At 38.9% G+C, this 288358-nt stretch overlaps 7 protein-coding genes and 2 long non-coding RNA genes across 23 annotated transcripts in view; 4 read left to right on the top strand and 5 right to left on the bottom strand.

Annotated features, from left to right (window-relative positions):
- The first annotated feature begins 29048 nt into the window (after positions 1-29048).
- Positions 29049-35705, top strand: TAC1 (tachykinin precursor 1). 2 transcript variants are annotated; one of them, XM_054634183.2, is made up of 6 exons: positions 29049-29203; positions 29952-30089; positions 30416-30512; positions 31130-31153; positions 32796-32849; positions 35077-35705. In XM_054634183.2, exons 2-6 carry the CDS (start codon positions 29967-29969, stop codon positions 35124-35126), a joined length of 348 nt encoding a protein of 115 aa, XP_054490158.1. In that variant the 5' UTR covers positions 29049-29203; positions 29952-29966; the 3' UTR covers positions 35127-35705. The 2 variants fall into 2 exon arrangements, with proteins under 2 accessions (XP_054490158.1, XP_077031301.1); XM_077175186.1 differs by lacking the exons at positions 29049-29203; positions 32796-32849.
- A 9826-nt stretch (positions 35706-45531) lies between these two features.
- On the bottom strand, positions 45532-63333 carry ASNS (asparagine synthetase (glutamine-hydrolyzing)). Its single transcript, XM_054632022.2, has 12 exons — positions 63196-63333; positions 61149-61431; positions 57562-57799; positions 55922-56107; positions 55514-55615; positions 53355-53482; positions 52472-52598; positions 51046-51152; positions 50606-50706; positions 48731-48812; positions 48323-48478; positions 45532-47010 (listed from the first exon to the last, which is right to left on the bottom strand). The coding sequence occupies exons 2-12, from the start codon at positions 61395-61397 to the stop codon at positions 46801-46803; spliced, it is 1686 nt and encodes a 561-aa protein (XP_054487997.1). The 5' UTR covers positions 61398-61431; positions 63196-63333; the 3' UTR covers positions 45532-46800.
- A 12308-nt stretch (positions 63334-75641) lies between these two features.
- On the top strand, positions 75642-90201 carry C1GALT1 (core 1 synthase, glycoprotein-N-acetylgalactosamine 3-beta-galactosyltransferase 1). 4 transcript variants are annotated; one of them, XM_077175211.1, is made up of 4 exons: positions 75642-75791; positions 82001-82240; positions 83885-84552; positions 85753-90201. In XM_077175211.1, the coding sequence occupies exons 2-4, from the start codon at positions 82018-82020 to the stop codon at positions 85960-85962; spliced, it is 1101 nt and encodes a 366-aa protein (XP_077031326.1). In that variant the 5' UTR covers positions 75642-75791; positions 82001-82017; the 3' UTR covers positions 85963-90201. The 4 variants fall into 4 exon arrangements, with proteins under 4 accessions (XP_077031326.1, XP_077031323.1, XP_077031318.1 ...); XM_077175208.1 differs by lacking the exon at positions 75642-75791 and adding an exon at positions 76295-76434; XM_077175203.1 differs by lacking the exon at positions 75642-75791 and adding an exon at positions 76503-76836.
- Positions 77131-91312, bottom strand: LOC129124039 (uncharacterized). Its single transcript, XR_013181341.1, has 2 exons — positions 91178-91312; positions 77131-77317 (listed from the first exon to the last, which is right to left on the bottom strand). It is a non-coding gene; the product is annotated as an uncharacterized LOC129124039 (long non-coding RNA).
- Positions 91313-103675: 12363 nt separating this feature from the next.
- COL28A1 (collagen type XXVIII alpha 1 chain) lies at positions 103676-158983 on the bottom strand. The gene is made up of 33 exons (XM_054644249.2): positions 158429-158983; positions 157768-157788; positions 157090-157146; positions 155805-155858; positions 155275-155316; positions 154592-154618; positions 153433-153477; positions 150833-150877; positions 150484-150537; positions 144279-144347; positions 142794-142862; positions 141547-141615; positions 140543-140611; positions 139706-139774; positions 139118-139186; positions 137729-137797; positions 136695-136766; positions 134777-134845; positions 134141-134212; positions 133473-133541; positions 130677-130745; positions 126794-126865; positions 124623-124691; positions 116971-117039; positions 114857-114925; positions 110985-111053; positions 108982-109062; positions 108856-108891; positions 108638-108674; positions 107782-108336; positions 106393-106580; positions 104281-104497; positions 103676-103845 (listed from the first exon to the last, which is right to left on the bottom strand). Exons 1-33 carry the CDS (start codon positions 158981-158983, stop codon positions 103676-103678), a joined length of 3366 nt encoding a protein of 1121 aa, XP_054500224.2.
- Positions 158984-170778: 11795 nt separating this feature from the next.
- Positions 170779-183904, top strand: MIOS (meiosis regulator for oocyte development). 3 transcript variants are annotated; one of them, XM_077175221.1, is made up of 11 exons: positions 170779-170883; positions 171746-173112; positions 173307-173405; positions 174326-174583; positions 175414-175583; positions 177535-177600; positions 178218-178376; positions 179145-179297; positions 180454-180658; positions 181741-181870; positions 182115-183904. In XM_077175221.1, the coding sequence occupies exons 2-11, from the start codon at positions 171816-171818 to the stop codon at positions 182209-182211; spliced, it is 2634 nt and encodes an 877-aa protein (XP_077031336.1). In that variant the 5' UTR covers positions 170779-170883; positions 171746-171815; the 3' UTR covers positions 182212-183904. The 3 variants fall into 3 exon arrangements, with proteins under 3 accessions (XP_077031336.1, XP_054484264.1, XP_054484273.1); XM_054628289.2 differs by having other exon boundaries at positions 170783-170925; XM_054628298.2 differs by lacking the exon at positions 170779-170883 and adding an exon at positions 170910-171038.
- A 2454-nt stretch (positions 183905-186358) lies between these two features.
- RPA3 (replication protein A3) lies at positions 186359-189825 on the bottom strand. Its single transcript, XM_054639190.2, has 4 exons — positions 189692-189825; positions 189373-189447; positions 187416-187524; positions 186359-186907 (listed from the first exon to the last, which is right to left on the bottom strand). The coding sequence occupies exons 1-4, from the start codon at positions 189788-189790 to the stop codon at positions 186825-186827; spliced, it is 366 nt and encodes a 121-aa protein (XP_054495165.1). The 5' UTR covers positions 189791-189825; the 3' UTR covers positions 186359-186824.
- Positions 189776-288358, top strand: part of UMAD1 (UBAP1-MVB12-associated (UMA) domain containing 1) — a 103377-nt gene continuing 4794 nt past the window's right edge. For 2 of the 9 annotated variants that reach the window (XR_013181349.1, XM_077175247.1), the window contains exons 1-5: positions 189844-189904; positions 192750-192801; positions 197024-197136; positions 251099-251184; positions 267981-268195. Coding sequence is in view for 5 of the 9 variants with exons in the window: in XM_077175247.1 (XP_077031362.1) it covers positions 197055-197136; positions 251099-251184; positions 267981-268195 (383 nt within the window). In the remaining 4 variants the exon portion in view is untranslated. Of the gene's footprint in view, positions 189934-192749; positions 192802-197023; positions 197137-251098; positions 251185-267980; positions 269724-279032; positions 279168-283013; positions 283298-284628; positions 284748-288358 lie in introns of those variants that run through there. The other 7 variants (XR_013181358.1, XR_013181356.1, XR_013181357.1 and 4 more) reach the window with 7 other exon arrangements.
- Positions 270191-288358, bottom strand: part of LOC143693559 (uncharacterized) — a 25042-nt gene continuing 6874 nt past the window's right edge. Inside the window, exon 3 of the long non-coding RNA XR_013181359.1 lies at positions 270191-270739. This is a non-coding gene — a long non-coding RNA (uncharacterized LOC143693559). The remainder of the gene's footprint in view (positions 270740-288358) is intronic.

Raw genomic sequence — 288358 nt, forward strand, 5'->3', positions numbered from 1 at the left:
TTGTGAAATTACTTTTTAATTCTCTATCCCAAGTACAGCTGTAATCCTCGTATTTTCAATTCAATTTGTTGTTTAGTGGAACTAATTGATCAAATTTATATATTTAGAGCAAATTTAAATATCTTATTCTCTCTTCAGAAAGCTAAAGTAAATGTTCTAGCCAAGGTGACAGTTCTGCAAAGGTGAATTGACATAAATGAAAGTAATTACTGTTTTTTCTTTGTTTCTATATATTAGTTTAACAAATTTTATCATATGGGTATATTCTAGCACTGAAGTAGTGAAAATGGTTTCCCTGTTCTAAAATCTATGCCATTTAAACCAAAAAAAACCAAAGGCTTTGAAAATTTCAGTTGAAAAACTTGCATTCATTTTGGAAAAATTAATTTGTGTCTCAGAATGAGTTCACAAAATTAAAATAAAAATTCCTTCCCAGAAATCTTGGTGCTTCTGCTTTCTTTGTCAAGCAGATCAGTAGCAGCTTTTCTTTAGAGGAGCTATCTCACTTGGCACTGTATTGTTTTGATGGCAAAAGTGCAAAAATTACCTTTTGAAACATAAAAACCAAAACAACTTTGCCTCAATTTAGTAATATTGCTTTCAAAATGAGTAAGCAAAGTCCTCAGCTACTGCAGTGTAAGACAAGAGTCTACTCTGACCTCCCATATTGTGAAACCACTTTTCATAATATAAGAAAAAAAACACTTTTAGAAACCTCGCTGAAATTAACTTGCTGCAATTCTCCAAGCACTACTTCTTCCTCCCCAGTGTTCAAATGAACAACAAAAGCCTCCTCATGCCTGTCTCTACTGGATATATCTTCTTTCAGAACAGTTTTTATGGCACAGAGTATAGCAATTACAGGAACACTGAGGGTTCTGTGTATCCTTAGAAAAGGATGTGAAGACATTCAAGTGCAATGGAAAACACATAGGGAAGATATATTGCTTCTTGTAAATGACAGTGTGCAAGTCAGTCATGTTAGTATTCTTCCCACATCTTCAGTACCCCAAGGATCAAAGTTATCTGCAACAGGATTAGTACAAGCCCCTGGGCACAACACTGAGAAAGGGACTGGAGACTTCTAGGATGCTTCAAACCCACCCACCATTAGCTAGACTGTGGCAGCAGCTCTCTGGCCACAGAGAGCAACAGATGACCTCCCCAGGTATTTCTCTGGGGAAGGCTGTGAGAAGATCAGAGAAAAGAATGAGAAACAATTCTTATCTCCACTTGCTGCACCTGTTGTTGTGCACATGTGGAATGTGTTATGGGAATTTGTTTACCAAAGGGTGGTTTCTTAATTAGACACTGGATAGTGTTTAGATGGATTGACCAATTAGGTCAAAGCTGTATTGAACTGTCTGTAAGGGTTAAAAGCTTCATAATAAATATAGTATAATACAGTATGACACAGTAGATTGAAGTGATTGATCAGCCTTCTGCAGTCATGAAGTCAATGCTGATTATCACCTGGCTTGGGGCTACTGTAATATTAGATAGCAAAGACAGCACTGCTGTAGAGTGATGATGGTAACCTCCATGGCATGGGGGCAGATCTCCTCCTGCCCATTATCAGCATTTTCCAAGGTCAAAGCTGCCCTGTACTCCTGGGTGCCTCCCTCAGAGCTCCCCTGAGCAGGATCATGAGCCAGAGCTTTCTGTGGACCTTCAGTGGATTGTGAGGAAAGTGGCAAAACTCCTTGGGCCACCAGTCTCAGAAAGAAGACTTGGTTGAATTCTTATTCTTCATATTTTCAGAAAGACAAACTTCTCCTGTTGGCTCAGAAAATTGGTTGCCTGCCATCCAAAGACAAACACAACCCAAGGAGATGTGTGGTCAGTAACTCTGGGCAAGAAGACACCAAGGCCACCTGCCCAAAGAGCAGCTCTGTAGCAAGCCAGCAAGATCCTGCAAGCTTGTTGGGAATTCTTTTGGGCAGTGAAATTAAAAACAGGGAAATCATTCCAGATTAGAGTGTCTGCCCTGAGCCAGCTGGCAGCAGCTGCTGTGCTGTATGGACACATGCTACCCTGCTCTGACCAGGATGGACTCATACCAGTGGAGAAGCAAGTTTCTGTGAGATGCCTTGACTCTAGGTACTTTAATAAAATAAGGTTTATTAGTAATACCTTAGCTGACATCCACTTCTTTTCCTGACACAGATTTTACCAGAGCAATTGCAGTTTTCTCTCCACCATATCCCAACATCCCTCTTGTCACAGACATCTTTTTATGACAAATCCTTTCTTTAGGATTTTTCCTCTTGAGAAACTGAGAGGCCTCAGGAACAAAATGTAAACAATGATTGTCTGCTGCTGTGGAATGCAACAGGTGGATCTGTGATTGGTCTCATGTGGATGTTTGTAATTAATGGCAATCACAGCCCAGCTGGCTCAGACTCTCTGTCCAAGCCACAAACCTTTGTTATCATTCCTTTCTATTCTTAACTAGCCTTCTGATGAAACCTTTTCTTCTATTCTTTTAGTATAGTTTTAATGTAATATATATAATAAAATAATAAATCAAGCTTTCTGAAACATGGAGTCAGATCCTCGTCTCTTCCCTCAACATAAGACCCCTGTGAACACAGTCATACCCTCTCTCCAGAGATGGTTCTGGCAGGACTTGTTTTTTACTCGGTACTTTGACATTCTTTCTTCATATTCTGTCATGGCAACTTTTCTCCTTCAGCCAGAAACAAGTTACAAGGCAAATAATATTTTCTCACCTAATGCTGAAATTTCTTGAAAGTAGCTTTAATTGCCCAACTATAGAAGGAGCCAGGGAGCCCAGAAGAAAGGCCATTTTAGGGAAGAGGTTTTAGTTGTGATGGTTGCTGTGTTTGCTGCACATCATGACTCCATAAGCAGTCCATTTTCTTGTTTTGGTTCCCAAAAACTTCCTAGGGCTTGCTTCCCTTACCTCCAGTTGTTTTCTGAAGTGCAATCACTGTTCCTGTCACTGCATGCCTGCATTGAAAGGAGTAAATCAAATTAGATCTGAAGACAATTTCTTCCCACAAAGCCACCAGTTCATGTGTTGGTGAGTCATTTTAGGGCCCATCCAGGAATTTTTACTGATGAGGATCTGCTCTCAGTCTTGAGAGGGAGACTCATTCAGAATTAGTATTTTTATGGTCACAGTACTTACAAGGATGAGTTTGGAAATATTTGCCATATTTTGCTTTAAATAGCATGCCATGGGATCATCTGATGTTAGTCTCTAGAAAATGTATGCCAGTGTTGGTGTCAGGGACTGGGGTGGTGCAATGACAAGAAGGAAAAGTCCATGCTGCAAAGTCCATGCTGCAACCTGCTCCCAGAGTTAAAACATATTTATCACAAAGCTGATGAGTTCTTCTGTTCAAAGAGTACTTCTTGTCCCCTTACTATCTGCCTCTGTTTTTACAGTGGAAAAAGCTTCCTTTTCATTTTATAAAGCTACAGAAAGACAGGAATTTTCTGTGTAAGCCCATGGGTCTGTCTGTCAGCAGCAGGAGATCCCAAGCTATGGTCTAATGCTGGTAGAACAAAAAGTGGCTTAGAAAAGGTAAATGATGGCTGTGGTAGGGGCACTTCCCTGGCAGACACACACAGGCAGCTACTAATGCTCCCTAAACCCAGGAGGGGCAGTGGTCCCAGTGCCTCATCCAGTGCCAGGATCCTGCCAATGCTGGAGCTTCCAGCTCAGGACATGGGGCCAGACCCACAGGAGCAGGGCATGGATGTGTGGAGTTACTTCAGGTGCCTGTAAGGACAGTTCTGAGCCTCTGAGCGTGGGCCAGGGGGATACATGATCACAGGACAGTGATTTTGCTTTACTGAGGTTTATGTTCAGAGAAGGATGGGGTTTGTGGCCCAGTTTGGGACATGGCATTGGAAATTGAGGCCAAGATTATTAGCTCTTTAGGGCAAAGATTTTTTTCACTTCTTGGCTGTACTTTTTCTTCCAAATCCTTGAGTTTTTATTTTGCCTTTGTGCTATGTTTCAGCAAGAGTAAAGAACAGTAATACGTGGTTCAGTCTAAGGATATATTTTATTCTATTTTATTTATTTTCCCAGTTGATCATCTATTTAACCAGATGAATCATATGCAGCTTTCCATAAACCAAAGTAATTTTATCTGCTCTGGAGCAAAACAATGATCCAACAGTTCCTTCTAATGTACCACAACAGGAAGCTGACTAAAATCATAGCTAACTATTAAACATAGAGGACAGACCTAAAGAACTGCATAAAGTTGCAAAATAAGATCATTCACAAGATTCTGTAGATTGGGGAATTATATATTTTTTTGAAATATGGTAACTAACATTACATTCTTATTCTCTAAGAAAGGGTGTATATACCATCCATCTGCTGGAAGGGTTTTATTGTATTTGCCAACGTCATAGTTTTGGATGAGAAATCAGCACTTTGGCTGGAAATCTTGCTAAGAAACTTACCTTTTTTTGTTCTTTTTCTCAATGTTGGCAGGCAACAGAAGTTCTTAAATGGACTGAATTTCCTAAATTATTCTTTCTGAAACAACTGCATTTTTATAACCAATTATTATATATCTTATCTTAATTTAATTGAAACCAATTTATAATCTCAAACTCTGAAAATCACCAATTCCAGCAGACATCCCAACATTCATTAAACCTGGAGATTAGCTTTGTGAATGCCTTTATTGTAGCTTTCAAAATTCTTTCTATTACCCCCATAATCACACTTCAATGTGCATGTGAAAATTATAAACAAAGTGGTGCTGGTCTGATTGAAATGACTGTGACCAGACTTGAGGATGCAATGGGATTCAGCAGAGTGTGTCTGGCACATTCTTTGTAGTTAAATCAGTTGCCAGGCAGTGTGTGAATGACTTGCATGCTCATCAGGACACAGACTAATTAAATTTTTCTTTTCAAATTAATAACTTGAAGAATTATTGTACTCCTTGTGGTTTTTTTGGTTTTGTTTTTTGTTTTTTGGGTTTGTTTGTTTTTTTGTTCTTGGTTTGGGGTTGGTTTTTTTTTGTTTTGTTTTTTGGTGGGGTTTTTTGGGGTTTGTTTGTTTGGTTGGTTGGTTGTTGTTGTTGTTGTTGTTGTTGTTGGTTTGGTTTGGCTTTTTTGGTTGTTTTTTTTCTTTTGTGGACTGGGCCTGATTTCAGGTGGTTCACCAAATTCTTACTGCCAGGCTTTTTGCCTAGCACTCACTGCTTAGTATTTAATGTATTTTAAGTAAAACAGCTCAGTGATATATCCCAGTTGTGTGGTTTTACTCTCCAAATGGATGTCTTTTGTAGAGACAAACCTAGAGTGGGACCTGGGTCTAATTATGGTTCTGGAGGGCAGGGAGATATCCATGCAAATATTTGTGAAACACCCAGGAGTTTCAACTGCTTGATAAATAAAGTACTAAGTCATTAAAGCACTCACAAAATAGAATAATATGTTATCAATAGTAGCTACAGGACTTTACCATAAATATTCATAAAGCTATTAGTGACTTATTTTTTTACTGTTCCATTACTGCCAAATGAAACTATACCACAAACCTGCACCTTAGTAATCACACAAATAAATCCTGGACATTTTGAGAGGTATTAAGTAACTGGTAAGACCAATATGTAAAATGTATTTCTAGGACTGAAATTACTTGGGTTCAGTCCTAAAAATACAACAAGTACACCAAAGAATTTAAACATAAAAGGTAATGATTTTCATAATGTGCCTGAACACAAATAAGTGCCTCTACTTTTAGAAACATGAGACTGTTGGTTTGCACCAATGAAAAATCATTTATATGGGATGTCCCTGATATGCCATATCTTATGAGATGCTATTAACACTTTGAATGACAGAGTAAGGATATTTTCCTTCATTTCCATAGAATTCAAATCTTCCTGTTCACTCCTCTTTGAGCTGTGCATGGTCTTGGACTTCAGTAGTATCAGCAGCTGGTGAGGAAGGGGTGCACTGTCAACACAGACATTTAAACATAGACTTAATTATTCAGTACTTAGCTGGTCTCCTGGGAGGTTGCTCTCCACTTCTGTGTTGTGATCAACTGTCTGCTGAAGAATGAAATGCCCCAGGAGGGTGACTGGGTGGCTGTGTGCTTCCCCACACCTCAGGGAGTGCACACCCCAGGCTACTGAAACACATTCCTCCCTTTGGAAGGAATGGGAGCCCCACTCAGTGGTGCAGAGACACTTGAGATAGGCTGGGTTTTCAGTGTGGAAGGAGGAGAAGGAGTTGCTCTGGGGCAATCTGTTCATAGAGGTGGGCTAGGTAGGGTCTGCCCCTTGGAAACCCAAAATCTAGTATTCTCTGTGTGATGATATTTTAAACATAATTGGAAAAGAGGCAATAGGCATCACATGCCTACTCACAAACTGATGATATGGATAACAGATAGAAATAGAGTGCTACTTGAAAAAATCACAGCAAATTAATGGTGCAGACCTATGAGGACACTAATAAATTGCACCTGCTTAAAAGCCATGCTAATGAGTGCATTACTCCTTTTTTCTATGTGGTTGGTTTTTCGGTGAGCATAAATATATTACATGTTTATGTCATTTTTTTTATTCTAGAGATACATGTACATCTGCTGCACATAGCCAAGGGGACATCTGCAGAAAAGAAACTGGAAAAATTGTAAATCTATGACAAACTAGAAAATACTACTGTTACTGCTTAAATCCTACAAATTATTATTGCAGATATTATCATACAGAAAACACTATTAGCAGATGATAATTAATTTTACTGTATCTGCATTGCCAAAAATTACAGAAGAGGGGGTATCTGATCCCAGATAACAGTTTCATGCAGCCAGGGGTTTAAACCACATTGGCTTCATTAGCAGACAGGAAACAAAACAAGGAGTAAAATTAATTTTTTCTGGAGCAAACAAATTTCATTTTCCTGCTCCCAAGAAACAGTAGTGAAGAACAAAGTTTTCAATGCAATGAGCTTACAGAAGGCAAAAAGTGCCAGATCGTAATTAAAAAGTAAATAAGGAAAATTAAGTGAGGTACTGAAAATGAAGGCAAAACTGAAGAGAGGCTTTAATTCAGGGACAAGTAGGAGAAAAGCAATTAAGACACCATTTGGAAGTAAACAGCAGAGATAACAGATCATAAATCATCCTCCAAGGAAATGTCTCTCTAGCTCATTAAATACTTCAAAATTATTTATTATGAGCAGTTCCCTGCTCACCTTCCCAGTACTTGGAGTGGGAGGAACTCTCCAAGGTTGGCCAGTTCTCCTCTGGCCACAGAGGATGGTGGCAGGCTGATACCCTAATCCAGTACTGTGCTTTTCTAGCTCACAGTACATTCTCAGCCACTCTCATCTTCAGCCTTACACTACAGAGACTCTTGCTTTGCTTTCTGATAGGTGTTTGCAAAACCTTACATGTGATGCAGTTATCATGCAAAGTGAAAGGCAAAATGGAGTAACTGCAGGAGATCCTGGCCTCCTTGGGAGGGCTGTGCTCAGGTTTCAGAGCCATTATGCCAGTGACACACCTCTCAGAGCTCTGCCCCAAGCGTGTAACTTTGCATGATGGACAGAGGAAATGCAACACAAAGCTCAAGCTGAGGATCAGGGCATTCCTAAGGGGGGTTTGGAGCGTGGGTCTCCCATTCCAAGACTTGCTCCACAGCTGCAGCACAACACCAAGGCTTTGCTCCCATGTCTCTCTCTCCACATCATGCCCAGCCTGGGCAATGCAAGAAAGAGACCACAATGCACTGAGCAGAGATGTGAGGTGGGAGCTAAGTACACAAGAGACTGCATGGCTGTTCCTGATGCCTGTTTAACAGATGCAATTCTCTAAGCACTCAGAAGAGTTAGAATTAGGCATTACAACCCAGACCCATCCTCTTGTCATTTCAAGCAATGCGACTCTTTTTGTGCAACTTGTTTGCTTTCAGATTAGAATTATTCTTCAATAATTAATCCTGTTTGTCTCTAGTGCTGCTTGCTGCCTGTGGGCAGAGCCATTTGGCAGGTGTAGCCAGAAATGTTCACTGTTCTCCACTCTGTACATTTCATTGACACTTGTAGCTGCTGGTGTTTGGCTTGGAAGAGTCTCCAGACAATCCTTTGAGGAGAAAGCTCCCTTCTCCTCACTTTTACTCCAACCTTTAGAATATGGCCAACCACCCTTCAAGATTCCTGCCAAGTATAAATCAAAAATGCTAAAAAAACTCAAAGGAGAGCTGGGGACAGATTCTCAGGCCAAGTAGCTCCTCAGAGAGAGATAAAAGTTGCCTCAGCAGATGGTTAGAGCTCCTTTGAATGTAAATGTCAGTTTATGGAGCAAAGCCACATAATTCTGAACATTTATTTGAGGTTTACAAGAGTAAAGTGGTTTTATGTGTCTGTGTATGTAAGGCACGGGTAGGGAGGCTCTACCCACACAGGTGGGTGCTGGAGCACTCCCACAACACTGAGTCATAGGTCAGACCTCACAGAGCCCTTCTGGAGAAGTGAACAGAGACCAGCCCTGAGCTGAGAACCCCTGTTTGTTAATTGTGTTTAAAGCTTTACTGTTATTTTTCTTCTCTGTCTCAGTCTGTTTCCCCAGTTAAATACTAGGCACTTGGAACAATAGCTGTCCTAGTGTAAGATTAGCTAATGCCCCAAAACTCTCTTTTTTAGAAAAGGAAATTCTTTTCTACACCCAAGAGGCAGGGTGGGTGGGAGAATGGATTCTGCTGCATGCTTAGTTTGAAAGCATAAATGTATAAAAGGATGAACACTAGTAACTTCTGTACATTAGCTAATTTTTTCATACTAATACATCAGCACCATAAAGTGCCTGGTAGCTTAAACATCATTATGCTACTGCAGGATTTGACAATTTATATCACATCCCACTTGGGCAGATCTTGGGAGTGGCATGGCTCAGAGATGAGCATTGTAGGAAGTGAAAGGGATCTGCTGCACTGCAAATCTTTGTCTCCCTGCAAGGCAAGAGACATCATTGGTCCATCAGCTGCATTTTTCTCTTTTAACAGCATCTCCAACCTCTGCTGAGCTGCTGCCAACAATGAAGCACATTTTTTTCTGCTACGTTATTTTTGTGCTCCATGGCTTGTTTTAAAGTATCTTGAAACTACATAAAGGTGCTTGGGAGTTATGTCTATGCCTTTCAAAAGGTGAAAAGGAGAGGAAAAGGAATACAATAAGTTACAGGTTTTTCAAGGTGTGAGAAATATTTTGAAATTATTTGAAATATTACTTTTCTGTATCAGAAATAGTGTGGCCAGCAAGCCTAGGGAAGTGATTCTTCCCCTTCTCTTGGCACTGGTGATGCCACACCTTGGGTACTCTGTTCAGTTCTGGGCCTGTCAAATCAAGAAGGACGTGGAGGTCCTCAATTCAAGGAGGACATGGAGCAAGCTGGTGAAGGGTCTGGAGCACAAGCCCTATGAGGAGTGGCTGAGGAAGCTGGGGTTGTTCAGTCTGGAGAAAAGGAGGCTCAGGGTGACCAGATCACTCTCGGCAGCTGCCTGAAAGGAGGGTGTAGCTGGGTGAGGGTGACTCTCTTCTCCCAGGCAACCAGGGACAAGATGAGAGGACATAACCATAAGATGCACCAGGAGAGGTTTAGGTTGGGTAACAGGAAGAATTGGTTCACAGAAAGGGTGATTAGGTACTGGAATGGGCTGCCAAGGAAGTGTTGCAGTCACAATCCCTGGAGGTGTTTAAGGTACGCCTGGATGTGGCACTCAGTGCCATGGTCTGGTTGACAAGGGCATCCCCTTGTTTAGTCATGGGTTGGACTCCATGATCTCAGAGATCTTTTCCAACCTAACAGATGCTGTGATTTTTTGGAGATCATGACCTAAGCCTGCCTGCCTGCTGACCGAATTTTTTAAATACAATGTAGAGGCTGTGAATTAGACATAGAGTTCTATTACTCACTTTATTAGTCTGAAACTATTAAAAAGACCTCTGCTTTTTGCCACATTGATCTACATGTAAGACAATTGTGAGCCACTTTTAGAAGACCAAAAATACATATATACAAATATATAGTAGATAAGGAAACTCTGCCTCACACAAATTATGGTTGTCCCCAAATCTGTACCCCACATCCCACAGCTTCCTCATGCAGTTGGGAAATGGATCATTTAGTTTTTGACAAGAGATTAAAAAAGTGGTAGAGGGCACGAATCGTCCTCCAGAGGTGTTATCCCCACTGAGCACAGAGGAGATCTGGGAGCTAGTTTAGACTAAATATCTACCTGTTAAATAAAGATGCATGGGATGACCTTTGGTAGGACACTAAAGTTTGCATCAAATATTAGTTATCCATACAAATAATTTGTTCCTCTATTATACCAACACAATCCAGTCTGTAGCATCTGCTAAGTACGCCTGGATTCATAATGAAAATGTCAATGATTTCTGGTAAAATCTTGCTGCCACAGCAGGCCACAGACAATTTTGCTTCAGTTTTACCTTTCAAGGCATCTTTATGCTGCACATGAAAAACCTTTATTCAATGCAAGATGAATTACAAGGCTAAATACTATGAGAATGGAAGCTATTGCAGATAGTAGCATTAATTCATATCCCAGCCTTTATTTTAAGATCCTACTTAGCCTGAAAGAGCACAGTGTAAGTTAACCTTAGTATTATGATTTACCACTGTGAACTTATATAAGTTGACTAAATCACCTATAGAACTGTAAATATTAATGAAGTGTTGGGAATAGACACCAGTTGTGAGTTGTGTTACTTGGCTTGCCTCTATGAATATTAATGAAGTCTGATGAGCAGTGGTTTTGGCTGTGAATACTGTTATAGGTGTAAAACTGTAAATATTAATGATGTGGAAAAGACAGTCCATTTGATTGTGACTTGTGCTCTTTTCTAAACAGAAATATATCTTTCACTCTTCAGTGTTTTTATGGGGTTTTGATGGGGTTTTAAGCAACAGCCTCAGCCTCCACTGCAGCTACAATAAAACCATATTTTGACAAACATGCCCATCCAAAATGCAAGATGTGGTTCCATTTCTGAGTTTTGAACACAGCCCTGTTTGCCAAAGGCTATCTGAGTCCCACCATCAGGGCTGCATTTCAGGGCTTTGAGAGGAGGATGTTTCTGCTGAGCCTTTGGCAGCCCCAGACAAACTTCTTGTACTTTATGCTATAAGCAGTGCAGAAGGCACTTACATTTAACTTTTCCTACTACTTCCCATGTAAAGCTTCAGTTTCAGTTGTTTTAACATTTCCCAGAGTTTTCTGGTGTGCCTGGCCCCAGCTCAGGTTTTCCATTTGTATACCAGTGCTGCAGGGAAGGGGAAGAATGGACTGACAAAGGGAGGGCAGCATCCTTTTGGCCCTCATTCCTCTTTGAAGCCTGGGATGTGCCCTGATGGTGCTCCAGCAGATCTGCTCTGGCACTTCTATGCAATTTCTGCTGTAAATCAGGCCAAGCTCCTCCTGTGCAACATGTGGAAGGGTGGGTGCAGTGCTAGAGTAGGCACAGCCTGGAAATCCACATAACCCACCAGTATCCTCTCTGATTATGTAGTGTATGTTAACATTCATGAGGTATTTAAACCCTTCCCATTGCTGTGCGGTTAGACATACATATGATGTCTAACAGCACAGACTTCCAGAAAAAAAAATCACCAGGATGAGGAAGTTTGAGATGTGAAAAATACTCAAAAAAGGGCTATTACTATGAGCAGTTAATCAGGATGGGATAATACTTCAAGGCAATTTGGTTTCCTTTGGCTGAGTTTCTACAGACAGGCACAGGCACATGCTGGAAGAGAGCAGAAAATGCTCACTTCTGCACTTGTTACATTTGTTGGCTTTTTTTAAGCAGAAAAAATAACACAAGTCCACCAGGAGAAAAAAAAATGGGGAATAGATCTGAATTAGGAGAGGAGGTATTGTAGGGCAGTAAAAGGAATAGAGGAGCTGCAAATGCTCACCTTTGTCAGGAATGAGAAACCAGTTCTTTGAGATTTCATTTCCCTTTTAGGACTTCCATTTGGAGGTTAGGTAAACACAGTTATTTCTAGATGTCCAGTAATGAATATTAGATGAAACTACATTTTCTAATAATTGTCCAGGGCTTCTTGACATAGCTCATATCTTAACTTCAGTTCCAGGAAAGCCTATATTTTCTGTAACAATCACAAAAGCATGTCTTTTTGATCACACTAAGCATGTCTTTTCCATGCATTTCTTTCTCTTTTTAGTTTATGACATTTTTTTAGGAGTGTTTCTATTAAAAAAGAAATGGCTTTGTAAAATGACGGTAATCCAAATGGAGCTTCTAACTGTAATCCAAATAATGTAACACTTTGACAGATGAAAAGGAGCATGAAAAAAATGCAAAAAGCCTTTACTGAACTTTCTTCCTTCTTTCTTCCAGGGACACAAAGCCCAATGGTAATAGATCCAGCAGTTTCTGGAACCTGTTAAGAAAATGAGTGGTTTTGAAGATTTGTCTAAGACAAGTAGGAAATTATGAGTTTCTTGTATCAAGACTGTTGAAACCAGGCTGTAATAGTACCGTGATGTTGCTTGAGAAATGAGAATTTAGCCAGACTAAGCTTTCTCAAAAAAAGACATTAAATCACAGGAGGAAAGTTTCTAAGGTTGCCTGATATTGTGTTAACTGGGTTTTCTAATCCAGATAAAGCTTGTTGGTTTGTAAGTTTCTGTCTTAGAGTAAAGCATGAAATGCATCCTGACAAACAACCAAAGGTTCATTAGTGTTACAGATATCCCTGTGCTTGCTACACATATTACTGTCTAAAACATAGCTTCAGCCTACAGGATATAGATTTATCTTATAGATTAAATAAGTGCATGATGTTGATATGTTTAGAATATCTTTAATGCAGATGCAATTGTCTATCATGTATTAACAATTTGTATTAGTGCCTTGTAATTTGTCATGTTAATCAGCAATATTGCCATCGCTCATGTGAGCGTGTAGGTGTGTGTTTGTATCTATTTGTAAGGGAGGGAAAAACTGACAATCAAGGCATTGCTCTTTGATCCAGCTTCATGATTAGTCTAATACCTAAAAATGAAACAAGATACAGTCATCTGTCTTTACATAATGCCACTGTTAATGATCTCGTTCCTAAAACACCATGTAATTTTCATTTGCTTTTCCTTCCACGTTCAGTTGCTATTCAGCCTTTCACCCTATTATGCTTTTCCTCTCCAGATATTAGTAGTCTTGTTCGTCTTGTCCCTTTACTCATTTGGAATTCTGTCCACACCAGTAAATTCATTTCCAAAGTGAGGCCTCACAAACATATCTGCTTCCTCAATTCCCTACTGCCCAGCAATAGCTTTCAGGAAAAAAAAATTCACACAAAGCAGGCTCTCCTTCCTCACATTTAGAGGTACATTTCACTGTATAAAACCATGGCCAACAGGTATTAGCATTCTTTGTACAGCTTCACTTTCAAGAGCAGAAAAAATTACTTCTAAATTTTATTTAACCATTATTTTTACTGCCTAATATGATTATGATTATCAGCTCTCTACATATTATGACCATTAATCACTATTTGCAGTCAGCTCATTTCTGTGGAGGCACAATTTTCTGTGTAAGAGAAAGAGAGGACAAAAGCAACTGCATTTTCAAATGTCTACTTGCCAAAGGAAAAGAAGATTTTTCTCTATCTGACTAGCCCACCTAGCTAGTATGCCTAAGAGTTTCCAACTGCTTAATGTAATTAGACTAATTTAATTATGTTTGAAACCTGACCTAAGGGACGTTCTGACCATTTTATCTGAATGGCAGAAACTTTAGTATGGTGACTATGAATGGTAAATGACTCATATTTTTATTCCTATGGAAGTATAAGCCTTCCAGGGCTGTAAATATGCAAGCACTTACACAGATAGGCTTGCATGCATAAATGCAGTCAAATGAAAAATAATCTGCTGTTCAGTCTAGTGTTTCCAACTGCTCTCATAAGCACTCTTCAAGCAATTATGATCATTGGCACAGGCTGATTCCATAAATAAGGACTACTACACTATTTACTCTTTCCCAGCTATCAGGACAGCTCCTATCCTTCATAGTGTGTATGCAGGGATTGCTTAAACAATCAGGTTGGATCTTTCAGATATAGCATGACATATTATATTAAAAACATGAAAGAAAACTACACTGTTTGCTTCAGATGGTTTGGTATCTTCTTGCTTCTTGAGGAATGGAAAACAGCTGCATTCACAGCCACAACTGGGCTATGACTGATGTGGTTTGTTATCAAAAAAGCCCTGGAATCTGTCATATAACCTGGAACTGTCACCCAGATGCAACAATGGGGATGGTTCCCACAGCTACTGCTCTGTGTACAGACCACAAAATCTGAACACAAAATCTGAAGAAAACCCATACTGGCTTGGACCAAAGATGCATCATCCCAGAATCCTTTCTTCCATACTTACCCAACAGGGAAGGAGGACAGCCTGATAAGGAAGACTATTTTCCCTAAGTGAGGCTTATCCCTTGCATACCTAGAGTGCTGATCTTTAATTTTCCCAAATACACAAGATTTTTGTTTGGTTAGACCATCTTCATTCTTGTCCTGTAAAAGAAAAAAAGGGAAAAGGGAAAAGGGAAAAGGGAAAAGGGAAAAGGGAAAAGGGGAAGGGAAAAGGGAAAGGGAAAGGGAAAGGGAAAGGGAAAGGGAAAGGGAAAGGGAAAGGGAAAGGGAAAGGGAAAGGGAAAGGGAAAGGGAAAGGGAAAGGGAAAGGGAAAGGGAAAGGGAAAGGGAAAGGGAAAGGGAAAGGGAAAGGGAAAGGGAAAGGGAAAGGGAAAGGGAAAGGGAAAGGGAAAGGGAAAGGGAAAGGGAAAGGAAGGAGAGGAGAGGAGAGGAGAGGAGAGGAGAGGAGAGGAGAGGAGAGGAGAGGAGAGGAGAGGAGAGGAGAGGAGAGGAGAGGAGAGGAGAGGAGAGGAGAGGAGAGGAGAGGAGAGGAGAGGAGAGGAGAGGAGAGGAGAGGAGAGGAGAGGAGAGGAGAGGAGAGGAGAGGAGAGGAGAGGAGAGGAGAGGAGAGGAGAGGAGAGGAGAGGAGAGGAGAGGAGAGGAGAGGAGAGGAGGCCAGTACTTACCACTCATGGAAGTGCTAAAACTCCATAAGAAGTCCCTATGGAACCTCAGCTCCTGGTGCATCCTCCAAGTCAATCCCCTCCCTGCATCTGAGACCAATCTGAGGAACATGGGAACCAGCAGCACATGGTGAAAACTGCACAACTGCTCAAATTAGCTGTATTTTCAGCCTCCCATCATTCCCTTGTCTCCTGGTGGCAGGTCTTACAAGGGATACAAGGCTCCCTCAAAGGGGCTTGCACCACAGGTATCCTTTAGCAGAAGTGGCATCCCCTGATTGTCTCTCCAAAAGAGCACAGTGTGTCACTTAGACAGAGAAGGGAAGAGTTTGATTAGTTAGAAAAAGCTGATGGAGCAAAAATGAGTGTCCTGCCTCCACCTTGTAGGAGAGTGTCTCTGGAGTGACACCCTCAGATATCTTACACAACATCATGAGTGGGAATAAATCAGTCTAAAGCAGTTTGTCTTTGCAAAGCAGTAAAATTATCAAGAAATATATACCTCTATAATTAATGTAGAACAAATCTAAATAACATAAATGGAAAGCATTTTATGTAATATAAACCCCAATTCCCAAAATACAGGAGCAGATAGCAAACAGACAAAAACGGAGACTGTCACTCTTTTGGACATAAGAAACTTAAATCTCAAGGACATCCTGGAGCTCTCATTACATTTTGTGATCCCTTTTGGTTGTGAAGCATGGCAGGTTGTTAATGAACCCAAGAAATGTTTTTACAGCATCCCAGGAAGAGATGTCTGCAGTTGCCCTGTGATATATAACTCCTTGTGAACCTTCCTCCTGTAAAGCCTCCTGCTTGTTGTACTGGCAACAGTAGTACAAAACCAGTCCATATCCATGTCTCTGTGGAAAACTGTCATCATCTCCCCTTTGCTTGGCTCTTACAGCCTGAAAAATTGCCATGTCCTCTGCCTGGATGCCATGTCTTCATCCACCTGGAGTCTCCCAAAATGTCATTATGAACTCAATGGCTTCAAACCAGATGGAAAAGACTCTTATACATTTTTATTATTTGTAACAATACGGATGTATTGTGTCTAAAGACAGAATATGGAGCTCTTCAAGTGTACAAACTGTTAGTGAGCAAAATACATGCTTTTGGTTTCATTGGGCTCTACCCTATTTAAGTTTTCCACAACCATATCCTGTGGCCTTCTCTCCAATGCAGAGCAGTAATTTCAACCATTTTGTTAAGACAGGCACTCTGTCTTCTTGAAATTTGAGGCAAATCTTTCGGGAGTCATTACTTTTACCATATTTGGTTGGCATTGTGACTATCACGTTGAGAAGTGCTCACAGTGGGCTGAAGGGCTGATGCAGAAACACACAGACCTCATGATGATACAAGCCTTGTTCCCTAAGAAGTTGAGCTAAAACTTACAATGAACTAATAAATTATTACTCATTCCAAATCACATTTCTCATATGATCTATTCTTTTATGAGCAAAAAGGGATATTAGGCCAATAAATCCTTTATTCATTGACAAGATAACAGACCTGTTAACATAAAAGCTATTTTATTTTACATATGAAAAGTAAGTCTTTTAACAAGTTTAATAAGAAAGCATTTATCTTCTTTTTTTTTCTATTGTTTTAGTGATTCAAAAGCTGAGAAATCCTGAATTAATTTAAGAATGAGTTAGCTAATAAATTAATTATCCTGCATATTATTTTACTTTGAAATAGAAATGCTGGTGCACAATTGGCAAAGAGAATGAAATTCTATGGATAAAATGTTAATATGGAGGGAATAAAATCAAAGCAGATTTTTTGGTAGTGGTAGAGGTGGAGGAAGGGGAAGAAAAGGCCTTTCACACCCCAAATTTAAATTCTCTTTAAATGAAACTGGGTCCACCCTTGATAAAGCAATTTTATGCTATGTATGGGTGCTTTTGGCACATTGTAGATAGTCACAACAGCACAACACCACTGTTCATTCCTGTTTCAACTTAAATATGGTTTGGTGACATAAATCCAAAACTGCCTGCTTAATGTCTTTGGGCATCACCTTTATCATGCAGACACTCTCAACACACTTGCAACGAGTTCCCATATCCTTCATATTTTTAAGCAGCCCCAGGTGTTTTGGACCAGTATGGAAATTGTCCATTTTTCTTGTTGTGCTTCTTGTGCATTTATCTTCTCATGGCATAATTTCTCCTTGAGCAACTCCTGATCTTGACTGTGATATATGGTCTTGAAAAATTTATTTGAGAGTGATGTTTTCCCCTCTGTGTTCTAAAACGTTGGACAGGGATTTCAGTCAGTTGAGACACTTGGATGGCATTGGCAGCTTAGACACTGTGCACAGCTCATCACTGAGAGGAAGAAACTGCAACATGTCTTAGGAAGGGCAAATGCAGCTTGGAGGATAAGTTAACTTTCTTCACCAGGACAGATTGTTTGAGTGAAAAAATCCTTGAACATATTTTGTACATCTATTTTATAATTTCATAATGTCCTACCACAGCACAGTAAACTCTGCAGCTTACCTAACATGGCAAGCTGATTATGATTTCATAAGTTTTCCTTATTTTCCTCCATTTTTATGTACTTTATTAAAATATAACATTTCCAGTGAAAACATCCACCAGAGCCTGCTTGTATGAGCTATCAGGAAGATGATTTTGTCAGCACTTGACAGAATGATGTATAAAACTCTCTCTAATGACAGTGTCACAGGTAAGTTTGTTTTACATGACACAGTCTTCTAGATCAAAACTGTGGTTTCTGACAGAACAATGTAATATATGAATGTACTGGAAAACACTTCCTCCTGCCAAAACAAAACAGAATATCTGAAAGATAAACATTTCACTAGTAACATGATCCAATCCTCATTATTCCTATTTACTCTGATTTCAATATCATTCTTGTCTTGCTTCTACTTCTGGAAATCTGGAAATGTTATTGTACATCCCTAAGGGCAAATTGGCTGGACATTGGAGCATGCAGTGAATATGGGAATTTGTAATTCTCTTATTTTGAAAATGAAAGATGTAGTCACTCTCTAGTGCTTGAATGCCGCAGGTAACATGACCTTGATGAAGATCTCTTGATACAGGACTAAAGCTGTATAATGTATCCATATAATGTTTAGTTATGGTAAAATACCATCACATAGGCAATGTGTATATTACTGGATTTGGGATGCAGCCTTAAGGAACATAACTCAGCCATACACCAACTCTGTCTGACAGCAAAACTTTAATGAGCATCACCAGGATGTGGGAGAAGAATCACAGAAGATGCAAATGGGTGCCTGTTGTGGATAACTGCTGGTACATCTCAGTGTGCATCAGAAGGTGACTCAAGACACAAACTCAGGGCTCCTATGGAAAGGCAGATCATCCCTACTGTCATAGGACAAATCCCACCCTGGAGTGCTTCTTAAGCAAAAGTGGTTCTAAATGCTTAGCTGCAAAATCCATCCCTTCTCAAAAAAGCATGAGAACAGAGCAAGAAATTTGTATCATGAATCTCAAAGAAACCAGAAAAGTACTATTGCTCTATGCAATCATAAATATAATAGCTCCTTTTTGGAAAGGAAGGAAAAAAATCGTGTGTCTGTTATTTTTATATTACCCTACTGCTACATTATGTTATATTCAGACCATCTGCAGCTTCAGTGGAATTACTGTATAATAGACAGTGATAAATGACTCAAATAATCTGCTTTCCCCTTGTGAGTAGAAATAGTCCCCATAACCATTTCCCTCTCTTGATTGTACTAGAAGCCCTGGACAAGCAATAGTTCTTTTCTCCTGAGTACATATACCACAGCAGTCCTGATCTCTGGTGGCACATTTTGTGGCCTAAGTCATGAACCTAAAGTGCAAAAACAGTCACTGCCCACCACCTTTGCCTTTGTCAGGAAGTACAGAGTTATCTTTCTTGAGCTCTCTTCAGGTTCACTGTTCATGCATCATCTTCCTGTTTACTCCAAACAAAAAAAAAAAAATCTTAATTTAAAATGAGCTTCTTTTTGTTGTTGTTGTTTTTTGACTGCTTCTCTGTTGATGTACTAAAGTGTTGAACCAAAATCAAGAAGCAGATCATTACTACCTCAGAAACAAACAGATCCTTCAATACAACAAACAATAACAGATCCTTCCACCAGACAACAACAGATCCTTCAATAGACCTATGCACTAGTGACAGGAAGGCATCCAAGGTGACAACAGCACATTCTTCACTCAGCAGCCACCATGCCGATGGGGACATGTAGAACAATGGTTGCAGGTGAATAGCAAGAAAAAAGGGATTTAAAGTCATGTTTCCCAAACCAGCTCCACCCTGTCACGGTGCTGATCATCCCCCTCTCCACAAGAGAAGGACTTAGATTGAAATATATCTCTGGGTGTCATCCAGTCCATCCCTTCTCAATTCTAGGATAAATTCAAAATTATATCAGGGATAGCAAGCCTGCTCTTCCCTTCTTAGTCATGGATAGACAGAGAGCACATGCTCTTATACTTCTCAATCAGTTATTTGTTATCACTACATAGAAGGGGACCATTTTCTGCAGCAAAGATTCCATACAACAGCCTGACTGGGACACTAGTTTCTGATCGTGGAATCAGTGTAAGTTGAAGCACCTCTCAGAACTTTCTACAAGTCCAAAACTCTTCAGTCTAGTGCAAGTGCTGGTCCTCAGGACTGGCCACACAACTGAAGAAGGGGTTTCATTTATAGGTGATTTTTGACATTTTGGTGACCCCTTATCAGCATCTTCCTCTCTCAAGAAACCAACAAAACTTCTTTAATAGCCTTCTCTTAGGACACACAAGACACTCTTTGTACACAGGGCTGCATGTGGCTGCTTCATGAAAGCCTTCACACTTTGATCCTGTTTGCCACCTTCTGTTCCCCAAGCACAGAACTCACATTCTTTTCCACAGGTCTTGGTAGCATGTGGGAACTATTTGTGAAGACCCTTGGAGCACAAAAGACCCAGAATTGCTTGTGGTGTCTGAGCGTCTGTTCATGATGCACAGCCACAGAAAAAAATCACAGACTCATCTCCACTGAAGAGAAGGTACCAGATAAATCTACGGACGTTTTGATATCAAGGAGATTAAAATGGTGTTTATGCATGTGCTCTCCTAATCTCTGCTTTACTTCTGTGGAAAGTCACACCTCAATAAAGGTACAAAAGAGATAAAGTGCCTCTAATGTAGAAGTAATAATGATGGTGTAATTAGTTTAGCCTTTGGCAAATGTGTTCATTGATGTTTTTAAGAGAAAAGGCTTTTTGTCACCTGTTGTTTGTTTTCTGTGTTGTACACTTGACCATGTGTGTTGCCTTTGGCTTTATGTTAATAAAAGAATTTCAGGTAATTGCAGATAAAAGAATTGTAATCAAACCAATCTGCCAGAGACAAATCTTCACTTTCAAAAGTTAGTATAAAAACACAGAGTTTGATTCAGAAAGCAAATGCTCTCATCTTCCGTTTTTCTTAAGGAAAATATCAAGGGAAAAGTATAAAAAGTGTAGAAAACCACTAATGTTTAATGGAATACTTGAGAACATACGAAAAACAGAATACATAATTTGTCCTGAGGTAATAGACCTCAGATCTTTGAGTAATATTTTTAACTTTGTTGTGTCCAAACATATTTAACATGTTTCTCGTTATTTGCTGCACAAAACTTGGGATAAGCCACCCAAGAAAAAGATGAACATTTTATAAGCACAAGCTGTCTACATTCTAAGATGGGGAGGAAAATGTCCACCACTCCAGCTCTCACTTGGAGCATGTTTATTCAACATGCTGCCTTAGAATAGACATCTTTATTCTGGCATAAATCTTACATCATTCTAATATTATCAGAGAAGTATTTTCCCTGCTGCAATGAGGGCACCAGTGTATCTATCAGCTCTGCTAAGCATGGTATTGCCTTTCTGTCTGTTTTCACTAACCAGATCTTTATGTGAAGGTCGATGTTGATGCCTTCATCCTCCTTTTCCAAAGCTAAGAATGAATCACTGAGCAATATGCATTGCCTTTCACGCACTGTGCAGTGAGTGTACACCAATTATGGTAGATCCATATGTAATCCACTTCCCAAATTAGTTAAAATGAGCAGCATCTTTCCCCTCATTTTGAAAAACCACAGCAATTCCCTTGAGCTCTTTGGAGGAGTGGTTTAGATCTTTACTTACAAGGAAGAACAAACAGCTGATGAGATTATTAACTTGAAGATGGGCAGGATAGGAGTGTTCCACACTTTCTACTGACTAACCCCAGATGGTCTGACTGTGCATTGGATGTTTGCACTCTGTTTTCAAGCATCTGCTTGTTGCTGGTCTTGGTCAGGAGAAGTAGGAAGCTGTATGTCATTCCTTGAAGTACTCTAGTAAACAGCCAAAACTTAAACACTGCAGTTCTTACGTTTTTATGTATCTAAATCCTCTTTAATAATAATTATTATAATTATAATTAATTGCATATGAAAATAAAGGAAGACTTCCACAATTTGGAACACATGCAAGGCATGTGATATATTTCCACTATTTGGACAAACACTGTGCCAACTGAAGTACATTTTACTAAATAGCCATTCCTCCTTCACCTTCATGGCCACAGACAGGTAGTGTTGCCTGTGCACAGCACAGCCAATGCCCCCAGCTCTGTGTGCACCTGTGGATACAGAGAGCCAAGTGAACTTGCAAGTTGGCATGTTATGTGGGAGTCAGCACAGCTGCAAATTTGCTCATCATTTCTGTCTGAATTCATTATTTTGGATGTCCTGGGTAAATCAACTGTCTAGGAAACTGTTCAGGGTACATTTTTATAATCTATACAAACTACCAAAACTATCTGGGTACACACAGTACAATGAATCTGTGAGGGCAATGGCATGGAGGCAGAGCATGGGTCTTAATGGCCACTGAGAAAAGTCCTCATGCATCTCTGGATTAATTAAAATATGACAGTTTTGCCTTAAATGGAGAATGGTATGAACCTAGATGACAACCACCTCTTATTGCTGCAAGTGAGCCGGAAGACAAGGAACTGAGCAGAGTGCATGAATTCAGCCCTTTTTTGAGCAGGGCTGGGTGGCATGCAGAAATATTTGGGAATGACACAGTCTGTTGCATCACTCCTTGAAGGGATGAAAGGGTTTTTTTCTAGCCAAGTAATGACCCAGTGATGTTTTCTTGTAGGAATCCCTAGAAGACTTGATTTTCTCACCTTCTTAATTTGACTACTTCTTATTTTATACCTCAAACTTACAAAGAATTAATTTCTTAAGACTGTCTGAATTGTTAATTGGACAGCAATTAGCAAGTCTCAGGCAGACCAGTATCTCATTTCAGATGACTACAAGCCCAGTAGAAGTGAGGACTCTCCCAAAGGCATGGGTGCTTCCAGGTTAACACATCATTCACTGCTTTTCACTAACAAGAGGAAGAACCTGGGAGCAAGATCGTAATGGTGGGTGAGATGTGAATGAATGAAAAGAGCAGTGGGGAAGAGGGCTCTCACAGAGCTCTGACTTTGGGGGCACCACAGGGCACAGCAGGCAGTGCCCAAACACCCAACAGGGAGGCCTCTTTCCTTAGACCAGCCCAAGGCTTTGTGATGCTCATGCTCTTTCCTCTACCCTTCACAAAGAGCCCTCAAGTCTTTCATCATGCACATCAAAAGGAATACTAGAAGAAACAGATGCAAATTATCTAAGCATGAATCCCACCATATCAAGGACTTTGCATCAAGCAGTGGGAGCTGAGGGGTGAGAGAAAGCTGCTCTAATTTCCTTGGGCATGGAGTTGGTCCCCCAAGACTTGCTGTGAGGAGCTGTCCCTCCCTCTCACCTGCTGACAGTGCTGGGGCTCAGCCCGTGTTAAAGCATTTGCGTCAGACATGACAAAGGCTTAAAACTGCTCAGAGTCAGCGTGGGGTGAGTGGGAAAGGATGACAGCAACAAGCAGGTAAAATATCCTCACATGCAATCTGATGAAAAGTCTTGAGTTTCCATAGCATCCACCAGCAATTCTGTCACCTTCCTCCTCAGGACACACATTTGAATTCCAGTGTGAATAGCCCTCCTTTGGTTAGCTACTTCTGTTGAATTTCTATGCAATAAATAATCCCTATAAATTCATTTCACGCTTTTTGTTATCTTTCCAGCTGAAGGATTTGTCAGGGAGTATCCTACTTTAAAATGAACTTGTCACAGACATGAGTCTAGAACTTGACAGTTTTTTAAAATATGGGTATACCATAAGATTCAATATTGGAAGACAAGACAGCCAGGCCATAGAAAGATATTTTACTTCAAGTGATTATCAAAGCAGCAAAATTGTCTTGCTATTTTCTCCCTTTCTCTATCTTTTTTTTCTGTTTTATTTGGGCATCTGAACTCCTTACATCTCCCACTGATTTTGTGCTCAAACAATTTCTTCTTCTTTACTTCACTTTTGTCTCACCATATACAGTGTTACAAATCAATTTTGTTACACAAAATTTCTGGGTGTTTGTTTCAAAAATTCCAATGTACTTTCACAAGTAGTTGCACAGGGTCTCAAATATGTATTAAGGAATTGGAATGAAGTCTCCTAAAAATTGTGAAGTAAACACAAATTAGAAAATTCATAGGTGAGACTTTTGAGGACTTCAAAGACTTATGGAGATATTGTGAACTTCTGTTGAAGATATGTGAGGAAAAAGAGAGATACACTGAGATGCAACAGGTGCAAATAATGAAGATAGAGTTAGGCATTTGTAAGTGTTGTTTTGCATAACTACTAAAAACCTGGTAGTTGTAGTAATATGAGAATTTATTTAAATTTTGCCAAAACTGTGCCCTTTTATCCTGCTGATTTCTGAATCTGTTTTTCAAATGTACTGTGTTACTGAGAAAACTATTAATATTCAATGAAGGTATAGTCATAAAAATTATCCAGTTTCTAAAACAGCATAGAAAAGAGGATGATTCATCAGTGTTTGATCCCAAGTTAAGAAAGTGTTTCAATTAATCAGAGCTCATAGCAGCCATGAGCAGCTATTCCTTTTTTGCCATTGCAACGAGCACTGAGATGCTGTGGGGAATTGGCAGAAGGACCCAGTGTAAAACAAGGCCTCATCATCCCAGCAGGATGGAGTCTGGAACTGGGAGTGGGAGTGAGGCTACCCAGGCTGTGCCCAGCCACTGAGGGCTGCTGTTGCCCAGGAACCAAACCAGAGTGGATGGGACCGTGATGGATCTGGCTTTGATGATGCATCTGTAAAATTTACTAAGGCTGAGGTCAGTCTCAGGGAAAAGACTGTCCTTCCTACAGAAAAGCTTTATGGAACATGCACTGAGCCCAGATTACAAGCAAGGGTTTCACTTTCACCTGTTGATTAAGTAAGTCTAAATCCTCCCTTACTCTCACAGGTCACTGTGAAATAGTTTACAAATCAGCTTGGACAACTGAAGCAAAAAGCCTTACAGAGTGAGCTTCAGACTTGGAAGGTTTGGTTTGAAACAAACCAGCTGATTTATAAATATATTTGTAAACCAGTAAGTACAAAACAAAAAAAAAACCAGGTCTCTGCATCAGAACAAAGCAAAAAAGTCAGCAGCACTTTTCTTCCAAGAGTGACAAACTTAATTAGGCTCAAACATGTGCTCCTTGGCTGCTCTGAGCCCTTTGCACTGTGAGGAGAGTTCAAATTGCAGGTTTTCCCTGGTCAAGCTCAGACCAGTGATGCTCACAGTCTGCCTCAGCTTTGGATACATTCTGTACCGTATTTCATGGTTGTCCCTGGCCATCTTGTTGGTGATTGCAAATGTGAAAATAACCCCTGGTTTCATAGTTAAAAGCAGCAGACACTGTCTCTGCGAGAGGAATACTGTCCTGTATTTTCTATTGAAATGTGCTTTTCTAATGTCATTCCCTGCTGGCTTTTTTGAACAAAATTAGCAAATATTTTATCTCCCTTTTTCTTATGAAAACCACTTGGAGAGTCATGGCAAGGCATCTCCAGGCAGCAAGTCCAGTTCTTCTCACAGTTGTTTTGAAACAATACACATCTAGATATGTCTCTGGAGGCCCTTCTCCTCACCAGCTCCCCCAGAGCTCCTGCAGATGTAGAGATGGCTTTTTACAGCTTTGTTTCCCAGAGATCTCCAAACAGATGAAGATAAGTGCTTTTTCCCCTCCAAGGACATGCTCTCTCTCAAGCCCAAGAAGCTTGACAGGACTGCAATTATTTCCCTTGCAGATGATTGACTCTAGAGATATTAGGTTGAGGGGACAACCTTCTCTGCAGCATTCATGTTGTAGGTTTACATTCAACATTTTAATACCCTGACATTTATTTCCATTTGGTCCCACACCCCAGTTTCACGTCTAACTTAGTGTGGACAAAAGTGAGCCTCAGATCAGGGTGAAGGAAGCTCTCTCTAGATAAGATGTGATGATAATAGTGGATGGATGAGATGGAGAGCAGTGATGGGAGTGTAAAAGATGACAGGAACAAGAAGAGTGAGAAAGCCCATTAACTTTTCAAAGTGAGAATTAAAGACCAACATTGCATTTTCAGCTCTTACAAGATGATACAGTAACTGTAAGATCAGCCTTGCTTCTGCCTGTGCCAGGGCATTCCTGTGGCATGAAAATCTCACTACTCCCCTCCTTGCCTGCCCGTGAGCACAATATAATTGAACCTAGAATGCTTCATTTTACAGGCAGAAGAATAAGAACTCATTCTTTATAGATGCAGAGAGAAGGAGAGAGAGAGAGATGCATAATTACCACATATGCCTCATATGCATTTACATGTACGAGCATATGCTCTGAAAATGTAAACCTTCATTAAAGGAAAAATTGAAGATGACAAATTTGTAACGGAAGATTTAAAAAACAAGTAAGGTGAAAGATTAATTCAATAGTCTGTTCACACTTAATTAGAAAATAGGATGCTATGGTGAGTTCTGCTAATTTTTCCAATGCCACTTGGATGCGCTGCAAATAAAAAATCTTACAGTGGCAAAATAAATCACTGTGTTACAAACAGCCCTCATCTGCAATTGAAATCATTCTATTTACCCTGGAGACACATACCTATGAAAAATTTAGGAGGTCATCAATCACAGTCTCTCTTTCCAATGTTTATAAAGTTGTATCTTTGGATAAGAACATTTCCAGTCTTCTTGTAATGATCAAAATCAGAGCTGAGGTCTGGTATATGTACAGAGAGGATCACTGTGCTCAGGTAGACTGCATCTCACCCCTAATTTTTGAAGTAACATAAAATAACTCTTCTGGGGCTGTCTCTGTTACTTGAGTGTCTCTGGTAAAGTGATGAAAAGACACCTCAATGTACACAATAATTAGGGTCTAGGTTTAACAGTGTGCAATTGTATAGCACAAGACCACTGAAGAACAATGACAGATGCATTCATTTAACTCATCAAATGCTCTGAAATTGTGCATACTAAAAAAATTCAAATCTGTATTCTGCACAAAATCTTACACAGGCATATGCAATTTGATGTTTTCCCATCACACATCAGCTGTTTGTTAATGGTATATGAATCACCAGGTAACAGGACAGCAGCCAGTGTAGCTTATCATTCAATGATCAGGCTTTTTACTGGAAACCAAAACATCATCATAAAATTCAAATAAACATTTCACAAGGGTCATCACACAGGAGGTATCACATTAAGCCTACTGAAAAACCAATTCTCTGAGGTGTGTTTCACAGGCAATTGCTCCCAAATAGTTTTCCATTAGTGTTGAGATTCAAGCCACAACAAGTGCCTTTAGTCCAGTTCCTAATCCTTATTAAGGAAATGTCCGGATAAGGACTCTGAAGACAGCTTTCTGTGTCACTTCCACAGGAAATGTTGACCCTTATTTGGGTCATTTGGATCTAATGATCTCTTGATTCATGACTAAAAATCTTTACTCTGGTTGTTTGAAATGCTCTAACCCTAACAGAGGAGTGGGGTCTGTGCCCTGAGCATGGGGAGAGAAGGAATATTCACCCAAGACACCTTGTAGCTGCCTTTGAGAACACATATTTATTCACAAGATATTCATAGATATAAAGCTGCTAATAAAATATCACGTGTGAGGAAGAGGCAGCTTTGGTATCTATGAGAACCTCGTAAATAAATATGTGAAACAGGGGGGTTTTGTGCCCAAAGGCATTTTACCATGCTCTAGTACATCACTAGGATAGGGACTGGGCAGCACAAAGGCAGGAGCTTCAGCTTGTTTCCTTATTTGAGCCTTCTATGTCCTTTTCACATGAAAAAAATGAACTCAAAATCTTCCTAGGAATCAGCTTTGCTCATTAGCCATGAAATCTGCTCACTTTCTGAAAAGTTCATAGGGCAATGTCTGGCTATTGCAGGTCAAAGAAAGATTAAACAGCCAATTTATTTTAAAATTGAGAAAGAGAAAGTGAACTTGATCTATTAATAAGTTTTTCACTTCCACCCAAACTATTAGATAAGCCTGAGATAAAGTACTTGAATTCATTAAAGTCTGAAGACTGGAAAGGACCCCTTTTTAATTTTTTCTTCTCTTGCTCTCTCAAAAAATAAAATCACTGTAATTTCATAGGTCAAGTTATGGTTACATCCATTTTGGTAAAATGTTGAATTAGCGAATTAGAAGAGATAGGATACTTCAGTTCAAATTTGTACTTTCCAAGTGATAGAAATTGACTTCATAGAAAGTTGGGAGTTCTCAGGATTTCTGAGAGACACGAGCTTCAGGAACATTTGCATGATTGGCAAGCCTGGTTTGGTGTATCTGATGGTGCTCTGTTGGCACTATAGTAAACAGAAACAAAATAATAAACAAAACCACAAGAAAACAGTTTTTCTTCAAGAGACTTCAAAATTCACACACCAAAGGGAACGCTGCAAAGGTGCGGCATGAAAATCTGATGGTTTGGGTTTCCAGAGTTGATAAACACTGCGGTTTCTGCCAGCTTGTTGATAGTCAGAATGAGGAGCATTCTCACCACCCGTGCTCAAGCCCTCAGCAGAGGTGCCCAATGCAGGTGCTTGGGCTGCATGAAATCCCTTCTCCAAATCGTTCTTTCTCAACCACACCCACAAGAGTGACCCTTAGCTGACTGGGTCACAATCTTATTTAACTGCAATCTTATAGACAAATCTGTCACAGGGGAAGGACGCCGGCAGGGATTGCTGCTGCAGACTATGGCTCAGTACTCTCTCCAGTACAGGGTTCGCCTTTTCCCGCAGCCAGCCCAGCGGTGCCGGCCTGCTGCCCGGCCATGGCAGCCTCCGAGCAGGCACACACACCCCGGACCTGGCGGTGGCAGCCTCTGAGCAGGCACACACACCCCGGACCTGGCAGTGGCAGCCTCTGAGCAGGCACACACCTCCCAGACCTGGGGTGTCCGCACCCACCCTGTCTGGCCCTCCTCAGCTTCGTGCATCCCTCACTTTTAGTCCCGGTGGGCTGGGGCTACCTGAGCAGCGGCACGGGGGAGACAGGGCCGGGGGCAGGAAGCGGCCCGGGCACGGAGGCTGCCCCTCTGCCTGGCCGCCGGGGCTCGCTGCCCGCTGCTCTCCCTGCCGGCAGTGCCGCTCGCAGCGGGGAGCATCTCTCCGTGCCCTGGGGGAGCGGGACAGAGAGGCAGAGGCGACAAGAGGCATCTGCACCCTTACATCCGCATCCCGCATCCCTCATCCCTCATCCAGATCCACACCCTCACCGCGCGTCCGCCGCCGGGACGCGCCTTGGCCGCGGACGGTGCGGGGCGGCCCCGAGGGCGCGGAGCTGCGGGGAGGGAGCGGCGGAGCTGCGACGGGAGCCGCCCGCTCCGCTGGCCCCGGGCAGCGACGGGAGCCGCCCGCTCCGCTCCGCTGGCCCCGGGCAGAGCCGAGAGGCGCCGCCGGAGCTGGGGGCGGGGGCTGCTCGCCGGGGCGGGGGCTGTGACGGGGCTGGGACGATAAAACCGGGGGTAATTGCATTTAGGCAAATGAGGCTGTCCCGGCCCTCCCCGTCTCCCGGCATATAAAGTGGGGAGCGCTCCCAGGGCCGGCCAATGCGCTCGGAGAGCAGCGCTCGCCCTGCCCGCTGCAGACGGTGCGTGCGCTGCGGGAGCCCGGCCGGCCGCGCCTGTGGGCGGGGGGTGCGCTTGTCCTGTGGCTGTCTGTGTGTGTCTGTGTTTGTGTGTGTGTATTGCTTTGTCCCGGTCCGTATGTGGCTGCCTCTCTGGGGGGTGTCTACTCGTGCCTGTGTGTCCGCACGTGCGAGCCTGGATGTGCCAGCATGTTTTTGTGCCCGTCCTTATGTGTCTGGGTGTGCAAAGGGATGAGTGTGCACCTCTGGACACATGTGTCTCTGTGTTTGTGTGTGTGGACAGCTACGTTCCTCCGTGTGTGTAGCTCTTTGAGTTCGTGAGTGGATGCATGTGTACCTGGATGTGTGTATGAGGGGGATGCATCTGTCTGCGTGTGAGTATTTGGGAAAGTGCAAATCCTAGATGTGCATAGACGTGTGAGGGTGTATTTAAATCTTCCTCCGTACGTGCGTGTGTGAAGGGGCACCGCTGGCTGTGTGTGTCTGTGTGTCTGTCCGTGTGCTGGGGAACACACCGAGCTGCGTGCCGCTGTAGTTGGTGTGGGGTGTGTGTCTCTCCAGAGGGCTCTGCAGCAGTCGGGGCGGGGGTGCCGGTGTAACTGGGCAGTGTGGGGCTGTCCGTGCGAGGGAGTGTGTCCGCAGTGTGCCCGGGGGCTGTGTGTCCGGGCGGGCAGGGCTGTGTGTCCGGGCGGGCAGGGCTGTGCGCTGTGCCTGCCTGCGGCTGCCACGGCTCCAACCTCTGCCCCCGCAGGACGTCCCGGCGGCGATGAGGCTCCCGCTGGCTTTCGCCGTGCTCCTCCTGGCCTCGTCACAGGCGCTGGGCGAGGAAATGGGAGCCACCGACGACCTCAGCTACTGGTCCGACTGGTCCGACAGTGACCAGGGGAAGGTGAGCCCCGGCGGCCCCGCGGGGTGGGGAGCGAGGGGTTCGGAGCCGGGGGCTCCGTGCAGGGAAGGGCTCTGTGCCGGGAGGGGTTCGGAGCCGGGGGCTCTGTGCCGGGAGGGGTTCGGAGCCGGGGGCTCTGTGCCGGGAGGGGTTCGGAGCCGGGGGCTCTGTGCCGGGAGGGGTTCGGAGCCGGGGGCTCTGTGCCGGGAGGGGTTCGGAGCCGGGGGCTCTGTGCCGGGAGGGTTCGGAGCCGGGGGCTCTGTGCCGGGCTCTGCCCCGCCGGGACCGAAGGGGGGTCCACACTGAGTTCCGCCGCTGTCGCCCCGCAGGAGGAGCTGCCGCTGCCCCTGGAGCACTTCCTGCAGAGGATGGCCCGCAGACCCCGGCCCCAGCAGTTCTTCGGCCTCATGGGCAAGCGGGATGCCGGTGAGCGGGGCGGGGGCTGCTCACGCCTCTCCGCACAGCTCTTGTCCCCGTTCCTGTCCAAATCTTACACGGTTATCGCTCGGGAATATGTGTTACATCTGTAACACATAATTTCTTGGGCTGCCATGAGGGTACTTTGGGTTTAGGCTTTTTTGCTGTGTTGTTTCTTTCAAGTTTTGTATGAGATAAGAGTTTAAAGCCCTCTCTTTTCCAATCAGTGAGTTTAAGTGTGTACCGGTTACAGCCCGTAAACCCCAGTAAGGGATAGCATGATAATTCATAGGTCAGCATACTTGCCATCACCAAAGTGAAACTGGAAACTGGTTGAGTATACAATTATTGTCATGTTTTCTACACGTTTACCCAACCAAGAATTGATCTAAGAAATTGGAGCTAAACTAATCTAAATTGTGTGGGTTAAACTGAAACAAGCTTTTAGTCTCTTCAAAGAGAAATGCAGTTGTAAACCATCACTCTAATTCCCTTAAGTGGAATATGCGTAGGTTAGTTTTTGTATCTGATTTTTTGAAGCACTGCAATAGCATGATATGTATATGCCAATCCTTTTTTAACAACTCTTTTTGTCTTTTTTCTCTTTCCTTTCCTCTTCCAATCAGGATATGGCCAGATCTCTCACAAAAGTAAGTTTAAAAAACACAAATATTTTAAGTAATCATTAGAAGACATTCAGATAGAGAATAGTGTATTTGACAGGATTATTTAGAAGGTGACTGGTTTCAGCCAGGGACTGCCAGCACCACTGGTGGAGAAATGATCTATTAAAGAATTGAAACCTCCCCTTCTGCGCCACTGTGAGCCTGTATCTCATCTGAGCTGCTGCAAGCTTGAGATTTCAATCCATATTAATGTGCGGATGTTGCAGCTCTCTCTTATTTCCCAAGGGGGGATTTTGTAAGCCTTTCTCATTGGCAAGGCAGGCTTACTGCCAGACTCTGAGAGGAGCAATTAAGATGGCAAAATCTGGAAGATTAGAATAATGAATTCCCAGGTCCCCAAGAATGCTTTCATGGGAGCACCCAGTCCTCACATGCGAGATGCTGCATCTGTGCCCTCAGCATTGTCTGGGAATCAGGAGGGGCTGAGTGATGATGTGCTGCCATGTGAAGAGCCATATCTTGCCCCACTAGTAAGTGTGCCTTGCTCTGCTTCTGTGTAACGCCCAGCAGGAGATGCTATCAGCACTGGGGTGTTACCTTGCTCTGCACAGTGGTAATTTTATTTTCTGAAATTATCTCACCATGTTTAAAGAGAAACTGGAAGATTTTTATTAAGTAAACATTATCTTATATCCTGTGAAACCTCCTCTGTCCACAGAGGCCGGCAACTCTCCCAGTGTTCTGTTATTCACAAGATGCTTTCTCTGGGGTTATGCATTGGAAGACCAAATAAAGAGTCTGATACAAAGCTCATGCCAAATTACCATCTGACTAAAGTAAAAAAATTACAATTTTCTGAAACTGCTTCAGCTTGAATTAATACACATGAGGTCTGAGTATCTTGCTTTGTATATGAACTCACCAAGCAAAATTCTTTCCAAAGAGAAACTTCTAGGTTTGACTCCAAAGCCGCTTTAGATAAAGCAGAACAGTTAATTTTCATTCCTTGTCTGAAACTATAGCTACTACTATAACCTGATATGTACTGTAGGCCTAAACTTGAAGTAATTTATCCTCTACACTTCCAGTGTCTTGAGAATTACTAAAGGGACAGGAAGGTAATACCTGAACTTATAAATATTCCAAAAATAGAGCCAGACTGTCCAGCTCAGACATGTCCAGACACAGAGTCCCATTGGCTTCTTCTCCAGTAAGGGCTCCACCTGACCTGTGAGGGAGGATTTTCTTCCATGTTACAGAAATAAAACAACAACAGGTAGAAGAGATGCACCACACAGACACAGGCTATACCAAGACACTGCCTTCTTGTGCATTTGCTCAGATCAGTAGGAATCATAATGGGAGAGAAATAAGTTTTGTACTGTTAGTGGCCATTGGTTTTCTGTTATACTTAAAAAAAACCCAAAACCAAAGGTCTATCTAACCTAATGAGAAGATGTCCACTAACTGGCCTGTGCCTTGGTCTATCCTGTTCAGTCTGATTAGTCAGACTGCTGTTCATTCTCTGTTGTCTGAGAGTGATGTGAACCACTGGTCTGTGATATAAACAGTTTCAGACCCTGTCTTCTTTCCTTGCAAGAACCTGTTATTTTAAAAGCCTGCCTAGTTAAAATGTATTAAAATACCCCTAAATATATTTTTTCAGGGCATAAAACAGACTCCTTTGTTGGACTTATGGGCAAAAGATCTTTAAATTCTGGTATGTATTTGACTAAATCTGATACTTGGTGATATTCAGCCTCTTCATTCCGTTGCCTCTTTGTTCTCTCCCAGCGGATGGAAGAAGCAGTTTTCATGCAGTGTAGATCCAGAATTCTCTGTAAAAGAATCAGGATTTTCTTTGTTACCCAAGATATTTCAGTGTTCACTTCAATGTTTGAAATGACCAGGCTAGTCTGAGCTGCTGGCAACTCAGGTAGAATTCCCCAGAGCACTTTCGTTACTGTCCTGTCCTTGCATGTCCTGCTAGTCCCCGAAGTGCTATTAAAACAAAACCCCCTAAATTTTAATGACATATCAAGAAAAATGTGGAGGCTGAAAATGCAAGGGTCACTTAACTTGAGGTCTAAGTCCAGAACTCACCAGGTAAAAGGATATCTTCTCTGGAGACCCTTTTTCCTAATACTTGGAGTAGAAGGTGAAAGAACAGAACTTTGCCATTAACACCATCTCATTCTGCAGATCAGGCTATTAAATGTTCACAGTCTCTTTCAGCTTTTGACTTCACCTAAAGCATTTTAAACTCTGAATGGGTACTGTGAATTTGTTTTTTTCCCCATAGCATCCATATGGGCCAGAATTCTCCTCTCCCCTCCTGTGCAGAACCCGGAGTCTCCCCATAGCTCTACCTTCCTTCCCTGTGCTCTAGGGCTGTACTAAGGAAATCCCTCACTGTGAGCTATAAAGTATCAGTTGATTCTCCAGGATAAGAATTAAAAAAATAAAAAAATAATAGTATTTCATGTCTCTGAAATAGTTCTCACTGTTTTGTTAAATGGATGATAAAAGTTAAATTACTAGCTGACACCTTTACATTATGTGGATACATGCTGTGATCTATATTCTGCAATTATGGCTGTCAGTAACTTTTATTTTCAATTAAACCCCCTTCAAGACTAGTAATATTGCTCTCTGCATTATTTTGCAAATTGCTACATATCATGAATAATTTTGTACAATTTTCTGCAGTGGCAATAGCTATTAAATGCATAATACCTGTAAATATATCTGCTATCACAAAAGTAAATAGCCTGTAAGTAATAAATTTGGTTTGGTTTCCACTGGGATTACATTTACATTAATATGAGAATGTAAAATACAGAAAATGTTTTAAAAATGCAAAGATGTTATTGCCCTAATTTCAAAATTGCTGGTATAGTCAGGATACTGTTATGTGGTATTTCTGACAAAAGGGAATAATGATGTTTTACTCTGCTGGGCAATGTAACACCTGTCTGACAGGTAAAACTAGAATTCACAGCTTTTCTGCCTCTGCAGGGAGGCTTGAGGGGGAAATGATAAGAAGTTTTTTTTGCTCCACCAGAGGAGAAGATGGGTCCTAAGGACTATGTAATCAAAGCAAGATCAGGAATAGTGAGTTCTAGGACTACCCTCACTTCTCCCTTTTGGGAGATATTTAACTGGGCAGGACCTTTACCCCATGCTGTGATTCTGTTCTGCAGGAAGCCCCTGAGCTCCCTGGTAGTGGGCAGGAGCTGGTGCTGTCCCCCTGGGTGTGAGCACGTTGCTGATTTACAGCTTCAGGTGCCAGAGCAGGGTGAGGGGAGGCTGATGTCTCCATCCCTGGTTTGGGGACAGCCTTGCTCAAGAAAGGCTCTCTGGATTTCACTCTCATTTTAAATGAGAAAGAAGGAGAGATCTACCACTACTAAATGTAAAATACATTGCTTAAGACTATTTTAGCCTGCAGCTTGTCAGCATGGTAGTCTGAGAAGCTTGAGGAGCTTGGCTCCTGCCACAGTGTACAGTAAAATTATCCCTGTGGGCAGGGCTTGTGGACAGGGAGAGTTTCCAAGAGCTGGAAAAGAGCTGACTGCACAGGAATGAAGGTGGATATGTGTGTGCAGAGCCCCTCTGCCACAAATTGACCTGAATGCTTAGATCCTATCAGTTAGATGAATCACTGGGAGGTAAAGGGGCTTTGAGTTAATGGTGCTTCAAGCAGCTCAGCAGATGAGAGCTGGAAAACACTGCTCAGCCCTTCAGCCTTCTGGAGGACAGTGTGGTCTGAGAGGTAAAACCAAACCAAAGCAGCTCAGGGATGGGCCAGGAGCCCTGGTCTCTGCTCCAAACATGCCACTGGTGCCTGGTTGTGCCAGCTGGCTGCAGGTCTCTGACACTTTGTGTGCTTGCTGGTGCTCGTGCAAGGCTGTACCTTGTGCTTCAATGTGCTTCGTTTTTTGCAGGGTCCTCTGAAGGGAGCATAGCACAGAACTACGAACGGAGGCGTAAATGAGACATTCCCGTGCATTATTTATTAAACTTCATTTGTTCTAATGGCCAATGCAGTGTAATATAAACTAACCACTGTATGAAATAATTATTTATTTAATAACTGAAGGGGTTTGGTTTTTTTCGAGTTGTACATTCAATAAAAGTATTATTTTTCATATTGTGGCAGCGACACGTGTTGTGTAGGTGTGTTGTGGTTCTGAGAGGACCAGCAACCCTGGTGATGTCTCACAACAAAGCACATGTTTGATATGACCTGTAGAGTTATGTTTACTAAACAAGCAAGTATTCTTTTGTTCATTGAAAGCGAGTCTATCAGCTTCACTGCTAGTGCAGAACAGAACTGATGTCCAGTCTAGTGCCTCAATTTGTTTTCATGGTTTATTATGTACTGTAATTTCTGTATCAAAAAATATATTTGTATCATTGCAGCATGTTTTATGTTCTGTGATTATGCATCAATATATTTTAAAAGGGGGGATGGGTAATGTTTGAATGGGAATCCAAAGTCTTCATTTCATAGTCTGGAATTTTATGATAGTAACATTTTAAATAAAAACTACTCTGGGGCTTTTGCAACATACTTCCTTTGGTGATAGTGATGGAGTTATTTCCCACGTTGGTCTGGAATAAGAAATAGCAACAGTGGTCTGAGACTGGAAAGAAAGATCAAATTATTTTCTTTTTGCAGGGAAGCTGTGAACCTCCTCATGTGTGTTTTGGTGAAGGTTTGAGGGATTTGCTACTGGAGATAGGAGTTCCTGGGATTGCTCCAGGTCACACAAGGTGCCACCCCTTCTAAACCTGATGGAAATCAGGAAGCGTGTTTACTGAATGGAAAGAGCAGGATGTATCCCCCCCCAGCTCAAATAATTTGGTGTGGAATTAATCCAGCATTGTAGGTTTATTATTTGAAAGCCAAGCTCTTAATAAGTTCTATCCCTCAGATTCACAGTAAAAGCCCCTGTGGGTGTGAATCCATGCAATATAAAAGAAAAAATATGTGACTGTAATTATCTTTTTAATTAAAATATCTGATTGCTATATATCCAGGATAGGCCTGAAATGCTACATCCATCTCAGCAGATGCCAAGGCATCTGGAGTTCTATCACCTTTCCCCCTGCTATGAGCTATACTTCTCTGATGCTATGATGCAAACTTTCATTGCAGATGAATCACAAATAAAAACAGCCAGTGTATACAAACTAAATTTAAAACTAAGTAATATGAAAGGATTCACTGCTTGTTGTTTTCCACTTTGGAAATGAACTCGTACACCTCCATTTTCAAGGTTACCTGAGGCATCATCACAACTACCCCCATTAGGAGCAGGTGGGGGCTGGACCTCACTCCTCTGGGTTAGAAGCAGCACCTAAGCCTGCCCATGCTTAAAGCAGATCCCACTTTCAGCTGGCTAGAAGCCAGATCTAGCAAGGTGGGGGCTACACGGTGGGAAAACTGAGGTGGCTTGTGGCAGGGACCACACTGATGTGAGATACAGTGGTTGTACTGGCACTCTGACAGCTCTTTGTCTTTCCAGGGCTAATTTTCAGGCTGATAAACTTCTGTATGAACTCTCACTGAGCTCAGTGAGGAGGAGAAGCTGACTGCTGGGCTAGCAGCACAGCAAAAGGACTGTGGAAATCATGTTGAATAATGCTTGGTGAAGGGTAGAAAGAAAGAAAAACTTTAAAATGCTGTTACCCTTGCCTGGAGGACCCTGGTGCTCACAAGAGCTCACAGTGTGTGTGTGCTGAATTTTGAGACACAGAGAGAAAAGAAAAAGCCCCACCATTCACTCCCTGCAGCCTGCACATCTCAAAAACCTCCCTACTGGAGTAACCCACTGCAAAGCCCACAAATATTCATGGGCTTTAAGTGTTTGAAAGACAGCACAGGTACTAAATAACAACATCCAGTAAACAGATTGGACTGAATTTTCTAGAAAAAACAGAATGGGTTGAGTTGGAAGGCACCTTTAGAGATCATCTAGTCCAACCCCCTGCCATGGACAAGGACACCTTTCACTAGACCAGTTTGCTCAGAGTTGAAACCTAATTGACACTGAACACTCCCAGGAGTGGGGTATCCACAATTTCTCTGGGCAACGTGTTGCAGAGTCTCACCACCCTCATTGTAAAGAATTCCTTCCTTAAAACCAATCTAACACTACCCTCTTTCAATTTAAATATCTGACCAAATTCATGCCCACCCTCTGCAGTTGCTCCAACAGGTCCATGTTCTCCCTGTGCTGGGGAACCCAGAGCTGGATGCAGCACTCCAGGTGAGGTCTCACCAGAGCAGAGCAGGACAGGATCACCTCCCTCTCCCTGCAGCCTGCCCTGCTTTTGGTGCAGCCCAGGATGGGGTTGTCTCTCTGGGTTGCAAGCTGGGTCATGTTGAGCTGCTCTTCCACAAAGAGCCCCAAGTCCTTTTCCTAGGGCTGCTCTCAGTCCATTCCCTGCCCAGCCTTATTTGTTCTTGGGATTTCCCTGACCCAGGTGTGGGAGCTTCCACTTGGCCTTGCTGAACCTCATGAAATTCACACAGGTTCACTCTGCAGACTGTCAAAGTCCTTCAGGGTGGCATCCTTTCCCTCGAGAATGTCAGTGGCATTACCACAATTTACCCTAGAAGGAAAGGCTGAGCCAAAGGCTGTCACCAAAATAGTCTTCTTTTACATGTCAGTCTAGTTGAATGGTTTCAATCTGGCATTTTAAACAACTCATTTTAATTTCTGATGGCAAAATAATGTCAGATTTGTGCTAATCTGGATTTTGGACAAGTTTCAATTTAGCATTGATTTATATGTTTGTATAGACATATATTCCAAGCTAGAAATAAAGCAAAAACACCAAATGGCATAGCCTGAAATGTTTCAACTGACTCAACCAACAATTCATTAAAAATCCCTCCTCCCATTTCAGTGCTGGCAGGGATGGCTCAGCCAGGCCATGCCACACTGGGGCTGTGGGATGTGCCTGTGCAGCAGCTCCTGGCAGAGATGGAGGTGCATGAATTGCACACATTGCAGGCATCCAGGCCAGCTGTCTGCTCCTGCCACAGACTCACTCCCAACATGTCCCCACAGGCACAAAGAGGAATTCTGGTTTTATCTGCCTTTAGTCTTAAGCAATATAGTCTGTAGACTATTGAGTACCTCAAAGGGAGTTTTAAATCATTTCTGTGGTCTTTAATCTTCCTTTTAGGGCTCCACCAGCTTTTAAACACTTTTATGTGTGGGACAGCATTGATTGCAGCCCCAGGCCATTCCTGCCTTGGACCACTGGGCAGTGCCCACTCTCCAGCTCCACTGCAGGCTTTGGAGAGGCTTTCACTGAATCCCTCACTGTCCCCAACAGCCAGACACAACTGGGACACAGGCTGTGCTCTTTTTGGTGGCAGCAGTCTGACATCCATCATATTGCACAAGCCAATCAATAACACTGCAGCAAGGGCATCTGTCAGCAAATGCAAGCAAGCTTTAAATAAAGCAATGAAAGTCTTTCTAGGAAATCAGCACAGAGAGTAAACCCAATGCTGATAATTGTTCCCAATGCTACAGGCAGTTTGACATCACAGCCCACCTCCAACATGCTTAGCACCCTTTTTGCTTATTTTTTTCCCCAGAAATACATCAATCATCTGCATTGTGACATGTGACTGCTCTTCTGTAGGCACTGTCTCCCCTACACACAGGCACTCCCCTTCACCCAGACAGTGATGTTGAAGACAGCTTCTCAGAAGCCTGTCTTGCCCAAGAGTGACACAGAGGGCCAGCAGCTCCATCCATCATCTCCATCTCTGTGTTGTTGCATGGAGACTGGTTGTCCATGGTGGAGATACAGCCAAATTTAACCTGGCAAGCCAAAGCCAGAGCCATTGCTCACAAACCCTGCCCATGAAACGGGGAGCTGGGAGGGGGTCTGGCCCCCATACCTCATTTCACCTGGGGAGCTCAGGCTCTGCAGCTCTTGGCTAATTCTGAAGCAAATCCATGCTCTGTTCATGCCAGGAGACTGGTATTTTCCAACAGCCATTATTTAAATGCAAACTTTGTCCCTTAAATTATGTCTCCTAAATGATGGCTGACTGCTTTATCATAGGAGATACTGAGCAAGTCCCAAACGTTGGTAATGACCAAATGCTCTTCTGATGAGCCCAAGCAGTTCCCTTAGCCATAATGTTATACACTGCATGGACAAACATCTCAGAGTGACAGGACAAGAGCACACAGGGCTCCTTCCCCAGCAAACAGCCACCTGCAGTGCCAGATACAGCCTCACATCCTCGTGTTATCTGCAAAAGAGCTCACCTCCCTTTACAGAAGATAATTGTTATTAAAGAGCATAATTTTTTAAATTTTTGGTTTTGGTGTTGGCAAGTGAACGAATATCCTTGAACCCACATCTTTCATGGAAGAGAAAAAGACACTCTGTGCATTATTCTTTTAATACTTTTGATAGAGACTGAAACAATTGTCAGCTGGAGAGACTGTGTGAAAATCATTATGATATTTATTTAAAATCATAACTGCTCCATTCCTGGTAGATATCTGACTTCTGTCAGAATAAACCGTCTCAGAAACTCCTTTTTAAAGAGAGGTATATAAAACATGTGCAAAAAAAATCACCTCTTGTTTTCTACATCCATCTACAAATTACACAATGTTCCCACTTACTGCATATGGAAGAAATGAAATGTGAACAGACTGTTAGACAACAGAACACTTTATCTCTCATGGTGCTTCATGCTCTCCCAGAAGCCTGGAGGGAGGAAGCCCAGCAAGGTGAGATGGCTTGGCCAGAAGTAACAACAGTGGCTGAGCTAGAAATGCAATGCACACCATGTACCCAACCAGCCACTTCAGTGCAAAGAAACATCACAAATTATAAAGAATAATGTTAAATGCTAAGAAAATATTTGCGGGGCGGGGTGGGGTGGAGGGTGGGGTGGAGTACCTTTTCTTTTTTTTTTTTTTTTCTCTATCTAAACCATTTCCTACATTTCTCTTTCAGCTGTAAAAGAGTTAAAGGATACACCTGCACCAACAATCACAGAAGCATTTAGATTGAAAAAGACCCCTAAGATCATAGAGTCAAACAAATGAAACAATGGAGACACCACCCAAGGCAAGAGAGAGTGGAACTGTGTGAAGCAGGTAAAGAACTGCATAAATTCATGCCTTATATTCTCAGTCACAACTGGAGTGCCTCAGTGCCAATACAAGTTAATACACCTTCAACGTTTTATTTTCATGAACTAGTTAGCATTAAAAACATCTAGCTGAGTAACAGAACACCTTTAGTCACAGATACTCAATTTTGGCACATAGAAATGCTTTAATTTTCACTATAATAAAACTCAGACAATAGCCACATTGTGTTTCTGTGTACCAAAGCAATAAAATTTGAGCAACATGCTCTGGAAGCAAACCTGGCCTGGAGAAGATACACACTAATTACTGAAAGAATGTGTATGTACAGTGTAGTTATTCTAAGACTGCATTTAAAAAAAATATTATTCAGTGAATTTTGTGACAGTGAATTTTCACAACACCCAGAAGACATCTCAGCTGTTTTGTGAGACTTGAGCATTTGCAGCTTGGATTCCCACAGTACTAACTCAGCCCAGGCAAAACCTGCACCATGTGGGCATGCACTACAAACCTCACCAAAACCATACACAGGCACAAGACAGCACTTCAGAGCAGTTTCTTGAAATACAGCATAATGAATTCTGATGTCTGCAGATGGAAACCTGTTTATCCACAGCACATCTTCCCCATACTTCCTCACCAGCCCAATTCCAGCTTGAGGAAACAATCAAACCTTCCTGTCCTGCCCTCCCAGGCTGCCAAAGGAGTTCCAATTAGTGTCAATTGGGATAATAGCTCTATTTGCATTTTTAAGCTATTATTAGCAAGTTGTCAGTCAGCCAGTAATTTGTATCACTTTGATATAATGAGTATTTAAATATTTAAAAGGAGAATGTTCCTTTCTACCACCCCCTTCCTTTTTGTGCTAAAATAATAATGGTTTTAATCAAAAGTAATTTGTATTAATATACATTTTGCCCCAGGTGTTAAAGGCAGTCTTCAAGAGCAGTGGTGAGAGATGTTAAGTAATACAGTTTATTAATATAGACAATTACTTCTATCCTTGAGAGTAGCAAAAATGGAGGCAGCTTTTACAACCAGAACAACCTGATTCTCCTCTTGGCCTCTGCAAGATGATTATGGTTTAGGAATTGAGGTCAGTTCAATTAATTTTATGTACTCAATGTTATAATTTTCTAAAGGACTGTTTTGGACTCAATTACTCTTTCTTCTCCTTGATGAAAATTCATCAATTAAGCACCCTGTACCACAAAGACACACATTCCCCCCCCCAAAAAAAAAAAAAAAAAAAAAAAAAAAAAAAAAAAAAAAAGCAGAAGACCTCTCTCAGAACATGTCCAGAGTAGGCAAAAGGCTGTGTGTGTTTCCATGTTGCCATTACACCATCTATGATCACTGGGAGATGTTTGTCCTGACAGGGCTCGAGTCTAGATGCTAAGGTATACACAATTCATCCTCACACAGCTCACAAAACAACTGGATTGACCATTTACATAAACAGGAAATCTTTCCAAATTTATATGATGTACTGCATTTTATAATGCATTTGTATTTTTAAAACAATGCTTTTGAGAAAAAAAGTACCTCAGCCTTTCTGACATGCCCCTGTAAAACTTCCCAGTAGCCTTGAGAGGTAGGAGTCCATGGAGTCCAGCCATGCCAAGGGCAGGGCCTCACACCTGGGTCAGAGCAAGGCCAAGCATACAGACAGGCTGGGTGGAGGATGGATTGAGAGCAGAACTCCTTCCCTTGAGGGGAAGGACTTGGGGTGCTGGTGGACAAGCTTGAGCCAGCAGTGTGTGCTCAGAGCCCAGAAAGTTGATGGTTTCCTGGGCTGCACCAAAAGAGGCACAGCTAGCAGATCAGTGGAGGGGATTCTGCCCCTCTACTCCACTCTGGTGAAACCCCCTGGACTGCTGCACCCACCTCAGCATGGGAAGGACATGGAGCAGTTGGAGCAAGACTGGAGGATGCCATGGAGATGATCTGAGGGCAGGAGTGGCTCTCCATGAAGACAGTGTTGGGGCTATTCAGCCTGGAAAAAAGAGCTTATAGCACCTTCCAGTACCCCAAGGGATCCTACAAGAGAGAGACATTTTAGAAGGATATTCAGTGATAGAACAAGGGGAATGGCTTTAAATTGAAAGGCAGTAGATTTAGATTAGATTTAAGGAAGAAATTCTTTACTGTGAGGATGGTGACACATTGGAGCAGGTTGTCCAGAGAAGTTGTGGATGTCCCATCCCTGGAAGTGTTCATGGCCAGGTTGGATGGGACTTTGAGCAATCTGAGCTACTGAAAAGTATCCCTGACAATGGCAGGAAGGTTGGAACTAGATGATCTCTAAGGTCCCTTCAAACCCAAATTTTTCTATGATTCTATCTTAATGTTCTCTTTGTATGACCTGTCTGAACTCCTTATGATCCTTATATTAATCATGGACGAAAAAGGAAAAATGAAAACTCCTAAGAACTTCAGGGGCAAAATTAACATTGCTCATTCCCTAGTTTGGTATTGTCTTCTAACTTCCCTAGAACTGACATTTTATACCTACCAAACTCATATAACTCATTTTTAATATACCTAGTTTTGAATTATCTCTAAATGGAATTTTGAACACCTTCAATACTAATACAATTCAACTCTTAGCTGCCACCTTACCTGCAGCACCAGCACGAGAAGCTCTACACATCTTTTGAGCAAGATTAATTTGAAAGCATTTTATTTCATGCGTGGCTTTATCCTTTTTCTAATCAAGTACTTATTAAATTCCACGAGGCTCACGCACAAATCCCAGTGACAATGGTTTGTAAGGAAGATATTAAAAGCAGGGAGAGCAGGAAGGAGCGCATCTTCCCCAGGGATGAGGAGCTCATCTGCACGGACGCGCTAACTGGCGGCTGCCATCTGCCGGCTAGGAAAAGAAAATTTTGTCAAAAATTAGGGAAATTGTCCCGGAAGCAACTTCCCGATCCGAATTCAAGTTTTGACAGACTCTTTGTGGAAACGTGGCTGCCTCTTGGCTTCCCGGGACACAGACAAGGGGCGCAGTCAGCCCCGACTCGCGTGGCAGAAACACAAAGGCGGGCGGGCTCCAGGGGAGCCAACATCTGCTCATGGGGTGATTAAAAGATCCAAACCTGCTGGAAAAAAGCTGGTTGCCCAGCTAGTTTTCTCCTGTTGAGAGAGTTTCCAAGCACCAAAAAGTGGCACTACAGAGAGGGGTGGGTGAAATATCACAAACAGGTCTTGGAAAGCAGCTGTTAATGTACCACTTCCCCCAGCTACTACCCCTACCAACTTGCAGAGAAGCACAGCAGCAGTCCCTTTGCTGGGAACAAGCTTTTTAAATAAAAAAATTAAATTACTCCTTTAAATGAAAAGAAATTGAAATTATTCAATTAAAATAAAAATACAATTCTGCACATTACCTGCATCCAGAGACAGGCTTACACAAAACTAAGACTTTCCAAACTACAGCCATTCTGTCAACCACAATATCAATGTAAATACATAAATAAAAAGCAATAAGGCCCAAAGTTCCAAAATGAGGGACTGTGAAGGCATGATGCAGGTGACTTGTGTGCTTTGGCTATCCCATGGAAAGGCATTGAGGAACATACAGTATAATTTTTACAGAAATAAGCAGCCTCTCCCACAATTCAGCTGCTCTCTCCTTTGGAGACACTGTTCCATAGCTAGGTCAAACACAGGCTTACCTTGTATCAAATCCTCTTTTCACAACTTCTCTTAATGGGAGCCAAAAATTAGGTCTCTATCAGAAAAAAAAAAATAAGTCCACCCCTCCAATACTCTAAGACAGGCTGCTTTTACACTTTACTGTGGCTTTAAACAGAGTTTCAAGAATTTTACCTAATTTCAAACCATCCCACATCAAAAAACTCTGACCAATGGACTCAGGGTCCTAAAGTCCTGCCAAGTGCTCTTGAATCTTACGTGCTGGTTTGTACTGGGGAACTTCTCTAGAGAGCCACTGTCAGGAACTCTGGGATGTGGCACACCCACGGAGGCTCCCCACAAGCAACCAACAGGAGGCTAAACCAGCACCCAGGCTTTATTAAAGAGATGAAGGGCATGGGGAGCACCTTAAGCACCTGGCAGGTCTCAGACCCTGCAGTGCTCTCTTTGGAACTGTTAACTTCTCATTCCTCAAAAGGAGGAAAGATTGCTGTGAGAATAAAATTTAATAACTGAATTGATCCAAATTAAAACAAAACCAAACAAATCCACCCCAAATCAACAAAGAAAACCCTACATGTTTTTAGCCACTTTGCAAGAACCCTATAGGCTGTCCCTCAGCTCTCATCAGTCCTGCAAGCCAAGCAAATACTCATCCCTGCTTTCCCCAGGTGGACCACTAACTTCAATTCCTCATCCTCACCTGACACAATACCCAAACCAATACACTCAAGCTGTCAGAACTGTGCAGATTAATTTTATCCAAAACAAACAGAGTGAGAAAAAGAGGCTACCACAGCAGGAAGAAAGCTAGAATATAACTAGACAGCATTGCACCCTGGATCTGCATCCTGTTCCCTCCTGTGACAAACTACAAACATGGCTGCAGCTAGCAAATGGCCCTGAGTAGCTGCATGTTTTTGTCTTAATTTTTTTTTTTGTTTGTTTTGTCCTTTTTTTTGCCTCATCTTTTATTTTAAAGGGAAAAAAATAGAGAAAATATAGTATCACAGAAACCAAAAAGGCTGTAGAATTTCATACATGGAGAAGGAATGAACAGGTTTTACACTCACAAGACCTTTGACAAGGCAGCAAGCACTGTATTCTTCCTGTGCACATTAGCAAAAAGCTAAAATAACTAAATCATCAGTCTAGAATATTGCCCTGATACATAAATCTCCAATGTACTAGGAATTTTTTAAAAAATAGCTGAATTTCCTTGAATGCTGCATTGTTGCAGCAGAAAGTGCATTTGAGCAGTGATCCCAAAATATGTTGAGCTTGTTTTCACTTCAGGCAAATACTGTTTTCTCATCACAGACTTGGAAGTTTACAGTGAGTAGTAAATCTTACCTGTACACATCAGTACCCAACCACGTACTCTACACTTCCCTCTCAACTCAAAATATTCTTAACTGCTTCAAAGAAATCCAAAAAGACAAGCACATGGCCTTCAAGTAAAGAAGGCTGCAGGAATATATTACAGACAGCTCACAAGTGCTGTGGTGCCACCAAAAGGTTTCAGTAAAGTTTCTGGGATAGAGACTCAAATGCAGGATTACAGTGGAGCAACAAACAGACACCCAGGCATTTTGTGAAGGTTTTAAATCAGAACAGCTTATATTTAATCTTTTAAATAAAAAATGGCTTTGGTTTCCTAGTCAAGAGTGACAATAAAGACTTGCTTTCATAAAGAGCATGATGCTAATCAAGTCAATCTGCAGCACACATATGTATTTCTTGACCACCCTTATACTTAAGTTACCTTCACAAAAGTAACCCACACAGCTAAGTAGTCAATAAAAAGTAATCTTGGGTAAAACTTCAGGTGTTTTTTCAGTAGAGTATCAGAAGTTCTTGCGATTTCTGAAGCAGTTTTTCCCCCATTTTTCCAAGGAAGGCATCTGATCCCATTGTTGTCAGTGATGCTTTCTCCAACTACAACCTATAGTTAACAGGTTTGGTTCACCCACACAGTTGGCCACTTGTGGTTCAGCAGCAACACAGCTGACCTTTCTTCATCATACAGGTGAGAAAACTCACAATAAATGAAAAATTTCTTAAAATACTTACTCATGCAATTTCCATCAGACTGATACACATCACCCAGTTAACACTCTGTTTTTTCAAGAATAATAAATACATTTATAAAAACTGAAGTCCTTGAATTAGAAACAAAGACATAACTTGGCTTCCCTTATCCATTCTGCTCTTTGATAACAGTCACAATATCTTTCAACTGATGGTATATTTACAGAACAGCTGACTGGTAGCTTCACGCTAACAAATAAGATTGCCATTCATATAATTCACACCCAGGAGCATCTCAAACTCTAGAAAGCATCTCTGCATAGCTAGGAATATGTAAATACTTTTTGAAAACTAAACCAAGGATTTCAGGAGTGTGTAGAAGGATATTCAGAATAGAATAATACAGATACTATCCAAGTCCCAGGAACACAAATCACCAGATAGCTAGAGTCCAACTCCCCTTTGCTCAGAGCGTCAGCGGCAGTTTGCATCAGCCTGATTCAAGTCCTCAAAACAAAACTCACATTAAAATAGATGAAATGATTTCAAGGAAAATTAATACAATCAAGGTTACATAAGAAACAGAGCTGTCAAATAAAGCAGTCCCTTATCCAGAAAGTATTTTCCCATGAATTACAAAGTTTTGGTACAGCAGCATAAGTTTTTAATAGTACACTAACAACAGAGAGCTTTCATTTCCAATAGCACTGTCAAGGTACATCTTAAAGATGATTTAAGCTTTATGTTTGCATAATTTGTTTGATTTTCTTAAAGCACAGTGCACACAAAACACTTGCAGCACTTTTATTTGAGGATTATTGGAACAGTCTATTCTTGGGTAGCTGACTTGTAATGTTTCAATGTGCGTGCAGAAGGATCAGTAGCTTTAACCCATCTTGGCATCCAGTAGTGGGGCAGCCAGCTGCTCCTCCCTGGGTAGTGCTTTTCAAAGATCTGGCGGTAGTAATAACTTTCTTTTGTTTTAGGAGGATTGAAAGGATATTTCTCCGCTGCCTTCTCCAGTAAAAGGTCATCAACCTACAGACAAGCAAAACTCAAGTTAAGCTGCAAATATCTTCAACTTTTAAAGACACACAAGGATTCACCAACCACTAAACATCCACAGTTTTGGGAAAAAAAAAAAGTCTATTCTAGAGGCACAGGTTTGACAGGTCAAACAAACCTGTGTCACTAGCTCACTTGATCTTTACAAATATATAAATGTATTTCCTTCCAGTGCTGTTGGTATTTCTCTGCAGGAAATGTGAAGCCCATTTCTCTGGGACACAACCACCTTTGTTAGTAAGGTCACAGACACTTCTTTCCTACCCTTCCTTTGCTGTGAAACAAGTGCAAAAACTTAAAGCAATCATTTTGCCAACAGGCTTCCTAGGCTGTTTTTGTAGCTTGGGGAAGAGTTGGCTGTTATAATCAACACCAATAACCATGCTCTTAGCAACCAGAAGACCTGGGATGCAGAGGCAAAGACACCTGCAGTTGCTAAGTTGGCTGAGAAAGGAAGGATAAATAGTTGCACCAGTTGAGGCAATTTCAATAAGCAGTTTTGGCTGCCATAACGCTGTTTAAATTTTCATGTCTGTGAAACAGATTTGCTGCTCCTACAGCAGTACAGGCTCAAACAGGTAGCAAAACACTGCTGCTTGACCCAACTACTTTCTTTCCTGAGGAACCAGAAAATGGGGAAGAAAGAGTTGGTGGTAGGACAGACAAGCTCCCATCCACAGGCTTGACTACACGTATTTCCATGTAACAGAGCTCTGGTGTAAAGATGGTGTTATTCCTTCCTCTCCATGATTAAACTACCTCTGCACTCCAGAGAGGATTATCCTTTGTACAGAGTCAAAATGCTGTAAGTCTTCACTGGTTAACAACGCAAGCAGAGGCTTTAAAAAGCAAAAAGGCTTAGCTAGGGATGGCTTTGAAAAATGAATGATGCAAACAAGAAAGTACATTATAAGGTCATTATGCTGTTACTCAGCTGCAGAGTAAGTTCATGCAAGTGCCTTCAGCTGAAGCAGCTGCTTTGCCTGTAACCCAGAAATTGTGTTTGTTGATATACAATCTAATTTGCAATCCAGACACTTAAATGATGTTCATTTCCTTACAGTCATTTCTGGCAGGGGCTAGCATTTCTAACTAGGATCACAATGTCTTCAATCAACTCAGACATCGAGAAGAACATTGATTAAGGTTTGTCTTACTCCTGCACAAGTTAACTCAAGTTAACTGCTGCATCCTGATTTATTCTCTCAACTAAGCCTGTGAGCTGCCTCCCACTGGCAACCATATCTAATACACTTAAGTGAGAAAGGAAAAAGTGGTATTCTACCTGTTGATCAATGTAGTCCTGAAGAATGGAAAACCAGGATTTCTTTACTGATGCTATACCATCACTGAAAGCTTCTTTGGGTCTCCAGAGAATTTCTTTGGGAAGTAAATTGGAATCTTCAAAGGACAATCTTAAAAGGTATTTTTCAATTCCATTCTGTTTGCAGAACAAAAAACAATGTCATGAGTCTCAGGAACTGCAGTGCAAAGATCTGGATTTAAACACTAATGAAATGGATTCTTCTCAAAAGTTTTGATCATTAAATGGCTCCCAACAATTCAATAAAATATTTAAGAGCATGCTTGACTTTGGGTGGAGGACTTAACCATTGAACTCAGCAATCATGCTTAGAACGTGTATCAGTGAATTTGTAAACTTACATTTGGATCCAACCCTAGTTTTATGTACCTTTGGGATTCGCAGTTCTGCTGGCAGAGATAAATAATAAGAAGTAAACCGATGATCCAAAAATGGGACTCTCAGTTCAAGGCTAAGCAGAGGGAATAAATAGAAAAGATACTGAATTAATCCAACAAGTCATCTACTTACAAATTCCACAGCAGCTAAGCTTTCCCTGTCTTTTACATAAACACCAGGTTTTCTGCTTTTACTTGGAAGCAATTTCACTTGCACATTTACAACTACCTGAATTTAATTCACCAACTTGTGAAGTGAGGTGTATGGTCTACACAGACTAAAGACTACGATGTTTTCTAATGCCATATGCCTTGAATTTACAGACTATAGTCCTATAGGATCTGCAAAAACCATTGCAACATGCATGCAAAAGCACATTCTAAAAAACCCTCTTCCTCTCAGAGGACTAACAAGTTGCTCACTAGGATTTGTATCAGCATTTGTAAACATATCATAGAACCAAGCAAGGACTTCTGCTGCCATTTCTGAAATCCACATTTGTTTGCATTGTCAAGAAACACCAAAAAGGAGCCCTACAGCATTCACACAAGTTCTCTCCTATACCAGTGATAGATACACACATACAAAGCCTTCCAGCTTTTGTATACCACAGCTTCTAAGGATACAGAAGGCAACAAATAAAATGACAGTAACTGCATCCTGAGCAGAAAGGATCCCTCTCGGTGTGTCTGCTCAAGAGACATTATGCTGTCCAGCTTCACAAATGAAAGGAAATGTTATACTCCATCCTAGTAATTTCATTGTCTCTTTAGTTTCTACTCTGATAAAAAGTTTCAGCTACTTCAGGTAATACCCACCTTACGAAAAAAAAAAACAAATTGACCCAATACTGAGTATTCAGTAATCAAATACTGAGGGCTCAGTTCCTCCATATAGTAACAAGATTTGCACTGCAAGTCTTTCTTTATAGTTATTCTTGTTCCTAACTGATAAGGGTAGTTTCATCCTTTCCTCTTTACTATTAGTTCTTCTCCCTTTTCTCCATAAATCTGAACTCCTTAAATTCTGTTTTAATTCGTTAATATGAGTGTTCTTTCTTCCTAACAGTGCTGTGCAGCTGGTCCAAAGAAAAACAAAAGTGGCCAGCACGTGATATTAAACAGCCTTCAAAGTGTGGTGAAAATTTTTAGCACAAAACAAATTATAATGCAAATGGCAGGTCTCCTGCACTAATAAAGAAAAACACAAGAAAATCAAGAAAAGCTGGGCAAGTCATTTTGTGGCAGGATCAATATACAACAAAAGCCTCCCAACAGATAAGTTGTTTGCTTTGCCAAAGATACCATTTTTTCTTACCTACAGACAGCTTTCCAACATTGTTCTCGGTTTAATTAATGTATTTCTTTTTAGTAAAATGCTTCTGTTGAGTATAACAATACTATTTTCTACAGCACTCAATTTGGAGATTCTTCAAGGTATCAGTTACACAGACTGTATCCTAATATCTCTTTATTACAGACAGCTACCTAATGCACATACCTTTTCCAGTATGTTGTTTTAGTTCTGACAATCATCAGATTCAAAGATTTCTCTTTGACTAAACCTCCAAAGACCTCAAAGTCAAATACAAGTTTTTCTTCCCTCCTTAACTCTGAATATTTCTATTTCTAATTCACTGCTTCTGTAAAGACCAGTACAGTCCTAGACAAAAAATATTTCAGTTGGCAACACAGTGAGCCCTATAGTCACCGATCAGATTAAATTTGGCAGCGTGCTTTACTGTTGCTCAAATTCCTTAAGCCTACAACTTCATGTTGGCATACAAATCCTCAGTAGTCTTTTCCTGCCTAATCTTCTTTTGCTTTTAAATTATGAGTGCTCAGCATCCAAGGGAATACATTTTACCCATGTGCTGCGGTAGTTCTGTCTGCACGAAGGACATCAAACAGGTAGAGCTCCTTCAGAAGCCTCTCACTCTCTTCTGCAGCTTCCTCAGGAGATGGTGCCTGAAAACAAACACAGCATGGAGCACACAGGTGGAACACAGCTGCACTGAGGCAACCACTGCTGGCTGTCCTGCATTTGAATTGCAGTGACCACCAAGTGATCTCAAAACCAGCAAAAACTACATACAAGAAATAACAGTCTCAGGAACCACTGAAGATTAGGAAAGCTATTTTTAGGTGATTAAATCCCTTGGATTTTATGCCACCCCAGAAGAAAACTCAACAAATATACAGTTATGACAACTCTCAAACATCACACCTTGAGGTATCACAGATGTTCTGTTGAAAGGCAGAAAAAGCAGCTAACTCAAGGGCATTCTGTATAGTGAATATATTTACCTTATGGAAATATATATATCCTTGTGTCAGCTCATCTGATCCTTCTCCTGAAAAAATGACCACACTGTCTGTTTTCTTCCGAATATATTTGGAGACAAGATACATACCTTCAAAAAACAAAATTATAAAGTTATTAAAGCACATCTACATACATGGTACTATATGCAGCTAGTAGTTTAAAATTTAGCATTTAGGAAATTTGTGTCCTACACTTCCTTCTGTAGCAAAAAAATGATGTAAAGTAGCATCTTATTGTTACTCAAAGCCACCAACAGCCACACTAAGTTGGTGCTGCAAAGATATCTAAACTGTGTATTTACACTTGGCCCTCAAAATATCAGAAAGATGTGTCTACTGGGAACACTGGAGGATTCCCATGGGAACAGAGAGAGGAGTTGTTCTAGCTCCATTTAAAATTAAGTGCGTGATTAATTCCAGCACAGTGCTGAAGAAACCCTCTAGCCTTGGGGAAAAGCAAAAGTTGCTGTTTAACTCTCCACCACTCTGAGTTGAACTGGATGAAGCCCTTTTTTCAATTTCTTTTGTAAAGAATTTTTTATAAAACAGAATTATGCCTTTCACTCAATGCATCTTTCTGAATGGGACACTTTTACAATGAAAGTATTACAAATCTAAAGAAAAGGATCTAGTTCATTATTATACTACGCAGCAAATTAAAAAAAAAAAAGACAGAAAAAAGTTTTAGTAAAATGCTTTAATTTTTATAGAAATGCATTCATATTGCTAAATCAAATCTTCACAGAGGAAATTCCACTCAGAGAGTTCAGTTTTGAAAACTGTGTTGCCTATTTGGCTTCATAACTCCTTTATGATGACACAAGATTAACTGGGTAAAATGCTGTAGCTTGCATTACACAAAAGGCCCCATTGGATTAGGGATTTTCCCCTCTCATCAGGCTGGGACTGCTTTGTTAGAAGCTGCTGCTGACTCCCTTTACTTCTCAGAATCAAGCACACATTATAAGAAACTGTGTTACTAAACCTGTTTTACCAAAAGGCAGTAAGAAATATTTCACATTAGTATCAAAATTATGCAAGGAAAGGGTAACTGTGATTTGCTGTCAGTACCTCAGAAAACCTGTCAATTTCCCCCTTCCTCCAAGGTACATACTTACTAGAGCAGAAAACTTAGACCTGCAGATCTAACATTTCTTCTTCATGTAACTATTGCTTTTCATCTCAAAGCTTCAAGAACAGTTCTTGACAGTTGCTTTGTGAGTCAGGGATTTGTAAATAACTGCTTTTGCCTCAGTGTGGTATTACAGATAACTCTGGGTACCAGAATTTTGGAGTCCCAGTCCCCAGATTCAGTGCCAGCTGGGGAATCTAATAGATGAGCATGTAAGTTTGCATAAAATTTTATTTGGGTGATATAAACCAAAGATTGCCATTAAAAATATCTTACCAATAGAAGCTCTGATTGTTGTTATATCGTAGGTTTCCAACGAGAAGATAACCTCCTCTATTGCCTGAATCCCCTCTTCAGTATTAAGTATTACTTCATGATGTTCACTGCCTATATGTGCTGCCACCTGTTTGCAAAAGGTCAAAATAATGCATCACTTTTCAACTAAAACATTTTATAAACAAACATTGTGGTTAAAGCAAACACATTCAGTGAAAGCACCCGCTCTCTTCTACTGCAATGAAAATTATGACATTAGGCCAAGGAAAGCCATTTCTTAGCAGAGCTCTGACTTGCAGTGGTATGCTCACCAGAGAGAACATAGTCTTCTTAATTACAGTGTTCAATCATGATTGCAACAGACCATCCAGCTGCTTGCCTAAAATGTTAAAAGAATCTGTAGAGGCTCTAAATATTCCAGATATCTGCCCTTAGGAGAAAAACCAGCATCACAAAAGTGATGAATGCCTGCTTAATACCCCAGATGCCAAATGGCTTGTACACAACTGTAATAATTAACTTACAATATTTAACATATATACAAATGCCTTAGTATAGGAACCATAACAGTGAGACCTACCCTAAAACCCAGAGGCAGAACTGAGACAAGTCCAAAGTACTATCCTTTTGACAACAATGCAAGGGGACTCTGTCATGAAAGTTTTCCAAATGCAAGAGAAAACAGGTAAGGTTCCAGTTGCCTCTTTTGTAAGATTAAGCAGCAAGCATTGTACTAAATGATTTACTGCAAACTGACTTACATCATAGCAATAAATGAATTTTCAGTGTTATCATTAATGCCATACCATGAAGTTAGCACCATTAATATACACTGTTTAGCATTCAGTAGCTCAGAACAAACTGAAAGCAATGTTTAAGATACCTTTCTGGCAGCAAGTAAGTCAGGACTGTTTTCCATTCCAATTGCAAAGGTTTGTAATGGATAATTGATGTTGATTTCTTTCATCAGTTTCAGAAGAACAGCAGCAACCAAGCTGGAATCTAAGCCCCCTGCCAACAAAACAAATCATCTGATTAGGTGTTTGAATGATGCTTTGCTTCCCCCTGAAGGAATCTAGATACTGGAATCCTATGAGTGGGCTTCATTTTTAAGCTGTGTAAATACAAGGTACTTCTCATACAAGTGCACATTTACCTCTGTTAATAAAACAATCAGGCAACTTTAGTGGAACATTGTCAGTAACAGTTATCAGTACTTTTGGTGTCAGAAGCATCAGTGGAACTCCTTATTTAGGATAAACAGGAAGTACACTGAACATATTGTACTACTAGAGAATATACCCCTTCTCAGCTCTACTAAAATGGGATTTATAGTCTCCATTTTAGAACCACTCCCTATCTTCCTTTTACCTACACATTTGACAGTCAACTGATAGGACTATGGATTTTTTTTTTTTTGTTTGCTTAAGTAAAATAACAGAATGCTTCATGTAAGGGTTCCACTCCATTCTTTTTTTTTCTCTCCTCTTCTTTCTAGAGAGGAGTGAAAGGATTTGAACAGGTTTGGATAACAAGCAGAAAATAAAACCAAGAGATGCACAAGCTGCCTAAATGTACTCTAAGGATCCACCTTCTAATTATCATGAACTATTTCTGCTAATCCTTGTCTAGTTCTGCTTGCTGTTCTCCTATAGAGTACTGAGCAAAACACAGTACCTGTTTGTCCACATCTGCCTGCAGTTCTGACAAGCATGAGGCAAAACCCTTTTCTCTTTGTTTCCTATAGTCTGCATGTATTTTTTCAGCTAATTGCATTACCATAAATTCCCACCCTGATCCCCTTTGTGGACATGCTATCTAAAAAAAACCAAAAAAACTATTTCCTGTCAAAATTACATACAAATTCTGAGTAAAGGAGAGCCCAGAAAACAGAGGGCTCAGGATGTGGAAATCAGGAAAATAAAAACCCAGGTTTTCCACTGTGACAGTGAAGAATTCCCTCTATGATTAGAAACAAAAGCAATTCTCTGTGATGTTCCAAGCATACACAAATTTGTGAAGCACTGAGATACTCTGGTATCATTTATATGGGCACATAGTTTTGCTTCCTGCATGTGCATCTGAGGAGCTGCTGACTGCCTTCTAATTTGATATTTGAAATTTGAGGTTTAAACAAGCTTTTTTACTGAAACTGAGATCTTCCAACTCTATGTATTTTCCAGTTTAATTTACCTTCTTCCTACTTTATATGATTGCATAGTAAAGAAATGGTCCAGCAGTATCTCCTGGCCAGTTCTCTCTCATTCAGATGCACATTTAATAGGATTCATGACAAATGAGTGTAATTACTGTTGTAATTAAAGTGAATGCATGAAAAGCATTCCAGAACTCTAACCACAAGTACCAAGTGCCATACAAACACAGGAAATAAAGTGTCAGACCCATGGTTACAGAACCTTATCTCTATAGAGTACCTCTGTAACACTGAACCATCAGATCACAGTAGTGACCAGCTAAGTGAGTGAACAACTTCCTGTACCACAAGCTGTTACCTTATCTGCAAAAGAGTGTAGCAAATAATTTTGGTCCAGATGGTCTCCTGTAATATGGTAAATTAAGGAAGTTTAGGATGGAGACTAAAGCACAGTTGGGAAGTAAGAATTCTCCTGCTTCTGAAACATGCCAAGGCTTTATTCTAGGTTCAATCTCCACAAAGTGAATGTAATAATTAAATTTTCTTTTTAGACCAACCTAAGCATAAATCTCATGTATTTAAGAATATTGAGTGATTTTCAACAGGAATACTATATTTATTTTTCTTATTTAAAAATGCTCAGTGTCTCAATAAACCAAGATCCCAGCCCAGAGTAAACTTAAAAAACATAAGACTTTCAAGATACTTGTAAACTGGAAAACTATTCCAAACTAAGAAGTTCTCTGTTGCCTGTTCTAAAAAGCAAATGAAGATTCAGATCACTCCAGGTACATTGCAGCAGAACAGCCAATATACTTTCCTTTAACTACTAGAGAATGGGCAAAAGAGAGAAAAGGTACAGAATCACTGTGGTTCTTGCTCCTTACCTGACAGAAGACAACCAATCCTCCTGTGAGCCATCAAACGTTTCCTAACAGCATTTTCAAAGAGAATACGGATGTTGCTTTTCACTTTGTCAATGTCAAAACCTGCTCAGAAAAACGAAAAGGGTAAAAAAGTCCAAAAAGTGTTACTTAGACTTTGCTGGATGATGCTAATTAGGAAACAAAGATATTTGTCTGAATCTCCTTTGATAACAAGGATACTCAAGTCCATCTTTGTAATGACTGCCTACAAAAACAATTCTAAAGTTCCCACATTTTAAAGGTTCTTACAGGTTGGTTTTTTTTCTTAAATAGTACTTTTTTAAACCAATCAATACAAATTTTACATTCAAAGATTATGGTTTTTTCACTCTTAAATCAGAGTAAGTAGCAAAATCTTTGCTGTACTACCTGAAGGCAGAGCTTCCACTGTATCACATGCAACATGGAGTGGTTCATCTTTACAGCTATGAAATTTTACTAATTCCACTGATGCAACCTTGCCAGAGGGCTTTAAGTCCAACACTTCATAATGACCCGGAAGAAATGGCTCCACTTTAGAACATAAGGATGTTGAATGCTTTAAGTTGATAAGTCCTACACATAAAATGGGAAAAAAGAAAAATGTCAGAAAAAATGTTCTTGACTTAAAATGGTTAAGCCATCCCTCACTCAACAGCCACTCTACTAAAACTATATACAAATATTTTCTCCAGATCCTAAATCTGGTATTAAAAAAAAAATCCTTCTGGGTCATCATCAGTCCTGGCCAGAGCATGATTCTGCTTCTGGCAGGATGTACACATAGATCTGAGCCATCTCAAGCTGAGGCAGATAGCAGAGAAAGCAAAGTTTTACTAATTGGCAAGTAGCAATTTATCCCTGTGAGCACTAGGAAAAGTACATTTCTAACTGACTACATTATGGCCAGGTCAAAGTATAATATGTTTAGGAGAATTTGAATGACAATTATTAACTTGTTTTGTGTTTAAAATTAAGTATAGTCAAGCTAACAAGGGGTTTGCAATAAAACAACATCACTGCAGTGATTGCTTAATTGACATATATTTAGTGATTTCAAAACTCATTGGTTCTAGACTGATTTACTCCACTGCCAAGGTATAACACTTACAGCCAAACCTCATTTCCATTCCCCCTGTGAAAGAGGATGCTTTGCACCTACTGGTCACCTGGATGCCCCTTGAGGACATCCTCAAAAGGGACACCGAGTTGCTGTTAGAGAGAGACTGGTAATTTACTGTGTTAAAGGACACAGTCTCCAAAACATTCACTTCCCTTCTCTTTTCACAAGCAACAGAAATGGTGCAACACCTAGTATTACTACACAGTACTATTAGAAGAGTCAACCTACATTGGAGTCTGATAATAAAATAGATATACAATACATGGGACAGAAATAATAATGAAAGTCAACTTTAGCCAAAGTGCATTTTAGGCAATACACTCCCTTTTGACACTCTTTGGATTTGTTTATGATAGCACCAGGACTAGTGATAATTACTTTAAAAGGGAGAGCAGTGATGTGTCATCTCAAAGAAAAAAAAATCATCATCAAATAAAGTATGTGATTCTGGGAAATTACCCAATGCTGCAGTAAATTTCAGTAGGGTTTCAAAATTCTTGGCTTTTACAGATTAGCAGTTCTTGTGGTATAATTACCTAGTTCACTATGTAACACCAAGACCAAAGTCTAATAATATTTATTGTAGCATAAGTCTAGTCTAAGTCAATAGACTACATTTAACTGTGGCCTAACATAAAACATCTTGAGTTCAATACTGCTAGGACTCCAGAACTCAAAAAACTCTAGTTAAATAAGCAAGTTATTTTAGAGATATTAAGGACAATTAAACATCTTGGCTGTTTTTATTTTAGTGACGTGTAGTTCTTACGTTAGTAAACATAGCTGATCTATTACTGAACTTACTGTTCATTTTCTCTTCACACTAAGAAGAAAAGCCCAACAAAGAAGTTTGCCTCCCAACAGAAATACCTGAGATTATTTAGGCACTAAACACAACTGGCTTTACCTTTTGCCTCAGAACAGACACCCAAAAATCCATCATCAGTCAGCACCTTAAACAGTGGTCTGACTCCATAGGTATCTCTCGCCAGAAACACTTTTCTGTTTGCAGTGTCCAGAAGGATGAAAGCAAATACACCATCTAGCATGGATGCTGTTTGTTCTATTCCTCCTCTGTTGTATAGATGAAGGATAACTTCACCATCCACTAACGTTTGATAGTCAAATCCAAACTGCTTCTGTAGCTAAAAAAAATAAAGAAAAACATAAATAAACATTTGCAAACATTGGCTGCTTATTAATTGTTCCATAACAATAATCTTCCAAGTAAAATCACAGTTTAAAAGTTATATTAATATTTCTGCCAAAGAAGGAAATGATACTTTTGTGTTCAAAGTTGTACTGGGTGGCCTGGCTTTGGTAGTGGAGGGACAACAAGGGTGGCTGCTGTGAGACACTGCCAGGAGATCTCCCCATGTCTGGCAGAGCCAAAGTCAGGTGGCTGCAGGACAGACCCACCACTGGCCAAGTCAACCAGGAATGACAGTAATGCCTCTGTGGTAACATATGCAAGAATAAAGAAAAGTTTTTGTGCAGATGTCATTGCGGCCAGAGAAGAGGGATGTGAGACTGCAAGGAGAGGAACAGCCCTGCAGACACCAAGGTCTGTGGAGAAGGAGGGGCAGGAGGTGCCAGAGCTGGATTCCCCTGCAGCCCATGGTGCAACCCGTGGTGAGGCAGCTGCGTCCCACAGCCCACAGAGGGTCACAGGGGTGCAGAGACCCACCCACAGCCCATGGAGGAGCTCCATGCTGGAGCAGGTGGATGCCTGAGAAAGGCTGTGAACCCACAGGAGACCCATGCTGGAGCAGCTCCTGGCAGGGATATGCAGAGTGGTGCAGAGAGGAGCCCATGCTGGAGCAGCTCCTGACAGGGATATGCAGACCAGTGCAGAGAGGTGCCCATGCTGGAGCAGGTCTCCTGGGAGGGACCTGCAGACCAGTGCAGAGAGGTGCCCATGCTGGAGCAGGTCTCCTGGGAGGGACCTGCAGAGTTGTGCAGAGAGGTGCCCATGCTGGAGCAGGTCTCCTGGGAGGACTTGTGACCCTGTGAGGGACCAATGCTGGAGCAGCCTGTGGCAGAGGGACCCACACTGGAGCAGTCTGTGGAGAACTGTTCCTGTGGGACAGACCCATGCTGCAGTAGCTTGTGGAGGACTGTCTTCCATGGGAGGGATGCCACACTGGAGCAGAGGAAGAAATCTCCTTTAGCAGTGGCAGGAACATCATGTGATAAACTGACCATAATCCCCATTTCCTGTTTCCCTGCTGGGGAGGAGATGATAGAGCTTGGGAAGGAGAACGTGGTAAAGGGAAGGTTTCTTTTTTCAAGACTTATTTTGCTTCTCATTACCCTGTTCTGATTTTGTTGGTAACAAATTTAATTTAATCTAATTTCCCCAAGTTCAGTCTGTTTTACCCATGACTGTATTCGGTGAGTGATCTCCCCCAGCCCTTAACTCATGAAACTTTAGTTGTATTTTCTCTCCCCTGTCCACTTTTTGGAGGGAAGCTTTGGTGGGTGCCTGGCATCCAGCTGGGGCAACCCACCAAAAAAATTTTACCCAGGGTCATCTCTTTGGCAATTAGACTGACAATGCAGTCTGAAGCAATTCATGTTAAGGCAAGTTTTCAGGGATACACTTCTGAGATGTCAAACTGCAAACCCATGACCCTGGTCTTCAGAAGCACGAGCCAGCCATTGTGTAAAAAAAACAGTGAACAACTCAAAACACATTGATACGTGCAACATCTCTGCAGAGTAAAGTACTTTGGAAATAAACTTTGGTTTACTTATGCAGTAACTGCAATTCCTCAGCTTTTTTTATGCAGAGAATTTCCTTCTGCCTAATCTTCTTCCATTCCTCAAACTATTCCTTTCACTCTGCCTGGGCATATAAAATGGGAGAGGAAGAAATTAGCTGTCAGATTTAAGTCAGATCAAATATTCTTCATGTTCTGGTGCTACTCTTAATAGTCTTTTCAATACATATGAAACAGAGGGAAAGAAAGGGCTTCACTAAAACTCTAACAAGCCAAAAACACCCACAAAACCAATGCTTTAACATTTTAAGTTCCTTAGTTTTAATTGTTACTTATGGGTAACAATTGGCAGCCTCAGATCAAACTGAGTCTATGTAAAAATAATTAAGTCATTGCCCTGAGGAAGGCACCTGTTTCACCATTGATCCTTTCTTAGGTAGGTTTCAGCCACAAACTTGAAAGAAAAATCTCATTATAAAGAAAGAGGGTACATAATGTAATGACAACAACCAAACAAATTCCTGTAGATGGCAATGCAAGTGTTGCACAATTAAGGTCCCCTCAAGACTGTGTGTAGCATGACTGAGAATAATTCTTACTGTTTTCAACAGCAGAAAAACTACAGTGCAAAACACTGCAAGTAATACAGACTGTTGGTATAATAGATTTCACATGTACTGCAGGACAAAGTCTTACCCTTCAAACAGCCAGATACTTGAAGACTGGGAAAAAGAATGAAATCTCCTGGCTATTCAGTCAAATTCCCAATGACATTACTGATGTCACTGATGTGACTGACAGCAGCCTGACCTGACTTAAAAAATGTGACATCAGAAATGCTATAAAATTAGCATTAGAAGTACTATAATATCTCAGATTATTCAAACGTTTCTGATGCTACCACATTTAGTATGGGACACATTTTACACATTGATTCAGCATGATTCACAATGAGACACAGTTTTAAGCTGCTTTTGACATCAAATTCGGATGATCTGAATCATCTTGCCAATAACAGGCAGCATGGACATCTCACACGGGGACTGAGGAACACTGACAGTGTTTAGCAGCAGCATCACATCCATCAGAGACATTTAGCACCTTTAGGAACTATGTAAGAGTTGCTACTTGTTTTGTGCCTAAGAGACTTAGGGAGCTCTCAAAAACCCCACAACAAACCTGACTTCTGCTGCAGACAGCTAAAGACTTCTGTGGCATACTGGAAACACCTCTCCAAGGCTTATTGCTTTTATATAAATATGTAAGCATGCATACTATGTATCACTATATCTTAAGGGACATATCCCATCTAGATTGAGAGGCAATAATAAAAATGCAATACCCAACAACTTGAGAGAATGACGACCCAAAACAATTGAAGAGCAAGACAGACTAAAAGCATTTGTATTATGAAGAGGGAAGAAGGGGAGAAAGAGGCTTGAAATTCTTCTCCCCAAGAGATAATGAAGAATGTGTCTTAATTTTCAACTGAACAAACCTGAAGATGCAAGTATTTATTGCCCTTCTTGTTAATTAAAACGTCATTTTTTCAGTATTAAAGTATGTTGCTAAACAAGCTACCAGATTTACAGCTCATTGAGATAATTTACTTCCTTTTAAATACTAGTTCTTTGCTAACTTCCCCATTTCTTTTCTGATATTCTAGTCCAACACATTTTAAAGATGTTTGAATATCCACTAGTCTTGAAATTAAAACAAAAAAAAGAAATAAAATTTTTAAAAATTGCCTTACCATGTACACAACACTTACCTGTTTGAAATTGTAGATTTCTCCATTGTAACACAGCCACAGGTACGGGAATTTCTTCACCCGGATAGGCTGCATCCCATATAACTGATCAACAACTGCCAGCCGGTGGAAGCCAAAGCAGCAGTTGGTGAAACCATTGACATTCTCAAAACGAAACGCATCAGGACCTCTGTGTGCTATCTTCATGGCACTGAGACACTGCACAGAAAGGCATTCATCGCTCCCAAACAGGGCCCAGATCCCACACATGGTGAGGCTCTTGCTCTAGCTGCACGTGGAGAACCTGTTCAACAGAGACATGAACACTGTAAGCAAGAGCTGACACTTTGTCCTGGGTCTGGCTGAGAGGGAGTTCATTCTCCCCTCAGAGTGCTGTGTTTTGTGCTGGCATCACAGCAGTTTTGGCTACTGCTGACCAGGGCTCACACAGCATCAATGCAAGCCAACATTTCCCCCTTATCAGAAGGCTGGGAGCGGGCAAGACCTTGGAAGGCAACGTAGCCAGGACAGTTGACCTAAACTATCCAAAGGGGTATTCCATATCTGATGTCTGCCCAGATAAAAGATTTAAGGGAAAGGAGCATAAAAGGCAGAGCAACTACTGCGTGTGCTGAACCTGGCTTCCCAGGAAGCGGATGGACGTTGCTTGCTGATAGGAATAAGAAAATAAAATCTTTGTTTTTTGCTTTTGCTCGTGTATGATCTTCACTTTTCCTTAAAAGTAAAGTGCCTTTATCTCAACCCATAAGGTTTTTTATTTTTCATCATATTTTCTTGCCTCTCATTCCATCCTGCTGAAGAGGGAAGTGCCTTGGTGAGCACCTGACATCCAGCCAAGGTCAACCCACCACACAGCTACAAACCACAGATAACAGATGTAGGCTAACACTCACTTAACTGCCGAGAGGCCTGATAAAAAGAATAGCAGACTTAACCAACATGAAGTAAAACCTGCTCAAAGTACGATAAGCAAATTTTAGCCAGCAAGGAATTAGGTTTAAGTTTTACCTTTAGATACAGCAAGACTGTCTGTGATTTTTTTTTTATTTATAGAGCACAAATAGAACAAATCATTGCTGGTCACTGAGTATCATATGTTGAAGTAACATTAAACATCCTTTTAGTTTGTCGCTTTTACATTTAAAGGGGGTTTGTAACAAAGAGGGACGCTCTTTAGCAAGACCTGTAGTGACAGGACAAGGAGGAATTGTTTTGAACCTAAGGTTTAGACTGGAGTTCCCCATCGGCAGCGTGGCAGGCCCAGACGGCAGCGGGGCTGCCGCGGGGAGCGGGGCTGCCGCGGGGAGCGGGGCTGCCGCGGGGAGCGGGGCTGCCGCGGGGAGCGGGGCTGCCGCGGGGAGCGGGGCTGCCGCGGGGAGCGGGGCTGCCGCGGGGAGCGGGGCTGCCGCGGGGAGCGGGGCTGCCGTAGCCCCGAGCTCCCCCGGCCCGCCGCAGCCCCGGTGCCCCGCAGACACACACAGGGGCCTTGCAGCTCCCCGAGCCCGAACTCCAACAGAGCACGTGCGCCCCAGCTGGGCCCTCCCGATCAAGCGATGTCGCTGGAGACATCAGCCCAACGCGGCCTTAGGGCTGCGGTTCAGAGAGCCACACAGCCCACAGCTCTGGGGACACAGGGGATGCAAAAGCGTGCCAAGGGGAGCAGGGCACAGCACAACACTGCTCCCCCTCCCACATCTGTCCCATCTGGGCATGCGACGGCGCTGCGACCTCAGCCTCAGCACATGGAGCTGCGCTTTCCCATCACCTGGAGCGTCCTCCTGGTAACCCGCGGTCTCTGGGTGACCGCGGGCACCCGGGGCAGGTTCCCCCCGCGCGCACCCGCTCCCCCCGGGCCCTTCCACACGGCCGCCCCTTCCTCCGGCGGCTGCCGCGCATCCCCCCGGGCTCGCCGCTCCCTCGCCAGCCGGCGGCAGGAGGCCGAGTACCGCGGCAGGAGGCCGAGTACCGCGGCCGCTCCCCCGGCCGGCAGCCCCTCCGGCCGGCGCTGCCCGCCGCAGCCCCGGCCGCTCCCGCCCCGCTGCCTTACCCGGTGCTCGCCGCCGGCGCACGCAGAGCCGCCGTCCGCGCCGCGCCGGGGGACGGAGGAGGCGGCCCCGGGCGGCCGCGGCTCCGCCCCGCCGGCAGCTGCTGTTGAAACACGCCGCGGAGTTTCATCATGCGCCTCCCCGTGCCGTGCCGTGCCGTGCCTTACCCTGCCCTGCCCGTCGGCGGGCCGCCGCCTGGGCCCACAGCCGTGCCCTTATCTCCGTGTGCCGCCGGCCCGGGCTGCCCCGCGGCGGGGCAGGAGCTCGCAGGCCGAGCACCGGCACCGCCCCGGGGCGCTGTGGGGAAAGCGAGCCCCGGCAGGCACCGCTGGGCGCTCCGGGTATCGTGGGCTCAGGCGGGCGATCTGTAGCTCTCAGAAATCCTGTCCCTGCAGGTATGCTCCGAGCCCTGCCTTATGTGGTGTGCAGGGAAAAGAGCTAAGGCGTTGCCCTAAAGCTGCTTTATTTAGTCTGGGAGAGTCGAGTCCATGCGAAACTCACACCTTTGGAAGCATTTGCCGAGGATGTACGATTTTTCTGTGCAAAACTAAGTTCTGAATCATGGGCACGATGAGTAAAACAGGATTTTGGTGCTTACCTGAACTTTGTTATTGGACAGTTTTGCCTATTAGAGTGCTAAAATAAATGAAATTCAACTCTGAACATTAGGATGTGAAGTGTTAAACATAAACCCTAATTCTCCACCAATACTTCAAGAGAGCAATTGGTAATTTGCATGCAGTGTGCTTTCATAGCCAGCTTTAGTGGAGTTACTGTAAAACTGCAGTACTGTGCATAAAGTTCTTCAGGTCATGCAGTTTGTCAGCAGTAAGTGTGGTCTGTGTATAGAATTTTAAAAGGACCTTTAAGAAGCCATTGAAATGATATTTTTAGGTTTCAGAAAGAAAAATGTGCTGAAGCATCCTGTGCGTGAGAAATAGACTCCAGTGCTGATCAGGAATAGATGTAGGATGTTTCTGTTCAGCACAGCTTCACCTGAACACAGGCAGCCTGCAAATGCCATGTGTGCAGCTCCCAGAGCTGTGCACTGCTTGGAAGGGCAGGCTATAAATGTGTGCGATTGCACATGGAGTCACTGCTCACAGAGGAGGAATGGTTGTGGGGAGGAACACCTTATCTCTTGAGGTTTTTTCCAGAGATCTAAATGTCACTCTGCACTTTGGAAAGCTACAATAAATAGTAGACAAACCTTGTACTAGCTTTGGTTGTTTTGGTGGGTTGTTTGTTCGTCAGAAGCATTTGTAAGCCGCCTTTCTTTACATCTTCATTTATTTTCTCCATGCAGAAGAGACTTTTTTGATGGGTCTGCTTAGGCTCAAATTGTTGTCTGGGCACTTTCATTGATGGTTCCTAACTGATGAATTCCTGGTTCATAGCTAGATCTCATAAAGTACTTTATGATAGTTACAAACCATTTGGTACAATAAAAATCTTTTAGTGGAGAAACTGAAGCAGGGAGACTGAGAAATGACTTGGAGAAAGCGGCTTCGTAAGGCTGGGTAGGTACAGCCAGGGTAGAGCAAAACCTCCCAAATCCTCACTAGAGCCTGCATCCTTAGGGTGCACTGGGAAATTTATCCTACCCTTTATTGTCACTTCTAAAAACCAGGAATAACTTTGATAACATGCACGACACATTGAACTGCGTCTTGCATGTTTAATGCCCAATTTTAATGAAGTTGATGGTGTGATATATGGGGCTATTGGCGGAAATGCTATGCATGATCTGGTTTTTAATATCAGCAATGTTACTGCTTGGTAGTTATAAAAGCACAAGAAAAAACTGGTATGTCCCTGGCCTTTTCTCTACTATTGTCAAGTAGCCCATTATAGTCTGTTTATATTAAGTCTCATATTTCAATATCCAGTCTTTTCTTTCAGCATATCTGCAGACAGCACTAGATGTAATTACACCTCAGTCTCTCACCTGTGTTCTTCCCAAGGCACATCTTCCCTCTCAGTTTTCTCATTCCAGCAAAGGTCATGTGTAGTACTTTCTCCAAAGCATTGTCATCTCCACTCTACTCCTCTAAAGTTGATTTTTCCTTACATTTTTATTGAAAAAAATTTACTTTGCATCTAGCTGGGTTGAGAGAACAGGTGTGCAGGTAAATATTGGGTGCCATTAGTAGCTAGGAGACTTTCTGCTTTGTGATATGTACCAGAGAATTACCGCTTGGCCACAGAATAAAGCCATTTGATAATGGCTGGAAAACCTTGTAAGAAAGGTCCTGGTTAATGAATTAGGAAGTGCTTGTCTTAGTTTTGTTTCTAATCAGCTGAGATGAAAGGCTAAGAGGTTCCTCTGAAGGCAAGAGGTAAATGAGTAAATAAAAGGTCAAATAAGAGGTTACCAGTTAACCCAAAGCTAACAGGTAAGTGAGTACAATGTAGAATGAACTGGTGCAGCTTCATGTCTCACACTGAGCTGGTCGCTGTCAGTTCAGCTCTCAGCTGAGCATTGCTCATAGATGAAGTCTGTGTTCCTTATTTTATCCCATTAAAGATGTGTAGCTATGGTGTGTCTGTTGAATGTGGTGCCACCAGCATGCTTGGAAGACTGGAAATATCTAAGTTCTGTAAGATTAATGAAATGTGTTTGGGCAGGAGAGAGAACTGAGGGGAAGGGGAGAACTGGAGACTTGGATTAACAAAGGCAAATGGTGAAGGTCTTTTTGCTTTCACAGCAATGACTAACAAATTAACAACCTGTGTCACAGGGGTTTTTACAGGGCATAGTCTCCTGAAGATAGCCCTCAGGAGAGAGCTTTTTGCATGAGAGAACACATTTCAGCTGGTTTTGTGATAGTGGCTCTCCCAGCTCTCTAGTACCATCCTTTGCTCTCACTGGAGCTGTGCAAGAAAACAAGATCTGAAGTGGAAAACAATGGCAAGACTCCAATATTAGAGAAGGACTTTCCATTTTCTGCCAGCATCCAATGGACATTCTCTGGAATTTCTCAGGCAGGAATTCAACACCATTTGCTGATGGTGAAAGTTGCCACAAATGGATTCATGGACTGGATCATTAAGATGGGCAGGAGTGTAAAACACCAGAAATTCTATTTGTGTGTCTCAGCACAGCCTTACACCAGTCCTTTGCACAGAAATTACTGCAGAAGAGGCATTCTGCACCCTACCAGGCCACATACTTAGTCACGGACTGTTTAAAATGCTTCATCACCAACAGTTTGAAGGATAATAATGAAAATGCTGAAACAATTTCTGGTTTTGAAAAATGGAAGATTTTGGCTGTGGGAAGGAGATGTATCTTGTCTACACTTCTAGGACTCCCTTTGCAACCAGTATTTGTTTTTAACTTGGACCAGCTTCTCTTGATCTGACCTCGAACACATCCCAAATCGTAATAGCAAGACTTGTCTTTTCCTTCTCCCAACTTGTGTAATAATGGAGGTGTGGGAATAGGCAATCCCAGGTTTCCAGATGCCTCAAATGATCCTTTTTTCAGCATTCAGTGACTGAATGTTTCCTGGGACAGGGCTTAGCTTGAAAGCAGAAAGTTGTTCCTCCTAATGGAGCTGCATAGAAAGATCCATATACCACAGTGGCACGGCAGCCTGTTCTACTGAGAGAGATGCCCAGTGGTGGGCAGGGCTCAGGGAAAGGTGGAAATCAGTTCCTCCTCCCTACTCACATGGGCTGACATAAACAATGTATCTCATACCTGGCTATCTTTTAAAGGCTTGTTGGGTACGCCTACATTCACCTGGCAATAGTTGTAGTGGCAGGTGTTCTGCTAACACATCTGACATCTGAAATGCATACTTGTATGTCAAGAATATGCACACACAGAGAGCAAAGGCCTTTGCCTATGTTGGTTTTCCTTCCCCAAGAGATAGTAACAGTATGTGCTCTTGAAGTCTGAATGCTTGCACTCAAAATCTCAGGCAGAACCATACTTTAATGAGTAGAGAAAAAAAATGAAAAGAGAAACTGTCAAATTCAAAACCTGTTTGAAGATCTATAGCTTGAAGTAAGGTAGGCTCCTATTTATATTATTTAGTCTGGCTTTTACCCAAAGGGACTATATCACATACCAACAAGCTTGCAGCTTTTAAATAACTTATCAACCTAACAGAGCTCTTTGTTCCTATAATTTTGAATTTATTTATTTTTCCATATTTTCTTGTCTGTTCCTTTCTTTTCAAGGACATTTAAAGGACATACAGTCTACTCGTGCCACCCCCAGACAAAATCTTTTTTCTCATAGTATAAAAAGTAGTTGTCTCTCCCACTGGGAGTTCCTATTGCTATAGTCTCTCTTATTTAATCCTTTTTCTTTTCTTCCTGCTTAATTATGTTAAGCTTCAAAACAAATAAGACTTGCTCTGACCTCAGACTTAGAGGTCACAGCACTGCTGAGTGTTGAAAGAAAATCTTCTCTAGAGCCCGGGCATTCAGGGCTTCAGTAAAACACTAGGAAGGCATGGCTAGTGCAGCAGCAAGGGAGAACACAAAGTAAGGTGATTTGTTATTGCCTGCACAAAAGACTAAGCATTTTTCACCACTGCTGCATCCTTTTTTTAACATCCCAGCCCTTCCATCATCCCCCATGTTTCTTAGCACAGACAAGAAAGGGTTGTTGAAAGAGCTGTTGGCCATACAGTGCACATGGCAGGCATGGCATATGGCTCTATTGTCCAGGCCAGCGCCACAGAGGAATGAAACATTGCTGACTTTAACTCAATAGTGCTCTTGCCTAATGAGAAGAAATACAGTGTAATTTATTCTCTTCCTAGGGAGGGGGAGGCAGGAACAAACCACAAACCCAAAGATAGATATATATATATATATATATATATATATATATACTTTTTTCACCACTTACAGAATAAGAAAGAAAGAATAGCTGTCTGATATTGACTCTTCAACATAAACATGACTCTCAAACATAAATTTATAAACATAAACCAGCATAATTCTCTAGAGTTCTAGAAATAATTCATATTCTGGCTCTTTTTCATATAGTAGTAAAGATTAGGTGTTAGCTGAATTAGCATTTAAACTAACTCTTGTAGTCAATACAGCAGGATTAACTGCAAATTACAATCTTCAGTTCACTCTTTCATTGTAATTCACCCATTGTGAAATTTTGCCCCATTCAATAGATGTTTTGTTTATACAAAGAAGATTTCTTTTCACCTAGAATACAGCTAATATTCAGCTGTAAGAGAGGTGGTTAGCTGTTATAAAACTGTAACAGCTAAATTCATACTTGAAGATATATAATTGAGTTTTAAAATACACTGATATATATTTTTTGAGTGGGAATAAATCACCATAATTTTAATAAAAAGTTATTTTTCACCCTCCATTGTGCTGCTTTGGTCTTTTAAAGTGTATTTAATGTTGTGATTTGTCTGGAAGACAAGAATAAAGGGTTCAGTAAAATGTGCTAAAAAGACACAATTATGTTCTCCTCAGTACAGTTAAGAACAACAATTAAGAGGAAGAATGATAACAGTTATTGGACACTGCATGAATTTTTTTTTTAAAGAAAGTTAGATGGTCTTTGGTTTATATAAGATTGAGAAACTATTCTAAAATCTATGAGTGTAGGAGCTCTTTCTCATCACTAGGTCGAGCTATTACCTCAAAATAAGAAGCCATTGCCCTGCTAGTACTATTGTTACCAGAAATAGAGGTGTAGAACAAATACAACAAAGGTCTGCAGTGAAATAATTAGACTGGCCGATGTAACCTTTGCAGTGTGGAAAATAAATAGCTACACTACCACACATACTAAGTAAATTATTTCTGTAAAAGAAAAAAAATTAATAATGAAAGCAATTTCCCCCCATTTTCTCACAGAAGCACACACTAAAATAGAGTTTACTTCTCTAAGTTCACTTACTAAGACACAGAATGTCTTACTAATTGTATTAAATCACCAGCACCGAAGTCTTCAAAGGTTATATAGTTATTACAGCTACTTGTGCTCACTTTTTACCAGGAATTGATTCTGAATTCTGTACAGAAGTAAACTTCTGTTGTTGTCACTGCTGTCATATAAACAGTAAAATCTGGAGTCTCTCCTCCCAGTTCTTCCCTAGCTAGAAACTAACAACAGACTTCATAAAAATAGCTTTGCCTTTTTACATATAAAGAGAAGAAAGAGAAGTCTTCCTGATTCAAAAGCAAAGAAAACCAATTCTAAAGGAGCTCAAATGCAGTATCCATTCAAAAGGATTAAAAGAATTAAATAGTGAATGACTGCAAAGAAGAGTTAGTTCTGCATTCTAATTCTTACTGAACAATATCTCATCTCTTATTGTGGATGCCTGATAAGAATGTGTTTTCTAGTAAAAATGCCAACATTTTTATTAAGCTTTTTTTCCCAAAGAAAAGAAACTTGAGCCAACTAAAATCTTCTGTCCATTCTCATAGAAATACAGTTATATAAGAATTATACTTTATAGGAGCATTACATTGAATCTTGCTTTAGTTAACAGCAACTCTCAGAATCTCTTTTGCCAGGTACCAGATGGGCAAATGAAAGGATCTATCTGCAAGAGTTGGCTACTCCTCAATCTGTTCTGAAATTTATCTCTTATTGGAGTTTTTATTATCAGAAAACATGTTATTTTATTTCTACTGTAGGATTTGACAGATAAAATATCTGCACCTGTCCTAAGTTGTGTGTATATGTAAAATAAATGTAAAAACACTTATCTATACAGAAATATATCGGCAACAAGAATAAAGAGAGACATGCATTTTTCTTAAGTGCTTCAAGGTTTACAAAGCTATTTCTACAAATAAATCAGAGCCAGAAACTAAAGTATGGGAGGCTATTATTAACACACTCATTGGTGTGATGTATGTCCCTGCCAGGCAGTATTTCCTTGAGAAAATCTCTGGGCAAGGTAATAAAGCAACATTTGCCAAGAGTTATTTCTAAAGAGCAATATGGACAAGGCTGAGGTTTGGGTCCATCCAGGAGAATCTCAGCAGACTTCCTAACCAGTCAGTGGTTCTGTATGCCTGCACATCATGTTCCACAGCACTGAAAATGAGTGTTGTTTTCTCAGTTTTATGATACAAAAATCCCATTCTGATAGGCAACAACACAGTTTTCAATTTACTTTGAACTGAAAAATTGTGAAATATCTCTGTCAAAGAATGGTCCCTGGCACAGTTTCATCTTTAGAAACACAACTGTAGAGCGTTTTGAAGTGGCCTTTGGGGCAGGTCTGTTAGCAGGATAGAAACATCGTGACAAGCACTTTTCTTGCAGAGTCTCCAGAATGAGAGCCCATTACAATTTGTCTGGTATGTTCAATGAAAATACAAAGACATTTAGTTTGGTTTTGTTTTTTTTTTTTTTTTGATAATGAAAAAGATTCCCTTTACTTCAAACTTTTTAGAAGTGTTCTTTTGAATTTCACATTTCTATCATGATCCGGTGATTAATTCCTTATTCTGCCACTTGAAATGTACAGCCTGAATTTTTGGCACACACTGAATACTAATCTACACTGACTACCCATCTGGAAGTTCACAATGGCTTGTTTTAAGTCAATTATTTGTAGCAAGGAGATCTGGTTAGCAGGAACAGCAGTGTAGAGCTTGTACAATTGTTTAAATGACGACAGTACTTCTAACTTCACTGATCAGTAAAGTGTATTACTGCACTCCTGGCTGTTCCACTATTATTTGTGCAAGAAACACAAACAGTGGGTAAAGTTTGATGTCATAGCAGGAAGTCACGTCAGACTTTCAGCCAGCTGCTGTTCTTACTAGTAAAAGGAAGGTAGGATGATACACTCCTACCTTTTATACTACTTAGATACACTTTATCTCCCACAGTAATCTTACCACAGTAAATAATTTAGTTTTACAGCTCCATGTATGGTTCTGGCTGTTCCAGGACATCCCACCAAATTGCATCCTGCCCCAATTCCAGTGGACAAAGGTGTGGTGGCAAATTGAAACTCCATTCACTTTTCTAAAAGCCTTTGTTCTGTTCTAAGAATTAGGGTTGGTACATGTAATTCTCAAGCTTGATCTGGTCCAGTGTGCCTGCAGCTACAATTTGAAGGTTCATAAGTGGGCATAGAATGGATAATAGTTTTTTTAGAAAGTAAAATGGCCTTACTAAATCTGAATGGTCAAGTGTTCTGGTTAGAAAGCAAAACCAGGGAGAGACTCCAAGTCAGAAATACAATTTATTAGGAAAAAGGAAAAAAAGACAAATACATGCAATAATACAAAAGAAAAAACCACTGACAGAGCCAGAATACAACCTGACACCCTGCTAGTTAGAGTGGTGGCAGCAGTCCAGATGAAACAGTCTTGTTGAAGTGGTGATCCCATAGAAAAGATCTGGTAGCTCTTGTCCTCTGGAAACCAGCAGGTAAGGGGTGCCTGTTCTGTCCCAAAACCCAAATTATATCCAGGTGGGGATGCTTAGCTCCCTGGGCAGAGCATCTCACAATGGGCTGGTATCATTCTGAGTCATAGGGTGGCTCCTTGACTGCCCCATTTCTGATTAAACAGAAATGGCTCCTGGAGGGAGTTACCTCCGAGTCATCTGCAAGGCATTGATGGGCCCATTAACAGGAGATAAGGACAAACAATGCCCCTCCTGATTTCAGCAGCTCTTGAGGGTGGGAATAGAATACATCTTTATATTGTAACCTAGGACATCAAGTTAGTGAGATTTTTTTATAAATAATATTAAACAAGTAAGGCATTCAATTTAATCTGGCTGTCTGATCAAATAGGAGTGAAAAGAAAACACAGAAGTAGTTTTCAGTCAAAATGGAAATTACTTATATAATATATATTTTCATGATCTTGCTAATGATCATGTAAAAGCAATTGCATAAATGGATTGTTAGGTCTTGTTTCAATGATGGATAATCACATAAATATAAGACTATTTAAAATGAAACAAAATGTTAAGAAAACATCATTCCTTAACTACCATTAGCTTGTAGAAAGCTATCTACCAAAGGCAATCAGTCTCACCACAGATATTTATTAGATACCAATTACATATTGTTTTGGTTTGAAAAGACAGGTGTTTGCTAACGAAGGCAGGAGCTTCCTTGAAATGGAAAATGTAAACCCCATTCCTCCAAATTATTATAATTTTTGAAATTAAGAGGTTCTTAGGTAGAGATATGGGAATAGGAATTTAGGAAAATTTAAAAATACAAATGCAATAGTACAATCAAAAGCAGTGACAGAGTCAGATAACACCCTGTTGGTCAGGGTGTTGGTAGCAGTCTGGTTGAATGGTGGCTGCAGTCCTCCTGCAGTGACAGCTGTGGTTCTGTTGAAGCAGTGATCCTGTAGAAGGGTGTTGTTTTCTTTTGAAGGTTGAGTGGTGCTGTAGATGGGCCTGGTCTTTCTCTGGGAATTCAGTGGAGAAGAAAGCTGCTCTTCTTGGAATTTAGTGGGGAAAGGCTGTTCCTCTGGGAACAGCTGGAAAAGGCTGTTTCTATTGTTGTAAATCTCAGATTATATCTAGGTAGGAATGCTTGGTTCTTCTCTCTGGGCAGAGTATCTCGTAATGGGATGATGTAATTTTTATTAGTCATGCAGTGACTCAATGACCCATTAACCAAAGATATCTCCCCAGGAGGACTGGTTGTGGAAGAGATAAACTGCCCAATTAACAGAGGATAACTACTCTACTTTTAATAGATGGTAATTGAATACACACCCAGCTAAACTTGAGATACATATTTAAATGATATGTCTGTAGTTAGTGACTTGCCAAACTGCAGAGCCTCACAGCAACTGTTGCATTTTGCCTTCTGCCTTAATTTTGTGTGAACTTTCCTCTTCTGTGTTTCCAGACTCCCCTGTGTAGAAATGGGGGGAGTTGAGAGCAGTAGCTGACCTTTGAGTGGGCTTTTATGGAAGGTCCATACTCCAGAGTGCCCTCCAGAGGGTGTAAGCACTGAAATGCTCAGACAATTATCTCACAGAGACCTCCCTAGTGATGAACAGAGGGATTAAAGGCCTGCTAGTCTGCTTTTGCCCTGCTCAAAACAGTCTTTACATTGAATATGGCTGGCCCTCCTAGGCAGGGGAAGGTCTCATTCTTTGTGTTTACCAATGTGAAGACCAAAGGGATGGATTCCTTTTAGAATTAAAATACTAGAAATTTAATTTTCCTTTCATTTGTTCCTAGCCACATGTGCTGGAAGGTAAGTGGTGTGAATCTCCTTGCCATATTACTGTGGTATGACTGTGTCCCCCAACACTGCTGGGCTTTCTCAGCAGCTGAGGAGAATCTCCCCTAGCAGTGGTACATTTGTGTAGAAAGGGACTGTGGCCACATAGATCTGCACATCATGGAAACAAGACAGAGCACCAGGCTGCTGCCCCTTTTGCCTCAGAACAAGAGAACAGCTTTTCCCTTGACCATCCACCCAGAGGCACTGTGTTGAGCAAGGCAGTCCCTTGGAGGGGCCTGTTTCCTTACTCTGAACTGTAAGAGATTGCTGCTAGAGAGCTGTAAGACAGACTGCTCATCTCTCCCTGAGGGAAAAAAGATCAACCGGGAAAACCTGCTTATTTATGTGGTATGTAAATATCTCCATAAAACATTAAACAGCCATTACAACATGGCCAAACCAGTCGCATTTCTCAAAACAAACTTTTTGTACCACTATTAATATGCAAGATGTGGCTTTTGTTAATTTACAGCACATTCTACCTTCTCTCTGAAATTTGCTTTTCAAACTAGCCTAACAGAGTGAAACAGCTCAGTGAACATGTCAGTATGAAAAAAGTGTTGTACTTCATGCATAAATTTATAGATGTGTAATGTACATGGGCCACAGTCCTTGCTAGAACAACATGGCCAAACCTTGCATCAACTCAACTCCTGTGATGCAAGACCAGGGTTTAAAGTTCACTGGGCAAAATGGAAGTCTTGTACTCAACTCAGATAGGCTGCATAATCTGTATTATAAAACAGTTTGAAAACTTCATGTAATCTGTTTTGGGAATTTAAAGCATGCACTGAACATGGAATGGACAGTAATTCTATCCAAATTTGGTAGGGGTAAAAAAAAGGGAAAAAATAAGATAGATAAATACTTTTTTGTTTTACAGCCTTTGCAATTGCCTGTCTTTGTTATTGTTTATTGTTGGTTTTCTTAAAGCAAATCAAACTTCTGCACTATAAGAAGCCTGCCCTTTCTTCTGATGAAACCAGTTCAAGAAGATACTATTCACCAAGTTGCTTGTAACTTTAATTTAAAGGGGGTAGCAGAGTGGGATGGGGCAGGAATGAGAAACTATGACCCAGAGAAATGTTGGAGCTTCCTAAATTGGTACATTCAGCACCTCCTAAATGACTCAAGGCCATAGTTCAACTGCTGAGTCTATCTTTCCTCACTTCAGAAAAGATATTGAGGTACTGGAGCATGTCCAGAAAACAGCAATGGAGCTGATGAACAGTCTGGATAGGTAGTCATGTGAGGGGCAGCAGAGGGAGCTGGGGGTATTCAGCCTGGAGAAAAAAAAAGGGTCAGGGGAGACCCTATCGCCCCCAAAGCTGCCTGAAAGGAGGTTGAAGCCAGGGGAGGGCTGTGCTCTTCTCCTGGGCAACCAGCAACAGGACAAGGGGAAGTGACCTCAAGCTGCACATGGGGAGGCTCAGATTGGACATCATGAAGAATTTCTTCATGGAAGGGTTTAAACATTGGAATGGACTGCCCAGGGAGGTGTGGAGTCACTGTCCCTGGAGGTGTTCAAGACATGCCTGGATGTGGCTCTTAGTGCCATGGTTTAGTTGACAAGGTGGTGTTTGGTCATAGGTGAGACTCGATGATCTTGGAGGTCTTTTCCAGCTTAAATGGTTCTGTGTGACCCATCGTCCAGGGAAAAAGAATTAAAAATAGACATGAAAATGGAGATGAAAGGGCACATCCCTGAGGTGATAATTGTTTGGGGAGAGGAGAGACAGAAGGAAAATAAACAGATCTACAGCAATGATGAGGGAAACCTACAGTTTGGACTGAACCCATGGACAGGCTGGAGGAAGGATGGAGAAGAATAGCAGGAAACCAAGAACAGCGTGTGCCGTGACCTCCATTTACAGAAACACTAATGGCCCTCAGCATCGACCAGTCCTTCTCTGCAAGTACCTGCACCCAGTACTTAAAAAACAACACACTCACACACAAACCCCCCAAACAAACCACAACACAAACCTTCTATCTGTTAAATGCAGAGCTCCATTATCTAGCCAAAATGCTATTTTTTCAGTTACGCTGTAATGAAAAACACCTTCCAAATCTAAAATTCCTCTTATTTAATATGGCTTTTGCCTAAGAAAATCGCCGACAGAAAAACGTCAAGAGCTGTTGGAAAGGTAGGCAGCGTTAGCACAGGGAGATAAGAAGCGATTGCAGAGGGCTCGGTATCCTAGCAACCTCCTTGCAGCTGCCTAATGGTATTTCGGAAGAGCAGCGGCTCCAGAGCGGCTGAAGTGAGGGAAATGAGGGGCTGGAGCGCGGCGGAGCTCCGCAGCCCGGCCTGAGCGCCCGGCACTGCGGCTGCCAGGCGGGACCAGGCGGGCGAGAGCGAGGTAACGGGGCGGGGGGGCAGCGCTGCCCGGGGCATTTCCCGCCGGCCGCTCACTGACTGCCGGGAGCTCCGGGAGCTGCCGCTCGGCGCTCCTCAGTCGCTCCCGCGCCCTCCCCTTCCCGCCGTGACATTTCTTCCCCGCACCCCTCGAAGTCTGGGCCGAGCCATCGCGCGGGGCGGACAGGCCGGCCACCCTCTCGCACTGCGGCTTCGGCCTGGGGCGCCCGCCCTCGCCCACCGCCGCAGCCGGGAGGCGCGGGCGCTACTCGCGGCCCGGCCCGGTGGCGTGGCCGGGCTCCCGGGGAGGAAGGGGCGGGTTCCCGTTCCCGTGGAACGGGCGGGGGCGCGGTGCCACGCGGCGGCCGCGGCGGGAACGGGGTTAAAGCTGCGCGTACCGGGAGGCCCCGCCCCCGGGCCGCCCGCCGGCCAATCAGCGGGCAGCGGGGCAGCGTCCCTGCCGCTCCCCCGCCCGCCCGGGGCGGCGCGCGGCATGGCGCGGGGCGGGCGTGCGATGGGGCCGGCGGCGCGGGGCGGCGGGGCCGGCGGGGGCCCGGGCCGGGGCCTGCCCTGCGCGCGGACAGCCGGTGCCCGCGCGCTGTCGCGCGGCTGAGCGCGCTCCGGGGCCCCGCGCGGCGGCCCGAGAGGTGAGGGGGGACCGGGCCGGGGGCCGGCAGGCAGCGGCGGCGGCGGGGTTGGGGTCGGGCCTCGGGGCAGCGTCTCGCCCGCGGGACCGGGGCGCTGCGGGTCACCCCGGCGGCGAGAAGGGATGGCAGGTGCCCGGCTGCACGCCTGGGAAGGAGAGGCGCCAAAGCAGGGGCATCCCTGGAAGAGCGCGAGTCCCCCGGAGCCCAGCGGAGGCAGCACGGTGCCCGGGGAGCCCCCGCGCCCGCCCCCGCCGCGGGGACTTCCTGGGCGGACGCTCGTAGGGAGGGCAGCGCTGGCTGAGGGCTGGGAGCCTGGCTTCGGCCGCGGACACTTGTTGCCGAAGGACAGCGTCAGCTTTTGGAATGAGGAAGGAGGAGCCAAACCTTCCTTCCAGCCCCCTGGTACTGTGGATTGTTACACGTCTCGTTTCATTGTGGTTGTTGGCCTCCTACGCCGAAGTAGCTTACTTTGATGGTTTGTATTTTCTGGTAGAGCAAGCAGGAATTAATTTGAAAGGAATGCTCATAACATTGGATATTTGAAGTGAAAGGATACGATCTGTGCTTAGTCGATAGGAAACTGCAGAGGCTCACGGAAATCCTAGATGCAGATAACGTTAGCGAATGCACAACTTGTGCATTTAGCTGCATTTCAGAAGCATACGAATATACAGAGCAACTAGCAATAAATGTGACTTCAGGAACAGAAGGAGTGTTTTTATAGCTAGCTACGTTTTTTCCTACGTTTTGGTCGAATTATTCTGATGTGTTGCTTGACTGGTAAGGACGTGGTGGTAGAGATCAATTTCATTGCTGATCATGCAGCTCTCAAAGGGCATTTACGTTGTTTCATCATGGGGCCTCAGAGCTTCCCCCTTGATTCCTAAGTAAGGGATACAAGAAAGAATCAGTCCTGTATGTGGGTTTAACTTAATCGAATCTTAAAGTGATTATGGAATGGTAGTGGGGTAAACATGTTTAAAATTAGAGTTATGTTCTGCATTCTGTAAATTTCAATATCCTAGATATTATGGTTATGGAGGTTTTTGGGGGATTTTTCGTTGTTATGTTGTTTTGGGGTTGGGGTATTTCCGCTTGTTTGGTATTTTGTTTAATGTGTTTCTGTACATGGTCCACGTTCATCTGAGTTTGTGTAAAAGTATTAATTTTAAAAGTGTTTGGGTTGTTTTCTTTTGGTGGTGGGGCCAAGCTCTTGCTATGTACTCATATTGCATGGTTTTCCCTTAAATTTCCATTGGCTTGTGGAAGTGATCCAAAGCCCTTATCGGAACAGCAGGGTGAGAGCAGTAATTTAGATGAACGTGTTCAAAGGCTCAGCAGCAGGAGGCACAGTGTCATCAGAGGAGTCAGCCCCGGGCTCTGTCACTGGGGAGCCACCAGCCCCCTTGCCCAGGTGTGATGTGCAGCAAGAGCAGTCCCCAGGAGGGCTGTCTGGAACAGAGACAAGATCAGGGGCTTAACTGCCTAGAAAATATGGGTCACATGGAATGCAAGAGAAAAGCATCTTGTGACTGCACAAAATTATGGGGTGCTCCTGGGAGGGACTAAAGGAAGGTGGTTTCAGGAGGAACAAGTATGGGGAAATAAAAGGGCCTGGTCAGTCTGTTTGACTGTGTCCTAGGCCAGATTGCCACAGTGTGTGTCCCTTTTTCTCATTAAGGTGCCTTTCTAGCTGTTCTGCTGGGCAAGAGGACTCTGTGCCCTATTCTCGTGTGCATACTGAGCTCTAGGCAATGCTGGAGAGGCACAGTAAGTTGTAGGGATCTCTGTGCCAGCAGTGGAGGGACTGCAGTGAGTGAGGCCCTAAATGCCCAGGAGCTGTGAGCCACAGGGGCTCGTGTGCCTGCAGTGCCCGTAACAGGGAGAGCAGAGTGCGTGGGCACAGCCTTGGCCAGGATGCCAGCAGGTGCTTGCATGTGGGTATCACACAGGGCTAGCCAGTGGGCAGGATTAAGAGGCTTGGGAGGCAGGCTTTGAGGCAGCTGTAAGCGTGGCACAGGTACCTGTGAGATCAGAGGGTCATCAGTTTGACAAGGAGCAGGGCTCTGGGGGTCTGAGGATTCAGGCTTGGCTGCTGAACAGGTTGAGGGTCTGAGACCAGGTACAGAGTGTGTGTAGAGACCACGTTGTGTGTGTGTGTGTATTCCCCAGTAGCAGGCCTTTGTCCTGGGCAGCTGTGGGGAGGAGCAGCATAAGGCCAGGCCATGTTTGTGTCTGCATGAGCACTTGTTTTTATCTGTGCTGATCTCTGCGGTCAGCCATGTGTATTTGCACCTTTGCATGCACAGCTCTGGGAATACATCCTCAGCCTGGCTGGATCTGGGCACGTGGAGTTGCAGCAGCCTTGTTGTCAATGGGCTGCCAGGTTCAGCAGCCCCTAACACAGGAAAAATAGTTTTTCTGTAAGCTTGAAGATGTAGAAATTGTTGACTCAGGAAACCTAAATTTAGAATCTTCAATGACTCTTACATTGTGTTAGAATTTGAAAGTATTTGTTGTTTTGATTGATGTGAATAGGGCTACCTACATGAATATCTAAATATCTGTATTTATTTAAGCTTCCGTGATAGAGCAGTGGAACATAAATTAAAATCAAACCTAGCCTTTTGTTGTAGGTGTTTTTTAACATAGTGTGTTTTTTAACTCAAGAAATAAAAATAGACATTTCCTTCTCTAAATGTCATAGACTTGTAGCAACACAAAATGGTTTGAGTTGGAAGGAAGAATGAACCTTTAAAAATCATCCAGCTCCTTTTAAAGTCAAGCCCCTGCCATGAGCAGGGACACCTCTCATTAGCTCAGGTGCCTCAAAGCCTCATCCAGCCTGGCCTTTATTGTTTTGCTTCTCTTCCCCCAGAATAAATCCGTGTGTAGAAGAGAATATCAGCAAGGAGTGGGGATGTTTATCATCTGACAGCTGACCTTCCTTTTAGGCATTTTCTGGTTCCTCTAGTGTGATGCTGTAGTGTTATTTTTGCTTCAAGTTAAAGACTCAATTTATGTGAAATATCAAATTTTCATAAAAAATGAAAAATTTCTGTCCTGTTTACTGTTGGAGTTTATAGACATGTGGCTATACACCCACACATGTTTATAGTGACCTATTCTTTTGTTATAAAATTGATAGAATGATAAGCAGATTATTTTAGGTTAAAAACTGTAATTAGAGGCATTTTGTATCAAATATGAAATACAGCTACTACCTGTCCCAAGAAATCCTCTTTGTGTGTGAAGTACTGCCAAATCAGCTTCTGCTTTCCAATGTGATGGGTGCACTTTTTCCATTTTTCAGCATTTCCAGCACATTTAATTTTTTTTCTATAGAATTCAGTTGTACATAATTTCATACTTAAATGAGCAGCAATTATTTTCAAGTTCTTTTCATTTTTTTTCTTTCCTAGCAAGAGTAATTTTAACAGCTGTTGGAGTAGATAACTGAAATTGTATGGCAGAGAAACACCTAATATTGGAAAGTAGAACAGTGGAAACCTTTTCTTCTAGAAGGTGGTGTAGGTACCCTGTGGGCATGCATGGGTTTGTATATTTCCCCACTTTGAATGTACCAAAAGAAGGCATTGTTTTATTTTGGCCATCTCCCTGTGTATATTGCAAATTTTGAGGGGACTTTGTGGTGAGAGATGGGGAAAGCAAAAACAAAAAAAAATAACCTTAGTACAGAAGATCCTTTGCATTGTCATAGGCTGGTTGTGTGCGTGGGTTTTTTTTTTTTGGTACCTGATAAAAATATTCATGTTTTCTTCTCAATTTAGTGGTGTACAAGACATTGGAAATAAAGCTGTCAGCCAAGGAATTTTTTTAAGGTCTGGGTCACAAATGATTAGACAGTAAGTTTTTTGCTTTGTGACATGATGTCTAAAGGCAATCATTTATCTCCACCAAGATGTAGTACTGAATTTAGGGAAGACAATGTGCAATTAAAAAATTGCATAATGTGGTTGTTCATATTAAATACCTACAGCTCCTTATCAACCACAGCTGTAATATTTTTTATATACATATGCCCTGTATATTTCTTGATTTTTATTTTGTGCTTTGAGTTGCGTTTTCAATTTTATTTCCCTTTTCTAGCAGTGTGGAAAGAAAAGCATTACCACATGTAAGAGCTGCTTCACTCTCAAATGTTCTTGATCTGCATGTGTACAGTAAATCTGATGGATTTCTGAAAGTGCCAGCCTAACAAGATGCACACATGTGTTCAGGAGAGCAGAAGAGCAGACAGAAAGCTGGGGTTTGGAGCGTGTGTTGCTGCACAGTGATGGATGCAGATGGCCTGGGGACAGGCTGTTTCCAATATGTGCCCAGGCAGTGAGAGGAGGGGGTGCAGGCTAAATGAGTTGTTTTGGTGGCTGCAGCTCTTCTCTGATCGATGGTTTTCATTGACACTCTGTGCAGTCCATAATTTTCTTTTTTGGGCTCTCTCATGAACTAAATTGGGTTCTGCTCACTGTCATTAATAATGGTCCTAATGGAGGGAACATCATTGACTTGTTTGTAAGGCTCTGGCTTGAATTCAGTGTATATTTAATAGTCAATGTTTTTGTAGTTTAGTCATGAGTTATTAGAAAATAACTTTTTCCAAAGATGAAAAGCCTTCAACAACTTGAAATTGGTTTTCGAGTGTTTAATATATTAAAATTCACACTCATTTTTGATGCATAGAACTCCCTTTATGCAGGCATAGCTGCTGATTTGGTTTAACAAAAATGGTCAGTGAAGTCCTGTAGTTTTTGAGGAGCAAGGGCGTGGCTGATACGAAGGGGTGTTTTTATTACTGGAATACAAAGTTTTTGAAGTGTAGAAGAGGCTTCAAGGCTGATCTACTTGCTTCTTCTCTTCCTTTGAAAGATTAGTGTTTCTATATGAAAATTCAAATGTTGCCTTACTCTCTTTTCTGAAAGTCAATCCTCAGTAATTCCTAAAAGTGTAAGGACAACTGCCCTACTTTGGGAGTAGATTTGCTTTTATAACTCTTCAAAATCTGCCTGTGATGGACATATGTTAAGAATTCCTGTATTATACATTTGGCTGGAGTTTTAAGAACTTGTGACATTTTGTTTTGTAACAACTTGTGACATTCTGTATTATACATTTTGGCTGGAGTTTTAACATCTTGTGACATTTTGTATCTTGACCTGTAGATTGCCATCGATCATCATCTCTTAGGTTCATAATAGACTCAGGTATTACATTTTAAAGTGCAGTTTTGTAGGCTGAAGAGAATAAAAAGTGTATGTATATTACATTTTTATAAAGCTATTGCACTTCAGTGTATACATTCTTGTTTAAATGTTGTATAAGTGTAATTAATAGGTTTTTTTATGTACAGCCACTATCAATGGATGTACAATCTTATATTGATATTTGCATTGCTCTTGGACTTAAATTTCTGTGCAAGCCCGAGGCAGCTGAAACTGAGCTAGAACTGAGTTCTCTGCTTTCAGAGATTTAGTCCTTGATTTCTTCCTATAGTTTTAGATTTGGTTACTATGTTGAGTCTAATGTATTTTTCATTTGGTTTTGACAGTGTCTCACCTTCAGGAGATGGCCGCTTCTAAGTCTTTGATGAACCTTCTAACCTTCACTTTTGGCTCAGCAATAGGATTTTTTGTCTGCTATCTTCTGTTTAGCATTATACTAGAAGAACAGGTTAAGATCCAGCCTCATGTTCTTCACAATGATCCACATGGTCAGCACTCAGCAGATATTGACAACAATCAGCTGCAAGGACAAATGAATTTCAATGCAGATGCTGGACAGCATGAAGGTATTTTGTTACACCTGGCTGGTTAGCAAATGTCCTCCCTTTTCATGCATTGCAAAACGTTGCTTCTTCACTGCCAAGAATTTATATGAATAATTTTTATTCAGTTTCCTCATGTTCAGGTTACATCAAAATAACTTTTTTCTCCTGAGGTCTACTGAATGGTGGTTTTCTTTGTTTACATTTTTATTACAGTAGTAATTTTTTTTCCTTGGAGTCCAGCTGTTTGTCCAACTTCTGCATCCAGACTTGTGGAGCAGTAACTTCTCAAATGAGCTATTGACACCAAATGGCAGTTTGGCTTAGCAGATATCTTTGCTAGCATTGTAGATGTGGCTGGATTGCTTTTTGGCCTTAAGAAGCTGATTTTGGACAACTTCTAACTTTTGATCTAGCCTCTAAGATAAAGCCAAAATGCAATTTTTTAAAAATCACTTTTTGGTACAATTAGTAAAACACAGACTTGGAACATGGGGGCAAAGGGCGTCACTGTGGGCATGATTTGCCAAGCTGATTACACAGCAGTCCAGGCACAGATTGCTGTTTGTAGTCAAAGCCAGAGAAATTCTCTTGCACTCTGGTTATTTCTATTTTTCCAGGGAAGGTAGACCCTTCCAATACTTCAGGAATACTTTTACACTTTATATATATTTTATTAAATGAGTTCATTCTAAATCCCAAATACAGAGAGTGTTTGAGTAGGGACAGCTTGGATGAGAAAAATTGCGCTGCAATGCATTTGTTGAAGATGTTAGTAAATAACTTGTTATTTAGACATATTTAAACTCCAAACGTTGTAAGATGAGTGTGTGAGTGTTTCACATGTGATTGTAGAACATTGTTACAGAGAAATCTGATCTATAGTTGCATAAAGTGTAAGCAGGAATATTTTAGTACCAATTGTGCAGATTTCACTGTCCATGAAATATTCTTTTATGTGAACAGAAATCTTTCTGTATGTATCGAGTGAAAATGTTTCTTTAAGAGCAATGAATGCTTTGAAAAACATTGTTTCACACATCTGATAACTGTCTTTATTCTGCTGGATTGGTGCAAATAAAAACATGTTATCAACAATAACAGTAGTTTCATAGTATCCTAAATTACTTAATCTGATAATTTATTTCTGGTTTACCATTTGCTTTATTCTTAAAACACATTTTGCTGGTTTAGAAATATTCATTAGGTTTTTTTAGTTAACATGAATATATATAAAAGAGCTTATTAGCTCTCTGTGTTGTAATAATTAAGTTCTATTCATTGTGAATGGCAAAAATACTCTGTTTTAAAATTTTCATTAGTCTTCCAAGACCACAAAGAGGTTGCCTGTGAGCAGCTTTTATGTAGAAATCAAGGTTTGCTAAAGCCAAACTTCCCTGAACAGACACTCATTTTGATATAACTTACACTCTCCTTTATCTTGTGAAATTGAAATAGCTTTAAGAATTTTAATCTTTGAGAGTCTTGTTTGTTTCCTTCCAGAATCTAGTGTGGAGTTCATTAACTGTTACATTTGGAAGCAAAAGCCTCTTTTCTGTCTGCATGTCTTTTCTATCTAGAAACAGAGTATCTGAGGAGGGGGAGGTTGCTGTTAGTTGTTCGGCAATCATGTCTAATATGGTTTTACGACTTTCCTCTTTTTTTTAGATGAGGATAAAAATATTGCAGAAGGATTGTATCACAAGGTGAAAATACTGTGTTGGGTCATGACTGGACCTCAAAATCTAGAAAAGAAAGCCAAGCATGTTAAGGCCACTTGGGCCCAACGCTGTAATAAAGTACTTTTTATGAGCTCTGAGGAAAATAAAGACTTCCCAGCTGTGGGCCTAGAAACCAAAGAAGGCAGGGATCAACTGTACTGGAAGACTATTAAAGCTTTTCAATACGTATATGACCATTATTTTGATGATGCTGATTGGTTTATGAAAGCAGATGATGATACATATGTTATATTGGACAATTTGAGATGGCTTCTTTCAAAATACAGTCCTGAGCAACCAATATACTTCGGGAGAAGGTTTAAGCCTTATGTGAAACAGGGCTACATGAGTGGAGGAGCAGGATATGTTCTGAGCAAAGAGGCTCTGAAGAGATTTGTTGCTGCATTTAAAACGAACAAATGCACTCACAGTTCCTCCATTGAAGATCTGGCACTAGGAAAATGCATGGAGATCATCAATGTGGAAGCAGGAGATTCTAGGGATACAAGTGGCAGAGAAACCTTTCATCCGTTCGTTCCAGAACATCACTTAATCAGAGGATACCTACCAAAAACATTCTGGTACTGGAATTACAATTACTATCCTGCTGTAGAGGTAAGTCCTGAGGAGCCTGGTATCCATTTTGTCAAGTGCATCTCATGATGTGTGTGAGCGTGTGATCTGTGACTTAGCATTAGGTGAAAGAATTCAAAAACAGGATTTGGAAGTTTTACATATTAAAGCTGAAAAAGAATCTGGTTCTTCAGTAGATTTTTTTCATTGTAAAGCAGCAATCTATTTTTGTACTTGTATTCATCAGCTAAAGCATTTCTGTAGCTTACACCAGCTGTATGACACTGTATTAAGTGTGTCAGGAGGCAGCAGCTTTAGCAAAGGCTGCAGTGCCTGGGTGGCTGAGCTGTGGACAGTTCCATCTGTATCTGATTCAGAATGGAAATTGCCTGTGTGGTCCTGTCCTGTCCTACCTGTGCTTGGACAGAGACACTTCATCTGGTACAAAGTCAAACTATATTGATCAAACTTCATAAGTATTGAAAGAATGACAGTTACGTAGCAATTGTTCTCTTTGGTGTCTTTAAATATTTAATCTTCATTCCAGTTGGATTTGAAATATTAGCAACTCTGCAATCAAAGCTGCTGAGAAAAGAAACCCCAAAACTGTGCTCCAGGAAAGTGCTCTCAAACTTGAGCTATAAAATATAAGTTGTGACAAATGTGTTAACAACGATCCTATAGCTCTTAATAATGTCAATGAAATCAAGACATTTAAAACAAAATTCTGCAATTACTTGTTACAGGTTTTTATCAGTAGGAAGTTAGATACTGACAATACTGCCAAACTGTATAATACGTCGACACAAACAGGTGCAGGTACACACACGTTTTGTTTATACATTCTGTCTGGATGCTGACATAAGTAACAGGCATTTATTGTTTCATATATCAGTGTTACTCATTTAGGCCTGCTTGCTGCTTCTTTGTGCTGTTTAAACCCCAGCATCAAAAATTAAAAATGGAAAAGCAGAAAACCTCTGACGTTAATGAAGGCAGCTAGTTTTTTCACTGGCTTGATCACAGGAGCAAGAGACTTTGTCAGCTTCATTTTGGAAAGATGCCTTGGCAGATATGTCTGGTACATTTTGCTTGCCTAACATTAACTTTTGAAGTACACATATGACTGATAGTAGTGGATTTCTTACCATTAAATCAAGTATTTCTTTGAATTCTCCCCAGATCTTTAATCCAGGGCATGCTTGGCCATTCTTGCTGATTGTTTTGCTTTTTGTGTTTCAGGGTCCTGGATGCTGCTCTGATCTAGCAGTTTCATTCCACTATGTTGACTCTGTGACTATGTATCATTTGGAATATTTGATTTATCATCTTCGTCCATATGGGTATTTGTATAGGTACAATCCTGATTCATCAAAGAATCCAGAAGAGCAGAGCAAAAATGAAGCACTGGAGAATGATCAAAAGCTAAAGCAAAAAACTTCTGAGAGCTAATTGGACTTTGAAAAACCAAAAAAGAAGCCAGTACAATGAGGAAGAGTCTCCTCAAACTTGTGCATGAAGCTTGTGGACTGAAATTACTCCTGGTGATTCTTATTTCAAAAATCAAGTTGGCAGCGCTTCCTGTCACCGTGTGTACAATAGAGCCTGGTGCTGGCTCTGGCTGCTTGGGATGGTGTGACCTTGCAGCTCTGCCCACAAAGATTTGGGGCCCTAAAGCTGTGAATTTGGAGGTTGCTGTGCTACAATAATATTTGGGAGAATTTGTATGAAAATCATAGTGGACAGGTTCACAGATGATCGTACCCCATTTCTGTTCCTTTTTCTGTTCTCCTCTATTTCCTTTCCATTAAGTCAGTTCTAATATTAGAAATTGGATGCTGCCCAGTCAAACACATCATGATGGCTTTCTGAAGTATTCTCAACCTCTTGAAGTCACTTTCTGTACCTTGCCCTAAAAGTAAGGCAAAGACATGGAATTAGATTCTCCAGTCTGCTTTGCCTTAACAACAGAGTGGCAGAATTTCAGCCACAAGATTAATCTGAATTGTTTGAGAAACAGAATTCACTGCTATGAATTACTTATAAAGTTTTAAATTCTGTTGTGGAAAACAATATCAAGTTTTTGGGGAGGAATACTCTTCTGGAGAGAAACCAGAAACAGTTACTGTGTTTAAATTGCTGAGGTGATGCAAGCTGCTTACATATTTGCCTCTGGCTTTTTTTTTTTTTCCAGTTTTATTAACTTGTCCTTTTGGTTGAATGGATATAAAAATTCGTCTTAGCATTTCTCAGCCTAAGGTAGATGCTTTTGAAAATAAAAGTCTGTCTTCTATTCTTTCATCCCACCTGCCACATAAACCAGGAAGAATAGTACCTTAGTGAAGTTTCAGCCACTATTATAATTAGTTTGTTTCCATTTTAATTTTCACTAGCGGTTAAAATTCTCAGATAGAGAAATGTCCTATTTTAAAACTGCACCAAAGCCAGTTTATTTGGTTGAAGTACTTAATTTCACTTTTCTGAACATTTTTTTCTTCCACTTTAAAAATTTTTTTCTGTATTTGCTTCTTGTTACCTTTTCAGCACAAAGTGTTAAATGATCCTTTTTTTCACTGTTTTTGGAGCTGAAGTGCATAGTTATTCATGTAAGCAGGCCTGAATGCAGGAATCTTTCAAAGTGCATTAACTTTTTCCACTACTTCATAAGTATCTCTGCCTTTTAACTGGAAACACTTTCTAGGTGTGGGACAAAATGGTTGTTTTAATTATTGATTTTTTTTTTCAGAGTTCAAATGTATGTTTCATAGAGTTAATATAAAACTTTCTGGTTTTTTCCCTTTCAAATTGAGTGAATAGCAGTATGGAGAATGGGATTGAGTGACATGTTGTGTTTTATTCCACACTTGAACAGAAGTTTCTTCATCTTTTTGTTATTTTTCACCTTCATCATATTGATGAATTTGGACATAACCTAATTACCTCCAGTCTTTGTTTTTAAAAGGGCACATAGTGGTAGCAGACAGCCTTATTTACTACTGCTGGTCCTTCAGGATGTTCCTGGAAGATGATGTTACCATAAAGTACTGGAATTTTTTTTTCCCAAAGATAGTTCTAGTACAGATTGGAGTTCTTTCTGTTGTCCAACAGTAAAGTCATTACTTTCTTTCTGAGCATTGCTCTGCAGCACAATGGTAATTACTGAAACAGCTCATGGTGTTGAAATGCTTCATGCATCTTCTCTGCCTTAATGTAGGCCGAGTTCATCTATCAGGTATTGGTTAAATCGTTCCTGCAGGGTTAAATCTGTTGGTCTTTATGAGCAGCACTGCTTCTGAAGTACTGATAGGGACACGAGCTTTATTTTATGTTAATTCACTTAAGTAGATCATTATGACTGCATTGGTTAAAGCAAGGAAAAAGTCACCAGTTTGCTGTAGTCAGAGGGATGCTTGTCCAGAGGACAGTGGATGTTAACATGCTGAAAGGCGCTTCCTTCTGTGAGCTAAATGTTTATCCCACATGCAGCACAAACCAATTGTATTGTGAAATCCATATGGAATTGATAACTCCAATGGCATTGTTCAAACAAGCAGTTGAAATATTCAGGAGTACTTAAAGAAGTTACAAAATGAAATTGAGATCCCACCCTAATCTCTTTGTAAATTCAGCCCATGTAAAAGATATGTTGAGCTACTGTACAGTTCCGTTATTTCTTTCTTCTTCAGTTCATCCATGGGGATTTAAAGATTTTCTACCACAACAGGCAGAACTAATCCTGCATATTTTCTGCAGATTTGTGTCGTATGTTTGCCCTGTGCTGTCCCGTGAAGCATTTCCTCTTCATGTTCCTTACTGCCCTGACTGTCCTGTCTCAGGCTTTCCAGTTTCATCCGGCATGTCTCAGGCAGGCAGGAGGAAGCAGGATGTTTGAGCTCCACACACCTTGTTTGCTGGGATAACAAGGTAAACCAGCCACTGCTGAGCTCAGGGTGAAGCCTTTTCTCAGCAGCAGTTCTAGTTCTTATCTGCTGCCCAGCTGAGGCTTGTGGGTTTAGCAGAGCAGGGTGGGAATATCCCCTTCCACAAAATGTGCAGGACCACAGAGAGACTGGAAAAGTAAAGGAGCAAGTTCCCTTTCTGAAGGGAGTAAGCCTAAGGACACACTGCCTTGTGAGAAATGGGTGGCCTGTCTGGAGAAATAAGTAGCCTGTTCTTCAAATGTCAGCTTTTGTTTTAAAGTGTCCTTGTGCATAGGCCTCTGAATCTATTTCTTTTGCCTTTATAATAGCACTGCAAAGGATTGTTTTTCTTTCCAGACAAGCTAGAAAAGTATCAGGTTTTACATTCTGTGATTATAACAGAGACCTGTTGTTCTCTGTTGAATTGTATTGCCATAACCATGAGCTGATACCTCTGAAATAATTGGTTTCTATCTCACTGCCTTCAGAAGACTCAGTGGACAAGGTTGGAATGTGAACAGTATAATTTTCATGTACAATATTACACTAATATTAGTAGTCTGCTATTTCACTTTCAGGTCTTTGTGCTTTGAGAAAGTATTTACTGAGTTTGAGAATTTTTGCAGCCCAAGGAGACTGTATTTCAGATGGAGAGACTTCCTGAGGCACAGCAACATGGGCTTACTTAGGCCATGCAGATTATTTCTCTGTGGTTTGGTTTCTGAAAGAGGCTTCTTGATTTTCTAAAACCTAAAAGCTTTCCTTGGCACCATAGTGATTTAAATTACTCATCTAAAATTTTTGAACTATTTTCTTGAAATTACTAGGCAGTGGATGTGGGAGTGTCCCCATGTATGACAGAGTAACATTTTAACTTTGTGGTTAAATGTGATTTTACTTAAGAAAGTGGTTAATATGATTTCACTTCAGGAAAGATTGACAATGGCAAGAAGTTACTTTCTGATCACTAGTCTTAATCAGAGGGGAGTATTAGTGTTTGTTTGCAGAGGAGAGTATTAATCTTTTTGCAGAAAAAGGCCAATTTTAATCTTCTTTTACTCCCAATTAATTTTTGTAGCTGTGTTATTTAAGAGATTGCACTCTAGTGATTATACCATCTCATTTTGTGGAAGCTCTTTTCACAGTACTTTTGCCTTTAAGGACACTGTCTTTGCTTTGCTTTGGTGGGAGTGTATATTAAAAATCACTTTTTCTTTGGCTGTTACCATTTGATCTGTTACACTTGCAGAAGTATAAATGTCAGTATTTGAGTAGCTGATAGACCTCTTGTAAATGCTTTGTTATCTGAGCAGGGTGTTTTGTCTTTGTATGACAGAAAAGTGTGGGTTATTTCTCTGCTGTACCTGTTACTGATGCTGATAGTGCACGCACAGATAAAAACAGACCCCTCAATACAGGACCACTGGGAAAGGCAGTCTTTGTCCTTTTTCTGTCAAGAAATCTGTGGAACTCCAAAAGTGTAATTTGCTTTGTTTTACCATATTGTATTTAAAATACTCCACAAATGTTGTTAATAGTCTAAAAGAATTAAATATTGCTGCTGGACAGTATGCTCCACTTAAAACCTGTGAATGTTTCACTTTGCAATTATAGATACTTGTGTTCCTAATGGCAGATAAAAGTTGGTGATTTGTCTGGAATGGTCACCATATGGATTTGTTTCTTAAATACCTTCTTTGAAGTGCCTTTGACCAATTTTTAGCATCAAAATTAAGTTGAGAATTGAATAAATAAAATAAGTTATCTCATACACAGTTCATGTCTGTCTTCATTTACACCTTCTGCATGCTAGTGGTGTTGCATAGCAGCACAATTTAGTCTAATAAAAATGTTCTTGCTTTTTCTCTAGGGTGGGTACAGGAAATTCAAAAAGCTTTTCTCACTTGTTATGATTCTATGATTCTATATTTATGCTATTAACAAAATAGCAAGCTACCCAGAAAACAAAGATAGTAGATTTTTAAAGTGTAGAATGATTAAATGCTAGTACCAGATTCACATAAACAGGCAGCTGTTTCTGCATTGTCCTGATTCTTCAGTGTCTCCATATTATTACAGATTCCTGAGTGAACTGACTACAACTGATATCTCAGAAATAAAGCAAAACTGTCCAAAATTAACCATCTTGTTAAAAAAAAATATTCTTTCAGTGAACCTCTTATTTCTGAAAAAAAAAAAAAAAAGACCTGTTAAAATTTGAAAGTTGTGCTTTCTAGCCTAAATGTTTGTGCAGAACAGCATTCAGCAGTAAAAGTGCTGGCACTTGGACAGCTGGGAGGTGTCTTCACATCTGGAACTCTGGTTGTTGGACGAGGTGTTGGCAGAAGCACAGTACAGCTGTGTGTCATTACCTTAAGTACTGTAATAGACCCTGCTAATACTATTAACCCGGATTAATTAACTGTTTCATTTCAAAGTGCAGGAAATGGGTCACAACTGTTTAACTGAGCTCAAAAGCTGGGATATTTAAGGGAACAAGAGCCAATTGAACAGACCATAAAAGCTCCTGTCAAGTTTCAGGCGAAGGTTATGCTTTTATGTGGTGCTGCTGCTGTAACTTACAAATTGTCAGGATCAGGCTACATCCAACACATTGCAGGGCAGTGCAAGGGCTGGAGGAAAGCAAAAACTACAGCTGCTACACTGGATAAAAACTGTTTCATAAGTGTGGGTTTGCTTCGCTTGCTTTTTGGATTTTTAAAAATATTAATATATAACAGACTCACCCATTTGATTACCAGAAGTTGCAGGCACCGTGAATTGTCCACAAATGACGGTAAGCTCTCGTAGCCGGCTCACAGAAAGCTTCATTTGCTCAAGGGAATTTTCCTAGAGCTCTTCCCTGTGCACTAGCGCCAACTAAAAAGTAAGCAAACATTTTACACCCAGGAACTGCTATGTTTGTTCTAAGCTGCAGGGAGATAAGCCTCTGCAGATAGAGGATAAGCCTCTGTGTTGCTCATTCCAGCTCTTGCTCCTGAATGTTTAGCAGCTTGTCTTCCTTTCTGACAATGTTTCACCTTAATGAAGCCCTTCCATGGGTTCCTGAAATTTGGTGGTGAGGAGCTTTTTCTGATTTGTATGAAGAGTAAGTGAGAAAATCAGAGCTCTGCAGTGAACATTTTCACTGTTACACATGTATATAGAAATTTAAGACAGACTTGGGAAAACAGATGGATCGTGGGATCTCACTTCTAGGTTAGGGTGATATTTGGCATTTTTAAAGGGAAAGTGGTTATTTAATTCAGAAATGTAGCCTGAGGTCTTCATTTTTTTCAGCTTTCTAATATATAGTCCAAGACATCTTAAAATGCCAATAAAAATAAACTGTAAAGATTTTTTTTTGTTACTGGTTAGTAACTAGCCCCTGTTCTCTTGTGTAAAATGTTGCTCCTTTGTTGTGATACTACAGGACCAGTACAGTCCCTTTTCATCCTCCTCCCCCAGAAATGCTCTTCCATAAGCTTTCTTTTATTTAGGGAGGCTGAAGCCTCGGGTTTTAGAGTCTGCACTGTAGTGACCAAAGCATCATCCAGATCTGTGTTACACACCTGTGGGGATAAGAAAGTGTCAATTCTTTTGCCATAGCTTAGATGTTCCCTTCTTTGGAGGTGTGATTTGTCTTTTAAACATTCCTATCATTTCTCCTTCCTTTTAGTTTCCTTTTTCTGTCAGTGGTTGCACCACTGATCTGCAAAGTGCTGTTTGAGGAGTACATGGTACCAATGGGAGCTGAAGCTGTGTATGATGCACAGACAGACCTGTCTGCAGTAAACTTACTGACTTACAGCAGGTTTTAAAGTCAGCCTAAAGCCAATCACTTCAAAGCAAGAGTTGGAGCCAGGTTTTATCACTTAGTGCTTAAAGTACTTCTCAGTTTGGTAGGATGGACAGGTGGACTGGCTGGAGATTCCAGCAGCCAATTGTGCTAAAGAAGCATGAAAAATCTTTTCCTTGGGAAGAGGGAATTATTTGTAGTAATGTTGTCTGGAAAGGAACACAAGCTTTCCAACTGTCTTCTAAGCGTTGCTGAAGTCACTATCTTATTTTTCACTTTTGCACAGAGGTGAACAGTCTTAGAAAGATGACCACATGAAAATAGAGTTTCAAATTTGTATCTGAATAGAGATGGGAGTTTCACAGGACTGTTTGTTACATCAAAAGTTTCTGTGAGCAGCTTATTTATTTCATGTAAACTCTGCTTTACTTGAGTAGGTGTGTAAGTTTGCAGTACTGTTCTTCAGTGGTATAACACCAAACTGTGATGTCTATAAACACACCACTTTGGCATCTTGAAGTCAAAAAGGCTGGTTTGCTTCTTTGAATTTCTAACCTGGCTTCCAGCAACTCCTTGGCACCTTCTCATTCCCCTCCTAGGATAAAATTCTAAGTGGCTGCAAGGAAAGGAGCTCTGTCAATAGCTTCAGTCGCCTAAAGGACCATATCAGCCTTGTGCTGCTACTTCCCAGTTCCACCCTGTGCTTTCAATGTTCCCCAACAGAGCTGGATCCTGCATGGTCTCAGGGTGTCAAGGTTTTGACTCTTCCTCCTCTGTCAAAGAACAGATAAAAAAAGACTTAGGAATTAATGTGCATTCCATGCACCTTTAAAACATTGGATTTTTTGTTGGGTTTTTTCTTTCACTGTCCCACATGAGTTCTTAACTGTGAATCACTCAAATGTTGTGCAATTAATGCTGGCTTCCTGCTTCCTGCCCCTGGAGATGGAAAGCATAAGATTTAACATAAATGTTAACTTAGGGCCAAGTGAGTACTTGGCAGAAATCAAAACAAATAGATAGGTCTCTAATTTTTTTAATGCATGTTTTATTCAATCTAGTTACTCGAAATGTGAGAGTACTGTTGAATATCTATTCTCTGACTATTTCTCAAGTGGAGGATGTGGCTGTAAACTAGAGCCTATATCCTTCCTAAATTTGTAATCCAGTTGAGCACTCTGCAGGGATTTATCCTAAATCAAATGAAAATCACACCTGAGGGCTTGAAATTTTCCCGGCACAGGAGAGTGCTTCACCATTTACCATTGAAAACAGCAGGTTTCACATATTCCACTGTAGGATCTGTTGAAATCATAGCTGAAATATAGTTAATGTTTCAAGGACAGGTAGGGTAATCATGTCTAAACCAAATTTTCAAACATCATTTAGAAAAGCAAACTGCTGTTCAGAAGCTGGCAGTGCTTCCCTGGGGATAATGAAGCATTTGTTCCTGTTCCTGACCAATGTTACTCAGGGTTATTTCTAGAGAATAGGCGGTGTCTGTTTACCCAGATTAAAACATCACTTGTCAGTCTAATCAACAGCATCCTGCTTTTAAACTATTTCCCTGCCAGCCAGCTTGGGCTCCATGCACTTTATCTTCCAAACTTCCAGCTTCCAAAGCTGCATTTCATATATCTTGTTCAGAGTCATTCAAGGAAATATTTCCCAAAAGGCACTGGACATGTCTTCTTTTTGGGGAAGCTTCATGATGTCTAAATGCAGAAATTGTCTTATCAAACATAGAAGTTGTCTTATCAAATGTAGATCTGAAATATGCACAAATTGGTTCCCAGTGGGAGAAGTCTCATGCATGAGCTCTATCTTCTTGCTTTAAACTATACAAAAGTAGCATTTGAGTCTCATTAGTAATTGTACAACTACTAGTACTTTCTCCAGGAGAATAAGTTAGATTCACAGAGCCTTGATTATTTCATATAAGCCTATTATAATTGCACAAAATTCCCAGTTGTGCCAGTCCATGTGTTGGCCAGAAGTTCTTGTTCAAGAAGTGTCAGCAATTCCAACTGAGAATCAGAGCCTTATAGATGTGTGGTGGCTCTCTGGGTTGATCTGGTCTTTGCAGCAAACAGTTTCAGTGTTGCTGAATTATTTTTTGTTTGTTTCATTTTGTGAGTCAGAGTTGTAGATTTTATACATATTTTAAAAGCAAAAACTTTCTAAAAGATCCATAGGTACTGGTGGTGAGCTGCCACCCTGAACTCTCAGTCCTTGGGAGTCTCATAGAAGTGGAGGGAGCATGAGTTTCTCTTATATGTAGCATCTAGGAATTTTTTTCTTCACTTTAGGGCAAAATAAGGAAACTATTACAAATGTTTAACAGTATGAAAAAAACCAAAACATAAAAGAATGGTTGGAAAAAATTTGCTGTGTCCCATTAGCCACACATATTTGTGGGCTAGATGTCTGGGCCTAGGAGAGACTGAGAAAGCTGTTGCAACATATAAATCAACCAAAAACATTAGGAGGTTTCCTATGGCTTTTGCAGTTAAACAAAGGTTAATTACACATGTTCAGCTGGACCAGCTAGTCCTTTGACTTTTAAATATATAATTGTGTATGCAGGAGTATTGTTTCTAAGATGAGCATGAGGTAAGAAAACGCTGGTATGAAGAATGTGTATGTCCCATGCTAGTTATCAGTCAGTAATGGAGAGACTCTAAAAGGACTGAAGTGAGGACAACCCCTTTTGATTTTACTTCTTTGTAATGTGCTTGGATGGCTGAACTCCAAAATGTTCCAGCAGGAGCACTTCATCAAGGGAACACCTTCACAGTGGGTGTTCTGCACAGCTTCTTGCTCCCTGCTGCCAGTCAGCACATTCTGTATTTAGTACCTGCCAGACCTCTCCCCCTGACTGCCCTCAGGAGCTTTGGACTGTTCAAGAGGGTCAGGTTTGAGGATGAGACTCACTTCCCCAGGATATTTGCCTGTGTGCAGGAGTGTAGAAGCTTGAGTAAGGCAACCTGACCTTGTAGTTGACTTTCCTTTGAGAGGGAATCCTGAATAGACTGGATGATTTCTGTGGTCTTTTCCTACCTGAATTTTCCTACAATCCTAGAAACGTCAGCTTTGCACATGTTTTGCACCTCCATGTTTTACCTTCAGCTCCTCCATGTCTTTTCTTGTTAGTCCCTGCTGCTGCTTTGCATTCAGCTCCCTTCTGCAGCCCACAGAGCCCCTGCCTGACCATCAGCAGTGCTGGATCGTGCCCACCTCACCCTTTGAGCCTTCATGTTCTCCCTTTCCTTCCAGAGCAACAGTGGTATTGTGAAAGTTCTGCTTGTCATTCTGAGTAGCACTACACTAAGCATTTCCTTATAGTCCCATATTATAGAAGGGTGGTTAAAATATCTTTTGTGTCTGTGCCATTTCCATTACGTGGGAAAGGAATTGTTCTGTTAGATTGCCTGACTAACTACAGGGTGAGTTTGCCCTCCTTCCAGTGTTGTGTCCTGGTTAGTGCACACTGGGGTTTATGGGTTTAAAAGTCCTTTTGTCTGTCCCTGTACAATCACCATGCCTATTGCTTGCTGAACAATGATCTTGCATTTCCTTGGTATTGATAACCGTGGTACTGGCACAGTTCCTTTTTCTGTTGCAAAAGCTTCTAATCTCTGAGGAGAGATTAGAAGGAGGTAGCTGCTGTTAAAAATGATGATTATAGGCAACGTGAGAACAGGATCCAAAATGTTTTTAAAGTAATAAAGTGGGGCCAGTGCTGCTTGTAGCACCTGTGCATAACTTAAGCCCAGTGCTTATGAATTATTTGCAATTCTTAAAAAGCACATGCATAAAGACCAGGAAACAAATGCAACAAGGCAGGAAACACTTTCTCTTGATGTTCATTCAGCATTATGCTGATATTTAGCATTTCACTGCTGTTTCAAAATGCACCTGCTCAGTATTAGAGCAGGAAGCAAACTGGTTAAAGAAAGCACAGCCAGCATCCAAAAACTGTAAGTTGAGACCCACAGGAGGAAATGTCCAAATAAATGCTTGCTACCCTCTGGTCACCAGCTGGCAAGTAACTGCCTGAGAGGAGGTGGTGATCATGGATTAACAAAATATTCTGAGTTGGCAGGGATTCACAAGGATCAAAGTCCAACTCTTGGTCCTGCACAGGACCAGCCCCAAGAGTCACGCCAAGTCCTGAGGGCATTGTCCAAACACTTCCTGAACTCTGTCAGGCCTGGTGCTGTGACACTTCCCTCAGGAGCTGTTCCAGTGCCCAACTACCTTCTGGGTAAAGAACCTTTTCCTAATATCCAATTCAAACCTCCCCTGACACAACTTCAGGCCACTCCCTAGGGTGCTGTCCCTGGTCACCACAGAGAAGATCAGTGTCTGCCCCTTCTTTGCACCTCATGAAGAAGCTGGAGTCCAAGGAGTGCTACCAGCATGCCACAAGTGTGAAAATCAACATTCACCTGGGGGTAAGAATGACCTGATGAGACTGTTTGAATGAATTTTATATCACAAATACCTTCCAGATCTGATAATAATGCTGCCCTCTCCTATTGTAGCTGTGTGATTAAGTGGTAGTGCTGGAGTAGGCTCCCATGACAGAACAAGATGCTACAGAAAAAAGTCTTAAGATAAATGAAAGTAAAAATATTTCCCTGTGCAAAATGTACCAATTAAAAAGAAAAAAGAGAGGAGTTTAGTGAAATGATGTTCTGAACGAAGTCTTGTTCTCAGGGCTGTAACATCAGAAAGCTTTGCAGAGAATGGGTGTGCTGGGCCATGGCCAATTTGAGCTGACTGGAGGGGTGGGTTCAGCCTCTGCCCCAGGCTGTATCCAGGAGGGGTCATGCTGGGTGTGTCAAGGCACAACCCAAAAGCAGAGTCTGAAATTTTTACTCTTGTTTCAAACCTCCTGCACCACCTTGGACTCTGGAGCCCTTCACTTTTTTTTTTATTGACTGATTGTTAGAATTTTTTTTCTTCATTTGCCAGACTCAGCAGTATTGCAATAGATATGGATGGAGGGGGTCTCTGCCAGGTCATTCACAGTGTGATTATGGGGTGTGCTGCTCTTTGGCTTTCATGCTATGGTACAGTGCGTACAAGCCCTTTTACAGCTGTGTTCCTGCTTAGTGTAAATACCTTGGCCCTGCAATGCTCAGAATCTGGTTTGTAGAACATCCTGTTTACACAATGTTCAGGTTAAGCCAGTTTTAAGACAACTTACAAATTTGTAAGTTGTACAAATTACAACTTACAAAGGAGACCGTGAAGCATCTACAGTGGCCTGTAGAAAATGTAAGTTGTGAGATGAATCAAGAGGCAATTTAAGCAGCTTCTGCTGCTGAGCTGAGTTTTGGAAGTTGTTACTTTGATATTCCTTCTAAAAACCTGTTGAAGTCTCACTGTTTGTTTTACAGAGGCATTTTGTTGTTTTCCTCCTGGTGGCACTGCAGGATAACACTGTGGTCCTTGGGGCCCTGTACTGCAGCTGCATCATTTAAGATGCTGGGATATCTTCTTGCTGACTCAAGTTCTGTTATGCTTGACTTGAGGACCAGTACAACACCCTTACTCCATGATAACCTATAACTTATTTGGTGGGACCCATGTTGGATGATTTTCTCCTCTTAAAAAAGGAAAAAGCTTCAACCAGCTTATGAACTGTAAACAAATCAGACACATCACTGAGAGTGTAAAAAAATCTCAAAAAAGCCTGACATATGACAGCTAAATTCTCAACAACTCTGCTCAAAGGATGGTTTTCACTCAGACACATTCACTTGTATCCTTTAGAATGTCCAGCAAGTACTGTGACTTTTGATTGACTATATTGTATGGTTCATATGGAAAAAGAATGGAAGATTTCTACTTGGAAACATGATTGTTCCCTTCAGGAAGAACATGGTGCTGCCTCCAGCACTGCCCTCATCAGTATACTTTCCAGTTATTACAGATATTGTGTATTTTGGCAGCGTTTGACTCAAGTCACTTATGATGTGTTCAGTTACATGGTGTGCAGACTAAAAACATCCAGTCATAGTCCTCTGAGGGAGCTTGAAATGAAAATATTAATCTTCAAACCCAGATTCTATATGTGAATCTCATCATTTGTTAATTAATTTGAAAATACTGCCTCTCTGGTCAGCAGAAATATACCTTACCTATTAATTTACAATGTAGTTAAGACTGATAGAAACTATCCTTTGAGAAAACATGATGCACTAGGGAGTTGCCCTAAATGAAGTAAGAAGTAGCTGAAATTACCAATTATGTCATGAATGTAATCAGAAGAATTACTAGCTATTTGCTTTCCATGGAAAAATCTGTCCCCAGCCTCAATCCCCACACCCATGCCTGTGTGCTCAGCCAGCCCAAGGCACCCCAGGGGCAGCAGGCAGCAACCAGGCCACAAAATCCCTGAAATCCTTCATGCTCTCCAGTGCTGAGCATCTCTCTCCCCTGCAGCCCTGTTGCCCTGATTTTTTAAGGTTTTTCTAAGCCTTCTGATGTTTACATTCTTGTCACGAATGTATGAACTTTCTCACACACCTTCTGTAAATAACTTATTGTTTTACATTCTTTTATAGCGGAAGAGATATTTGATGGACTGTTGGTTTGTCCAGTGTCATTGGGGAGGTGGCACTTTCACCCTCCAATCCACTGTCACTTTAAAAAATCTATAAATGTTGGAGCCAGAAAATAACTTCCCTTTTTTACCTTGAGAACAGCGGTGTGTGCGCGTCGTGTTATTTTGTGTCTTATAGTGACACAACCCCTCTTCCCAGCCTCTGTTTCTGAAGGCACATCCTGGGGGCCTTTCTGATTTATTGATCAGCTTTTTACTGCTTTGGGAGGTTTTTTTAAAGTGTTCTGAAAGCTTTAAACTGTTGAGACAGGAGCACCAGTCAAAATTCCAGCAGCATTTGGGATTAGCTTAGTTATTTTAAAGCTAATCCAAAACTCTTTGGGGGTTTTACTCACGTGTTGAGCTTTTGCTTGCCAGATTTATTCTTGTCAAAGCACTTATTGACCACTCCTTTTATAATAAGAAATGGTTTCTTTGTTCGGGCTAACCATGCCAGATGTTGGTGATCCCTTTTGCCAAACCAATAAAATGCAAAAAATCTCCCTTCTCCCTCCCTGTCCACATGTAGGGAGGTTACAGCTGCTAAAAGCAGAGACTGTGGGACAATGGGCTCTCCTTCTTTTGTCTTACAAATTGCTCTAAAATAGGTCAGACATACATTAGAATGCCAAAATAGAAAATCTTTATGGATTACAGAGCATTTGACTGAATTTCTACATATTCCTGGTTAGGAAAAAAAGTCACACTTCAGTAGCATTTGGCTAAAAATTTGAGTTTCACTTATCCCTAAAGCTTAGAACTGATTTTGTCTCATGAAAAAATATAATAATTCTCCTGGAAGTAAAGACCCTTATATTTAAGGCAGTCTTAAGTAAACAAATCTAGTAACTAAATATAATTTATAATTCATATTTTGTTGTCTATCTACCAAGTATGGCAGCTGAGATGTCTGCTTACTGTTGCCTGTGGAATTTCAAAACCATGACCTGCTGCAGATTGGCTTCAGCAGCACCTGGAAGAGTTCTACAACTGGGAAGGTAAAATGTTAGCCTAGAGAGATAAAAATTATTCTAAAGAATGATTGATAAGAACCTGCAGGAGGAATAACAGTAATGTCTAAGATCTCAGTGCTGAACTTATGTTTTCTCATGTGTCAGCAAAAAAACTGCTCTACTTGCAGGTAGAGCTGGGGAGTCCCAGGCCACACACCTGCCCATGAGTGCTTTGGCCCTTTCACTTGTTTTGTTAATAACAAAGAATCATCAGGTTACCTATGAGAACATGTTTGTAACTCTGTGCTGTGATACCCTTGCAAGCTTTGGGAAGGGTGTTCTGTACGTATAAATGGTATCAAAAGAGTTCAGGAAGCAACCAAGGAAGTGTGGGAATGTGGCACCAAATCTATACTGTCCATAAAATGTTTTCTTACAAATGGGGATATTGGTCTCAGCCATGCTATCAATAGCATAATTTTTAAGTAACCTTTTTCTCCTTCTTTATTTATCTTTTTCTTTCCATTTTTCCTTCCAGGGAATGTCTTTGATGGCAAGTTCCAAATGAGGAAACATATCAATCAGTTTTCCAAGGATGTTCAAAAGTGCAGTGCAGGAAATGTTACATATCTTCAGTCAATTTAGGGTAACAGAGAGGAAATTTGAAGATGTAAAAGCAACAGAGGAGTTTCAGACAGCGGGATGGTCAATGCAGAGGCAGTGTTATTAATGTTTGAGTGAGTCCTAGGGACAGACAGTGAGTGAACTGGGTTAAGGCAAAAGATTAATTCTGTTTGATAATTGTGAACAAGAGAGTGGTAGAGCTTCTCAAAGTGAAAAGCTGCTGCTGTTCTTTGCTGAGCAAATGAAACACTATTTTCCTGTTAATTTTCTGAGTCTTTATCTGAACTCAGAATCAAGGATGTCAGAAAAAGAATTTATCTTATAATGATCAGTTCTATAGAAAAGCCTGTTTTCACTACTCTTAGCTTTCATGGTTTATAGCATTTGGCCTGGTCTAGTAGAAGATTTAAGGATTTAAGGATTAAACTATTCTAGCTTTTAAAATTGCCCGTGACAAAAATAAAGGGTTTGTTTGCTTGTGAAAACTGCAATTCTCTCAGCAATGATCTTGTAGATTTGACACTGGTCGGGAATAAACCAGTGGATGTTTGGCAAGCAGGGCCCTCTCCTGGTTCATTGCCCCATGACAGCCTCGGGAAGGCAGAGCTGGGTGAGGACACAGGGGAGCCAGTGCTGCCAGTCCCTGCTGATGCAGATTTAGGGAAAAGTCCTTTCAGGAGGCACTTATGTGCTTTTCCATGGTTTGCTAAATGTCTGAGCATACATTCAGAGTTTGCAGTCTGGAGCTACACAGAAAGACCTGAACAGAAAAGGATGTTCATTTCAGGATAATCTGATTTGAACAGCATACAACTTTCAAAACAACCTTATAGATTCACTTTTCCCTCTTTGCTACAAAAGGTTTAGTCAACTCTACATGAAAGTGGAAAATAAAGCAGTGCTCTTTTTTAAAACCCTGGTTTAACTGCATTAAAACAAGTCCTTGTATGCATGTTAAAGAGTAACTGCTTATTTTATACCCTTGTTAAGTAACAAATGATTTCACTATTTGTACTAAAGCTTGTCAGCTTTACCAGAAAGGTTTTCAATAAACTTTATAGAAGATATTGCAAACCCATAACCTACATCTTCATATTTATTCCCAAACTCATTATCCTGAGTATTTCTTAGACAGATATATCTCTTTGTCTGGAGATCTGGAGCTGAACACACAGCTAATTCCATCCCTGAAGCAACTGCCCAAGCATGCCAGATTAAAACAGTTTTGAAAGATCTTGCAGATTCTTAATCTCTCTTGCAATTCCAGTGGGCTTTGCTGCTGTCTGTTTCCAGGTGCAGCTAAATGTAAAATGTTCCTGGTAGGAATAAGGGGATCTTCATAGAATGCATAGTACAAGATAATATCTTTCAGTTTTACTGTTCCATGTCACACAGAAATTAATTGTGCCCTTGGAGGTTTTTTGAATGATCATCATGTTATTATATTATCACATTATAGTTCTGAGTATAAGAATAGGATGTTTTCTGGGGCTGCTCTCAGTTTTTTTCAATTTCTAACCTGAAACTTATTTAAAAGGCCAGATTTTTGGGAAAAAAATTAAAAACTTTAAACTCAACTTCAAGCACAGTTTTCCACAGAATTAGGTTTGTATCCTATTTGCTGCAAAACAAGTTCATTTTGCAAAGTACATCCTGTCATTTATTTACAATTGTGCAAGTCAGTGTTTGAACATATCAAGAGGTGTCCATACAGCCTGTGTAGATTCTATTATTTTGTTTACAAAGAAATAATGATGCTTGACTCTTTATCAGGTATTACTTCCCAATTTAATAATATTTGTAATTTTCAGTTTTAACAATGAGCTCATATAGGGTTAGAGCTAAAAGTAGAATGGATATCAGTAAACATTAATACATATCTTTCAGTGCTTTTCCCTTTTTTAGTTTAGTAGCATATATTAGAGTATTAGACTGAAATAACTCTTTATTTTTTAACCCAGAGGGCCTGAGAAATTGAAATGTACTGACTAGCTTAAAAGGACATGAAGAACCCAGTTTTTAATGCAATTCTAAATGAAAGTCCAACCTTTACAACTGAAACTATTATATTGATGTTAATCCAAGTGTGCTTTAATAATGGAAAAAAACCCTCTCTAATTACCCATATTCCAAAGAAGAACTCTAATCAATGGAAATCTTTATTCATGTCTCTAAATGCTGTGTTAATAGTGCTAATTTCAGGAACTACTTATTATTGTTTAAATCTAGAGCATATTTTATTCTTCCATGAGACTGAGAGACCTTGGCCATTAAAAACCAAGTGTAAACACTTTTGATATTTTAATCCTAAAAACAGAATCTCATTATTCCCATGTGCAGTAGTACCAAGTTACTGTAAATTCAGAGGTAAAGGTATGTCCCTGTGTGTGTGTATGTGTGACTTCAAGTTATTGCTATGGTGTTGCAGTTAACATACATTATGCAGGAACCTGGTTAATGTGCAGACAGTAGTGGGGAAAGCAATAAAGCACAGCAGTAATAATTTCAAGCTAACACATTATTTTGGATTCTTCTCAGTCAGTTCTTCCTCAGTACACACGAACTTCCAGCTTCAAGAGTTCCCAAGAGAAGTAATTTCTAGAATGAATAAGAAATTGTTTAATCTTCCTGAAAAGTTTTGAAAAACACACTCTGCAGCTCAATAAAATTTTCCTATACTGAAAGTTGAAATAGAGTATTTAATGCAAGTTATGTGGGATAAGTTATACAGCTTTTGTAAAGGCAGTTATGCACTACTGATGAGAAACCTCTCTGAAGGCCATGCCTTGCTCACTAAACAGATGTATCAAAGATAGCCAGTACAGTCTGACTGGATTTCCAAAATGCAAGGTCCCTCCCCAAAGGAAAGTCATAGATTTGAGAGGAACAGCCTTGTAAGTTGTGAAAAGAATAAAACTAAAACTGGGATAAAGAGTCAGTGGAGAGATGTCACTGAAAGATGAATGCCACAGTCTGTCCTACTTAAGATAAGTGATCTAGAGAAGTGAGTAAATAGGGTGGTGACAAAGTTGGAGTTGGTGACAATATTGTGTCCCTCTAAAGTAGTTAAGTATCAGTAGTAAAGTAGTAAAGAAAAGAAATGACTGCAAGAAATTGCAGAAGGACCTTGTGATATTGACTGTACAGGCTATGAGTTGAAAAGGAAAACTGAGTTTTGATTAATGTAAAATAAAACATAAGAAAGAAAAGAGGTGATTGAGGGAGGACCAGAAGGAGACAACTTACTTATTCATCAATCAACACAGGTTTCTCGACATTCTTTTTCTGTTTCAAATCTATTGTTGGTACCATTACAACCTCCATACCAGAACTGGCCACAAGAATTGCCAGCCTTGTCATAATACCATTTCACCACATAGTTCCAACAATCTCCTGGTTTCAAAGGTTCCAAGCACCTTGGATCTGAAAGTGCATCAGTAAAAGTTAGCTTGGATTCTGGGAATAAGTTATGTTATCTTATAAGTGCCTCCTTCAGTAAGAAAAGCCCCCCTTTTGTTTTCTTTCTTGTAGTGCCTGGCCAAATTCCACTTCCATTAATGACTTACCTGAACAGGCCTAAAAAAATAAAGGATTAGTTGGAAGCAAGACTGCCTAAATCCTGATGCAAGAATCAAGCTGCTATTTAAATACCTAAGCATGCAGTTGGTACACAAGGGTATCATCTCAGTCTAAAAATCTGTCTCTGACTGTGTGTGATGTCTGTAGATAGAGCACCCAGAAAAACAAAAAGTAATAAAATCTAAATTATATTGGAAGAGGAAGTGGGGTTTGCTCTTTTTTTTTTTTTTTGGTACAGACTTGCTACCCAGAACCAAGTAGACAGAATTTATTACTCACTTTTTTGGGTTCTTGCTACCTCTGCTTGCCTTGCAGCTGGCTGGTGATCTTCAGTAGCAGTTCTACCAACAAAAGGATTGACAACTGGGCTCAGGGGTCTGGTTTCAGATATGTTATAAACTGGGGGAAGTATTGATTGTCTGTGAGGAGAGGCAGTCACGTTGTGGTCCTGAGCAGATGGCAGAGGTTCAGTGTATGTGGATTGCGATGGACCATACTGCAAAAGGAGTCAAAATCTTAAAATTCTGTCTGGGCATTATACTATGACCAAAAAAAAAAAAAAAAAAAAGTGATAGAATTATGCAGGAAACTTTTGCTAAGCAACATGTGAAAAAACACTATTAAAAGCATATTGGTTACTGTGATTTTTTAGTATGGAGCCATAATTTTCTGACCATGAGAACATAATGAAAAGGGAAAGTAATGCCTCTGATTTAGCCACTAAGCTGAATTCATTCAATTTAAGCTAAATTCCAGTCACTACTTAGTCTGCAATACAAATAAAACAAGAAATGGGAGGAATTTTTGGGTAAGTCACTGCTGCTTAACATCTAGTACACTCATTGGGCATGATCTGACATCTTCAATGTCTCCTATTTCTGGTTAACAGCCAGTTGCTAATAACTAGAATTTTAGAATTTACCTTGACAGAAGTGTTAAGCAGTCAACCCCGCTCTTCAAATTGCAACTATTATCTAAATATTTGGCTAATATTTTGGTATATTCAAGAAGATTTGCAAGGTCCCTAGTACAGTATAGTACAAACAGCTGCCTTAATCAGACATTGATTACCTACTGAGAGCAGAAAGGAATTTGATACTATTCAATATCTTCCCATTTACAGGCCACCACTGGCAAAGTCAATTTAAGAAAACTCTTCAGAGTGATTGGAACTCAGTCTAGGTGGAATGTAAAGATGCAGACAATTCATCCAGTCCTTTGAATTTTGCATTTCTTCTCTAGGTCTACAAAAAAGATTCTATTTATTATAGTAATTCAACAGTTTGAAGATTTATCCGTAACAACAGCCAGCCAGAACCAAGTGTGTGAGCATCTAATCCTATCTAATATATCTATGAACCTACCTAAGAATCCTTTCTGATTCTTATCACATGTTTTATAAAATCAGCATCTATCTAGGTTTACATTTATTTTTCTTAATAATACAGAATGTCAAAACTGACCCTCAGTGTCTCACAGATCTGTCTAGATGTATTATAAGCCCAAAATCTAAATTAATCACACTTACCAAAGGAGCTCTTATTCATGGAAATATTAATCTAGATTTTGAAAGTGAACTATTTAATTAGGAATCATAATATATAAACAATGTCAAAGGATTAATAGTGGATAATCCATTGGCTCCTCCACAGTAAGACAGTAATATTTAATTAGCTGTAATCTGTATTCAATTAATATTTGAATACCAGTATCATGGTCTGTTATATCCATTCCATGCAGCTACAGAGGTTTGTAGATCATATATTTTAAACAGTTTATCCATCTGGTTTCAAGGGCAAGCAAAGCTCATTTTGTAAAGCTCCAAGTTTTTATTGACTATTTTAGGCAAAGCAATAAAAATGCCCTAAAGAGTTGACAAATGTCCTAATTGATGCTCCAACAGGGCTGAAAAACACTGGACACCTGATAAGGGAGCTAAGGTGATCCACACCTGCAGAAAATATCATCTTTTGCATCAAAGCTCTCCCTGTCCTGTCTGTGTAGCAGCACTGTTTTGGAGGGAAGAACCTCAATGCAGGTCAGGAGAAATTTAAAGCTGGAGAACAAAGAGTAACAAATAAGGACTTCTAGAAGTACAGCCCAGTGTGGAAAGTGAAAGAACACCAAAGGCTTAATAACTTGGAAATATGGCTGGGAACAACCTGGAAAGTGTGTGACCATGACAAGAAGGATTTTACTAACTAATCTAATCAGCTTGCATATAAATAAATGTCTTATCTACTGTGCACTTGCCACAATAGAAATGTCAAATGACACGTTATTTGCATATTAAAATGTGAATAAATGGTTAAATAAAGATGGCAAAATATTCAAATTCAAATAAAGACACATATTTTTAAAACATTTGACAACTGTTACTAGTTTACTCACTGGGTTACTAGATCCTTTTGTAGGAAGTATAGCAATCTCTGAAGTGGTCATTTTAGGTAACAGGCTATTAGCATCTTTCCTGGCAATTTCAGGTTCCGGACTTGGAGAAGGAGATAAAATACTGTAATTTCTGGTGTATATTGCAGACTCGTTCTCACAGATTTTTGTGATCAGTTTATTTTCAAGAACTGAAAAGATTAATGAAATAATGACATTTTTAAAGGGTAATGAAAAGAAGTCACAATGATTCAGAACAAGCTTTTAGTGCAGTATTAGTCCTTAAGGTTTAATTACAGTGACTTGTGAAAGACCATCTTCTGTAGTTATGTCAAAACACAAATGATAAGTAATAAAGTAACAGAGTCTCTGAATTATTTTATTTTAGTGACATGTTGTTCTTTTAAGAAAAAACAGATAAAAATACCAAGTCCCTCTAGGAAGTAGAAGTCATAGCAGAAAAGAAAATAACAGTTAAAAAAATGAGGGTGAATGAAAGGAAGTGTTTACACATAAGAAAGAAAAAGAAAAACTGGGTGACAGTTTTCTACTTATTTGTAAAACCAAAAACCACCAGGGACTGGGAATATTTTTATGTTGAATGCTGGAGTCTGAGTCAAAGCCTTAAATTTAATCCCAGCAGGAACCAGACCTTAGCTTGGATTTTTGTTAATGCCTTCAATCCAGACGTAACTTCATTTACAGTCTTAGCATAGCAAAATAAGTTGATGCTCAGGAAAAGTATAGGCTGGTCTACAGTTAGTCTAGATCAGTGACCCTTTTTTTTTTATGGGTCATTTTAGATTTCCTCTGGAAATCTCCTGATTTCACCCATAGCCACAGATATTTTTCAAGCCACATACATTGAAATATACCATGTCTATCATATCCCATTCCCTTCGTTTGTGGTTTTACCATTTTTTCCCTGAAACTAGGGTGAAAGCACAGGTTTCCTTATGGTTTTCAGAAAAAAAAAAAAGAGAGAAAGAGTCCTTGCAAGAGAAAGTGGAGGAATTCTAAGACTCACAAAACCCAAAAGAAAGAGAGAGTTTGAGATGCTATGTCAAAGTGGATGGAAACCTGCATCTCTCTAGGATGAAGCTATGGCCAAGCACAAAAGGACTGTGAAGCAAGGCTGATGCAATCTCTCACAGAAGAGGAGTACCCCAAAGAAGACCTGGGCTTAGAAAACTGATGTTAATTGTGGTTTATTGCCTCTGGAAGAGGTAAAAAATTAGGCACAGGTTTCATTTGGCCAAAGATGATGCGAAACAAGAGCAAGCTTTATCCAAAAGAGAAATAAAAGCTGCCACTCAGCAGGCTGCCTTGCCTGGCCATGGGAGAGGCCAAACATTCTTTCCAGCTTCCTCATACTGAAATAGTTTCTTTTACCTGAAAGCGTTACGAAGTCGTCTATCTGATAAACATGTTCTTCATCAGGGTCTGTTGCAATGAGCTGCATTTCTTTCAGGAAGTCATCAAAATGAGGATCAGTCCTTTGTACAATCCCAATGACAAAAATCTCAATATCTGTAGCATGGGCCTCTCTCACTATGGTGTCCAGCCGTACTTTATCCCGATTGTCCGCCTGTCCATCCGTTATTACAACAGCCACCTTCCTCACGGCCGGGCGCGCTGCCTGGAATAAGTGGATGGCTTCCTGGATGGCAGAAGCTGTGTATGTGCCTTCTCCTAGGTAGGGCATCTCATCAACAGCTGATTTCAGGTGCTCCTTGCTGGTGTATTGCTTCAGAGAAGACACCAGGTCCACTCTGTGGCTAAAGTTGATAATGCCAATGCGGGTTGTAGCGTGGTTGGCCGAAACCTTGTCAATGAATGTTTTCATAAAGGTTTTGATAATATTGAAGTTTTCTGGTCCAACACTTTCTGAGCTGTCAATGACGAATACTAGTTCCAGTGGCGTTGTTTTACATTTGATACCACAACCTAGAAGAATAACCATTTCAGACATTTTATGAGAGACAACCTTCAAAAAATGAATTGGACTCACATATCAGATTTAGTCAGTTAAAACTCAATTAATTACTTAATTTCTAGTTACTGGTACTGAGCACAGAAACAGATCTGGACCAAATTACTTCAGGTATAGTTCTGGTAACCTTGTGAGCATTGTTTTTATATCAATGGTATCCTGACACACAAACATGCTGAGGAAAAATCCATTCGGTCAATATCTATTCACTGTGTTTTATGAGAACTACATTTTTTTCCATACTGGAATGCTTACCACATATTTCATGGATAAGTCTGATAACATCTTCTCTCTGAAAAAAGAGTATTCATTTGGTTTGTGTTCTAGTGTTAAGAATGCTGAAATATTTATTTATTTACAATAATGTAGGCAGTGCAATATCTCATAAACAGCCTCGTGTAAGATCACATAACCTTTAAATAGTTTTCCCAGATAAACTGCTATTGCTTCAAATAATTCATTTACCTACTTACCGAAAGACCAGGTTCACCTTTTCTTCCCCCAGATCCCTAGAAATGTGTAGAGTGAGATACTTAACAAAAGCCAAATTTACCTAGTTTCTACTCTGTAAATTTAAGTAACATGAAAATGTGTTTTACCTTTGGCCCTGGAGGTCCTGGGTCTCCGATCTCTCCTTTGGCACCTTTGCTCCCTGTATCACCTTTATCTCCATAGTCTCCCTAATTGAAAACAACTGTATTAAATACAGTCATAGCTCCAGTTTTGTTGATTGTCAGAGCTGGAAGGAAGTTTCAATGAGCTTTACAGATAAATTTTCTGGCTCTTTTGGTTGTCTTTTTAATTAATAATTTCTGCTGTATGTATTATAAGGAGAATATCTGAAAGCAGGCTCTCAAAGAAAGCAAAATGGGCAGTAAAAGCATCTTTAAGAAATTTCTGTGAAAAGTTACCTTAGTTCTGGAGGGGGAGTAAAGACATCTGTATGCAAATTGCAAGAATATATAATGTTTGCTGCTCTAAACCAATGTTTATACTGGACCTATGCTAATTTATATTTAAGGAGAGATAACGGCCTCAGATCAGCCACTGTGCTGAAACACACCAGCTCTGCATAAAAGCAAAACAAAAACCTGTGAGCTTTCACAGGACAAATGAAGAGGCATGCTTGGGCTGTTAAATCCATTGGAAAATACAATGATTCACATTTAGAAGTAAATTTGCAATTTTCCCCTCAACTGACTAGACCTTTTTGACTTCCAAAAAAAAAAAGTGAGTGGGTTCTGCATTATGAGACAATTTTCACATAATGCAGGTATGAAATATTGTACATAAGATTCAGCTTCTAAATTAGACCCTTTTTTCAAGAAGAAAATTGTGCAGGACAGATTTTCTTCTTTTCTCTGGAAATTACTAGCCAGCTTACATTTCACTTGAAATTTTAAAGGTTATGAATGTATCTAGATTACTGTCCATTTTGATGTTATTCCTCATCATTGCCCAGCCAATGGAATCACACAGGTAACTCCTGTGTTATAGCCTTCACTGATGATTGTTACCAGTTTTAAAGTATCTTTTTGACTTTATCAGTCTGATTCTGATCTTATTCAAAGTGGTGTACATCTGAAAATTGTAAATAGCTTCTCCACAGCATTAAGAAACCCAGTTTCAACTAACTAAGGTGTTGGAAGAGAGTTCTTATTCTATTTCACAAAATCATAATGTCCAGCAAAGGATTTTACTTTTCATTACCTGTCCATGAATTGAATCTAACATCATCAAAGTTAATGTCAGCATTATTAACAACAGGAAAGCAAATATGATTTGCTGGCTGTGATGGTGTTTCTACTTTCTTACACTTAAATATACTAAAACCTGACCTTTTTGGTACATATACAAAACTCCTGCTGAACTAAACCATTCCTTATCATCTGTGTCAAGTCTCCTATATTAATAGCAAACAAAAAAGTGAGTATTTGGAGAGATTTACATTGGGTCACAAAGATTAGTCAATATGCAAGATGAATATGACTATTAGTGAAAATATTCCAGTTACTATTATTATATTGTGGCATTTGTAATGTGAGTGAAAATAGAACTAGGAGGCAGGAATTTGAGTCTGTGTGAAAGAGCTTGATATTCACATGAAAACTCACAAGCTGTTAGATGTGAATTAAAGTGTAGGAAATTCTCACAATTTTTATAACAACCAGGAAGTTATTCAGTAAGGAAAGATTCAAGCTTGGGCTTCAATCATTGTAGAAAAAACCAAGTCAAGTAAAGCAAAGCCCTTAAATGATGTTAATCATAAAGCAATTCCTTCCTTTTTTTGTCAGAGCCTGGCACATAAAAGGACATTTTTTAATACCTGAAAAATATGAAAAATAAATGAATGCATAATTTTAATAACTTGGAATTATTCTCCTGCTAATGGGTATGACCTCATTCTAGATCCTACCTTATAATCTGATTCTTAATGACTATTAGGATTTTCACAGCTGACAATGAGTAGTAGGTATGTACCATGCTAGCTCTATAAGGTAATGTCTTTGTTTTCTGTTTCTCTTCAAAGACCTGTCACACCAAATAACCAATAAGGGAAGAAAACCCCCTTCTCTTTCCTTACTGCAACCATAGGATTTACCTTTTGTCCAGGAAGGCCAGTTCCTACTGATCCCTTTGGTCCAGGAAAACCTTTGCTTCCTTTTTCTCCCTGAACAAAATATGAAACTTTTGTTTAACTGAAAATTAATGTAAAATCTCTGCTGTTTCTATTCACTTTTACACATATGTACCATGTGATGAAGCATACAATTTTCAAGACAAAAGTGATCTAAGGTTGGAGAAATAAGCAATTAGCTATAATTCAGAACACACAATAAGAATCTTCTAAAGTATATAATGAAGAATTTATTCCTGATTAATTAAATGAAAATTTGCCATTCCACTGAAAAAGATGAAAGACAAAACTAACTTTTCAGAGGCTCATCCTATCTAGAAGCAGTAAAATGTGGTCCAAACCACAGTTTCTCTAGAAATACACACTCATGAGCTTTCCAGGGCAGACTCTTTTTTCTGATCTTAAGTAAATGAGAAGACATCTCTACTATGCACAGTGTGGAAAGCAGAACACCTTACTGCTGAAAATTCAAAAGATAGTATCTGTCCAGTTACAAAGCTCAAAACTGTTTATAAGGATTGCTACCCATATTCTGCTGCATGTACTTAGACTTAAAAAGCACATCCATGTGTGGGCCCACAACGCTATAAAACACAGCTGTTATATATACACAGAAAATTCTTCATAGCTTCTGGCTTCCAGAAACTTTCTTGCTTTATTTAATAGGGTAACAAATATTTTTTATAGATCAACTGTTGTATGCATTTTAAACACAGCTAGAAGTGATTATATTTCCTGGTACATAAATGCTTCACAAAAATTCACATTACATACGTAATTCGCATAAAGCAGTGCCTGATGAAGATACCAAAACCAGTTCCAGAGAATGTCAGTGAGATCAGGAGCAGTTACCACATGTATCAAACCTAACTATGATCTTTCTGCTATCATCTTTTTAATGCTTGTATTGGTGCTCACAAAAGGGTCTAAAGGTCAGTCTATTATTGCTTATAACAGACAGAGAAATACAAAAGTATTTCCAAGTTTATCCAGCCTTCACCTAAGGTGCACCAGTGTAGCAGGACTGATCACTACTATTCCTGCTGTGCTGGATAGGGGTTTATGGATTTCTGCAGGCAAAGAAATAGCTGCACACTGCACACTTAGCCAACCTTCTCTTCCTTGTACCGAGGGCTCCCAGCTCCCATGAGCTGGGAATTCACCAGGAGTTAGGTAATGAGATGCAGCTCCTTGAAGACACAGTGCATGACAAGTCATGTCCATGGATGGTTTTCCCTGTTCAAATTCCAGATCTGACAGAGATCCTGCTGAGATGACAGCTTCTGCTTGCACTGGAGCACTGCTTTCACAGCCCTGCCCTGTGAGTATCTCTTGGTCCACTGGCCCCAACCTGGGGAATGAAATGCTCTGCTTGCCACCAGGGCTACCTATCCCTGACCTGCTAACCAGTAGCCTCTTGCCTCTGGAAGCAGAACTTCCTCTCTCCCCAGTTTCTTACAGAAGCAGCAGTTCAGACAGTATTAGGTAGATGCTAGAGACTGAAAAACAGTGGGTGTATCAAATTCCATAGCTGATCCACTAGGGGGATTTCCTGTAAATAGGAAATACTCCTAACGTGATGGGATGCTCAAGGCAATTTATTTTGCACTGTTATAGGAACTCACAGTGGCTATTTAATCTAATTTCCTTTAAGTCACTTTTTAGCAGGGTTGAGCTTCTCAGAGCCCTCATTTAGGTATTAATGCAAATGGCTTTTAAACACAGTGAAACAGTGTGCCAGTTTGTTTCAAGGCTTGCTGTTCAGCACTGGGACAGTCTCTCCTTTCCACTCACCATCCCACAGCTTCCTGGTTAACTCCTCTGCAGAGCACATACATATGAACCAAAATGAGGATATGCTGTGTATTCCAGTGGTCCTTCACTAGTAATAAATGTCAGACCCAACAAAATGGTAGATTTCTTGCTGCCATTTGTTACTGACCATTTGACATTGTTATGATGGTGTTCAGGCAATGAAATCTGAATGGGACCTACTGTTCTAAGTAAACTCATACCCAGACAGCTGATATTTCTCACAAGCACACATGTGAGTTTCATCCTTTAAAACATCAACCACAGAATCAAATCCTCCTTCCTCTACTTGTGCAACAAGGATCAATCAACATTAGAAGGGTTTATCACAGATTCTATAACTTAGTAAAACCCAAGAAGCTATTTAAAAATATTTATGGCTTTGACAGTTTAATTCATGTACATAATAAATTCAAACCTGACCACCAGTATTTCCAAAATGAACTGAGTGCAGATCTAAGAATGTCTAGACTGTGGTTTTGAAAGGGAACCAAGCATTAAAAAAAAAAACCTGTGAATATAGCTGTCAACATAAAGTAACTTGAAAACCAACTCATTTTTGGCATTCCATTCTTACCGTGTGCAGACCAAGATCTCTCTCTTTATATAAAAAGAATACTTGGAGTGATATTGGTAGCTAAAGTGCAAGATCAGAGTAACTTTATTCTGATGAAGAGTGGCCAAAAAGAATGAAGTTTGATATGTGAAGAAATAGAAGGATAAAATAGAGAGACAAAAGTCCACAAGCATTAGTGTGTGGAGGACACTGGCACTAGCAGAGCAAGACAGTTGCAAAAGTCGCTCAGAAATAAGCTGTTCCTAAGAATTATATAAAAATAATTATAATTTTTAAAACCAATTGTTAAGAAAATAGAAATGGCAAGACTGATCGTACCTACACAAGCCATGGAATACTACAAAAACAACAGGAGCTGAGTTTGATCCATCATATCATTACAGTTTTGTTTTCAAACCCAAAGACATTTCATAAACAGGACACATTACTATTCAACATCCCTAAATTTCATAGCCTTGTATTAGAAACATGCCTTGGTTTGATGGTGTGTCAGTGAACTGGCGAGTCATGAACAAAATAAATTCTGAAGGAATCTGTGCTTTTCTGGTAAAGCTTACATGAAATAATTCCACAATGGACCAAAGAAAGATTATCCTCTGAATCATTTTGCAAACAATATACATTTTCATAAATTTGTTTGTTTGCTTCAGAATGTCACTATTTTCCAATGAAGACCTGTTTGCCAGAGAATTCTCTGATGTTTTTGGTATCTACAGCCAAAATCACAGTATGAAGAGGCACCTTTTCTAACCAAACTAGAACATTGACCCTTTTACTGAATCACTGGTGGTTGACCACTTAGAGTTGGAGACCTGAGCACAATACTCTTGATCCAGGGAAATATTTAATCATATGCTCAATTTTAAGTACATTGATTTAAGGAAAACTGGAGAAACTTGGGTTGTTCTCCACTGGAGCCTCCAGTTTTAATAAATTTTTCCATACATATATGATAAGGCAATTTAACTATTGAATGCTCAGAATATGTTTATGCTTCTCCTTTTAAGGAGACAACTTGTGGCTGGAACTGGGTGACTAAAAACCCAATTAAGAGTATGTGGGTGACTGCCTAATTTCATTTATATTCCTACATGTGTTTAACTTGCTTTGCCACAGTAGGTCTCTGTTCCTGCCTTTTACAAGTGCAACCCAGAGAAAACTATGGATCTAAGTAAATCAATAAGATGTGGCAGAGATAAGCCTTTTGTCTCCAGGTAAAATATATTTTTAATAACAAGAACAATAGGAGAGCAATTGGATCCAAACAATACTGAAAATCCAGCAAATAAAGAAAATATTGCATGTCTTATGAATACAAAAATTAAGTGTAAAATTTATATTTCCGGGAGTTCACTGATTTGGTGGCAAAGACAGAAAGAAGATAATGAATCTCTTTAAGAAACAGTTTGAGAAGAAACTGAACAGATATCACATTAACCTGAATTACCTTGTCTCCTTGTATGCTGATGCCAGGGGGGCCAGGGGGACCAGGCAAGCCATCACGTCCCATAATACCCTATAACAGTCAGCAAAAAAAAGCAAGAAAAGAATGACTGGGAGGTAAGCTCCTGGTAACACTAAGGAAATAATCCCAAAGTCACTGCAAGCAAAAGAAGTAAAACCAGGTCAAGGATTCTAGGTCTGATTCTTCTTTGGTTTATGGTTTCTTACTGCGGGTCTTAGTAATTATCTTTGGCAAATTCTCAGGAAATCAAAGGAACAATTAATTTGAATATAATTAAAGAATAAAATATACTCATGGCACAGAGTGATATTTTCCTCATTTTTCCCTGCATAGAAGACAATAGAAACCATGTTAACAGAACAGCTTCATGCAGTCACAAAAGAGAGGCACAACAGCAGAGGCACAAAGGACCAGAGCTGTAAAAGCTAGTGTAAGTAAATCTGCCAGGTATTTTAGCTAGTTCTTTGGCACTGTGGGCATATGCCAAGCCCCTGAGGTGCCACAGTTCTAGGAGCACCAGTCATTCAGAAAATCCTAAGTGGGAAGGGATGACAGAAAAGCCAAAGCAGCATGTGCTGATTTCTATCAACACAATCAAAGTCAGGTAGAGCCCTTGTGTTTGTAGGCAGGCTAATCTAACATTTCAAAGTGACCAAGTGAAGTATATCTTTCTGATTACATCAAAACTAAATGATTGATTTTCCTTTTTCTAAAAAATTTATTTTTAATTGAAAATCTTTTCAAAATTTGATCAAGCTTCATAAAAGATTCTGTCAAACTCAGCTTGGACTTTTGCTTACTGTCTTATAATAAATAATCACTGTGCTCCAGTACAGTAAGTAGAAATCATTCAGTGGTATGTATATTACCTAGATTTTGTATATGTTGAATATTTAGGCTGAAGTACAAGAAAACTTGGTCATCATGAAATACAAATTTATAGCTCTAAATATTTAACTTCTAGATGTTAGTGATGTTTGAAAAGTCACCATTATCATCTGTGGAGACAAAAAGTTTGTCACAAGTTTTCACAAAATCTCTTGCAAAAAATACTATTCATATATATATATTTATATATACACACACGTATACATATACATATGCATATACATATGCATATACATATAGATAATCTCAACCACAAAGCACTTTTATTTGTCCAGCTGAACAATCTCAGTTCCCTCAGCAATCCCTTTCCTTCTCACAGGCTTTGTGGAAGGAGCACATAATGTCACACTAGGATTTTGACACTCAGTCCAAACTTACTCTTTTCAAGCAGGCTAAGCAAGGTAAAATCAGACCCATCCTGAAAAAGTACTCATGCCCTGTTGTTTATTGCATATCTGGAGTTATAATAGCAATGTTTCTTCATTCGGATACTAGTTTATACAAAATGGCACTGGAGGGTTCTGTTACTCTCTGCTATTGTGGAAAAAGTTACAAAGGTGTATCCTAAACTATCAGAAAGTGGGAAAATATACACAATGTTTCTCCTCATTGCCTTTGTAAAAAAAATTGATAGAGAAACCTGTAATGAAGAAATCCAGGCAAGTACTGAATTTCTTTTCTTATCAGTATGTCTTTTTTAAATTATAAATCACTTTAGTGACGGAAGAAAAAATTGCCCAGATGTTGCATGCTGGTTGCTTATGGAATTAATTTTTGTTTTCATATTTCTTTCCTAATGGTTTTAACGACAAAATAAATTGGATTTAATTTGATTGAGCAAAAATTGCACACATAAAATTCACATTTAATGTATTTTCCAGCACAAAATAATATCTTGGAAACAGGATAGATACAAGCAGAAGAAATGCATCATTTAGCTAATTTACCAGTCTGATAGCTCTGTTCAATCTCCAGATGTAATCTCATAAAGTTTAGCTGCAAATGCAATTTTCATCCCATTAGTATTCTTCCTAATCCAGTTGGTAGAAGTGTATGGTTAGTGACCATGTTTACATGCTTGATTTCTCCTGAAGCTGCACCAATGTAAATCAATAACTGATGAAGGTTGTTTGGCACCTGAGAGATCAGGATCTGGCTGCCAGTATCACAAAAGAGCACAAAAAACTTCAACATGGCATCATACCAACCTTGGGACCCATGTGTCCCCATCCTGGAGGTCCTGGGGGCCCAGGATCGCCTTTGAATCCACGGTCTCCCTGAAAATAGTCACAGAAATGTCAGTTATCACCTAGCAAATGTTACATCTGCCATCCGCTTATGAAGCAGTCAAACCACGGCGTTTAAAAAACAAGCCAAACAAATGCTACATAAATATAGCTGCTTTATAGATAGGTATTAAAAAATAGAAAATAAAAAAGCCCAAAATACAGGCACCCACATCATTTAAGCTCTAGGTGAAAAACATTACTTCCCTAGCAAACATCCATGCGATCAAAATCACCAACAGAGTTAGGACTCTACTTTGCAGGCTTATCAGCTACAAAAACAAAATCAAAAAACCAAAAAAGCAAAAAACCAACCAAACAAAAAACCCCAAACAAACTAAAAAGCAAACCCATTTGGAAACACCCCTGTTTTCCCATCATATTTCGCAGTGATCACACTAGCAGCATGCAGGATGGACAGGGAGCTTACTAGTGGAACCATGGTCATGATGCTCTGAACTGATTCTGTGCTTGTTCTGACTAGAGAAATTCATCACTTCCAGAACTGTCACATTTAGGCATTTATGTAAACAGAATGAATTTTAATAGCATCAATATAGATTATAGCACCCGTTATTGTTTAAAAAAAGCCCTAATATTCATACATTTAGCTTGATTTCTGAAGGAAATAAGGCTTTAGTGATATACTCTGCCTGTGCTTCTGCTTGTCTGTGTTTGTTCTCTTTTTTTCTTCCAGAGTATTTTGAACTCATTGGTTGATTTCAGCCAAATTGATCAGAAATGTACAGGCCTTGACCATATTAATTTTCAACAGTTTTGGTGATAACTGGAAGCTAGGTAATGGAGACAACTTTTTGACATTGTCAATTTATGCTTTTACTGAAGAACAAAGAAAATCCAGAGAGAACTCATCCCTCAAGCATCAGGGAGAGAAAAGGTAGCAGCCCTCTGGTAAGAAGAAAATGAGAGTAACAGAGAGCCTGGTGCTGCCCCTCGTGCTGCAGAAAAACCCAGCAAAGGAGGTGGGGAGTCAGGGGACATCAGTGATAAAGGGAATGCACAGAGACACATGAGGCAGTTTTGTTTTCCTCAGACTGTGATTGTACAAGTGAGGGAATAGGCACACATTCAACACATGATTACTAGAAAAGTCCCATCCATTCCTTGAAAAGAAAAAAGTAGCCGATAACTAATAAGTTAGAGATGCGGGTTATTCTGATTTGTGTGTAGCTTGATATTCCTAAACTTATTCCTCTGCAGGCAAGTGCAAATAAAGAAATGCACTGAGAAGCTGTTGATCACCCAATATATTAAAAACAAAGCAGAAGAAATAGTATTTCTAGACAAAATTAAAAAGAAATCATTATACATACTCATTAATTGTACTTATTTTTGCACTTGGAAAAGCTGTAGAAAGGGTTGTGCCTGCAGAGGGAGCATTCGATCTAGGACAGAGGTGCAAGTATAAATCACAAATCACAGATGTCACTTGAGTGTGTTAGGTGAAATGAAACAGCATATCAAACAGCTTAAAAAGGAAAAAAACCCCAGAATCTTCTACTGATTTTCTTTATATTCTGGGAAGAATGTGTGCAGTCATACTGACTGCTTTTAGGTGCAATTCCCAAGGTTCAGTCTCTAGTTATGCAAACATATTAGGGCCCAAACTACGCTCAGGTAGAGGTGGGAACTCTGATTACAAAGGCTAAGGCTCAGACTAAGTTTATAATGCTCTTTTTCCTGATGTAACGTTTAGCTTTTGAATTTCTTTCCTGTTTCATCCAAAGCACTAGAGACTGGCCAGTTTGAGTCAGGACATAGGCAAATTATATGGATGCTCTTAGCTTTAAATTGCTGTTTCAGGGTAATTGGGTAAAACTAAGTGCCATGTTCAGCTGGGAGGAAATTTTTCCCTCAGATGACCTAAGGGATTTTTATCAGACCTTCCTTGCCAATGCAAAGAGCCAAGACATTGGCAATGTATCCCTCTTCCTACCTAGTACCTTCTATTATCAAAGGAATATTTATTTGTTCTCGGTGTCCCCACAACCTCAATAATTTTAAGCTGTTTGTAGACCAGCTTTTCATGAGCAGAAGTTGTGCAGAGCAGCCAAAGCTTTCCCTGTCCAAGCCTCTCTCTGAAATCTGCCAGAGATATCAGAGCTAAGAAATACAGATACTGCATTAAAAGATACTTTTTTAGGAGATCCTGGAATACTGTGGCCTGTGAAACAGCCTGTGAGCTGCTGTAGTGGAAACTGAATGGGAGGTTACCAAACATAAATGATTCCTTATGGCCCAGTACCCAGTACACCTAAAACCTGCTCTTAGACCAGCCCTGACCAAAAACAGCCCAAGGGTGACCTGAAGTCATCTGCCTCTTCCTCCCATGGGTAACAGTCTTCCACAGGGTCGTTGCAGGTGAAGGATTGAATTTTAGCCTCACATGCTTAGTTAATACCAGATGTGCCATTGAAAAGCTCTTTTGTAGAGCTTTATAGTAATCCTCACAGTTTCTGTATTTCTTGGTTTAAAGAAAAAGACTTTTGCTTTATGAGTTGTGAAGTGGAGCAGTTCTTTTTCCTAAAGTATCATAATAAATTGTCCTTCAGGGAATTAATTTCAAAAACGATTAATACTGTTCTTTGATGAGGTCTAATTTATTTCCTGTATTGTGCTTGTAGACAAGCTTGACACCATCAGTAAAACAGTGAACTAGAAAAACACTGCTGAAGCAAGAAATAAAGAGCGGAGTCAAGACATTGTAAAGTGCAGAATTCCAATGTCTATTCTATATCTTTTATCAAGAAAAAAAACATTAAATGGCCTAATGGTCAACTGAAAAGTAAATCTTGGATTTTCCAATATATATACCTCATTTACTGTGAAGGATGTGTGTTTGATACTGAAACATACAGCAGACACTGCAATACTCTCTTTAGTGAGAGTTAATGGATGTAACAGTATTTGTAAGAATAACATATTTTTAAAAAAGGTATTGCATCTCTACTTTCCATATTTTAGTTCAAATACGCAAGCCCCAAGCTGCAAAAGTTGTTTATATTGCAACTGGATCCGCCCCAGATGTTCATGCACGAGGGACTTTGCTAAGGATTTCAATCATCTTTCTGCTATCCAGTTACTTGCTTGATTTCTAGTGCTGGGCTCTTGCTCTTCAATGTCTGTAACTCACCTCCTAGTTGGCAACAGTGCTTTTAAATCAATTTTTTATTATATTCTGACATTATGTGCTTCTGTTTTAATGCTACAGAACACAGGGTTCTGCCAAGACTGAATGCATCCCACATGTTTCAGTTTTGTTTTCATGTGAATTTGACCTCTGATACATAAAATTCCTGTCTAGCAGTGTGCACATATGTGAGCCATTTCTGAAAGCAGAGAGAACAGAGCTTTGATTCAGATGAGTGGAACATTCCTATATAATGATCCTCAAAGGAATTTCAAATTAACTAGTGTGTAAATTTATGAGCCTCTTTTATCAAATAAGTGTTCATTTTTTATATGCAGAGATTGTGCTGCTATTTTTTTTGGGGGGGGGGGGGATTGTATAAGAGGTAGCCAGTGCATTTACATTTCATTTGAAAAAAACAGAAAAAACAGAAGCTTTTCCATTTTAAGAACTAAGTTCTAGGGGAATTCTTTCAATTCAAGTGAATTCTTTTTTCTTGTGGCACCTTTACTACCAAGATGTTATGCAAAAATTAAAAAATCAGACTGTAATATAGGAAAAAAATCAGGGAATGAGAAGAAATGTTTATGTATTTAGTTTCTTTTTTTTCCAGTGCACTCTTTACTATGTCTGGTGTGGATAAAGAGAAGTAAATCAGACATGTTACATCTTGTTGGATAATGCTTGCTTTGGTGCACCACTCATACACTGCACAAGCTACAGCTGCTCACTCTGCATAGAACAACAAACATTTCATTCAACATGACTAACACACAAATCTAAGGGCATCATCAAAAAGAAGCCTACCTATTTTAAAGTAAAAAATACAGATAAATTTTTTTTTACCAGATGTTTTTAACTCTTCAATTTTTTATTATCCTGACAGAGTGTTAGACAAGCATTACTCTGAGCAGGCAGGTTTGGTGGACAATATCACACTATAACACAAATAAAACATGTAGATCCAAGAAAAAAACTCATACAAAATTTGGTGTAAGCATGATTTACCCTAATTGTGTGGTGCTACTTGCAAAGACAGCTACTCTGCAGGGTTCTGTTTTTCACTAACTTGGACCTCAGATTCAATCTACCTAATTCTGACAATTTTTGTGACGACAGAGGTGACTTGATGGAAATAAGACCCTTTTAGTTTACATGGCAGCCCTGATCTGACCTGGAATTGTCAGGAAACACAAGAATAGGGAGAACTATTTATCAGTTTGGTTTTGCCTAAGATAAGATAATCTATTACTCGACATTCAATTGTATTATTAGTAACATTAAATATAATGAAATTATTAGAACTTCACATCCTGGTCTCAGCTATTTCACCTTGACTTAGTCAAATCTGGATCACAGTACCACAGGCCTTTGTCAAATTTATTATTAATTTATTATTTCCAGTAACACAACACAGATCATATCGCCTCACAAAAAGATGCTACCAATAAACCCCCTTTACTAGCACCATGAATAGAATTCACTCCACACATCTTGAGGAATGGTGATACTTTTTATGCTGTTCATAGCTGGAGAAGGGACCAACAAATAAGGATTTGATGTCTTTATAAAGGAATATAAACAACTCTCTTCAACTGGCAATGATTAACATTACTCAGAGCCAAGTTCATCAAGTTTGAATGTCAACCTGGCAGTAGCACAGTAACCCCACATCCACTGAACAACATCACCCAGTTCCAGATCCAGACACCTCTTAAACACCTCTAGGAATGGTGACTCCACCACTTCCCCAGGCAAACTATCCCCGTGCTTGACCACCCTACCAGTGAAAAACTTTTTTCTAATATCTAATCTGAATCTCCCTGTCTTAGCCCAAGGCCATGTAACAGCTAACCTATGATTTAATTAAATATATACGCTATTTTATCACAAGACTTACAGTGATTTAAGAATAACTGTGATAAAAAGACTAGATGCCATGTTCACCACTGCAAAAAAGTGGGCATATTTACTTTTACTTTACAATTTACCCCTTCATCCCCAATGCATTTCATGATTCCATATTGTACTTTCATCTTTCATGATCTAGGTTGGAACTTTTCTGATAATTATACAGCTGAAGAGTTTCTTGTCCCAGCAATTACATGAATTCATGGTTGTAAGAACAGAATGGACTTGTGACCCACCTTTGAATCTGTCCTAGGGTGACGTTATGATGCTTGTATCCCCATTCATGTGTTCTGTTAATGTTGGATATTATGTTCTGTACCTTTAAGACCGGCTCTGAAGCGGGAAAGTTTTGGTTTGGTTTTCTTATCAGCCTGGCGGGACACAGAGACTGCAGTTTTTGCTTTTGCTGCTTTTGCTTTCTGCTTTGGCTCTTTCGCTCTTGCTCGCTTTGCTTCTGCTTGCTTTTGCTCTTTAGCTAATTCAGCTAACCTGTCCAATTTCTTCCTGGACGGTTTCTCCTTTCCTTTTTCTGATCACTTCGAACCTGCTCCGGACTGGGACCTGAGAAACACCAAGATCCTGCACCTTCTGGCCTGCAGCAGCAGCCCCAGCGCCGGAGGGACTGAGACCAGAGTGACCACCCCCAGAGAGACTTTCTGAATTTGTCATCTTTTTTCAGAGTGGTGTCATCCGGTATTGTTCATTTTGTGTGCTGGGGGGTGCTGTGCTTGTTAAATAAACAGGTTCTTTCCACTCCTCTCCGAGAAATCCTTCCCAAACCGGTTGGGGGGAGGGGCTGTGTGGGTTTGCTAACTGGAGGAGCCCTAATTTGGAAATTCTCCTCCAAATTTGCCCTAAACCTCGACAGAATCTCTGATATAAAACAGGCACCATGATTTTTCCAAGTATATTTCTGCATAGCTGTATATTTGTGATACTTTTCAGAAACACAGCCACAAACAGTGATTTTAAAATTTCCAGTTGTGAGAAATTTCAGTGCAATCATTATAGTGCTGTCCATTCACTTAAAGAAAAGGAAATTATTTATTTCCATTTTGGATTTAACTAAAATTTATTTCTATCACTCCCCTCTATTCCCACTGAAGTTGTGATATACAGTTCTGGACTTCATAATGCTTCAACCATGGCATCATAGTGGGAGATCATCTTTTTTGATAATGTGACTTTCCAATTCCTTTTACAGAATGCATTTAGGAAGCAAGGAACAATTCAGATGTAATGATACCCCTAGACATCCTGAAGTCATAAGTTAAGTCTTTATCAATATCTGCCTTGATAATTTCATACAAGATTCTAGAATTTTAATGAAATGTTCTGTAGTATCAAGAATCATGTATTATAAGACTACATTATAGCAAACCTGATATTTCTATTTGGAAAGATACAGTCTCATACAGAAAAATCTAATTAGTTTAGCCATTTTTTGTAAATTTATATTGAATAACACAACTGAAATCACATTTAGTTCTTGCATTACTTGATGTGAAATGCCTTGTATTGATAGGCATTAATTCAAAAGAGAAGCATAAAGCCAAGTTTCCCAGATCCCACTGCCATTGGGACCATCCTGTGGTAATTCTAAAGTCAAGTCATTCTAAGAATGAATGTCCTTCAATTTTTCCTTTATTGTGGATTTTTTGAGAGGTTATTGCAGTTTATTTTAAATGTAAATTCTCCTGTTCAGAGAACTGAAGTTGAAAGTTCCTTCTGTTTGGAAAAAACTTGTTTGGGCAATATTTCTTTCTCCTCCTGCATCAGGCTGCCTGTTTCTTATTTCACATATGCAATGAGGAAATCATTAATAAAACCACTCTGGGATATTTTAAAGCAATTTGTTGTATGATTCTAGTCTTAAGTCTCTTTTTCTGACTTTTTGCAATGTAACAATTACTATGTGACTTTTAAGCTGATTTACATACTGCTTATAGTTTCATAAGACTTTAGCTATTCTGTGCCTTATGGAAAACCTTGGAAGAGTTTCAGTGTTGTACTTCAAATACCTTTATCAGCTTTTTTGTTGTTTGGGATTTTTTGTGAGTTTTGCCTCTAAACAAATAAACAAATTATTTTAGATAAAGGTTTATACTCTTCTCTTAGGAATCCAACTTAAAAGATATCTCAGTACTTCCATGTAACCCTTAACTCATTTTTTGGCCTCATCCCTCACACTTCTGCCAGAGAAAGGAAGGGCATAATTAATAGGCAATACTGTGCTTGTGTTGGATCCTGACTTCCACCAGCATCTAGAAGCTTCCTGGGCTTTAGATGTATGGAAAACCTGCAAATTTGTATCCAGTCTGAGGATAAAGTGAGAACAGTTTTTGTCACATCAGAAAAGTCTATCACAAGCTTTTCTTCTAACAGAACTGAAAAGTGGGAGATGAGAATGCAGCATTTTGTCATATATTTTTCGTCCTTATCCAATGCATTTTTTGGAAGATGTCTACCTTGTTTACAAGTCAGGTGCATTCGTCTACCATTGGACAAATACCTTTGGTCCAGGATCTCCCACGCCTTTTGGTCCTTCTGGTCCTTCAGGGCCTGCTGGTCCTGGAGGTCCCTGGTACAGCAGAAAAATAAAGCATGTGTCAGTAGTTGTCTTAAGGTACTTGTGTTTTTCAACAAAGAAGATAATTTCTTCACATTTATTTTTAGGGAAACCTAAAAAGACTCAGATTGGTGGAAAAAAGTACAACCCTTGACTTAAGAACATTGTTCTCAGCTCAAGGAAAACAGTGGGAAAGCAGACATTGCTCCATGATTCATATGCTGCAAGCATTAGACACCTGAAATACCAGAGCTAACCCATCTAAATTTAGGGGTTAGGTGACACTAACATATTTGTGTGTACTTGTGTTTGGTAGTCTGTTCTCCTGAACACCCTGCTCAATTCATCTGCCCCTTCAGCTGCCTTTCATACTGCTGGAGGCATTCCCAGGCTCCCTTTCAGCATTCATAGGGCAGATGGCTTTGACCCACCCTCTTGGGGCCTTTCTGGGTCACTGCAACCCCAAGATTGTTAAAAGTCTCTTTTCCCAGCCCAGGAACTTGAAGAATGAGTGGGAGTTCTTCAGTTCTCGGTCTCAAGGTTGTTTATTGCGTCTTATCTATAAAAAATTTTCTCCTGCCCTACCGAGGTCCGCCCAGCAGGACAGTTCCAGGCACACGGCCTGCCCCTGGGGCGGTGTTATGTCTAAATACTAAAAACGAAGTATACAATGTTTACAATTACATTCCAATACCTATCACCTATGTCAGACAGTGAGCTTCTACTCTAGACCAATCTGTAAGTGTCAACATTACAGCAGAAGATGGAGGCCAAGAAGAAGAAGGAAAAAGGCTGGACACACCCAGTTCCCTCCATCTTGCCTCCTGAACCCCCATACCAAAAACCCTAAAATTTGCTTTTCCGCTCCGTGATAACTTCACTAATATTCATCTAAAACTGTTGTGGCTTGCTGATCTTCATATAAGGTTGGCAATTTGCTCCACAGGTCATAATCAAAACCACAGGTGTTTTGGGCTCTATGCCAGGGCTTCTGAGCCCCCTGGCAGGGGTCCCGGCTGTCCTGGACAGCCATGGAATGTTCTGGGTTCCCACAGAGGAATGTTCTGGGTTCCCACCACCCTGCTACCTACTTAGCCACATAAATCTTGTCCATGTCTGACAGTGCTTTATGAAGCTGATCTTTCCAGCTCATGGGGCACAGAATGGCAGGGGAAAGATGTTACCATGAGACAGCACAACAGAGCCTTTGCACATTACACAACATGAAATGTGTCAGGTACAAGGCATTACACCAGGAGTTCTGAGTGAATGCCTCGTGTAATAATTCTGATCCCAAAGGACCTTCTCAGCATCAGTTTGAATGATAGGAAATTGGAGCTGAGTAGGAATTTGGAAGCACTCAGGTCCCACCTCAGTGCATTTGGGAGTGCTTGGGAGGGTTGTAGTTTGAAATAAAGCTGGATTAGACACATAAAGAAAATAGTGCTAGTGGAAGTTTGACATGTGGTGGTTGAAGGACGGCAACAGTATTTCCACTTTCTAGTGGAAGAGAGAGAGGCTGGTCAAACATGTCTATGTGGTTTTGGGTGACTGAAATTTAGGATGATATGTCCTTGTAATTGAATGTGCTGCTGGAAAACTCAGATATTAATTCCTTCTGAAGCCAACCAGCAGAAAAGCAAGAGGTAAAAAATCTTCAAATTAGAGGATTTAACTGCCCAGCATGAAAAACATCTGAAAATCCAAGGAACTGGAGCTGCAAAATTTGGTCAAGCAGATGGTATTAGAAATCTTGATTAGAGTAAAGAAAAGGGAGGCAGAAAAAGAATTCAAATCAGTGGTTATATTTAAACACATATGAGCAGCATAAAGATTTTTATGGAAATACATGGTGTCCCTTTCATGATAATGAAATGAGAACCATTTATGTCCAGTTCCAACTGCTGGTACAACTGCTACTGTATCTAGAAAAGGGCTTCAAAATATCCATGATACATTTAAATTAGCTAAAGGTTAATTAACTGCACTTAGTTAGGTAACTAAATCTAAGCATCTAAATATTGTACTATCACATAGTAATTTCGTTGGGTTTTTTTTTGTTTGTTTGGTTTGGTTTTTTTGAACACAAAGTACAGAATTAAAACTCTACTTACAACTTCACCTTTGTCACCTTTGTCAGCTTTTGGTCCTTCGGGTCCAGGTGGTCCAGGTAGTCCTCGGTGCCCCTAAACACAAAACAGGAAGTCAGAAATCGTGCCACTACCTGGACTATCACAGTGTAAAGAATATTAACAAATATGTAAGGAAGCTGTTTAAAATCTTTTTGGAAACATAGAATAGCAGTTACTAGCTCTTAAAATTCATTCACAAAGTTCAGGAATTGCTATGCTTTTTTTATTGTGGTTTCAATTGAATTAATTAAGATTTTAGAAGAATAAGAATTCTTATTAGGGGTTGAAATTCTTATTAGGAAATTGTTAATTTCTGGATTTATTGTTGCAGAGAGAAATTTCCAGAGCACTGACTTTGTATTCAGCCCATACAAAGTTAAATTTATTTTCAAAACCAAACTTTTTATCATTTTAGGGGTATGTCTGAGCAATAAGAACTGAATTCAGAATACTGAAACATGATATGCCAGCCTTAAGTTATATGTGCACATTTTGCGCTTCCAAGTAATCACATTGGTTCTCTCATACAGTAAAGCAAAACTTCATTCTGCAAAGGAAAGTAGGAAAAGAAAGAAATACAACAGTTAAAAGAAAAAGAGCAGTCTAAAATGCTCTCTTTTCAAGAGACAGTCACTCCTTCTGTTGACTCTTCCACCGACTCCCACTAAAGATTTGTGCATCAGCAAAACCTCAATGCTTCCTTTCACGGCCAGACAAGAAGCAAATAGCAAACTTTTCCTCTTTCCTCACTCAGTGAGAGTTTTCCTGACCTTTTTGAGAAAATTAGCTGAGCTCGAAATAGACTGTTCACAAAACCCAGGAAGAAAACACGTTGCTTTGAAGCATCTCTGAGGGTATGCTGCTGGTCTGTACTGTAGATGCTCACATGAGAGCACCAGCAACGGGAAATCCTCATGGATGCGTGTAGGTCCCACCTGCACCTCCCTCAGAGCACAGTATGGATATTGTGGCTGTACAGAGAGAGCTGCATGCCCTTCCCTCCATCCCAGAGAACCAAGAAATGTTGATACACTCTGTGAAAGAGTGCTGCAGAGAGCTGTCAGCAACTTCTTGAGTGTTGTTAATGTACATAGGTACAACATATCCTCAAGAATAATTACATACAAATATACAAATATTTCCCTGTCTACTACAGTAAAAGGAAATAACAAGGAAAATGAAACTACAAGGGACAGAAAACTGTTGTATCATTGTGCATTGCGCCTGTAAATTTCTACAATAATATAATACTTCAAGAAATCAAGAAGAGAGACCAGTTAGCAGCTCAGACCTCAGCTGACCTGGTCCGTCTCAATACAATGTCCATGTCTGGACAACAAACCAGCTTGTATTTTAGTTGGATATACAACTAGAACAAACTTTTTGCCAAAATCTCCTGTCCCATGAATGTCTCTACCATAGACACAAATAATGTATTTTTATTAACAAATTTAGTCCTATCAGAAAAATGGAAGAGATGCTTTGGGTCTCCTAAAGTTATACATCATAGGTTTAGGCTAGCAGGTAGGTAAATGAAGAAAGACAAGGTAGACTCAATGTTCTGGGTAAGATGAAACCCTGAAATTACTTTAGATGAAATATGTGGATAGTGATCCAAACATGCCTTATGCCTAAGTAAATTTTATATAGTAGGTCATTCCTGTATGAATCACATCCATTCTTGAATCCAATTGGAGAGTTTCACTGACAGACTTCAAACAGACACTGACCAGATTCAAACTGTGTCAGCTCTTGAAGATGTCTCCTAATTTTCAAATGATGGAATTTTGATACACCTCTGTAAAAATTTAAACAACCAGCATGCTTCTAGATCATAAATAGTTTTATAATGGAAAGTCAGTTTTACCTCTTCCTGATTCTTAATATCCACAGATCTTAAACTGTGGATAAAATGAGAAATGTTTCAGAAATGTTTGATAACATTTAAGAAAGGAAAACATAAATCATGGGCTCATATCTGTTTTTGCTTCTAATCTCACTACAGTAAAAAACAGCCAAACAGATGTTTTCATTTAATCCCAGCAGGCCACTGTAAATACCAAATACATACTAACACATTTTCTTCTCTGAGAATTGGGATTTTGTCATGTGTCTGGGCTACCTATTAGTAGCATAACCATAAATGCTATAAATCTACTTAGGTCAAATCTACTGCCAAATCTTATATAAGAAACAGTTCTCCAGTCCAGATTATTTTGTTGGGGCTTTTTAAACAGTCACACAAGAGATGGCCTAGGAGCAATTCTGGGATTTCTGCTTCCCACAGTTTTGTGGTGTCTGGAAGAAAAAATCACAGTGACTGCCTCTAAGTCAGTGCACTGGTAAGAGAGTAAATGCCCCTGATGCCACAGATAATCTGCTAAATTAATTCATCTGCTTTTCCAGCCTTTCCAGTGCAGGTTCTAAAGTGTAGCAGTATGGTAAAGTGGATGGTGTTTGCTGCTACCTTCCTGAAAGCATCTTCTGAGAAAGCCACTTGGGCAAGTACAGTCACTCAATCCACACTCATACCACAGCTAGGTCAGCAAAGAAAGATGGAAAGGGTCTCTGTGTAGAGCTCTAGCAAGGTTTATTGTAGAGTCACGCCACAGGAGTCCAGGGACAAAAGGCAAACAAACAGGGCAGGGTCCTGAGTTATGTATGGGGTCACAGCCAATCATTTGGGGCACAGGGGTAGTACAAAGGGCAGGGCAAAAGGCAATGACCTATCGGGAAAGGGCAGATTAACATAACACTGCAGAGCATCATGGGAGAAGCCCCTTTCGACTCTCCCTAAGGACTGAGGCATTCTCCAAGGCAGTGGTAAACTCTTCTGGGGCAATATCCTAGAGGTTTCCCTGGTAGGCTTAAAGGCCTCCACACTAAAGCAGTTTTCCAAAGTAATATTATAAAGATAGTTGCTTCTACACCCTTTCAAAACAACTACGAAAAATGTATATAAATGTAAATCTTGCATCCATGGTGATTAAAAATGAAATAAAACAGGTATTATAATCAAAACCTAATTGATTAGGGATACAACTGCACAACTAAGTCATGTTCATCACTCCTTTTTATAAGAATAATAGAGTGAAGTAATTTCTATATTATAGACAAAGGAAATTTGGAGTTTTCAAAAATCAGAAATAAAAGTTTCTGAGTGGTTCAATGTGCTATTCAGCATCCTCTGGTAGAGGTACTGGTAGAACTGTGTCAAGCCAGGAGTAAATACCGCTACTGGTATTCCTAAAACATTATCATGCAAAATCTATTGAATTAAGTGGCTTTATTTTGAGCTACATTGTGTTAGGTTGGCATCCACTAATTGATTTCTGATTTGGGTCTATTGTCTATATTTCCCCAAAGTGAAGTGATGGAATTGAGCAGAATATTTTATGTGCAGACATGGTAAAGGAAAAAAAAAAGTTTCTGAAGAAGGTTCCCAATTTTAGTCTGAAAAAGAGATCATAAGAATGGTACCTTTCCCTGAAATACTCCCTTATCAGAAGTAGCAGAAGTCTTACAGAAAGTTGCAGCCCAGATGACAAGTGACAGAAGTACAATATGATATAAAGTGTGTTAGAGGGGAAGAGGTGAATTTGAAGAACTGTATTCCTGATGAAGACTTCCTATGGGAAGTTGTAGGGTGAGGTACATTGGACTAGTTATCTATAGAATTTTGTGTTTCTTCTTTGTAAAGATAAGAAGTTTATTTTAAAAATAGACATAACGTGGAATGATGGAAAAGTTGAAGAATTAGTGAATTCCTTTACTTAAAAGGTTCAAGTGGTGTCTATATTTTCACAGGAGTTTTGCATATGTCTCACACTTATTTACTTTTTATCTTTTGTCTAAAAACTCCTACCGTTGGTCCCATTATTGAATTTCCAGGTTGTCCATCATCTCCCGGTGGTCCCTGGTATCCTGGATCCCCCTATGCAAAAAGAAACAAATTCAGAATTATATTAACTATATTCAGTTTTAACTTCAAAAGTTTTACAGAGAAGAACATGAATTCAGTTCTTTCTTACAGAGACAATTTTTGAGCTAGGTAACATGAAACCAGTATTTCTAGAGGAAGGTTTCACTACCTTGATTCTGACCTCTTTCACAGTTCTGCTTCTCCCCAGCTGTGTAAAATAGTTTGTTCTACCTTGACAAATAACTTGATGGCTTTAGTTTTCAGATGAAGGTTGAATGTCATAATTCACTTTGAGAGGCCAGATGCACCTGTGGCTCCTGCCTGCTTTTGTCCACAAGCAGGCTGCATGACCTTGTTTCTGTCAGAGCGCAAAGAGAACAGCAAGGAAATTCAAAGACAAGTACTGAGACAGAGTATGCTTAGAAAGCCTGATGCAATGGCACAGAACTTCAAAATTTCAAGTTCCATAGTCTGAAGACTCAGGGAGAAACTCGAGTTTTCCACAAATATTACACAGCTCAGCTCTTTGGTAACAGCTCTGTCAGTGGCTTTCTGGGAAAGCAGTCAGGCTTAGAACCCACATTCCTTATGTTAATCTTCATGGAACAGAATTTGGCTCCTTCCGGTGTTTACACTTTGGAAACAGATGTTTCACTTTACATTAAGGAACTTTCTAAGAAAATATAGATTTGCAATGAAACACTTGCAATTTCTCAGTGAGAAGAACATGCAGTATTTCAGGAAACATTCACTAGGGAATGCAATAAAATGCTGTAATGCTCTAAATCACTCAGCAGCTGTAACCATGACAAAGAAAAAACAGCTTTCTAATGTCACTGTCCCCATATTAGTAACGGCATAATGATTGCTAAGGGAAATAAAACTCCAGTCCTCAAATGTGGGTGTAGCTTAAAAGAAATAAACTCCCAATGGACACAACCATGGCTGCCCAGGAGGTAAGACCTCTAGCAATCACTAATCACCATCTCAGATACTTAGAGATGTCCCAAAAAGACCTCAGACTCCCAGAAATAACTCCAAGCTTTGAGAAACATTCTCTGCATTAGAAACTTATCATGTCTGTATTCTCAATTGCTGACACCAAGATGTTTTAGGAACAAAATTAATAGTTATCATTGTGCTTTCCACAGCCGAAAGATAAAACAGACCTGTGTAGTCTGTTACATTATTGATCAACTGTCCAAAACATAGTGGATATTTGTTTAAATCAAAGAAGTTATGATGGAACTGAAGAGACAAAGTTTTGAATATTTTTGAAAAATCAACTTGCATTTTATAATTACCCAAATGCTTGGGGTTTTTCCACCAGCTACTGCCCATATAAGCCCTGCTCTAAAACTTAGTAAAGAATTTCAAAAGACTCCTACAGAGTTCATTGGATATTAGATAATGACCCATCTGCTATGAAAGTTGTATGAACTGTACTGAACAGAATAAAATCATAGGTAAAAAGACAAGGAACTCTACAAAATTATTTTTCAGCATGAATTTATTAATGAACAACCTGGACTCCCTTACTTGTCTATTTAAAAATGCCACAATAACTGGAAAAACATGAAGGGAGACTGATTTAATGAAACTTGTCCTCATACAAGTTGTGGCTTTTAGCATGTCACCTGTATTCTCCTCACATAAAGTTTGTCACATTATTATGGCTTGAAACCAATATAGGAGATATGGCCACCTCACAATCTTCTTTTTTTCTTCTACATGGTTATATTTTTACTCTAGGTATACCCTGAGCATTTTGCATTTTTGTCTTTTTTTCTCCTCCATGCACAAGCAAGTCCAAAAGACATAATATTCCTCTGTGATGTCCTATTGCCAGACTGTATATGTCAGATATTTTGTATATACCATACCCTCCCTTGTACTTGTGGAGTGAGGCATATATATTTTTAAGGAAGAAGAAAAATGGGGATGATTTTGCTTCAGAATGATACGATATGCATTATGATTCCCTGACTCTACAAACTAACACCAAAGGTGAAAAGTATCAACTAAAGTTGAAGTTACCTGACATATTACAACAAGAATAATTTAAGTAACAAGAGTAGTTTATTATTTAAATATCACTGAATTTTCAAATATTTTTAAAACCTTCAAAGTTAGCTTTTTTTTTTTTGTTGAATCCACTTATTTTACTCAACAGGACAAGTCCCAGATATTTCAAGTACATTTTTCCCATAAAGAAAATGAGATGGATGAAGCCCTAGCTATCTTGTAGGTGACATTTCATTTCAAGTAGGACATACAGGCCAGGTCATTTGGAAGTGACAAACAAACACTCATCTCAAAAAAAACCAGCATATAACACCCTAGAACTATACATAAACATATTCTGGCAGGAGTTTAATGCCGTATTTTAAGAGGCAAAAAGCATGGCAAATTTGGAAAAAAAACCAACTTCAAACTAATTAATTTCACAGGAAGGACCCAACCAAAACAGAAATCTAATAAGTTTTTGGGTTTTTTTAAACAAATGGCTTCAGGAGGAAATCATTATGTACCAAGTTCAGCATGCTATTAAAGGTCCCGGCCTCTAACACTGACTGTTAATTTTTAATACTTTTTAGTCCTTATTTCTGAAATTCAGTATTTTTGTTCCTACAACAAAGAATTTTAAGTTCCTTAAACCAGATTCTTTTAATTTTGACAGAAATGTACACTAGAAATTTCCAATCTCTGGTCTCTAGGAAATATGTATCAGATAGTCACCTTTGGTCCAGGAGGTCCCCAAACAGATGATCCAGGTAGACCAGGGGGTCCTTTCTCTCCACGATCACCCTGTTACAAAATGGTATAATGTTGACCTAAATAGAGAGTTTGACTTTCTGAACTAAAAATAGCTACAATATAGATCTACCTCCAAAACAAGCAATACTGTAAAAAATACTTAAATCAACATATTGTTCTTATGAAAGCTGGTCTAAATTTAATGTCTGAAATAACTATTGGTTAAACTGTGTATTTGAATTTTTTTAGTTTGAATTAATTTTTTTGTCTGGCTTACAATCCAATGGAATAACAAGAACACTTATTTCAATTTCTTTATAATTCATTCAGAGCTATGCTTACAAAATATTATAACAGAAAGTTAATGATTCAAAGTAAAAATTTTGGAAATACTCATGGTTAGAATCACTCAGACAACTTTAGTTTAGCTTATTAGTGCTCATGCATAACTATATGTAATTATATCTTTATTCTTTTTCTCCTTGAGAGTACTGTGTCATTTAGGGTAGATGATGGAAATATTTCTGCTTTCCCTTTGTTCTGTTAAGTCTATAAGCATCAGATGCCTGAGAAACTTTTACACTGCATAAGCTTCATAGCTTTTTTAATAAAATACAAGGAGAAGTGTTACCATGGAAGAACAAGCTTACTTTTAGTCCAGCTGGGCCTGTTAGTCCTGTAGGACCAATCATTCCTTTGGATCCTTTTTCTCCAGGGTCACCCTGAAGAAAACAAACTGTTTTTTCAATCACAGCAAAGATTCATTCACAGCTGCAGCTACAGAAATACCCCAAACCACAACAATAATTATTAACCCATAGAGACATTTAGGTGTTCCACCCCAAAGGAAATCCTGCTCATTTCTAGAATGTGACCCAAATGTCCCAAATTATATGAAATGGGAGATAAAAGTTGTCTCTCTACTAATACATCTTTCCAGACTTTTAATTTCATAATAAGATATTTAACTATTCTCCTAATTTCTCAAAGTTTCTCTCTCTCTATCAACCCACTAAGCTAATCTGTCAATTCTGAACTTTAATTAAAATTCTGTACTGAATTTTTAGGAAATCTCTACTCCCTATTAACTTTAGTCTCTGTGTTTAGGGTCTGATTTTGCTGCACTTGTTCAGGCTACAGTACACATTGCTCTCTCTCTTCAATCCTTCTAAATCCTCAGTTAAAATAGAATTGACACTTATGATATAATGAATGAAAAAGTAGGTCAGAAGACAAACTCTTACAAAAGTCTGTAGTATTTCCCCAGCATGCACATCAAGTCATACCTTTTGACCTAAAAGTCCTTTGCCAGGGGGTCCTTCTGGGCCTCTTGGACCTTCTTCTCCCTTTTCCCCCTAACAGAGATTAAATTATTAATTACTTTTCACGTAGTTAATTTTACTGATAGACTTATGAGAAACAATGCTTGCATAAATACTTTTGCCAAAAATGTCAGTAAATATCTGGTTAATTTTTTTCCTACAAAGAATAAAGTATTCTGTCTCTTAAAGCCTTGCAATCTCCTACATTCATAGTCCTTATTTTCACAGACATTTGTAATAGTGCCATTTGCAACTGCATCAATCTTTTGTAGGAAGGATTCCATGCATATACTTATAAGAGGAAGAGAAATGCTTGCAAACTTAACAGAAAATGTCTTGATGGACCAATTCTGAGAAGTAATTTTAGACCAATGTATAGCCAGTGGCCAATCCAGGCTGAAAATATTTGCCAGGAACGTTACATTAAATAACTCAAAAATAGCCCACACAAAACATTCTATTAAGGAACATTACCTACAAAACATTTATGCATAATACAAGCCAGATTAGTATATAGGGATACCTGCAGATAATTTAGAGAGGGAAAGGTAGATTAAAATGAGGTTAAAATCCATTTCTGATTTGAACTGTTGATGAGAGGGATACTACAGAGCCTGTTGTTGATAGGCATCAGTCTGGATCCCACTATGGTGAGACACTGTCACACCTGCAAATAACTGCTGAAATATCACCATGCTACTTACTGCAGGCATCCAGCTGTTCTGTGCACTGCCCTGAATACCCAGGGTAGCTGCTCAGTTCTACTATTTTTACCTTCAATGGCTTGTAACAGGAAAGGTGACAACAGAATTAATCATCAGAGTAAAGGCAATATGCAAGAGAAAAGACCAAAAACCCAGCATGACCATCTGTAACTTTAACCCAACATTTACTCTTAATGCTGATGCACTTTTGATACACTAGAATCTTACTTTTTGAGCAGGGGATGATACAAATTTTAAAAATATAATTAAGTAGCAACAGAAATACCACATATTTTCTCACAGTGGAAGGTTTACCACTTCAGGCTGGAGCTTGTCTGACTGCACTTTTAGGTGACAAAAATGTAACATTGCATTCTTAATATTATTTATTATTATTCAAATATTTTCTGATTTAAAGCCCGCAGTCAAAAATGCTGATTTGCTTACTCCAAATTATGTTTAGTTTATCAATTCTACATGGCAGCCAGCTGCTACCCTCTTGTAAGAGCTGCACAGTAGTTGTCTGGAGGCACATGGATTCTCAGCAGCAGTTAAAAATGCACAGCACTGACTTTTGCTTTCTCAGCAGCTTATTCATTTTGGAAAGAGTCCAATGAAAAGCTTTCATTTAATTTACTCTAAACTTACTATTTTGGCCACTCTGTTTTGCACCCCTCTAAATTACTGTCCACCATTTTTAATATATGCTTCTGTTTCCAAATGTGGTGGAGTTTCTCCTAGATCCTCAGAGTTTCCCTTGAGAACAAAAGCCCCGGGTTCAGCTGTTTGTGCTGCACCACAGCTGGCAGCTTGCAGCCACAGCTCAGCAGCCTGTGAGATGCCCTAAGTCCCAGTGATGCAGCATTACTTCTCAGAGTCAGGAAAGACCTGAACAGGCCACGAGGAACAGGCTAAAGACATGAGCTATCTGCTCTCCAAGGAGATTGTGACAGTAGTCAATTACCCACAAAAGCCAGGGCTGCTTGCCTGCAGCTCAGTTGGTAACCACTGTAAGTAGAGTTTGTTGGACACATCTCACCCAGTTCCTTATCCCTGGCAAAAGTATTGGCATATGCTTTCCTCAAGGGTGAACTCCACTGCAAACCTGCAAATATTCTGTTCTTCCTTCATCACCCTTTTAGTACACCTTTTACATGGGGTAAAATATATTTCCTTACCTTTTTCCCTGTCAACCCTTTCTCTCCCTTCACCCCCTTCTCTCCTGGGGTTCCTGGAAGACCTGTAGCTCCCTTAAAGAAGAAAAAATTGTTACATCTGCCTATTTAAAAAAAATCATTTATTCTGTAAAATGGATTCAACAGTTTGTGAAAATATTAATTAAAGATAAATAATATTTTTCCTCAAATAAATGTTGTTATTTCCAGTAAGTTAAATACTATATAGAGACACTAATTTTTAATAACCATAAAGTAAGTCTTTGAAATTTCACTCCAAGTTCCCCACCTATTTCATAAATCTTGGACTTGTCTTAAATAAATTTTTATTTATTCAGTGAATAAAACCATGACTGAATGCTGTTTGTTAGTCTGTGCACAATAACAATGTTATATGAATATAATTCACTTGCTAAGTCAAACATTCTGGGACTTAAAGAATGATCAACCAAAAATGTCCAATAATTGACTGGGCACTAACCCCTCGTCATTTGTACAGACTGACCAAGGCATTACTTTTAACATTTACCAGAAAGAGTTGAAAGAATTCATAAGAAGCAGCCCTGCCAAGCATTTCTTTCATGATCCAAGAAAAAAATCATTAAAAATAAGATGTCTGTGCCACCTTACCTGATTTTGGAAGCCCTATTTAAGTCATTAAAGATATGGTTAACAGTCTTCAAAATGGCATCTGAGGCCAAAGCTTTAAGTTTTTTACATCTCTTTCAACACAGGCAGTAACACTGACAATGCTGTTGTCACACAGACTGGCTTTTTTTTCCCATCATAAAAAACAGGGGGACAGAGTTAGCAACCTTTCTAACAGGCCCTGGAAAGACCCCACTAATTTAGAAAAGATAAGGGGAAAACTTTGTTCCAGTTATGGTAGTGGCAATGCTTTTACAACCCTCACTGAAATTCCTTCTTATTCTGACCACAGTTCATTTATACCAAAAATCTTCTACTTGGTTTATCAGCAATTAGTGGAAGAATTAAGAGACTATGTAAAGAACAATTAAAAATAAAAGCAGGCTCACTTTAAGTCCTGGTGAGCTAATTCCTGGAAGTCCTGGTTCTCCTTTTTGTCCAGCTTTACCTGGTTCACCCTAGCAACAAAAAGTCTTTAGTTTAATAGAGAAACACAGTTTGACTTCATTGACTTTTGCACAATCTAATTAGCTGCTTACACAGAGAGGAGGATGTGATGACATTCTACAATTCTATGATCCTAAGTGGTCAAGATTTCAACTGGAAAATTATGTTCTTTAAAATCCCCTGTAACTTGTAGGACTGCATCTGTTTTATTTAACCCTGCAGTGAGCAGAAAGTTGAAGTGAATCACTCCAACTTTATTCCTTATGCTTCAATGCATTTTATTTTTTACTTTACAGGACTACCTCAGAAACTCTTTGGTTCCTGAATTAAAAATGAGTCCAAATAAAGAAAAATCAGAGGTCCTGCTTAAGAGAAAGTTTTAGCCTCCTAATTCTTTCCTCCTGTAGTTCTAAAACAATTAAAGAGATAGGAATTCCATTTTTCAATTTTGCTTTATCACCTGAAGAGAATTGGCCTACCACATAACATGTTTCACAGGTACCTATTTTTCTCTACACTAATATTAAATATTGCTGCTTTAACTGCTGCTTACATGCCAAAATTATACCCAGAATAAAATTACTGGTTTTCTCATGCTTTTTCTACACTGACTAATATCTTCCCTTCAAAAATCAAGGTGATTACTAAGAACACTTCTGATTTACAGTTCATCAGTTCATTCCATTTGGTCTTGTCATATTTCAGCAATTCCCCTTTCCTCGTCTGACAGTGTTCACCTGACACTGTACCACTAGAGGCCTGGGCTTTGACAGCAATAATTGTTTTCCTCACTTTTGTGTTCTCTTCCAGCTTTCCCTCCTTCTGCAGTGCAGGGTCAGCTAAGTACACTTTATTTCTTTTTTCTGTCCTAGTCTTTCTGTCTTTGGTTTTCGTTCTTTCTCACGATGATCATCGAAGGCTGAAGTCCAGGCTGAAGGTGTGGTGGGATTAGCCTGAAGTCTCAAAACTATCACTGAACTAAAGCTAAACTGTTTAGTAAAATGATTTACTTGAATACAGCATATATGTGGCACCAAACTCATTGGACACAAAGATATCTGACATATCCTCTTAAAAATATGTGTTCCTTTAGAAACAGAAGTTCATATTCACAAAGGCTAAGGGCTAATTCTAAGCAGGTAGAAGCCATATATTCCATTTGGGGAACATCTTGATAACATGGATGGCTTTCTTTCTAAGATTCAAAAGGAATTATTATCTCCAATAAAGTTACATTTTCTTCTCATCAAACACATTTTTGAAAAGCCTGGAAAAGATACTTACTGTTTTGTGACAGTGCTGCTTTTAAAAAACAATGTCTGAACCATTACCTTTGGTCCTGGCCAACCAGAACCTCGAGAGCCTTTTGCCCCAGGGTTTCCTGGTGGACCCTGTGCACCCTATAAAGCAAAATAAGTGAGTTTTAGTGCATTACACTCTTCCACATCTGAAAATCACCACAAGTCCATCTTTCAGTTAATAACAATTTTATCTTATCCTTATAAGAAATCTTCCTTCCAAAATTAGCAGAACCCAGAAGATCTTTTGAAATGTTTCAGTTTATCAACTGCTAAAGGGTGTGTTCAAGTTTCAAAGGGCTTGACATTCAGAATTGATAGGTACTTAGCCTTGTAAAATTCTTATGTATATCACTGCCAAAGCAATGCTATCTGATTTACCTCCTATGCAAATTATTATGTAGATTAGACCAAATTTACATTTGCTTGATTCTAAGACCATTCAAATCAGTCAAAATCAGTTGTATTTACAAGCTTTGCTTAAAAATTAGTTTGATACTTTTGAAAATAAAAAATCACGATGAGATTTTTAATGTCTTTACATTAAAATTAGAGCTCTGATAAAATATAAAATGAAAACTTTATGCCAATGCTCATTACATGTCCAAAATGTCGACTTACCTGCCTTCCTTGATGGCTTGGTCCTGGTGGTCCTGGTGGGCCCTGTGGTCCTACCTGGCCTTGGTCACCCTATAGAAAAGTGTTCCCAAGAACTAAATTGCAATAGTCCATGCTATCTGATTAACATATTTAAACCAAACATCGAGTAGCAGGCTTCAAGCTGTATTATCTTGAAGTCTGCTGCTTCTATCTGAATTAAATGGAACACTGGAATTCTGCCTGTGAAAACTGATCTAGCAAAAAAAACGTCCCTTCTTCCCTACAAACTGTATCTTGTTTATAACATTAGAAGACCACACCTGTAATTTTATTATTAGAAGGATCAATAGCTCATCTTTACATACTGAGATCAATTTTAAAGATTTTCTTGTACAGAAATATAGACAGCTTCTTACACAACACGCAGAAGAAAAACTCAAAATGTAAACACAGCAGCTGCAGAGTATATCAAAAACCTAAAAATATCAGTGTTTCTTTGCCTGTTCCAGGCCCATTAGATTAGATGACTCAGGGATTTTTGCATTTTAAAATATTTATTTAAAAATTAAAAGATTTTAACTAGAATATTTCTGAAATTATTTTAGGAGGGAAAAAAAAAGTACATTTCTTCCCTCATACTCCCAGCTGCATAGAATAGATGTTAAATTAGTGCTCTAATTTAATATTAACAGGCTCAGCTACTTGCATTGATGGAGCTGCATGGAACAGTGTAACATAGCTGCTCAGATTCAGGTAAAATATGCCCTTGTGTAGTTGTGATATTGTAAAAACTTAATTGTAATTTAACTATAAATATAATTGATTATACATACAATTATAATATACTCTATGCCTCACCTTGTCACCTTTGACTTGGTCACCTTTTGGTCCAGCAGGACCACGGGCACCGTCACTGCCTTTTTCACCCTAGAAATCGATGACAGTTTTGAAACTTGTATTTAGGAGCTTATAAAGAACATTGTCTTAGACAAACTGGTCATCACAATGTGGATAATGAGGAAAAATATATTCCTTTACAAACAAACTAGAAAAATAATCAATGGAATTACCAAATTAGAGAAAAGAAATTGGTTACAATTCATAACATACTTCATCTGCACTCGTGTTTTTGAACATAGGACTTCAAAGGGAAAAAATTAAATACTAGGAGCAAGGAAGTTACATTTTGAAAACATGACAGTATGCTTGCTAGTCAAAGAAATCAGTTCAGACTGAGTGCAAGGACATGACTGATGCCTTTTCCATAAAAGGAAGAAAAATTCTCGGTTTAGTAATTCAAGGCTCTAGAGAATCTTGAAGCCAATAAAACAGAGGGATATATTTTGATGGGAAACCCAGTTATGATTTATTCATAAATTTTGTTTGTACAATTATTGTTTGTACTTTTTTTAAAGAAGTTGACATGTATTAACCTAGCAAACGCCCTAAATGAGATAACTGTCCACAGAGACTCATACAACTCATCTTTCAGTCTCCCAAAATGGTAAGGCAAAATGAAAGCAGTTGCTGAATATCTTCTTCCAATACAGAACATAAATAGCTCAGTAGTTTCTTGGAAGACAGTTTGTCTCACTAATGCTATCAAAAGAAGTTCTCTCATTAAACACATAAATAAGAGAATCATTAACTTACTACTGGTAGAGGGCACTGTACAAATTTTTTTGTAATTACCTGGATAGAAATTCTGAAATCAGCGGGATATTCTGGGAGCACAGATTCAGAAATCCAAGATCCATCATCCAGAATTTTATACCAATGGAACTATCAGTGGCCTTAAATAATTTAGACACTACTTCAAATTTGGTCCACAATGTTAAAGAAAGTAATTTCCATAAAACTACCTTATCTCCTGGAATGCCCTGTCCTGTCGAACCTTTTTCACCTGGTAAACCAGGAGGGCCAGGTGGTCCCTGAAAGAAAAACAAATATATATTCAAACTATACCAGCAGTTCAATTTTTTATAGAAATTTTATGTAATTTGCTAGTACAGGATTTTGCAACATTTATGACACTGGTAAGTGAAAATTCTTCCACAATATCTGAGTGAGCCCCAGCAATTAAAATGAACTGTAGCAACCATTAGTTGGGTCATTTGGAATAGAATAAGCCAATGCTGAATTCATGTGAATTACATAATTAATGTCCAAAGACTGTACTCTTACAACTGAAATGAATCTGCAGATTTATGTATAAAAGAATTAGTATTACAGTGAAATGTATTCCCTATAATTTCACATAATTTCATGATTTTCACAATAAAAATCATCAATTTGAACATATTTTTTGTACATAATTACAGGTTATATAGGCAACACTAGAGAATGTTAATTTTGGTTTAAACAAATACAGAAATAAGTATTTTTCTAACACTTTCTGTCCTCTTGCAAAACTCAGCTAACTATTTTTAAAGCTAGTAAGTATTTTTTAAGGATGATCTTGATAAACCAAAAAGTTTCCACATATTTTTGTGAGAAAAATAGTCTTTCACAAATGAAAGTAACTTTCAAAAATACTACAATTAACCTAACACCCATCTACATTTGTGGCTTCATATGAACAAGAAAACCATACATTTCAGGAAGAAAAAGCAGCCATTGAGCATTAAATCAAGAGCTTGCCAAAGTTCTGTAATTCAGAAAATAAAGACATAATTAAAAGCATGTAATTTGGGTCCTTGTTCTTGATGGGATCCAAATTACACTTAAGAGTTGAGGGATGTTTAATCTCTTTTATGTTCATCTTCTTAAAATTCTAATGTAGACAATTTTTAAAGGTTATCATCAACTTAAACAAGTAGGAGTACATATTATATATATATGTATATATGTATATATTTTTATATATACATACACATACATATATTTAAAAATTATTTTCCCAAAACTGACTTGGATGTGGTTTTATTCTCCTTCTTGGACAAGCCACATGCAGCTACTGATGTACTGGGCTGGAATAGCTTGTGCTGCTCCAGACTAGGTACAAAGTAGTCATGGAATCAGTATCCTATACAACTACTGACAATCAATTACATTCACTAAGACTTATTTTGTTGCATTTAAATTCCCAATGCATATATCACTGACTTACAGGTAATCCTGGCTCACCAATTCCAGGAGGTCCTCGCAGTCCAACTCTACCTTCTCGACCCTCAGCACCCTTGTGAAAAAGAAAATTAGAAAGTTCAATCCTAATTCAACTTGGTACTTTTGAAGAGCATAACATTTATATATAGGTGATTTAATGGCATCACCACAAAGGCTTGAAATCTAATGTGCAACTTCTCCTAAAGGAAAAAAACCCATACATGATGTTCTAGAAATATTTGAAAGCACCTTTCTATTAATACTTGAAACACAAGATTGCATTCCAGCACTGAAGACATAGGGGTAACTGCTTAAAATTGCAAAGTCTAAGAGATGAAATGGATGAGGGAGTTAACTCAGACTAAATTTGGCTGCAGCACCAAAGCAGGAATGCTCAGATGTGAGGGATGCTCACTGTAGCCTCTATCTAGGTACTTGAATTGAAGCTTGCTTCAGTGGAATATGGGATTGCATGGGAACTCCAGGAGCTGTACAGTTTCTGCATCTTCTACTTACAAGGTGTCATAATCTTCACAATTTCTCCAGTTTATTGAGGACTGTGTGCTTCAAGGATAAGGGCACAGAGATTTTTATCTTTCTACAAAGCAGTAAAAGACAGGGGGTGATATTTCTTCTCCATAAACTATTTTCCCTTCTGGAAGGACAGAGTGTTGCTCCTTTTACATGGTAAAATACTGGTTTCTGAGCTCATAAACCCTCTCTGTGTTCTGGGGTCTGCCCTACTGCACAGGAAATATGCAGGAATTCAATGAATGTACAAATTAGACCACTAAAAGTGAAAAAGTGTAAGTCTGTCAGATGGTGTCTTTTGGATCCAAACCATAGGGAAAAGATGACAGGAAGCTACACCAGAGACTCAGCACTAGAACTAGAGTGAGGCCTAGTTCTGCCCAATTTACATTTCTTGCCTGACTCTGAGATGCAGGTCTCTGACATAACTTGTAAACTAAGGAGTCATGTTTCCTATGCAGATGCTTTTGTAGTTTTCCATGAGAAGATCTGGCTGGCCAGCATAGGCAGACATGACTTTTCCAAGACTGGATTCCACCTTCTAGTCTTTTGCAGTAAAATGAGATGGAGGAATGAAATGCTGCATCAGAGAACCTTGTTCCCTAGGGAATGACAAGGCAAATCTCTCACTTGGCCATATATCACAATGACTGAGATGCATTTCTATACCTGGAAATGTAGTTTACTAATTAGTGCAAGCATCTGCTAGTGCTTGAAAATTATCTCACACAGGTAACCCTCATTTAAATGGCATTGTTTCTGACTTCTATCAATAGGATCATAATAAAATTCAAGAGTTTCTGGAAAAGCAGGTCTTTTATCTCTATCCTATGTGAATACAAAAACCTGTCAATCAGTGATAAGATTTTTGACTTTGATAAAACTGTAAGTGAGGAATTTATTTCAAAACAATGACTATCCAGAGGTATCATTTAAGAAACACATTTCTGAGAGTTACCTTGGGTCCTGGCTCTCCAATGCCAGAGGGTCCTGCAGGACCATAGGGACCTGGAGGGCCTTGTTCTCCCTAAAGAGAAAAAATGGAAAGAAACTATTACTGTGAATAGAAGTTTAAGCAAATTCTGACAGAGTGTCATTACAAAGCCTCATTTAGGGCTAGAGAAATACATTTTTCAAGTAAAAAACAGATATACAAAACAAAACAATCTAAACCTGTCTTGGAGAAATATGTTTAGATTAGAAGCAGGGCCAATATCCTGGCCATACAAGATATAATAATTTTATAAAGTCACTCTTTCATATGTGTCATGAAAGGTTAAAAAAAAAATCTTTTTTTTTTTGTTCTAACTTTGGTTCTATCTTTCATCCAATATTTCAGTGCTTCCACAGACTTTTCTTGATAGAAAGGTGGTATTTGGAAATGAAGCAGTGCTTAAGCTTCCAACATTGCACTCAAGGTTCTTGTTGTTACAACAAATGCACACATAGCATGACTGTTGTTCCTATTGCTATCTTTGACTGCAGCTTCTTCTTCTCATTCTCTTCAGTATACTGTGTTCCTAACAAAGCCAACACAGCCACATAGTTACTCATTTTCTTTTTACCAAAATGTGTTTGTTTTGTGGGAAGGTGTTCATTTTTTGGGACTGAAACTTTTATTTACTTATAAATGCTATATGCTGAGTTCTGCAACCTTTCAATGAGAATTTTGCACTTGAGAAGTCAATAGAAGTGTAAAAAATTACATTTCCTCACAAAATCAATCAGTTTTTAATCAGCCAAAGAATGAAGCTAAGATGCATATAAGTAAAGATACAGCAGAGGTAAATAAACAGACTATTATTGAAGCTTAATTTCTGATAACTATGCTCTTGTAGTGCTACTGCTGCAGCTTTAGATCTAGAATAACATGGAACTTGATGCCCAGACTTAAATTAATTCCACTACAGAACAGTATAATAATTTGGAAACAGCTATGAAATTTAAGACATTCAAAATGCAAGATTTGCTGGCACATGTTCATAATCTAATAAATCAATACAGCACCAGGAGAAGTTATGTTCTAAAAGGCACAAACAAAACTGCTATCATTCAGTGGAATAGCATATCTCCACATAGGACACTGATAGGGTATTAACAACAATTGATATTGTGTTCATGTGGATTCTGTGCATGCAGCTATTGTAAAAATACAGAACATAGCTAAAAGGTTGACTGTCTTCCTAGATAGAACTTATTGTTTGGGTTTCCTAATAATATTTTCATTAAACCTTTGGAGCAGAGTCAAAATTCTGTTCATTTGTGTACAGATTATCATAAATAATGCAATTTTTACTGATATAAGTCCAATTGAAAATTTACCAGTTTTCCTCATACCTATGTTTTTCCTGATGTGTTCGTTTGAAACTGATCAAACAAAAACAACAAAAATTCCTCAAACAACCCATCTTCTATTCTTCCTACACTCTGGTGCCTATGAAGTTTTGCCTTTCAGCCCATAGGCTTCCTTGCCTCAGCACCAACTCTGGCTTCAGTGCCTTTCCACTTGACAAGCCACATTAACAGGTTCAGCCCTGTGTAGCTTCAGGGCCTGGAGACTGTTTAGGATGGACAGGGATGGATGCAAGAGATGCCAGAGACAGAGAGGAACAGGCACAGGCTTCTGCAAGGCAAGGCAGTATTCTAAGCATTAGCTGCTCCAATTCACAATCCTTGATTCTTCAATGGAGAAGGCAGGACGTATGAACATGGTCCACAGAATGAATCCAAAAAATAAGTGAAGTTGAAAATGTATTTTAAAAAATATCCATCAGGTAAAAAAAAATATTTCGGCTGTACATAGCACCACTATGCCCTGGGCATGGCAAATGTCACCCAGCACATTGCCTCCAGCTGATAAAACAAAACCCCTGAAATGGTGTAGGAACTTGTTGCATGCTGAAAAATGGTATTTGATAAATACAGGCTCATCCCTCAGCTGAAACAATAAGCCAACCCCCTTCACTGTGCTTGGAAAGTGCTCTCCAATTTTTTTCCCTGTCACCCAAAAGGAGATTGCATTTCCTGTCTATGTTGACAGTCCCTGACAGAATTTCCCAAGGACATTAACTCTGAGGGATGCTTCCTATCACAAATAATTCACTTTGCAAGTTCACCCACATGATAGAGCCATGTCTTGAATGCAGATGGGAGTCCTGCTGAAGTTAATATTTTTCCAAAAGCTCTATTTTTTAACCATGATAAAAACATTACAGTTTTCCTTCCAATAACTGGTGTCATGTGCCTTGCAAGAGCTGTTGCTGTAGGTATGGTACTGTTAGGTGATGGGGTAGGGAGAGTAAAAAGCCTTGTGATAAAAGTCATGTAGGGTAATATGAAAATATTGTTCTGTGACACACCTTTTTATGGATAGAAGAGGATGCCTGAATATTAATGGAGAAAGAAACTCAACCTTCTAGCAGACAATATGCAAAACTTGGAAATTTAAATGATTCAGTCTTTTTTAAAGACAGAATATTTCAACCTTCAAATGGCTATTAACAAATCTGGGTTTTATCTTCTGTGGTCTTGGTGCAACAGGTAATGTGGAACTTATGAAAACCATGAAGTTCTGGCAATAATGTCACATTATGTCTATGCATAAAAAGAAAATTCTGCTCATTCAAAAAAGTTTTTGATAATAATTGTCTTTGTTTAATGCTTTGCTCACATTCTTTCTTCTCCCCTTATTGGGATTTTCCTTCAGGTGGCATGTAGTATCATCTTGAGCAATGGGAAGGAAAATTACACTTGATGTGAGCTTAATGTTTCTACATATTGAAATTGTACCATTTTAAGCCTGGAACATACCTAACAGTCTAACCCAAAAAACTCACCATCCACTCCCCCTCACTGTTCATTATGTTAGCATGAGTTCCACTTAGTGCCAGCATAAATAATTTATTTCCTTTTTAGAAAGCCCATGCATACTGTAAGGGACACAAACACAGTATGTAGACTGTATTTCAGTCTACAATGTGATAATGATTAAGCAACAGTAAAAAAAAAAATCTTTAAAATTTAATGATTTTATCTTTAAAGTGAACATTGGCAACAACAATGCAAATAGATATAGATATTTTAACAGATATTCTTGATATTTTGTATTTCTTAGTTGAGACATCTAGGAACTAAACTTTTTCATAGGAAAATTGGACTTTTTCCCAGTCTTCTGGGAAAGTTGTAACTTGCCACATAAGTGAGGAAAGAATTCATATGTCATCAGAGAAGAAGCAGATCCCATAGCAGCTTGTTCTGGGAAATGTATTCAGGAAAATATGCAACGATGGATTTTTTACAGAATTGTCCCAGGATAATTTTATGGGAAAAACTGCTTTGAATATCCACATTCAAACTTAACCTTTTCCTTAGAAGTTTGAATATATGTCTGTTCATAAAACTTGACCCTTTAATTGAAAATCTTACTATGCAAATCAAATTTTCCAGAGAGGTTCCTTACTACAGCAGTGGATTTTAAGAACATCAATCTCAGCCTTTCCATGAATATATTGTGATCTCTAGAAACATGCACTTTATATCTAGTAGCTGGTTCAAGAGTTTAAATAAACCCAATGTCAATTCTGAAACAATAACCATAAGTACTCTCTGCTCATCACTTTTTTATGAGTGGAACACAGGTCATAAATGGATTTCATGCCTCAATTTTATAATCTGTAACTATATAATTCAGTTTATAATTTATCCACTGAAATTTGTTTGTAATTTATCCACTATTATTATCCTCACTAAAAAAAAAATCTTCAAAAATTACCTTGAATTTACTCTTATGGAAACTTACTGGTGCTATAGCATGGAATAAATTGTTGTTGGCTTGGGTTTTTTGGAATAAATATTTGTTAAGCATCTGAAAATAAATTAAAAACAGACAAAAAATGTCAACTAGTCTGAGTAAATCAATACATATATGCATGTCTAAAAGAGATTTTTTTTAATCTAAAACTGAGAATACTAGGGGACCCCAATTTAGCTTTGCAAAAATGCTACATTGATTACTAGAACTCTGTTTTTCATTAAAATCATGATGATTCTGTTTCTTTCCTGGAGTGGAAATCAAGATGAATTAAGTCTTTTTGTCTTAGAATGTTGGATTTTTCTGGGGTTGTATTGCTATTGAAGGGCAATGCTGTATTTTAATGAGAACACAACAATATGTTGGTAAATCCAGCAAAAGACATGAAGTAACCAGTTCAGATGCTTTTTAATTGTATTAACCAACTGAGTTAAGAGATACATAGAACCTAAGCAGGAAAATGACAGAAATCAGACAGAAATAATTTATTTTTTCCAAGGCTATTATAAATACCTGCCACTTTTCAGAGATATTGTATTATGTGTCATGAAAACTAATTTTAAAAGAGCCCTTTAATAATCCTCCTGTGAGGACAAAAAATATTGGAAAGACTGCTATGTGTCTGAACCAAAAAAGGCCTTGACCTTTACTAGCTGAATGGCTGTTTATTAATCTGAAAACAACCACTGATTATCTGTACTGATCATTAATACATTTTTCACTCATCTCAAATAAGCTCCAAAATGCCAAAGGTTAGCTTTGGCATTAGGTATGGACAAGAAAAAAACCCTAAACATATGATTCTTCCAATCTCTTTAAATATAATTATCTAAGTGTATTAGCTAAACTTGTCTGGCAGTATTTTATTATTATATATGTTTGAGCATAGAAAAATCGTGACTACAGACTTTAAACAGCAGGCTGGCAAGTTGAAAGCTGATAAGAGAAGGAAGTTTCTCATTCTTACTGAAAATCTGCAGCTAAAGCTGACAAAAGACCATAAATACTGTATCCATGTAGATGGATTCTAGAGAAAGATGTGTGTATTTTACAGACATGAAAATATGTGAAGGGACTGACAGGAGGACATACAAGGTTCAACAAATATGGTTCTGTATATAATAGAAGTATCTGGTTCTACTGTCTTGGACTCATCAGTGTGAAATGACAAATAAAAAAAATTACTGTCATTTGCTGTGCTGAAGTTAGAGAGAGACATGATTTTTCCACCACATGCATGAATAGTTTCTTTCAAACTTCATCCTATTTCTTTTTCCACTTCTGAAGTACTCTGAACCAGATTTCCCAATCAAACATTTTTTTGAGATACTTTTTTGAGAAGATGAAGAAATGAGAAGTATGAAAAAGCATTGGTCAGGAGGAGGAAAATCATGATGGATGGCAATATTCTAAACTTTTTGTAATAAATGTTTCCCATATCTAAATTTATTTCTGTGAATTTTCTAATTAATTGCTGCCTAAGAAACAAAACATGAGTGTTTATATAGTGCATTTTTTATAAAGCAGCTTTGTATGAATTAATTTGTCTTGTATAACTTAGATTGTTAGCCAGGTGATCAATGGTCCTGTTGTAGAAAGTCTTTGTATCAAACTGATAAATGGAAGACCTTTCTGTACCAAACTTTGATGTTAGTAACTCTCCCATGGGCAAGACAACCATATTCACATAATGCCATTTCCCAAAGCTTTGCAAACCAGAAAACTTCCTAAATTAATCACACACTTTATCCAACTGATTTTGCTTGACAGGTGTAGTCATTAACTCTAAATTATCCATTTTAAATATCACTAAGGCATTAATTGCCATAAAATCTCCTTCCTTGACCAATTTCAAAGTTGTCTTGATTTTATACACCACACAAGCAATTAAAAATTATTATAAATAATCAGTCTGAAGGGTTTAACCTTCATCTAGAAATACTTAAAATCTTTAAACACAGGCATTGTAGGCAAAAACATTCTAGAAAAAAAGCTTCCCAAGTGATGGTGCAAGTCAAGACATATTCAGGTGATTTAAAATCACTAAAATCAAAGCTGTGGCTCTAGGAAGGTCCTTGGTTGCATCCTATTGTGCATGTTCTTGGAGAAATGTTCTTATAAAATGTTCTTGTAGACCCAGATAAGAAAGCAGGTGCATGTGCCAACAATACCAAACCTTCATCACATGATGGTGCAGCACCCATGTGGGGACATTATTGCTGTGCAAATAACACCACTAGTAACAAAGCTACTGAAAAAAGGACGGTAGACTATAAAGGATCTATAGAATTTCTGCATCCTCTCTCCCTATATAAATAACATGTTCAACAACACATTCACAACTACATCTTACCTTGTTTCCTTGGATGCCTTTTGGGCCTTGCTGACCTGGATCTCCCCTGATACCCTACGGAAAAGTCAAAGCAAAGAATGAACTGCCTTTGAAGACACATACAAATGTTAGGGCTTTATTTCCCCTGAATGGAGTACATTATAATATAGCACAATTCTAAGCTCTAAAGGACAAGAGTTTTCTGCATCATACCCGGTGAAGTGCCCAATACATTGAATATTGTTAATATTTAAAAACCAGTGCCAGCAGAAAAACATGGCTGTTTTTCACAGAATTAACAGGTTGTAAGCAGAAGAACCTTACAAAATATAATCTTTCCTTTTTATTTGGTAGCTTTTAGTTCCCTTACCTGAGGTCCCCGAGGTCCTGTAGGTCCCACAGAGCCCTGCAAACCCTGAGGAAAAAATAGATTCAATTATCAGATTAAAAGGAAATTCCAATCTGCTTTCAAATGTCAAGCACTTGACATGTACATGTAATGGCTCAAATCTCTGTTCAAGCACTTTCTAGAGACTTTATCCTCTCACCAGAGTACTGCTGCTCTCATACTGTGTTCAGTAATTGTCTGCTACATTCCACCCTCAATATTTGGTTAAAATGCTTTTCATATACAACAAGCATAGTGAATGTCTAATTAACATTTTAGTTATTTGATTAAGAAATTTTTATTTGATACAGTTCTTAAAATTTAATTCCTAGAAGCATATTAGATACAGAATTATTAATAAAAATGCTGCAATGTCTATACTTCAGGTAACTTTGTCCCATGAACTCCAACTGCTGATGAATCAGATTAAATACTTGCCCAGCAGAATCACACTAATAGTTCACAAAATCCAAATGCATCCAAAAAGTTTTAAATGCCATTTTAAGAAATTTAAAATGCTTTTTTTATTCCACTAGGTGTGATTTCTCCATTTGATGAGTTCTTACCAGTCACCACCACTTCAGATTATTAAAAAATCTTCCTGTTTCACTGTTTTTTTTAGTCACCACAATGTATATTCTACAGAATTTCACTTCCTCTGAGTCAATACTCAGTTATAGTTTATTTTTAAAGCAAAAATAGTTTTGAGCAAATTTACTGTTTTTAAATTTCTCTTTTCTTTTAATTACTAACATTTATATGGGCAGAGGCATTGGCAGACTGCTGCATTTTTCAAGACGTGTCACATTTTGAACTTCCAATAGCCTCGACAAATTTAGCAGTGATACCTATGCAGACACTCCATCAACTGCCCCCTCTTCAGAGTCAGAAATTTGAAACAATTCTCTGCTCCCTGGCCTTTGCTCCCAGGCCAAGCATCAGCCACCAGAGAGAGAGATAAGCCCACTCAGTTCCAGCATTTCCAGCCTGACTACACAAGTAATGGATGGTACAAACAGTGATATGCTGACACAATGATGGCTACTTTTGTACCATACAAATGTATGAATCAGTTCTGATTTCAAGCCAAACAGAAACTGTCTGAATTTCAAGCCTGAACAGCACTTGAAAAAGCTCTGATATACAGAACTAAAACTACTGGATTCAGTCTGATTAGTGAGATTGGAAAGTGGTAGTGGATAAATGCAACATTTTCAAATTGGACTCCCAATCATGCTTCAATATCCATCACCCCAGTTAAAGATCAACCTCAGAATACTGAATTTGCTTCTCATACAACTGGCTATTTGTGTTCTGTGTCTGATTTTGTCTAGCCTAGGATGCTTTCTTTAAAAATAAAGCCATAACTTTGTTCTGTCTTCAGAATTTGTGAACATGAAGGTGGGAATTCTGGAACTGACTGATCCCCATCAGAGGACAAAGTTTTTTTCATCACTGTCCTCAACAGAAATGAAGCAAGCAGATTTTTGGCAGCCCTGGCACGTTTTCTATATCCAGATTTCTTGGCTGCTTTATGTTCTTTGCCATCTTCCTTTTACCTTAGTAGATGTTTCACATAATGTCATGCTATTTCTCACATGCCTGGATAAAAAAGGTATGATATTTCTTTATTCCTCTGAGAGATGCAGCTCTCTCCTTTTCCATTGATATGTCAGACTTTCTGAGTCACTGAAGTCTGAAATTTGCTGCCATTTTGAACCACAGTATCCCATAAGATATTCTCAGTCTTTAGATTTTCATTATTGTATAATGCCTTTTGTTCATTGCAATTAATACTTCTGGAATGAATATTTATTAATTCCTATTTGAAAGTAATCATAAAATAGCAGCTTCCAGGAAATCAAAAACTTTTCAAGGTGGTCTTTGATAAAGGTAAACATAATATGGGTGTTAAAACTGAAGAAATGTGCTTTAATAGAAAGTGCAATCTAATTGGTAGTTCTTAGCTATTTGCACTATAAATCAGTGGTTTGCATGACTCATACAAATCTGCTTGTGTGAACTCAAGATACATGATTATCTCACTTAGCAGTCTGTTATCCTTCCATCTTTCAGAATGTAAATAAACCAGGTAAAAATCTGTATTCACTTGCAACACTACTGCACTCTGCACAGGTTAAAAAGAAAGGAGAACTGGATAAAAGTGTGAATTCATATCAATCAGCACAGATGGGCTTGTAGACTTGAAAGTTGTTCATGTCAGACAAGAACCTGCTTTTATTGCAATATACACTCAAATTGAAATTAAATTTTTAAGGAAATAAACTTAGTGCTCTCTGCAAGATGCTCAGTCCTGTGTAAGCAAGGCTTGGGAGTGGTCAGGGCAGCTTCTGTTTTAGGTAAGGATCTGTATTTCTTAGGCAAAATGGAAAAAAGGAATGTGGTAAACAGTTGGTTCAGTTCTTACAAATCATTCTTCTACTATGAATGTATCTCTACCACCAGGGAATTATAAGGTATTCCAAATTTACAATACTCTTCAAGCTGTGTTTATGAATATGTTCTATGATTTTCTGGTATCTTCATCAACATGAAACAGTTCAAATAAAAATTATACTTACTATTTCTCCTTTTGGTCCTGGGGCTCCACATTCTCCTCTTTCACCCTTTATAAGAAATCAAAGGGTTCACAGCTAAACAAGATGATTTGATTATGCCACAGGCATTAAAGACTCTGCAAGCAGTAGCACAAGAGGTTTAGTTGACTCTGAGGACTTAAAAGTTGCATCATTATATATGGTCTGTAGAAGATAAGATCTGCTCTACTCAGGATAGTTTGTTCCTGAAAATGCCTGCAAAACATCCAACTTATATCAAAGGAGAATACATTTAATATCTAATAAGTTTTGCTGCAGTTTTCCACCTCACTGCACTGTCTCCAGAGATCCTTTCTGTGCTCTGATTTCATTACTGTGATGTCTGAGATTTTCCTGAGTAACAATTGTGATATTGCACATATGGAATGAAGAAAGAATTGAGTCTTTCACTGATGATTTAACATATCTACAGACACATGAAAAGCAGACCTATGAGTCTACTGTTCCCATTTTCATGAAATCTTATCACAAAATTGACTGAAGCATTTTACTAATAAATACTAAGATTCATGGAGGTGCTGCTTTTGTTAACAATGTGGAGATATAAGTGTCAAATGAAGAAAAGTCAAAATGGAATTATCTCTATTTCATTTTTGACTACAATGGTCCACTTTGAAATTCATCTCTAGAATCCTCCAAGTCACTGAAAAGCATAGTATTTTATCTTCTTGGAGAGACTATATTGAAAATTTTCTTGATCGAGCATTAGCCCTTGCAAATTATAAATAGGTCAAAAGCATACTTCCTTCTGCTGTTTTTTCAAAAGCTGATGGCTGTCACATTGTGTTTGAAGTAAGCATTTTCTCTTTCTTTCCACTTAACCTCTTATTCAACCCACAACTTTCTTTTCCTTCCAAAAACTCTTTTTCTGGTTGCTGACACTTTTCTTTTTTTATCTTTAGATTACAGTCTCTGATTTTGTGTGTGGTTTTTGGTTTTTTTTTTTTTGTTATTTCCAGCATTCCAGTCTGTAAGCATTTACATAAAATTTGAATTTACTTCTGGGGATTGTATCAGGAGCTTTCATGACAAAAAGACAAGACAAGCTCTTTTTTTTCATTCTTTCACATACACTGTCAGCAAGTGACAATTTATTTTCAGATTACTTCTATAAAAAACTTACCTTGTCTCCCTTGTAGCCAGGAGCTCCCTATTCAAAAATTGAAAAAAGGAAAAAATCATAAAAGAGAAAGCAAAGGCCTAACATACTGCTAATTTAAGCAGAAAAAGCCCCAATCCCCCCAATAGTAAAGAACTATGTTTCAGAAGTTTAACTATTCACTACAATAAAACATCTCTCTGAAACTGTTTAACATATAATTCTCTGCAAATCTAGATGTGTATTTTTTACTCATATATTAGCTGTAAATATGCCACTTAGTTTGCCACCTCCTAGCAAATACATGCTGCCATTTAAATGGGACTTTTAAACGGAGTTATTCTTATACAGGGAGTAGTGTTAATCTTTCTCCAGTGAATCAACAAGAAGACAGAGAATTATCAGGTGTTAGAAGCCACCAAAGAGCCATGCAGTGTTTTTATCAGGTCTGTCTTTGGGATAAGTCTAATGCAAGTCAATTCAAAATCACACAGCTTCAGGAGTTCTTTCTCCCAGTAGCATCTCATGTCTATATTTAAGAACATGGTTAGACTGTTTCTTTCAGTATACATGCTTCTGTAAGCCAGGCCTAAGTGTAGGTGCTTTGAAGAATTGATAAAGTAGACACATAAAAAATGAAAATAACATTTTTAGTTTAGAAAATGTGAAAAGACAAAATATGAGTTAGCACTTTAGTAGTCACATACCTCTTCCCCTTTCTCTCCATGATCTCCTTTTTGAGCATCACCCTATTGGAAATAAGGAATACAACTAAAATATGTATTTCACTAAAACTAAGAACACTGTTAAACAAGCATGACTGTTTTTTCCTATTTAGTAACATTCACACTTCTTCCTTCCACAAAAATACACATTTCCTGATCACTGACATAGAAAACTGAACTATTGTCATTAGATGGCTGAAATCTTAGTTATTAGAGTGAGCCACTCTAATCAAGGGATCTGTGTACTGTTAGAAAGCTCTCAGGAACCTAAAGAGCCTTCAGCTATATTTAGAGACATCTGCTATCAGAGAAAAACTGGAATGATAGGCAGTGTTATCTTGATAGCAGTTTAGTTTTAAATTTTTATCTCACACTTCTAAAGCAGCTAACCATAAACTAGCTAACCTCAACATTTAGAACTTCTTTTAACATACTTTTCCTTTGCTATATTGACATCTGGAGTTTGAATAACTGGATAGTAATTTGCTTTATTTCTTTTAAATTCACATTACCTTGTTTCCTTTTGGTCCTGGGTCACCTTTATCCCCTTTGCTGCCATCACTGCCCTGAAATACAGCAGGAAAATGTTATTATCATTATGAGGATAAAATTCTCCAGCTTGTCTAAGACTATATTTTAGTCCAAAATCACCCTGGAATAAGCTTTGGTTCAGACCTTATAAGCTCTGATTCAAGTATGGTACATGTGACACAATATTCATTTAGCTAAACCCACTCTGGTATTATAAGGTATCTATAAATATTTTTTAAATTATTTTGAATGATAAAAAAATTTTCTACAGAGCATCTGAAAAATCTAATCAGGAAGGCATTACAGAAAACAAACATGGTTCTTCCTTCCCATTTCTCAATTAATCACCACTATCTCATCTTCTCTGCTTAGAAAAAAACTATACAGAACAGTTTAGGGTCAATATTCAGCAGCCCTAATGAAAAAATCACTGCACCATTTTTTGTTACTCTTTGGAGGATCATGATGGTTGGGACTAGAAAGTTTGGTGTATACACATCTGTATAACATCTAAAAATTTGGGATACAATAACTTAAAAATTCTTGGATCTAAAATTTTAAATTGCAGAGGTTCTGGTGCACATTATCCAGATGCACATTATCCACAAGGATTGAATGATAGGCCCTGGTGTCATAACCTGCTAATGGTATGGCTGACCCATTAGAGAATAGGGAGAAAGGAAAAAAACTTCTGAATGTACCTTGCTTGTCTCTGGGGGAGCTATTAAAGACAGAAAAATGGTCAGAGAGGTCACCCACTGCCTGAACTCACACTTTTCTGTTCCTTACTAGAGCCAAGAAATATGTGCTGAAGTGTCACAAGAGAAAAGAGAGTGTTTGAGGCAGAGTTTTAGACCTTTCCTCATACATCCATTACCCTCAGACTTTTGAACCTTTACCCCTTACAAAAATAGAAGTCAGTGGTGGGTGAAAACCTTTGTCTAATGGACCTTTCCTTCCCCTTTCCTTGCAAGATTCAAGAAGAACTTTTTTATTTGGGCTCCAAAATCACTTATTTATCCACAGTGTTTTATTACCCAATAATAAAAATATATTTTCAAGATAGTATCTGACTGGATAGATTTTTTTTCTGACCTCTTTTAACAGTAGCCTTTCACTACCAACACGACATGCTAAAAATCAATCTTTTTGCAGTGCATGCACAGCTAATGTCTTGTTCACATAGTAACCAATTAAAGTACAGTGCAGTTTTGATCTTTATTAAAATTCAAATTCTTGAGCCTACTCAAATAAACGCATACTTACTTTTTCACCTTTGTCTCCTTTTTCTCCCTTTTCACACTCACAGGTCTTCTGCACACACTGCAAGGTTAATGGAAAGATAAAGGAGAATGTTTTTCAAATATATTATTTCAAAATTTTAAAGCAAAACTTTTGGTTTTGCCTAGCCACAGATGAAATAACATAATAGTGGAATAATAGGAAATAAATTATATTCTAATTTATTTATTTCTCACATAATCAACATTAAACTTCCACATGGAGCAAGGAAAATCCATTACTTGATTTATTTATAACAAAAATAAATCTCTTACGGTAGTGACTGTAATAATTACAAATGCTTAAGATAGCATATACATAGTAAACAGTACTGTGAAACCTTACATAAATTTTGAACCATTTTAACATTGCTATTGTTTTCTAACAAATTAATTTGGCTATCTTGTATTAGACCTATTTCACTCTTGTAGGAAGAGTTCTTTATGTCTTACTGTTGATACTACTCACTAATGAGCTAACATCATAGATTTCTCAGGAGAAAGGACAGAAGAAATGCAGGAAAGTTAAAAAAAAAGTAATCATGGTCAGAATATTTAACCAGAGATGGGAGGCTGATTAATCCTCAAGTATTGTTTTGTTATAGAAGAAGCAGACTTTGGGAAGTCAATAAGAGTGACCAAACACAGAGCTCAAAAACCCTACCTGCTTCTGTAGCAAGGCTTCCTGAAAATGAAATACAATAAAAATATTACTTTAATAGAGATATGATTTAATTTAACAGAGTACTAATTTTTCCTCTCTAGTTTATAGACTCCCTGAGGTGAATGGTAGAGATGATGAATACCTTCATCCTTCATTCCTTCCTCAAAGGGGAGAGAACCAGTCTGTGGAACTACTCACATAGAAAGGCGTTCTTGGTAGGAAGAGAGGGTTATTCCAAGTGACACACAGTGATTTGTCAAGACATGAGAATTAATGGGATAGCTAAACAGACAGTATTAAGGCAGAGTGCTAACAGCAGGGACTCTGAAAAGACTTTCTAATCAGAGACCTTCTTTAAGAAGGCCCTACAAACAGGGAGGGGAAGGACTCAGTGATTATGCATGAGATCAAGCTACCTTCTAAAGTATTTTCATATGCTTAGAAACATACTCTGTGTGCTGGGATATGTGATCAGAACAGCTGAGCTACTATTATCCTTGGAGAGTGGCTGGCAGAAGGAAGCTCCATCTGCCCTGACCCCTGCTGTAGCAGAGAAGGCACCACAAAACCCTCTGCACTGTCTTCACTTCTTACCTTAGCAAAATTAAATGAAATCTACCAAGGGTAGACACATGACAAGATTAACATCAGCATAACTTACCAGTTCCAGTGCTACATCAACTACCAGATTCTGATCATCCAGGCACAGGACACGTTTAGAGGACGAATCACCAGATATCATGCGCAATTTTTCTTCTTGGACTGCTTTCTTAGAAAGGCCAATGGTAACAAAATGTATCCCAAGACTTCTAGCTGTTGTGGCTATACCCTGGACATTAGGGCTGTTTGGGTGATCCACACCATCAGTCATCAAAAAAGCCACTTTCACACTTCTCTTACGACTTTCAGTTTTAAACAGATGAGTGGCATTTGAAACTGCATAATAGGAATAAGTGCCTTGGCCAATAAAGCCCAGAGAACTGATTTTTTCCTTAAAATTCTGGACATTTTTCCAGGCTGTAAAGGGATGATCAATGATGACTGTGCTGCTGAACTGCATGCTTGCTAGTTTGACACTATACATGTGGGACTTAACTGGCTTCATCTGGAAAATGCTGTCAGTTATGTTTTGAACAAAATTCTTCTGTATATCAAACAAGTGATTTTTGGCACTTTCTGAACTGTCTATGATAAAGACTATATCAATGAGACACATATCACCTGTAAGGGAACAAGAAAGTTACATCTATGAATGATGGGAACACCTGCACAACAGATTTCAGATAATTCTCTGCAAAAAATAATTTTCCTAAAGATTCCTCTGTCTTCCCTGTAAAAATTCTAATGATAAATTCCACTGTAAAAATCCAAGAAATTCTAATGAAAACTGTCAAGTGAGGGTCTTGATGTGATTGTTTTGGTATTTTAGTTGATTTTGTATAGAAAATCTACCACATGCAAATTCAAACAAAAAATCAGGTTTCTTGTAATTTCTCTTAAGAGATATGCATGTCCAGAAAATCATTGATCAAACTGGAATCCATGTCCAAATAGTCAAAAAGCCCTCATAATCAAAATAAATCACATTTTACATATTCACATGAAAGTTATCAATTACTAAATAATTATGCTAAAATGCATGGATACATGAAACACAGTCAATTAGAAATTTTAAGAAAATGGTTTTACCTTCATCTTTTGGCATAGGAGAGTAAATATTCTTTCCTCTTTTTCTGTTTTGCCCATGTACTATCTGGTTTGTTATCACAGCCAGAAGTATAGAGCAAAAGAAAAAACAGTTTTTCCTCATTTTTTTGACTTTCATCCCAAATAGACAACTTTTCCTTCCTGTTAAAAGTAAAAAGCCACCTGTGAATACCTCATTAATAGAAGTAATAAATAAATACAGATACTTTAAGTACATATTTGTGGGAACCATACTTCTAGAGAAAATATATAAAAAACACTTGTAAAAAGTCATTGTGTAGGTAGTTTAAGCACAGTAACCAGAAATACTTCAACTGTAGCTCACATGGATAGTAGAACCTGTTTATTACAGATGGAATATGGGTATAGCACTGCCTTGTCTTTCTTAACAAAAAGCCTGAAGCATGAGTATGAACAACTTATTCTTCTAAGAAACAGTGGCTTAATAATGAAATTCAATAATTGAATATATTATTAATATTACATGGATGCGACAGAATATGTGCAGTAATTTTCATAAGGATTATATTCTATTATAATGACAATATATTGATAAAATTAAAATTAGAATATTTAAATGAATGATTCAACATAGTTTTAGAGACTACTGAACTAAATTAAATACTGAATTAAAACTGATTTACACAAAAAAGCATGTGATTTACAAAAAATAATTGTAAATATCATTTATAATGAAGACAATATGTTAAATGTAAAAATCCTTCCTAAATCTTCTTTTCAAGTCCATCAAGCAGTTACATATACTGAAACCATAAGTGCAGTCCTCTAAAACTAGAGAGGAAATAACAAAGTCTCTTACCTTTGAAGGCATCCAGAAAGCAAATTGTGGATTAAAAAAGTTTTCAGTGTAGAAAATATGTCCTGTAGGTCATACTGGAAAATACCATTTGTTAACCAAAATAAAGCAATCTACAAATAAATAGCCTATCCACTTGTAAGTTTTCTTTTATTGCTGCTGTTTAGTTGGCCAAAGTTTAAATGAAGACAGTTGGGCACTTGGCCAATGCTGAGCCAGAGACTGAGCCATTTCATTAAAGGGACAATGTCAGTCTGGGAGCACAAGTGTTTTCCCACTTCCAGTAACTGTACTTTTAAATTTAAAAACCCCACTCTTAAACATCTTTACCTTTCACTCTGCCAGTCACATGTCTTCAGCTTGCCTGTGCTAATGTTGGAGCATAGGCTAGTTCAGAAATGTGAGAGCAGTACATCACTTCCAGGCTTGAGCTGAAGTCTGACCTGATGGTTTGAGAGTCTGCCAGGACTGCAGGACTCAAAGGTGGTAACTGAAGTAGCAATTACAATAATAAAAGACAACTTAAAAAAAGAAAAAAGAAAAAATTCTTTTTGAGCTGGCTTCCTCAGAAATTCTTCCTGCTTTTTAAATCGTCTGAGGAATCAGATGCAGACATGGTATCTAAAAGGTGGTCATGCAGGTAGCTTACAGAATGTTGCATGGAAATTATATTTGCTCTATCTACTGGCAGACTTCAGAGTAAAATTGTGTTATCACAGTGGTAAGTAAAAAAATGGGGTGAGAGAAAGCATGCCAATGATAAGCCTCAAGGAATCAAAACATGGCCCAAGGGAGTTAAGTGCAGATGCCCAGCAGAAGGTAGCAGACAACCCTCAGCAACCTGGTCACAGGGCAGAATGACAGAATATCCTGAGTTGCTGGGACCCACAAGAATGTAGTCCAACTCCTAGCCCTGCACAAGCCAACATCAAAAATCACACCATGTCCCAGAGGAGTTGTCCAAATGTTTCTTGAACTCTTACAGGCTTGGGGTGTGCCCACTTTCCTGGGGAGCCTGTTCCAGTGCCTGTTCCTGGCTGCCAGGACACATTGTCAACTCGTGCTCACCTTGCCATCACCCAGGACCTCTAGAGCCCTTTCCAGCTTCTTGTTCCCCAGTCTGTCCTTACATGCAAGGTTATTCTGTCTCAGGTGCTGTATCTGGGACTTCATGTTAAACTTTATACAAATGGTGATTGCTGAACCCTCTAATTTGTCAGACTCTGATGTAGTCAACAGCTCCTCCCAATTTATTATCATCAGCAAATTTACTTAGTATACCTTACAGACCTGTATCCCAATCATTTATAAAAATGTTGAAGAGCGCAGTGCTGAAGATAGAGCCTGCAGAACCCCACTAGTGACTGGTCACCAGGTTTGATGTCACCCCATTCACTATAACCCTGTGCCTGACCTCTGAGTCAGTTGCTCACCCATCACATTAAGTGGTTGGTTATCCAGTTGTGTGATTGATATTTTGTCCAAAAGCATCCTGCGAGAGACAATATAAAAAAACTTTACTGAAATCCAAAAATATGGTATCAACTGGCTTTCTTTGATCAGCTAGGTGGGTTACTTTGTCATAAAAGGAAATTAACTTAGACAAGCAGGATATTTCCCTCATGAAGCCATGCTGGCTGTGACCAATGATGACTGTATTGTCCTTCAGGAGTATTTCACTACTTTCTAGAATAATCTTATCCATAATTTTACCAGGCACTGATGTGAGACTGACGGACCTATAGTTACCAGAGTCATTGTCTAGATTTTCTTGAAAATTTGGCCAACATTTGACAGCTTCCAGACAACTGAAACCTCTCCAGATTCCCAAGACCATTGAAAAATCATTGAGTGAGGTCTCACAAGGACATCATTCCTTTGAGTACCATGGAATGAATCCCACCAGGCCCTATACACTTAGCAGAATCCAGCTGCAGCAGTAAATACCACACTAGTTCAGGGTTGGCTGGGATATATTGATTAGAAGCTTGTAAGTAAGCCAAGTACATTAAGCTTTTACATAAGCAGAGGACATTTTCTGCTGATTTTAAAAAATGTGGGTGAAAGGGAAAGAATAGGGAGGAAAAGAATAAGGCACAACTGACCAATGAACATAAAGAAAGCATCTGTCTTCATTAAAGTAGAATGAAGTAGAAACATCCTTCATGTTCGCTGGGTGCATGCTCTCTCTATTGATAGACTAAACACTTCCTTAAGCACTCCCTTTCTGCTTCTCCAAAGCTATATCCCTTTATAGAAATCTCTTCAGCTAGAAATACATCTTTGCCAGCACCACTGTCTATTTGTGTGTGCTGTGAGCCATGAGTATGATACCATATGTAACTTTAACTAAATTAAAGGGTGAGACAAATATGAAGGAATTCAAAGAGATCTCAGCTCTTAGAAAAGATGGAGATAACACTAATCTGTTTCTGTTGCTGATTTTGGCTGGGGCAGAGTTGATTTTCTCCACAGTAGCTGGTATGGAGCTGTTTTGGATTCATGCTGGAAACAGTGCTGAAAATTCAGGGATATTTCAGCTGTTGCTGAGTAGTGCTTATGCAGGGTCAAGGCCTTTTCTCCTCATCTCACCCCAGAAGGGAGTGGGCTGTAGATACACAAGCAGTTGGCAGTGGGCACAGCCAGGACAGCTGACCCCAGCTGACCCAAGGGATATCCCAGACCATATGCTATCACAATCAGGATATAAAGCTGGAGGAAGCTTGTTTGGAAGGGCCATGGCTCAGTGACTGGCTGGGCATGTGCCAGCTGGTGGTGAGCAATTGTTTTCATTTGCACCAATTTTGTGTTTTTGTTTCTCTTTGCTATTTTCTTTTTCATTACAATATCATTATTGTTATTGGTTAAAAAAATTAATAGGTTAATTAGTTGGAAAAAATTAATAAACTGTTCCTCTCTCAACCCATGTGTTTTCTTATTTTCACCCTTCCAGTTGCATTCCTCCCATCCTGATGAGGGTGGAGAGTAAGCAAGAGGCTGTGCAGTGCTTAGCTGCTGGCTGGGGTTAAGCCATGACAGGTTGCATGTGAGAGCTGTACCTTTGCCCTATGACTGTACACAGTGTCATTCCTACACAGATTTGTCAGTCTGTTCATGGAATTGTGTTAACATGGAATGTACTGAAGGAACATGCTGCTAACAGAACAAAATCCTACCTGCCACCACTGCTCACCCTCTTCACCCAGTTCAAGTGAGGAAGGATTTGCTGGCCCAGCAGCTGCAGCCTCATCCTAAAGGGCTTCCTTCCTAGAAACCTCTACATCATCTCCTGTCAAATATGTGTCATCTTTATTAAGGCTAATTGTCTTAAGTAAATGTTGCCTTCATTACACAGGGAAAACAAAGCTTTTCAATGGAATACAATATTCTACACTAAATATCTGTTAGTGCTACAAATGATAATTGTTGTTAGCACCCAGCATCTGTTGTAGTAGAGACACTGGTGATGATCAAACATTTCATTAGCAACAAATTAGTCACACAGATCACTCATACTGTTTACATACTTATTCTTACCCTTAATGCATGCTCAGATCAGGACTGCAAACAGCCTATCACATCAACAGCCATGGGAAAAAAAAAAGCTTTTTCCAGCAGTTGGCAAGTTTTATCTGCAGTATGTATTAAAACAGAATTGAATGAATGGATTTCCAGATGCATTCAAAGATTTCTCACTTTTTTGGAGGACCTGCAAACATGACTTTCATCTGGCAGAGATCAGAAAATGTTAACACTTGTGATTTTTAGACATAAGAATTTGACTAGTCAAGTATACATGTACCCTGGTAGCAGCACATGCTATATTTGGACAGTAATGGGGTCAAATTTGGTTGCATTTCTCTGTCTAGAACATCTGCAAATCTGTTACATGTTGGTCTGTAACTTGTCTCTGGGATCAGCCTAAACTCTTCTTTGCTTCTTCTTGTGTTTTGGAAGTACAGTAAGAATCTTGACAGTTCCACAACAGGATTGTTGATTTACAATTCAGAGATTTTTAAAATTTTTTTCACTAGTATTTGTAGTATATATTTTCATAGCTTTGTATTTACTTAGAATTCAAATTTGATGGAAGTGATGCCTCCAGATTTACAGCTCTGTTTTAACATTAATACTTCCTGCAAAGCTTGTCAGTACAGCAGCGTTCCAATGGCTGCCCTGAACCAGATGCTCAGCATATACAGCTGCCAGCACTACTGAATCTGTCTAAATGCACTCATTACATGACCATACTAAATTCTAGTCTGCAATACCAAATTTTATCTGTACAACTCATTTTGTGTTGCTAGTGAATTTCAAGTTAAAAAGCCTTCAGTACCTGTATATATGCTAAGTCATCTCTTCTACTGGAAAAAATAATGTATAGCTTTTGTTCCTGGTACATACCTGCACTCCTTGAATACTTCCTGCTATTCTCATACTGAAACTCAAAAGGTGGTAAAGGAGAAATAAAAAGAGAGAGTTGACAAAGATAAGAAAGAGTTTCTGTATGAAGACAGACAAAGTAAATTATGATTGTGTTGCTTGAAAAGCCACAATGGAATGCAAATTTGATACAATCTATACAATTATGAAAGAAGGTCAGTATTCTAGAGTACATGAATGTAAAATGTCAGAGGAGTTATACTATGGGTCAGTTGGTTTGATGCTATCAATCAAAACTCACTGCCTTAAATTTATATTTTTTGCCCTGGTGTGCTCTTCACTCAATTACAATGACAATAATTACTATAAAGAATAGTAGATTTTTTGTTCTCTGGCTAGGACACATCACTAGTAGGTGCAACTTGAAATAAATATTTTAAACAGTTTTTTAAAATCACTGTTCCTAGTACTAGCTATATATTGACTCAGTGCTGTTGTTATTTACACACTGTGCAAGCAAAGTTGTGATTACTTGCCTTCTGAAAACCAGATTGCAGTGTGTCAAAAGGATCACTTAGTTGCTGAATATTGAAGCTATGAAGACATTTATGCTATTTAAATCCTGCCCTCTGGTGTATCTACATGATAATGCATAATGATAGTAATGATAATACTTCATACTGGGTGCCTCATTCAGCATTTAATCATGAATACACAGCTAGTAAAGGAGGCTACTGTCTGGGCAAAACATTTGTGCCCTTGTAATAGAAGGTGGAAGCTAAAGACCAAGATACTAAAAGACTGAGAAACAGCACTTTGAGGAGGGAGGATATGTCCTGAAAAACTGGTTTTACTCCTTAGTTCCTACCTGATCCTGAGATTCAAAATACCCATTTCACACATTCCTCTCTTTTAGATACCCAGATTAAGAGCACCAGTACATCACATGGATCTCCTGAGTACTGCAAAGATAATGAAAGCTAAAAGTGAAAGTATTGGCAAAGCAGTATCAACTGCTGAAGTAAGTACAGTTCTAGGTTGTCAGAGAAGTGAAATTACAGTCTTGGTGCGTCACTTACATAGCACTGGCCTGAGAAGTGCTTTGCATTAGTAATAAGGTAAATTATTACTTATATTTGTAAGAAAACAGAGCATGTATCAAAATGGTAACTGTTTACAACAGATTCACTTTACTTCTTGGCAGTCCCATTTCTGAACTTCCACAGTTTCCATTTGGACCAGGCTGTCTTTGTTTTCCTTAAAGAAAAGACAAACACATAGCCCCCAATGCCCACAACAGAAAAAAAAACTCCAAACCAAACCAAAAACCACAAAAACCACAACACCAAAAACCACCCAAAATTCCAATTTAGAATTATCTGTGTAAATGTTTTACTTCACTAACAGCTTAAAGCAAAGATGGCCAAATGTGTTGCTATTGCAGCATCCATTGGGTAGTCACTTTGTGGCTACAAAAAACTGTTGGTTTGAATAAAGGATTTGGTCAGGCTCAGCAATGTGGAACATTGTTAAAAACCAGCATATTTCATTTTCAAATTCTTTAAACAACCTTTGTAAATTCTCTATGTTTCTGCTTATCATAACATATGATAGAGCTCAAGCTGAGCTCTCTCTAACAGCCTACAGTGATCAAAACTGAAGAGTTACCTTTTATTTCATGAGCTTTCCTAGAAGACTACGAGCTCTGATATATGAAAAGCCTTGTCCTCTGTAACATATATCCCCCACTCTATCTTTCTACAATCACTTCCACAAATCAGTTTTTCAGTTAATAAAATGCAGTAGTTATCTTCAAAAGAAAACAAATGCACCTGTGAAATTCCTGCTGTATTTATTCCAATTCCCCTTGCTCACATTTCTATGCATCCCACTGAATTACAAGTACAGCAACCACCAGTAACATTAATGGAGTAAGTGAAGCCAAGAGTTTTGAACACTTATCCAAGCCTGTGCAGTCGACAAAGGCCACTCTGCCATCAAAAGAAGAGTCACCTTCCTTACTTAAAAGGCTTTTTATGTTGAATACCTCAATTAATGAATGACCAAGATCAAAGATTTGGTAGGCCAACTGGACCTACTGGATCCTCTGAATCTTTTTCACCCCAAAAATGTATGGCTTTTGGATACAGTTATTTGCATTATGTTTTTAACATGAAATTGTATAAAATTAAGTGATAATCCCAACATATACAAAGAAAGAAAGTATGATCTGTGCAGACAAAAGAATTTTCAGTAGAATACTAAAGCCTGGAGGAAACAGTCTTGCAACTCATGCCTATGACTTCAGCAATCATGCTGCTAAATCTGTGTAATTTGGAATATTTATAAAGAGACATACATTTTACATAGTCTGAGAGATTTGAACTCCAGCTTCAAGCTCCCTATGGAATGAATACTTTCTTCTCTTACCAAAAATCAGATAAAGCAATACTACCAGGTATGCCTCATGGCATGGAGAAGTACAACACTATATGTGAAACAGTTTGCTAGGCTCCATCAAGCTTGTGCAAGTTTAAGCAATCATAACCCAAACCAGTAGTAATGTTAAAAATAGCAGTGACAGAATATATACTTCTTCTGTAAAGGGAAAAGCAGCAGTAGACTTAGATAACTAAATTAAAAATTGACATGTCTTTAAACCCAGCGTTAACATTGCATTGAAATATACAAAACTCCAGCAGTACTAAGGTGTTTCCGTGTTCCTGAAATGATTTAGCTATTTTGGCCAGACATGAGACAAACATAACAAATCTCAAACATTTACATAAACCAAACAAAAAGCCAGCCTTCCAGGAATCAAATATGAAAAAGCATAACAAAGCTGTAGGAAAAAATAGCTTCCACTTAAGATTAAAAAAAAAAATTAACTAACCTTGGTATACCTTGACCTCTTATGAATTTTAATGTATCTTTAAAGAAGAAGATAAGTTCAAAATGGAGTTTCACTGTACGAAGTCTCCACAGTATTAAAAATTCTTAAAGCACTCAGAGATTTGTACATAGAGCAAACTTGGAATACTCTGCAGTCAGAACAAGGAAAAAAAAATATACATAATCCATAATGAGAAATTGCTGAAAATAGTTTGAGATACTATGGCATAAAAGCAATTGTTACATATAAATTCACATTAGAAATAAGCAGATCTTACAAGGAATATAACAGGGACTGATCATAAGTGCGGGCACCATTTGAGAGGCCAAAAAATGTAGGATTAAAATGAGATTTGATGAAAGTCAGGCTGAATTAGATCCTTAATGATTTGGGGTTTTAAATGTGTAAGTTTATTTAACTATATCAATTAAATTAATTATATCAATTAATTAACTATATCAATTACAAAAAACAATTAAATACAAAAATCACTTGTTATGCAATGGTGATGAAGAGATTAATAATCATCTAGGTACAACCTCAAAATGAAACAAATATTCTGCATTATTTACAAATAAAGATGCTGCTATTGGACAAAGATGCAAATGTGGAGACAGCTAGATGCAAACTAAAAGGGTAAATGGAAAGCAGAAGCAAAGATCCAAGAGTTTACAAGGTTCAGAAACCTTAGAGGAATTCACAACCTCACTGATGAAATACTGCTTCAGTATTTGAGATCAACACACGAAACATAACTTCTGCATGTGGTAGAATGATCAAATATAAAACATCTACGTCCCAACAGCTCTAGTAACTGTGACACAGTGATCCCTCAGGTGGTGACATTCTTTTGCATCTTGAAACACCAAATAGCTCTTATGTTTCTATTAATTTACTTTGTACCTGTCATTGTACTAAGAGCAGCTACTGCTTAAAAATACCATCTTTCATTTTTAACCTCTCTGAATCTCTCTTGTGCCAAAGACACAGGAAACAGCTCTTCTGCAGCTTGTGCATTTATTAGCAGTTTATTCAGATCATCATTAGGACTCAAGAAATGAGCAGGATGTCAGATAGTCAAGCTGCTGATTCCCTAGGACCTGAAAACTTACCCTTAGAATCAAAGTTAGATTATGTGATTATTGCAAGTATTACCTACATTTATAAACTGAACTCCCATACTTTGCCATGGAAAAATGTTATGAACACATCATCTGAATTTCATCTTTGTTAGAAAAAGAACCACCAGTGATTCTTGGAAATCTTGGTGATTCTTAGAAACAGATGTGAAAAAGTCACTATGTTCCACTTCAACAGCTGCAGAGGAAATGGAATAATGAAAATGAAACAGACAAACATGAAAATCCAGTCTGCCATTTTGCCTTTGACATATGATAGACTACTTAATCTGAATTACTTTTGTATTTTCCCACATGGTTTGGTCTATTTTATTTATCAAAACTGGTGAACTCTTAAAGATTTCTGTTATTAAGGAAAAAAAAAACAGCTTGTTTTATGAAGAAATGGAAGGAATATTGCAACAAAATCTAAAACAACTATTTGTTGCAGCACTTAATGACATTTGTGGCTTAAATTAATGAACCCTGTGAAAAATTAACAAATAAAATGTAGTTTGTTATGGAAATTCTCCACTATGCTTCGAGACAAGAAAAAAAGACAACAGACATTAACACAAATGATGTCCAAAGCCACTCCATACACATTTTTAAAGTAAAGGCACTGAATATATGCAGATTATTGAAAAGATGGATGAACAATGACTTATCATACATTTTCTTAAAAACGTTTTGCTAAGTTATAAAAACATTGGAAAGGCCATTAAAATTATATGCTATAATTAAAAAATTAATTAGGAAAATATTTAATAAGGAAGCCAAGGTATATTAATTTCCTTTCTTTTATAAAAAAGGAAGTAAGCAAACCAGCTAAAGTAAGGAGCTAATGTCCTGACTCTAACAGTGCTGAAGAAAACTTTAAAAATGTGATGTTTAAATATTTCCAGGCCAAATATCACTGTTTCTATACGAAGGAAGTTACTTGAGAGACTCTGAAATTAGTAGTACTTCAGTTTATAACTTTTATAACAGACAATTTTAAAGAGCATTGAAAACAAAAAGGAAAAAGGTAACAGCTCACTTCTCCATGGCTTGCAGAAAAACAGGTTGTAAAATCCTAAGCATATAGAAGTGAGGAAATATGTTTTTGGTTTTTTTCCAGGTAACTCATATGTATGAAAACTTTATCATTGTGTCATCAAGTAATGGGAAAAGTTGCCCAGAGATGGTACATAGTGCCCTACCCCTGTGCTTTGGATGTTTTCAGGTCCTCAGAAAGAGGGGACAGAGTGAGACTGGATATGTGGGAGAAACTGTTTGCTGTGAGGGTGGTGAGGCAGTGGCACAGGCTGCCCAGAGAAGCGGGGATGTCCCATCCTTGGAAGTGTTCAAGGCCAGGCTGGACAGGGCTCTGAGCAACGTGATACACTAGGAGCTGTCCTTGGCAGGGGTGTTGGAATTGATACCCTGAATTTCAGCTTTTATATATTTCATGTATTTGTAATTCTGCAATTCTTTAGTGTATAACTCTAAACTCCATATAGAGTGCGAGCAATAAGAAACGTAAACAAAAGTGAGGGGGGTGAGCAAACTTAGGTAATGACTTCATTAGCTGAAGCTGTAACTGGGAGATTAACCCCCAATATGCAAAGGGATCAAACTTATGAAAGTATGAAAACCTGTGACCTGTGGTCCATTTTTGGGTGTAACCCCTTGGGGAGTTTCGTCTGCCTTTAAAGTACCTGGAGACCCTTTAATAAATACAACCGGTTTTTATTCTCGTAATTTTGTCTGGTCTCTATTTTTAGGTAATCTCAAAAGGCATCAGACTGAGATGCTCGTTGTGGGCACAGAATGCTTCAGGCTGGAAGGGGCCGCAGTGGGCGCTGTGGTCCAACCCCCCTGCTCCAGCAGGGCCACCCTGGAACCCATTGCCAGGAATGCGTCTCGAGGGCTCCCGGCTCTCTTCAGCCCGGGGCCCTGCCCGCTCCCAGCCCGGCCCAGCCTAGCCCAGCCGAACCCGGTCCGATCCGATCCGGCCCAGCCCGGCCCGCTCCGCTCGGAGCCGCTGAGGGAGGGGACGGACCGCGGCCGGAAGCGCGCACGCGGGCGGTGCTTCCGCTTCCCCGGCGCGCCGGAAGCGCCGCGGCCGCAGCCGGAAGCCCTGGTGCGCTTCCCGTTCCCCTGCGCGGGCGGCGGGGCCGCTGGCGGCGGCCGGGCTGGAGCCTCCCGCGGGCTGGGTGAGCGCTGGAACCGCCCGGGAACGGACGGACGGACGGACGGTGGGTGGCAGGGTGGCGGTCTCCCGGCTCCCGTCCGCTCTTGCGGCCCTCGGGAACGGGCGGCGGGCGGAGGTGGGGGTGACCTGCAGGCACACAGGGGCGGCCCAAGCGTGGTAAATAATGCTGTTTTTTCATACGTCCCGATCTTGCCTGTCTTTTCCACAGTAATAGCAGAGGTGTGTAGGATCTGTGCGGTCTGTTTGCATGTAGGCATGTGTGGTGCTAGTAGCTGCCGCAAGTGTAAAGGGAGTTTTGGCAGTAATGTGCCTTTATGAGTGTTGCTGGACCAGATACGAACAGGGCAGGTGGTGGGATTGGGAACTGTACAATAAGATGACAATTTGAATTTATGTTGAAGTCTTTCAAGACAGGAAGCCTTTCTAGCCTTTGGAGCAGGCTTTAGATAAAACTGCCAGACTCTAATTTTTGTCACTTAGCGCTTTTTAATTAGGCAGGGACATTCTCTCCTAGATGTTTGAGGGCGTGGCTCTTTCCCAGCGGCACACCCACGTATCCTGCCACAGCGCATCTCGGGTAATGTCTTCTTGCTTAATATTGGTGTGGGGTTGGTAAACACAGCAAATCCCATTGTCATCAGTTTGTAGGTGTCCGTGTTGATTCTGCCTTGGTACATACATACCAGCAAAAACAACAAGTGTTGTGAGGAGAATGCTTAATGATTTGTCCTGAAATGTGTTATGAGATAAACTAGATAAACTCTTGGGCTAAAAATAATTTGGTTTTGCTTGTTTAATGATGATTTCAGTTCATCAAAGGACTTGGGTTTTGATAACATTCCTACAAATTATTTTCTCAACAGTTTTCGTATGCATGGATATCACCTGAATCTTCTTAGCAGACCTTAAATTGTGTGTCAGCTTACTCTAGCCATGAGTGGCTCCAAACCTGATATCCTGTGGGCCCCACACCATGTTGACAGATTTGTTGTGTGTGATTCAGAGCTGAGCCTTTATCACATTGACTCTGCTGTAAGCTCAGAGCTCAAGGCAGGGTCCTTGCGCTTGTCGGAGGAAACTACGGCTACGCTGCTGTCAATAAACTCGGATACACCCTACATGAAATGTGTGGCTTGGTATCCCAAGTATGATCCCGAGTGTCTCCTCGCCGTTGGACAGGCCAATGGCCGAGTGGTACTTACCAGCCTTGGGCAAGATCACAACTCAAAATCCAAAGATTTGATAGGCAAAGAGTTTGTTCCCAAGCACGCTCGGCAGTGCAATACCCTGGCCTGGAACCCCCTGGACAGCAACTGGCTTGCTGCTGGGCTGGATAAACATCGGGCTGACTTTTCCGTACTGATCTGGGATATCAGCAGCAAATACGCCCCAGAGACTGCAGTTGCTACAGAGAAAGTGAGGCTTTCGGCAGGAGATGCGGAGGCAGGCCTGGTAGTTACAAAACCACTGTATGAATTAGGGCAGAATGATGCTTGTCTCTCTCTCTGTTGGCTTCCACGGGATCAGAAACTGCTGTTAGCTGGAATGCATCGAAATCTGGCTATCTTTGATCTTAGGAACACAAGCCAAAAAATATTTGTAAACACCAAGGCTGTCCAAGGAGTGACTGTTGATCCCTATTTCCATGATCGTGTTGCTTCCTTCTATGAAGGTCAGGTTGCCATATGGGATTTAAGAAAGTTTGAAAAGCCTGTTTTGACCCTGACAGAGCAACCAAAACCCTTAACAAAAGTTGCATGGTGTCCAACGAGGACTGGACTGTTAGCTACTTTGACAAGGGATAGTAACATCATTAGACTGTATGACATGCAGCATACTCCCACCCCTATTGGAGATGAAACTGAGCCGACAATAATTGAGAGAAGTGTCCAGCCATGTGAAAATTACATTGCTTCATTTGCCTGGCATCCCACAAGTCAGAACCGAATGGTAGTAGTGACTCCCAACAGGACTATGTCCGACTTCACCGTTTTTGAGAGAATTTCTCTTGCATGGAGCCCAGTGACATCCTTAATGTGGGCCTGTGGGCGACATTTGTATGAGTGTACAGAAGAGGGAAAGGCCAGCTCCTTGGAAAAAGACATAGCAACCAAAATGCGCCTCAGAGCTCTCTCAAGGTATGGTCTTGATACTGAACAAGTTTGGAGAAATCACCTCCTAGCTGGAAATGAAGATCCTCAGCTGAAGTCCCTTTGGTACACTCTGCATTATATCCTTTATTTTATTGTAGTCTTTGTCCTAAGGAAGTAATATACCTTTATATGTAAACCACTTAATAAAATGCATTAAAATCTTTAAGTACAATACAACATCCTATAAGTACTTTGTATATGTTAACAGGATGACTTAAAATTTTTAAAAACATTTTTTGTGAAAAATTAAGCTTCCTATATATGAAAATACTTATGAAGCAGTATACTGAAGATATGGATCAAAAACTTACAGGAAACAAAGGTCCCTTAGTTTACACTGGCATTAAATCAATTGTGAAGTCATCTTTGGGTAAGAATGTTCTAACTTTGCTAAGTATTGTTGTAGTATGTTTGCAGAATGATGCACTCATGAGTTTGTCTTTGGCAATTGTTCAAAGAGACTGTTCAAAAATATAAAAACAAAGTACTTCTGTTTGTGTTTTAATAATGTAAGTTAACAGTAATTTCCAGAGTTTTCAGTGTTCCTGGAAAGTCAGTAATTGTAGAAGCATAGTATCCTCAGAAGTAAATCTTTGAACTGTTTCAAAGATTTGAGTTTTGACTATGGCACTAAGAATTCTTGCTCCCTGCATATTATACTTTTTTGCATACTATTATATTCCCTGCAGTATATTATATTTTTCAAAGCTCCACATCAGGATGTAGTTCTAGAAAGGTGACTTTGCTGTTGTCACTGCTGTTGTATTAAGTACATTTGTATGACTGTGTTCAAATAAGCTGACTTATTCTGAAGTGGTGATCAACCCTGGGTCATCACATTCTGCCTCTCATGCTGGCTGAAATCTTTCATAGTAGAATTCAATATTTGAATACTTCTTTCTCTCTTCAATATATGTACTATGCTTCTTGGAGCAGAAAATGAGTCTTCAGTGGTGGGAAAGCTTCTGACACATTGATGAGGGCTGTTAAAGCAGGTGCTTGATGGTGTATTATGTATTTTCAGTTTGAACATACTGAGAGCTCCTGTCAAATGTAACAAGTGGTAGAAGAAAGAAAAAAGACTGAGAAATATGTGTCAAGCTTAGGTGCATAATTTTTAGTAGATCAAAATAATTTTGTGCATGCTGCTCCTTGCATGGAGTTGTAAGCAATTTTAAAGTACTAAAATGCAATACTCAGCTTTTGTACCCTGCTTTATGATTGAAATTGTGTTGTGATTGCAATTGAAACTGTCATTTAAGCATAATTTAACTTATTTCCCATTTCTAGGAACAACAGAGAACCTCAGGCACAGCAGGAGTGGATCTGATAGACAGGCAGATATTATTCAGTATCTGAGTGAGGAGAGATCTTTGGCTTTGCAGCTCTGTGGGTGGATAAAGAAGGGAACAGACTTAGATGTGGAGCCTTTCCTAAATTCATTGGAACAGGAGGGAGACTGGGAGCGAGCTGCTGCTGTAGCACTTTTCAACTTGGACATACGGCGAGCAATACAAATTCTGAATAAAGGGGCTTCCTCAGGAAAAGGTGTGTATTGTGTTTAGCTTTTTATTTTGGCACTATATCACATTAGTAGATTTTTTCTGTTAACAGAATTATGGAAGTTAGTACGGAAGAGATGCCTGTTGTGTTGTAAAATTGTTACTTGAAACACTTGTATTGGAGCTTGACAAATCCTGGTATTTCACTCCTCAGACTACCATATGCCATATTGTCTATTTAAAATAGATCACATTTTTCAGAATTTCCTTCCTCATAAAAGCCCCAGAAAGGCTTATGTTTAGAACTAGTGGAATTCTTTTTGCTTTAAGGGAACTGCTGGAGGAGAGTGCCTGTCTGTGCTTTCCACAGGGAGGGTTCAGAATGGAGACGTGCTGTTTTCAAATTCAAGAATAAAATTGAACTTTCTGACATAATGAGTGTTTAGATTTAATAGTTTTTGTGTTTTTAGGAAACTTCTTAGTTTGAAACTTTTGTATAAAATTGTCATCCTCCAGCTAGGTTTGTTAAACAATGGCTGGATATACAATCTTGCCTTTTCACTTCTTACGGATATGAATTATGACAATGACAATCTTTTGTGATAGCTATTTCAAAATACCACAAGTAGTGTGATGTTGTCTAAAGAGGCTGTCATGCATGTAGATGCTAACTTACCTGAACAAAGGCATTTAAAGCAGAAGCTACTATACATGGTAGTGTATGCACATTAATTTAGGTAGTGTTAATTCTACTGCATTTTATGTTGCATTCTGAAGAAACATTGTGTTTCAAATGAATGTTTTCATTTACAGTTTTAACTGGAGCTTTTTTAAGTTCTTAACTTGAATATTATTCTTTCACTTTTCATAAATCAGGTGATCTGAACCTTAATGTCGTAGCAATGGCTCTGTCAGGCTACACAGATGAGAAGAACTCACTTTGGAGAGAAATGTGCAGTACTCTGAGACTGCAGTTGAACAATCCCTACTTGTGTGCTATGTTTGCTTTCCTGACGAGTGAGTCTGGTTCATATGATGGTGTTTTGGTGAGTAAATTTCTGTGTTAGGTTAAAATTTCTTTATGCAATAGATACATATATATAGATACATGCACTTATGTAGGGGGAGTCCTAGATACTCCAAGAATTAATCAAATTTAAACCTATTCTTTTATCCTGGTGCTGGCAAATAGCATATCTGTCTGCAGAAGAGACATCTCATGTTAGTGAATAAGTCATGCATGAATGGCCAAAATAGAGATTAGAGTTAACATGTCACTATAGGACACGAAAGAACACAAGCTCACACTGCTGTTTTCAAGGTGAAGAAAAAGGGAAGTTTATTTTCTGACTCCAACATTTATAGTTTTCTAAGAGTGACAGTGGATTGGAGGGTGACAGTGCCACCTCTCCAATGACACTGGACAAACCAACAGTCTATCAACTTTCTCTTCCTCCATAAAGGAGTGCAAAACAATGAGTTATTTACAGAAAGTGTGCGAGAAAGTTCACTACAAGAATGTCAACATCAGAAGGCTTAGAAAATCTTAAAAAACTAGGGCGACATTAACACATTTTTAGAGGAATTTTATTTTTAGCATGGAGTTATTAAACGTCTAGAAATATATTATCCAAGTAATGTAATCAGTGGGAAGCAACAGAAGAGAGATTAATAATGGAATTGCAAAAAGCAGACTAAATGCAGGGGAGTTTGCAGAACTTTGATAAAGCTATGTTTGCAATGAAGTGTATTTTATTTTCCCTTGCTTACTTGTTAAAATAATTTCACTTTGTTGAAACAGTAAATCAGTAAATAGAGTAGTTCCAGGGCTTCTGAAAGTGATACAGACATGCCATTTAAAGGGAAAACTAAATTTTTAATCATGAGATACTTTTGAGGAGTTAATGTATTTGATTCCTGGTTAGAGAACAGGAATCAAATAGGTAGAAATACCTGCTTCAGTAGGAATTATTTAGCCTAGGAGAGAGCTGCTGTGGTGCAGCAGAGTAATTAGCCCAAAGCTGTTGAAAGTGAAGTTGTCATAATTTGATACTCTTAGGGTAATGAAAAATAAAAATGGCTAGAATCCCAGAGGAGAGAAACCTGAATCTTTTTTTTTTTTCTTTCTTTCTGTCTGTCTTTGAGAGAGAGTATTGTTGTTCTCTGGATGTTGGGTAGTACTTTTATAGATTTTTTTTATTGATGAACTGGCAACTCACACGTGATAAGGTGCTGTTTGTTTGGGTTTAATTTTAATTTTTCCTTCAGTGAGACCTGTTGATGTCTGCATGAAAGATTTTGCCAAGCACATCTTGTTTTAGCAGTGTCAGTCACAATTTCTAATCTGAGAATATCAGAGGGAAAAACATGGGCATAGCTAAGTGTGAGAATTGATATAGAGAAGTATTTTTTTTCTGCAGTGTCACATCTAGTAAAATGAATAAAAAGCAGAAAGTAAATACTGATACACTGCTGTACCTCAAGTGTTAATACACTTCTGAGAAATGAATTCTGGATGTTTAGTTTTTGTTTGCTTAGGGTGTTTTGTTTGCTTTGTTAACTTTTGTTTGCAATTTAAGGAAGGAATGAGTGGTTAGGCTAGTTATTATGTAAATACAGTAAGCAGAACTTGGTTTGTTTTTCTTCTGCCTGTGACTTGGTGGGAGATCTGGCTATACATGCTGGAAGCACTAGGTCCTCTACAGGACTTGCAAAGTTTATTTTTGTAGAGTTTCATAAACCATGTAGGATGTGTTGTACCAGACTTTGTGGATAGATTGTTCCCATACCCACAGTCTTCCTCTGATAGCTGTATCTGAGGGCAAACAAGTAAGCTGATATTTAGAGTTAGCCTTCTCCAGATGTCACATTTTATCTGTACACAATCAATTTCATTGTATTAGTTAGACAGTAGTGCAAGTGTTCTGGTTTTTACAATGTGTTGGAAAAATAGAAACATGTATCTCATGTTACTAATTCCCATTTTTCTCTCTGAAGTATGAAAATAATGTAGCTGTACGAGACAGAGTGGCATTTGCTTGCAAGTTCCTCAATGATGCTCAGGTAAGTTTGTGGTTGCACATTTAAACAAACTTTCAAACTGGACTTTATTCAGTGGCAGAAGAAACTCTGGGGTAGAGGGGTGTCCAGTGGAAATAATGAGTCATGAGTGATTTGTTTTTTCTTATCACAGTGGTATATAAGGTATGGTATCATCTGGTTTTTAGTTTGTACTTCCAGGTTAATTTTAGATTCCATTTTTGGTTGGTTGATTTGGAGGCTTCACTGGTTTTGTGGTTTTGGAGGTTTTTGTGAGTATTCCTTACCTGGTAGTTCAGATGCAGTTTCATTAACTGTACACATGTTTTACTGGAGAGTATTACTATTTCTTCAGTATTTATTTCCAGGTGTTATTGTTCTCTCAAATTATGGTTTGGTTTTGAAGCAGAAATTTTCTATTTGAAATTCACCAAAGTATTCTAAGAATACATAACCTCACTCCTTGCATTTTCTATCAGGAAGCCTAGAGTTTGTTTATAAACACTTGATTTCATGCAGTTTCATATTATATAGTAATTTAACTTTTTCTGTGTAACATCCAGCAAGCAATGCATTCTGTTAGGTGCAAATGCTGCTTTTACATGTATTTATATATTTCTTCATATATTTATTTTTTATAGCTCAACAGGTTTATTGAAAAGCTGACAAATGAAATGAAAGAGGCTGGAAATTTGGAGGGAATACTGTTAACAGGGCTGACAAAAGATGGAGTTGACTTGATGGAAAGTTATGTTGACAGAACTGGAGATGTCCAGACAGCAAGCTATTGCATGCTACAGGTTAGTGTTCACTCCAAAATAAATTTTATGGAGGAAAACTATGCGTAGTTTCTTTATCAGGGTAGTGTAGAATCTTGTGAACTAAAAAGTATTTCTGTATTAAATTGGGACAATTGGTTGTTTGGTTATTTTTGTGGAGTCATCTGAAAAACTCAGTGTTAACTGGTAAGTATGTGTCTTCACACTCTCTCGTTGAGGTAGCTTGAGGAGATAGTAGAGGAAAGAGGCAAAAGAAAATCGTAATCCTTTTCACAGCTGAACTGGGAATACCCATTTATCTGCTTATTGCTGATGTGTTTCCTGACATTTTCAGGAACTTTTTTTTTTTTTTTTTTTGCTTTCAGGATTTTGATAGGGAACAAAAATGAGGTTTTTTGTTTGCTTGTGGTCTTTGAGCTTGTTTTTTTTTTTAATAATGGATTTACCTTGGCCGTTAAACAGTAGCAGCTATTGCCAGCAGTGTATTTAATAGCATATGCAGTCATGACAGATTGTGGAGCTTGACAGAACTTTCAAATCCTTCTTCTCATAGACATGAGTTCTTAGGAGGACATGGCAGCACAAGTATTTTCAACCAGACAGAAACTGAAGAAGACATTTATCAAACTCACATTACAATTCCACTGAAAATTCATCTTTTTTTGGGATAAATGGCACTGTATTATTTCTTATATCTTGTAGTACAGTTTGTAAAGGCTTTTGAAAAAGTGACTAATATGTATTGTGTGTCTTTAATGTAAGTCTGACATTTTTTCTTGCCTACTTTAGGGTTCTCCATCAGATGTACTTAAGGATGAAAGGGTTCAGTACTGGATTGAGAACTACAGGAATCTTTTAGATGCCTGGAGGTTTTGGCATAAACGTGCAGAATTTGATATTCATAGGAGTAAGCTGGATCCCAGCTCAAAGCCTTTAGCCCAGGTAAATATAAATCCTATATGAAATATGACCAGTCCAGAAAGGAACATGGCATGGTACTTCTTTAAAAAAAACCTGCTACTTTTCATGGGGACTTATGTACAAAAGAAAGACTTCAGCTTAGCCTGCCCTAAAAAAAGTAGGGGTCACTTTTTTTTCAAAGAACAGGTCTTTCAGAAACTGTAACCTATCAACCCTTTTCTTCTGATAAAACTGAAAACTCATTTGATTTTTTTTCTCTCACGTGTTGAAAAATGAAATCAGAGATGTGTCACCCAGCTGAATTCAGTGTCAGGGTGAGACTGATGCTGAAACCATGGGACTAGTTCAAATTGCTTTTAATTGAAAAAAAACTTCAAAGCTGTTTTGAAGCCCTTGAACCTGAAACTAAAGTGAACAGCAGCAACTTTCATTATCAGTTCTGAATGTACACTGACCTAAAAACTAACGCCCTGCCCAAGTGCTATCTTCTTAACATCTGGTGGCAGTTTCAGCCAGCATGGTCTTACCATGACACCTTTTACTCTATCATGTCTGCTAAGTATGTTTCATTATGAGCTTTAGGGCTGAGAGTTTCTGAGGAAAGCTGGTTTTGAATTAATTTATCAGTCATAGCTGTTTAAGCAGAGTTCCAAGTGGGAAGGAGTTGAGTTTACTGCTCCTTCCTTATGTTGTTTAAGATAAATAGCCCTAAAAAATTTGAAATATGTGCTCCTTGGTATCAAGTCGCAACCTGTGACACAAGGCATGTAGATAAATAACATTAGGTAATCTTTATTTTGGGGATTGTAGTGTGAGTCATCTGACTAAAAGGAGGGAGAGACCAAACTTTATATAGTAAGTAGAATAAACCTAATTTCTTCAATTACTGAAGATACAGCTTTTATTATCCTAAATAATATCTTTCAAAGTTTTAGCAATTGTGCATGTTTTTATGTGCTTTTGAAGCTAGTGAGCATCATTAAGATCTACTCCTCAGGGCTGTGTGCCTCATCTATAAGCCAAGATGTTAAGAACTCCTTCACAAGTAGGCTTGGCTTTCCAGAGCACTCTCTAGAATGTCTGGTAAATAAATGTTACTTACCTTGAATGGATTCACTCACAGGTATAGCAAAAGTGGAACCAAACCAAAAAATTAATGGGCATCTGTTCTTTTTAGGTGTTTGTGAGTTGCAATTTCTGTGGAAAATCAATCTCTTACAGCTGCTCAGCTATTCCTCATCAGGGGCGAGGTTTTAGCCAATATGGAGTCAGCGGTTCACCCACCAAGTCCAAAGTTACGAGCTGTCCTGGTTGCCGTAAGCCCCTTCCCCGCTGTGCACTTTGCCTGATAAATATGGGAACACCAGTTTCCAGCTGTCCAGGTATGACACAGTGGGTTTTAGTTATTCAGCTGCAGTACTAGTTGGAGGCCAAATTAGCAGTTCCTATCGAAAGATCTTCTGTTGCACTTCTTTTTTCTATTTGTGCTTATACTGTAAATACTCATACTCATCATTTTAAAGGGAGAAGGACCATAATTGAGAACTTGTTTACATCCCATCTAATTTTGGGATGATACCTTTGTTTCAATTCTTAATGGTCAGAAAGTATGCATAATTACTTGATTCTCACAGTTTCCATGAGATTGTCAGTCAAATTCCATGGTTAGACAGATGTAAAGATCCAAGTATTGTAACGATCAGTATTGTGAGCTTTACCACTGAAAGAAATGGGGAGTGTGTTTTCTTGAGACCAATTTTAGGCATGCTACACAAATCATTGAGTGTAAATGAATTAATTTTTAAATGGAAGGGGAAGAGAAGTGTGGTGTACTTTCTGTTACTAAGTATGAAAGAAAGCATTGATCATACTGTCAAAGCTAAGAGGTATTATGACTGGAATTGTTTGGTTGTAAATGCCTTTGGCTTGGCATTATATAATGTCTAAATAAAAAGGATTTTGACCATATTTTTAAGTCAGTCTTATTACAGAGCCATGAGCAGCTGTACAGTTTTCGTTTTTATTTACCTCTTCTCATTCTTTCACTTATCTTTGGTATGACTTCTATATTGAACTTTTTCCAATCCATAACTTAGATTTGTTGATTTTTTTTCTAAAGCAGAAGATTTGATGTGCAGCAGAACAGGCCCATAATTCAATGGATTATAAATCAATCAATAAGGCATAAATCACCATTGAATGAGATTCCGTCTGTAAAACTTGTTTAATAGGCTAGTTTAGCATATCTAAAAGATAAGACAAGCAACAGTTTAGCAGTGTAATTCTTTTTTGGCAGTCTTCCAGCTCTTAATATTTTTACTGACTTCTATTTTAAAATCACAGTGCTTTTTCACATAATGTTCCTTATTTCAAAATAATTTTAATGGTGTTTCTGGGACTGAAATGTAAATGAAGTGTAATGATTTACAGCCATATTTGTGGGGGTGGGTTTGCTTCTGGACAGGAGGATCCAAGTCAGATGAAAAAGTGGATCTTAGCAAAGACAAGAAGTTAGCCCAGTTCAACAACTGGTTTACTTGGTGTCATAACTGTAGGCATGGTGGACATGCTGGACATATGCTGAGCTGGTTCAGGTAAGTTGATATTAAAATTTTGTTATTTCACATGTGTGTTCTGCACTGAGTAGAACACGTCTCCTTCCCTGTATCTATCATTTTAAAGATTAAATAATAAAACTGAACTATGATACTGAGTTTTTCTGAGATGCTATACCTCTGCACATAGTTAAATGTATAATTGCATTATAATTACAATTTTACAATTGTAATTGTAAAATTATTTTAGCTGTTTTTTCTTTTTTTGACTGTTGCTATTTAGGGACCATACTGAGTGCCCAGTTTCTGCCTGCTCTTGTAAGTGTATGCAGCTGGATACAACAGGGAATCTCGTTCCAGCAGAGACTGTCCAGGCATAAATACTGTTAGAAAATGTGTGGCTCTCTAATGGATGTTCATCACAGTCCAAGCAGATATTTTAGACAAAGGTAATTTGTGACTTACTGTGAAAAAAATAAATTGCTATCAAACTAGTAAAATGATGTGTGTATGACTGTGCTTGGTAGAAACAGGTATTCCTGAAGTGAGCCTATAGGTACAGTGCATGGCCCTTATTCAGAGGACTGAAGAAAAGTGCTCCTGGAATTGTGGACTCGTTGAATTTGCTAAAATGCAAAGAAGACCTTTATTTAAAAAGTTTTCAGGATAATGCTGATTGGTCCCAAAGCTGAGTTTATATGCTGTGAAAGCAGACCTTCAAAATAAACACTTGAAAAGAAGATGGCAAAGTAATGCTGTGGATTCTTCTGTTCATTGTTTGATCACTGTCTTGTATGCAAATGTTTGTTTCCTTGTAAGTTTATTCAAAATGCCAGTGCTAACTGCCTTCTAAGCATTTTTATTTTAAAGAAAAATCCTTTTCTTTCTATTCCCAGGTTTTGTTGATAGTAAAGCAATGTCTTTACAATTCAAGTTCTTACTTAACTAGGCTACATATCTAGCTGATGCAGATTTTAATGCTGAAGAATTTGGGGGTTTTCTCTCCTAGTGGTGACTGTATCTTAGAGAAGAGATCCCTGTGAAGTCATGTGACTGTTTCAGAGTGCAGGTAAACTATAGGAGGTTGTATCTGATAAATTTTTTACTTAGTACTGTGAAGATCTGAAATCTCAAGGACTGGAGACTTGTAAATATGTAAGTTTTAAACTACGTGCAGTTTTGACTACAAAAATATTTGAAGACTTTGAGATAATCAGCGTTTCCCTGTACTTCTGAAATATATTGGGAATTGTGGAATCAACCTGTATAAATCCTGCTTCTGGTCACTCGTGGACACCCATCTGCTCCCAGTTTTGAATAATTGATCAGAGTACTTCTAGATGTGTTACCAGCTGGAATTAAGATTATTTATTAACTTGAGAGAACATCAATGATATTTTGCTAATACTGTGCTAGGAGCTAATTGGTATTGTTGTCCTTGACTTTGTAGGCAACATTCACACAAATTAGGGAAAAAAAACAAACCTGTTTTAAGGTATGTGATAATAACATCAGTTTACTTGGTGTGTGTTTATTTACAGTATATGAGTTACTCAACACTTGTGTGCTATGAAATACGAAATGGAATGCTAGCAATAAACTGGTACTGTTTGCCAGGACTGTGAAAATTGGTGTTTGAAGAGAATATATTGTAATATACCACTAGTTCTGTGTGCTCTAGTGTAGTTTCAAGAAGATAAAATGTGGAAATGTACAAGATGTACATGTACTGTGGATGTACAAGATTACATTCAGGACTTTGGGTTTTATTTTCTGGGTTAGCATTAATGTTGTAACACATCTGTTGCATTTCTTTTGATCTAAAATTGGCAAAGATAATTTTTTAAGTTAAAAATCTAAGAGGTACTTGATATTTCTAGGCATGGGAGAGCAGTTCCTTTTTTTTTTCTTTTTAGAATATTTATTTCTCATTCCACTATTTTTGCACACTTCACATTGCTGTTGAAGAGCTTTTCAAAATGTTCTCCATTTATAAATGTAAACTGGGGCTTACTGTATGATACCCTATTTATATAAATACAGGCAATAAAGGTTTTGGTTTATGTAAATGAGGATTGGTAAGTGTCAAGAGTTTGTTTTTTATACTTGTGTAGTAACATTTAGTGAATTTCTCTGATAATTTCCATGTTGAGGTGAATGCAACTACCAACATACAGTGTCTCATTTTCTCATGTAAAGAAAATTAATCTATAACATTTTCACCTCCATTATAACTGTATGTGTGTCAAATTCTATCACTAAGTTAAATTACATGCTCACTCTAATACTCATATCTTTGCAGTGTTTTGGATTATGAATGTGCATATTCTGGCACTATGGGTTTTGGTTGTTGCAATTAATAATCAGGCTTTCAGGTCAGTAGTTACACAATTTGCAAAATTTACAAAGCTAAAGTTCTATGTTTTTTAATTAGCAGATTTTTTCCTTGTTTTCTCTTTAAATTAATAGATCTGTCACTTTTGGGGTGATTTTTTGTTTTCTAACAAAAATATAGCTACACCCATTTTATTAGCTGCAGTTATTTTTTTGTTTACTGTTGCCTGGTAAATCTCAGCTCAACTCTGCTGAAGGTGTCCTTGCATGTTAAAATGTTGTGATCCTGTGGCTCGTGCTGATTACATTCCATTGTAGTAATTTTGATAGATGTTCCAGCCTTGCAGCCCTTCCTTGATTAAGCACAAGCACTTTATCATCACACAGGCTCCTTGCTCATGAGCATCACAGGAACTGTGCATATGTCCATGCCCAACCAGGACAGCAGAGCAGGCAAGCAGGGTCAGCCAAGAGCCCAGCAAAAAGGTACCAAGTCTCAGAAGTCAGTCATGAATGTAGTGGGAGTAGTCCTGTTCCAAATAGCATGAACTTCTAGAAGTCTGCTCCAGTTACAGCATTCACTTCCTATGCCCCTTTTCCTCTGCCAGGTTCCCACCATGCACCAGCCTCTTGTCCTCCCAAAGAAGCCACCAGCTCCTCTTCATGCCTTCCATTGCTGCTCCATTACTGGCTTTGGTGACATCCCTGTCTGGTGTTTCTGATTCAGTTGCCCTGGTGCCTCCCCTTTGGTCAGTGTCCCAGGAAGCCCCTGCTTCCCATTTTATTATCTATGAGGGCTGGCAGTTTCTCACCTTTCATTGTGTGTGGTGTCTGGGGCCCTGCTAACCATCAGGCCAAGCTGGCATGGTTGTGTCTTTCCCTTGGTATTTAAAGCAGCTGGCAGTTTTCAACATGGCAATGTAGGAAATTATGCTGATAAATGCATACATGACCTGAGCACTACTCTAGTACCAGGAATGTTTTACAGCTCCTTGCATTGCTGTGTGATTTGTACAGCCATGAAGCCAGGGTAGGCCATTTATTCACACAGACTAATGGTCTGTAGAGAAGCAGACAAATGAAAAGCATGTAAGGGAAACTTTTAGTGTGTACAGCTTGCCCAGCCACCTTTCAGTGCTGCAGGACAATGAGGAGAGTCTTGACTGACAAAGGGAAACCAGCATTTCCCACTTGGTGTGTTCAAACTTTCCCTCACCAGACCTCACACCCCAGGCTGCTCTCTGAAGTGCTAAAGCCATCTAGTGGCAGGCTGCTCCCCTGGGCATGGGTGCTCTGGGTAACTGTACATAACATTTTACAGAGTATATGTACACACACAAAATACCAATTTTCTAAAGCAGAATAGAACAAAATAGTTTTATGCTAGGAAAACATGCATGCAGTTATTAAGAAGGACATTTGATTCTACTGAACACTTATATAGAGTGATGATAGACAGGGCATGGTATCGTGCCACATGGACCTTGTGTTGTTTGCTGTAGGAGACTGATTCCTACTTCAGAAGACCTCCTTCCCAGTCAGAGTAACTGTGTATCTGTAACAGAGTATCCATCTTCTAGGTGGGGAGGGAGAAAAAAAAGATCCTCTGTTAACTTGTTCCATCCCTCCAGTTTGTAGTGAGTTCAAAGTGTCAGTTTTTGAAACATATTCCTTGACTAGAAAAAGAGATGTCTATACATTAGCACAAAGCTATCAGTCTTATTAAGGCACTAAATCTAAGTACTAAAGCTGAAACCTGTTTGTACAAAAGTTCAAAGAACATGGCTACAGTTTACTTAAAATACTTTGAAATACTTTATTAATTCCCAGAAAATATTTCCAAGGTTCAATTTTACTTTAAATCTGTTACCTCAAGTGATGCAAAAATTTTGCCAAGTGTTGTAAGTAGCCTGGATAGTAACAAAATTGGGGACTGTTGGAAGTTCCTATGGTTAGTCACCATGACAAGCTGGCTCAATCCTGGTACTGCTGCTGAGACTCCAACCAAGCATGAAGGCTGTTAGATGAAAATCCCCAAGCCTAATTTGACATCTTCCAAGTGTTTAGTATCATACATAGGCAAGAACCTTGCACTCCACTTTGTTAAATTTAACTGTGTCAGGTCAAACAGAACAGGAGTCGCCACATATCACTGAGAATAGCACTCTAACATTTAATGCTGACACAAATGGCTAAATGCAGTGAATCTTTTTATTGGTGAAGATAGCATTTTCAAGATGCCAAATACCCCTTCCATACAATAAATTTATATCAAAGCAAATTAAATCAAAAATCTTTATATTGAAACCCCATGAATTTTTTCCATGTTACAAGTTTCCTGTAACATATCCTAAAACCTCTACCAACTAGAAAAGGATGCTTACAAAATTTCAGTTTCTGACAAGTCTAATCTTGCAAGAGAACGCTCCTCATAGATGCAAAAGGGTTAAATATATACAGTGAGTGAGACATTCATTTGTTTTCCTTGCTGAATAAATACATTTTCAAAGAAAATACTCTTCATAGGCAACACTTAGCACATGTAACAGTGTCTTTTCAGTATATCTGTTGAAAATAAATGCAACTGTTACCATGCTATCAGGCAAGAAACCACAGTACTATAGTCCCCTCTGAAACTCTAAATATATGTTAATAAAAATCAAGTGTTCCTCCCAGTACCAAATGGGTAGTATTCAGGGAATTCATGAATAATTTTTAGTGCTTCATTGTAGAGTTCCAGATCTGAAAAAGAGCAAAGAAAATGGTTATAATGCATAAGTTCAATTCCCCACAAGTCACTGACTACATTCAAGCACTGCTTATTTTAAAGTGTTGAGAGATCCCAGTCTCCCTCAAGCTCCCGTTTTCCCAAGGCAGGAACACTCATTGCTTGTTTTCTGGAGGGTTCCTTGTTGGCATGTTTTCTGGAGGGTTACTTTTAGACCTGCTAGCTGCACAACCACACAAGGTCTAGGGCAAGGTGAGAACCATGTGGTCAGGAGTGGGAGAACAATGAGGCCAGAGCAATGATCTAGACTGGCTCCAGCATTGAGTCACTTCCTACAGTTTAACTGTAAACCACTGTATTTGGTACAGAACTTCTCTCATGACACTTTTCTACACCCTGTACTTTACCTGGCAGCTTGAAGAAAGACCTTGTCTGTTAAAAAAAGGTAACTAGGCTTTCCCTTCTTATTTACTGAAGACAAGTTCAGAACTCAAATGACTATGCCATAATGTATATTCTTACCAAATGAACTTTTATCTTCTCTGAACTGGACATATGATGCACACATGATGGTTGCCTGATTTGTTACTCTTCCCACCACTTCAATAACTCCTGAAATCTCCTCATCCAGCTAGAAAACACACCAAAAATGAAATTAGTAACACTAAACAGCTGCTGTCTTTACTGCACAGTTAGGAACTCTCCACAGCTGATGGTTTTCTCATGACAGATTCTGTTCCATGTCAAACAATACAGTACAACTGGACAGCCTGGTCACCCTCCCCCCAAAAAACCCACAGAAACCTTGATCCACTTAGAGATTTTTTTACAGGTTTTGTAATAGCCAATTCAATACCAACAAGAAAAAATATGAAAACGCGTCTGAAGAAAGACACTGGTTCATAAGTATATGAAACTGTGTCATTTCATCCCTGAACAGAGACTAATCTAGGACACAGAGAGAGAACAATTCTGATTTTAATGCACTGCATTCAAACCTGTGTCAATTATAGAACTCTGTAAGAGTTAAGGAGGGTTCACACATTCCAGAGAGCAGTTCCAGTGTTCCACATTCAGAAGGCATATCTGTAAATAATTTCTTAAGTAATCTGTCAGTAAGTGTTCAGAATACAAAGATACTGTCACTAATAAGCCTTTGCTGGAACAAATGAAAAAAAGGCTAAAAATTATATCTTATGCCAAAATAATACAGCTTGCATGTTTTCTTTGTTTTTTAAGATACAAATTTTAACAGTGCAGTACTACTTTGGTAATGCTCTTCCAATATATAAGTCTTATTTTTTACTTTCTAGTAAGTCTTCTGGAAAAATTCCCTCCCCATAATTTTGGGATCCTCTGTCAAAAGAGGGGATTAGACATACACAAAGAGTGAAACATATTGAAAGGGAAAAAAGTTAGAAAGCATTTTGATTAGCAAATCTATTAAGTTTCCCCACTGACACTGGGTGAACTGGAGAGATGAACCTGGCCTCGTTTTTTTGCACACACCAGTTTCTCCCAAGGCAATGGGACTTAGACTGAAGTGCCCAGTACTACAGCTTTGCATTTACAGAGTTCAACCAGTTACACTGTTAGAGAAAATATTGTAGATGCTAATCACATTGGTTAGATGCTAACATCTGAATTTTTAACAACCTAAGGCAGGAAATGTTTTCACAAACTCAAGAAAAAGGTAAGAGACATTTTGTTGCAGTTTGATGTCAGCAATTTTCACATTTATAAGACAAAACTCTGCCAGATTAAACTGCATTTTTCATCATCAGGGACAGACTCTTGTCTTGAAAGACTGAGAGAGTACCATATGCATTTATTTCCCATGGAAATGGCAAGGTTTCTCAGCATTTGCCATCACAATTAAAATGATTCTTTAATTACAACATTTCTTGGTGGAAAAAACATACTTAGAATCAGAAGAGAATGCCAAATTATTATTACTTCAGTGGTAGGTGATAAGAAAAGAGGCAGTATTTTTGCTCAGTAGTTCTAATTATACCCATTGCATTGATTGCTTGGGGTTTTTTTAAGAAAGAATGCTTCAAGCTAACTATGGAGTTTACTGAAATGCTATGACAAGTGTTCTAAGAGGATGCAGCAATGTTAACTCAAAAAACTCTTGAAAACACCATGTTCGTTTTCTATAAGAAAATGGGAAGAAAGACTGAAATTAAAATAAAGCTAATAAACGAACTAATAGAGTAAGACGAAATAGCCAGACAGGGATGTGTCTGACAAAGAATGAGTTCTCTCTTAACCCCAGCTGAAAATTGATCAAGACCAAGGCAGGTCATGGGTAAGAAGACTGACTACAGGTTAGCGGAAAGCTGCAAGAAAGAGAGGCAATGAAATACAGGTGGAATAACTCAAAACATGGAAGGCATGTACGGGTTTCAGAAGAGACAAAACCTCCGGAATCCACAAGAGGCGGCATCAAGTATTTCCAAAGCAATCCTTAACTTACAGGCTCGCTCAGCTCCACAGTCGTGTGCTTTCCGAGTCCATCCGTAAGCACGACGAGCTTCCCGCTAGAATGAATCTACGAAAGAACATTTACGTCTAGAAAAAAGGCCGCACAGGCCTTTTTTTCCACAGGCGGCCGGGAGCGCCACAGCCTTGGCCGCCTCAGCCAGGTCTTTCCCGCAGAGCCGCGTCCACCTCCCACCCCGCTCCCAGGCCGCCTGGAGCCGCCGGGCTGCCCCAGGGACGGCGCCAGCCTCTCCCCGCAGAGCCCCGGTGCAGCCCCGTCCCCGCTCCCGGAGCCCGCCCAGTACCCCGTGCACCTTCTCGACGCGCCCCACGAAGCAGACGGGCTGCCCGATGTGCTGCGCCAGCTGCCCCGTGGCGATGCGCGGCCGCGGCACCTCGTGGATGTCGCCCATCGCCGGCGCCGCTTCCCGCCTTCCGCAGAGGGAGGGACGCGGCCCCGGGAACGCGGCGGTCGGGGCGGGACTTCCCTTCCGCCCGAGGCGACCCGGAAGCGGAGGCGGAGGCCGGTGAGAGCGGCGGCGGCGGCAGCGGGAGGGTGGGTGATGGAGGGGCGGCTGTCGATGCTGCCGCGGCGGGGAGGGCGGCGGGGCCGTGCCCCGGGGAGGCCGGGGGAGCCGGCCGTCAGCTTCCAGCTCTGTCCTGTCATTGAATCCTTTGAAATCGCCCCATATTTCCCCTCCCCGGCGTTTTCCCTCTCCCTTCAGGTACTGGTTCCGCTCAGGTGTAGTTTGGCAGCGTGCCCTGGCAGCCAAGAGGGCAAGAGGCGGCCCGGGGTACATCAAGCACGGTCAAACAGAGGAGGCTGTCCCGCTGGAGTCAGCGCTGGTGTGGCCTCACCTGGAATATTGTGTAGCTCTGGGCTCTGCAGCTACATCCAGAGGAGGGAATCAAAGCTGGTGAAGGCAGTGGCCTGTGAGAATCAGCTAAGGACTTCGGGTTTGCCTGGTTTGGAGAAAAGGAGGCTGAGGGTTATTCTCATCATTCTACGGCTTCTTGAGGAGGGGAAGTGGAGACACGAGATGCTGATCTCTTCTCCCTTGTATCCAGTGGATATCCCAGGGTATGTGGCAGTGATTCAAAGCTGCACCAGAAGAAGTTTAGGCTGATCATTAGGAAACATTTCTCTTCTGAGAGGGTAGTCAAACACTGGAACAGGCTTTCTAGAGAGGTGGTCCATCCCCCAAGCCTGTCAGCATTTAAGAGGCATTTGGAAAATGCCCTTAATACATGCTTTAGCTTCTCATCCTCCCTGAAGTGACCAGGCAGTTGGACCAGATGATCACTGTAGATTCTTTCCAACTGAGCTATTCTATTCTATTTCATTTTATTTCATCACTGAAATTGAGCGGGTGCTCAATCCCCAAGTTTAGAACGACAGATGGATGTAGGACAGATATAGCATCTGGACATGGCACTTGCATGCATCTTGTCTTTTTCCGTGTGTTTTCCCAATTTTGATCCCTGGCATGGAGAGGTTCCTCCCAATTGCTCTTGAGGCAAAGGTGACTCACATATCCCAATCTGCATTTGACGTGGTGTTGCCAGCAGGTGGAGGGAGCTGCTGCTTCCCCTCTGCTATGCACCAGTGAGGCACCAGAGTGCTGGGTGCGAGGGCACACGTGGACATCCTGGTGAGAGGCCAGAGAAGGGTCACAGCAATGATTGAGACTGGACCATCTTAAATATGAGGAAAGACTGAGAGAGCTGCAACTGTTTAGCCTAGAGAAGAGAAGGCTCAGAGGGCTGTTATTAATAAATATAAATACCTCAAGAAAGGGTGCACCGAGGACAGTCAGGCTTTATTCAGTCGTGCCCAGTGAAAGAAACAGGGGCAAAAGGAACAAACTGAAACACAGGAGGTTTCTGAGGGAACATCAGGGAACACTTTTGTCACCACAAGAGTGACCAAGCACTGGTACAGGTTGTCCAGAGAGGTTGTGGGGTCTCCATCCTTGGAGGTACTCAAAAGCCACATGGATATGGTCCTGAACAACCAGCTCTAAGATGGTTCTCCTTAAATAGGGGCTAGGACAAGGTGGCCTCTGAAGGTTCCTTCCAATTGCACCTATTCTATGGCTGTGATTTCCTTTTCTTTTCCAGGACTGGTGTTTCAGGAAATACTTGGGAAAATCTAACTCTGCTCTGGCTTAAAAGGGCAATCACAAAACCGCCCGTGTGCCGACTGTCTCTTGTAACCAGGCACGGGCCAGTTCAGCTTGCTAACCAGTACCAAGTGGTTTTGTTAGTTGGCTGGGGTAGTGTTGTTTTGTCAGCTTTCCAAGGAAACAAGCTGCTGCCAGAAGCTGTGCAAAGCCAGCATGTGACCAGGGAGTGCTCTGGACTTAAATCTTATATGAGATTTAGCTGCTTGCCATCCCCTCAGTGTCACTGTGACACTCACCTGTTCAGTATTTCATTTGCAAGAAAATATCCCCACCTCCCTAGCATATCTTCAGAGATTTGAAAGGAGAGATCTCATCACTGGAGCTGTTGGAGAGAGGTGCAGCAGGCTGCTGCACAGTGGCCCTTCTGGGGCTGAAGAGTTTGAAGGGTCAGCTCTAGAAAAACATGTTGTACAAGTTCTTACAAATGCGTGTCTGTAGCACACTTAGCAGCTGTTGAAGGTTTGCATTCAAAAGAAAATTGTTTGAAGGGAAAACAGTAGGCTTCAGCCTGTCGAGTATTGTGTTTCATTAACGCCTAGCTTTCTCTTTTTGCATTTCCTGTCTTCAGGGTTTTGAATGTTTACATCAGTTCAAGTGCTGTTATTTCACTCCTGGCTTTGTTTTTGTCACCTGTGCTTTTATTGTCTGACTTGGTTGTGGCTGATTTTTTATGATTCAGCTTCTTCAAATGTTTTTATATATACAATTTGGGTTGTATAGTTCTTGTATTTCTGCTTTCCTTAAATTTTATAAAAACATTAAAAAGAAATACTAACATTTTATGTAATACAGAAAAAAAATCTTTGTTAATGTTTCATTATACATATATCCCTTAAAAAAAACTGGGTTTCTTGTGGTACTTTCCGTTCTTCTGTTTTCAAGAAATACAAACTAAAGAACCATGACTAATGTTAATGCCAGAGAAAGAAATTATATGGCTTTTTTTTCCTTCATGTAGTAACTTAGACTAGGCCAAAAGCTTTTAAACTGTTCTTTTGGTGTCACAGAGGAATATTTTCAACATACATATTCTTGACTCTTAAATTGGTTGTTTTCATGATAAGAAGGATTGCACAGGGCTGTAAACATCTTGCTCTTTTTCTGATTGCTGCTTTATTGGTGAATCACAGCAGATGGTAGTATGGAAGTGAGAATTGCTCTGATGCTCTGTTTTCTTTTTCCATAGATTGTCTATCTTAAGCTGCTAGATGTGAAATTATTCCTGTTCTTCCTTTAAGGTCAGTTTTGTGTTTTCTTCTGTCCTCATTTCATCATTTATGTAATTAGTGGCAGTGCCACTGCAATTCTGCTTTGCTGTATTACTGGGCATTGTCTCTTCATCTTAGTCTGCATCTTTGGTTCTTTTAACATTAAATTATGATTCTCCTCTGGTATTGTGAGCATTCAGAAAAGGCTGAAAAGTAATAGTAAATATACTAAGATCTTTGTTGTATAGGAAAATTTTATTGGATTTAACATATTGGTTTGGCTCAAAGGTCGCCTATAGTTCTTGTTAAAGGACTGACAAAATGCAGGAGGAATAAATTAACCCCTTTGTGCAGCTCTGGAACTCATCTTTGTCCAGTGCCTCATATGTTCTCAGAGCCTCATAGAAAGACAAAATATTTTTTGCAGCCTCACAGAATTGCTGTAGCTCAGAGCTTATTATTTGCTAATGACTGAAGCTGTGCCAAAAGCATTATTCTCAACTATCAGCGATTGTGTTCACTTTTTTTGTGAGAGAGAAACATGAGGAGGAAGGGAATTGCATATTTCTACCAAGGGAGATTTTTATCTTTAGGCAGTGAATTCAATTTCAGGTCTCCTATAGAAATAAAATTAATCCCATCTGGAAGGGAAAAGTGCTGTGCTATATAGGAGAAATGACTGCAGGAATGTGGTACTATCTCTGAATGGTGGGTGTATTTTCTGTGATCTTGTGCTGACAGCTTTTTTTAAAAAAAACCCACAACTAGGTGCTTTTTTTCTCAAGTCTGTGTGACCATGCATCCAGGTCTCCAAACTTCCAATTTAATTTTTACTCTGAAATGAAACTTGTATGAAACTGGTTGTTCTGAGCTTTCATTACCTGAAACCTCATCTTATCTACAAGTAGTAAAACTGCAGCCTGATTCTGCAAGAGCCTAAACTGTGTCCTTATCTTCAAGAGCACGAGTGTTTCCATTCAGCTCTGTGTTTCTTTGTTGGACAGGAGCTTTGTTCTGTTTTTAACCTGTGATTCAAGAAATTTAGTGGTTGCATTTCCCGTTGCTGGGGAGATTTATGTTTACTTTTGAAGTAGCACAGTTGATAAGATTCTTAAAAGAGCATCACAAATGCATTGCCTGTCTGCAGTCTTTCCCTTACCCATGCTGTACTGTATGTTGCTCTGTTTTTTGTTTCTGTGCCAGCTCTATTTTTTGTTTCTGTGTCCCCCCTCTGGTTTTCTAATCATTCTTTGTTTTTTAGTTTATACTTAATGGTGTGTTCAACAAAACTACCGAAAAGCTGAAAGTAATAATTGGTGAACTCTTCCTTCATCAAGAAAATCTACAAGCACAACTTGTTTCTGAGAGGCTCCTAGAGAAGGAAACACTACATGTTAGTCTTTTTAATATGTGGTTTTTATACTGCCTCCCCACATTCACAGTCACAAAATACAGCAGGTACTGTTTTCTTAGTGCTGGACTGGTGATTTTAACAGCATAAGGATTGAGGCCCGAGCTTTGGATGTACTTTCGTTAATTTGGCTTGGTTTTCTGCTTCAGGCAAACCTATATGTGGGTTTTGATTGTAATTTTGCTTGGTTTTGGTTTTTTGTTTTCTGTTAGAGGAATACTGCTGGCAGTGGAATTAAGCTGCTTCAGAAACAGAAAATTCCAAAATGAAGATCAACACTTATGTATGTAGATAAGATGAATCCTTTGAGTTTTAGAAAAAAATGGGATAGTGTGAATGAAAGTAAAAAATCTAGTATGTGAAAGTGCTTGTAACCTTAATTTGGCTAGATCAAATTGTTCTGATTGCTAATTTACTCTGAATTTAAATGCCTATTATCTTTTAAGCAGTGACGTTTAGGTATGTTAAGTATGGTGGATTTAAAGGACTAAAAGTGCATGGTTCCCTCCACAAGTCTTTTGTGCCATGTATATACTGATTAAGATGCTTTTCTTTGTGCTAGAAAGAAAGGAAGGGGGACATTAAGTGATAGAGCTGAAAACTGTACAATAATGCAGATCTCAAAAGAGGAAAAAAATGTGATTGGAGCAACTGCAGCTCTGGCACCTCAAGTGACTGACTGGAATCTGAGCCTTTACCAAAGTATCTGTAAGATTTTGCACATCAAGTTGATTTTGCTTCTTGTTGTTGCACACTTAGGATGAAGGTAAAATTGCATTTTAAACTGTTCCACAACTGCCTCTCCTTCATACATCATTGGAGCAGAAACCTGACTCTCAAGCATTACAGCACAGGTTTTTACCACTTGAGCTATGGGACTGACAACCCTAATTGGTAGCAGGAGAAGACTTATTCCCTCAGGGCTGAAAAAGGAATATGCTGCTGGCGCCATGTGTTGAGCCTGGGTGTGGGGGGAGGTAAGGAATAAATGAGATAATTAGGAGTTTCTACTGTGTAATCTCCATGGAACTGGAAATATCAGTATTTCTCTTGCTAAGGTAGGAAAACAAGCAAAAAGGAATAAAGTGCTGTAAAATAGCATTTTTAAAAAATAACTGTATTCCTGGGATTGGATCACAGAATAGTTTGTTCTGTTTTTGTGCACATTAATGTAGTTTATTTGGTGGCCAGAAGTTGCACTGTGTCAGCATAAGCAAGCAGGCCAGGCTGTGGGCTATTCAGTCTTCAAGTCTCAGGTATCAGGCCACAGTTTGAATAGTTGCTGCTTTTGCCATGATCTATTTATACACTGTTCCAGGCCAGTGCTTACACTTCACACAGGACTTTCTGGAGTGTACAATCGCTTGTAACAGCAGGATTTTAGGCAGTTTATGTGAATAGTCAGTACTGAGTTGCCACGGGTCCCTGGCCAGGGCAAAAAAAGTCTTGTTTATGATATCATGAATATTTGGGTGGGGAATGAAGAATTCCAGCAAGTAGTTAATCCAGATCCAGGATTCCTTTCTTTTTTTTTTTTTTTTTTAATCTGCACATTTCACAGTAGCACTCTTCACTCTTTCTCACTTTCTAAAGATTCTTCTTTGTTAAATTTAGTGTGAAATAATGTTACTGAAACTTGACTCTGTATTCCTCTTTAATTCTTTACCCTGGAGTCCTTTCCTCTGTTGGAGGTGTATATTAGATGTTGCTATTGATTTGTCAGTCCCTTCTCTGCAACATGTTGATGTCTGCAAAATAAACCAGGATTCTGCTCCTCAAACTCTGCTTCAAAGTTGAAATTACATTATTCTACTTTTCCCAATTTTATATGGGTATTTTAGTAGAGAAGGCCTTTGCATGCCTTTATTTAAGCCTTCCTCTTTGTGTTCAGCACATAATGTGTTTCAGCCAGACCACAGGCTGCTCCATGGGTTGGTGTTGTCCAGGGGTCCAAGTTCAGCCTTTGAGGGACCCTCATGGGTCCCTTCATGGGTTTTTAGTATTTTTGTCCTATTTAAGCTACTCATTATTGCTTCTATGTAATCTTCCAGTCCTGAGAGAGGGGATACTGAGCATTTTCTTCTTCAGTCCATGGTTTTATCCCAATTGTTTCCTTGTTTTGTTCTAGGAGTGGAGTTCTTAGCTGCCTTGGAAGATTCTTTTAATCAATTATTGTTGCAAAAAAATTGCTACAAATGATTTTGCTGCTTTTTCTTTTAAGGAAATCATTGGTAACTTAATCAAACATACTCAACTGTTAGGCTGTCTTTAAGGTTGCTAACTGGGAAACTGAAAACAGTTACTGCCCTCTTTGAAGAGAAAGCTTGTCTAATCACAATACAAAGTAGCAGAAAAATATGAAAACATGCTGGATAAATGCTGAAAGGAGTTTCCATCTTTCATTTTCATTGAGAAAAGTTGAAGTTTTGTTAGTTTTTTATGGGTTTTTTTTGATGATTCCTTTCCATTCATAACTTTGTATAAAAGCCTTTTGTGCTTCACTCTGCTCTTGCCTCTTGAACTAAGTTGCTGCATCAACAAGGTAATCTGTCTGACACAAAAATGCCTGATATTTCAAATTGGGTAATAAAGATTAGGTATGTGGCCTTACTGCATACAAATGTATGTAGTGTATGATCTGGAGTGCATGATCACTTGTAACAGCAGAATTTTAGGCAGTTTCTATGAATAGTCAGTACTGAGTTGCCACAGGTCCCCAGTAGGACAAAAAAAGTCTTGTTTGTGGTATCTGTTGGTGAACTATCTATGGTGTCTGTTATGTGAACGTACTGAAAGTTCTGTTATCATATGTTAATTTAACATATTTTGTCTTCATTTTAGATAACACCTTAGAAGACAAAAAGAAAAGACTATGTTCAGTTTCTTCCGAAAAAGTCAGGATTCAAAGAAGGTCACAGTGCCAGAGAGAGAAGCAGATGGATTTGTTATTGTGGGTAAGTGTGCTTCTGTATAAATTGATTCTTTCATCTTTGAAATTTTGATCTTGAAGTTTCTTTGAGATGCTTAGATTAAATGAAATGTTAAGAGAAGCCATGATAAAAATTCTTCAGTATTCTTACTTTTCCTGACAAAGTTAATTTTCCTAGTCTGCTCATTTGGACTAAATAGCTGAAGTTTTATTTTATTTTATTATGAGTCTGAACTCATATTCAGGAGCACTGAAAATGTAGTTTCTTGATTTCCTTTCATGCTGACTGGGGAGATGTTACATCCTTACAAAACAGTAAAGGTCAAAGTTTAGACTTCTAGCTTTATGATTAGAGTTGTGGGAAGGGAATATCTTACTGCAGTTGTTAAAGGACTGGCTTTTCTTCAGATTCCTTCCTTTTCATTTTACCCCCAGACTTTTTGTATTAGAAACCAAGAAGTGCTTATGAATTTCTGGTCATGGTGAATGTAGATGCTCTGTCTCAGAACCTGACCCTTTAGTTTGATAAGAATTAAGCAGTTTAGGGTTTTCAAAGTCTTCTTTTTATTCAAAAACTAATCTGAAGTATACACACCTGTGAATTGGCTAAATTTGGAGCTCTGATCAAGCTCTTACAGTTTTGCAGCTGTAAGAGGTCAGCTTAAGTGTGCAGAAGAGAAAAAAAATTTGCTGTTATGCTGAAACTGATCCTTTTCTTTTTTCTCTTTTGACAATTTGTTTTCCTCCTTGTGAATCTGTCATTATCAATGTTCAGCTTCTGCTGCTCTGATTTACTGACTCATTCTTATCAGGAATCTCACAGTGTTTCTCTGTTTAAGTGTTACTTCTTGAGCATTTTCAAGTTAGAGAAGCCCTTAGATTATTGAAGTCTAACAGTATGAGAGAATATTGGAACCCTTTCTGAGAACTTAGATTTCTGGCAAAAGTTCTCCATTAAAACAAATCTGTTTCACATCTGTGACTGTGTTGTTATGCTTAATGGCTGCTTTCCACTAGATTTTGTTCACCTGCAGCAGTTCTGATGGCTACATCAAGTCACTCCAGCATTTGCACTGTGGAAGGGTCAAAGGAGACACATCATCATCCCCAAAAAGTCTGGAGGCCATTTAGCATTTCAGTTTCTGTAATAGGCAGAATTCTGCACCCAAATGTCCTGATTGTGCATTCAATTTAGCTTCATTCCTTTTTCCTGAAATGCTGTCAGTGACTATTTAAACTTTGTTTACATGAATTCACATAAAATTTATCTGTTAAATATAAATTTAAAAATGATCAATTTCATTTGAGTCTTCTCTTTTTTTTTTTTTTTATTTTTTGCTCAGACAGAAGTTAATTTTGCTGTCTGCAATGAAATGGACTGCACTGGCAGAAGAGCTGCCATCAACCTTATCAGTGAAGCATATCACTGTCTTGCAAGACAAATGTAGTTGTAGAATTATGGGTCAGAACTTGAGTAGATATTTATCTGGAAGGGGTGTTCTTGTCTAGGAACAGTGTCACTGGGAAAAAAAAAAACCCAAACCACAACACTTAGCCATTCTGTTAGTTACTATTTTGGTACTCAGATGGAATGTTCTGAAGCTTTTCTAAACTGGTGTAAAATATTCTAGAAATCCAATAGGAAATATCTTTAACACATCTCAGTAGCAGATTTCTAGGACCATTAGTGTGAATATTACTGTAGGCAGTGAACGCTCTCAGAGGGAGTGAGAATTTAATTTCTGACATTTTAAGCTGGTTCTTAAACCCGGTCTTTCATTCAGAGCATATAAGAACAAAAAGCCTAGTTCACCAATCTACTGTGGACATGGGAGGAATCTTTCTATTTGAAAAAGTAAATCTATTTCTATTTGAAAAAGTGAGAAGAAAATTCAGTGCTTTACTGAGAAAGCTCCATCACAGCTATTGCCGTGGCAAATCCTGAGAATGATCTTTCCTTTCCTTTCCTTTCCTTTCCTTTCCTTTCCTTTCCTTTCCTTTCCTTTCCTTTCCTTTCCTTTCCTTTCCTTTCCTTTCCTTTCCTTTCCTTTCCTTTCCTTTCCTTTCCTTTCCTTTCCTTTCCTTTCCTTTCCTTTCCTTTCCTTTCCTTTCCTTTCCTTTCCTTTCCTTTCCTTTTTTCTTTTCATAACTTCTCCAAGTCTTGTTATAAATTACTATATTTGAAATCCATCTTTTCCTTGTAAAGCATCAATGCATTTGGGAATTCAGTGTCTGACTAGAAAGGTGACTCATAAAAACAGCAGAATCAACAAAACCAACTTTGCAGCCTAGCAGCTGAAAGAAATTCTCTATTTTAGCTTTTGGGGTAAATATTGCATGTGTGGGAGTCAAGCAAAAATAATTTGTAATTCTCTCTCTACAAAATAAATATAAAATATCATTTCCTACCAGAGACTAAAACATTTTTATGCCTAACTACCAGTTCACTTATTTTCTGGGTTCTCATCTCTTTACTGGTCATCTCATCTCTTCACGAAGCTGTAAAAATGGTGCATGTTCTATAACAAGCAGAACTGTTACTCTGAAAAGGGAAAAGAGGCTTATGAAATAGGCATAACACATGCAGTTGTTTTTGATGAGTGAATCAAATGCAGAAATATGGAAAAATGTTTCAGAGGCTTCTCTTTTTCAGAGAAAAATGTTTCATCACAAATTGTTTTTAATGTTAAAATTCTGAAAGCCAGAATTAAGAAAACAAGTAATTTGGAGTTAGCTTGGGAATCTTGGAGAGTAGTGGTTCTTTAGGAATTCCTCACGTTTTATGGCTTTCATAATATAAAATGAATTCCAACCTACCATTCATTGCTAGCCTTAGAGAAAAATACAGTTTTAAGGCATTTTGGTTTGGCACACAACTAAAAATCTCCCAGCAGTTCTTAAAGATCCAAATGTCTTGTAGTCCTAATCTCAGTCTAAGATCAGGAACTGAAAAACTGAGACAGCAATGCTGCTTCCCATCTGTGATTGGCAAGACAGTCAGAAACTCTGCAAAATCCCCCTGGTGCTGATGGTGCAACTGGGGTGGGTGGTTTTTCCTTGAAGCAACTGAAAGATCATAGAATCATAGAATGGTTTGGGTTGGAAGGCACTTTTAAAGATCATTTAGTCCCATCCTGCCTCCATGGGGATGAACATCCTTCAATAAACCTTGTTGTTCAAAGCTCTGTGCAGCCTGACTTGGAACACGACTTTTCTGGGCAACCTATTCCAGCGTCTCATCACCCTCATCATTAAAAAAATCATATAAATAACTAAAATCAATTTGAATATTGTTCTGTGGGTCCTCTTTCAAAAGGACTGAGAGAAGTTAATTTTGGCTTTAGGTGTGGTTTAAGAGCCCGATGTGCAGGGTCTTGTTTACTTTTCTAGACAGAATTGCAGTGAGCCAGAGGGAGGGAGCAGCAAATGCTGGTGGCTCCAGCAGGCAGGTGAGCCTGCAGCCCAGCAAGGGTGCCAAGGGCACAGGGGCTTGGGCACAGACCTCACTGAGGAGCAGGGCAGTGCCACACTCCCTGGACAAGGACACCACAGCTCTGGGGACAGTGACTGGGGCCAGCCGAGACCTCGGTGCCAGACACTTCTGCAGGGATCAGACACATCTGAGGCCAGGCCAGGAAGTTGGGTCAGAGCATTGTGGTCACCCAGGTTCCCAGGCATCCCTGCAGGCTGCTTTTGGCAGGGACCAGGGAATGAGGCTTCTCCCAGAGCTCTCTGCCTGGCCCTGATGGGTGTGCTCAGGCTGCATGGTGTCTGTGCTGGCCATGGGCACAGAGAGACAGAGCCCTGGCACTGGGAAGGGGCTGCTGAGACCCGTGCTGTGCTCAGGGCTGGACAGCCAGGAGGGTTGTGTTGTCTCCCACTGTGTCTGCAGGCAGCACAGCTCTCTGAGGAACTCTTGATCTGTCCTTTGACCATGCCTGAGTTCAAGGCTTTGTTTACTTTTGACTTGTGATTTAAAGGGAAATCTGTTCCATGGATTTAAGAGTTGTTGGGTTTTGTTTTGTTTTCTCTCAGGAATTTTTTGATGTTGGGTATTGAAATGGAGTAAATGGTTTGGAGAAGCAGCTCAGTTATAGGTGCTGACAAACCTGATTTTTAAACACATAACTTCTGTTTTCTTTCCTGAACCTAGGACAGATTTCACTTTCATTTTTTAACATGTAAATTAACATGGGCTGTCATTTCAGAGCTCTGCTCTCAGCTTCAGGAGCAGACCTCTTAAACAAGTGGTAGGGAGTATTGATACTTACAGGGAGCACTTAAGTGTCACCTAAAGGTTGTTTTCTGAGATTGAGAAACTTTGTAATGAAGTTTTTCAGTGAGGAAGTACCTAAGGAAAAGTGAACAGGCACAGGACTCTCATCAGAGTAGAGTGATTGTCACAGACGCAGGGAGGCTGTGGCCATGGTAAGAAAGTTTGGCAGGAATTTTGTACTTAATATACACTTCTGCACTGTGAACCTCCATTCTTCCTACTGGGCTTTCCTAGAGCTATCTAGGACACCCATCTCGAATTTATGAGCAATTTTTGGTTTAATGCTTATTTGTTAATATTTATCCCTAATGGAGTAAGCATGATTTTTGCCTGTCAAGTTTCCTGTCAATAGAAAATAGTCACAGACATAAAGAAATTAAGGGTTTTGAAACTCTTCCAAATAAATAGAATGATCTGTGATATTTAAATGAGTCTTGGATTTGTTCAATTAATCAGTGTCCCTTCTGTTTCAATGATGATGTCTGAAGAGAGGAAACTCTACAGAGCAAATGTGTTCAGCCTTGCACCAGCATCTAAAATGTCATAGGAAAGGAGGTAGGAACTACTGTTTTTCATTCTCTGAGATGAAATACAGAATGAGGCAAATATTTCTTCCATATTAAAAATACGGAAAAGAACTGGTACTAATACCAGTTGAAAAGTAAAAAATTTGGGAACTTTTTGTGAGAAGTGAGATGTTGTTGCTTTCATTATTACAACCTGCTATGCCAAAGTCAGGAACATAATGGGCTGCAAAATGAATACACAGGGAGTTTGATAAATGGATGATAACAGGTATTCTTATCTTAAAATTTCGTGGCCAGGTATGACTTACTCCTCTAAGTTAATCTCAGCAAGGCATTTGATCTTTGGCTTATTTCAAATGAGGTACTTGCACCTTCCTCTGATGTATTCAGTATCTATATTGTTGAGTTAAATCAGTATTATAATTCCTTCTTAGGGGATCATCCTCATCTGTAGGCAGGAGTACCCTCACTCCTCTGTGAACCTGTGAAAAGTATGATTTGCATCCAGATGAAAGCTTCCCTTTGTCTACTGCCCTTATATTGCAGAAGGACATCCTTAACAAATGGGAACTCTCCTGTACTGAAGATACCAAAAAGTAAAATAATAAGCCCAAGTCAGCTTTTAGTTTTGGAAATCTAGATTGTTTTTCCAAAGAACAATTTTATGAATACTTGTTCCTCTCCAAATTGCAGTTTCTGTTTTGCCATGAATTTACTCTGCATGCAGGTAGTTTTTTGGAGTACTTTGGATAAAAGTGCATATTTGAATTAAGTGACACCCCCAGTGTTGCCCAACGTGGAAAAAGGCCTTACAATTGGATCCTTACAGTTTCCATATTGATCTTAGTAGTAGAGATCTCTACATGTATTTTGTAAGAACCCCTTAAATGTTTGCCTCTGAGAGAAATGTGTATATATATAAATTTTCTGGAGTGAATCTGTTATTAAATGGAAATTTAATATATTGATACTCCTGAAATAAAGGAGTACCCCCATACTAGTTCATTACTGCAAATCAAATACTTTTTCTGCTTTCTTCCCTCTGCATACACACCTCAAAGATTAAATGCATCAAGAGATTTGTAAAATCTTAGTGTTACTGCTGCTGTTTGTTTTCCAGGAGTTAGTAGTAATGTGTAGTAAGTCCCTGTAAATGTCTACTTTGCTTTTTCATTAATATTTAAGGAACTTTTGAGTGGTGTTAGTAAGGAAGGTTGGGCTGCAGTGTTTTAAAATATACTGCTACATTAAAGAAATGTACAAGGCATTGTGCCAGTTGGAAAAAAGCAGTGTCTCCATGTCCTTTCATTTTCTGCATCAATGGGCTTACATTACCTATTTTTTATGTAACAGGAAGCACTTGTGTAGTTACTTCCAACCTTATAGTTTTTGAATAACCAAGCTACTGTTTTTTTATGGGTTTTGAGGTTAAAATACTTAATACTAACTTTATAGTAATCTGAGATTTGGGGATATCTGTTAATACTTTTATCTAAAGAATATTTTATACGTGTAAGTGAACTCTTTTGATGCCCACTGGGAAGTTACAGTATTTGAAGTGACCTCTTTCCTGAAGTGCTGCTTTATGTTTTTTTTTTACTTAAAAACCACGGTAGTTCATCTGGGCATTGAATTTTGCAGCCAGAGTTGATTGAAGAGGGAGGAGGAGGAGGAATTCAGAAGAAATAGTCCTCTCCTGTTACCGATCCTTAGTTGCATAAGGAGGTAATGTCTCCACTTCATTCAGTGATGAAGTCAAACGAATCTCTTTGGGACTAATTTTGCACAAAAACAACCTGCACTTTTCAGTGGTGCCGCTAGATGGGGATTTCCCTCGGATTCAGGGCTCCCAGGGCTTTGCTCTCCCCCTTTCACACACAAAAGTGCAGTAGTAGTAATTATCAGTGCACCATTTGATTAGACTGTAGGTTTTCAAGAGATTTATAAAAAGCTTTTTAAAGCCTAATATCAAATCTATAATGACATTCCAACCTAATAAAAACAATGAAGCTTGAAATGTTGACAGCATGTATCTAGATGTTGGCTTGTAATTCGTTCCAAACAGATCTGTTGAGGCCCATGTGGGACCTAAATAACACAAAGAAGTAAATTTGCATATTTTACAGCAGGGGGAAAAAACAGAATGCAAAAACATGAATAATTAGGAGCACAAGCTTCATGCTATATTAATACTGTTGAAAAGCATGTGTTGATTGTATTCTGAAAGCCAGTAGTGATTTGGTTGAGTGAACTCAGTCAGCATCTCTTATGCAGATTAAAGGATCTGGGTTACAGAACAACTGAAATTCATTGTTTTGCTGTATAAGGAGGTATATTTCTTAAAGGAAATGCTTTTTTTCCTCTTGGATTCTATGCAGCAGAAGGAGCCTTTCTCTTTAATGCATCATCAAAGAATGTTTTTGTTCACAAATGACTGTGCATTTCTTCATTTATTTGTACACCTCTAGATTTTAAAAACAGTTCTCTCAGCCACAAATCAGATGTTAGTATATTTAGCACTTTAGTATACATGACCTACTTACTTTTGATTCCACATAATTTCTCTTCCTTTTGCTTTCTAGGGCTTGAGCCCCTGGAACATACTTATGATGCTTTCATGCTATAAATTTATTATTTTTAAATTTGCAGCAAATGCCCTTCTCAAAATATTAGCATACAGGCCAGTTTTAAATCTGAATATTGTGAATGGTTGTGTTGGCTTCTGTTGATTGTAACATAAATGTGTAGCATGCTTTTTATGAAAGAAAAGGTTATTTATGTAAAAATGGTAAATAGTATCAAAAGTGATTTATTGTTTGCTTTGGCTGAATATTGTCTTGGCCCCTTAACTCACAACTATCTTCAAAAATTACCTGGTTTTGACCATGGACTCAAGGGAGGAGAAAAGAAAGAAGATGAAGACTTCTTGTTTAACTTGTTTTCATGCTGGCAAGAAAGAATTATGTGCTGCTGTAGCAAGCAGCTTTATTTTGGGGCTTGAAGAGACAAAAATGCACAGAACCAAACACTTGCATTCTGTCTAGTAAGCACACCTTCTTAATTTGCATAACCAAAGGAAGAAAATGGTAAAATGTAGCTGTCTTTTTAGAAGTTGATGTAATTGTAAGAGGTTAAAGAGGCATCTGGCAAAAGGTTGTTTTGAGGTCACACATGCATCTGGCAGTTTGCTGCCAGTCCTCTAAGAAAATATTGGTTGGGGTTGCATTCCTGTTTTTCATATTAACTGCCTTCAGACTTGATGTATAATAGTCACTTTCTACAATCCAGGTCTCCAAAGTGCTCCTCAGAGGTTTGGTCCTACTGATTTTAATTTTTGCAAATACTGATGGAAGCAGAATATGCTTAAGTAAGAAAATCCTTTTTTTGCTAGAAATTTTTTTCTGAGAAAAGCTGAAGACTTTTTTGGACATGCCTGGTCTACAATGATGTGTTTACATAGCTGAGATTGTATTCTTTAACCTTTCTTCTAGTAGGGTGATCACTTTTGACACCTGGCTTCTGACAGTTTTTACTCCCATATGTAGAAGGTCACTCTCTAGTAGCAGTGCCATAGTCTATTGGCCTATATAGCATTCTTTCAGCAATTTGAAGTTGAAATACACAAAAGGAAAATAGCTATTGCCTACTGTAAAACAGAGTAAAACCAGTAAAATATAGTGTAAAAGTATGGATTTTCAAATGCTGGTTGTAAACTTTGTTTCCCAGAACACGCTGGTCATTAAATCCCTTTTAGAATTAAAAGTTTCTTTGCTTTATAATGCAAAGAAAATAGTTCAGGGTATGAGAACATATTTTTAGGCCAAGACTGATTTTCCTATGTACAGTAGACTCACAGCTACAGCTAACTGAAAAACAGGAGGTGAAAAATGTGTTGCAGGGGCACAAGTTGATGTTCTGGCAAGTGATAAATTCAGGTTGAAGTCCCTCTTTCAGCAATTTACAGCATACTTACATGATCATTCCTTGCAAAGAGGGCCCTAGTCATTAGCTCATGCAATCTCTGCCTTTCTGGTTGGAGTCATTCATACTTCTACAGATATTAATCAGTGTTCATTTTCTCAGAAGGAAATGTAATGTTGAACTGATTTTACACACACCCCTCACTATCTCTGGCAAATAAATGTTTTTGTAATTTTTTTTTTCAGTGGAAGAAGAAAAATTAAAATTACTTTCCCAAAGATAGACTGTCTTTATTATTTTTAATTAGATATTATAAAGAAACTCAAGAAAGTTTTGTTCTGTGTTTTACAAGTGCTTCAAATCAGTCATATCATAGGCCTCAAGGTGAAATAGTAACATAAGTGTAAGGCTTTTCCTTAAAAATGAAAGGTGGCTTGTTGTCTTGGCCAGAAAGATGTGGGTTTTTTAGCTGCTCCTTCTTGGTATACTAGTTGAGTACATTTTCAGTACATTTCAGGAAAAATGAATTAAAGGATATAGGGAACTTACCCATTCAGTTATTTTGCATTTCAGTGCTACTTCATCTGGTTTTGCACTAACATGTCTTTGGAGGTTACCAAAAATATAATGTGCTTTCTGATGTCTGCTCACAGAGCTGAATAATCTTCAGCTTTTACATAGTGCTTTCCTCCACAAATGAGGGTTCTGTGGACAACAATGACATTTACTCTCTTTCTTCAGTCAAAAAGAAGCATTTGCACACAACATTGACCATGGCTTGCTGGGGAAATTATGCACTAATCATTATGTTCTGACATGATCATTTAACTCTGTGCTTTTTGCATCTTTTAGGAAATCTCCACTAATTTTAGTAAATTAGTGCTATTTCCATTGTCATGGGGATATCCTACATGACAATAAAAAATAAGGAAGAACATAACTACCTCCTAGAACTAGTGGGCTGATTCATTTGTGCAGTTTGTTTATCTGTTAGCACACCCCCTGCTGTTAGTAGTTACCATTTACACTACAGGATATAATCCCAGCCTTAATTCTGTACATTGTTTCCTCAATTTACACATGGTTATTTGCTATAAAAACTGTGTATATGGCAAAAATTATAATGGACAGAAAATACTTCAAAAGCTTAAGTTGATTTAACTCAGAATATTGGTACAGTGTGTTTCTCTCTCTTCTCTCTCTTTCCTCTTCCCAGCAGTTGACATAAATGTGGGACTTCAAATTCATTCAGCAGATAAATACAATCTCTTCATTTCCTTCTTGTTTTTGCCAGGGTGGCTAGGTGAAGTTAGGGGAACATGGGTTAGGTGGATATGGATTTGGTATTTTCTCTATAAGAATACAAGTACAAACTGTAGGGAAATCTCACAGTTGGAAGTATTGAGTTGTCAGTGGTGAGGCTCATTTGTTTTGGTGCTTTGGTTTCTTGTGGCATTTTTTGTGGGTTTTGTTTGTCTTTTTCTTTCAGTTACCCCCAGATTAAAAATTATGTTTTTGAGCATATAACTGCCATGTGCAATACACATTTTTTTTCAGTTACATTGGGCAAGTTTCCTCAAAATGATCCAAAGTCACAGACCTTTCCAGGAACAAAACAAAGCAAACCAGAAAAGATTCTCGCTGTTAGACTGTATAATTTAAAGTATCTTTTTGCTGAGATCTGTCTGGAGCAGCAGTATACTGCAGTTGTTCAGGATTTAAACTCACAATTGTCGTACTCCCAGGTGAATAAGGGAGAGCAACAATTCAAAACCCATAATATTAATTTTTGTCCTTATTACAGTTAGTTTGAAACTTCAGGGCTTTTTGAGAGAGATGGAATGGAACTGGCTATTTCTTTGCCATTTTATTTTTCAATGGGAACCTGATTCTTTCTGAATTATTTCACCCATAGGTCTTGCAGAAGGGCAGGACTACAGAAGATTTGCTTTACAAAAACATTAGAAAAGCTAGTGGAGCAGAAAGCATTCAATATTATCTTTAAAAGATTCTTATTAAATACACATGCACCCTTCATTAGGAGGCAAACTTGTGGAGAGGATTTTTTTGGTTGGAACTGTTTTCTTTTACTAACCCACAAGTTATGTCAACATTCTTATAAAAAGATGCACGAAGAGCTTTCATTAGGTCTAAATACTGACTCCAGTTGAATATAAACTCCAGTTGGATATACCAGCTCTTATGGACATTTACTTCTACTTTACCACTGAGCAACCCAAAGGTGAGACCCAGTAAAGAACAAGTAGCAGTTTTCAATTCATGTACTATGTTTTTAAAAAATAGGAAAGAGTGAACCAAGAAGTAGAATTAAGCATCTCTGAAATTTCGTTTACAAAATCTGTTTAGAGCATATTTGCCTAAAATGACCTACTGGCAAAAAGCAGAGACCAGCAATAAGCATGAATGCTTGGTATGCTGCAGAGTTGAAGTGTCTGAATCAAGGCACCATGCATCACACTGCAACAATACCTCAAGCACATCTGTCCACTTGACTCAAGACCAAAAGCTGAAGTTACAGCATGTTCTTCTTTGTTGAAATATGTTTGGTGTGTATTTGTGCTTATTCAAGCATTCATCTGAGAAGCAGGAGAGCTCAGCTCGAGCTCTGCATAGGCTGAGTGCGGTCAGATGCACATCATCCAGCATCAAGGTCTAAAAGTCCAGTGAGAGGACTCCCAGTGTTTATACTGTTTTCAGAGTGGGTCTACTTCAATAATGCAAAACACAGGAGCTTCTCTGATACTGCATGAGTCATTGAACTTAAGTGGCCTGTGAGTACGAAAATGGGAATATTGATCTCTGCTCCCTGGCCCATGTGTGTGGTGCTTTTTTTATTTCTTAAAATGAAGTTACTAAAGCTTTTGAAAAAAAAAGTCAGCATAAAGAGACATAACGTGGTGCCAGCGTCTAGGGATCAGGCTCAGACTTGTTCTGATTCGTTTTACTTCTGTCCCAGGCAACCTTTCCTCTTGGGCTGAACCAGGTCCAGCTTCCAAAGAAAGGGGAGAAAGGTTCCCAAGGCAATTAAAGTGTAGCTGACAGAGAGAGCTCCCTGTGGCAGCCAGGAGTTTGGATATCATCAGACTACAGGGACCAGATTTCAGGTCCATTGTTTCTTGAGTAGGCTGGTTTAGAGGGTGAGGGTAAAAGCAGTATCTGCTCTCCTTTTCCCTGGAAATTAAAACAAGGGGAATGTGCCCATCATGTCTGAAACATGCAGTGGGAAATGTCAGGGGAGACATGAGTTAAGCTGCTTCCCAATCCCGGACACTGGTGCAGAAGTGACAGCTACTGAGTTTGGGTTCCTAATGCATTTTGTGGCTTTTAGGACAGCTGCTTTCTTAGATTATTGTTTCAAGTATTCCTTTGTAGGCTTCCTACCACTTCTAATCTTGTTGATAGCAAAATATGCATACTGTGTGAAGATAATGAGTTGTGCTTTGTTATAATACGCTTTTCATTTAAAGTAGCATTAACAGCAGTCAAATTCTATACATGCAACTCCTTGCTATTACACCACCTTTTTAGGAGTATTAAGAAACTTGTAAAACAAAGAAGGGAGCAAAATAATTGAGCATCATACTTGTGAGTGATATTCAACTTGTGACAGCCATGAATGCATTCATTAGCTGTCAAAATTTGATTTTCAAAAGCCCTATTTTGTTGCTGGACAGTGTGTGCAGGCACAGCTGTTTGGCGGAAGAGGGTGCATTTTGTTTGTGCATATTCCTTCTGCTGGCTTTGTGACCCAGTGGGCAGGGGCTCCCAGCCCTCCTGGGGGGCTGACAGTGCTGGCTGGTAAAAGAAATGGAATCTTGTTCTGTGTAAAATAATAGTATCATAGAATATGCTGAGTTGGAAGAGAGCCACAAAGATCAAGTCCAATTCCTCATCCTGCAGAGAGTTGCACCGTGTGCCCGAGAGCGTTGTCCAAACACTTCTTGAACTGTATAAGCCATGGTGCTGTGACCACTTCCCTGGGGAGCCTGTTCCAGAGCCCAGCCACCCTCTGGGTGAAAAACCTTTGTCTAATATCCAACCTAAAGCACCCCTATCACAAGTTCAGGCCATTCCCTCCAGTTCTGTCACTGGTCACCCAGGGAAGAGATCAGGATCTGTCCCTTCTTTTCCCCTCATGAGGAAGTTGTAACTGCAATGAGGTTTCCCCTCAGTCTCCTCTTCTTCAGACTGAACAGACCAAGTGACCTCAGCCACTGCTCTTATGGCTTCCCCTCAAGGCCCTTCACCATCTTTGCTGCCCTCCTTTGGGCACTGTGTAACAGCTTAATGTCTTTTTTATATTGTGGCACCCAAAGCTGCACACATTATTCAAGGTGAGGCCACCCCAGCTCAGAGCAGAGCAGGACAATCCCCTCCCTTGCCTGGCTGGTGATGCTGGGCCTGATGTCCCCAGCACAGGGGTGGCCCTCCTGGCTGCCAGGGCACTGCTGACTCATATTTAACCTCCTGTCAACCAGGACTCCCAGGTCCCTTTCTGTGGTACTGCTCTCCAGGCTCTCATTCCCCAGTCTGTCTGTACATCCAGGGTTGCCCCATCCCAGGTGCAGAATCTGGCACTTCCCCTTGTTAAATTTCATACAGTTGGTGATTGCCCTGTTCTCTAATTTGTTGAGGTCTCTCTGCAGGGCCTCCCTGCCTTTGAGGGGTTAACAGCTCCTCCCAGTTTTGTATTATCTGCAAACTTGCTGAGTATCCTTTCAAGTCTTGTGTCCAGGTCTTCAATAAAGAGGTTGAAGAGCACAGGGCCAAGGATGGAGCCTGCAGAACCCCACTAGTGACAGGTCACCAGTCTGATGTCACCCCGTTCACTGTAACCCTTTGTGCCCGACCCCTGAGCCAGCTGTTCACACATTGCATGATGTGTTAATCCAGCTTAATGCTGGGCATTTTCTCCAAAAGGATCCTGTGGAGACAGTATTGAAAGCTTTTCTGAAATCCAAAAAGTTACATCAACTGGCTTCCCTTCCCTGACCAACTAGGTAAAGTAAAACTTTATAGTAAAAAAAGTAAAACTATAGTGCAGTAAAAGCTGTCCAGCACATTCTGATTTCAAGTTTGATTATAAGAAGTCATTAAGAACTTCAGATTAAATGTTCTTAAAATTTTACTTACTTGGATATTGCTTTTTTGAGGTTTTTAAACCTGTAACACTCAGTACTGCTGTGGAAGTTGGTCTAAATTTGTTCAGGGCCATAGTCCAATAGTGTTTGTCTTGTCTTTATCCTTATATTCCTGAGCTAATTTGCCTTGCAATGTTTGGGTTTTTTTGCAGTCTTCTATTTTAACACAGAAAGGCAATACTTTTTTTTATACTTTTCTTTAAAGACTCCCCTCCCCCTCAATTTCTCATTATATCTTTTACTGGTTGAGCAGTACAGGCTCATACCTGCTTAATGTCAGCAGGTATCTTTCAGCTGCACACCTTGCATACTGACCTTTGTAACAGATACTCTTGAGCAAGAAATGTTTTCTTTTCTATTTGATGAATCAGATGTAAATCGAAGGATGTCTGTGTTATTGTTTTGTTTTCTTATTTCAGAAGGTGTTATATCTGTAAGTGGTCTTGTCTACTACTTCCTTTCTCTCTTTTTTCCTGCCCTTTCCCTTGGGTCCAGTGAAACTTCTGAATCCTCTGGGTTTATATTTCTTTAAGTCTTCAGCACATTCCTGGCAGCATAAGCCATCTGTTTGCTTACATTCTGTAGCTAAAGTCAATGAACTTCTTGTGCAGGGAATGAATTATGAAGTTAAGACATTTCTGGTGAGAACATGTCTAGGCACTTTTGATCTTGACTCTGGAGATCCGGCTTAACACGGGGTACAAATGAACAAACTCTAAGAGGCTCTTGTTTTAAACCTTCTATTTCCATTCTACTCCTGCTATTTCCATTCTACTACTGATGACTTTCCTCATGTAGACCCCCTGTTACCGTTACCAACTGGAGAGTGACCAACCCTTAATCTTGTTATCTGTCTGTGTGACTTTAAGTGGTGTAAGTGCTCTGACATGATACCTGCAGTGTTAAGGACCAGCTGATTGATGTAGTGTTTCAGGAGTCCGGTCTATTCTGCCCTTTTGAGAGGACTGAGCCATGTACTACACTGACATGCTGCAAGCAGATGGTGAAGGCTGATGTACTGTGAGGATATTCTTTGACTTTTGCTTTATGTCTGGTAGGCTTTTTATTACAGTGAAACCACCCAAAAGAACAGAACCCGTGTTGAAAAAAACTGACGGTTGCTGAGTTCAGGATTTTAAGTGAATTATTTAAGATAACTAAATAGATAAATGCTATATAAACTGCCTCCAGAAATCATCTGAAGGTCAGAACAAAATGTTATAAAATGTCCTCGTCCTTCCTTCTTTCTTTCAAAACAGCAGCTTCCAACTAGAACTGATATTCTGAATTATAAATTGAATGATGTGTATGAAACCTAGTTATGAAGTACAACGTGCAGGTAAACAGGATAAGTAATGTGACCTTACTTGCTTTAGAAACATGCTGAAATGCTAGTCAAGCAGAAGCAGAAATCCCCTGAAGTGTATTTACTTTGGCCATTTGTTAAAATCCTGTCTTTAGATATTCCTTACTTCTGACATATTTATTATCAAAAGACAGAAGATTTTCAGCTTGTGCACTTGATGGACAAAGAGGTATCCAAGAGCTTTCTATATTCTTAGACTCCCCATACTCTAGTAAAAAGTTATTTTAGCTCTTAAATAAAAACATCTTATTTGTACACATTACTGCAGACCCCAAGGATAACCATCTAAGAGATGCAGTGAAGCAGCTCAGGGACAGTTTGTAGATTCCCATTAAACCTTTAGGATGAGTTTACTTGGGGCTGTGTCTGTGGCCCCAAGAACAGTTTGTAGATTCCCATTAAGGCTTTAGGATAAGTTTACTTGGGGCTGTGTCTGTGGCCTTCCTACTTTTTCAAGGTGCATTTATGTATTATGTTATTTTTGTTGGTAAACCTGAGGTTTCCTTACTGGTGAGCATAATTCACGCTACAGTCAGGGTGGAAGTGTTTGGATGTTTTGGATGTAAATTTTTGTAGATAGATCAAATAAATACAGTTTGAAGGAAGAGCACTGCACATGGGTAGGCTTTGTTATATTTTACCTTATTGTGAACTGAATGTCTGGTTACCATTTTTCCCCCTGTAAGTTCCATCTGTATTTTAGCATGGGAGGGTCATGTTGTCTTTTCCCCCCCTGCTTACACAATGGAGCAGACACAGTAGACAGTGGTATTGACTCTTACAGAACACTACTAAAACTTTACTGCATGTACACCACCTGCTTCTGAACAAAATATTTCTAGCAATCCATATGTATGTTCTTTTCTATTACCACTTAATTGCTTTCTGAACAGTGAACTGAAAGAAGAGCTTCAATTAAAATAAGTGTGTGCAGCAGAGAAAAATTTGGTGTAATATTAAAGGGGAGAACATTCAAAGATAAATGTGGAGTTAATAAATGAAGTGGAGCTCCACAGTTCTTGACCATCCCCTGTGATGTCTTCTAAGGGGAGGATTCTCAAGCAGTCAAATAACAGGAAAACGGTGAGAAAAAGACTGAATAACTGGTTTGGTCTCAAAGCACCATTTAACTCTTGTGTCCTGCTGTTCTTCTTCAATGAGAAAATACCAGGACAGAGTCAAGTGTGTCAGCATCTTCCATGATGATGCCCTCTTGACAAAGGGGAATTTCAGGATGTTAAACATTGTGTATTATGGAACCATTGCAACTAAATCTGCTGTTAATGGCTTAGAACATGAGAGGAAATGGGAGGGGCACCAAATATGTCTTTGATTTACCTTTGAGCTAACTGATTTCAGGTGGCCAGTCTAGTATGTCTGTCCATGTAACTTAGAGTGCCCTTTTGGCCTCAAAGGTAACAAATTTTAAAATGAAGAGGTAGACACACAGAAAAAGCATATCTTACCAAGACATGGTAGAAAATATTAGCTATCCCTGTTCAAAATTCAACTTCTGTTGTTCATAAGAGTTACATCTCATGGAAACCAATAGCTTTTGGCCAGTTTCCAGACACGTGGGGAAAACTTTAGGTTATAATTATGCTTTACAGCTTCTTTTAATTAAAAAAAAAATAGAAACAACTTCATATTTACCATAATTTACTTGTACCTAAGTGTTTTCATGAAAATAAATACTGTACCAATGTGAAAATTTGGTTCTTAAGAAAGTGAGCTTAATCTTCAGGAGTTCTTTTCTTTTATGTGAATGCATTTCACAGAGATATATGATTATCTGTTCAAATTCTTGGTTTCAAGATTTGACCACAGTAAAGTTTTCTTTCTCTTTGTAAACTGAAAGCAATGATAGTCTACTCAGGAGTATGTTTACCTGTTACTTTTTTCATTGAATGAAAGCTGAAAGTTGATGACATGTATTTTATGTGCAGCTGTCTGTGCATTTTCAATATAGGAGGAAATACAATCAGTTCAGCATGACTGGATTACTATAAATAGTGCTAGAAAATACCTTCATTTCCTCTCCACATTTATTTTTGTCATATGCCTTACTGACTGTAACACATAATGTAACCAAAAGTGGAGTGTTATATTTTTATTTTAAAAATGCAATGTTAAAACACAGAGTGGTGTCTGTATTTGAGAAACAGAACTGTAAAATAGAGCACATCTTATGAAAACATTTTGTGCCTGTTTTGCTCTTTTTTTTTAGGGAGGTAAGGAATTTAATAATTGCAGATAATAGTGATGAAAGCAAGAATGCAATAAATTTTTGTGCTAAAACCATAAAAAGTTATTTTGGGAACTAAGAAGTACATTTCTGCATTAATAGGAAAAATTAAAGATTTCAGTCCTCAGTTTTGTCCTTCTAGTTGAAGCTAATTAGATAAAAATTATTTTACAGTAGTTCTAACATAATATTCTTTCTTAATTGAAAAGTAGAAATTTTAAGGACGGTGGTTATGCTTTCTATATATCATCATCTGCTAAACTAGTGTGATTTGCTGGCTTTTAACTAGGTATCAAAATTATGCATTTTATTAGTCAGATAAGTGCAGGCTGCAATAACCCACTGTGCATAACATGCCTGAAAGGAAAAGCACCTCCCAAAGTCCTCATTCCATTGTGAGCAAACCCCATAGAGCCTCCTCTCCCATGGCTTTACTGCTCACTAGCCTTAGCCCTGCTCCCTTACCCTCCTTCAGTCCCATCCCTTCTCCCACAAACCTCTCCTCTCATGGTTGGCAAGGACTGGCACTTCCAGGACTGGCTGGCCTGCTGGTGCCACCCTGGATAAACCTAATGCAGCACTTGCCTCTGGCTCTGATGGGTAGCAGCTGACTCCACAGGCTGCTCACAGCCCTCTAACCCTTGGCTGAGCTGATCAGGCTTAGCAGCTCTGGTTTTGGGACTTGGTTGAAGCTTAATTGACACAGGTCAATGATCACAAAAGTTATTAATGAATAACAAATGGAAACACATAGGCCATCCAACTAAAAAAGCCTTTAAAATAAAAAAAAAGTTTTAGTTGTGTACTGCTTGGTTTTATAAAGAGTAGTCAAGTCTATAATTGCCTCTGTGTTACTAAGAAAGTAACTTTCAGGAGAGCTGCAAAAAGGTTACTTATGTGGAAAACTTTAGCACCAATTTTGTGGAAAACATTAGCACTGATTGTTCCCAGGACTTGATTCTCAGTGTTCTACATGGCAAGTAGGTTTTCCATCATCTGTGCCTGTGCCAGGGGAAGATGACAAGCCATTTAGGCATATAAAAGCTGGATGTTAAGGGGTGTGCCTTCCTGTTATGAAACTTGCTGCAGTCCTCAAATTCAAAGTAGACGAGAATGCATGCAAGACATTGAGAACAATGGAACAAGAGAGTAGGCACTGAAATAAATATGCTGGAATGTAGATTCATCAGGTTGACTTTCTGATGAAATAAAGCTGGGAACTTTGCTGTCCCTAAAATCATGTTATTAGGTGAGTTCTAAGCCTGTGACTAGTGAGCTTACTTGTATGAGTAGGAACAACTATAGTAAACCTATCTGAGAGCAGCCATATGTGAGAAGCTGACCTAAGAGTATGATGAACCAATGATGTTTCATGGATGTATCTTTCAAAAAAAAAAAAAAAAAAAGAAAAGAACAAAACAAAACAAATACCCCAAGAACCAAAACCAAAATAAAAAACAAAAAACCCAACAAAAAAAACAAACAAACAAACAAAAACCCAAAAAACCCAAAAAAATCCCAAAACGCAGGAAAAAAACCAAACAGTTGTTTGGTTTTGCTTTTGTAAATATTTACACTAACTAGATACCTGAATGGTGTGATAGCTCAAATGGAGTCCCTTAAAGGAGGAAAGACAAGTATACAAGAAAAACCTTTAAAAAAGCCCTAAAACCAAACCAAAAAGCATGTTTTTTAAAAATCCTCTAAGCTATGAGCAGGATGCCACTTCATTGTTCCTGAGAGCAGAAGTTCCCATTTAGGATTATAGTGAAGGTGATTGACAATAGATGGATGACGTGTGATGCATAGAGGAAAGAAGTCAAGTCTGCAGAGGTATTGCTTGATAGCTTCAGAGCCATCTAATTTTAAAGCCAAGTGAAATCTAAAGAAAGTAGATCCCTTAGTCCAAGGGCATTGTTGGAGAAAATACTGACATAATGCTTTTATGTCATTATGCTTTTAAATATACAGATGCACTTTTCCACAATTAATTTAGTACTGTATCCCACAGTAAATTCAGGTTGGAGGAGGTTGGAAAATGTACTCCAATGCTAGCATGAAAAATGTCTGATTATCAGCAGACTCAGGTGAAGTTAGAACACTTTGTAAGTCTGCAAAAAAACCCTGTTAGTCTCCTAAAAGAATATTCATCATGTGTATTTCTACTCCATGTGTGGACTCATCTTTTTTCTCCTTCCTTCCTGTTGAACAAGATAGCTTTCACTAAGAATTGCAAAGTTGCAATATGATTAAGTGGTTTTTAGAATGTGTAACAATTTCATATACTTGATACATTGAGATAAAGTGGTTAATATTTCCTATAGACAGTACCTTCAAATTTATTTTTAGTAAAATGTAAGTATTAAGAATTCCCAAGTGGTGAACAAAGCAGATGTCACCCTGAATGTTTACAGTGGCGAGTTTTAGCTTGTACCAACTGACTGGGAAGAAGACCTTCCTTTCAGTTTCTGTTCATAACTTGTGAGAATGAAACAGTGGAACTGGTTTGATATCAAAACAGTTCATCCATGTACTTTGCCTATATTGCTGTATTCCTTTCACTGTGTAAACTGTGCTAAATTTGGGGGACCTCGAAAATAATAGAATAGAATAGCTGAGTAAGGGCAGAGCAGATCCCAAACAATTGCCCATTTCCTGAAATCTTTGTACAGAATTTGGAGGCAAAGCAATTCAAGGAAATGCTCAGTATAAAAATGAGGGAGCTGCAATAATTTATGAGATGGATTGTGTTGAGTAGGTCTAGAAGATTGAGTGTAGGTCTGGCATTGAGAGCTTCTGTTGGCTCTGCTGACTGAAACCTAATTTTAGTGTCAGTTGAGAAAAGGTTGATTGACTTGTCTTTCCCTTTGGTTTTGCACTTCAGTTGATACTGACATTTGGACAATGGTGAGAGTATGCTGTTTGGAGTCTTTCAAGAACGTGAGAAAGTCTCTTAGGCATTCTAGGTCTCTACACTCTCATGTGTTACTGATCCAGATTGCACATGATAGGTCTCTAATAATTACAGATAGTCTTTCATACCTTGTTCCATTTCATCCTGAGTACAAAATGAGGTCTTGTTCTGCTTTGTATTGCACAACAGGTAAGTAGAAGACATCTATGTATATAAATTAAAATAATTGTAGTTTTTAAGTATTCTGTGAGTTGCAGAGCGAGAGCTACACTTGCCTGTTTGGCCACATGCTGGCCACTCTGGTGTCTCAGAACCCACTCTGAGTGGTCATGCTGGTTGTGCCTGCTGATGCATCTCAGGTGAGGATTTCCTAATAACTGGAAGACAAATGGAGTTGTGTTGGTATCCTAGAGGGTGAACTTCTAGGTGGAGTTGTTCTAGGTGGAGCAGTTTCCTCTCTGTGTGCACAGTCCACCAGAGAGAGATGAACATCAGAGCTGGCAGGAAGAGGAGTGATTTGTGCCAGCAGAGGTTTGCCTAGGCCTGCCTTTCGCACCTGAGAGTACAATACCGTGTCAACACCTTTGTGTGTCAAAATCAAGACTGGAGTGGTGGGTGGCTTCTTGTACTCCTGAGTGGAGATCAAGGCCATCACTGTATTTTGAACTTTTTGCTGCTATACCATTGCCTTAGTAAAACCTTGTAGAAGAGAGAATGGTAGTGATATTCCTATGGGTTTTCTTAAACCTTTCTGCCTGGCTGGCCTTTGGATTTTGCCATTGACTTAACTTTAGGCACATCCTCAGTATGTCTGGTCTGTATGTATGAGTCCAGACAGATTCCCAGGTCATTTGGCCTGAATTTGGTAGGCTGTCTGGACATGGCACTTCTGCACTTTTTGATAAGCACCAGTGTTGAGCTGTGCCTGAGCTGCTGAGCGGGCTGGGAGGCGAGGTTTGGTTGCCGTGCCGTGAGCGCCGCGGTAAATGGAGCTGCATTGTCTGGGCTGGCTGCTGCCAGCGCACAGGGCTTGGCAGAGGAGCTTGTTTGTCAGCACGGAGCTATAGCGGCACATCCTCGGTCTCAAGGGCAAGTGTGTTACTCATTCCTGTCTGGAAACTGATTGATTTAAAAGACTCCTGAGATGAGGTGGTTCTTTAGGTTCAAGAGCCAAATAGAAGTGAAAAAAAAATTATTTTTGACTAGTGTCTGCTACAGATATTGTACTGTAACTTTCTTTACAGTGTCAGCCCAGTAAAATGTAACACAGAGAGGCTGTATTTCAACTAAGATCATATATCTTAAGTCTTTTGAGCATTTTAATGAAAAGGAAGTCCTATTAAATGCCTTTTTTGGGCATCAGTCTTGTTCCAAACCTGTTAGCTTAGCAAGTTTCCTTAAATGTCTTGTCAACTGGTATAGTTGTCTCAGAAACTAAGATTTTTAGTCAATCCTTTTAATTGAAATTGGGAGTTTTCCTTAAAGTTTAGGATTTAATTCAAACAATTTTAAGAGTTCATCTTTCTTAAGTGGCACATGTAATGACAAACTTTCTTTCTTCAGTTATGTATTCCATCTTTAGAATCTGAAAGCAGAATTGTATTTTTTGAGTGGTTTTTAAATTATTTTATTGCATCTTATAATTAATCAAATTATTAGAATACAGAATTTGATTTTTAGTAATCATATTTAACCATTTGTTCCTATGCATTAGTAAACAGAAGAAATGGGGGAAAACTACTTAGATGTAGAGTCCAGCTCAGAGATCTCTGCTTTAATGGCAGATCCTGCACATTATCCAGGCACACCTCAGTGTCTTGAACAGTAGAGTATCTGTGTGTCTTTCACTGTTCTTATTTGTTTACTTGGAATCTTCTGGTTTTATATTAACGGTGTCAACAGTTCAGGCCCAATCTTCAAATCTATAGATTGTTCAGAATAGAACAGAAATTAACATCTGATGATGTACAGACTTGCCAATGAAATAAATTGTTGATTTTTCTTTGAGGATACATTTAGCATTTCCTTAAAAAAAAAATCACAGGTTTTATAGCTGAATATACTGGATATGGAAACTGCCTTGATTGAAAGAACTGGAAAACACTGGGCTTCTCCTGCTGTATGATTCTTATATTGGGGTACAGCAATGCTCAGTTTAGACAGATGTGACCATGGTGTTCAAAATAGGAATATTTTGCCATAGATGCTGTCATGTTCTTTAAAATTTATTTTAACACTGTTAACATTAAGACTAAGTAATTTCCATTTTATCTTGGTCTAAAGGTGTTTCATATTAATAACTAACAGGAAAAAAATCATGTTTAATGTGATTGTGTTAACATAGCACAGCAAAATTAGCCAGGTTGGCAGGGCTTGATGAAGAAGACTTATGAAAAGTTTTCCATTAACTGAAAAGTCTTGTAAATATCAACTTTAAAAATAAAATATTAAAGCTGAATACAACATGCTGAAAATAGTTGTCAGGTGTATTTACATTTGATTTTTGCCATGGCATTTCTGGTCAGCTGCTGACTTTAGGAGAACCACTAAAATTGCAGATGTGGAATATTTTGAAATACTTATTTGGGGTTTGAAATTTTTTTCTCAGTTTGCCCAAGAGATATGTTCTTTAACAAATAGCACGGATCTGCTCTAGTTTATCTGTAATTGTGAAATTTGGGTTTGCTAAATATCTTGATTCTTTACTATTTATTTGACATCAAGGACCATGTTTATTATTTTGGAAGGTGTGGGGGAATCCAGGCTCTCACCACCATTTTTTTCTCTCTTGGACTTACATCCCAATTAGTGAGTTTTATGTTTGTGGGTTTCTTTTATTATAAATTGATATGGTAAACCATGTTAGTTTTTATATCCTGTGATAGATACGTTTAGCTAGCAAAGATCCCCATCCTTGATCTTTCTCTTTCGCTTTTGTGTTCAGCTGCTCCTGAATAACATACTAAAAATAAACTAACTTTACTGAGGTAGTTTGTTGACATTTATATTCAATGAGTCATTGTAGTGTGTTGCTATATGATTAAGATCTATTTTGCCTTTTAATCATACATCCATGTGGTATGCTGTTGAAAACAAGTAGTTGAATGTTGAAAATTCTGATTTCTGTCATAGCAATTTAATGATGTCCAAATCTCTGTAAAGTACTAAACTCAGTATCTGTCTGCTGTCTGAAGATACCAGTAGTCAGCTATAGTGCATTTTTATTGCAGTAGAAGTTCACCACTTATATTAGCAATAAAACAGATAGCTTAAGTGACCCAGTGCAGACCCCATAATAGACTAAACAGGAATTTGTGTGACAATAAGGGACACTTTAGGTACTTTATGAGAATAAGACATCTAGAATGTAGACTTCAGCTACTTAATTTCAAATAAAGCAAATGAGACACCTGTCATAAGACATGTGGGTTTTTTTAGTAAGATTTTTGTCCATGCAATGTCAAACTTTCTGTAAAAGGCTTGTAGGGCTGATAGAGAGGTTAAATAAAGAAAATCAATATTTTCCAAATAGCATGTATGACAATTTAGATAAATTTATATATAGCATTTGATATTTTCTATGACATTTGCTGTCTTGCATGTTGTTTTGGGATAAGCTGGCAGATAGTTTTTTTCAGTCCATAGTTCTGTGGTTATCTATCTATATGTGCATCCTCTGGAAAGTGGCAGCCACATGCATTTCATGTGCCAACATTGCTGGTGTGGCTGCACACAAGTTGGATCTGGGAACTGATCAATTAATCAGGTACACACTGAGTGTCTGGCCTGAAGGTGATGATGCAGCCTGGCTGGGATGAGGTGCAGAGGGGATTTCAGCTGCAGCTTGCACTTAATGCTGGTTAAATTGATTGTGAAACCAGCCCTCAGGGTAAGCCTATAGACCATGCGTGTCCTTACTACATTTTTGTAAACAAACATGCAGTGAAGAAAATCCAGTGCTTCTTATAAAATAATTATTAGAGTTGTGTGAATTTTCACAGTACAAGTTGCTCTTTTTCACAAGTGTGAATCAGAAAATATGTGTGGGCAAAAATGCGAGGGAGAGTTGTTTTCAGTAGTAGTCCTTTTTCTGTAAACTGATCATTTTTAAAAACATTTAAAAAGTAACTATTGACATATTGTAGAATTAAGTGGACAACATACTTAAAATAAATGAAAAATCAGTTTATGTTAGTGTATCATGGCCGCATTGATTCCACTAACATAGTTAATCAGTACTTAGCTCTATTATGTGGCTTGCTGCTCGTACTGAATTGCTTTGGTTTGGTATTCCCCAGCTGTATGTGTCAGGTTAAACCAGTGAGGAGGTAGGGATCTCAGAATTTTCAGTAGGTGCAGAATTCTGTCCTGGCATGGGTTAAGGCAAATGTGAACCCTGGTTTCTTAGTAAGGAACATATTTTAAGCAGCTGCAAAATTCTTGGTAGGAAACCAGAAGTTTTTATTCCACAAAAAAATCATGCCAACTGAAATGTCCAGAGTCATTAATTTATGGTTCACTTTGTCAATTTATGGATGCTTAAGTAATGGTGGTTTTCCTGCAGTATCTTTTCTTGTTGGTTTTGTGGGGGCTTTTGTGTTGGTTTTTGCTTGTTTGTTTTGGTGTTTTGTTTTTGTTGTTCTTGGTTTTTTCTTTTGGTTTGTTTTTTTGGGGGGATTTTGCTTGTTTTGGTTTTGTTTTTTTGTTTTGTTTAGGTTTTTTGTTTTGTTTTGTTTATTAGTTCTTCTTTTAGTGTTCCAGTCAAGTGTCACCAAACTGGGTACATTCTTATCCTTCAGAACTGTTTTTCTTCCTATGTTGGTTAACTGTAAAGATTTCAAGCAGTTACAGTAAACAGCTTAAAACTGGGACAATACTGCTTCATAGTAAGTCTTGCAAAATTAGGGAGCTATATGTATGAAAATCCAAATTAAAACTACCTGCTTCCTTGCACCATGCTACAACATCTCTCAAGGTAACCAAAAGTACATAGGATTTATGTACATTTCCATGTCTGCATGCAGGAGGGTTATCCCCATCTCAACTATAAGAGCTGCTGCTCTGTGGTACTAGTGGAGTGATTGAATTGCTTTTTAAATTTTCTGCATATAAAATTTACTGCATGAAGTCAGTTTTGGGTACATTTCTTCAAATCAGATCTTAATCATATATTTGTACTTTGCAGCTTTGTTTAGCATTACAAAAATGAAGCAGATTCTTAAGTGTCAATGAAGATGTATGTATAAATACACTTTTTTAATGCATGGTAGTATACTTTTGTTTACAGTGACAGTAGGGATGTTTTGAAGAATGTAAAATAAATATTTTGGGATTCTTTTAAACTGAAAAATACTGTCTCACTTGTCTAGTTAGTCGATTGCAGCTTCCTGCTAAATGACAGATTGTTTCCAAATCTGTTTTTACCAAAAAGTTCTTTTAAACACAACAAAAATAATTTACTCCTTAAAACTGAAAAAGCAGATTTTTTTTCTAGCTATTTGACACATATAGAATGTAGGGTTTTAATTGAACAATGTAAAGATTGGGGCTTTAATCTAGCCTTACATATGAAATGTCAGCATTCACAAAGCTCTGATCAGAGAGCAGGGGACCAGGTGCATGGCAGATAGCATTTCTCACTTGTCACTGCTCACCAATCTAAAGAAGCCATGCAGATACGGACACTGTAGTTTTAATCTTGTGCAGACATGCCTTAAAAAACTGTATCAATTTGTCAAGAATGAAATCTCACTTTGAGAAATAGGTGTATGTTACAAGTCTGTAACCAGTTCCACTTTCAAGCAGTGTGCAAGTAGCAAATAAAGGAAACTGCAGAATGAAAGAAAAATCACCTCCACTTTACTGAATAAACAATGTTCTCATAGAGCATTGCTCAAGTAATAAATCTTTGTATTTACCAAAGTTTCGTGTAGTAGAAATAGATGTCCAGCTGATAAGAATTTGTTTTTTATAGCTCCATTTATGGCCCTATCACTATCCACAGGACTTGGAATGTAATAAATGACTCCCACAAGTAGATCAACTAAATTACAGTTTAATGCAATATTGTTGGGTATAGTGGAGGAGTGATTATACTATTTCTGAACACTCCTGGCTAGTCATCAGAGGAAGGGACATTGGATTATTTTCTGTGCATCTAGTTCTGAAGTCCCTGCTGAAGCAAAATGCTTTTTTTTTGGGTGGGAGGGGGATGAGGGTTTGTGCAGGGACTAAAGCTTGAAAAGAAACATTCCATTACAGGGAAATACAAGGTAATAAACTGATTTAATTCTTCCTTTAGACATGAGCATGTTGAAGGCCAAAGCAAGACATTTTTCACTTTAGGAATGAAATAAAAGAAGTTGTGCATGGCCTTCAGAAAATTGCAGCTGCAGTTACTTATCCTTCTTTTTCATCCCATCCTTTTAGTCTTTGTAATAAAATTTCACCTCTGATTTAAACAATATCATTGCATAGTAGTAATTCCTGTTTGATAATAACTTTGTTTTGTCAGGTAGCCAACTTTACGATGCAGTTATTATGGAAAGTGTCTCTGTGCCAAAATTTGTCATCTGACAGGTTAAGAATTGCACAAATCAAGAAAAATATGAAAGATTTTGGAGGTTTTTTTTTTCCTTTTCTAGAAATAAAATTTGTGTGGTTGTTGCTAAGTGGCAACCTGTTGTACATGTTCCAGAGAGCAGAATTATGGGAATTGTCTTGAAAACTCTTAAGGTTGTTTTTTTTTTGTACTTTTTCCTACACATAACTAATTATTACTAATTTTCCTGCAAGTCATAATCACAGTATTTTCTACAGCAAATAGGCCTAACATTTTGCTTTGAAATGAGATGAAGAACATCAGTGGGGTCTCTTCTGCTGGCTCTTCCTTAGGTTTGGTGACCACCAGCAGTCAGGAAGGGGGCTGCTGGTGTCACATACCCTTACTGCAATAGTATGCAGGACTCTAGTTGAGGTTTTGACCAGATGGTGTCAGTTATGGAACCAAGAAGCAACCTCAGGAAATACAGAAGTTAAGGCTTGATTACACTGTGTTAACTGTTTATCCTACACATCGTATTAACACCTGTAATTAATGACAACGTCCTTTTCTGAAATAGGAATGTCTAAGATGTGACTGTACTTTGTTTTCTGTGCTTAAAAATTATCTTTGCCTTATGCTATGGATTCTTTGCTCTAATGTCTTTAAACTTAAAATTGCAGAAATTTAATTGAATTTGCCTTGTGTTTCAAAAGTAGATTAGTCTTTGAATTTTTGGTTCAGATTTCTCTTGCTAAACAGTATATGAGGACATACATGTTATATTGAAAGCTTCTGTATTCCTTCTCTGCTTCTCAAAGGAAATGTTGAACAGTTGTTACTCTCAGGTAACTTGATCTCAGTAACTGGTATAGAGTTTGTCTTTTTGGTTTTTTATTCATATATGTTTTGCTTTATGTACTTTGCATGCTTGTTTAGTAAAATGCCTTTAGGCAGAACAACTTCTATAGGCAGATGTAATATCTCCTACTAAACATGAGTATTATAAGACAAACTAGACTATTCTGGTTCCACACCATATGTGGGAATGCCAAGAAGGCACCTTGGCTATTTCCCCCTTTACTCTTTCTTAACCACCATTTCACATTTAGCACAATCTACTATTTGGGTTCTCCAGCAGGTTAGGCTCCTTATTTTTGTGAGATAAATAGACATAATTGTTATTATCCCAAAGATGGATCCATTGTATTACTGGCCCCAAGACAAAACATGCCCTTACACTGGCAAGTTGGGCTTATTTAAAGTGCCAGCCCAATTTAACTTTTCTTGCACTCCCACTAAATGCAGCACTTGTATTTCTGTGTTGCTTCCGAGCCAATTATTCGCATACGTTTAAAAAGCAATCAGATCTGGTCTGTTAGGTCAAGATAATATGAACATAAATGCACATTCTTACAAATAAGCTGCCCTAAAACATAAAGGAGGAGAACAAATGTAGTGTGAAATGCTAGGGAAAATTCAGGCAAGGCATAATTAGCAAAGGACAGTAGAAATGCTGTTTTGTTAGGGCTTGAATAGTAACAGTCAATTAAGTTCTCACAACAGGAAACAGCAAAGCATTTAACAAAGAAACATCATCTCTCTCTACAGCGTAAAGTCTATACGAAGAATCACAAAACTGAGGCAATTAATAGATCAGAAGTCATGAGTTAAAAAACCAAAGGGGACTGACTTAATATTTCTTTGCAAAGAAATCTATCTCTGTATATTGCAATAATTAATGGACTTAATTTTTAATACAGTATTTGAATGATGGTATTCTATATAAAACAAGCACATATAAAAAGCATGGCTGGGGATATATGTTGTGGTAAATAATATGTAGGATGTAATTGTAGGTTTGACAACCAAGGCATAGCCATCATACTCAAACTAACTGTAAAAAACTCAGATTGTCAGTTCAAAGTTAGCTAGTAAGGATATGATTAATGTTTCTTCCCTTCCTTTTCCTCAGTACCAGAATAATGGAAGTGATCTAAGATGGGTAAACAGAGGGGCACAGCAGCATTGTGTTAGATGCAGAGAGAAAGAAGTTATAAGCAAATCAAGAGCTGAAACTCTTGTAATAAATTTGAAACTTATACTGAAAAATTTAGCATTTCTACTTAAGTACCTTGAATAGCCCCCAAAAAGCTTTGTTGACCATGTAAATGCACCAGGCTCCAATTCAGGTACTTTCATTGAATTTCTTGTATGGCATCATGTGGATGTCTGTAATAAGCTGATTTTCAGTATATAAACAGTAGAGGCTTTCTCCTGCTATAGTATGATCTTGCATACGAAAGGTAATTGCTTTTCTTAGGACCAGAATCAAGCCCCATGAGGGGATACAAGGATATTTCAAGGGTAACACAATTAAGGGAAGAAATAACATTATCTGGAAATGTTCTGTTATCTGGAATTTCTGGCTTACTTCTCTGAAGCTTTTCCAAACATCACGTGTCAGGGCAGTTCAGAAAGGTACAATTTTCCATTTAGTTCCCCAGAGCATGCAGGGATCTGCTTAGCAATTTTTTGAAATGGGGTTATTTTCAGAAAGGCTGATGCCAGATAGATATCCAGTGGATTTTTAATAGCTGTGCTAAGTTGGCTAGTGATGCCATGAGTTTTGATTGTGCTGCTTTTACTTTTGTTTACTTAGTATTTTGAATGCCTGATTACAAAGCATATGTAACCTGGTGTTACTCCCCTGGTAATTTGGAAAAAAACTCTCAATTCCTTCCCTCTTCTCTCTCCCCACCCAAAAAGTTTAAAAAAAGAAAAGGGGCTGGGGGTGGAGGGAAGGAAGGAAAATATTTAGCCTTATTTAAAACAGAAAGAAGAAGGCTAATGTAAATCAATTCCAGAAACAGTGGATAAGGAGGGAACAGGGAGAGGGGGAACACAACTTGACTCTGCTTTGCCTCTTTTACCCACAGAGGAATGTTGCCAACAGGAATGTGGACTTGTTGGAAAATAAATAAAGTGACCCTACTCAGAGCACAAAAAAAGTAAGATAGATCTGTCTGAGTAGGTGTTTTTTTTCAATTTTTTTTTAATATTTGCTTCTGGGCCAATGCAACAGCACCGTGTTCGTTAGACACAGCAATGGGGTCCAACAGTCATACTCAGAGTGAAATGTGCTTAATGTGGTGCTGCTGCAGCCCAGGACGTGCATGCAGATGTTGTCCAGCAGTTAATGATGTTTAACTTCACTGCTTTGCCTTGGGTTTGCATGTTTCCAAGTGTGTTTTTTCTTCTGCAATGTTTTAAGACATTTGTCCACTGTAGAAGTACTTTAAATGTAATAAAGAGAAGCAGTGGCAGCATCTTGGAAATTGTGAATACCCCAAAACACTTGGTAATAAAAGGCTGAAAAAGTACTGGTACCTTGAGACACTATAGAGCCAAAGGCAAATGAAATTTAGGGTATGTGACATTTTGTACTAAATCCCAGACTGCAATTTGAAAAAGTGATTTGGATTCTATTGGACATGAATAAAGTGTTTGGATTTTTTTTTAAATTCCCCTGCTCCACTTTGAGCAGAGCTCTAATAGTTGGGTTTTTTTTCTTTTTACTCTGCCATGGCAGCTTTAAAATGCCAAAAGCTTCTACTGCTGAGAATTTTAAAGAAACATTCTACCTGTGGATAATTTCAGAACCAGAGGAAAAAGTTTAAAACAAACCTTCATTATATGCCCCTGGAGATACCCATCACAAATATTTAATATAAAATAGCTGATTTCAACTGCCAAAGACATGGTGCTTCTTGATTGGTATGTTTTCATATTAAAACCTAATGCAATAAACAGCACTGCATTCTGTGTCATAAGTGATGAAATTCTAGAGCTTGGTGAGTTGCTAATTTTTAGCTGATCTGCAATAAATGTCCATCAGTGTTCACACACACCCCTCTGAGGCACAGTCTAGGACTAGCTTCAAGGGCCATTCTTATAACATCCTTCTGTTTAAAAAAACAGGACAGATAATTTATGTTTAATGGGAGAATAATCTCATGGGGCTTTGCCCAGGAGACTTCCACTTCAGGTGCAGATAGGACTGACAAGTTCATTTAACATATCACTGCCACTGCAAGGAGCTGGCTGCTTCTCTCCTGCACCTGACTCAGTCTAGCCATTTGTCTGATTTCTTGATGATTTGATTCATTTCACTAAGCTGGTGAAAAACAACTCACCCACCCACACCCACCCACATTTTGGGGTTTCCTGCCTGCTTAATAATCTGAACTGTCTCACTGAAGTGTCAGATGAGCAGCACAGGCAGTCTGAAGGACCAGCCCCCTTAGAGAAATGTCACTGTGGCATAGCTGTCCTAAAGCTACAGGCTACGAATGACTGCGTGGTACATCATTTATAAGAAACTGAATTCTGTTACTTCAGGTAAATACTCTGTAAAAGCAGCTGGAGATACCATTCAGAGGTCATGTGTCTTGAGTTGCAGTAAAAACACAAAGATTTTCTACTGTTGAACAAATATTTTAGCAAAGATGGCAAATACTAAGGAGAGTGTAAAAAGAAAGTGGTGTAACTGGAAGATAATGCATAGAAGAGATCAATTGAGAGCAAAACAAGACAAGGCATTGAATGAAAGGGTGGCTTTTTTTGTCATTCTTACAATAGCCATCAAAGACAAATATTACCATCAAGAGTAGCCTATTAAGGCAGTGTCTCATAGTCCAAAGTAATAGCATTCCCAAATGATGGTTCCCATTCTCCTTAACTTTTTATGGGACCAGGCAGAAATGTTGTACATTCTGCTGCTGTACCATAAATATAGAAGTATTTTTAAAAAGCATTTAGCCCTTTCAAATATGGCAGCCTCATATTTGCATTGCCTCATTAAACTGAGGAGACTTAAAACATAAATTGATTACTGAACAAATGTTTTATCAGTTCAATGGGAGCTTGCAGGCACTACTTTGCTGACTCTATGTACTAGTTACTTAACTCCTCTGATCTCTAAAATGTATGTGTGGTAAGACCAGCCCTTGCCAGTTCTGTGAAATGCTGCAGATTTAGGGAGAAATATATATGAAAGTGTGCAGAAGCCACTTGCCACTGATCTAATGCTGGAGGAGGGAGGCCACTGTGCAAACAGTGTGAGGTGATGAGTGTCTGTGAAATTTGGTAGTGGAACCCTGTCCAGGATGGTGACTCACATAACACAGACAAAGTCTTCACATGCAAGCTGTCTTCCAAAGGCACTGTGCTTTTGCTTTTCTCTGCTTCCCTGCTATGTCAGTGAGCTCAGCCTCTTGATGTTGTCTTCCTGCTCTTTAGCTTGCCACTTGCAGAGCATACTTTTGGACTTACTCACCTATTCAGAACAAATGTGTGTAAATACTGTGTGGAAAAAACCCACCCAACTCTATCACCTTACCATTAAACAATGTGGAAAATGTTCCATTGCACTAAGAAGAAACTGGTGATCCTTTGTTATGTATATTCACTTATTGATAATATTAGTGTTGTACTACTGAAGCTTATCTATGGCCTCTTGAAATTACCTCTTTCTTTCAGTTGTCCACACTGAAAAGGACTTTTTTGTAAGAGGTTTGTAATGGAAAACCATGTTGTAGCCTTTGAATCTGGTGGTATTACACTCTTTCAAATATCAGTATCAGCACTGCCACTTTAAAATTAATGGAAGTAGATGACCAAGAACAAAGGGCTCATGTGATTTCACTGGTTTTAATCCTGGATTATTCAGTCAGAACTTGACCTTAAAATATAGTAATACCAAGTGGGAGGAAAATGCTTGGAATTTTACTTATTTTCATAGGAAATGATAATGTATCTAACTTTAAAAAAATGTTTATCTAGATTTACTTCTTAACAAAGGTTATGAGAGTATCCAGTTGATTCCATTAATACCAGGGTATTTTATCAAAATGGGAATTGGATCCAAACACTTCTGTTTGCCTCTTGAAATACTGCTAGGATTGCTTATTTCTGATTCTGATCTTATTTTTGATTTAGACTTTGTAGGTTGTGCCTTGCACTTTGTCACAAAATCCCTGTCAATCTTAAATAGTTGAGATTTCAGAGCAGGTATTTTATGTCCTTGTGATGCCCGGTACAACCTTTCAGACCCTGCTAAAAGCATAACAATGACTGCTGTATATGCTGAGTGCATTTTGATATTTCTGAAAGAATATTGACTGGGATTAGTTTTTATTTTGCACATCTAAATGTCTGTGTTTGCTTCCTTGAGAGCAACTATTATGAAGAATATATATTTGAAAATTTTGCTTCAAAAGAGTTTTGAGGTTTCACTGAGATTTTTGACTTTAATTCACTAGCTCCTTACTAGCGTTCTTTTGAGCTCTTAAAGAATGTCACCTGATTTATCTTACTCACATTGCTGCAGTAGCAGGTCTCTCATCCAAAGACTTTTTCATTAAAAATTTATTTTCTCCCCCACACCCTCTTCCCTGATGAATTCATGTGAACCTTTTTCATGCCCATACAAGGTCTAGTCCTTTCCATGACTGAAAAAAAAGGATTCAAAATAGGGGAACTGCCAGCAAATAAGTAACTTTGCCTCTGTAAAATTACTGGAGGGCTTGGAGGAGGCAATGATCCTAGAACTTTTCCAAGTAGAGAATTATTAAGAGATCTAGTGAAATAAGGAATTATTAAGAAACTTAAAAAAAAAAAAAAATAGGTGAATGTAGGCTCAATATATTCCCTCCTTCCTCTCCTGCTCCTCGTATGTTAGTTATTCTAAAATTAAGAAAAAAAACAGTTACTGAGAGCAGGAGCTGCACGGCTGTTTCTGAGAGGACTGGAATTATTGTAGTCCTGAATTCTAGAGATTTTTCTTATGATTTATTGTTAAATCAGGCTGAAAGTTTTTCTTTAGTCGGAACATTAATTCTTGTCTGCCTCATTGCCTTGTTCATGACGTCTGTGAAGATGTAATAATATTTGAGACTGCTATCCTTGTGTCATTTGGTTGAAATATGTTGGTTGCTCTTCTTAGAAGACCAGCCTGAAAGAGAGACTGTCGTGTGTTGAACCTGGTTTGGTTCACTTTTCTCCTTCTTAACCTGGCCTGAAGATTGCAGGAAGCTGGGGGAAGTTATCTCTCAACTGGTGTTGAAAGAAGTGCATATAACTCTGCAAACACCTGAATTCCAGAAACATTTTCGTGTCAGAGGAGGGGCTGTGGAACATTGGTGCATCAGATCCATTGACCTGGATTTGATGGGTGCAGTAACAAATTGCAGACTTTTTCTCGCCATTTTGTAGATCTTCCAGGCAGCCTGTGACTTCTCTGTTGTCAAGCAGCAAAATTGAAAGCTGAAAGCACAGCAAAAATCAAAGGTAGATTCAATCTGTTAAATTTTGCTCCTAGAAGTATGAATTTTCAATTCTTATGCTATCTTATATGCAATCTTACCAAAGTGAACATAAGATGGTCAGGTACTAAGGAGTAACCTACAAAATGAAACAAATAGTTTTGCTTCAGGAGGCTGGAGAGTTGTGCTGAATTCAACTGCCTCGAAGATTTGAAAAAAAAAGAAACAAAACAAACCCAAAAGCCAAACAGCTTGGAAGCAACACAATAATTTTGTGACAGGAACCAGGACTTGTCTAAAGAAAAACAAAACAAAAGCAAATAAACAAAACAAACAAAACCACAATTAAAAAAGCCCCAAGCAAATCAGTTCTGTACTGTGAAATATAAAGTTTTGAAAGTGAAAGTAGTGTTCCCATTGAAATCAGTAAGTAAAATCTGCAGATAAACATTTACTTGGTCTCATCTTTATGGGTGCCTTTTTTTTGTTTACAGAACCAACTTTAAAAAGTCCTGTAAAATAATTTACAAATCTGTTAACCATTTCATATAGAGTGCCTTGACTTGTAACGTCAAATCTATCAAGTTCTTAAAATACTGAGATATTTTTAAAGATATACTCAAAAGTTGTTCAGTCTTATTAGATCGTTACTCTGAGTTATTACTTCATTAAAAAAATCCAACAAATAAAAATTTGCTTGTAATCATTCTAAAAATGTTGCAGTGATATGTGTAGCCTTAAACACTCACTAACCTTAAAGCTGTCATTTGTTTGCAACACAAGATCAAATCGTTTCCAGCTTCTAAAAGTAGAATGAATTGGCAGACTAAGTTTTGGGGTTTTACTCATTTTACAAGTTAAAAATTATAATATAGTGAAGCCTTGTGTAATGTGTGGTCTATCCTTAACCTGGTGTTTCTAATCTGGGTCAAATACAATAGGAATAAAGGAAAAATAAATGAAATAGTCATAGGAAAGCAACAGACAATATTTTAAAGAAAAATCCTTAAGGCAACTCAAGTTTTTTTTCCATTCCTGGGAAACGATTTAATTTAAACAACTTGGAGGAGTTGGTTCTCATTTTTGCATCAGTCAGTCACCATTAGCTTGAGGAAAAAACTACCAAATATTTTCATTTCAGTAAAATAGGAACTCTTTTTAGCTACATCCAATCTAATTCTGGCCAGGACAACAAATAACTTTAATGTAAAAAAAAACTAAACCCCAAAAATCTGATTAAACATTCGCAATCACTGAAGTATAAAATTTCACTGAGGTGCAAAGTGTTTCCTGGCCTGACCACCAAGAAAATGTTATTAGGATATTGTAGGAAACCTATGTAATGGTTTTGATTTTGATATTTTCATTAGAGTGGTTTCAATACAGAAGAAAAAAATTGTATTTCAGCTTTTCTGTAAGTATGTTTTGGGTGTCTTATTGGGTTTTTTGTCATCAACACGTACATTTTCTTGTCATTACCTAAAAAATGAGTTGACACATACAGAGGTTGTGCATCGTAAGTTGTACTAAATGTAGTTTTTATTCAAAATACATACTGCAACTTCATTTGCTGCACCTTCACTGGAATACGATTGTTTTATTTCAAATTTTGGAGAGAAGTGTATATTCTTGGAGAGGAAGTGATCAGGAATTGATTGATAATTTGTCTTTATGAAATAAATTGCAATTTTTTTATAATTGTGTTAATGTAATATTTTTTTTATAATTGTGTTAATGTATATAAAAATAATATTTTTGTTGTTATTATTGTTATTTTTATTTCCATTCCTTATCCTGTCATTGAATATGATATTTAACAGCATCAGTATTGATCAATCAATGAGCAGTAACTTGGGTTGTTGGGTTTTTTTTTAAAGTTAAGCATTGCAATTTCTCTTCAATACATCTGCAGACTTGCTGGTCATTAAAAGCATCTCCAGGAAGCCGTGTGGTGTGTGCATGCCTGGGGGAGGGGTTGGCTTTAGTTTTGTTTTTTTATTCATAGAGGAACATTGATGTAGAAATCAAAAGCTCTAAGTAAAAAGAAAACACTTGTTTCCAGAATAGTGAAGACTTTTTTTTTCTTTTTTTCCCCCCAGTCTTTTAAAATTTGGAAGTAGTGTGGTTTGTTTTTATTGTGTAAACTCTCAGGAAGAACAATTCAGAGTCGGTGCCATTCTTCCCAGCTGAATGGCGCCTGGTTTGTGAAATGGAGCAGCTGCGGTAGTTTTAGCTTGGCTCACAAAACCATTTGCTTTTTAATCAAGAACTTCAGATTCTGTGATGGTTGTTCATGATGGAGATGGCCAGCTCTGCCCTGAGAGACAGCTGTAGTATAATTGAGACAGCCTATGTGAAGCAAATATAAATGCTGGATGGATGTCTTAAAAGCAGCATATTCACTAAACTGTAACTGAATTTTTAAAAGGATGAGAAGCTTTTATACAGGCAAGCATTTACTACATGATGAAACATTTTATGTATAGTGATGTTCTTGCATATATTGCATAAACCAGGGTTTAAATCTTCAGCATTAGCATTCAAGTTATACAGTACAGTAATCCAAGTTTTGGTGAAGTGTGTCTGTAACTGCATAATGAGAAATGCCACAATTTTCTGAAAACGTCATTACAAATGTAGTTGAGGTCTCTTTCTTAAATTTGTCTGGGACGTGTTGTTTGTCAGAATGCAGATATGCATGTCACACATTCATACAGTGCTTACTATAAGAAACAAAGATGCTTGCATTTTATCAAATGGAATAGGAGGCCACTGGAGACACAGAGAGGAGTCATTAATCTTTGGTGGCAGTTACACATTTAGAAGAACTTGTTCAAGCAGGTAAGTATTGTGAAAATAAGTGGTCCATTTGTAGAATGTAAAACCTCAGATTGACAGTTCGTTTTAGAAGGGATTTTTCTAAATAGCAGTTTGACTAAGTCAAAAATATCTTGTTTCAAACAAAAATCAAAAAGTGCTGCCCATATGTTAAAAAAAAGTTTTAACATTTTGTAGTAATTTTATAGTCACAGTTAATAACTATTTTGAACTTGGAGTGGGTAGTTGTATGTTTCATGCTGAACTATGCACTTTTCATTTACATCACAAGTTTGTTATGGATTTATTATACCTATCAGAATGTTTCACTTTCTTCAGACAGACTATTTCATTTCCTTGCTGCTTTTAAAATAAAGCTTAGCTTAACTTTTAAACAAACCCTATTCCCAAGCAATATGAAAATAAGGGGCCTTGTGGCAGAATATGATGTTGCTCCTAGATGTCCTCCTTTGTTTTCAAACACTTTGTCCCATTTTATGTTTCCAGTGTGTGCAGCCTCAAACCTCTTTGATGCTGACTAATTGGGGGGGGTGGGAAGACAATGTAAAAGGGTTAATCCGTTACACTGGTATTAATGAGTCAGCTGGATCCCTGCCATTCTCTCCTTTCTGGTTCACTTAGCAGCGATTAGCACAAATGACACTTAGTTCTGTGGGAAGCAAGCCATGAGGATTGTAGGTAATGCAGACCTCGGAGGAGAACAGCCTGGTCTCAGGTTAATACAGGTAAATAAATCCATGCCATGTGGGCTGAGATCAGAAATAATCCTGTTTTCCTACTGGACCCCTGAGAACACTGGGAGCAGTGGTAGGGACGTTTTAAGCTCACATGTGATAGATCAAAAGGTGGTCAGGTTGTTTTCTGAACTCCTTTCTCTGGTGTGCTGCTGGGGATTTGAGCTTTGGATATACTCACCTGACACCCAGGCATGAGAAGTGAGATGGTGAAAGAAAGTAATTACAGGCATGTCTGTGCAACTGAGAGCCCCTTTCTTAAATGCCAGAACTCTTGTGACAAAGTTTTGAAAAGGTTTGATTGACTATTTATACAGTGGTAATGTTTCTGTGCTCTGTCCTGAGCTTTTAATTTGGGATTCTGGGACAGTAATAAAGATACACTAATTCAAAGATATATTGTATTTTCATTACTTTTGATTACAACTGCAACTGTAAATTGATTATAGAAGCAGGGACAGAAAAGGAAATTATCCTTCAGGGTACACTTGTAGTCTAGTTACTTTTTACAATGTTTTTTATTAATTTAGAAACAAATTCCAGCAAGACACACTCAGAATACTTCTCTTCCCTTTTCTTCTTTCCCAAATCTCTGCAGTTGCTGGGATGATCTTAGAGGCATGCTCACATGCCATATCTGAAACTTCATATTGTAGCAGAGCTTTTCTTCTGATGGCAACCTTTCAGAACAGCTGCCTAGGTTTAGTGTGCCCTTTGTGTTGGAGGATGGTGTAAAAATCATCGATTAGGTTGTTTGTAGGAGTGTTTGACTTCAAATGTCTTCATCTGAGAGCAATTCTTCCAATTCACTCACTGGATAGAAAGATGCTTCCCTGCATACTGAGCAGGTGTTTAACACAGGTGCCTCCTGGGCACCTTTTGGGAAAGTCTGTTAGCAATACCTGTGTGGGGAGCCTGATCTCCTAAATTAGAGATCTATGTTACAGCTATACCCCTTTCACAATAAGTTAGCCCCAAAACATTCTCTACATTTGTACATTACATCTGCATTTTGACAAACAACAGGCACAGGCTTTTACCCTCCAAGTTGCTTAGAAAGTTTGAGACTGGATGTTTTTCAGGCCTTTGTTCCTATTTAATCCCTTTGGGGCAGAACAGTAACACAAAGGAGTTTTTCTAACCACAAAGTTTTAAAGTTAAGTAGTGTGGGGTGTCTCAAATGTCTCATCCTATATGTTGTCTTCTCCTATTTCTGTTCTTACTCATTTTAGAGTGTTTTGGCCAGTAGTGGTTTTTGCAAGTGAGGATAATCTAGATTTTATCAGCTCACCACTACCCAAAAGCAAAGGTGCTACTTTCCTCCACTACAGTGAATCTTGCTTTGCTCCAGCTCTGGTGTTTGCTGGACTTGGTCAATTGGCTCAATTCCCAGAAGAAAATGTGTTCATAAGCAGAAAGTTTGTTTTTTATCAGAGTCGGTGCAAGGGAAATGCCTTTGAGTGAGGGAAACAGAAATTCCCTTTCTTAATGGTGGTGAGTGATTAGATGAGCTCTTGTGGTCTCACACAACATCACCTTTATTCAGGCCACAATTAAACATGACTGATCATATTGCCTGCAAAAATAGTTGCTCTGTTGAGAAAATCACCCTGTCTTAGGCTAGCTCTGTATGTAGCTGGGCTGATCTTTTGTCACCCTGAAGGAGGGCCAGTCCCCTTGTCCTGCTACAGACTCTTCTGCTATTTAATTTTTCTGCAATTTTGTGAACTTTCTTCTGGGTTAGTGTTATGCTGTTCTAGGAAGGTGAATTGGTTTGAAGGACTTGAGTGGTGGAGCAGGTATGGCAAGAGGGAAGACAGAAGTGGGAGGTATGAGTAGAAATGCATCCTTTGTTTTTTTGGTGCTGCTCAATTGGCTCTGAGTGTCTCATTGCTCACATATCTGATAGGGATCCTGGTCTGCAACCAGATCCCTATCAGATGTGAGCAAATTCAGCCAGCAGCTACAGTTCTTGTGGTTTGGAGAGAGGAGGGGACACCCTAAGGAGCCAGACTACCTTCAGAATGGATGAAGGGAACAGCAGGAGCAAACAGCTGAGAGTGGAGAGGAAAGACAAATCACAAATTCTGGCAGCATTTGGCAGCCACATACATTTTCTGCCCTGTTGCAGTGTTTGTGTATGTAAAATTCCAGGCACAAAATCTGTTGTCCTCACCTTAAAGGAGGTATGAAGGAGATATGAAGGAAGATATGAAATCAGTTATCTTTGAAATGTGAAATCAGAAGCTATGTCTTTGGGGAAGAACAGGGTTCCATCTTGTTTATGGCCCTGGATTTTTTTCCTTCTAGTTTTTTCTACTTATCAGGCTGCATGATGATTGTGAGCAAATTGCAGTGTGATCTGAATACAGGACATGTTTCTGAGTAGAGCACACATAAAGCAGTAACTGCATCATGGAAACTTAATTCTCTCTTGTTTTGTGAAAAATTGTTAATGTACCGCAGCAGCTGCCTATCAGATACAGGAGTACAGGTCTTTGTGACCTAGAATTTCATCTGCCAGCTTGCAGCCAGTTGAATCAGTGTGTGGTAACACAGCCCTTTGTGCAGAGGATGGGTTGGTTCATTGGTTGTGTAGGGAGGGATCAGGGTGATATTGTTGGTCTGTGCTTTTCTCTGAGTAGTGAGTTCAAGTAGGAAGTGACAAGGAGCATGGCTAGCAATGGGTAAGAATATCAATATGACTGTTTCAGACCTCATCTTCACAAAATTCCTCGTGTTCAGGGTTCAGGTCAGTGCATCTTAAACAGAATTTACAAAAATTGTATGACCTCACCTACTTTGTTAATACCTGAAAGAAATTAAAATACTTGGATGGATTCTTTGCCTTGACCAAGCCAGATTTTAGATTTTTCATAAAATTGCTTTATCCATGGTATTTTTTCAAGCCAGTCTATGGAAGTAGCTAAAGAGCTGTCATCCAGACTAATACTATTTGCATCCACAGAGGGCTCCTTCAACACAGCAGTGCAGCATTGTGTAGTAAGTGCTCACTTATCTGATTCCTTGGGGCTGATGGAGTGAAAATGAATGCAGCTTTCTCATGAGAAGAAAGCTAAAGAGAGAAAGTTGCACTGTTGAACCCTTGAAGAAAAGGAAATACGTATTAATCTTTAGTTTCCTACAGACTACTGACAATAATAAAAATGAGCATTTCCTAATATAATAACTTGTTTGGGATTTTTTCCCTATGTTTAAGAACGTCTTCATGTTTTTGATATGTGAGGTCTAGCACACCTTTGAAACTTTCCATGTTGATTTGTCTTATGTCTGCAGTGAAGAGTACATTTAGATCTGAAATATCTTGCTTTTTCATGGTGGAAGGCAAGACTTACTCTACCATAGGGTGTGCTTCTGCAAGGCAGCTTGACTGTCTGAAGAAAGGCTAACTGCTTCTTGCTCCTGGCAGCAGGATTACTTTCCATCACCCATGTGCCAGCTCTGCCAGCTCATTTGATGTCTCTGATTTAGCTCACAAAACCAGCAGAAAACTAACCCAGCAAAATAGGGAGTATGTGTTTCTCTTTTTGTTAGCCAGTTCAGTGAGCTCAGGTGGCTCACAAGCACCTGGGAGAATTTGGGGGCCACCACAAAAGAAAGAGCTGGAGCACCCGTGCTGAGAGGAGAGGCAGGACTGCTCCTGTTGGCAGCACTGAGCTGTTAGCCTGACTCAGCCATGTTGTGAAAGCTCACCCTTAGGTAATAATGTTCACACTACAGGTTGACTGACAGTTCTTCAAATAGTAGCCAGAAGGGAGTTACCAGCTGTACCCAGTTTGTTTTTGTAGGGTGGCCTTGTCTGTTTTCAGTGTGCTGTGTTTTGAAACAGATACTTATTCTATTCTAATCGTGTTATTGCATGAAAAAGTTCTGCAGAAAAATTACATGTGCAGGGCGGACCTGTCTGGGAACTTGGTGTTGAGCAAGTGGATAAGGAGCCACAGAACCTGGAAAACTTTGTACTTTGGTTTCTGGGACAATTTGCCTGTTGCATTTGGAGGGACTCAGAAACCCTTGTACTTCTATTCTGCTGAGTGTTGCCAGCCTGAAAGCCTGAGGCAGAGTGTGGTCCTTCATCTTTGAACATTGTGAAGTTTTTATCAGAAGATCTGGTAGCCTCTGTTGATGTAGTTTACCAGTTATCACCATGGATCTTAAGTGCCCCTAAGCCTGGAGTTCCATTGAAGCCTTGGCTGCAGAGTTTGAAACCCACTGTGGCTCACCCCTTCAGCTCCCCAGGGCCTCTGCAGAAGTGGTGGGTGGTTGCCATCTCAGGAAAAAAAGAAATGCTCTTTTTTTGAAAGCTGACCATCTGCCTTTCTGCTCTTGAAGCTGGCATGAATCCTACGTGGGTGTTTTGGTTTTGTTTTTCTTACGAATTGAAATGTTTAATATTCAGCTGGAAAAGTCCATTTCAATGCAGAGTTTAGGGAAGGCACTGATTTACAGTGTAGGCATAACTTAACACAAGCATTTCTAGCCCTCAGTTTCACACCATGAACAGCTGATAATAAAACAGCTGCTCTGACCTTTCTTCAGTTTCTCCATATATAAAAAGAATATGGTACAAAGTCCTGGCAGATTTTCTTTAAAATGAATTATTCAAGTACTGCACAATTATGTTTTTTTCTCTTTGCTCTGTGGGCAGTGTTAATGTCACTTTTTGGTGTACATGCAAACATTTGGGCATTTCACTGAATAATACAGGAAAAAACATATCAGCTGGACTTTTACATCTGTTGCTCTTATATCTTTGTAAATGGATATTTTAATGTGGTGAGGCTTTTTTAGACTTTGTAAAGCAAATTCCTTTGTTCAGCAATTTTTATTCATCTCTTTTACTCCTCCCCAAAATAACTTCTGCCCTGCTCTTTGGATACTTTAAAAGAATTATTCTAGTTCTTTTTTTCTGCTGATAATTCTTTTTTTTTTCTAACAGATCTGCACTACTATGTTTGTGTAATGCAAAAATGCAATTGAATAGTTAGAAAGGTTTTAAAGTAATGAAGCCAGACATACTAAAAATCTGTGAATATTTAATACTATTTATGTTGTTGCCATTGAAACCAAGGAATCTAGCAGTAATATGTTGAAATGAACATTTTCATTTTGTTTACACACTAGTCAAGAGTAATCCAGAAGTTCTGTGGTATAGTTTCTTCTACAAAGCTGGATTTAGAATAAAGTTCCTAGAAATACTAAACCAGCTTAAAGCACAAAAATAATCAGAAAATAACACTTTAATCCTAGTTAATCCACATTATTGACCTATGTGCTCTAAATAAATAAATGAAATTAGGTAGTCCTTTAATCATTAGTGTGGAGCTGGTTATTCATGACAGAGGTATGATCCAAAATTCAGCTACTATGCAGGTTTTTGTCCTTTCTGAGGACATGTTAAATGGATTTATGTTTTAGTTTGTGAGGAGACTTGGTTGATTAGTTTTAGATCCCTTTGTAAGTCTGAGATCAGAAGATGTTACTAATACAACAGAATTAACAGTGTAACCCAAAAGTAGTTTTTCAAGGAGTTATGAAGCAGAGATACTTTGTTATTGAATAATCCGTTGAGGTTGCTTTTGGATGTAGGTTTTCCTTTTAAAAAATACTCAAAGCCTCTCTGTACCAATTTTAGGTATGTTTATAAAGTTGTGCTTGTCACTACAAAAAATGCAGAGAATTTATGCTTTTTAAAGAAAAAACCCCATGCTGTTCAGAAATAGTCTGCAAGCATATTTCAGAAATGCAAAAGCAGCAGAGGATGTACCATAAGGTGTTCTGCTCAGAATTGACATTATATAGTCACAGTGACGTAAGATTTCCAGGCTGATGTCTAGAAAATAACTTTAAAAAAAAAAAAAGTAGGGAGGGAATATTTTTTTGAACCACAGTATTTGTAAGCCTTCTAGTAGAATCTTAGGTATTATGATATAACTTTCTGCATCAGTTATATCGTGCCTGTATGGCATGCAGACATTTAAGTGTCTTTCAGGGTATCTCTATAACTTTGTGTGTGGTCTTTATGTTTTAAATTAATTCTGCTTAATTTTGTTTCAAAATTAGTGGGGTTTCCATGCCTCTGAGAGGATAGTAGCATTTGGGTATGAAATGATTATTACTTTGGAGATTTCTCATAACTATGCTGCATAAAAGTTAACTTAAATGAGTGTTCTGTCCTATTATCAATTTTCTCCCATGAAGTATTAACTCAGCCTTCTGGTACTTTCAGAGTTTCTAGACAACATGACAAAAGGTTTTTAACAAGTAATGTGAATGTTGTAGGCAGCTGCTCACTTGAAGGCTGATTATTGGCATGAGGCTGTCTGTGATCATGAGTTCATCTCAGTGCATCTTGGGACAAAGATATAAGTGGCCCTAATATGAGTTGACTGATTTGTAAAAATTTACAAATTTTTAGGTGGGATTTTTCCTCTCTTCCTCTTTATAAAAAGAGTGTTTCTTGTTTCAAATAGCTGAAATGCTATCAAGAGAATAAAACACAACGTCCCCTGGAACAGTTTATCAAGGATCTCCTTGAAGATTTCCTAGTCCTTCTACCCTGCTAGAACAGCCCTGAGCATTTCCCTGCATTATTACAGTGGCCTCCCTTGTCTTCCCTTCATTCACAGTCACCAACCACAGCAGTATTTGCCAATTGACCAAGCAGGCCAAGAATAACAGAGCAATGGGTTTTTCCTTCAGCTGGGGCATTACTCCTAGTCTCTTTTTACTATCCAGCTGTAGATGGTTATATTCTGTAAATTCTAAATATCTCCAAATCTTCTGTGCCAGTTTCAACCACATTTGACAATGTTTTCCTATGTTATCAAGGATACAAGACTGGTCATGTAAATCTAATTCCATAGGAAACCAGCTTAAATTTGCATTGTTTGTTTTCTAATATAATTTACATTTATGTAACAAGCTTCATATGCAAATATCAGGCTATCAGGCCTCAGTTTTTGACAGGCAAATAAATTTAATGCATGTTGGACTTACTGAAATGCAAGTTGCACAGGGTAACCAAGACACTGTACAGGCAGACCACGCAGCAGGTTTTTAAGTGCTAGGAAAATCTCTGTGCTCATCAGTGGGCTTCAGCATGTGCTGTTTGCTTTCTGGACAGGATTGCCTTTAGAACCACATAATGAATAAAGCAGGAGGAAGAGAGTCCTAATGCTGTCGTTAAGTGAGGATACTGAAATAATGTTAATTTCATAGTGGAAAGTTGAATGTTACAGTACATATATAACTTTGAGAAACAACTGAGCCTGTAATCTGGGATAGGTTTGATAGGTTGGATTAACTAGTGACAAGGAAATGATGCTGCTAAAACATGTTAAGGGGGAGGTTCCTTGTCAGCACTACTCTGTGTGAGCTGTACTATTGTCTTCCTCTGAGTTTGTTGTTATTACTGATGTTTTCCCAAAGCCTTTTACCATTCATCAGGAACTGAAGTGGTAAAGACTTCTATTGTTTTGAGATTAAACTTTCTATCATCCTCACAAGCAAAATAAGAAAACGCAGGAAGGATTGTGAAGATTGTGACTGTCATATTCTCTCAAAGGTAAACAAGAGAAAGTTAGGCAAGAGAAATATAACAAATAAAGGGAAACAATGTTGTTTTTATCTCCGTCCCTTGGAAAAGCAAAGAGGATCTAGTGGGAGACTGTAATCCTGGAAGAAAATTAAGCTGGCAAACTGAGGCTTCTTTTGCACTTGTTGCATACCAGCCAATTGATACAGCAGAGTTGGATTATGTGAAGTGTAGACATCTTCCAGGAAGCAGATTTGGGAGTGAAGTGGAAAGAGATTATGTGAATTAACGCTAAACTGTTCTAAATATCTAAAAATGTAAGGGACTTTTTGATTTATTCCTAGTCTTAAGAACAATGTACTTGTTCTGTGGGATGATTCAGCTGGTCTAGCTGACCGTGACAATCAGGTATCACTGAGTCTAAAATAAAAAGAGAACAAAACAGTTTATAAAACTTCTCAAAAAAGTAGATTAAATGGTCTGCTTCCTCAGAAAAGTGTAATTCACTTGGCCTTGGAAGGTTACATTTGTTTTGATATGGAGTGGCTTAACACTCCATATCAACAGCTGAAATGACAGCTGAAGTGAGTGACAGGAAGATTTAGAGGTTTTCTAGGAATGTCAAGGACTGTGACTTAGTGCATGAAGAGACTGGCCTATGGCATCTGATCTATACCTTCTAGGCAGATTTGCTGATTTTTTTTTAGGGCCAATATTCATGATAAATACCAACATGCAATAGATATGCTGGGGGCTTGTCCACACAGTATCAGCTGAACATTGGAAGAGCAGTGAATAGTTTTGAGGTTTCCCTCAGGCAGTGGCACAAACACACAGATAAGCACAAATGTTGGGTCAGAAGACTTAGAAGATGTACATTTATCTTGTTTAGCTTTCTCTTTCAACTTTTTCCGTAAAAAATGACTGAACGTGTCATAAGCCCTTACTTGGATCTATGCTGCTGATTGCTTCAGTCCTAAGGTTGTATTGAGTAGCTGGTAAGTCCCATCACTTGCTCATTCTGATAGCACAACTTGATAAGAAAGGTGTGGCAGTATCTAAGGTAATGAAGTCTAGAATAGCATTTCCAAATAGCAAAATGGAAAAACAAGATCTCTGGAAAGATATGCTATGGTGAAGGAGTTCAGTGTTTTGGTGGACTGCTGAGAAAGGCTGGCATGCACATATAAAGGACAAAAATTACTTTCATGGATGCATCACACCAGAGAATCAGAGTGAGACTAATTCCTGGCATTTCTTTATGCTTGACATGAAAGTCTCATAACCTAAAACTAAAGAAAAGTAACATTTCATCATGAGGATTGTGGCTCATGGACTAATTAATTCTACAGCTTGCTTTGAATGTGACTGTGAACCTGATGTAACAAACAGTAGAGGGATAGATAAAACTGAGAGATGAGAGATGCTGAGCAAGCTCCTTCTTTGGAGCCTCAAAATTCAGCTGAACAAACTGAGGTACATAGTTTCTTTCACTGTTAGCCCTGCACTGAAGTGGAGATTGGACTGGTGTGATCTCCAGGATCCCTTCCAACTAAAATTTTGCCACGAAACTTTGACTTTGGATTCATCAGCTTTCTGGAAGAGTTGGGCACTTGTTAAAAGAGAGCCTTTTCAGTGGGGGTCAGAGGAGTTGGAATGATTTAGCCTCAGTGAAGTGGTTGGAGATGGAGTTAGAGCTAAACTCTACGAGTCCTTTGTTCCAGGATTCAGGAAAGCTTTGAAAGAAGTGAAACTTTTAAGTAGTTGGAAATATAGAAAAGCACAGAAATAAAACACTTTTTGCAAATTAAAAATATGTAGATCTGGGATATGGAAACTACAGGAGCCTCTAATCCTCTTATATTGTTTCTCTATTGCTATCTTCTGAAAAGTTTTTGTTTGGGGAAACAAAATATTTTTCACAGGGAAGTTTTTAATCTATGGTTTCAGTGTGATCTTGATAATGGGACCAGGTTGAGGACACCCTGAGAGAATTGTTTAGGAAAATGGAGACTACATTAAGAATGCCTGCAGAAAGATGGGATACCAAAATCAGACTGGGTGGCAATGTGGAGTGCCACTCCCATAATCTCCAATGGCATGTGCTGTAGCTGGATTTGCTATTCTTCTTAATTGGGAAAGGACTGAACCTTGTTGCTTCATGTCTGCAAATGCAAAACCATTCAGGGTAATGTTTACCTTGTTACAGTTTTCCCCCTGCCTTTAACAAGTCAGAGGAAATCAGTTTCAGGATTCTCATTGTGGGGTTTATATAGATTTTTCTCGTGGATCATCAGGAGAATTAGAGAAGATACTGGTTAGGTTCTACCCCCTATCAAAAATTTATTTGTAGGACCTCTTAATACACTATTGAAACTCAATGTAAGGCTGCCAAACACTTGCCAGACCTCTGCCTCAGCATGGACTTAGCCAGACTTCCTTCTCACTCACCCTTATGCAGCATAAACTCTTAAACTCTTGTTTTGCTGGAAGTTGCAGCTGTGGAGAATCTTTCTGCTGATATGTTGGGTTTTTTTAGGGGATATTATTAGCTTGTTGAAATGAAACTGCTGTTGATATGAAAAGCTTTAATATGAAACCAGGATGAGGTGACCTGAAACTAGGATGACTTCATTGTTTTGCCAACTAGATATATGTTCTTATAAGGCTATAATGTCCTGGCCATGCACACATGGATGATAATGAAGATTAATATGTAGTTTTATAGCACTAATACTAGACAGAGTGATAGTTCCACTTTTAGGCAAATGGAGGAACCAACTATTCATCAATGTCCATCTGTGCCATTGAAGAGGACAGCACTGGCCAGTGCCTTATTTGATTCAGATGGATCACTGAATGATCTGTTGACCACCAATGCAAACTGTTAAATTACTTACAACTTATTGTGTACAATCCATTCATGGCAGTTGGAATAGATGATCTTTAAAGTTCCTTTCCAACCCAACCATTCAGTGCTTCTATGCTCATTAGCAAAGATTTCTAAGAGTCTTCCCTTTGTCTTCCCTGTCTTCTGTTAGTTGTCCTGATCCCATAAAATCAGCACAATTCTGTGTTTGGGGTACTGCCATCGAGGTTCCTGGCACCACCCCAGTGCAGTCCCCAGCTCACTCACTGGGTAGAAACTGGCTGGTAAGTGGAAGATGTGAGACCCTGGAAGTGAGTGCTGTAGAACCAAGCAGGGCTGGAAGAGACTGAGCAGAAACACATTTCATCCCTGCTGACAGACCTGGAGGCAGAGAGGAGAGCAGGACTTGAAAAAGTGGTGCTATCAACCCCTTTGCATGTAAGTGCCATTGCAGGGACTCCTGAGATGCAGATGTTCAGAGGGAATTACAATACTTCTTAAATACCTCCTGAGATTGAAAGCACTGTCAGTATTGATGGACTGAAGCCTGAAGTTCTGCTAGTTCATCCTGGAGCAATGTAACTTAAAATTGCTGTGTCTGACCTTTCTTCCTTATCTCAGGGAGAGAGGGGAAGATTTATGAGTAAGAAAGAAGGAAAAGAAACTGCAGCAAAACTTTGATGCTTCCACAGAGTCAGTCTCTCCTGTTTTCAGATCTTACTAATCCTCTCTTAAAACTTTTTGGCTTTTTGCTGCCAAGTAGAAGCCAGAATATTCTTTGTTCTTGCCATCTCTATGCAGGACATAGAAGATAATGACAGGCAACAAAGAGTTAAGCAACTAACTAAAGTATAATGGAAAATAGCTGTCTTCCTTTTGAAGCTGAAGGTGACATTTGAAAATCCATGTATTTGGTAGCTAGTTACTGCTTGCTGTGTTGTACGTGCTTCAGTGTCTCACAGGAGTTTTACACAGACCAGGACAAATGGCAGTCTGCATCATAAAGTACATTTACAATTGGTTTTAATTTATTAAACTGAGGGTGGGCTAGGCTTTTAAATGTTGTCTGTTGATCAAGAGACTACACAGCTTGAGGTTAACAAAATGCTGGAAGAGGAAAGAGTATAAATAGAAACACCATTTCCTTGTTGAGTGGAAGCCAAACTTGTGGGTGAACCTTTCTATATGAGAGTTTTCTGAGTTCCAGATAGGCAGCTGAATGCAGATTTCTGAAGACACCAAAACCTCTGAGTTCTGAGGGAGGATATACATAGTATATACTGAGGACTGGATTAGGTATTTCTTTCCTGTGGAACACCTGGCTGCAGTTCTTAGTAAAAGATACCAGTGGAACTTAGAGAATGGTGGTGAAAATCCAGCATCAGCTCAGTGAAAGGAGAAACGTATTTGTGACCTTTCGGTGCAACACTGATTATTTGGGCCTGGAAAAGGCCTAATATAACTGAAAAACAGCCTCCCAAGACTGAGGATTTGAAATACAAGCTTATCTGGACAGTAGGATAAATACGCCTACTACTTTCTTTTCAAACTTTAAATATTTTCCCATTGGTAAGGAAGGGAATATTTTACAGCAATAAGCATGATTGGTTTTTTCCTGATAAATTTTCCCAGCAAAGTACTGCATATTACAGATTATGCTGCTGATATTTAAACCACATTACATTTCATGAAGTGCCCTCTATTTCTAATTATTATAGACTTTAAACAGTATACATCATTTTTTGATATATGACTTAGATTTATTTTCTAGAGGAGTTTTATGATTGAAATTTACACAATGCTTAAACCAAGGAATATATCAGCCAGAATCTAAGTGGTTTTTTAAATAAGTAATTTTGTCTTTTATCCCCTGATTAAAATACAGCTTTAAAGTTGCTCTAGTTCAAACAAATTATTCAAGCAATCTTATGGCCTATATTTTTACAGGAGTTTAGGCTAGGTGATTACCATAGTCCTTCTGCCCTTATCTGTGAACATATTTGCAGTTCTGATGAATTTCAGTTCTGATGAAAGACTTTATGGGGGCACTTTCCACTAAGGCGATGATGTATTTGTGATCTTTCTTCAGAGCCAGATTTCAGTTGCTTAGTTTGGCAAAAATATGGTGATATACCTATTTACATCAAGATTGTATAAGAGAACTTGTTTTGGTTTTTTTGGTGGGGTTTTCTCCCAGGTTTGGAGGGGAGGGGGGCTTGGTTGCTCAGGGCTTTTCCCCAGTCAAAAGCTATCAACTAAAATGTTTGAAGTGCTCAAAAGGACCTACACAGTTCCTGCACCCAAAGGTCTGTGCTCTCATGGATGTCTGTCTGTCTGTCTGGTGTTTGGCATCATCCCCTTTCCTCACATAGTGGTAGGTGGGTAGGAAGACGAGATCACAGGGTTGCAGAGGAAAAGAGGAAAACCCAGGCCAGAGGGAAGCATTTGAAAGGCTGAACCTGAAGAGGAAAGACAAACTATGACTTCCACTTAAGGAAAGAGATTAGACTGTAAGTCAATGGGAAACCAAGGCAAGCTAAACAAAAAAAACCAAAACCAACCAAAAAAAAAAACCACCAAAACCAAAAACCAAACAAACAAAAAACCAAAAAAACAAAACCAAACCAAAACAAAAAAAAAACAAAAACAAAAACAAAACCACACAAAAAAATTGTGGGTGACTAAACATGATGAGTCAGCTATGGCAAGCTAGATAGGGTTGGGAATTGATAGAGCTGGGGAGGTATGTCACAGTTAATTAATTATTTGGGCCAGTAGAAATAAGGATGACTAATTGGTTGAATATTTGAGATAGGAACCAGTGAAAGAAGTACACTGAAAATACCAATTTATCTGAAAAAACATTCCATCCTGCTGGATGTCTTAGACAGTTTGGTGTCTTTGGCAGCTGCCTATCACTGCTTTAACTCCATTAACTCAAATAATAAAAATCTGTACAAAGAGTCATAGCTTATCCTTGCAGGACCATATGCCTGAAAATTTGGCAAGATGTTGGGGTTTCCCCATTTTATTATTTTTTTTTTAACAAAGAAAAATTTTGCATCGAAGTGCAGTTTCACAAAGGCACTTTGAATTGTGAAACAATACAGGTATTCCTATACTGAGCTTGTGAACTTTGGGAGCTGGATGACAAAGTTCTAAGTAAAATTTTCATTTCTCTCTAAATGAGTTGTTCTTATTCTTCCTTTCTTATGATCATTTATGACCTTTTGGTCCTGATTACAAACCAAGACTCTTTTCATCTTAAGGAAAACTAATCGCAGGGAACAAGTATATTCTGGATAGCATTAACACCTATGCATTGGGTTTTCTTAATGTGTTGTTTCATACAAAAAATTTGGAGTGCTTTCTCAGGAATGATTTGTAAAGACAAGGAGTAGAATGTTGGTTCCTGTGTTTGCTGAATCCCTGCTGTAACTTTTTTCAGTGTTTATGTAAACACCCAACTTCACCCAGGATGTCCCATTGGACTGCCCACCCAGCTGTGCCCTTACGCGCTTGGTGAGCGTGTCCAGCTCACTGCAGTCTCCCAGCACCTTCCCAAGGCTTCATCACACAGCTAAGCTCCCTGATCTAGGGACAGGGTATCCTGTGGAGTCTTTCCTCCTGCATTGATCATGGAATGTAGGACTGGAAGGGAGCACAAAAAGGTCATTCATCTTCCTTGTCTTGGCATGATTGAAACCATTCACAACAGATGTTTCTTCAACCCATCTCTGAACCCCTTTGGAGGTTAACCACTCTTAAGAGAAACCATTTTGTTAGGTTGTTCAAAGTGCTTAAATAGCCTTACTCCTGGAGAAACTGATCTAGCCTAAATTTGGTACAATTTAAATCTGTTTGCAGCAAGTGTACCAAAAATACACCTTACTGCTCTCTTTCTGTATCTGTTAACCACTTTTACACCTCCCTGAGGCAGGGTGCATTTATAAAGCTTATAATAATTTTTGTTTGCAGGCCTCTACTTCATTACAAATGTAAAATAATTGTTTAACATCCATGATTTTCATAATTGTTATTTACCTTGTTATCTTATAGGTGCTTACAAATTGTGTTTTTCAAGGTACTGGGAATGGAATGGAAGATTAACTGAATCCCCATCTCCTTCGTTCTCCCATACCCCTTTTCTTTAATAGCTCATGTGAATGCAAGTGCTTTGGAGTATTTTATGTAGAGAATTACTAGTTTACTAAGAAGCATCTTTCAACTCCAGAAAAGGCCTTGGAAAGTGTAGACACTAATGAAATTAATAGGCATCAAAGACCCGTGACAAAAGACAATGATGATGATGATTCTCTGCATACACTGCTAGGAATAATACTTGGGTATTAAAAGCAGACACAAAAATTAGATATTAGTGCTTGTTTTCATAAAAAATCTACCAAATATTGCATTGTGCTTGAGGGATCTGACCAGTCAGACCTGGGGGGCCGTGGCAGTATGGAACAAACATGCACAGACCTGAGTGCCATTGGCTTTTCAGCCTAGCTGGGCATGGGCAGAAGCTGGCTGCTGTTTCCAAAGGCTTCTGCCTGATGCATTGGCTCTAAGTAAACCTCTGAAAAAAAAGGAATAGGAGAGCCAGAACCACTGATTTAGCAAAGTTAAACTACAGTAACTTGAACCCTTTAAAGATACCGACTTCCAAAATATGCCATTACAGAAAGCAGTATGAATTCAAATAAAAATAAAACAAAAATTATGTAACTAAATTTTTAATCTTTGCCAGTTGTCTGCTCTTACAAACTATTTACTGACTAGTACTAACAGCAGGAGATAATCTGCAAAATCTTTACAGCTTCTGGTACACTCTTCCATTGACAAAGAAAATTGGAGAAGATAGGATAGGTAGATGTTTGTTTTGCAACATCTGAGAAACAAATTCTGGTTTGGTTTTGTTTTGGTTTGTTTTTTTTTTTACTACCTCTACCTTTTTAATAAAATTGATAATGTACCTTCTGTCTTAAAAATTAATGTGAAAATAATCAGTCTCTAGTTTATTGCTGTGATCTGCCCATCTTTAGATCAGTACCAACTGCAGCTTTTGGGATAGACTGAGTTGTGTCTTCTTGGTAGAGTCCTGGGCAGAGGTAGCCCCTGCAATGGGAGGAGATTAGTACCCAGCCTGCCAAGCAGTCTTTGTCCCCATACAGTCAAAACCAGGCCATTTCTCAGAATGCTTTGTCTCTCTCTCTGCACTCATGCACAGATATCAACCATGTGGAAAGGAGGCTACAAATGAGGATAGAGTAACAGTGCTTCTAGCCTGACATTGGATTGGGATGGGATGGATGTGCACCTGGTATCTCCCTTCCACTACATAGTCACACTGCTATGTACTAATGATTTGCTAATTATTAGAACCTAATGGTCCTAAAGTATGCAAAAATAGGATCCCTGCTTTTTTCTTTTCTCCCCTTTTTCCTCAAGAATTTTTTCCTTTAAATAATTGATGCAGGTTTATTCCGGGTTTTGCAGATCGCTTCTCAACGTTTTTTGTCTTTATGTTCAAAATTTCTCAGTTCTTTCATTTTCTCTCATGTTCAAAATTTTAAATATAAATGTGGCAAAAAATGAGTCCCCTTTCTCAGGGTATAATTTAGTTTTAGGAAGACTTAAGAGGTTTTCTTACTTTATGTAAAATATGAAGGATTTCGGTGATTTAAAAGGTTTCTTTTCAACTTTGGTAGGTGACACAGCTGATGATCAAAGTAGAGACTCAAAGGATAAAACTTCATTTCCGGAGACCAGACCGAGGTACAGTCAACCTTCACAGGTAGGAGACTTTTTCCTAATGCACACCTGATGAAACTTCCATAGCAGCTCAGTTAAGAAGCATGAATGTCCTGCAGAAGATGGTTTCACCACATTCACATCTTCCATTGGCTGAGTCACTCTCAGCCCTCCTCATCATCTGTCATAAAAGTAGCACTGCTATTAATTAGATGGCAAGAATATGAAGCCCACTGCTGTGGATTTGAAAAGGAAATCGTAGAAATCTGGGCTGTATGGTATTGCTGGGTATATTATTTTTATACTTGAGTTATGCAAGCATGAAACTGTAGCTAGAATGTTAATGAATTGCATAGAAGCATTAGTGTGGTGAGTAGTGATGGCAAATGTCACACATTTACATAAACCATCTATTTCCACAACTACCATTATAAGTAACATGTAAACATGTGAGTATAATAGACTGTCTTTCTTATGTGTTTCCTTTCTGTTTCTCTACTGTGTGGCTGTAAATCTGAACTTCTTTTTCTTTGGTATATTTGATACATGTTCACAGGCAAGGGCTTTCAGAATATTTCTGCAAATGCTGTACATCTTCTCCACATACTCTGAAAATGTTTTTGTATCAAGCATGGGCCTGTTTTCCATTGCCATATAGTTTTAGACATTTGCAAGGTGACTGAAGATGTTTGGCTTGGACTTTTTGTGCTTTTGTGATGGTTCATTTATTTTGCTTATCCTATCCTGTCTCTTTTTCCCACATCTCACCTTGGTACTAACAGTGTCTGTCTGTCTGTCTGTCTCTTTTCAATACTGTTTCACTATTTATTATTGCTAAGTCCCTTGGTATAGTAGAGGTGTGCGTGACAATTTTCCACTTCTAAGAGTGGTCTGTGTGTATGTGTGGCTTGTAGTCTTCTTTTCTAATTTAAAATTTAAAACTATGTCCTGTACAGAAATCTTTAATTCATTGTAAGTAATGAGTAGTTTGCCTTCTGATAATGTTAAAGTATTAATTAGTTCCAACCAACTGCAAAATTTTAGTCTGACTTTTAGATCCACATCTGAGCCAGGATGTTTTGCAACCAAAGTCCTGCAGATCTGGGCAGTATAATTAATTGATGTTGTAGTTATCTACTGGACAAATGTAGTTTCCCTTAATGTGATGGCCTTGCTGGGGATGGTGAATTGCCAGTTACTGCAGCCTCAGTGGTTTGTTCAGTTCTGTGGAATTTCAGGAAAAGAGGAACTTGTATTGATTTTAAGTTTTATGAGTTAGAGAGAAGAAGCAAAGCTTTCCAAATAAAATAGCAGATATTACAGTGAAAATGAAACAAAGATAAATTTTCACCATTCTATTAAAATACTTACATGTCACAAAAATACAATACACAAAAATACAAAAATATGAACTGGCTTGTGACAGAATCAGTTAAATTAAGATCCAGCACTATTTAGGCAATTCTTTCCAGTCTAGATTTCAGTATTTGGACTTCACATTTACTCAAAGGAATTCTCAAGTTCTCAAATTAAGTAGAATAATTGTGAATCATGGAAATTAAATGAATAATTCTGGCCATTAGGACAGTAATGTTCCCCCTTAAAATGGTGAGTATATTTTTGTAAATTAGTGGGAGAATTTACCAATTTAGAGAAACTGGAAAAGCATTGTATTACATATTCAATATGTCATGGAGACATAGCACATCAATTGAAATAATAACCTTGTTAGTATAAAAACACAAATTCTTGATAAACATAGAACAGTATGCTAAAATATAGTTGTTACTGCAAAGTGGCATCTGATATTTATCATGCAGAACTGAACAAAAGAACATTTAGTTCATCAACCACTTCATCATTTCAGTTGCTGGAAACCTGCTTTTATTTTTAAATATAAAGTTTTTCACTACTTATTAGATATAAACCTTGTAGAACATGAAAAGTGCTTTTGGAAATGTGATTTAAAGAAGAATGAAGTAATACTTTGTTCATGGATTTTCAAAAGGGAAATGAGGTTGAGTTTGATTTTTTGAAGAAATTATTTTCTTGGCTGTTTTTTGGTAATAGCCATCATCTTTAGAATTTCCCATTTTCTTAGGTACTATTGGATTTGCTTGCTGTACAATCACTGAATTGTCAAGTTCGTATATTTGCATCATCTTGTATAAATTATTTAAACCAATATACAAATAAAAGTTTACATCAAGGTGGTCTTGCTGCCACTAGGAACGTGTAATAGAACCTCTTGCAAGCCCTGCCATACCTCAGTTGGGGTTGTTTTCAGCTGTTTGGATATTGCATGCATGTAAGGGGAATTGCAGGTCATTGGAAACTCCTTGGAGGAAGGAGTCCTCAAAGGCCAACTTAAGCCCAAACATTTTGTCTCCTGCTTTGAACAAGCTCCATATGGGATGTCCTCTCCATCTCCACAAGTATGGACTGGGGGTTGGGAGGGTCATCTCCTGGTGCTGGTCAGTCCTAGAGGAGATGTGTTGTTGTCCAGCAGGGTAATGAGTGCTCTAGGCCTAATCAGGCATCTCTGATCCCTCTGAAGTTGCTTCAGGCTCATGAGCTAAAAGTCACACACACACATTTAAGTGCTTCTCTGGATTGGGTCCAAAATGGTTAGTGCTCTGCAGGGCCAAGAACTTAGATTAGACTTATTAGTGACTAAATTGGTAAATTAGTGACCATGAAATACAAAGCTAATTTTAACTGCAACACAATCATAATAGAAAGAGACACTATGGTTTTTATTTTTTTTATGCTTGTGATTTTTCCATTATTACTATACAATTTCCAGATAATTCAATCTTTATCTACTTTCATTGGGAATTTGAGGTTATAGAAAATAGCAGAATGGAAAGGTTATTGATATATGAAGAGTGCTAGAGACCCCAGTAATGTGATGGGGTTATTTTTGATAATGAGATATTCAATTGGTAATGCAAATTAGTACAACCATGTATTTTTGCCCTACTGTGAGAGCAATTATGTAGCATATCTATTAGGAGACATAAAAAACATTTTTGACAGATGGTATAGCTTTGAATTAGGATTTATGAAGATTATTGTATGTCTGGTGTCCAGGACACCTGGGATTATTACATTGATGTAAGAAACAACAACAAAAAAAATTCCACTAATGGTAATCGCTGCAGTGTTTTGTATCTCCCTACTGTCACCTTAAAAAGCAGTTCATGTTTATTTGATCTTGCACTTCTGGATAATCTGACATGTGCCCTTTAGCCAACAGATGTCAGCAGATTTAATGGGGGAAAACTGGACCAGTAAGTGTATTAAAATAAACTACTAAAATTGAAAGCCATCTTTGGATTTTAAATTAGGATTTTTATCTTGCTGTGTCTTTTTTTTTGTTGTTGTTTTTCCTTATAGTCCTACTTCTCCCTCAAACCCTTAATAGTTATTGCCTTCTATCTAAGGAGCTTGTTATATGTTTTCTAGGGCAAGAGAGAATCCCCCAAGGGATTGCTTAATCCATAATTATCTAATTTATATGTTGTTGTTATAGCCACTCTAATTATATACCTTGCTGTGATTCTTATCATCTTAGGACTTCGTTTTCTTTATGAATTGTAATAGTTCTGCTATGATTCTTGTGCCCTTTCTTTTCATAATTTGCTGTTAAAAGCTGAGAACACAGCAGATAGAAGTTCCTGAAGTAAATTTTAAATTATCTGTGATTTTATGCATATAGAAACAGGTATGCACCATTTTAGGAAAATATCTAAATAAATCAGGAATTTTTTAAAATGTTTTAATTGGCATTGACTCATGAAAGTCATCCTTTATACAGCTGCTGTGTAAAGGATTCTGCATAGATGTAAATAACAGTTTCCTAGACATCTGGTTAGGGGATGTATGAGTCAGAAAGACAGAAATACTGTGAGATATAAAATATCAAGGAAGAGATAATGAGAGTTGAGAATCCACAGAGTAGTAGTAGAAAAATAAATTCCTTTTTTACCTGTCTAGTGAAATTAACAGTTATTGCTGAAGTTGATAGACTTTTAGGATATCCTTTAGAGCAAATCAGGTGATATCATTCCAGGGCAGGAATAATATTATTGTTATCTTGTTTTCCTTTTTTTTTCCAATTAAAATAAATTACTTCTATCAGACCTATTATTCACTGTTTTTTCCTTAAGTTTGTCTGTCTGGATTATTTTCACAAGTTACTGGAAAAGGAGTTATTACTGATCATGTCTCTGTTCACTTACTGACTCTTGGTTTATGGTTCAGGGGGTCCCATATTTAAAATCACAAGACGGGTGTTCTGGGCTAGATTTGTTGCATCAGTTTAAATTCCCTACATTTACTTTAGAGAAAGCAGTTTATATTTCAAATTTATTGTGATCACTTTATTTGTGATTAGTGTGCTCTCTTTTGACAAAATCCAGAATCTATTAATAATCTTGTTGCTTAGCTCGGCTTTTTTTTTTTTTTAGAAGCTCTTATAAGGTAGAATTCTAGTCATGGCCTGGTTAGACTAATTGCTTGTCATATGTCATATTAACTCTAAGATCTTCTTTTTCATATATAAAACCTGTAAAGCATATTGGTCCATATTTTCTCTCTTCTTAATTGCATAAGTAAGCAATAATCACTTAATGAAATTATCCACTTAGAAGGGACTGGAATAAGACTGTCTGCAACGAGTCATCAAGCATATACTTTTCTCTTAAAAGAGAAGCTGGTACCATCAGAAGAAAGATATTTATGTTTTACTCAACTATCATGCATGATCATAAGCTGTAAGAAATGAAGTTTTAACATTATCTTTAAATAAGAATGACTCGTGTGCAGCCTTGGCAGCTGCATGGACATCACCTTTCTTAGCTTCCTTCATCCTTTGTGTGTATGGTAAATAGCTGGGACTTCATTGGGGAATCCATGCACAGCCACAGATGGGAAGTGCATATGAAGTAGAGCTGGCATATGATAAGAAAGGCACAGTATATGATTGTGATCTTACTGAGAACAAAGGTAAATAGCCCATTCAGCTAAAAAAAAATCAAATATTGCATATTACAGCTATTACATTTTACAACTATTGCGTGTTACAACTATTAGTGTGCAATAACATATTTACTTTGTAAAGCTTCATTATATCATAATGTTCCTATTACTATCTGTTAGATAATTTCCCAAAATATTTAGGAGGTCTTTTCATTTTAGGAAGATCTCCAGAACACGTAGACAAGTGGGCTTTTGTCTGCCCTTCCTGGACAACAACTGGACAACTCGGGGAGAAGGGGAGGGTTTATATACACATTATGTATAAATATATTAGGTATATGTACATATATGAGAAAGTCTGCTCCTCATGTCACAAAGGATTAGTTGCAGTGGCCTCACAAACAGCTTTTTATAAACTGTGATTTGTGCAAGCTACTGACCCAGGGTCAACCAGTAAGACCCGGGCTGTCTTGCAAGATTATCACCTTGTAGGCTTTTTCTCAATTCTAAGGTGAATAGCTGGACTGGTTTCTGTAACAGGATACCCAGCTGGAGTCATTCAGATACTTAGTAATCACAGCAGCATCATTAATACTATGTCCATTGTCTTTTTTTTAAAGGAAAGCATTTTATTTTTAGATATAGGGAACTTGAGTGTGAATTGAGAGATGTGAATTGACGTGGTTGTCACCAACTTCCTCTCTGAACTTAGGAAACAGTTCATTTTAAAAAATGTAATGCAGTGCTGTCTTACACTTTTCTATAGCACTTTGCAAGTGTGAAATACTGTTAAACCATTTGTGTACAGCTGAGATTTCAGTACAAAAACTGAGGAAGCCTTACAGTCTTCCAAGGTGGGGCATGAATGTTCTGTCAGGCCAGCAAATACATGTGAACACAGCAAATGGATTGGAGCAGCCCCCTCTCCCACAGCCCTGCCTGTGGAGTCAGAGGCAGTGATGCAGTCAGATTGCACAATTTGTGAGGTTTGAGCAACAGAAGACAAAATGAGATCCTGTAGGGAAAGAACAACGCACAGACATGATATATTTTCATAATTCAGTGCCTGTAGATAGCAAAGTGTATACCCACATGTAACAAGTTCATAAAATAGTATAGTTGGCCTGATTTTCAGACATATGCACCAAGTGGTGATCAAGGCACATGTATGCAGAAGCACACTATGCATAATTCCCTATTTAGTTTGAGCAGAGACTCGGTGTATGTTTGGTTTAATTGCTTGCTTATTCAGTTACATGGATTGGTTGTTTGTAGCAAGAGATGCTCAAACTAGGTGCCCAGATGTTCCCATCACATATTTTACCCTTTCTCTAATTTTGGGATCCTCTGACTAGCTAATCCCAGATAAAACTACTGATTGTCCTGTATCTCTTGCCCAAGTACATGTGGTTAGACTAAAAGCCAGTAATGCTGGTTCACTGTGCTGCTGTCAACAAATTGATCAGTTAGTCATCCTGCCTCTCAGAGCAAACCTTCTGGGCTTTCCCAATATTAAAATTGATCTAAAATGCATTGTAGATCATACAACACTTGATGAGACTGTGTGTGACTATGGTACAGTGATATTTACAAGGTGGTGCATTAGCATAAAATGGTGGGTGAAAGACCATAGGGTAGGGCAGCTGGTTAACAATTACTCTAAACAGCAAGTAAGGGAAACAACAATGTCCTTAGCTTAGCTGCACTGCCACTTTCAGAGGGAAAAGAATAACCAAACATTGAACTCACCACAAATGGCAGTGGGCAGTCCATTTTAATGAAAGAAAACATGACATGGAAATTGTCCCATTTCAGCCCAGAATGCTAATATTGGTAAGACAGGAATATGTTTTTCTGTACTTTCCATCAGTGTTGTTTGATTCTTTTGCTACAATGTAGTTCTGCTGTAATTTTTGCCTTGGAAAAAACCAAACTGGAACTTCACAGCTCCTGTCCTTCTTGTGAGAGACTGTGCATTGGGAAGAACATACTAAAATTTTGTTCTAAAGCACTTTGAAAAATGCAAAATAAAATGTAAGTTATTTGTTTACAGTTTTATTTTCTTTGCTTCCACAGTACTACAAATTTTAAGAATGTGTTTCTACTGTTTTAATGTGATTAACAGTACTGCTAGATAAAATCAGATCTATCTTTAAAAAAAAAAAGGTACCCTTCTTCCTTTTCATTGTGATCCAATTATTTTCCATCCACAGAGAGCAAGGAGAGTCAGAGGCCACCTTATTTAAAAGAGGTGGACCAGTATTAGTTCCTTTTAAATTACTTAATTAATTAATTTGGTTTTTGCTGCTTTTAGAGTCACAACACTTTTATTACTGAATCTGGAAAACCTGCTCAGTCAGTGCTGAGGACAACTCAGTCTTGTTGCTGTTTGTAGTCTGGAGCTTTTACAACCTCTGGCTCCTGGTAACCTGTTTGCTGAAGGTGGTGTTGACAAGTGTTCCAGTAACAGACTGTTTATGGAGGAAATTAAAGTCAAATACCCATCCTTCCTTTCTCTTACTGACCCAAATCTCTATGGAGAAAGCAGGTGGAAAGTTGTATGAGAAGATACTTGCTTAATTCTTTTTTACTTTGGCATTAAAATATTTTAAGTTTGTAAACAGGACATATTGCTAATCTTGCCCCATGCTTGGAATTTAAGCAGCATGACAAAAACCTCAAAACGTAGCATTTGGTACATCAATTTTTGTTGATATATCTAAGAATCCTTTTAAGATCCAGGGGTTTAGTTACTTAACAAAACTCTTGAAAGCACAGCTGAGGATGTTGTTCCCAGGTATCGCTGGAGGAAGATTGACCTGAGTTCAGACTAGTAATTCTTTTCTGTTCCCTCTACTTCTTTTCTGAAAGTCAAATCCAAGATAAGTTTCTTTTCCTTTCCTCTGATAGAAATTGTTACCCCTCTGTCTTTTTCCTCTCATTGACATTGACAATCTAGGGAGATATTTCATTGATGTTGCTGACTCCCTCAGTTACTCAAGGAAAGATTTCCTTTCATTTAAAAAACCCCAAAACCAACAACAAAACAACCTTCTGATCTATACTTTTTCCAGTTGCTCTAGTTTGCTGGAAAATATATTGGCTTTATTTTTGTGTGCAACTATGTTTGCTAAATATTTTCTTACTGTTTTTCTTTCTTTTTGTTTAATTGTCAGAATTCCTTTTTTTTTTTTTTTTTTTGTAGACAGCTCTCTTTTGCATTCAAATCCTTGGATTTTCACACACTTAGTATAGTAATGAGAGAATGCAGTGTTAGCCCTCATTTCAGAGGTTCTGCTCCATCTCAGAGAAGCTGTCATCTTTTTCCTGCCATAGCAGGTTACCCTGGTGGAGCTTCTACAGTAGCAGGGGGTGGGAACAAGAGGTAGAGAGACATGAATGCAGAGACCCAGTTAGTCTAAATTTCTGCTGTTCAGATCAACCTCTCAAAAGTCTTTAGGATCTTTTTTTTGCTTGAGGCAGTAGAGAAAATACCACATCTTGTTGTCACTAAGTACATCGACGAAATGTAGCTGGTAAAATAAAACAAATTATTTAAATACTGTTTTTTAATTTAATTTTTTTGTTTAATTATGCTGTTAAAGTTTTATATTAAATTAATATCTTAGTATATTCTCTGGCTACGTTTAAAGTCAGTTATCTGAATTTTGCATTACCTCATGAATGAAGGTAGCAGCAAAATAAATGTAAATGCTTTGTGCTTCTGGATGATACTGAAGTTACAAAACAAATCCATTATCAGCATTTATCAGACTTGCCTGTTCATTTTGCAATATATTGACTTGTCCTTCACTTCTGATTTGTGGTTGTGAAATGCAGTGGATGTCTAGAGCTGTGTGCATTTTCAATTACTCAAATTCTTCTGGCTTGAATTTCACTTACTATAGTAATTTTCATTAACTTTTTAATCTTCCAGCACACATGCTTTAGAAAAAAGGAAAAAAAAATATCTGGCCTTGTTAGTATAATTTCCTGGCATTAGCAGAAGCACAATATACTAAATATTGGTCATGTTGCTTATTATGTTGAGATCTTTGCTATGAATAGCTTGCATAGTACTATGAAGGAACAGAGGATCTAGATAAACTGTTCCTTGTTGAACCCACACCCCTGTCTTTCTTCTAAGATAATTTTTGTTACAATAATTGTGTTGCAGAGGGGACTGCACTGTAAAGATGGTGCCCTAAAACTCAGGGGCCTCCAGAGAGGAACAGGGAGGCAGCAAGGAAAGGAACCCTGATATTGAGGGGGCACAAGGGTTGATACAAGTCTTCAGTTATCAGACCCAACAGTGGTGAAATTGGTTTGGATAGAAGGAAGGATAAGAGCATAATTACTTTACTTAATGATGGGAAATTAAGCCTTATAATTTTGAATAAAGCTTTAGAACTTTTTTTATAGTTTCCCATTATAGATGCCCACATTTGAGATGTTTTGGTTCTCTGTCTTCAAACAATTATTGAATGAAATAAATAATAGGAGTTAGGAATAAAGGAATAAAAGTAGGAATTTGAAATAAAAATATCATTATACAATTTTGGTTATATTAAATTCAATATATTTGCTAAGTTTATCACTAACCCCCCTCAAAATATTTCCTGTGATGTATTGTTAAAGGGAATTGAATCAGAACCTTCATCTTGTACTGGTTTGAGTTTGCAAAATTGGTAATGAAGAAAATCAGGCGTTTTTTTCCTAGGATGACAAAATGAGGTAGTTGGTTTAGACACTAGATTTGAAATCTTTTGTAGTACTTTAGAATACTTTTGAAGGTAGAATTACATTCTAGAAGTTCTCATAAATAAAACTCACAGGCATCTATAGTATTTACTAGGATTATTGAGAAAAATAGGTCTGTTTCTGGAAAAAAACATATTTTTTACAGAAAATGTACATTTTTTTACATTAACACACTTTAACCATGGAACATTCAGAGTATCCAGAGTTCAAATGGTGACCTTGCAGTTCTCCCCCTCTATAGAGATTAACAGTTTTATGGCTGTTTGAGAGGGTAATAATCACATCTAATTACAGCAAGCTTATTCTGCATTTACACTATAGAGTTGTTCTAGTAATTGCACTTTTCCAATTGCTTTAATGCCAATAAGGATTCAGAAGTGTACATCAGTATTGATACTGAAAGTGTGGTTCAGCAAAACTTTCCCTGCTGTTCTTTGCAGGCCGAGATACTACATGAGGAGCTTTGCTGTAATAAAGAAAAACTGTAGAATGTCAGAGCCTCCTTTCATTGTTTCTTTAGAATTTTTTTCTTTAAGATTTCAGTGACATTAACCTGACCTTGATTCCATTCTAGTTAAGAAACAGCTGAAAAGCATGCTCTAGAGGAGAAAGAAAAATACCTCAAATGTATGTAAAAAATTAGTTAAAATATTCTTAAACTCTTATTTTAAAAATTAGTTCTATTTTACTCTGAATAGCAGTATTGATAAACTTGTACAGGTAGCAGGAGCTCTTTAAGAAAGACAAATTGCTGCTGTATTACAAAATAAGTTTCATAAGAAGCTTGGAAACTAGAGCCCAAAGCAAATGGGAAAGCTGATTTCCACTGAGAACCATTCTTGCTTTTTTAAAAGCCTCTCCAAGGACTCATTGTTAGCCCAAACCTTTCAGCCTGTATGTCTGCCCTCCTGCAGCCCCTGAGAGCACCAGCCCTTGGCCACTGCTGCAATCCCAGACACTGCAGTTCTGCTAAGAAAGCAAGCAAGCAACCAGAAGAAATTTGCATATAGCAAGAAGCTACTGCAAGGTCTCCAGCTCTTACATCTAAATTTGCTCTCCCAGCTAAGAGTAGCTTTTCTCTTGAGTCTCTGAACAGGAAGGCTGATTACAATTTTGAGTGAACCTTGAAAGAATAGCATCTCTCATTATTCACATGTGATTTTCTGAAACCACAGGGCATCTGTATTGTGCTTGTCCAGGTGGGTTTGTTCCTTTCTTACAGTCCTGTAAGGATGCAGGTCACATACTTACTGGTGCATTGGGCTGGTTTTGTGTTAATGTTTTGGGTTGGGGGTTTTGTGGTACTTGAAAATGATCATGTTGGGCACTTTCCCCACTGCCAGCAAGGTTTTACTGATCCTGCATGGACATCAGAAGGAATTTTGGACATCAGAAGGAATTTTGGACATCAGAAAGAATTTCTTCACAGAAGGGGTTGTTAAAATTGGAATGGACTGCCCAGAGAGGTCATGGAGTCATGATCTCTGGAGGTGTTTAAGGAAATCCTGGACGTGGCTCTCAGTGCTACGGTCTGGTTGACAAGGTGGTGTCTGGTGATAGGTTGGACTCTGTGATCCCTGAGGTCTTTTCCAATCTTATTGATTCTGTGATCATGTTCCCCTAGGTTAAATTTTTGAATGCAAACCTTGTGAGTATTTTTTCTTTTCTCCTCTGTTTATCTTTGCCATTACCATTTTTATTTGAAAAGTGAATTGTTGTCATCAATGGAGATACTCATTCTGGAGTTCCCACAAATTTTCTAAGGACATCCAGTGAGTACCCTAAAGCATCAGCTAAAACACATTGGAGGAACAATCCCATATGACAATTTCCATTTCTAGGTACATCATAACTACTGCATAGTATTCTAGATACCTTATGATTCACTATTTCCAGTAATCCCATGAAGTTGCCTGAAATAAAGATAATTCTTTACCACCAGTCACATAGCAAGTGTTTGTCATAAGTATCATATTGCTGGATATTTACTAAATATTCTGGAAGACTGAAGGTACTGTTTCTTTCTTGAGGCTGGTTTTAAGAAAAATAGGTCTGTTTCTGGAAAAAAAACATTTTTTTTACAGAACATGTTATTTTTTTTTAATTAATCATTTTTGATAGAAAACCTTGTTTGAGGGTTTGGATAATAATAATGCTGGCACTAATCTTTGATTCTCCTTCAGAGCACTGTAAATACAGCTTCTCCAGTACACTGTAAAATGTGTGGTTTTTCTTCCTTATGAGACTCTTGGCAAACTTTATGGTTAATACAAAGACATGCAGCAAATTAGATGTTTTTAAAAACAGCTGAGAAACATCTTTTAATAAAGATAAAAAATGAATAATCTACTTTAGAGGGTAGTTTTATACTTTGTTTGTTTCAAAATATCATTGTTTTCAAAGCACAATTAGTATCTGGTGGCCAGCTACTATATATATTTACATAGTGTTTCTTTTCTCCTGTTCTTTTGGATTGCAAACCAAGAATACAGAAGACACTGTGTTTATTTGAAGTAAATTTTATTGCCATGCCTTATGTAATTTTTACTAATTTTTTGACTCCTTGGTGTATGGTGAAATGTAAATCAGTGATCTTCTCGGTCCATTCAATTAGTATTTCTCACAACAGGATTGTGTGTCATAGCATTTGGCAGTGCTCAGTTTAGCAAATGTCCAGATAATATGCTCTGAATGCACTGTACTCTGGCTAAGGAAGTTAGGCATTTCAGTAGAAACCAGTGTGACTAATGTGCAATATCAAATTCTCTAGGACTTGCAGTTCTATATGTGCTTGAAGAATGCATGCATAAAGCATAAGCCATTTCATAACCTTGACCTGGGTTGCATCACAGCATTCTGTGCTGGTGTTGTGCTGGAAGTGACCCTGGCACCCTTGGGTGACTGATGTTCTCCACCAGAGTGTCCAGTTCTTCATCACGTTACCTGAAAGCCTGCTGGGCAGCTTGGCTTTAAATGGGTTTAAATGGGCTAAGATGTATTTCATTCATATTCACCATATGAATGAAATACATCTTAGCCCATTTAAAGGATATCTTCACATTTTGGGGGCACAGAAACATGTCTGGTTTGATAGGGTCTTGCACAGGAGGCCAGCATCTAATATCATTACAGGAATGATATTAGAAACAGCTCAGAAACAGTTCTGCATAGCAAAGGGCAATAACTGCCTGTGGTGACTGCTCTAGGCAGAACTGAAAATTTTCTTCTTGTTACCTGAATTCTTCAGGACAGGAACTTTTTTCTTCATATAGAGAAGTAATATAAAATGTGATTTCTTATAAACGTAGAAGTGAATGCAAACTTTTTAAGGTCATTAAAAATAACTGTTTTCATGGGAGAGACAGTATTGGATTAAATGTGAAACTTAAATAGAAAATCTAGACTCCTTTTTCATTTGTGTTGTGAATGGATCTTGTCATATTAGGCCCAAGACCTTCTCATGAGGGGTTGAGTAAACTAAGATCCAAAGACCACTGGAATTAAGATAAGATCATGGCATTTGTTAAACTGACCTGACACTTTCCTTTGTTTCTTACCAGTACTATGTTTATGTCAACTGTTTTGGGCTTTCTTTCTGATACTATTTCGACTATTCAAATAGTATCATAACCTATTAAGACTATTAAGAACCTCACTGACAGTATGCAGAGATTGAGTTTGATAAAATGATGCTTTCACAGTAAAATAATTCTAACATAATTCATCCTTCCTTGCTGCAGTCTTGCTTTCAACTCTGGAGTGAGACTTGGGAGTTAGCAAAGCTGGTCCTTGCTCCATCACTGTCAGTATATTGTATCTGCTATGTACAGAAAGGGCTTTAATTTCTGGGTCTGCCTATTTAGCACCATTCTAACAAATGTAAGGTTTATGGAGGAAAAAATATCCAAGATGCTTTGTTCTTGCTCTGATATTTTTTTCCCCTCTTTGAAGTTAGTTTTGCCACGTGATGGTCTAATTTGCATTGTAAATTGTCTTCACCCAGCTTGGGGGACAATTGAGATATAAACAGGTGCTCATAAAAGTATAATTTGCCAATCAAAATAAACATTAGATTCTAGGGATTTCTGATTATCATCTGAATGATGGGAATAGGACAGTGAGTGAGGGATCATTTTCCCCTGAATATGGGAGGGGAGGGAGGCAGAAAGGTCTTTGAAGATCTAGTTTAATTGATTCCTAGATGTAACCCAGTTTTTCAACTGGGGCTTTCTGGCTTCCCTTCAGAATATGGGAATGATAAAAGACAAGCAAGTACCAGCACCTCAATAAATGATCCACAAGTTCTTTCTTTCAAGAAGGAATGTAATAAATTCCTGCCGAGTAGAAATTAAGAGAAGTTTTTAAGTTTACAGCAGCAACAAATTTAAGGACTCACCTGAAGTGTTGTGGGGCATTCTTTCAGATGAATATTAACATAAATAAATGTTCTGTCTGTTTGACAGTGTTCTTAGCAAGAGAATATGTGTGTACCAGAAGATGTTTATGACTTCTGTTCTAATGCATACCTTGGGCCCTGGCAAGAAGGAAGACTTCTCTCAAAATGTTAGCAATGAACAGCCATAGAAGCTAATACCTCTTAAAGGGAGAGCTGATTGGAGATAACTGTGCTGATGAGAAAAGTACAAGAGGTTTTGGTGTTTTTCCTGAACTTACAGACTTCCAGTACTATTGCCCATGGTTTTTTTTCTCACAGCTTGGAAAGTTGGAATAGAACTATGGAATAGAACTATCTTCCTGGCTTCTCTGCTAGCTTTCCTATTTTCCCTGTCCTCTAAAGGTACCAGAATCAGTAAGGAAAGCCAAAATAAATCTTTTCTATCAGCTGTTGCCTCTGCTGTTGCACGTAGCTTTCTGAAGAGCTGTTAACTACATCTAAAAATGGAGAACTGAGAAAAGGAAGGACAGGGAAAATAAAGACATATCTGTAAACTGTAGCTGTAGGAATTCTATAGTAATAGCCATACCAGTATTACAGTTGCATGGAGAATGTTGCTCCTCTTGTGTAGTGGATCACAACTAGTAAGTTAGTAGCTGTATGTAGCAGTCACTCCTTTTAATAAACTTCTTAACCTTCAGAAATTTTACATTATTATCCTGTGACATGATAGTAACAGATCTTGGGAAGTTTATCTTAAGCCTTAGGTTCCAAATCATTGTGAGCATGAACAAAAGCATCCAAGAGAGGGCCCCTTTCAGTGCAGCACCATTCACTAACCCTTGTGTCCCAGCAGGCTGTGGAGGAGCACGTGCCACCCAGGACAGTGCTGGCTGTGACACGGCCTGGCCAGGTCATTTGTGTCACTGTTGACTCGTCCCTGACAGGTTAATAGGAGGTTTAGCACTGGTTTATCTGTCCTATCAGATGAAATGCTGGGTTGTGTAAGGAATGACTAGTGCTCAGGCTGTGTTCAAGGCAAAGCCAGTCCTTTCTTTGGGAAGAAGATGGAGTGTCTTTTCCCTGGGCTAAATGCTCTGGGCAAGAAAACAAAGCACCCACCACCACCCAAACTGTTCTTCTGTCAGACAGCAACGCCCTCAGGGTCTCTGGAAGAGCCATGATCTGGGATATTCAACTTTAGCACAGGTCAGATATTGAGCAGCACAACACCCCTAAAAATCATGGGTGCAGGCAACCTCCATATGATTGGACTCATTTCACTCTTAGGATCAAGTGAATACCAAATTAGTGTTTCAAGCTTTCAGTGCTCTTCCTTCCCTAATAGCTGTGTAAGCTTTGGAGTTTTCTGTCTGCATGTTGACTATGGGAGGTTGAAAGGAAGAAGTCTGGACTTCCTCAAAGTCAGAAATTCCTGTCTGTGTTCATGGCTCTGACATGACTTGTTAAGGCAATTTGAAACACCTTACTGAATATCTCTGTACGTGCGCTGATACAAAGTAGAAATCCTTACAACAAACATCTGGCTCCTAGAGATCACAGAATCATTGAGTGGTTTGGGGTGAAGGAACCTTAACGATCATCTCCAACTCCCAAATCCCCTGCCATTGCCAGGGACACCTTTCAGTAGACCAGGTTGCTCAGAGCCTATTATCAGGAACATCATTATGGGTGCCTAATGAGAGGTATCAGTTCGTATAGAATTTTATTTCTATAAACAATAAAAAAATTTACATTTGATTTCTAGAGGCAGAGTAAATAGTATTTTCTTTGTTCTTAAAATGGCCAAAGTGTCAGGATAAACACTTAGTAAGATCATATTGGTAGGTCAGGATCAAAGCTTGCAAGTCTGTTGTGTCCAACATTATTCTGTAAATTGTGTCGACTACTTCTGTATGGCAAGTTTTTATATTTCCTTGTTGGTTTTGGTTCTTGGGTCATTGTTGGTTTTTTTTAAGTTTTAACTGTGGTTTTCTATAAAGAACATATTTGGTACTGCATATGTTTCCCTATACAATAGAACTTACCAGCCTGTCATGCAATTCTATTTCACACTGGCAAGCAACATCATTAATCCTTTGAAATAACTGGGATAGGACAGTTCTTAATCACTTAAAGTCATGCTTTTCTTGGACAACTTCTGGAAAGGCACAGGGGGAACAAAAGATGGAGCTTCATCAGTTTATGAAAGGAATTGTATGAAGTAATTTCCCCTAAACAAGACTGAACATAATGGCAAAAAGTCCCATGAGTCTTATGGGTTTCATAAATGCAGAGTAATTTTGGGTAGCCAGTCTGAGTTCAAGAAGTGTTTGGACAACATTCTCAGGCACATGGTATGACTCTTGGGGTGTTCTGTGCAGAGTCAGGAGTTGGACTCAATGACCCTAATTTCCCTTCCAACTCAGCATATTCTGTGTTTCTGTGATCTCAGTAATCATTACAAAGAGTCTCATTTTTTGTTTTAGCCTTAATTCTGGTGGACCTGAGCCAAATAATTATATCAACATGTATTAAGAACTGCTATTTTAGATCTACCTAAACTGAACTCTGAAATTGCTTTTATTTGTTTGGGGTTTTTTTGTTTCCCTTTGTTAGTAGGTCCTTGTGGTTCTAAGTAAAAAGCCATAGCTGCCTGATTTGTAGTGTGTAAATTTCTGTTCCTCTGTTCTCTTTAGATAAATACGGGGCAGCGGTCACAGTTGACTGTATCAAGCACAGAGATGGGAAATCAAAGGAGCCAGGCTTTGGAGAGCAGCCCTTTCATGTCAGAGCTCCTGAGCGATGTCCCCTTTGCCCTGGCGCCACATGTGTTAGCAGTGCAGGGCACCCACGGTGACGTTCCTGACCGGCTGCTCACCTACGACATCAATGATAATTTATCAAGGTTTTGGTATGACTTTACACTTGAAAATTCAGTGCTTTGTGATCCGTAATGTTCTCTTTATCTTTTCTGCCTCTGTCAAGGAACAAGTCTTAAATTGAAGAGAAAGACTTACTTTAATTGACTTAATATTTTGGGGGCTTGCCTCTGGTATATCAAAGGGGTTCTTATTGACAACTGTGATATATTTCTTAGCTTTAAGGGAACTATAACTTAATACATTAAATATTGCATTTATTTCCAAAGAAATCAAGCCTCAGTAGGAGACTGGCTGCTGGTATCTACTTCCAGTAGGTAGGCTGCAGACACAAACATTTGACTTTAGAGGAAGTCTATGTCTCAACTGTTTTGTTATTTCAATTAGTTACAAAACACATAGATTGTGTTACACATATTAAGATCACCTCTTGATTTTGTACAGATAGAAACCAATATTAAATGCTAAAGCAATGCTGCTCTGCACTACTGGACAGAGAGCTTTTCAGTGAAACCAAGTTTTAAAACTCAGAGTTAATTAGAAGCCCTTTAGTAATCATTAAGACTTAATAGAATTGGTTAAACTTACCAATTTCAAAGTGAAAATCAGTTGCTTCCTCCCCTTTTCCAGTAGATGGTATTTTGTCTGTCTCATTTTGTGTCTGCCTGGAGAAGTTGTCCCCGCCTGCCTGTTGGCTGCTGTTTGTTCTCATTACCACATGTGTTCCTGATTTATATACAGATCAGCTTTTCCATTTTAACCTCTTTGCCCCCTGAAGAAGGAAATCTCAGGACACGTACTTTTAATGGTCACACCCTTCTTTTTTTAATTTGTGTGCCAGAGGTACAGATGGCAATGTTTAACAACAGGAAAACATTACATTGTTTCTTATCCAACTAAATTAAACTGCTAAATGCCTAAACACACATTCTCACAGACCACTGTGTCCCCACTCACAAGATTTGAGCATGTTTTTACCAGCTAAGACCAGAGCTGCTGTTCCACCAGCAACAGCTCTCTGATGTCACATCACAGTTTGTGATGAATGTGTGACCTGTGGCACACACTTGTTTTCTCTCTTGGGGTACAATATATAGATTGTGCTAAATGTTGGTGGATATTTTCCTGTATTTTTTATGCTCTTACACTCTTCTGGTAGCTTAAAGTACATATATTTTCAGACTTGGGTCCTCTTACAGTATTTGAGATAAATACTGTAAAATGATGAAGAAATTACATTGTGAATATTTCTTAGGTTGTTAAATATTAATGGTTTAGAATTTTTTTAAATGTGCATATTTTATATTTTTGACAGCTGTGTTCTTAAATGTTTTGAAGATATTTCAAGGGGAGTATCTGTGCTGCACTCAAATAAAAAAGCCAAGTAATAATGAGTTGTTTTTTATATGTGAGAGTTATTATGTGGTTTCACCTATATTGTTTACTACAGCTCTGACCATTTAGCTTTCATGGGAACTTGAACTTGGAAATTCAGTTTGAAAATCTTTTCAGTGCCATTTTAAAATTAGTGTCCTTCTAATAAAATATATCACACTCTCATCTGATGGATTCTGTGTGCTGTGTTGGTGACTTGCAGTGGTTTAGGTGGCATCCATGACACTGCTTGGAGAATAGTTTGTCTGGGAGCTGGGAAGTACTCAGGCACTCAGGCCTCGTAGAAGGAAGAATTAATTTTATGAAGTTATTCAGAACTGTTTTGTTTTCTGAGTTTTTTAGTTAACGCATACTGAAAGCACTAAAACAATTTTAATTATTATTTTATATCCAGCAGTTGAAAAACTGATCATTCTACAAATAGCATGTTTCCATTCAAGCTGTCCATTCTGAATCTGAAATGTTTCTGCAGCTGAGCTGGTCTAGAAGCAGAGCTGTAAAGCACTGTGGAAGACCAAACCAACTCACAATACTGGTTCTTTATTTGCTAGCTGACTTGGTATGTAATTTTTTGCAATAATTTTTTGCCTAAAGTTAGTTTATCTAAAATAATTACATCTTGTCAGATTTGAGCTCTGTTGCACTCACAGGTGTCCTTTTTAAAGGAAAGGAGCAGCAAAGGAGAGTAGGGAGGAGATTGTATTTACCATGATGAGAAATGTGGGCAGTAGGTTTAAACATTTAGTCTTCATCCTTAATTGCCTCCTGTAAAGGGTAAAATTTACACCCAGCAAAGCACCACTAATGAGCAAGGGTACTGGGAATGCATCTCCTGACTGCCCTCCCTTTAGCAGAGGCTGGGGCTCCAACCTCTCCCTTGCTTGAGAATGCCCCTAAAATTGGATTGGTGCCTTGTGGCATGTGTTGAAAGGTAAATCAAAGAACAACTGCATCCAAAGCAGCCTGTCAGAAGGCTGACTGGGAGATGGTCCCTACAGACAACTCCCTGCTGACAAAGTGAGAGATGGAACCAGACAATGTTGTGTCCAGCAGGTCAGTCAAGGTGGTGGTTACAGATCTGGTTTCTGCTGTTTCTGTACAGTGTGATCCAAACCCTGATATGACAGTCAGCAAATACACACTTGTGTGGTCACAGAGGAGAGGGCTTCACCCTAGAGCACCTAAAGGAGAAATGCAAAGAGCATATTCACCACAGCAATTACAGTATCTCAAAATAACACACAGTTTATTGCATTTTTAGCTGGAGAACCTGTTATGTTCACAAAAGCACTAAAGCGGCCTCCTGGGCAAGATGAGCAGGTTGTTCTGAACAATAGCATAAAACTGGAGCTTGAGAAACTGCCCTCCTGCCCACAGCCACCCTTCTGTTATGACATGATCATTCATCTTGCTTTGGGTTTTCTCTGCTCAGCCTGGTGACTAGGGAGAGGAACCAGAAGTGCAACTCCTGGGGGTAACTCCTTCCCTTCCTAACTGCAACTCTTCTACTGATGACAGGGCCATTCCAGATTAACCAGATTTCTTTTTGAAGCCAGAGACTGTGCAACAACAAAGAAGCAGAATATCCTCCTTAAATTCCAAAGGTAGACTCCTGTTTGGTGCTGTAGCAAGACAAAGGTTTAGTAAGCCAAGCTGAGTTCATTCAGCCTACAACCCTGCTGTGCTGCAACTTTTCATCAACATTAAGCCTGACTTTCTGTAACGAGCTCGCAAAATTAGGAAGCGTGTGTTTTTTTAGGCCAGACTTCTTCCCATCAATATGTCAAATTCCTTAAATGAAGAAAAAAATTTTAGCTTCTTGTATCCTCCATTGAAACTGTGTTCTTTCTTTACCAGTAGATATTTTTGTACTTTTGAGTCTCCTAGAGAACTACTACCTCTTCTTCTCAATGTCCTTCTGTTCCCAGAGACCCTTTCTTAGCTGTCCTGCCTGAATCACAGCCCTGGAAACTGAATGAAGTGCAGATGGCAAGAATATGATGACACTATCATACTGGTGATCTGAATCAGGACACAAATCAGTATCATGTCCCACAGTCCTTTTTGTGCACATGTAGTAGACAGCACAATAGTGCCTGCACATTAACACAAGCAATGGGAGATTATCAGTGGATCACATACTGTTTGAACATTTTGGAACAGATCCTTCTTTTTAGTCTGCAGCCTTCCATGCAGAATTCTTTCTAAATTGTGTTTTCTCCAAAAACAGTCATTGAATATTCAATTAAAGTTTACTTTCTGATGCTATATCAGAGTAGCTCAAAGAGCTTTGTTGTATCACAGCTCAGTGTTTTCTGCCTTCTACAGAAGCAAAAGTCTGGCTGTATGGTTCATAAAATAAACCAGAAGTTGTAAAGCTTTCAGCAGGTTATGATGAGATGCTGGAGAAGCCTTTTTTTAATTCTGTAGCAAAAGAGAGTATCTAGTGATGGAAGTGGAAGTTATGGTGACCCCAGAAGGATGCAGCAGCTGTAGACCAGAGACAAGAGAGGGCTTAGTTCTGCTAGCCAATTCAATTCACTTTTCCTTGCTGCAAAGATAAAATAAACTCTTGAGATCAAAGATCTAATTTACAAGGCTGTCCTCTCAAGTCAGTTGACACTTGTACTTCAATAACAGAACATGAAAGAAACTGCTCAGAAGCAAACAAAAAAAAAAAAGATGAGCCTTGATTATAAACATCCTTCATTCAACTCTTTGTGGCTATCAGCATCATGGTTAGAGTAGCCTCTCACATCCAAATGTTCATGTAAGTGTTCTGGGAGGTCAGCTTTGAGCATCCATCTAAATCTCACTGGAAAAGAAGCAGATGGGCTCGGAAAACAAAGCCCCAGGTGGAATAGCCCATCACAGAGGTGGGAATTACTTATTCAAAGCAACTGATACTAGTAGAACTTTAGTCTGACCTTGTGCCAGACTTTTTATGAAGAGTTCTGCTATTTGTCTGTTTTCCTTTAGAAAATAAAGCAACATGTGACATATTGTGAGCTGTAGTGTAATTTCCTTTTCCAGCTGTTTTTTAAAACTATTGGTGTATCTGCTTGGCTCATTCTGCTCTTAAAGACACTTTTAGATTCCTGCATTTTGTTCCTTTAGATTCCTTTGAGTTTGTCTATGATATGTTTAGATAGGGCTTATGTAGAATACTTAATATCTGTATTATCTGTACTTAATATCTGTATTATCAATTTATTCAAAGGATCTTTTTGTTCTTATTGGTTTTGTTATTATGTCTTCTGCAGTTTGCCTAGTTCTCCTTTAATTGTCTCTCAAATAAAAAACATCTACACTTCTCCCTCTATTTGTTAGGGTGGAATAGAACATATGCATTAATTTTATCCCAGAAAGGATTGCCAAATTTTTTTTCAAGTAATAGTACAGTACTTGCAGGTATTACATATGAATGATAGTATAATTATGGCTAAAAGTAGACACATGGGGTTAATGTTTGCTATCTTTTAATGCAGTTCAATTCATGTTGTAATTGGACTTCTGTTTTGGGGGCAAAGTAGGAAAGTGTTGTAATGTCAATTGATACTGGTTTAATAGAGGAGTTTAAAACCTCCTCTTTACCAGATGTAGTTTGCAATATATGCAACTACCCAATGATCAAGTTAAAATAACTGCTTCAAAACTAGAAGTTGCCATCCTGTTAAGAAATGGCATCAATAAAGAAGGCATTGATTGAGAAATGGAAATGTAGTGTTTTGCTGTAGATCTCTCAAATGCTTTACAGTACAAGTCAGTATTAAAATTCATCTTGAATCTTAATATCATACATTGAAGACAAATTATTTAATCCTAGGACAGCTGTAAAAAATAGAGTGAGTGAACAAAGATGGCTGACATATTTTGGTTTACTTAGAGGCTAGCTAGCTAAATTATTTCATGTCACAGTTATTCACATCAGAAATTTTGTGTAACACTGTTGTTATAGGTATTTATTTGTACAAATCTGAGAGAAACTGTAGAAATAAAGCCATTTTTCAGGTTTTGTCCAGAACTGTTCACCTTCATAATTAAGACTTCTGAGTCTTCTCAAACTCAGAGACTTCACCACCTCTGATGGCTGTCTCTTTTTCTGAAGAAAGCTGTACCTTATTTTAGAAGCATCAGTATCTGGGAGATCCTCTGCTCCATCCAGCTGGGCCTGACAGATGATTTCCAGCACGGGGCATATCCTGGTAGACAGACATCTCCAGGGTGGTAGTCCTTAAAGAAAAGGATGTTGTACATAGATACCCTGTGGGTAAAAGGAGTGCAGAGCTGACCAACTTCCACTGCTGTCTCCAACATGACCAGCCACCTGATCACAGATACCTGACACAGCTCCTCCAAGCATGAGAGGTGCTGCTGAAGTCAAACTCTGTCTTCTTGGAAAACAATATGCCTTTTTTTTAAACCAAGCAAATTCATCTTCTGTGATCTGCCAGTCTTAGCAGTTTGCCTGTGCCACTTCACCCTGCCTAAACCAGGAGGGGAGGTTTCAGATGTGATGCTAAAGGGTGAATGCTAGAACAGGAAGTCACTCCAAGACTGCTCACCACAGATATCAAAAAGAAGTCAGATAAGATTTGCTCTGCAAGGTTCTCCTGTAGCAATGGAAGTCTCTGGCTGTTTATAACACTACATGCACAGTGTCTCAAAACATCACTTCTTGGTATTAGATTGGGTTTTATAATCTTAATGGCACAGAGCAAGAAAAATGTTCCCAGTGTGACCTTGGCAACAGCAATTTAGCTGCACAAAGATTATTTTCTCCTATACAGTTAGGAAGAATAAAAATCACCTACTACAGCCTTCTTAAACAGATGAAGTAATTCAACTGAAGGATAAAATCTTACTTGGAAATTTGCAAATATGTTATTCTGGTTTTAGATAAATTAACTGAACAAGGCCTTTCTGGCACCTTCTGCCTCATCTTGCTTCAAAGAGTTTTTCTGGCTTGTGCACAAACTCATATTCTGCTCTCCCAAAGAAATGATGAAGATAACGTTGAAAAAGTTCTCCTTTGAAACATCATCCATTTCTGATATATCACTGTAGCCTGGAGATCACTTCTGATAATATCACTGCTGTCTGGAGATCATGACCAATAATTTGTCTCTTCTAGAGGCTTTCCACTGAAATTGGTATTAAAACAGGTGATGTGTGCAGAGCAATCTCAGCAAACTGGATCAGTGTAGGCCTTGCCTGAGCAATACAAGAAGAGAGAAAGCATCCCCACCATGAGATTTAGTGTAGAGCACTGGTGGCATTGGAAATTAAAATATCCTAAGCTTTTGAGCAGGGAGGGGAAAAAAAAAAGGTTACAATTTGGCAGTCTGCTCTTATATAGCTGACAGAATACCTGACAGAAATGCTTTTAACAACACAATTACAAAGCAACACTTGGGTTGCTCTATTTACCTTTTCCCCTTGTATGTGTCTATTGACCATAAAACTCCTCTGGCCTAGAGAAATCCCTTTCCACAGTGTTTATTATTATTAAGTAATGTTTATTACATTATTAAGATGATGAAATTTGATGTAAATAGGGGGAATGATAAATAGGAGGAATGATTCTTATCTGAGGATTTCCTCCCTTGACCCTTTTGTCCCAGATCCGTCCAACCTGACCCTATAGGTGCCTTTCCTAAGTGCCTGGTGTTGTGCTGGCTCGGGCCAGGCCAGAGAGTCTGAGCAGGGAATTTCTCAGACACAAATCTCTCTCTTCTCTGCTTCCTCCATGCTGATGTGCCTAATTACAGTCCCAGTCATCCTAGTTTCCATCTGCTGGGAGGAGGGATGGGAAAGAGGAGCTCTTTGTCCACAATTAAGATGAGAATAACCCTCTAGCTTGTCCTCTCTTCCTTTGGCTGTCTATGCAGGGAGCCAGCTGCTGCCAGAGACAGCTCCAGCAGCATGTCTGGAACAGGACAAAGTTCTCTATTTCAGCTTTTTGTCCTTCTTGTCTCCCTATGGATTATATCTGCAGAGATCAGAACTGTCACTAGCACTGGAAGGCTGTATTATAAATGGGAATTAATTTACTTTTAAATAAGTATTTTGTAATTTGTTGTTCACAGTGTTTAAGACCCGATGATGTGGTCTGGGGAAGATTCAGTGGGCTGTTTCTCTGCTCCAAATATAATGAAAGAACTGGTCTGTTGCCAGCCATGGAGGAGGGAGGAGGAGGAAATTAGAATATGCAGCATTTAAGGAAAAAGTCAGATAAAAATAAAACTTAATTCTGTAGATACAGTTTTACTCCTGAATTGAACTGCAGTTCAGAGAAGGGAGATGTAGAGGAAGTTAATTTATAATGGCCACGCACATCCTGAAATGGACTGAGGTGGATTTCAGAACATACTGCTTAGTTGTAGGCCAGCAATCAGAGTTTTTCAATCTGCTGCTTCCTCCAAATGTGTGAAAAAACAGCCTTGTGAGTTCACATAACTGCTCAGTTGCCAGTTGGTGCCTCCATCTTGCCCTCAGCACAGTGATATTTTATGCATAGACAAAAAAAGCAGTTCTAGAAGGGAAAATAGATTTTTATATGAACTTGCATTTCAGCAAAGTTATATCTTGCACCATCATAACTAAGAACAGGGTTTGTCCTAAAGATCATAGCAAAATGAATGTAAAGGGTACATGTATGCACAGAGAATATGGATACATGTTACATATGTGTCTGTACATGTAGGTATGGATAGAGATACAAGGTGATTGTTCACAGAGAGTGAATTCCACATGGAGTGAGACTGGTCCTAAGTATCTTCAGAAACATTTTGTATGTACTTTACTTCAGTTGTTACAGGCCTCATATGGCTCTACTGGCTGAAAACCTGTATTGTTTTGCCATATCTTCTGTTAATAACAGGTACCAGACAGTCCACAAAAAATACCAGACTCTTTTTTTTTTTTAATGCCACGTACAAAATAGTACTTGAAATTTTCCTAGTTGTAATTTGTGTGAAGGGGCAAAGAGACTATTTACACAGAAGAAGCTGCAGTTTCCAGACCTGAATCTTTGCTCATTCCATGTGAACCATGTGCCTTTAAAAACTGCTCTCTATCCTCATAATTCCTTATTATAGGAAATTGCAGTTGGCAGCAATCAGGTTAAGTATTTAAATATTTTTTATTTAATTGAGGGGATTAAATTCACATTTCCAATTTAAAATATTTTCCCATCCTAAGTACAAAAGCTGGTTGTATGTTTTAAAGCTTTTAAAAATGTCAATATTGACTTAATGTGAAAATACATTACTATCTTTTTCTTGTCATTTAAAGACAGACTCATTCTCTAGCAGGCACCAAATAATGTACTATTTTGATTCTTCAGTCCCCTTCTCTATCCCTTTCCCCATGGCTGACTTTATGTCATATGTGGAAAAAATCCTCATAAGGAAATTGCTGGCAGAATCTGGTCAAGAACAGTGATCCCTCTTGGTAGAGGATCAAGTCCAACTCTTTTTCTGTAGTCTACATTTTGTTTTTAATTTTTTTTTAGTCTAAATGACTTAGATATTTCCAAGTACAAGGTTCAGAGAAAAGGAATTGTGCTGACCTCTTCTTTGAAGTAAGATTAAAAAAAGGACAGGGAGAAAGTCTATTAAAATGTGGCTGCCTTCCATGCTTTTTAAAAATGTGCTGTTTGTGTGTACAATGCCTGCCAAGGAGTCTGTCTGCATCTTGTGTGTTCCAGTCAACAGTGCACGCCCTCCAATTGCATCTCATCTCCATTTTCGGGCAACTCCATCTCACCTTTTCTGTGCTCTTAGGAAATATCTGAGAATTTCATCAGTACAGTCATCTGTGCCTTTTTCATAGTGCTTTCAACTCTCAGGCTGCTGGGACCATAAACAGCCACTGAACCCTAGTGCTGTTGATGGCCCAGGTGGGGTGGCACTTGGAGCCAGTGGGATGGATTCTGGGGCAAGAGCTGCATTCAGGTTGTCCTGAGGTTGACTTTCTTTTTAAAATCTAGACCATTAAAGCCATTTCATTCTAATCTAAAAGAGCATGAATATTGCAGTGCTAAGCATAGCATGGGAGTTCTGCTGCTTTGTGGGGAAATATTCTCCTTGTGGAGTATATCCAGAAGCTCAGCACAGTGGCTGTTACCTGGGGTCCCTAAAAGGCAGCCAGTGCAGGAGCTGTGCTTTGTAGGCCAGCACATCCTGCTAATTGCCAGCTTCACTGGCACAGACTGGAGCCTGCAGCCCCTCACTGGGCTCACCTGCTGATCCTGCAGACTGAAGGATCATTGATCTCAGTGGAAGCAAGGAGATCAATTGGGAACCAGGAAGTTTTTTTGATTACTAAGGCAAAATTTTGCTCCCATGACTGTGTCCCATTTCCAAGCTCCTGCTGGATCTGAGCTCTGCTTCTTGTGGACACTAGCTCACAATTCCTAGTAATTATAGGGGTCTATAGGGGCATCTAATTCAGGGGTCTGAAAGACTTCTTTCCTGAGGCACACACCCAAATTGTATCCTGGGTGCACATCAAGACGAGGCCGTGGCATCTGCTGTTTTTCCCCCTACTTTGCCTGCATTAGAAAGGAGTGTGTGCAGCTAGAGGAGGAGTTCTGCATTCTGTCAAATCCCCACCTGAACCATCAGAGGTCCAGGCCTTAGGACACAGCTTCCTACATCCCAGAGCATCCCTTCCCAAAGTTCACACTCAGTCACAGTCTGATGGCTTTCAATGAGGGGCTCTTCATCCTCGGGGTTAAATCCTCACCTTCCTCCTCTGTTTAAACAGAAAGATATGTATTCAACCTTTATATAACTGGTTATAAAAAAATGAAGGTTTTAAGAAAAACAACCCAAGTAAGATCATTTGAGTACAGTCTGTTTATAGCCAAATACCATTAGAGAACAAATGTTTCCAGGTGTTGCTCAGAGTGAAGGATGAAGTAAGCCTGATGGCATGGGCAAACAAGTTCTGCACGCTTGGGTTCACCACAGCAGCCCTGCAGCTCCCTCCGTGCCTCAGGCAGCCCAGAGCAATCTCCATGTGAGGTGGAAGTGCCACTCCTGGGCTGGAGGCGCTTGGCAGTTGTCCCATCCCAGTGGGACCAATGCCTTTGGGCACTTGGACAGCAGCAGAGCAAGCTTCACATCAACCTGCTGCTGGCTGGGGGCTGTCCCTGGGTGGACATGGTGTAATGGCAGTTCCTTAACCTGCAGAGCAGTGGGAGCAGCAAGTAATGGAATTGCTGGCTTTGAAATTCATGCAGGAGGGCTGCATCTTTGGGCGATGGGAGGTTTTCAGAAAATTCGGAGCCCTATCCATCCTCTTAAATAGAGGTCAGTTTAAGATGACACTTTGTTATTATTTAGAGTAGTAATGCTTCTAGCCATGTCAATATTACAGCAAGTAATGCTGCCCAAGGGGAATGGATCTATAGAGGAAAAATCCCAAGGCTGAAGGCTTAACACCCACTCTCGCACATATTTCTAGTTTAGACTGCTGTTGCTCTTGCCCTACAGGCTGAATGTCCTCTGGATTCCACATCACATATCCTGGTTTAGTTCCACCCAAAGGGAAGCCAGCGATCCTGCCCTGAGATGACTTTGGGATTGAAATGGAAACATGGTAAGTTGGAATTTCCTGGAGCCAAAGTCCCAAGCTGAAATGCTGCCATGTACTCATCCCTTCTGTCTAAACCTTAGGACTTCACTGTGAGAGCTCAGCAAGCTCAGACTCGAGCTCAGGAGATGCTGAAGTTGTTCTTGTGAAATCATAAACCAGGGATTTATTATGGCAATTACATAATAATTATGTAATAAAATCATAAAATCAGTTATCCTCTTAGCTTCTCGATGCAGATCAGATAACAATAATTTTATTCAAGAATATTCTCTAGTTTCCTACGTTATTTCATTCCCTGGATATAATGAAACACTATAACAAGTACTTCTGAAATTACTCTTTTTTCTCCATACTTTGCCTTTTATACAAATGTAAATGTAAATGTCGTGGAGACAGATGTTGCATTTTTTGACAATTTTTTAAAACTACTATTCCAAATAGAAAGGAAACAAACTCAACATGGAATGAAACATAAAATAGGTCACTGCTGGGTTTACATTACTTAAAACTGTAAAATAATGTGACATGTATTTTCCACTTTTAATATTATTTTTTGGCAAAGTAATTTTGAAAACAACAAAACATTTAAAGTTATTTTTAATGACAAACTAGTCTTTCCCCTACAAGTTAAAAGTTACCAGAATAGTAAAGCATGTGAAGAGTTTAGATTTTGATGATTATTGACTTTCCAGTGGAAAATATTCTCAGTAAACTGATTAGTTGCTTCTTTAAAAGCAAGGAGGAAGAAACAATATTTAGTTGGAAAATATCTTAGCTATCCAATAGGCAAAGCAACTATAAAGTTTTAAAACCTCCTCCAGGTTCTTCACCATCATTATCTGAGATAACCTTCTAAGTATGACTGCCACCATTTAGGAGCTTTGTGATGGGCATTTTTTAACTGAAAAAATAATCAGGAATGTGAATTGTGTTTTGTGTATGATACACATGCTTTTATAACTTTTTCCCTAAGAACACCATGAGATGTAACACAGCCTGGTTGTACCTACTAAGGGTTTTGGTGCAAAGAAGAGGCAATTTTCTCTATACAGCCTTCAGATGTAACTTTTTGGACTTCTACATTGATATATGCAGCTTTATATAACTCCTGTATTTATATGCCTTCTATATTGAGGGGCTTTATATTTCTCCTGTAAACAGTCACCTCCCCTAATCCATACTGTATGGAACAATTTGAAAATAACATTATTAACGGGAAAGTAGTCACCCACAGAAAGTATAATCACATTTGATTTTAGAAAATAACAATAAGCTGAGCATGCTGCCTGGATCTCACTTGCCTATTTCCCTTTTACAAAAGGATATTTGGGCTATGGATAATTTAAAAACAAATAGTATTATGTTATTGATCCCTAATCTCCAGGGTTACTGGAATCCTCCAGTTGCATGTGTGAAGCAGCATGAGCCAGAGAGGGCTGGAAATGTGGGAATCATTACAAAAGACAAAGAGGGTCATTTCCTTTATTTTACACATTGGCATAAGTGGCAAAGCTGTTTTATCTTTGCACGAGGAGTTGGTGAGAAAAAAGCAATGTTGTACTCAAACACCATAGACCAGGTTCTTGCAAGTGAGAGTGCTCTGAAGTTAATGGTGTCCTGGTCAGACTCAGATCCTGATCTTTGTCCATGGTGTTGTTATAGACTTTTCTGGAACTTTCCACTTGTCATAGTGGGATCTGTGAGAACACCACCAGCTCAAGAGTCGCTCTCTTATAATGTCACTTTAAGTTAGTGGTAAGCACTCAGCCTTGTACAGGCAAGTTTTTAAACATTTTTTTTTTCTTCTTGCTGTATGAAAGACCCAGACAACCAATTGGAGTGTTATTGTTGTTATTATTAAAAATATAAAGCATGAAAATATCCTATACATAAGTACCCTAAAATTGAGCTTTGCCACACCACTACCTCTATTTTTCAGTTCCAGTAATCTCAGACAGTTCTTGGAGCAACAGTGTGGAAAACTTTAAAGCAAACTTTGGTGAAGTTTACTTTTTTAACAAACTTGTTTTTAATACCCTTCTATGTCACCTTTGAACCAACCAGAAGCAGCTTAATCCTCTTCTGGATGCCTTGAGTAACTACTTTAAAATGCAAACAGAAATTAGTGGAGGAAGTTCTGCCTCTTGATTGAAATAACTTGGAAGAAAAACCTCTGTTAGTCTCCACACACTGATTATTCTTTGACTTTTCCTTATCAGGTTCTTTTCCATTTACTTTTAGTTTCCCTATTTCTGAATGCAATTTCCCCATGCCTCATCTTTGTAGAATATTTATCCTGCCATAAGCTATTCCCCAAGGCTGTGGATATCTGCTTTCCAATCTAGCTGCAGAGGTAACTGCTCTGAAGGACGTGGTCACCTTTTCCATGGGCTCAACAACTGCTCCTTCTCCTTGCATTTCTGCATATTTTTTAGACAGTAAGATACTGCCTGTTAGCCTAGTCAATATTTTAATACTCTCTGGCCACTCTCCTCTCTGTCTTTTTATTAAAAGGCACTTTTAAGATTCCTTCCCAAATAAAGCATGTTAATGATTTTTTTATTCTTTTTCCACTGTAAGTTTACTCCCAAATATGGTATTTTTGGCATGTGTCGTATCTCTCAAGGCTCCTAGTGGAGTGGATACTTACAACTAGGAGTAGATATTAAAAAACAAAAATGGGATTTACAAAGAATGTGTTCTTTCACATAATGTATTTCAGAAAAAGTAGCAGAAATGAAAGCATTTAAATACACAAGAGCCATAAAGTTGTTAAACCAAGATGCTTAGGTACTACTGTAGCCACGGAAGGACCATAAGCAATAAAAAGATCCACTTTTGGAACACAAAGTGTATAAAAGACTATAGAAAACAAGTAATTCAGCATATGGAAAGAGGATTTGTGGCTGTTTCTGGCTACAGGAAGTCTCAAAAGTTGACAACAGGAGTCATTCCAAAAGGACACTTCCATAAAAAACAGTGAAGCAACAATATATTTCTATCTATGTTTCTTGTAATTGCATCATTCCCTGCCCCAGATGTCTAATTCCCTGAAAAATTCCATCTTCAAAACAAAAACAGTGGCCACGAATCAAGCTGAAATGAACCCACAAGTGAGAACTGAAAACTGGGGTTTGCAAAGTCAGTCTTTGGAAAATTACCACAAGATGTATATATGAAAAATTATTAAAAGTGGCTCCAGAAATCAGAAAGACTTGTTTTGTCTCCACTCCTTCCTAAATAAGAATAATAAATTGCAAAATATGCAAGGCTAGATCACATTAGAGAATTCTCATAAATTATATATTACATAGTTGGACATTAAACTGTTAATCCAGGAAAGCTTCAGAGTATGGGTTTCCAATTTCCACTTTATGAATTTTTGTCAGCACAGCTTCCTGTGGTCAGATGATGTATCCTGTCAGTGCCAGGCTTTTTTTTCCCCAAAACAGTTAATTGAATTTTAATGACGTGCAGAATCTCACACACCGGTGCTTTGTTGAAAGGCAGTGCTAGAGACCATTCCCATTTTTTGTTCCTGATTGCACCTTTGTGATTTCTTACTATATTAATTCTTGTAAGCATGTCTAATTTTCTCACCAAAGACTTAAGCACGTGAGCCTTAATTAAACACATTAGTAGTCATGGAACAATTAACATAAGTCTTCCACAGAAAGAATTGGTCTGCAGGGAAGAGGAGTCGAACAGTGAGTGCACTGTGTGCTAGCACTTTATTTACAGAGAAAACCTCAAATCAAATCAATATCAGTTTGCCTAAAGAAGAAACTATCATGCTTCATGGACTGAGACACTAAAGTCTTCTTCTTGCCTATTTTTCTCAATACACAGCCACTGTCCTGGAGCTTAATCAGAATTCATGAAGCTGCTGAAGTCAAGAAAGATTATTGATCTTATTAAAGATGTAACAGCACCAGACTGAGAAGATGGAGCCTCCAGAGGAAAGAGAGGATGGGAGCCTGTGGGAGAAGCTGAAGCAGCTACACTTCACTCTGTGTTTAGCTCACACTACCACAAAAAACCAGAGGCATTTTTCTTTCACAGATCAAGAGCTTAAAGCCAGGGCACAACTACCCCATGTTGAGCACTTACATCTCTCCACCTACAGCTGCAAAGTATGCCTTCCTGGTCATCATCAACAATGTTTTAATTAACTTTGGAGGCTTAATTCCTTTTTCACTTAATCCCATTTAATGCTACTGGAAACAAAGGAGTGGCATAGGTGTAGCTGGATGGGAATTTAGAAATTGTAGGTTACAAGGATGTTACAGATGGCCTAACTTGACTGACACAGCTGGTACTAACACAGAGAGAAATCATCTAGGTATACTTTTGTATCCTAGGGTTTTTTCTGTACCAACTCCAGAGTGCAAATTAATTGCTACTAATTAGGGGCCTTTTGTTTAGACTGACCCAAAATATTTTTTCATTTTTGTCACGAGGAACAGAAAAACTGCAGAATTCAGATAAGTTGTTCGTTTGACAGGAAATTGCTTGTTTTATTCAAAAGTAACTAGAACAAGAGGAATCAAAGCACTCAGTTCACAGAAATTTGGAGGTGGGGGTACCCCCTGCTGAACACCTGCATGGTTATGCTGCTTCACTCACTGAGATGCAAGAAACTGGGTTAAATTTGGAGGGATCCTTCAGCCTCAAGGACCAGGATATTGGGAGCTGAATCTCACTCAGTCTCTCCCGCTATAACTCTTCCTGTAATATAACTAATCCTCCCTCTATATAAAATGCCTAATAAATATTAGGTCAGTCAGAGCCCATCCCTAAGACACAAACTCCTTACTTCTGGTCCTCATAACTTTTTTTCCCACTGCCAAATGGACGGAAAGAATGATGGCAGAGAAGGAGAGTCACTGGCTCTTGCCTCCCTTCCCAGTCTGAGCAGGGCAGAGGAGTGTGCAGCTGGACACTTTCAGGGTGATGACCTCGAGCTCCTCCTCCCCTTTCCTGTGCCCTGCCCTTAGAGGTGCTGCTCCACACTCATGTTTACTCACATGCACAAAATATACCAGTATCAGGAACAGGGACAGGAGACCTCATCTCAGGAAGGAATAGAGCATGGTAATTAAAGGACTAATTGAGATAGGAAATTAAAAAGTTCAATTCAAATAATCTCATGAAGAGGAAGGCCTTGGCCGTACATCTCCCAAGTTCTGCATTATTCAAGCGCCAAGTGTTGCATCAAAGGAGGCACAAATCCTTTTGTTTCCTCCTCCAGCTTTATTTATCTAGGTAAAAAAAAACAGCTGAAACTATTTGGCAAATCTGATGCAGATTAAAGTGGGGGGAAACTAAACCCGGTACTTTTGATAATTACTGTAGTCATCTAAAACATTTACCCAGCTGAACACCACAGTGGTATTCTTACAGCACACCTGCGCAGGCAGGATTGTCAAGCTAAACTGGAATTCGTTTTATCTCTCCACTGCAGGTGAAAATTAAAAGTTAAAACCAGAAAGAAGCAACACAGGTCTTCTGGCTAGCAACCACTCTCTTGATAAAAGATGACACGCAGCTGCTCTTATCAGGGTAAAAGCTGCTGCCGGAGAGGTAAGAAAGAATTTTTAGATTCATTTCCATTGCAAAATGAATGGAATCAGCTGGGTGAGCTGTGTTGCTTGGAGGAATACTTTCTGACTCCCTACTCTTTCCAGAAATGGCCCTTTCTATTGTGGTGTGTCCTTACATTTCAGCCCAGACCATTCTTTGGTTGATGAGGGGGAGCCCTGTCCTCAAGCAGGGAGAGAGAAGCACTTGCTCCCTGTGCTTGTCCTCCAGGAATGCTGCGCAATGGTGGAGCCATGAGCTGGACCACAGCACTTATGTGCTGTGCAAAGGGCTCTGCTGTGCTTGAATTTCATGTCAGTGATGTATTTCCCAAAATCCACGGAGCAGGTTAATCCTGCAGTTCCACTCTGTTATTCAGGTAGTATCATAAATAATCTTTTCACTTACAATGTGTAGATTCTGTATTTATGATTTATCCAACTTATTTGAGAGTTAATTGTGAAAAGGAGACAAAGCTTCATCAAGAAAATCATTAGAAACAGGCCATCTCAATATTAACAAGTAATTATGGAGTATGCCCCATGGCAAAGATGAATTTTGTTCCGATTTTCCTACATTGGAAAAGCAAACTTTTGCCTCTTGCAACACTGCTCTGAAATCAGCCTTGATAGTTTCTGTGCAGTGAGGTCTAACCTTGTCTTGCAGCTGTGGATCCACGTGTGTCAACCCGCGTATGTCATGTACGTTTTAAGCAAATAATTGCATGCAAAATGTTTTATTTCAAGACTGAAACACTGTTACAGGACAGGTAGTATAGGAGTGAGGCCAGGTGGGTGGACCTTTGAAGGATTTTTTCCAAGGCAAGGAAGGGACCATGATAAAGGTCTCTCTGATCCTGTAGGTGTGATTGTAAAAAGACCAATGAAGAGAGAGATGACTTTAAGATACAGCAAACACTGTGTTCCCATTAATGGGAATAATCCTGGCTAGCCCACTGTGTGTTGAGCAGTATTTGTCTTGCACAAAAGGTGCAAAATAATCTCAATATATTGTCTGAGAGACAGGAAATACCTGTTCAGGAAAAAAAATAAAAAAAAGGCGGTGGGACAACTATAGAGTATGTACTATCAGCAATAAGTATACTCAAAAATAAACCTTCAAAAGGGCAGAATTGCCCCTGTGAGACTTCCTTGGGACTTCCTTGTCTTTCCAGAGTAAACATACCAGTACCACTATAAATAGACATCTTCTAAGAAATCATATATAGTTTGAACCATTTAGGATTGATTTGGGAAAACATGAAAAAGTATCTCATAGAAAGTCCATTGACATGTTTCATTGGTGTGAATAGCTACACATTTCCTCTATGTATGTCACACAGTAACTCAGGAAGAAAATAAATTATGTGGGTACAAAAATTATCTCATAATTCTGACTCTCATTATCCAATTAATTTCCTGTAGATATTTGTTTCTCAAATCAGACATGGACTACACCAGACTTTTGAAGTACCACTATTTTTGTTTATAGGACAGCAGTATGATTGAAATCAAGGTTTCTCTTTCCAAATATATATATGCTGATACAAAACAAAATTTGGCACATCTACTAACTTCTTTGTTTTTCTTAAAAGCCTGTCATGTAAATACAATAAGCAAATCCTTTTCTCTCCTGAATCTTTATGAATTTGTAATAGTGTCCTTATATAATCAATATTTTTCTCCTAAAGGGTCAGGTTTCCTTGTTTGGCAGAATACTTTTAATTAAGGCACACCCATAAACACTGGAATGTTGGAGGATGATGTTTTTTGGAGCTGCTGCTGCGTGCTTGTGAGTATGCTACACATCTTGAAAGAAAATGGTGGTTTCAAGATAAACCTAAATGTCTTATAACAGCTTTTTCTGTACTTTTAATTTATGCTGCTTTTGAACATGTTAAATTTTAGTTTATATGTAGGCTCAGCCCAGTACTTTTCTACCAAGTGTGTAGGGGAGTGATGCACTACAGGCTGTAATTTAGGGGCAGGTTGGAACTGCCTGAAATATGCATATCTTCATAATTTATTCCTAAAATGCTATTATTACCTGAACTCTCTGTAGTTTCAGCACTAAATATCCTTCCTTTCCCTCTGCACTGGGGTGGAAAGGCGGTGGGAGGGAAGCAAAGTTATTTTTACTTCTGTGGCTGCCAAGCTGCGTGCCAGAGGCTCCAGGAGCCCACGCAAGCTGGGGGATAGAGCTGGGCTGCCAAGGGCTCTGCTAGCTCTGGGCAAAGCAGGGATTTTCCAAACACTAAGCCATCCTCACAGAGATGGTGTTGGACTGTGGGCACACTCAAAGCCAAAACACAAAAAGTAAAAGCCTACCTGCCTAAAGTAAACATTTAAAAGTGAGAGGTGTGTATTAATGTGGTGCTCAGATGTCACAGCAATGTCCATTCCATGCATTGAATCCAATGCCTGCATCAAAGGACCAAAGTGATCCCACCCATGAATCCCACCCATGTATGTATTACTCTTCCTAAACACATTACTATTGCAAAAGCTCAGCCCTTGGGATCTTTGCTCTCATAAACTTTATGGTTACTTTTACATGGTGGCAAAGTCCCTCCTGTACAGCTATTTAAGTACTTGAGTGCTTCTGAAACTGATGCCAATTTACATTCTTTATTTGCATATAATAAAGTGGGATATTTTTAGTGTTGTTTAGCACAGCTAGCTTGTATATATGGCAAATAGCAACAAAATAAAGAAATGGAAATGTAATGAAGTGTTTGAGGGGAATTTGTTAACAAGAATTCTTCCTTGGAAAGCTTGTTGCTTCAAAGAAGGAAGGCTGATTTATCTGGGAACTTAAACTTCCACTGGATGATATGTTCCAGATTTTCAGACTATTGGATAGATAAGATGAGCTTCTAAATCTTCCCTACTCCATGTGTTTGATCATGTCACTGCTAAAATTAGGCAGCACGAAGCTTAATTTATAGTAATGTAAGAATCATAAGCAGATAATGACATTTACACAGCAGTTATGGGTTGTTTATCCACAGGACTATTGAGGAAATGGGGAAATAAATGCCTGGGAGTTGGCAAAAACACTAACAGCAGAAGTGGACTTCCACTTGCATAAAGCACAGGAATAGAATTTCTGATTTTATTTTCAAAATCTCTTTGTGTAAATTCAATTATTACTATTGACAGGGAGCAATAATTTTGAAAATGTCATCTTGTTTTAATCTGCATAGACACATATTTCCTGAGTGGCAGATGACAAAAACTAGCTCTCTGAAAGTTGCTTGAAAAGTAATCAATTCCTACACAAATTCAAGATAGTATTTGAATTTTTGGTCACTGTACAAGGATCTGAGTCTTATTTACACTTTGGACATGAGACTGGAAACAGTTTTAAAATTTTTACATATCTGTCACATTGATTCAAATGATGTAACAGCTTCTCCATGTTTAAAACCTAAAAGAATGTTCAATTTATAAATACAAACATTTAATTTAAATAATGCTATACTGAAATCAGCTTCACACACCTCTGCCTCTTCTTATCCATGTTATCAGTTCTTTCTTTTTCAAGAGAAGATCTAATTAACAAAACCTTTTCTGTTCTTTCTCCTTTCATTCACTCTCCCACTTTCTTCTCTT

The sequence above is a fragment of the Agelaius phoeniceus genome, chromosome 1 (genome assembly GCF_051311805.1).
Source record: "Agelaius phoeniceus isolate bAgePho1 chromosome 1, bAgePho1.hap1, whole genome shotgun sequence".
NCBI lineage: Eukaryota > Metazoa > Chordata > Aves > Passeriformes > Icteridae > Agelaius > Agelaius phoeniceus.

Excerpts from the sequence above, each read along its gene's own strand:
- TAC1 (XM_054634183.2), top strand. The coding sequence starts at position 29,967 with ATGAGGCTCCCGCTGGCTTTCGCCGTGCTCCTCCTGGCCTCGTCACAG. Across the intron at positions 30,513-31,129 it reads CATGGGCAAGCGGGATGCCG|GATATGGCCAGATCTCTCAC; the intron begins GTGAGCGGGGCG and ends TCTTCCAATCAG. Across the intron at positions 32,850-35,076 it reads CAAAAGATCTTTAAATTCTG|GGTCCTCTGAAGGGAGCATA; the intron begins GTATGTATTTGA and ends CGTTTTTTGCAG.
- ASNS (XM_054632022.2), bottom strand. The coding sequence starts at position 61,397 with ATGTGTGGGATCTGGGCCCTGTTTGGGAGCGATGAATGCCTTTCTGTG. Across the intron at positions 51,153-52,471 it reads AACAATCAGAGCTTCTATTG|GTATGTATCTTGTCTCCAAA; the intron begins GTAAGATATTTT and ends TGTTTTTTGAAG. Across the intron at positions 48,813-50,605 it reads AGAACTACCGCAGCACATGG|CCTTGAACTGAGAGTCCCAT; the intron begins GTAAAATGTATT and ends CCCTCTGCTTAG.
- C1GALT1 (XM_077175203.1), top strand. The coding sequence starts at position 76,557 with ATGGCAGGTGCCCGGCTGCACGCCTGGGAAGGAGAGGCGCCAAAGCAG. Across the intron at positions 76,837-82,000 it reads ACCTTCCTTCCAGCCCCCTG|TGTCTCACCTTCAGGAGATG; the intron begins GTACTGTGGATT and ends TGGTTTTGACAG. Across the intron at positions 82,241-83,884 it reads AGATGCTGGACAGCATGAAG|ATGAGGATAAAAATATTGCA; the intron begins GTATTTTGTTAC and ends TCTTTTTTTTAG.
- COL28A1 (XM_054644249.2), bottom strand. The coding sequence starts at position 158,983 with ATGTGTCTCATTGATATAGTCTTTATCATAGACAGTTCAGAAAGTGCC. Across the intron at positions 157,789-158,428 it reads TTGATGTAGCACTGGAACTG|GAAGCCTTGCTACAGAAGCA; the intron begins GTAAGTTATGCT and ends TTTCATTTTCAG. Across the intron at positions 155,859-157,089 it reads AAGGAGACAAAGGTGAAAAA|GGCAGTGATGGCAGCAAAGG; the intron begins GTAAGTATGCGT and ends GCTGTATTTCAG.
- MIOS (XM_077175221.1), top strand. The coding sequence starts at position 171,816 with ATGAGTGGCTCCAAACCTGATATCCTGTGGGCCCCACACCATGTTGAC. Across the intron at positions 177,601-178,217 it reads AGTTCCTCAATGATGCTCAG|CTCAACAGGTTTATTGAAAA; the intron begins GTAAGTTTGTGG and ends TATTTTTTATAG. Across the intron at positions 181,871-182,114 it reads CATATGCTGAGCTGGTTCAG|GGACCATACTGAGTGCCCAG; the intron begins GTAAGTTGATAT and ends GTTGCTATTTAG.
- RPA3 (XM_054639190.2), bottom strand. The coding sequence starts at position 189,790 with ATGGGCGACATCCACGAGGTGCCGCGGCCGCGCATCGCCACGGGGCAG. Across the intron at positions 187,525-189,372 it reads CTGTGGAGCTGAGCGAGCCT|CTGGATGAGGAGATTTCAGG; the intron begins GTAAGTTAAGGA and ends TGTGTTTTCTAG. Across the intron at positions 186,908-187,415 it reads AGAAGATAAAAGTTCATTTG|ATCTGGAACTCTACAATGAA; the intron begins GTAAGAATATAC and ends GCTCTTTTTCAG.